This window comes from Triplophysa dalaica, chromosome 1 (assembly GCF_015846415.1).
Source record: "Triplophysa dalaica isolate WHDGS20190420 chromosome 1, ASM1584641v1, whole genome shotgun sequence".
Lineage (NCBI taxonomy): Eukaryota > Metazoa > Chordata > Actinopteri > Cypriniformes > Nemacheilidae > Triplophysa > Triplophysa dalaica.
In genome coordinates, this window is record NC_079542.1 from 5,818,098 (window position 1) to 6,061,890 (window position 243,793).

The following is a 243,793-nucleotide window of genomic DNA, read 5'->3' on the forward strand; positions in this document are numbered from 1 at the left end:
TTTAATATTTAAAAAAAATGTGTTTCATATTTCGGCAGATTTAGGTGTGTGTCGAATAACGTACGAAAATCTTTAACATTTTCAGAGTAGAGCAACTAAATGAAAGCAAACTTAAAAATGTAATATGCATTATGATCTATTCCTTCGTAATATATTATTTTCCTGTTATTTGAAATGATTCGAAAAACTTTATTCTTACCATTTCAGTTACACATGATATGAAATTTTATTTTGCGATCGTGTTCAAATAAGGATTTTTATTCCTTAAAACGAAAAAGCAAACAGATAAGGCAAAACAATAAATGCAGAGCAATTTTTTTGACAACTTTTCTGCATATGTGTATAAAGCGCGTGACGCAGTCTCACCGGTTTTGCCGGGCCTGATCTTCGCGACCCCCGGGACCTTGAACTTAACAGAAGCTTTCTGAAGAAATCAGCTGTTCACTGTGCTGAGATGAAAGCCATATGCCTCAAAGTCATTCACCTCACTCAATGCAATGTGACAAATGGACACTACTGAGGTCCAGTCGTCGCTTTGACCTATTTTCTCTAGAATAATTGCATTCGTGCCCCTTCAAACGACGCGTTTGAAAATAAATAATATAAATACTTTGTAATTATGTCACATATCATAAGTATTATTATCATTTGGGTTAGTTTTAACTATTGACTCATGAGCATTGGAAAGTACATGAACGTTCTTCGAATAAAACAAAGACTATAAATAAATACAAATAAATAACAGTGCAGTCGCTCCACACAATAACTTTTACACAATGTCAGTTGTCCACAGCGGTAGATTTATTGTCACCTTCAGTAGATAACACACAATAATACTATTACCTGCTGTATAAATCGAAACATGTTTTTTTAAAGCTTGTCCTCTCCATGTCCTTGTGTAGATCACATGGTACGTTATTTTTAAAGATATGTTTTGTTTGACGAATGTTAACTGATTTAGCATCATTTAAAACAGCATTTTAATATCATTTGTAATGTTTTTATTACTTTTATAAATATGGTAATTTCGTGTTATTTAATAACAAACAATAATTATCAAATTATCATTATTCATCGAATTCTGACACGAGTTTAATTCAGTATGTTTTCTTCTGCATCACTCGAGGAAGGACATTAAACAAAACCATAAATACTTTTGGCATTGCTCAAGAACAGACTGCCATGAATAGGCTAGATGCTATTTATGCAGTTATAGGTCAGCTTGCACTATGAAAGATATAAAGAGCTACGAGGCCTGCCATTTTATAACCGGTCATTACATGAACATTTTATGCATTTTGGTTGCGTTTAAATATTAAAATCTCGTTAAATATATTTTAGTTTTTGAATAACAAAACAAGCTTAACCATTCTCGTCTTGTTCTCCTTTTTATTACTTGTTTTATTTTTTTATTTACGTCTTGGTTGCGAATTATTATTTTATTTGCCTCTTCATATAATTAAAATGCTAACTAGTGGTTTTCTGTTGCATTCGCCTCTTGGCATTCCTGAACAGCCCGCTGGTGGGTAATTAATCCGGGCAATTAAGCAACGATGAGGGCTAATTTGCCCTCGAATCGCTTTGGAGAGAATATGGCTAATTATTACAGGCTAATTGAAAGCCTTTATGTGGCAGGTTGTTGTGTATTCAAAGCTGCCGGTCCTTACAAGCTGCTCTCAGTGGTAAACACTATTCACATTCAAATGAGACTAACTCTGGCACTGAAACAAGCAGCCCTGCCATTAGTGTTAGTCACTGCTGTATTAACCTGACGTGTGCTGAACTGATTTGGTTAATTCTGTTGATGGCACTGTGCCCAGAAGAGGGAAAAAGAGCTCATGTACTGTACAGATGGAGAAACACACACACACGGACCCACACACACGCACCATGTCACTTTGTTTTGTCCGTCTATTAGCACAGATCATTTAAAAATAAAAAATAAATAATTTCGGTCTACATTTTTTGTGCAATAAATATATATATATTTAATATAAAATGTAAAAGTAATATATTTAATTATTCAATAGAATTTTACAACACAAATTGTGTGTTTTGTATAAGAATAAAGAAGGGAATTCTTCCATAGTATACGACACTTAAAATGTTCTATAGGGCTTCATTTACATTCTAAACAAACAAGCCAGGAAACAGTCAAAAAAAGACAGAGATCCGTCATGAATCCCTATGCATGTAGTAGTTTTCAGCTGCTCGGCGCCATGCACCTGTCTCTGAGATTGGCACCCCCTCTCGCGCGCTCTCCGGTTTGGAGGGGGGCAGATCTGCTGGCCATGATTACCGATGCGTGTCATATTTGTGACCCCCCCACCCCTCTCTTTTCATCACACTGTGCTATATTTGACCTGAATAACATTTCTTTGTGTTGACAGTGAAACTTGGTTCAAAAATGAAAAAATACGGTAGTAAAAATAACACAATAAATAACTATCGTACGTTTTAATTGTTGTATATAAATGTAGAAGTTGCTCAGCATTTGTCTGTGTTTCTTTAAGTTGATCTGATAGGATTCAATTGGAAGCAAAATCCTCATCCTTTATTTTATATCTTACATATGCTTTGTTAAATATATGTTCAATGTGTTTTAAATAAACTGCTTAAATTAATTATATACACATGCTCTGAGTTTACAACTATTGTTTTTCAAGTTGTTTATATATACAGTAATATAGACACAAAGAAAACAATCTGATTCCTAGCATCTTTTATTCGCTAAAATCTATTATCATTATTGCACAGCTGAATATTGTGGATGTTCAGATATTAATGTGAGAGGAAGGTATCAATCGGATTTAAAAACAGACAATTTATCAAACATTGATTTGAGGATTTTTGGACTGCTGCTGAGAGAGAGACTTGAAAATTGAAATTGAGAGAGAGAGAGAGAGAGAGAGAAAGAGAGCGAGTAAGAGAGAAAGAGAGAGAGAGAGAGAGAGAAAGAGAGCGAGTAAGAGAGCGAGAGAGAGAGGCGGGGGTCTGGATGTGGGGGTAATGAAGGGTAATGCTGCAAGACACCTGGGCCTCCCATTGAATAATCCTAAATGATAAAAACTGAGTGAACATTTTCCTAGGGGCTCCAAGGTCAAGTCCATGACCCCTGACCTCTGTCTGGAGAGGGAGGAGGAAACGTCTGTGTAAGAGCCAGGTTCCTGATAAGCTCAGGGTCTAGACTGTTGTGTGTCTGCTCGGCTCGTTGTCCTGCACCCTGTACCTCTCAGTTTGGCTTTAGAGCGTATACTTTATCTATTATTTATCAGACTTATTAAAAGTTATTTCTGAGCCGTCAGGTCTAGCCAGATGACCCGAGAAAGGATTGCCTCTGGAGTGTCCAGCGATACTGATGGAAGGCTGTGGAAAAAATCCAAATGGACTTACTGGACTTGCTAAAACACACAGGTTCAAAACAAACAGAAAATATGCCTTCAATTATTCAGGGCAGCATGTGCTATAGGAAGCATAAGAACTGCTCAATATTTTACAAGAACAATGCCTAAACCAGATGAATGTTTAATTACAGCCAGGTGTTTCTGCTGGATGGGGAGAGGGGAACGTTGAACCGATGGATCTGGCTTTAGGAAATAAAGATGAGGTTTATAGCACCTATTACAGGACCAGGACATTAAACTGAAGCAAACTGTGTATGCAGTTCTCGGTCATGATTATAGAGAAAACTATCTAGCATTTTGCCTGATGTAAAAGTCAATTGAATGTGCTTATAAATATCTTTAAGATTTTCTATTATAGAAACATGAACAAATGGGAAATTATAAACAAACAAACGATAAATAAAATTGTTTTGATTAGAGAAATAAAAATGATCAACGCTGCACGCAAGTTTACAATGATTCAATAATAATCTGGCTATTGATCCAGTTGCTTTCATGTTTTTTTTTTCTTAACTTGCACTCGATCAATCAAATGGAAAATGTTAAATTCTTCCTTAAATGATTTTAGAGTCATCCCCGACAGTGAAATGAGAAGCAAATAGCTGAGCCGTTTCAGACCCACACCTAGCCTCTGTGCTGAATGTTCAGGTCTTATTTGCAAAAGTGTGAAAAACAGTCAATCTCTGTAACCTTTTCTGGCACAAAGTGATGTGTGCGCGCAGACCTCCCAGCTGTGTCCGGAGAAAGTGGGAGTGGGGGGAGTGAGTGGTGTTCGGGTGAGGAGGGAGGGATGAGGGGCCGGGCCCCGAAAGGTCAGAAGGAGGCAGTCGACAGGCGAACCGGCTGGCTGCCGGGGCTTTGAACCTAACAGATGGTGAAGGTTAGGTGACGTCCCCTCGCCTGGCCTTTCGCAGTAATTGAGGATAATTTGAGCACCCAAAGAGAGTCGGCCTGTCCACTGTCAGGCCGGGAGAAGGGAGGTGAGGTTAATATGAAAAAGATTTTGCATTTCCTTTGGCTTTGTGTGGCTGGCCATGCACTCTCAGACCTAATCCTGGCCTCGGGCAGAGGGGGCGAGGAGGAGTTGTCACCCTGGCTCCGAGTGTAATGCCACGCGTATGAATACGTCTACGGCTTGATGCCTCTCTCTGCTCCCCTATTAACCAGAGTTCTGCCAGCTCTCATTACGCACTGGCACCCAGACAGCAGGCAGGTTTGAGGGAATTTGGGAAGGTTTGGGGAGGAGATCTGACAGTACTCCTTTTGTGGAAGGACAAAAGAGTGAAGGCAAATGTCTTGTGTTGCCCGCTGTGAGAGTGCACCTCTCAGCATGGCATAAAGTGCCTGGGACACATTCAAGGCTTAGGCTGAATAATGTGCATAATCGCATCCTAATGAAAGGTGGTGCATTAAGTCACAGGGTGTTATGCAGATAATATTTCCCGTGCTGTTTTGGAATTAACAGATTATCCGCTAATGCCACCTAAAACTCAAACCTTAAAAGTGACGGAAAACAAAACATTTATGTGAAAACAAGAAGTATGCAAAATGTCTCGTAACAAATGGAATTGCGCAGAAAAACCTTTTTGATTCTCTTTGCACATGAACGCTGACAAAGTGTAAAATGCACTTAAAGTATATCAGTGCTCCTTTGAAACTCTCCTCTATAATAAAGATCATGGAGCCAAAATAACACGATGTTCCTCAAGCAGTACTCTGTCAGGGGTAACTGAGGGACCAATTTTTGCCGGAAAGTTTCCTCTTTGGTGTGATGAAGTCATTTACAACTATTGATTTGATAGTCAAACTGTGAGCGTTAACCTTAAGAGCCTGGGAGGCAGTTTGTGGGTAAGTGGAAGAGCCCCAGGGACCCCCTTATCAGTGGAAAGTGATCTTAGTGAGACACAATAGACAGAGATGTATTTTTAAAATGCTGGCATCGCTCAAACCGCTTTCATAACTCAGTCCGTGCCAAAGCGAAACGCCACAAACTCCCAGGACTGCTCTCAGTCTGCGGAAGATTTTCTGCGGCGTCAGTTTCGGAGCAGATGGTTTTTAAGTGATGCTTCTATCGTAGGAATAACATCTGTAGTGTGAACTGTGACTGTGGAGTTAAAATGTTGTTCTGAAATATCTAAATTAGTTTTTGATGGATGCATTAGTCGAAAAGTATAATGAACCAGGTGGTCAAATGTTTGAACTGGCAAGTTCCGTCTATTATTTTTGTCTTAAGCATACTATTTTTGTGACAGAATAAACCAAAATAAAAATCTGTGTTTGTGTGTGTTAATGATACAATTGTTGTACACTCAGTCCCGGATGTTTTCATAAATGGCTGCTGTCCTTCTGAAACCTCATATCTCCATTTAAGATATTTTTATTTTACCTTAAAGGATTGTTATCTGTCAGCCTTTATGTTTGTCACTGGGTTTTGCAAATATCTCACCAATAAAAAGTAGAAAAAGTGCTTGTCATTTTGACAACACAGTATGTAATTACTGAAAAAGTAAACAGTTTTTTTCATTTTCGGAAAACAACAAATTTGGACACACGAGGATTCAGAAGGACAGCGAAGATGTTCAGTCTTTTTATTCTATTTAAGCAGACTGTATGACAGAATATAGCTGACTGGGATGTTTCCAATATGGCGGCCGTGTGAACAGACTTGCGTTACAGTTTGCAATGGCAAATCAGATCTGCCCGGATTTTGAGACCGATTCAGTGTGTTACTCAAGGGCCGAACACTGGTCAGCTGTGCAGGAGTCTGTCTGTGCTGTGTGTGTGTGCAGTTTTGTGATTCACCAGTGGGTCAGTGTGGCTCTCCCCTCAGGCGCTGTCTAGCTGCAGGCTTTCTTAATGGAGCATCTCTACTGTTTCCTCTAGAGCCCGGCCTGCCCTCCTCCTGGGTGTGCTCCAGGAACAAGGCCATTTAAAACGGTTCCAGTGCCATTGACCCTGTCTGTGAACACAGCCAGTGAGAGGGTCTCTCAGCTTTGGGCTTCTCACTTTCTCTTTTAACCTGAAACACACCTCCACACCTGTGTGTGTGTGTGTGTGTGTGTGTGCTGGTGTGTGTGCACATATGTGGAGAACTGCTGGCAGCTTCACAGTTATATTTTTATTCTTTTCTTTTTAAAGTGAGATTTGTTGCTTGGTTCCTAGCTCTGGATCAAAGAGGTTTGCGATCAAAATACTTGCATTTTGCTTTTTTTATATGTTAGATTTAATTTGTATTACAAATTGCAGTGCTGTCAAAAACTTTTCACTTTAATAAAAAAAATCCCCTTTTTATTAGTTTTAATTTAATACAATTGATATACAATTGTTGCATAATTGTAATTTAACATAAATTCAATAAATTGTAATATGTTTAGCTACTAGCCAGACTGGTTACCAAATTTGAATTTAACGTTGGGCCAGGCGCGTGCATCTGATGAAACTGTCTATTAAATCTTACAGATATTTGTTAAACAATTTAAATCAGTTAAAAATATTATGTTGGTTCGATTTTATTCAAACATTTGTTTAACTAAAACAGGAATTTCTTCTGGACCAGCACTGAACCATTCTTGTCTTCATCCAACGAGATCTAAATATTTTTTTGTTCACATTTTCCAAATCTTAATCTTATTTATATCCAGATTTCAATTTTGAATTTCAGATTTGTAATGTGGTCTTAAATTTCTAAAACCCCTGTAGTGATTTAAAACAAATAAAAACGAATAAGATCTTCAGTACAAAATAAATCTGCAAAATTAAATTCTATACTGTTTTATTTATAAAAGTATTTCACACTTATGTTCATAATCGACAGATTTTACAGATTTGTTCATCTATTTGTAGGCTGTGTGGACATCACACAGTAATCTAAGCAAGTGGGGCATTACAGATGCTGCCATGCATGCGTTTTCTATTGGAAGCTGAAGTTGTGTATGGGGAAGCTTGAGGTGCAACGGGCTTTTCTCTGTAATGATCATTATTATTTCGCCTTTTCTCTTCAAATGAAGAAAAAAGGCATTCATCATTCTGTTGACCTGAGAGATCACAGCAGCCAACGCGCCTTTGAAAAGTAAAACCCAACCTCGCTTTTAAATAAGATAAATAGTAAACAAATCCCGGCCAACCCTTTGAAAGGGCTTGCCAAGAGATTTACCCCGCCCTGTGGCAAATAATATTCCTTGAACTGGGTTTAAATTTCAAGTGTCTTGGGCTTAGCAAAACCTGCAACAAAAGAAAATGGGTCTCTGAACAGCAAATATTATCTGCTGCCAGGGCAAGATGTCAAGATTGCATTTTTGTTGTCTCAAATGTAGAAGCAGGGCTGCTGTTTGGCAAATCCCAGAATAACACTCGATTTATTGCTGTTTATATGGTTGGAACCGTATATGGCTGGTTTGCCACTTTGTGTGCAATGCACAGAGACAAATGAATGCCACTAAGATCATGTTTATGATAAACAGGCAACAGTTTACCTTCCAGTTTTTTAAAGCTAAAATAAAACAACATATGTAGAGTTTTGTCGTTTTGGATTGTTGTACAGCCTGTCAGATATCTTATTTGTGTTGATTTTAAGAAAATTCAATTTATGTTTGTTACCTACGTGCACAATAACACAGTGGGAATATTCTTAAGAAAACAAACGCTGTTTGCAAATCGGAAAGCATTCTCGTATTTACATTAGACTAGTTTGTCTCATGAAATTTATTCATCTTGTACCTAATATCAGCGCGTGTTGTTGGTTCACATTAAATTCATCTATTGCTAATTTAATCTTATATAAACCATGCATTCATGTGCACCATCGTAGAAGATAAAAGGAGTAGATGTTGTGCACCGTGAGTTGCGTTTTCTCATGTATTTGAAGCCAATTACGATGATGACTGCAATAACTGTGTTTCATAATAACAGTGCTTGGGCCTCAATAATCATTTTGTCCCTTGATCAGCCTCACAAGAGGGCAAGATGAAAGCATACACAATTATATATCAGCTTCCACAAAGGTTTGTGTCTGACTATTCTGTAACAATACAAAAACGCCTCACCTGACTCGAAATTGTGGGTACAATTTCTGTCTTTTAAATAAAACATCTTATTCAAACTGGTTGAATAAGTCATACACATTTATTTAGGGAAGTCTTTGTAAGTATAATGTAAGGAGATCCCTATACATCCCTTACATGTTGTTGGTCAGAAGTCTTTCATAGCTCAAAAGATTGTTTGTCTTTTTCAAATTTCATCATTTACTCACCCTCTTGTCATTTTAAACCTGCATGACTTTCTTTCTTCCTCAGAACAAAATAGATATTTTGTAGAAAGTTGGTAACCGAACATTCCCTTCTGTTGTAATGACACAAAACCAATGCAGGTGAATGGGTGGTGGTTTAAAACATTCTTCAACATTTATTTTTTGTGTGTTTAGGGGAAGTAAAGTAATACATGTTTGAATTGACAAGAGGGTGAGTAAATGATGACAGAAATTTCATTTATGGTTGAACTATCACTTTAAAATTCTATATGATTTATAAAAAGAGTTGTAATATTCTGGACTGGATTGATGAGATTTAGGTCTTGAAATAATGATAAAAAATAAATGAGAGTAATATTTGAGTTCATATCTTTGACTTCCCATCAGAAAGAGAAGTCACAGATGAGATCTCTTTAATATCGATTATATTACATCCCTTAGCGGGATGAAGAGCTATGTAAATTTTTGCTTAAGTCTCCTGCGTCTCAGATATTTCTATTTAAAAAACACCAAGAAATCTTATGAATGTCTCCATTAGAGTTTTAGAAGAGATCCCTTTAAGGTCACAAACTGAGCTCAGATTTGTCGAGTCTCCTTGAAAGTCAATATTATTATGATCATCACATTTACCCAAATTTATCCAAACCTACAAGCTACTTTAATTTTACGGCTCCATACTCCTCATTTGATTTTGAAAGATACTTTAGGAGAAACATCTGAGACTTGATTCTTGATACTTAAATGAGCTGCAAAATAGAGAAAACAAACATCTGAGGAATAAAAATCTCCTCCTTTCTTGGCACACTGAACATAGTTTGCACCTTTATTAAAATATCTCTAAAACACAGGTGGAAGCTCATAATGTAAAACAATTAATGTATTAACAAGAGCTCTGTTTATTTCCTATAAGTCTTCTGGCTCTCTTTGATCAGATCTCAAATGTGTTTGGAGTACACACAGTTCATTCTGCCAAAAGCATTTCCCCAGCACACTCACGGCAGTGGGCCATCGAGGCCGTACCATAGCCCTCCAATCATCAGTATATTTTGATTTCCCCCCTTTCTTTAATCCCACTGATGAAGTCTGGACAGGCAAAGGCATGCTCTCGCAGACAGCAATTTCAGTACACCATATGCGGCTCGCACGTCCGGCCTCGCGGTGAGACAAGAGCACAGGAGGAGAGGGACCCTGATAGGAGCTCTGAAACATAACATCAGCTTAGGGAGAAAGGGAGGACCATAACACACATGATGTTGGAATTGAAACGGGGTGTTGGGAGTGTGTGGGGGGGTGTTTTCACGGCTTCTAGAGGCTCGAATTATTCGCTCAATGTGTACCACCCGTTACAGCTGTCCATCACACCTCCAGTACCTCAGTATTCCAAATTTACCGCCTCAATAACAAAACCGGACCCCCAGACAAATTATTATACCGGGCAGGCATGCATGTATCTCCAGGTAAACAAATGAGGCAGGTACTCACTCACAAAATGGCGGACGCTCGCTGGTCTGCTGAGCCTGCACCCCGGTCACGTGACACGAGTGTGCAGCGGAGATGTAGTGACGGCGCGCTCCAGCAAAGGCGTCTGTGCTTAAATATCTACTCTTCTAGATTGACAGAGATACTGCCGCCCTTGATGAGAATTTTGTTGCTCAGAGGTCTCTTTTTTCATAGCTCAGGTGATTTAATGGAGTTCTAAATTGTTTCATTGAAGTATCAACATAAAATTGCATTGGAGAAAGGAATAGAAATATACAGCTGTGGGAAAAATTGCACATTTAAAAAAATACCTTTTTCAGTTTTTCTTAATTTACTATACATCGGTGTGTGTTTAGGTTAAATTATCCTTTTGTTTCATTCTGTGAATTACTTACAATATTGCTCCCAAATTTCAAATACAAATATTGTTTCTATTTGCATTTATTTGCAGAAAATGAAAACTGGGGAAAAAGGTCAAAATTACAGAAAAGATGCTCTGTATTTTTTTGACCTCACATATTGCAAAGAAAACAAGTCTATATTCACTTTTAAGCAATACAAAAGTAATATGTGTTCATGTACTTAAGAAAACGTATTAATTAATTATTTTTTTATGCGACAACCTCGATTTTATCACACTTCATGTGTCTTGTCATCCTGTCAGTTTTCACATTGCTGTTGGATGACTTTGTTACTCCTGAGGTTTGATTTGTAAAGGCCAATTGGTCAAATACATTAAGGGAATGAAGGTGTAAAATAAATCTAGATTGAAACAGCTAAAATAATTTGGATTTGGGTACAATTGGTATGAAAGGTTTGAATTAATTTGTAGATTGACTTTTCAGACTTGGCAAATCTGAGATCAGTTTGTGACATTGTTAAGAGCTCCTCTGAAACTCTAATAGAGACATTTGTGCGATTTCATAGTCTTTTTTTCAGAGGAAATATCTGAGAGACAAGAGACCTAAGCAAAAGTTTCCATTTGCTGTCCATTTAAACATATTAATGAGATTTTTTAGATTCTGATTACCATTAATCAAAATTATATTTACAGTAGCCTACTAATGTTTTTCTTCATATAAATTTTCAACATTTTATTGGCCGTCGCTGAATTTAAAAAAGGAATTAAAATAAAACCAAACTAAAATATCTAAAAAATAGACTTTCAAGTGAATTCCGAAAGGCACCTTGTTGGATGAATAGAAAAGCATGACTGGTTTTGGCTGAGGAGAGAATTCAATTTTGCTCGATAGACCAACGCTCAGTTACATGCGAGGAGAGATCCATAATCCCGCGTGTTCTCTATCTGCCTGCTTTTCTAGTTTGCACACTGCTGACCAAGCAGCTTGTTCTTTAAACCATATACCTCCTTCCCATATACATAATAAATCCATTGCGTCCCCCCCAGCCTCAGTTTGGTCGCTGGGTGATATATGAATTTACCTCAGGAGCAATGTTCTTTATTTGTACCCCTCTTCAGCCCGGGAGGAGCAGGGAGAAGGTTACACTTAACCAGTGATTGGGGAGTATATAATTAAGGCTTGGAAGGGCAGCTCAGTCTTTTAGGTGAGAATTGAAGGGGAATGAGAATGACTCTGTCTATTACAAACTCTAAAGTGAAGCCACTGTGCAGGACTTGATCGCACTCCCGGGATTTCATCTGCGCCCTGTGATAAACATCTTCTGTTTGGAGAGATTTTAGCTAAAAGTGAGGACACAGCGGTGTGTTTGAGTCGGAGCTATTGCTTGCTTTTTTTTGTATAGATGTTTGGACTATTGTACATCGGTAACAACTTAAACAAATGAAGCGTTCAGTTAAATGTTTAGGTTACTGCTTAAGACTTCAAAAAAAATGTATGCAATTGAAAACGATGCTAAGTATAGAAAAAAATCACACGTTCTCTCATTTGAGGTTCATTCTGAACCGTCAGCCCATCACTCAAGCAAAGTATTATTTCTAGTGTGAAATGTGGTCGGGCAGTGGAGGGGACTTCTTTAATGGTACGTGGAGCTGGCTTAAATGTCTTTCAGACGACAGGGATGAAGCATGCTGGGAGATTGATGACATTTATGGGCACACACACCTATGCAGTCCTGCCCCCAGCAGGCCCACATCGGACCCACATCACCAGTACATTAGGCAGAGGGAAATGTTAAATGCATGTGGGGAAGGAGATGAGAGAGAGGAAGTGATAAAGAAGGAAAGAAATGAAGAGAATATTCAGGAGAATTCAGAACATGGAGTGCTATTGACTTGATGTTGACATTACGTTCTGGTTGCTTTAGAATGTGACGTTAGGATGTATTTGCCTAAATAAAAGGCATGGATGGACAAGAGCTAAAGTCCTCTTTCTGTGAGAGAGACTCGATTAGAACAAATAAAGTCATTTATTAGCGTGCAAATATAACATAAACAATTACAAACGATGGGGGGACATACAAATTAAATACAGACATTTAGATATGAACACACGTGCCTCTCACATTCAGAAAGCCTGTTTTTTGTGTAAAACTACACAAATTCAACCTGAAGATTGAAAGAAAAAGATGTGTATCTAGTCTCTGAGCATTCAGTACACAAGCTTGTTTTTGATAAGCCTAATGTCATTTATACTGTACTCAAATAATATTTGTAAGAACGCTTAGATATTTGTTTTCTTTGTTTCAGTCAAACTCAAAACAACCTGTCCTCTTTAGTTTTAATAATCCACTCTCATATTTACACATTTTAGCGAGACAAGTTTGATTCCAAGGAAGATTATATTGTTCTCAGAATTATTAAATCTCCATTTTATCTCGCAGGTTGATATTATTACGTTAGTATCGTTTCAAAATGTGCACTTGACTTTGGGAATCCCTCATAGATTCAAAAAGGGACATCTGTTTATTTGTGCGCGAGCCAGAAATCCAGTGAGAGTGCACAGCAGATGTTTCTGTGCATTTGTATGGGTGAGTGGTGTCCCCTGGCCCGGCTAGACTTGACCTCTGACCCCCGGCTTTCAGCCAAGCATTGTCATAGAGAAGGTCAAGGCTACTGCACACATGTTCTGTCCAGACACATTGCATGTCCAGAGCTGAGGCGACGCTTGAAGACCCGGACACACAGATCTGAACGTTTTTCAAATGACTTTGAGTTCATTGTTAGAAATATAAATCTCTGCAATATTTTTTCTGTAGATATCATTTTCACGTTTTGTTCATTTGGTTTAATTAAGTCACCTTAAGAGTTTATGCATAAAAAATTCAGTAAGGACATAACAATGCAATTATAATTAAGCTGATGATATACTGTATACATATATTGATAATTGGATCTCTTTATAATTGTTATATATAATGAATCCCTTTGATATATTCGTTAAAATACATGTTTTAATAATGAAATCGTTTAATATCAGATAAACATACTCTTATCTAAATATTTTGTCCACATTACACAATAAAAGGGTGACATGATTTTTTATAATATATATTACATTTTTACTTGCCTTTTTCTATTCTTAAATACCTTACCATTGATTTCTCAGCTATTTTTGTTATCTTTCAGATATTATTTTGTAGGATTGATTATTTTAGTTTTTCAGACCTTAGTTGATAAACATTAACTTATTATTTTATATCTTTTTTTATGAGTCAAATATTGATCTTAATATTGTTTCAACAATTGTTTATTTTTTAGTTTAACTATGGCTTCTCAAAGTGTTTCCGTAAGCTGCACACAAAAGCAAAATATCCATGATATCACAAAATGAGAGCTCATAAAAGCATATTATGAGTGCTACAGTATGTAGAGACCTGTTTGCCATCTGTTAGTTCACAAACCTGCACTGCATCATATTGTTTACTGTGTTGTCAGAAAATTTGAAAGAAACTAAAATATAATTGAGAATAAATTATTGCTAATAAATAAAACTAACAAAATATTAAAGACTATACTTTTGCAATGTACATAATCACAGACAACTGCTTAAAAAACAACTAGACATTATGACAAACTATATTATTTATTTACCATTATTTTCCCAAAAAATTCACTCAAAAGGATAATGCACATTGCTTCCCCTCCTGTAATTCACCAGTGCATAAATGTTGTCATTTTGTCACATAAAAAGATTGTTAACATCAAAAAAGTGCTCGCGCAATATGCCGTCTTTTGTGTCTGAACGCATCAATCACCCATATGACACACTGTACTCAAAATTGCAGGCTGCGAATAGTCTGTCTATATTTGCAGATGTCAACAATTGTTTACCCAGAATGTTTTTCAGTAAATCAACAAAAATTAGGCAGCCGAAAAAAACATTAAAGAATAAAGCAAGAGCCTTTGCAGAATAACTATACCACTCTCACAAAAAAAAACATCTTGAATCATGACTTTCTGCATTATTATTTTTTTTAAAACACTGGTATTTTGCTGTCCTAACACCTTACCGTTGCTCAAAGGTAATTGGCTACGTCCTATGGATCTGTACCTCTGCATCGGCTTTGAAATTTTGCTACTGATCAAAGTACCACTCTTGTACATTAATAAAGACTTTATAAGTTGCAATTTGCCTGTATGATTGTCCATGTCTGACATGTTTGTGTGATGTATGAGGCAGGGTCGTGGTGGGGGTGTAGAGAGTGTTGTATTTCAACGCTGCTGCCTTTTAAGGGCGCTGGGGCTAGATTTGTATTGATTCGAATTTGATAATGATTCTATTTTCTCTATTAAATTTGTATATATTCAAGGGCTCGGTTACACCCAGCTGAGGGAAAAAAAGCCCAAGATGAAAAACAAATTAGTGTGTGAGGGTGGATTAAGTTGCATGTAATCTTAGAGGAGCACCATTGGTTAGAATTTATAGGAAGTATCCTTTAAGTTACTAAGGACCAGACACAAAGGCTCGGTGTAAGTGTGTGTGCTGTGGCTGTTCTTGTTTGTGTGTGTGGCCGCGTGCATTTCCGTAAGCTTTTCTTTATATCCGTCCTTGTCACAACTACCTGCTCACTCATTTGTGCGACTTCAAGCTTATTTACATGAGTCACTTGTAGTCACTTGTTGTTGTGTGAGAAGGCTAATGGGTCACCTGTTATTAACAGAATCGGCACTTGTAGGCACCTCATTGATGGTGGTCAGTGGGCCTGCCGATACCTGTCTGCCTCCATCATCTGCAGATAGAGGTCATTATCGGGGGACAGGGCTTTCCGTCTGCAGCACGGACCTCTGGGATTGACCAGTGGCACGGTTCGACCCCTGGCCGGACAGGTCAATAGTCCTCATGCCTCTCTCTCTTTCACATGCGCACGGGCTACAACACATGTCCGCTGCTTCTCAGGCCCAGACGTGCCTTAACGCAAATGAGAGGTTATAATAGGAGATGTGACACTTCTCACTAAAAAAGCTCCACACGTTTACGGATAGTAATATTGTGTTCTTATTGTCCATGTTGTGCTCTCTCTCTCTCTCTCTCTCTCTCTCTCTCTCTGTCACCTGCTACTTTCTCACCTGTCTCGTTCTCTTGCTGTCTATAGTAGTAGTAGTGTGTTTTTTAAGTGTATAAAACTGAGATTTTTTTTGATAGAGACCTGTTGGATCGGAGTCTGAAACACGTTCTGTTTTTCAACGTGTCAGTCAAAGGTTTAGAAACACCTGACCTAATATATGTTTCTCTTAATCTTAAAGGCTTAAATCATAAATTACTGTTTGTTTTAAACTGTGCAGCTCTAACCTTTGTGATTTGTGATTGACACAAGGCCGGATAGATATTGTAGAAAGAAAATGAATTGATTGGACTAGACAAACTTAGACATGTTTATTACGCCACAGCCTTTAAACACCTGCAATATTTGTGCAATTTCAATATGCAGGATACTAATAAATGTTATATTTTTTATAAAATGCACTTATTGTAGATTGCAATGAAATAAAACAAGCTCAATATGAGGAGCACGTGTCAGTTTTAATGGATTGATACTTCTTGTTATAAGGCAATTATAAGTGGCATCTCACAAAGTTAAAGACTGTTCAAAAAAATACAAAAAGGGTGGCAGCTAAGAATGTAAAAAAGTCAACGGATTCTCATATTACAGCTTGTGTCATTTAATTGTTTAATAAGTAGTTTTCTAAACTGTACAATAAGTTGTGTCTACATTAAACTAGAATATTTTTACGGAACTATAAAAAATAACATTTTGGATCCTTCGCCACGCCACATCAAAAATAGCCTAATCAATGTACATTAAAATATATTGTCTGCATGATTTTATGAGTTTACCGTAAAACATTTTTGTTGCCTTAAGTTTATAAATACAATCCAATTTGTCACTTCAACTTACTTTTTCAAAATTTTGCAAAAGAGTTGATGTAACTTACAAAATACATTGAAATTGCTTAACTTATTTTGAGTAAAAAAACATTAAAGGTGGAATGACTTGTCAATTTGATCGTACCTAAAAACCTGAGGCAGAATTGTATTTTTACGGCATATAGCGAAAGAAAGATATTTGGAAGAATGCTTATAACCAGACTTTGCTGTATACATTCTTCAAAATTTCTTCTTTTGTGTTCAACAGAACAAAAAAAAGATCAAGTAATTTTTCCTACTATGGTAGTCAATGGGGGTCTGATTATAAGCATTCTTCCAAATATCTTTCTCTGTGTACGTCAGAACAAAGAAATTTATACTGATTTGGAACAACTCGAGGACATTTTTGGGTGAAGTATCCCTTTTAGTGTTTTAGGATACTTATGGGTTCAGTTTAATTCTGACCTGTGAGAACGGTGGCCCACATTTGTGTCATATTCTCCTCTCAACTGCACTCGGATCACACTAATTCATCATGGAGGCTCAAGGTTAGGCTTTAATTCACTGTCATTTGGATGAACTTAAAATGTGTTTGTCCTGCATTCCAATGCGAGATGCGTGTTGTTTGCAGCACTGCGGTTGCAGACAGCAAGCTTAAAAATGAAACTGGAGTGTTGCTGTTGTTCATGGTTGTGCGAGTGTGCTCATGCATGTCATAATGAACTCTTGAACCTGTGACCCAGACATAAAAGCCTGAAGTGTGTGAATTGCTGTGGAAAACAGCAGCTAATGACTTAAATGCTCCAAATTGTACTCAACTCTTATCACATAGATAATAGCGTCTCTCCTGGAGTTGATCACTCTGAATCTGTCATGTATACTTGCGTGGCATGCATATACATTTTTTTGGGCAACGAATTTGTTTGTTTCAATTTTTATTCGATCAATGTCAGTATGAGTGTGCATGTAAGCAAGTTTGCAAGAGAGCAGAGGTCAATGCATCCAAGTTCATTTGCAGAACGTAACCGAGTAAAGCTCTGTCCACCTTTTTCCGTCGGGGACTCTGGAGGTCTCGTACGGTGCGCTCGTCCGAAACCAGAGCCAATGAAGTCCGAAGCACACCGTTCATCTTCCAGATAGAATGATGTACGGATTTAGCTGGAGTCACGTGTCCCTGGAGCCGGGCCCTTCTCCCAATCACATATGCCGATGCATTTATATTCTTTAAGCTGAAGTTTGCTTTTATGGAAATAGAAATCAAGCAGTCAAGATTCATTTGGACTATTGTGTGCATAACAGGCCTGCAACAAATGCAGAAAAATGGCATAAGTGAGTTTGAATTGATGGTTTGCACCGGACCCCACTTCGCTTGGGGGATTTAAGGTCATCCTAAAGCAGGAGGGGCACAAAACAAAAGAGAGACAGAACACAGCTTGTCCTCTCTCTTTCGTATCTCAAATGCAGGAGAGATGGGAATGCAGCTATTTTTTCAACCCCCACCCTTTTTTATTATCCTCAGTGCAGAGGGAAGACTGGATTTCAGTCCCGTAATTTTCTCATCCCTCAGACAGAGCCACCTGTCTCTTCTCAGCATTCCCTTCCTTTGTCTCCTCAATAATATGTATTCTCATGCGGAGTGGAGAGAGAAGGGAAATGACCGCAGAGGAAAATTGAAGGTGCGAAAAGGAAGAAGGGATGGAAAAGGAGAAAGAAAGGAAATGATTGAAAAGAGGAAGTATTAAAAGCAGAGGTGACCTTTTTGCTGTTCTCCATCTTTTGCTTTGCTCTCTGCCCCCTCTCTCTCTCACTCCCTCTCTCGCTCATCCAGCACCAGCTCTCGCATCAGCTGGTGGAGGAGCCATTTTGTGGCCTGTCTCATTATGGGGTGTTTTATTCAGTGGTGTGGTAAAGTGCTGGTCATCGGGGCGGGCGTCAGCTGGAGCGGGGGGAGCGAGGGGCTGCAGGGGGTCAGCATTAGACAGACACACCCCTGGGTTCGGGAGCGGACCTCAAGTTCATCATGGCAGATAATAGAAAGCTCTTCAGTAAGTCATTGGGTTCTCATCCAGTCTGCGTATGTGATATAGTGTTAGGAAGCCTGACTCATTTACTTGTAAAAAAAAACTCTGTAAGAAATATTTTATTGCTCAGAAGTTCCCATTTTGTTGCTGACTGAACTGACTGAAAAAGGCTACCTTGTGTGTTAGATTGCTTTGCCTGATGTGAATAGTGTTATATCGCTCTCTCGTATCTTCCTCTCTGTATAGGTGTCAGTAAATACTTTTTCACTATCTGACCCATAACCCTACTGTCCTAATGAGGTCACATGAGGCACACAAATCACACACACATGCACACAAACACTGTCCTATGCCTTACAGCTTATGTTTAAACTCACAGTCACAGAAGGACTGCCAAGAGCGGAAGACTTTAAAATGCTTTTAATGCTGAGAATGGACACTACTGAGCACTGGCAGAGGATGGTCATGGGAAGATGAATTTTTCCTGAAATGCTGTAAAGCTCGATATAGCCATTGACATGTTTGTGAGATGTCCATCTTCAAGAAATTTGTTGCTATTAGTTTGTTAAATATAAAGTGGACTTTTGGATATTGAGAGACCTAAACCATGCTTAAAATGGCTGATGAAATGAAATGATGAGATGAAATTACATTAATTTTGCAGACACTTTTGTCCATGGGTCTTACTTATTCAAGGTTTGTTTTTATCGGCAACTTAATTTTTCTGGTCTTTTTTACAATTACTTTTATGCACATGTACACGTGTCCTTGCAATATAGCCACTGGTGTAGTTTGTCATATACACTACAGTATAACCGCTGTCCTTCTGAAATCTTGTATCTCCACATTTTGTGATTCATTTTTTTTTTTCATTATTATTATTAGTCATCCTTTATGTTTGTCACTGGGTTTTGCAAATATCTAACGAATACAAAGTACTAAAATGTGCTTCTCAACTTTGACAACACAGTATTTAATTGTTTTAAAAGTACATTGTTTTTTTTATTTCCTGAAACCAGTGAATTTGGACATCCAAGGTTTCGTAAGGACAGCGGCGATATGTTCCACTAAATACCTTGATTACATTGATACATTTTTAATCGTGGCTTTAATACAAATACATTTGAAGTGTCTGTATTTCCTTACTGTAGTAACACACAAAAGATTAGTTTTAATAGACACTAGAACATCTTAATATTCTCTATGAAAGTTGAAGGTATTTCATTACAAAAAAAGAAAAACACCAAGGTGGTATTAATGAAAACTCAATTTTTGCCTGAGCAAATTATCTTTTTTTAAATTAACACTTAATATTTTACCATGTCCATATATATTTTATGTGCTCTTTGCATTTTTGCAAATATAATGTATCCGTCCACATTCGTTTCGCTAGCCGGCCTTGATGAGTACTTCAAATGTGAATTAAAGCAGTCCATTTTTAGGGAGAAAATGAGTAATAATTCAGAAATATTAATAATGTATAATCATAATGCTGTTCAGGAGAATTGAAAGTTCAAAAACAGCAGGAAAGAACAGAGACCAAAAGAGAGGTAGAGATGGAGGTGGAGAGACAGGGGTAGATGCAGAGAGGGTCCTGACAGGAGTTCTGTCATGTTAAGTGTTTTGCAGGCTCTATGTGAGTGCTGTGTTGGACTGGTTGAGGTTTGGAGCAGGTAATTGTGTATGGGGGGGTTAGTCACAGTGTGCTAGACGTGCTCTCCTCAGAGAAGGCTAATTGAGAATGAGCGTTAACAGGTCTCCCCCCACCCCTTCTGCACGGGTACTTGTACTTAACCCATTTAAAAGTCTCTGCCAACAGAGACACCCTTATTAATATTAATTGTCCTTCGTGTTAATTTTACTCAATCCATATCTCCGTAGGCTTGTAAAATTCTGGAGATGACAGGACCAGCGAGGTTTTCGTGAATATCCATTCTCTCTCACCCACTCCATCCCAACTATTCTTTCTTTTTGCACCTTGTTCTTGAAAAAGGCTTTTTCTTTCTTTCGTCTTCTACTTTCTCACTTAAATGGCTCTGTAAGGGAAATTAGTTCTTTTTTTACATAACCATAGCTTTTAAAAGTGATGTACAAAAATTCAGAGGATTATGAATGCATTAGAATGATTTAGTTGTAATAGTACCTGTTCCACTCTAAGGCTTAATGGTTGTGCTGAAATGGCCGCGGCTATTTCCTCCACACCCTCATCTGCCTACAATAGGTTTTTGGACTTTAAGAGAATGAGACATTCTGGAGAAAGGCAAGAATTGAAGCTATTAGGATATTTAAAGCTGCGATTTAACTTTGATATGCCTTGTCATGAGTGCTGTTGTTTGTGGGTCTGAGGATTGTATGGGCTTGTGGTTGTGTCAAAGTTTGACGTCTAAGATTCAGTAAGAGATTTCTGTTCACTAGAGAGAGAGATCCGGGATAAACTCAGATATTTGGTTTGTTTCCCGGTCTGGCACAAGAAGTCATTTTTAGTACGTTGATCCCAACACATACACACATCCCTTATAAAAATTAGACGTGGTTTTAATACAAAAAGGTTGCTATTGTTAAAACACGGTCATCCCAAATTATCTATGGTTTTAATTATGGATGAGCCAATAGGATTTTTTGTATGATAGCGATTTTAACAAGCAACTATCATTCGATACCGATATTAATTAATTGCATAGTACTTTACAATGCTAGCTAGTTTTTCCTGTATTTTGCTTCCCGATATTTATTTTATTAACAACATTAACTCATATTTGACTTAACATTGAACATTTCTTTAATAAACTTTAGCTATTGTAACTATTTTGCACAGAGAAAAACATTAGATTATTGAGACATGCATCTCATTGCCTCCATGCAGTTAATTAATAAACCATCTGTATCTGCCTTTTTCATGCTATTGCCGATATGCCGATGGTGTTTAATTAATATCGGTGCATCCCTAGTTTTAATACAAAAAAGGTTGCTATTGTTAAAACATGTTAACCCCAAATAAACCATGGTTGAGATGCTGTACACTACATTTAAACTTTGGTTATACAGATGATAATTAAACCGCCAGAAAAACGTGTTTACCACACTTTCACCATAGTAAAACCTTAGTTATTATTGTAAGAGTTGAGCAATGCTTTTATTGTAAGAGTTGAGCAATGCTTTTCTTGTTTTTACTGTGCACCTCTGTATCATTTTAAGTCAATAATAAGTTATATGCCGGAAGATTAGCTCTTATAGGTTTGCACTATGCTGTTGGTTATCACAGACCATTTTTGAATAAATAAAAAAAGTATACTGAAATAAACTTACAAAGTCCATGATAGACTTCGACTTTACATGCAATTTTCATTTATTTAAATTTATATATATATATATTTTTTTTTGTAGTCATTTCATACCAACAGTTTTTTGATCTGAAGCTATATTACATAAAAGTCTGGACCAATTGGATAGCATTATTCTCAATTTTAGATATGGGCAGTAACACTCGCATGCGCACACACACGCACACACACACACACACACACAATGAATTGAAGTCATTTTGAAGAAAAATGAGAGGCAGGGTGATTCTGGACAGCTCAGAGAAGCTGCCAGTGATGTCATTAAGAGACACCGACCTGATAAGGCATGTGCACCCGCTGAATAAATAAATAAATTAAATTAATATCTTATATATTCTTTTCACCTCCCTCTAGGCCCGCACACCAAATCATGACCACTGGCTAAATCCCCCGCCCCCCCGCCCCTAAAATCCTCGCAGCCTTGACCCCCTCCCTCAAACATACCCCCCCAAACCAGCCATAATAATTCACCCCCCATTTCCATCTACCCACGTGCAGATGAGAAAAAGCCGAATGCAGCTTGGCAATAAATAATAAATTTGACTAACACGCGTTCAGCCTGAGTCACAATTTAGTGCAACCCCCCAACCCCGACGTCCCATGTGCGGCTCAGGGACCATATCCAAAAATGAAAAGCGTTCCCCCAGCAGAAACATGTGGCGGCTAGATAATAAGCTAAAACAACTAGCATCTGCAAGAGAAAGACAGAAAAAACAGAGACGGACAGGAACACAAAGCGCAGGAGAGTGGAAAGCATATTATAACTCATCCATGTGGATCATCCGAGTAGATTGCGAGCAATCCCTTGTCGAAATTGTCTTCTAAACACTTCTAGAGAAAAGAAACCAGGACGCAACTGTGCGTGCGTGCATGTGTGCGTATTCACACGCCGGTTCCCAGCCCTGCCAGAGGTACGGAGATTACCGAGAACTACGCGTGTGGTTAAATGTGCGCCTGAGCCGGCGTCTGCCTCTCCAGCCAGCCAGCCAGCCAGCAAGAGCGTACTAGTGTTTGTGTGTGTGTGCACGAGAGGGAGAGAGAGAGAGTGAGAGAGAGAGGGTGAGTGGGGGTATTATGCACTCTAGATGTTGGCTCTTGCTTTAAGCAGCAAGCCCAGGTACAGCGCGCCGGCTTTCTAAATAAGCAGCACATTCAGGAACCCCATCAGGACAGTAGGCAGGGCTGCAGCCTGGGTGTGAAATCACACTAATGCTCTCGCTCTAGTCAGGTCGAGCGAGATTACTCACTCTCTCTCACTCACACACTGTCGTTACTCCACTACTGTAGCCCCAGCACCCGCAGCCAGTAGACAAGTGTGGAATGGACGTCAAGGAGGGCAAGAAAGAAAGGAAAGAGGCAAGGAAAGGTCAGTACACTGCTTTCTGCTCTTTGGAGTGATGGTTCTCTCTCTCTCTCTCTCCTTCTGTGTGTGTGTGTAGTAAAGCCGTGCCTGGGACTGCTGTGTGGTGTTGCCTGAAAGTATTGATTGTAGGAGAGTTTGTGGGGAGTGCACGCTTGTTTGATCCTGCCAGGTGCAAGTGTTGGCTTGTTGGGGGGCTGTGGATTCAGAAGCAGGCCACGGCCGCTGTAAGCGGGTTTACAGGTGTGTTCCTATTCCCAGGTTGTATGGAGCGCGTTTTTGCACAAAGTGTCATGTCGGTGTTCGAAAATAGGAATCGGATATTGAGTTCGATGTATTTGGATGTGTGTGTTGAGCGTGTTATGGGGGTGTCAAGGTCTATATTTAGGCAGCGAGGGGGCTGGCTCATCGGTCACTGAGGCCGGGGGGGTGTGGGTTGGGGATGTTGGGGGTGTTGAGAAAAATAGAATAAGTCGTTTTGTCAAAATTTCGCGAGTCATAGTCGTGTGTCTGTGGTGATGGACATCCGTGCCATATAGGAGACGTACACACGCCGTGCGATGTCATGACACGCACTGAGGTCATCGCACTCGTGACCCAAACTTACACACTTTCACCCACTGAAATGAGTACGCCCACCTTCACATGCAGTCCTGTGCAGTGTGTCATAAACATAAACTACGATCCAATGTTTTGTATTTTTTTTTACGGTGTTATGTAAAGTCTATTTGTTAAACTTGCTTTGAGACAGTTAATGTTTTTAAACGTCTTTAAAATTGCACTCAGTCTAAAATAGAAACTAAACATATTTAAAAACTAACTAAAACTAAACTTGAAAAGTACGAAAGAAAACAAGAAAATCATTTAAATTACTTACAATTACTTAAATATTCAGTGTGATTATTAACTTTTTGGACTCAATTATGCTTACTTAATTTTTTTTGCATTAGTATACATGTATATTACACATTTTAAAAGGCCGAAAGTTCAGACTCACTTTAGCGTTGTTGTGTCATGCTGATGTCATAAAGGTGTTTGCTGTAGGGACTCTGTCTCAGACGTTCGTGTCAGAATTCAAATGTCTCCCACACATAATGCTACGGAGAAACAGGAAAAGGCGAGATTACCAAATTGTCGGCAACACTAAAGACATCAACACACGCATTTCAGCCATCTATCATGGCTGTCGCCGCATTTCCGTGGCGACAGTGATTTATTCCAGCTCGGGAGCCCATTTGAGCTGTGATGGAGAAATAAGCAGGACCCGGTTGGGCTGGAGGACTCGACCCCTCACAAGCACCTTCTGAAAACATACGAACGCACACTGCGTTGAAGTACACCCTCATATGGATAAACGCTAAAATAACGGTCCCAAATTGTCATTAATTAAATTCTGTGAAAATATGGAAACAGCATCAATCAGAATGATTATTTATTATTATTCGTTTGAGATGTTACTTACTGTAATATTTAACAAATGCGAACATCTGCTACATATGCAGAAGGGAAAAGGAAATAATTCTACTTCCAAACCACATGGTGTGCTGTGCTGCATCTGCTCTTCACTAGATACTCTGAGGACACATACACACACACACACACACACACATACACACACATATACATGAACACACTGAAACAATGTCTCAGTTTTATCAGCAAGAGGTTAGCGTTACGTTGAATCTCACAGCGTGTGTATTTATGTGTTGCTTGATGTACTGCTGGCAGGCTTATATCATTTGCATCCATTTGAGTGTGAGCTTTTCTTCATCCCGTCATACTTGACATGTAGATGCTCTAAAAAAATCTTCAGGTTTCTTACATCACAGGCAGATTAATTAACACACAGACACGTACAGACACTCCATATCCGAGCTCCGAAAGCCCTGCACAAATATATCCGTAGGTGCTGTTTTGATTTGTATTATAGATGTGTGTATGTTTGTCTGTTTTTATCCACGTTGTATGGCCCAGCTGTGTGTTTTACATGTGATTGGGTCAGATGTGTATATTTCTGTGCCTCTGTTCATCTCTCATACATCATAGGCCTACGTGTGTTTGTGTCCGCGGTCTTACCGTGTGTGTGCTGATGGAGTGTGTAAACGGCATGATTTAGGTGGACGGGTGTATGATTGGTGGTCCGATTCTCTATGTATGTTTTGGTGGGTGGTGGTATCAGTAGCTGGGATCTCAGCTTGGCCTCCTTGTGTCAGAAGGGGAGGTGGATGAGAGAGAGAGAGAAATAGAGAGATTTTTATAGATACATATAGACATACACATACCACATCTGACATCACACACAATACTACACAATTTATTTCAATAATAGCATAAAAATGCAAAATCGGAAGATGCATACAAACATAATTTTAGGCAATTTTATTTATTACATAAATATTACAAAAATGTGAAATTTATGTACCATTTGAAACGTAAAAGTATTTGAAATATCATTTTAGAAAGTATAAGCTGATGTGTTTTGGCTAATGTTGATGGATTTGGATGAAAAAAGATTATTGTTTTATTTCACGACAATGAAGTTAAACTTTAGAAGGACTGAACGGTCGTTCAGAAATAATTGTATAAAAATCATAGGACTGTGTCTGTGTGATTTCGTTGGTTGGTAGCGCTGAAGCTGAATGCAGCGCTGGTAAATATGGCGGTTTTGGGCTCGGCTCTGATAACATGACCAAAATTCGGCTCTGCGCCTCAAATCCAGGATTAATGACAGCTTTCAAAGCTTAACACAGACAGCCATTCATATGGACGAGAACTGCGTTCCAGGCCTCTATCCGTCTTATCGTCCGGAGGAGGCCGGAAATGCTCCACGCATCTGCTTTTAACTATAGCTTCGCTGGCTCTGCTGAACCATATCTGTTGTGTGTGTACTGTACATGCGTCAGATCACTTTTGTCAGTAACCGTCTGTACACACTATATTTGGAACGGATGTCAGACAGTGTTGGTCATGGTGATTCATGTGACCATCACGGAAGCATATCTTTTCCTGTAGAGTGAGGATTCTGTGATTTACATGTGTCTCAGTTCTTGCAATTTCAGAAATATTAACAATTCAATTTTTCTGATTTAGTCGTTTTTTATTAGTATTTTATATATAAACACCTTGCTAAATAATTAACCATTTTAGCAATTATGTCAAGTATGAATGTGATTACATGTTCTGAAATCCTCACCAATATTAATTGTAATTATGTAACATTATTGATTTTAATTATGTAACAATCTGTAACATCAGAATTATAATTAATTATAAATGAATGATTTAACTAACTGAAATTTTGTTAAATTGATTAACACAAGACATTTGTAGATTAAAAACTTACTAAAAAACTGATCAACATTTATGAATGTTAATTTAAATAACAGTTTGTTTATTTATTAACAGTTAGTTTTTTAGCTCAATATTGTATATTTTCTAACAACTGACAATGTAAAAATGTGAATATTTTTTTCTATAATTTACTTACATCACACAGATTCCTTTTCATTGATTTGTGTCGGTAATGTTTGTTCCTTTTTTTTAATGGTAACAATACATTGAATTTGATGGCGTATTTACTAGCAGTTTCTCAACTGTGCACGTGAAACATGTTCATTTCGCTTGTCTGCTGCGTGGTACCCTGAGGACATGAGGATGTTCTGGTTGAGGATGTGCAGCACAGTATCGCAGGAGATCTGATCTGGGCTGTTTGCTCTTTAAAGGATATTTTTGCAATATTTCAGTGGACTGATATCAGTACAACTGGACACTAATGAAAAAAGAAAGACTAATATGGCATGTGACACAAATGTATTACGGATTTAAATAATTGTTCATTTATGAAAATTTTTAAATAGTCTTCCTTACATTTATATTTATTCTGAGTTCCAATTCTTTAACTCTTTAGTCTTGTATTTGTTAGATTATGTGGTGGGACACAAGCCAGTGTGCGAGTCCATCGTGCTGCATCCACATGAGCGACCCCATTGGCTACACGACATGATTGGCACCTGCTCGCTACCTATTAGACGTCTCCGTCCATGCTGACAGAGCAACTAGGAGCGTCGATTGGTCGCTCGCTTTTGATGTGTATGCTTACAGGCATCTTCAGAGGCACAAAAATCTAGAATCCACTGCCAATCCAAGCGTCACTCAACCCCTTTGTGACGTCTGCTACAAGTGGACTCCTGAATTTCATTAACACCATATCTTTAATCCTAGAAACCCTGAATCAAAGACTCTGCTTGAGAGGGAAGGAAATGTGTTAGATAGGTGAGGGAAAAATATTGAAAGTACTTTCATGTTCCGCCTAGTGCTGTTTGTTTTGTGTCGGGACGTGATCACAAAAAAAAACGCAGAATGCTCAAGGCAGATAAAAAGCGAAATGTTGCCGTGTTTCTGGAATTAATTTCATTACATGAGCTGGCTTGATTTACACATCTTCTCCTGACATCCCTGTCGCACTATTTATTGTGTATTGTGCTCATTTGCCCTCACCCTGTTTTTTTTTGTCATATTATTCAAATGCAAAAAATCCATCTGAGGGTCTAAGGAGTGATCGTGCCGTTCGAGGCGGATGCACGTGGTCATCTCGCATCTCATTCTGTGTGATTACTGCAATCATGTAGATAATCCCCATCAACTCCTCGTGGCTGGACATCTTTTATACACTTACACGTGGAAGTATGGCTTATTGGCCATTTTGCTTTATTTTCTGTGTCATTGACATCCAAAAGGCTTATTAGTTTACGTTTCCGGTCTTCTCGTGCCCCCCCACTACTTTTCGTTTTTGAGGGAAGAGAGGGAGAAAGAGGGCTGTCTTGCACCTCCGAAAAGCATTTGGATCATTTGTAGGCCCGAATCACACGTTCTAACTGAAACACACATCCAGTTAAAATATGATAATTCAATCCCGCTCTGTTTTTATTAAATCACGCTCTCGGAATGCTGCGCTCTGCCTGATAGCGCTGTTATTGTTTGTGTAAAACACATTTTCTTTCTCTGCCTCTCTCTCTTTTGGGCTGGGGGTAGATGTTAGTGGCCAGTATGGGGAGGCAGTACGTCAGAGGAGACTAAAATGAGATTTCTCAGCGTGTCGCGCATGGGACGTGATGTGCGAGACTAATGGCTGTCGGTTTGGTGCCTTGGTGTTTTTATTCTGCCTGCCTGTCCTGCAATCAGAAAGAAAGAAAGAAAGAAAGAAGGAAAGAAAGAAAGAAAGAAAGAAAGAAAGAAAAAAAGTCTCTTTATTAACCCTCCTCCCCCATCATCTGCCTCATCTTTCTACCTCTGGAATATAATCCACTATCTACTGACCTTCAAATCATGCCGTCCTGCAGTCATTCCAATTCACTGGCCACTATGAGCGTGAAATGTCCTCTAGCCTATTTCCTTTTCTCAGCATGGCCTTACTTCCTCTTGTGCTCTCCCCGCCCCTGCACACACACACACAAGCGTCCTTCCTCCAAAAAACACATAACACACACAATACCAAATACTGAACATGTCACCATTTTAAAGCATGTTTTCTGTTTTATTATATTTATCTACAGGTATCAATCTGATTTCGTCATTCAGCTTTATTTTGACTGCTTCGAAAACAATAATTAATTTCTGAATAATAAAATGTATATGTGTAGTCTTGATGTTTTAAACGTTATTAAGGCTTACCTTTAGCTAAAAAAAACTAAACTACAACAATATATTTTTGTGCATTCATCGAGTATTTAAAGATGCTACGTTCAGACTCAATATTGCTGAAGTGTCTGTGTATCATGTGTTTTTTTTGGGGGGGGGGGTCTGTGTGTACACATGTACAGAATCCATCATCAGTACGGTATTACCTTGCATGGCAAAGGTATTTGTCCACATATTGAGGACCAACACAGAATGTCATTTATACATTTGATGTTAAATAAACACTTACTGTATTTCACATGACCTCACTATTAGAAATCTGCTGTCTGTTTGATGCGATCATGTGCTCTTGAATCTGGAGAGTATCTTCACGCTGTGGGTCAAGAGGGGATCTTAAGAACTGGCATGAGTGAGAGAGAGAGAGTGAGAGAGAGAGGTTGCCAAGTAATGTGTGATTGTGTCCTATGGTGTGACAGCATGAATGTAGAAAGAAACATTACATTGATAATAGCGTCAAAAAACGGATCTGTGTAACATAGTAACCTCATTCACGTTTGTAAAAGCGATCCAGTCGCGCACTTTAACCGGTCGGAAACACAAACTCGTCTCGTGTACGCAGGCGCGCAAAGGTGACGACACGCGACTGAACTACGCTATGAAGACGAAGTGAGTGTCTAAATAATATCAATCGTCTTATTTTGACTCGATCATTAATAGTAGATGGACATCAGAATGTGTTTGTGCAAAGTTTGAGGGAGGTTAGACTTGATAATACTGCACATCCCCAGTCAGGTCTCAGACATTAGAGGAAAATGTTTCAGAGAAACCTTTGTCAAGTCTTTAAAATTGAATTGTTGTAAGTTTAGGACATTACATAAGTTGGCAATAACTATGGCTGAGATAACTCTGTGCTTTTATAGGCATGTACAGTTAGAAAAAATAACCAACTTTGTTTGGAATTGGCTGTTAAACCATAAAAAAATATATATCTTTTTTAATAAAATATGTTATTTATATTAGTCGGAGCCATAAAACGAATGCTTTCTTGAAATATAGTAATTGTAAATTGTTGAAAAGATATAATTATTCGTTGTTATTATTGTGTGACAAATGCAGATGTGCAAGAAGAAAATCTCTCTGCTTTTATTATTTCCATACAGTGCATGCAAACATGTTAAAAAAAGTATATTATAACTGTGTTGAAGATTCTTAAATATTTTTTAATACATTTATGTTGATTAAGCAAGGGAAGTTTGTATAGTGCATTGTGTTGCATACTTCTTGCACAAAGCAGGTTTATAAGGAAAAAGTAATCGGGGGCCTCATTCCTACATTCACAATGTTGGACTGTTTTTTTCCAGCATCTTTACACCCTGACTCAACCATTCTTTATTTTCTATTATTCCTCGGTAATTTGCTAGAGCTAGTGTTACAGAATTTAACCAATTCAGTTTTAGGTAGTTGTAAAGAAAATTGCTGTATCTTCTTTTTTTCTAAAATGTACATATTAAAAATGGTATCCATCATTTTTCACCCACTTTAATATGTTTTTTGTTATCTTTCCATTTGGCAACAAAATATTTGCATCTTAGTCTTGCCATATAATCCATGTAAACGCATTTTGCATACTTTCACCCAATTCTAAAGCCTGCGATTGGCTTGCTTGCTTGATGTGTATCTGGATTCAATGAAAGGCATTGACTCGTGGATGGCCGTGAGTAATCATTGTTTATGATGGAGCTGAGCAGTCTGTGTGAACTGACAGAGTCAGCATCAATTAAGCCATGAGATGTGAGCATCCGTAATGTGCAGGTTTTGTTCTTCATCTCCATGCCACTCAGAGCCATGATCCCATGTCTGGTGCGCATGTGAAGCACACTGGAGAGCTCATGATGAGCAATGCTGATCAGTCTAAGGGGAAGGAACCTTGAACGTGTAGCTTTCCAAGCATCCTAAAGTAGTATTCAAGCCTCCAATTTGAAAATGTAGTTACCTACACTCCATGCTACAGAGTAGATAGATTCAATGAAGCTGCTGTAAGGGTGCAGTATTTTTTTTCCAAATGTCAGATGATATAATTAATTTTTATACTTAGCGGGATTTATCTTGCTCAAAACCAAAGATGTCAACAGCAATCATTTGAACAGTTACATTAACAGAAACTAATAGAAAACGCTAGTTTATATCTTTCTATGAGTGACAAACAGCAGAATTGAACCCAATATTTCACTACCGAAAAGGTTTGTAGCACAGGGATCAGACATTCGACATGTTTTTAACAATAAATGATTCTACTAAACTGTTTTAGAAGCTACTTCTGTAAATCCATAACATTCTGCTATGATTTTTATGAACAAAAGCAGCACAGACATGAAGTGTTTATCTGATTGAAACTAAGAAGAGGATGTCTTGCCTTGTTTATTCGCGTGTACAAACAACGTCTGAAGACGCACTAATGGTCTTTTGTAAGTCTCAGACTGTCCCTGGCTATTCATTCAGCTTGGATCTGCCGTCCGCTGAATATGAGCCGGGCTCATACACATTATTGCAAAGGGGTTCTGCCACTCATTAATCACAAGACCTACAAGGGCGGGGCTTAATGACCTTGTAGGAACATATCAGGTAGAGATGACTAATGCTGGCGAATTGAATTGTATCTGGAAGGGGCTGTATGGTTGCACAAGGCTTCCTTCGCTGCCTGTAGAAAGTGGGTTGTTCTGCATCATTTTAATTCTCTGTCACCTGTATGCAGAATAAAATCAGATTTGTTTAGTTTAAATATGAATCAGCTTTTACATAGAGCATTATCATTTATACACAGCGAGGTAGGAGCAGGGCATCTCATTTTATCTATATAAAGAAAATGTATCTCTCTTGAGGAAAATAACAAAAAATGAATTAATCAATTGTTTTTCTAGACAGCAATGAGTTTAAATGGAGAACAAATAGATCACTTTGGTCATAGAAAACTGCTTATAAATGTCACACATTTGTGCTCGGATTTGCCAACATAAAATGTCAAATGTGCAATCAAAACTCAGAATGAAATATAAACTTCATTTAAAGGTCCAGTGTATGAAATTTAGCGACATCTAGCTGGGAGGTTGTGAATTGCAACCAACGGTTCACACCACCCCTCCCTTTTGAAGCACTGTTGTGCTGACACAGAACTAAGATGCTGTCACGTTTCCCCTTATTCGCCGAAGGAGATAACATATTCACAAAATACGCTCTGTAAAGCAGTTTGTTCGTTTAGAGCTATAGAAGAAACAACAAGGCGAATTCCATGCTAGAGGACTCGCGGTGTATGTAGATAGAAATAGCTCATTCTAAGGTAATAAAAACATAACACGCTTCATAATGTAAGGGGTTTATACAGCTTTGAAGACTAAGTTATGTATATTATATTGCATTTCTGTCAATAGATCCTCGAAGAAATTACACACTGGACCCTTAAGACTGATTTATCTGCTTTATGATATCCGCATCCAGAGCTCTATAGATCGTCAATGTGTCAAGGATGTTAACAAATATTTCTCACAATCGAAAATCTGAGAACGAATTCATTCTTATTAAGCAAACCATAATTCACCACTCTATTAAAACCCTTAGCAATAGAGCGCTCTTCTTAGCTGTCCTTCAGCTAAACAAACCATCTAGCACTTTCATTAAAACAAGCTATTCCGAGCATTTGAAATATTTAAAGTATTAAATTAGAGAATATTTGCATGAATGACTCATGCAAGTTTTCTTTGGCACATTCAGATTCGTGTCAATTAATATATTTTCCTGCGAAACATTCCTCCAGCATTGAGCTCAATGAAAGAGATTTTCTCGTCATTCTATTTTCTCATAAACCTTATAATTAGGAAAAGTGATTATAATCCGAATTCCACCGATGTGTAAACTTTCTATAAAATTGTGTCGGCGGTGCTGTCGCTTCCTGGAGCAATCTTGGCATTAAAACGTGGTCTTTTTTCTCGGTGACATTAAAATGGAAGGATTTTGTTTATCCGTGCCTTTGTTTATTTAACATTTCGCGCGGCGGGGGGAGTTTCCAGATAGCTTGTTTTCAAGACAGTCCCCGCAGACAGCGAGCAAACACTCCACAGTTTCATCAAATAGAACAATGCTCAACTTCCCCCCTCAGCGCTGTGCAGCCAAATACGCCAAAACAGTGCGCCGCTACTCAGGGTGATTGTCAAATTTTTTTTTAAGTCTGTGGAAATATGCATGTGAAATTTGTTTTTACTTTTCCTTCTTTTTATGGATCAGAAACAGGTGTGTGCCCCTTCAAGGCGTCACACCTTTGGCATGCATACAGTTTATTGAGACACGACTCACCCGCCCATCCATCTTGAAGTATGTGTTTGGTACAAATTGATCTTATTATTCATCTTTATGCATTTGCCAGATGCTTTTATCAAAATAATTCTTGTGCATTCCCTTGGAACCCATGTATTGGTGTTGTTGCCACCATGATCTACTTGTTGATCTACAGGAAGGTATATAAATATTTTTAAAGTAAACAAACAGGAGCATTCATTGGACAAGCAAAGCTCAGTGTTGTAGTAAACGAAGAAAATTGAGTGTACAGATTGAGGGTACAAATGATCTTCCCAGTTCCCCTCTTTCTTCGTGTCTCCATTAGTTTAAAGAACAAATTTTCAGGCAAATGATGAAAAACATTATTAGGGACCAGAGTCTGTTTGTTCCGCAAGGTCGAGTGGATCGCCAGGTTTGGATGTCAACATAAAGATGCCCACTTGCCTCCGGCATGAGGAGTACAGACTGCAGTTGTGGGCCTTATTAAATTGCACTCGCTCGTGGATGCATTGCATCTTTGTTTCCATAACTCTGTATAACCTTCTGTCTATATCTATTTTTCTCGTCTTTTCCACAAATGTATGCGTCATTTAATATTTTCTTTTGTTTGGTAACCATGACAATGAGGTCTGTGGATACGATGCTTAATTTAATCTTTTTCAAGCTTTTGTGATCACCTCCAATGTCCGAACACCACACATCTTCTGCTTATGACTTCTCCTTTGTCTCTAAGCACCTTCTTTTTTGTGTTTCCTTGCAATATTTGACAGCACAGTTAACAATGTAATTCTTAATGGCAATGGCTTTGTACAAATAAATAGCTGCTTTGATGTCTAATGCCTACATTTACAGCTGCCTTTTAAGCACACTTATTCTGATTCTCGTAAGTGACTTTTATTTAAAATAATGTGATGGTATAATTTTCTAGGAAGTATATAAATGCACGACACACACTTTTATTGGATTAAACAGGCTTGTTTTTATTGCGTTTAATTTTTTTTTCTTAGTTATTAGTAAGCAGCATAATCAAGATTTAGGTGTACAAAAATAATTGGTCTTAAGAAAACTGTATAATTTAAGCAGTTGATCAAACATGTTTTACAGGGCTTTTAAAAAACTGTACGGTCGACTAGTTGTTTGGTATACTAGTTAACCATTGTGTGACCCATCCCTTATCAAGATTCCTATGTTTACATCTATGATGCCTTAAAATACTACTTCTGTAGGCAGTTAACTAGGTTTTCAAACAGAGCAAATATTTTCTAACCTTTGTCATTTTATTTCTTTCCTTTGTTGCTTTTATTGTTATTCATCAGTGCAATTATATATTTTATGTCTCTTTCTGTCCACGTTGCACTTGCTGCTTTTGTTTCTCGCTTTCTCAGTGTCCTGCTGCGTGTGGAATTAAAGGATTCGACTCTTTAATGCAGTAATAGATGCTCGCTGCCATTTCATTTTCTCTCCCCCTCTCTCTTCTGCTGCTTATCCGATTTTTCCCCGACTGGCCACATTTACATACTCAAATCAGACTCGGGAGCGATTGTTAAATTGATTTCAAACGACTCCGATGATTCAAGTAGTGAAACAAAAAGGCATTCATGCAGCCACCAAGGCTTTGATGCACAGACTGATGATCGACTGACGCTGGATCTTCTCCCTGAGCTCTCATTAATACCCTCAAAATTGAGACCCTCGAAGATCCAGTCATAAATGAAATGTCTAGTGGTTCACACTGCACAGATATGCAATGAACAGAGGACATGTTACAAAACATTAACATTAGATTTAGATTTGATTCTTGGTATATATATTCTTATATATAATATATACATTTTCAAGCGATTTCCGTTCCTTTTTTTAACTTAAAAAGTATACAAAATATAAAAATGTTGTACCTTTTGGGGTACCTTATTGGGTACGTTATTGTACTTTAAGCACCTATTGTGAACCTTAAACGTTACAGTTGAATGTTAGTCATCCCTAACATTTAACAGGGAAACAGTGGGTCACAATAGGTCCTTAAAGTACAATAACGTACCCAATAAGGTAAAACATTTATGTAAAGACGCATAAAGAAACTTTTTAGGTTACCACCCAAGCGACAGAACAGGAACAGATTTTTACTGTTTATGATAGTGTATATAGAATTACAATACAACAAAAGAATTTGTCACTTTTTCAGATTTAGTTTTTTAAAGTTCATATTGGTCAAAAAGTATTTTTTCACTGCAGGTTTTAACTTCAGCACCACTGTGATTTCACAGTGTGATAAATTGTTGTTTCGCCTGACCTTTTTATAGTTCTTGCAAAATTGTTGGTAATTGTGGTTATAGTTATTTTTATATAGCATCAATCTTTAGTGTATATTTAGCTCAAGTAAATTTTTAGCTCATGACATTCATTATGATAAATCGGTTTATTGCAGATAAACAAAAACTGTAGAATTTTTTTAACATATTTTACAATCGTCCCTGTCAGAAAATTCGAGAAATTTCTGTAGCACAGGGTAGGTAGGATGAAGCGAAAATGGCCGACTACGTCTGGAACTTAGTTCTTAGGCCAGTAGTCATAAAAGACAACTTCTGAAGTTTAGGACAAATAAGTTTTAATATGTTAAACTCTTGTTTTGAACTCGTATTTGAAGCATGTTATTCAGCATGTTCAACTTCATAAAGAAACAGATTTTTTTTACGAGAAGAACAAATTTTACTTAAACATTATTTGAGGCAGTTTGTTTATATCTATTGTGTTTTTAAATAGAGCAATACATACTGTACTTAGCATAAAGGCTAGAGAGATATTGTAAATTATGTAATTGTTTTGGCCTTCAAATTATTTCCACCCCATTATAACCGAGATCACACTGTGAAAATTCTGTATGCTCAGCAGATTTTCTATGGCCAAGATAAAAGTGGACGGGCTTTAACAGCTGATAAGATTCATTGGTATAGGTTAATACTAAGCATGTTTTATCCGTATCTGTGGATACAGTTTTTTTGCCAAGGCCTTCCTAAGTTTAAATGTCTTTTGTAAAACAATTAAAATCGTACTCTGTGCATACTTGGAATAAATGCCATGTCCACTGCATTCTCATTTTTATTCAAATTGAGCAGTCCAATTTCCTCTTTTTACCATAAAACAAGCCAAAATCTTTAGTACGCAGGCTGAAACCAGCAAAGATGCATTTGAAGTCATGCAAAACACTGCATGTGCACGCTACTTGGCAGGTGTAGTTTAACACACAACCAATGCGTGTCAAGTCTGATTTTGTTAGTGTGACGTCTGTTAGCTTTAGCAAAGGACACCAGCTTGAAAATGTCATGTTGGAAAAGAAAAGTGTGAAAATAAATAAATAGGCGAGCCCACTCCACATCAGATTTGACATATGCACTATAAAATAACCATTAGCAGTTAGCTACAATCTGAAGTGACAGTCTATCAATAATGTCCGTCTGAAAATGGGACAGGTTTGTTGCAGCCTCTAAATCATTGGAGAGTCCATGTAGCCGGGACGCAGGCAGGTATAGAAAATGCATTAAGACGAGATGTTGATAGGGGCCGTGTAAGCCCGGGGACACTTAAAGCTCCAGGGGATGTGACTTGAGCATTGCCTCATTCTTACGCAAACACACACACGGAAGAGCAATAGCTCAGCATTTCGACTCCTCACCTTTTACCTTTCAACCCTGTAAATCAGAAACTAAAGAAAGGCCTGATGGGAACATTTGTTGAAAATGCTGTGGTGATGCCGAGGTCTTTTTTATTAATATGAGAATGATAGCATATTGATATCCTTCTGCTGAATTACTTCTTCGCCTGCCAAGCGTTGCACAAGCGAAAGTTAATCAAAAATGAATATGCATTTTGTATTGAGTCGCTAAATTTCAATAGTCCAAAAATTTAATTTCCTCTCCATCTATGAAAGTAGCAATATATTTGCCGTGCCAGAAAGCCCTTAATTGTTCTTAATCTTTTATCTGCATAGATGTCACTTAAGATATCCTTTATTAAAACGTAATAATTATAGCTCTAATAAAGTTTGAATAGGAGCTTCTGTACTATTTTCGCAGCAGCGCATGCCAAGCTCTTCTCTCGTGACCTCTGGTTATTTAACAGACGGCGGTAACTAATTCAGACATTCAGGCAGTGCACTCTGAATACGCACACTTCACACACGCGTTTGCACAATACACACAAACACCAACTTGGCCCCGCTGCCTCCTCCCCTTCGCCACATTAGCATAAAATTAGCCAAGACTCTGCATATGAATGGGCTCCATTCATGAATGCACTGAATATGGGCTGAGTCAGGGTGGACCTGCGTGCCACGTGCCTATTCTCCCCCGCTGGTATTAAAGTGGCAGCGCCTGATTGTCTGCTCGCCAGCGGACCCCGGCCATCTGTGTACGTACCGCTCTACTTGGCATAACAGGCTGGCGTTATGGCAACAAGTGTCTCTTTCCGCATTGCCACACTCACCAGCCCCGCAAACTTGGCAGCCAGCCTGCTCGTTTGGCCGCCCCCGTATGCAGATAAAGAGCTTATTATGCCCTGGCAGTGGGTGGGGGAGAAGGAGGCGGGGCTGCTGATTTACATATCACCGCCGAGATGACACCCTCCAGATGCAAAACAGCCAAGTAGCAATTAAGGCTGCGTAGTGCTTTTGTTTAGTGTGGTGGAGTGGGCAAGCCAGGCGGGCATTTCTGCCGCCTCCAGAGAGGATATGTATGAGAATTTCAGCTCGGCACGTGGCTCTGAACACCCCTCCCCTTTCGGCACACGCTCGGCTTGAACATGCGCACCCTCGTCGCTAGGTGGTCTGATGATGTAGGCCTGACACTATGATGAGCACACATTGCATGTAATATCCTCTGCTTACATGCACCACACGCAACAGACTTAAACATTGATCACAATTGTTTTTACATGAACGAGTGTATTCATTCATAGCTATACGAGGACACCTGTTCATAAACTGTAGTCTTTTTTAATCGCTCATTTTAACCAAACTAGGCTAAATTTATTCTTGATTTTTTTATTTAAGTCTGAGTCGTCAGAAAGTTAAACAAAGCAGAGATGTGGGGCAGTGGGTAGCTCCTGTCTTCTGGCATAGTCAGCAGTGCCACGTTTGGCTTGTGCCAATTTAGTCTGACTGTTTAAAATCCGCACAGCCTCTAAAAAAAGTAATTTAAAAGCCCAATAAATAAAAGAAGAAATATGTTGTTTGTGTTGTTGCTCAAATGGTAGCTCAAGGTCAGGGGTTCAAATGGGAAACACTAACATGCATAAAATGTACACCTTGAATACATGTGAGATACATTAGATGAAAGCATCTGCCAATTGAATCAATGTAGAAATGGAAATGTGAAATGTTTGGAAGACAGCACTTGATGTCCGAGTTGTGATCCTGGTGAGTCCATTAAGATCAGACGGAGTCCGCCTTTCTGGCCATCACCCATACACGTAGGATAAGGAAAGAATGTACGGAAACGCACTTTAAATTCAATCCTAGTTTACATTCATGCGATTGAAATGACCATGTGCTACACTTTGAGAGATGTATATGTACACTAGAAGTTAAAAGGTGCATGCGTCTGTTTTCTCGTCTGTGTGGGTGTACATGTGTGTTATGAGCCTTCCATTGCTGCGGTATAGAAAAACACTTACTGGTAATGCAAATAACAGGCCAGTATAAATCAGTAGCCAGGAGCAGGCAAGCGAATATTGTGTAACAGTTATTGCAAAATGAAGTGGCATTGGAATCAATACCTCACTATATCTCATTCGGCGGTGGTGGGCCACTGGAGGCAGGGGTCCTCACTTGCTGCCTCCATGGGGCACCATAAATCTGTCGGTGTGTCTTGGTGTGTATGTGTGTGAGTCTGTGGCCTGTTATTAAAAAGAGTCAGTAATTAGCAGATTTCCCCAGAGCTGCTGTAACACAGTGAACAAAAAACAGCCTCACATAAAGGTACCATGTTGTGAAATATAAGTGTCAATAAGTGCACATTTGTGGCTAAGAAATGCAAAAGGACATCAAACTAGTTTCCTGAACTCTTGCCTGTCCGCAATTTGTCCCGTGACAAACGTGTTGCATTGGAGTTTACACCGGGGGGAAATAAACGTACACCTCAGTTTCTTATAATCATCTGTGCATAGGTACATTAAAGGGATAGATCACCCAAAAATGAAAATTCATCATTTACTCTTGTCATTTCAAACCTGTATGGATTTCTTTCTTTTGCAGAACACGAAAGGTATTTTAAAGAATGTTGATAACCGAGCAATGAGGGAACCCATTGACTACAGAATTGAATTGTTTGTTCTTTTGTGTTCTGCGGATAAAAGAAAGTCAGGTTTGAAATGATAAGAGTTTGAGTAAATCAAGTCGGAATTAAAATTTGGGGGTAAACTATCACTTTTAAATAAAAGTATCTTACATGTCAAATATACAATTTCTGCCAATGCAGGCATGCATGTAAAACACAAGACGTTGTAATACCACGAGAGAGATTAGGTGGTATGGTGGAGTATTTGCGTGTGCGTGCTTATCTAACTCCGTATTTGCATTCAGGTGCCACTGCTTCAGACTGTACACACAATACTGTTGTTTGTTAAATTATGTTTTTTTATTGTCACAGAAGTGGCACAGAAACGTGGCTTGGTCTTTTTCCGAGTTTGTCCATTACAAGGTTTATTCACAAGCTGATTTTGTATAGTATTAAGTATGGCCTTGGGGCCAGAAATGATTGGGAACAGTCAGGAAGTATAGGAAAAAAGAATGCTGATCAGTCAACTTGGCGATTACAGACCTTGGTTTTTTCTTTGTGTCGACTGATTGAAGTGGATGAGGAAAATTGAATTTCAGATTTGATTGAAGGCTGTTTGATTATGATTATTTCTTTTTGTGTCTTTCTCAGGTCTGTGAGGAAACGAGGAAACGAGGATTTCGGCAGTTGCGGACTGTTTGTGGACTGTTTGTAAGTATGAAAACACGAAATTTCACACCCATAACCCACATCGTGGGAAAAGTCTCTTTTTCACGATTACTTCCGCGCGTATAGCCTGGGGAGGGAATGATCGCCGTGGCAAAGACATTTGTGCAGGTTTAGATCTGACAGTATATCTAAAGTATCACAGTACAATATTGATCTCTCAAGCTGAAGTCATTTGCCCTGTGCTATTCCTGGCCTCTGTCACTCACTGAGAACGATGGGTAAAAGATGTGTGCCACCGTGTGACAAAATGTCACATCTTTGCAAGTAAAGGGGAAGTTGAAACCAGAAATCGAATGCATTCGAGTAGCAGAATTAATAAACTACAGCACCGTGCTGTTTACTTTTTATTCAACAAGAAGTAATATATACTGAATCTACAGCCATGGAAAAATATCTATAGACAATTCCAAAAACTGTTTTCAGTTTTTCCAAAATGTACTTTTTATATGTATGTGTAAAAGAAACATGATCAGTTTTGTTCTTAATTCATTTGCATTTATTTGCAGAAAATTTAAACATGACATACTGGTTAAAATGAAAAAAAAAGATTCAATGTTTATATAAAATACAATACTAATGTTTTACATATATTTTAGGCACAACGTATTTGATGGAAAAAGCCACAACTTTTATGCTTCTCAGTATTCTTTCAGACAATCCTGAGGTTCGTTTTTATTGGAAATCAACAGAGAAGAAAAGTAAATGGTCACAATACATGTAGTAAAGGCTCTTAAATTTTTCCATGGCTTTATATATAGCGTGTGTGCATGTATATAATCAATATTATTAATTAAATAAATTATAAATATAAAGGAATTATATAATCATAAATTTGCAATTACTTACTGTAGCAGAGGGACCTCATTTCAATTAATATTTTTATACAATACTTAGAATGTTTACGAAAATTTTGGGGAGTTTTTAAACATTCGTTTACAGGAAGAGTTTAAATTTACTTTTTAGTTTCTTTCAAGGTGAGAAGGTGCCAAAACAATCTGTTTTAATGATGCCTGAAAAACATCTCTCTGGTTTTACACTTCCCACCAAGGCATACGGTCCTAAAAGGAGTGCTGCTTTTTTAATACTTTATATCAGAGCCCCACTGTTTTAAATGCAAGCGAGTAATTACCATATAAATATCTGCCTGTCTTTTATGAGAAATTTAAAGACACTTTTAGTGTAAAAAACAGATGTTGAGGCAATCTCGCATAATTGGATATCAACATTATGTGGTTTTGCTAATCAACACCAATGAAGTGGCATATTTTTTCATTTTATCTATTAATCCACTCAAGTGCAGTTTTATAGCTCTGAAGTGGTAGACTTGTAAACCAACAGGCCCGCTCTCTCAAAGGGGCGCCAGATGGAACGTGAAAGTGTTTTGGCAACGTGTTTTTGAGCATACCACACACACACACACACACAAGTTAACAGTCTAAAATTATGTAAACCGATGTGGATTCTTCGCTGGCCATTTAGATGTCCATCTGCTCTTTTTGATCTGGCCGTGTCTCACCCCAGCCTAGCCTTGAACTTGGAGACCCTGGCTGGAGGTCAAAGGTCATAGGTCACCCTGTGTGTCTGAGGACGATCTTGCCGTGTGGATTATGAAGCAGTGGGTTGTTTGCACTTCTGTTCTAAAGGATGGAGGTTGGGGCAGTTGCTCAGCACTGCTCAGGGTTCCAGCCTCTGGCGATTGGGTTTGCTTCGTGTGTAAGCCGTGTGTTGTTGGTTCAGAGTTCATGACCTTTGACCCGCATCAGTGGAGGATGCATGATAAAGCATGCAGTCCTAATGCCCTTCTCAATGAATGAACAATAGACACTACTATTGATCCCCTGATGGTCGCTGTCTCACTGTTCGAAGAACACAGTCAGCTTGCTGTTGACAATGAGATAACATCTAATAGTGAGGTTATGGATAGTTTGACTGCTTGATAAGTTGACAGATAAAGCCGGCAAGGAAGGCTCCATTTGCTATATACAGTCAAACCACAAATTATTCAGACACCAGACATAACTTTTGATATGTTTTTAGTGGGTGCAGGACACTGTAGTTCATATAATTGAGGAAAGCAAAATGAAGTAAACTGACATATACCAAAAATTCTTCTTACAGCTGACTACCAGTAAAATTAAATAAAATGTGGGACCACTTTGACCTGGCCATGTTTTGCTAAAGTGTTTTACTTTAATTGCTTAATTAATAACAAGGTCGCATTATAAAGTGGTATTATCTAATTATACTCAAATTGAACAGCTGACAGCTATTTAACTTTATCCATTACATACTTTTCTATCCAAGTTGTCTGGCATTTTCAAAAAAAAAATCTGACACAGTATAACTCGGAGTTCTGGTCATATTTTATTACCATTTTCTAAACAACAGCGAATAAACTATCATAATTTGAAACATTTTTAAGGTGTAGAAAAACATTTTGGAAAGGGAGAAATCCAACCACTGGTTAAATAAACCCAGAAATGGTTTATGTATCTATATATATATCTATATATATATATGAAGAGTTTGGTTCCAAAATGAGATAACGGTTTTAAAAAAAAGTCATGTTTTTTATTATGTAATCATGTTTTTATTGTGTAATTCAGCTGTATTTCTTGAGTTATTATGGCTTAAATCAAAACAAACCAATCTCATTTTGGAACCAAACTCATACAGTATATATATATAGTATATCAAGTATATGGTTTACAGTATATGGTTTTAATATTATCATACTAAAAAAAGTAGCTATGTTAATAAATATGTTTTGTGTGACTGTGGCTTTGTCCAGAGAGAGAAATTGATCAAATGCAGACATAAAAACATATAATATGTAATATTATTTTCCATTATGCATCTGGAATAGGCCATTTCACCTACTAATTATTAAAAACAATCAATTATTTCTATAAATACGTCCTTACATAAATAAGAAAATAGCATGTTTTGACCTGAATCCTTAAAGATGGATAACTAGCTCTGTTTACTAAGATGATCGCCCCATGTGCCACTTTTAGGTTACGTTACAATTACAATAAAAAAATGTGTAAATCACTGAAATAATAGTGTATTATACATTGCAGGATTGACTCACGAACACAAATAGTGATAAACAGGTTTCACGATGAGGTGGTATTAGATTTCCTCCATCCTTAATCCACCCCATCCGAACCACGTCCAGCTCTTAAATCCATCTCTCCTCCCCAATTGGCCCTGCAGTAGAAACATCTGGACTTGGAAGTACAGAAAGCAGCTTCGCAATGCATCAGCACAGCAGGCTCTGTTCACTTCTTTCTCTCCCCTTCACTTTCTCTAGTTCCACCTCCCTCGTGCTTAAAATCTGCTGGAGTGGTCAGAGGTAGAACAACATGTGGAGCGGTCGTTTTCTATGTTCTTTATTCTCCTCTCTCTTTCCAGTGGAGATCCAGGCCAGTGATAATCCTTCTCTCTCCTCATTAAAGTGAGCTGAATAAACACAAGGCCTCTTTCAGTTGTTCCTGCAAATTTCCTCACCAGCCATCAGGAGACCTTCGAGCGGGTCGGCTCTTCAAAGGCCTGCGGGGCTTGAGGTGGCTCGGGGAGTGCTGGGTCAGGAACATTAGCTGCCACTGAGGGAGTCCGGCCTGGCCCGGTACTCGCTTAGCCTGCAGTCAAAAAGAGAGAGAGAGAGACTGTGCTCACGAGAGTGCAACCAAAGCTGTGGAACTGTTATATGAATAGTTTGTTTCATTTGGCCCTTCTTTTTGTATCTGAATTTGTATGTGATGGGAAACTACTAATAAAATAGTTCTGGCTGATCATTTTAATGGTTGACCACCGATATTTAAAGGGATAGTTCACCTTAAAATAACGTAACCAAACAGGTTTGGTTACTGAAAATCTTCCAAATATCTTTCTCTGTTTTTATCAGAACAAAGAAATGTATTAAGGTTTGGAACAAGCTGAGGGTGAGTAAATGATGATTTAATTTTCATTTTTGGGTGGATTGTCCCTTCATAGATTTAAAAGATTAAACTAAAATCAGTAAAATTTTAGAAAAAAGGTTCTAGTTTAAGGCATAACTACTTTATATTACTTAGAAGATGGAAACTATTCATGCTGAGATCTACTCAAACTGAAAAAAGAAATCTGTTTGAAGAAAAAAAAAAGTGTGCACTTTAGGGACAAATTTGTCCGTAGAATTGAGCCAAAACTTAAAACGATTTCCCTTTAGGAACATTTGGGATTTCTTTTTTTAGGATTTTAAAAAAAGTAAATTATGTTTTCTTTGAAAACATTGTGTAGCCCTGAGATAAACAAAATCAAGTGAGACACAAATTGTATATTTTACAACTGTGTTTAAACTCTCTCTTGACTTACATAGCCTAGTCACACAAACCATAGCACATTAACATTACACAACACATTTACCATCATACAAAACACCTTAAACACATTATATTAAACTATATTTCACAAAATAATAGAATTTTAAATACAACCTTATTAAAAGGAAAAAGCAACGAAGACATTCAATGTCTGCATTTGTTCGTCATGCTTATAGTGCCAAGAACACACTTCCACAAGGGTACTTATAGCACTAAGGGAAGTTTGTACGAAGTGATATCAATGTGTTTAGTAAGTAAACGTTCAAATTGTTGATCGAACTGCTATGTGCATCCTGACGCAAAACGCCAGTGTTCCCTATGGCTCCGGATTTTAATGGAAGTATAATGCATATACCTCATTCTGTTATTGTAAGTGATCAACGTGAGATCCACATGCATGTCTGATCGAAAACGTATATTGATTGGCTAATTTTAACAAATTGGTTTTTGTACACCAGAGGGTTCAGGCATTATTATTAGCCTTTGAGAAATACAAGAAATCTGTTTGAATGTTATTTTGGTCTTCAATTAAAATAAGTTATTTCGATTGTCACCTCGCTTGCCATAGTTTAATAACGTCATCCGGTACTGATAGATATATGATGTTGTCTCTGTTCGAGAAAGGAATACTTGAGAGTTTTAATAACACACTCACTGAGTACAACAGCAGCAAACACTAATAAGGTTTTTCAGTGGGCACTGACTCTAAATGACTAGTAATACACCAGACACGGGCCAATCTTCTCCACGGTTAAGTTAGAGCCTGTTGTCGGCCTTGTTTTAATTTACAGGCTGTGTAGTGACATTCATTTTCACCTCTCTTTACTTCCTGCCCATCAGCTAAGAGAGCCAGCGGTTCACTTGCAGCGTTTGTGGAAAGAGGCAATTAAACAGGCCGAATAACTTTGGCGAGGAGAGAAACGAAGCTGCTCCTCGGCTTTAATTGCTTACTCAATAACTCCAGAGGATGAATAAATTGATCAAATTGTGTCCCAAAAGGTAGCGAAGCAAAATTGCCCAGAAAATGCACAAAAATAAAACGTATCTTATTATCTACTACAGTTTAGAGTTTGTATATAGTGCTATTCTTTGTGTTACATCCGAATTATTGGGCTGGTGACTCTATTGTTTTATTCTGCATGACGAAACAAAGGCTTTGCTAATAATTGAGCGAAAAGTGAGATGGATCAGATCTCCCAGAGGAAAATGCTCAGAGGTTGCTCGCTCAGAAGATTTCATGAATTTATGAAGTTCATTTAGGCATCAACCTGTATACATTACTTTGCTCTGTTTGACACAAAGAAAGATGTTTGGAAGAATGTAAGCAACTGACAGTTCTAGAACGTCATTGACTACCATAGTAGAAAAATTATTAAATGGTTGTCAAAGGTGCCCCAGAACTGTTTGCTTTCCTAAATTCTTCAGAATATATATTTTTTGTGTTCAACAGAACCAAATACAAAAATCATTTTTCGACTAAAATGTCTCAGAACTGTCGCTAACATTCTTCCATATATCCCAGAACAAAGAAATGCGTACAGGTTGGGAACAATGTGAGGGTAAGTAAATGATGACGGAATTAAAAAAATGGGGATCCGTTTAATCTCAGATTGCTTTGGAAAAAAGGAAACAAATAAGATGAAAGTACAATGAAATAAATGCAAATTGTAAAGACAAAATGATTTGTATTTTGGTCAATTTCATGAGAAATGTTTAAGTTCACATTCAATAATATTGATGTGACAAATCTGAGCTCAGTTTTGGGTTAAGATCTCTTCCGTCAAGAACTCTTAATTTGTGAGATTTCTGGTTCTTTTTCCCAGGAGAAATATCCAAGACGCAGAGAGCTATTTGCTTTTTATTTAATCCATTGAAATAATTGAGATATGACAGAGATCTCATCTGTGATTTTTTTATAATGGGGAACATCTGGATATCTTGGCTCTCACAACATCATCTGATACCGCATTATTGTCTTTAAGCAAAAGAGACAAAAAACAACATTTTAAATAAAAATAGCGTTCAGTTCCGTTTATGTGACTGCAGTAAGTATACCGGTTTTATAAATTACTCTTCGTGTTTGAATGGATATGCGTCTGTGTTTTGCGGTGATTATGTGTGTGTACATGAGAAGGCCTCGTGGCCATCAGACTCCCATCAGACCATTATTATTGGTTGAGCAGAGAGTCAGTGGCAGAGTCTACCTGCCTAGAATACTAATGAGCACAGCAGGCCTCCGAACGGACAACAAGCACACATTCAACATGTTCATGTAGTGATCACACACTCACATTTACTGCATCTTCTGGAACAGACAAGATGGCGGCGGCCCCGCAGTTGTAGACGTGTTCGGTGGACTTCATCAGGGGCGCAGCTACATCATAGCTTACACATACTGAACTAAAGCCATTCTCTGCAGTGTACACACACGAGAGCAAATATGGCCTTCTCTGTCCCCTTTTGGTCTTTTGTTCGCATACACACGTGAGGAGACATAGAGGACCGGTCATTACAGCATGCAGAGCAAACATGCAGTTCTGCTGCATTGGGAAAATACCGTGTCTGTGTGTCTGAGAGTCCATTTTCTCCCAGTCCCCAGAATAGATACTTTAAATTCTGACTAGCAAATCTGGCAAAACGTAGCTAAACTACAAACTGAACAAGCTAGCTATAATAAAGGAGGACAATGTGTAAGGAGTCTTTTAGAATTTTTATATATAAACAATTTACAATCAGGTTTCATTAGTTGTTAAGTTAACAAAGTTACGTTTGTTAAAGTGATAGTTTACCCAAATAAAATACCTCATGTCATTCAAAACCTGTTTACTTCTTTATATAAGACACTATATTTATTGTTTGTTTGTCAACATTCTTTTGTGTTCTGCAGAAGATATAGAAAGTCAGAATGACATGATGGTAAATTCATTTTCATTTTTGGGTGAACTATCCCTTTAATGTTACTATATGTGATTGTTTATGATAGTGCGTATGTGTAAATACTGTTAACAATTACAATGTCTGACTTATTTATTTTGTCAATATATGTTGGTAAATGTTAACATTTATTTATTAATTTAATAATTTTTTAAGATAACTAGTTCTAGTTGACTAATGTTAATGGAACCTTGTTGCGAAGTGTTTTATTGGTCATTACAGTGACGCCATCTAATTAGAGAATATAAATAAAATAAAAAGAATAAATAAAATAAGACACACAACACACAAGGTGTTAAAAAACCCCAGAAGATCCCTGTTACCCAAGCTAATTAATGAACACAGACATATTGATTAGCACAGCGACATGGATGAGTTGTTATGAGAGGCTGGACAGAAGCTGAAAATGTCAAAGCCAAAAGGTTTCCAGGGCTGAAGATAGAGCTAGTGGAGAAAGAGAAGTGGACGGTTGGGTTGAGTTCAAGGCCACGGAGAGGGACGCTGACCCCATGCGTGGAGGAGGAGCGGGTGGCGTCTGAGAAGAATGGTGAATGGCGTGATGGGCTCAACGTGTCCAACATTCGGTCGGCTCTAAAGGACCCAAGGGAGAGCAGGGTCAGGAGTTCCCCCAACCCCCCGCACATTACAGCACCATTTCAAGCCGCCTAGCACCTATTTCCTTCAATAAAAACTAATAACCTTCTCTGTCAGGAATCACAGCAACCCTTAAGTGTTAGACTGAAGGGGCCCGTGCAGGATGGGCTGTAATTGCAGAACAGGCGTCCACCCCCCGAACCCGTAGACACACACACAAAAATCCACGTTTTACAGTCTGTACCACTTGTATATGTGCTCTTTTTCATCCAGCCTATTGGTCCTCGTAGCTTTGCTGCTGATTGCATGCGCTGCTCGGACTCTACTCAGCAATCAGCCAAAGGCCGCGGCGCTGCCGCTCAAGGACGTTTTTAATTGGAAGGATGCTGTGAAATGGTGAATGGCATGAAAAGAAAAGCAGGCCGGTATTCAATGCGGTTACGCTCTTTATTTTAAATGCACACTATTGGCTCATCTTTTAAAAGATGTGCTTTGTTTTTAAATACATAACACATCCATGCTGTTTTAAATACCAGAAGCTCTTTTCCCACCGAGTCCCCATCATGCTCCACTCTATATCTCCATCCATTCCTCCTTTTTTCCTCATTTTCACTGGCAGATGAATGAGATAAATGGCCCCTCTACGTTGCCAACACTTGGGGCCCGGATCAATCGGAGGCCCAGCAGTAATTAACTCTTTGCTAAACTTACACCATTGATTTCCATTTAATGCTGAGCACCATGCTGTAAATGAAGACCGATACATGGGCGCAGGGGTGGAGGACACTCTGGGGTGGTGAGTTGCGAAGACTTGGGGATCTGATAAATTGGGCCCCCTTTAATTGGGAGTGTAGCAGGCTTTGCAGAGCCTACTGGAGAAAAAGGCTCAGCTGGGGCCTAATTGGGGTGGGTTGTACGCACCGGAGGGGACCCTGTCATTGTCTTTAGTTTGTTCCTGTATTACTCCATAGGGACCAGGCTGCCAGCCAGCGCTGCCCCTGCTGTGATTTCTGATAGTTATGGTGGATCATGTGACCAGACAGCGCGGCGTAATCAACGGCCTGTTGTCCGTCGGCTTTCCTGCCACCTTATCCCTTCCGATCTGAATATCCGTCGAGCCGGGAGGGTTATTAAATACTTGAGGGCGTTAATGAATAGGTTGCTGCTTCTGGCTTTGCTAAGTTTTGGTATTACGGCGGTCTGTCAAAGGCTGCCTTTGTTTGCACTTTCTAATTGAATCAAACACGATCCCCCGTCCGAGCCCTCCGTTTGTACGCCCACTGCACTGAGCCAGTGCAGATGAAGCCGTTCTAAAAGTTGTTTTACTTGGGAAGCGTCAAATTGCGGACAGTTGATGGAGAGCAGGAGGCTCGCTGAGCATTTCTACAGCAGCAGATAGATTATAGGTTTTTTCTCATCCGATTTCATTTATTTCGGACTTTGATACATTCTTTAAATGCATTAATGGTTTGGGCTTGGATCGGTTTACCATCTTGTCGCCATATATCAGGGAAACAGATGGAATTCTGTATCGGATTGTATAGTTAGTGTGATCGGCTCTGTAACGTAATGGTTTGTCCATGGCTTGATGGCTTTTGTCTGAAACAGTTTCTCCATTGTTCGGTAGGGCCGGTGGGATGCTCAATGTCTCACTTAAACTGCTGTCACTTGTCAGCCAATGAACTTGACTCTAAACTTAGGGAAATCCAATTGGAGTCTAATACACCATAATGGCTTGATCAATACTAATTATGGAGCCCCCACATCGAACAAAAGATATCACTCCGGGCTCACATACACTGGGACGATGTGTGTGTGTGCGTGTGTGTTTGCTTGTGTCCGTGTAAAAGATTTACGTGTACTTTGAGCACTCAGCACCAGGTGCGATTCTCCAGTTCTATGCTTAATACATGCACACTTTATTCTGTTCAGGATTGCTCTGCCTGATGCAACACCCACACAAATACAAACTTGAATGCACACATTATATTTATTATCAACCGATTGCATGAGATACGTATTATTTGAAAAAAAAACAAGATTTTTTCCAACTCAACTAATTCTAGTGTGATCTTGTCTTAGATAAATCCAGCTCTTGTCCTGAGCCAGTGTCAGGTTGAGTGAGGGCAGGTCTGGGACACGTGTTGCATGGTAAATTAACATTTTCCGCTCCCTGTTGTAGCGCACAAAAATATGTTTGTGCATTTATATTTGTGCGCACGCATCCTGTAATTGCATTAAGAGGATGACGCACTTTCTTACTCTGTTTAAACTCATTGTAATTGTCAGTGAATGGTGGGCTAGAGTGGGAGTGTGAGGACAGGGCAAGGAAACATCAGTGGGACACCGTTCATAAAGCAAGACTAAATGAGACAGACCCTGTCTAGAATGTCATGTGCGCTGACACAAACTGCCTGTGTTTGTTTGACGCCAGAGTGGCATCCCTTCATTGTCATATGGCTTTTATAAGGAAAAGATAGACACGGTCAGAGAGTTGAGACGGGAGTAAAAAACTTTCATTTTAAGACAGACAGAGTGACACCTGGATAAATTAACCCAGTTCAGCAAAAGTGCACAAGTTCTTTGGGTGCTCAGCCAGTCTGTTGTGATTCTTACCGTAGTGTGAAATTGCAGGAGCTTTTTGCACAGCAACATATCAAGAAGAATGACTAACACACATGTTTGCATGAACGGCACAGAGAGACGCAGCTCTACACTACATGAGATTTTATGTTTTCTTGGCCCATCCTATGATTTGTTCTGAATCGTCGGATTTATTAAGCTATTCCTTATCATAGCAAGAAAACATAATGCATTTTTAAGATTAGGTCCAAAAATAAAAGTTTTTGATTCGGATTTTGAAAACACCATATTGGTTTTGGGGCGTTTTAATGTGAGATATATGTTGACAAAAACACAATGACAGTGGAGGTCAATGTAGCAATTGGCTTTATAAGTATAACATAACAGACTTCCATTTCAAGTGCATAATGATGTTTTACAAACTATGATTGGATATTTTCTTTTTGGTAATGAACGTCACGCTACGGATTCTGTGAAGCTTCCGTTGCACTTCACCGTATATTCTTTTACGCTAACACCGCCTAACCTTATTGTCAATTTAAAGGAATAGTTCACCTTAACAAGAAAATTCTGTCATCATTTACTCTCCCTCTTGTCATTTTGAACCTGTATGACTTTCTTTCTTCTGCAAAACACAAAATCTGATATTTTGAAGAATGTTGGTCCCCAGTGACTTCTATTGTATGGAGACGAACCAATACAATTTGATGGGGACCAACGGTTTTTCCAAATATTTTCTGCGGAAGAAAAAAAGCCACGAAGGTTAGAAATGACAAGAAGGGGTGTAAATAATGACAGAATTTTCATTTGTGGTTGAACAATTCCTTTAAGACCCTTCTAAGTCCACCAATACCAACCCTTGTGCACTTTTGATTTCTTACGTGTTACGACTTAAAAATCATAATGTTTCAGCAGTCCATAAAACACTTTGTATTTCATAGATAATAATTCATGCTACAGGTGTAGCGGAAGCACACGGGCAATAAGTAGCTAAATAAACCGTTACATTAGTTTACGATCTCTTTCTCTAGATTAAGAGGAGACATGTATCATGAATTGACATGTGTTCGCTGTAAATCCACTGACGTCATGCATTAGCGTAATGGCATAGTTTCGACACACTGTGTCAGGATGTGTGAATACAATGCAGCATGCTCCCCCTAACTATCCCCAATTCTCTTTTTCTAATATTTTTTTTGCCATTCTTCACTCATATTTCTCACCCGCTACACTATCTCGGACAGTCTCTCTTTCTCTCTCTCCTTCTCTCTCTCCTTCTCTCATCATTTTAATACTGGACCTCAGAGCAGTTGCCATGTCGACCAGCCAGCATATTACTATGGCAACGGGTCTGTGAGGCGAGCCTGCTGATTAGGGAGAGATGTCTAGTGTAGCCCGGCCAACAGTGAGGTGCACAGAGAGAGAGAGAGAGAGAGAGAGAAGGAAAAAGTGGGGAGGGGGTTGTCTTGTGTGTGTGTCTAGGCATGGCGTATGTGTGTTAGTGAGCGTTTTCTTGAAGTGTGTAAGACCTTCTATAATTAGAACTGGGTAGACATTTTTACCATCCCAGATAAGATTCTTATAAAGCCACTGCCACAAATGTGCTCCTCGCCATTTTATTTCACACAGCAGGACGCAGTCTGTGGTGTTGACCTGGGATACTCAAGTTAACTGTCTGTCTTTCTGTCTGTATTTTCATCTCGTTGTCTGCCTAATACTTTCTTCACACTCAGCACTGTACATGTTTCCTTGTCTTGTTAATTCCTATTTTGACTTGGACAAGTAAGTGACCTCTTAAAGATCACCATAAAATATCAGAAAGGTCACCCTAAAATTTAAAATCTGTCATCATTTATTCTCCCTCATTCTTTTGGGAAACAAAGGAGAAATTTTGAGAAGAAAAACTTGGGGGTTTTACGTCCAAATAGTGGAACTCAACAGGGGGCAAAGTTGTTTGGCTACCAACATTCTTCAAAATATCTTCTTTTGTGTTCTGCCAAAGAAAGAAAGTCGTGCAGGTTTGGAATGGCGTGAGTGTGAGGAAATGATGACATCATTTTCATTTTTGTGTGAACTGTCCCTTTATCAACCACTTAGTAGTGCCCTAGCAACTCCATAGCAACATACTTAACAACTTGGCAACCTCATATCAAACGATGATGTGTAGCGCATTGGTGAGTTTTGCGAAGGCAAGTGCTGCCTCATTTTCTTTCTGGAAAACTCCCATTTGTGCAGATTTTCTCCCTGGAGATATAGCTTGCACAGCTGGAGAATTGCAAAAAGCATCACTCCATCAAAATTAACTGCTAAAATCATATTGTTTAAGGCTTTAAATGAGTTCTCTGGTTTCTGTGCGCATAATCCGTAGATCTGGTTGGTCAGGTCTTTGCAGGAAAGGGGAGGCGGGTCATAAAGAGAGCTTCGCCCACACCGAGCGTCTTAATGAACAGCAAACAGGGGGCTGTACAAAGTTGTCTCACCTCTCACGCACTTACCAGCCCCCCACCAGACCTTCCTGATCTATCAGAAAAAAACTAATTACAAGATCTAATTAGAGAGAGCGAGAGCGAGTGACCCTTGCAGCTAGTTTAGGACGGTAATTACGCCTTATTTATTATTCATCTCACAGCCAAATAAGCCTGACATTTCAATAACAATAAAAGATGGGACACATTAAACAAAAACCTTATGCAGAAATATGTCCAGAGTAATTGCCCGCTTACAGATGAGAACCCGGCCGTTGTTATTTACATTTACATTATTGTGCCGTTTGTATCGAAGAAGGGGTGACGACATCCTGATGCCCGTGCGGAAAACGAACTTGGGGAATGAGCTCGCAAATGCGGCTGACCCTCATCGCAAGTCGACCATTATTTTTTACTGCTGGTGCATATATTAGGGAGCCTGTTTTAATGGCCGTCCTGCTCTCTGTTTTGTGTCAGGTCTTTAAAAAGGGCGGCTCATCCGCCTGGCCTCCACCCGCCGCCTCTTAAACCGCTTCGAAGCACATTAGGCCCCCATTTCGTTATGTGTCCGTGCGTGGCCTGTTGCCAATGGAATCACAAAATGTCTTATAATAATGTACGGAAAACGGAAGCCGTTGAAGATGATGTAGGATATTTATCAGGATTTTATGGCCGTTTATTACAGTAGACTACACACCCTCGCCCTTTGTACCTTATAATGGCGGTTCATTGTTTTATCTCCCATCTCTCTCTCTCTCAAACTTCTTCTCTGTCATATACTGCATCTCTCATTTCTGCAGTCCATACCCCCACCACAGGCACACAACAACCGCTGCAACAGCTCATTAGGGCCGTATGCGTCTGCTGGTCTCATTGGCTGCTCTGGAGGTGGAGGAAAAGCACATAATTATGAAGTGGAGATGGCAGTACACTCATCAGGAATTATGGATGAGTCTCCGGGCACCGGCCCCGGTGTCGACTCAACACGGGCACTGCGCGGGGAGGATGGGTGATACAGCAGTAGGAGATGGAGAATAGGGGGGTTTACAGGTAGAAAGGTCACCCAGAGCAAATGTGTCCCTCATCAGTCAGCAATCGCACCCATAGCTCACATCCACAATCTACGCACGCACACACACTCTTATTCAGAGCCCTGGACTACATAGACTGCAGACATCGCTAGTCACAGCTGACACTTGTGTCCTCCAACTTTTGTTCATCACCATCTTGGCTCACTCTACAACAGGCATGGAAAGACTCTTCTGATAGAATCGCTGCTATTTAAACGTAGGATAATCCTAGAGTGCATTGCGACAGTAAATAAAAAAATCTTAGATGGTTGATTCAATTTTAATTACACATGTTTAAATTCGATTCAATGCTGATATAAAAAGATTCAGTTCAAATATTTACACTTTTTTCAAATGTGTTATTCTTTTTGTATCGACACACGGTTTGGGAAATAGTGTTAGTATAGCATAGTGAGGTGACGTCCATTCACATATATTATTTAGGATAAAATACATCTTTGCATATGTGTTTTGCGTAGTTAAGTTGAAAAGGAATTCAACAAAATATTAACGACTGATAACATATGCATGCTTTATTTCTTGTGAGCCTTTTTTGATTTCCAAAAATAATTGGAAATATTTCGATTAAACGTATATTCCCTGATACAATTGTAGTTTGGCAAATAATTTAGTCGGATAAAAACATCAACCAAGTTGTGTTTCTCCGTTTTGTACTAAAATGATTTCATCTAGACTAAGGAGGCAATAAAAGCAGGTATTACAAATATGCCCTCTGGACATCTATTTTGGCCTATTATGGCCTACTATATTCATTGTTTGTGGCTTTGGTGCGTATGACAATATTGTTGGTAGTATTGTAGAAATATTTAAAAATTTATTTAATAACTAACTTGTGAGTTTGTTAAACAGATGTTTTTTGGTTTGCTTAATGATAAGTAATGCTGTTTTGTGTGTTAAAATATATATGGATCATTTACAGTATGTTGTTCAGCTGTTCAACCAACATTGAACACAGGTTTTTAGGTGAGTAAACCAGACTGATCAGAGATTCAGATGAAGAAAAGGAAGAAATTGCCTTGCACATGATGCAGTGCATTTAAAGCGCCCAAGCATCCCAGAATTCTCAGTGTGCCGGTGCTGTAACCAGCACACACTTACAAACTAATCCAATGCAAGCAGAGGTCGACAGCATCTTAACGCACACTAATCTCTTTGATGTTTACCTGCTAATTTGGCTTAATTTGAGCAACAAACAGTTTGCCAGACGGCTAGAAATGATTTGTCAATATTTAACTCTGTGTGCACCGGGCTTGGTGTATAGATACAGTGGTTGTGTATCTTTTCTTGTCAGCATTATTAAGATACATTAAAAAATATTAGTTTGTTTATATGTAAAATATCTTTGCACGCTTGACACATGCACGCTTAGGGGCTGTATCCACCGAGACACTTTTACGCGGCCGAAAACGCCTGCGGTAGGCGCAGCCAGTGCTCGAATTGAAGGGGGGCTGGGGGACCATAAGGCATTAGGGACCCCCCTTAAGAAGTAAAAAATGGACTTTGGGGGGCCCCTTGTATTTGAGTAAAAATTATGATGACAAATGTGATTAAATTCATGCAATGAATGTGGTCAATTTTGTTAATTAATTATTTACAATAATTTATATTAAGTTTGTTTATGGGCTAGTGGTCATGTCTCTTTAAATTTGAAACGCCCCGCCCCACTCCTAAAGACCGCTATGCGCATACAGTGAAAGAAGCCTGTTCTTCTATGTAAGCCTGTTTTAGTATAATAGCATATAGTTACGCATATTGCAATAAAATTTATTGTGTATTTAATTGTATATTGCGAGACTAAGCCCCACCAAAAAAGTCTTGTGAGGGGGACCCCCATAGAACTTCAATTTGAGCACAGGGCGCAGCATTCTGCCCAAAGTTGAGCAATTTTTTTGTCGGAAACACACATGGCACCAGTGCCGAGCACGAAAAAACCGCAAGCTCCTCGCATTTTCAAAAGACGCGGGGTTTCCATTGGAACAATTGAAAAAATTACGCCATACGCCGGTAGAAACGCCTTGCTGGACACAGCCCCTTACACAAAGAAAGTGATTTGCTGTTGACCTTGCGAATGCAATAAGGAGAGTTTAAGCCCAGTGACCCATATAGACTGGAGGATTCAGGGGGCAGGATTGTTCCTCTCTCTGCTACCTCTCGCTTTCTACTCCACTTATCATCTGAAATAAGTGCCATCATCAGAGGCTGCAATTGATGGAAATCCCAGCATGCACCCCACTCCATTATTTAAACCCAGAGTGGACATCAAGATTTTTGCTGTTGTCTTCCAGTCCTCAGCTGTCAGAGGTCTCAGATCTGTGATTCCTGTTGTGTCATTTGACCAGACTCCAGTGTGGAGCAGCACAAAGAAGCTCACAGGTTTGACAACTGAATGGCCCGCGCTGGTCTTGATAGCGATGTCTCTGAGGGATAAGAAATCTAACCGAACCACTTCATAGACACCCCTAGCCGTGGCTTTTAGAAGTCGTAACGATAATCTACATGTAAGACGCTCAACAGCAGATGCACGGGAGAAAGTGAGCGTGAGGCGTTCACCTCAGGGCTGTGGGGGTGTGCTTGAACAATGTCTCCCGAGGGGGGTGATATTTTATAGTTTGTGTCCATCAGTGGCGTGGCCCGGGGCGCTTAGGTTGACAGTAAGTGCTCTCAACACTGCTGACACTGATTCATCTGAGCTATGACATACATGGAAGGAGATTGAGAGGGGGGTCAGAATAGACTTACAAGACAATGAATAAGAAGGGTGGGGGGTTATTGGGAGGCGCAACCTTAGCTTTCATACGCATCGCAAGTTAGTCAAGATCTGTGTGTTTTTTTTGCATGGGCCACCCGGTCCCCGATCTAACGTGTCATTTCAATTTCTCCTCCCTTCTGCCTCCTCTGTTCCCCTTTCCACTCTTCTACATCTATATACAAGAGGAAGAGTGTGAACCCTGGGCCCGCAGGATACGCATGCTAAGCAATCAATGTGTCACCTCTTCCTGACAATCTTTTTTTCCATACAGGGGACCCGCTCATTTTTTCTTGTCAGCAGAAGGTAATTTGCTGTATTGTGTTTCGGCCCAATAGCCGGGTGACGGAGTTGCGTGATGGGTCGGCACCCAAACCCCCTTCGTTCAACCTCAAAACCCCCACCCCTGACCCCCTCCGACGCACACGCGTGCTAGACTTCAGTCTTCCTCGCTCAAGCGGAGGTATAAAGAAGCGAGGCGCCCCACCCAAAGCCGCATCTCCATCTGAGGCTGTTAAATGTGATAAGCGTGGAGTGTGGCGCAGGGGCCTCTGATTAATAAAAGATGGGTCCGCTCCGTTCTCCCAGGGGATGTCCTTTCTCAACCGCCCCACCCCGCACGCGCACAGACACTCCACACAATGCCTCCTGTGCCCTCACAAAAGACAGGAAATGGGTGCGAGAAGCAATCATGGAAAATAACATTTAAAACGATCGGTACATCTAGCACATGTGCATTCGAATGGACGGCAGTGAAAAGCCAGAAAAATGATGACGCGTACGATTTACATATTTAGTGTATATATCAGACCATAAACATATGTGAGACGGGGATTCTGATACCCCGCTGTTTCACAGGGCTGAAAATTACATTTATGTATCGTATTTTGATTCAACGTGTGCACTGATGCAGTTGTGTTTAGAAGTCTACATTGAGGAAAGAGAAGGACATTACATTCGTCTGCATATTTATGGGTGTGTTGTGAGTGCTTTCATGCAGAGAGGCTGCGTGGAATCATGTCACCTTTTCACTCATTGACATGTAATGGCTTTGTTACGAACAGACGCTTTGTCCTTCTTCTGTTCGTGTTTACAAGAAAAAGACGGCGTAACCCTGGTTGCCCAGGGAGACCGGAGACATCTCCTTTTCTTCCTTCCTCCTTGATATTTGAATGTCTAAAACATCATAATGCTTCAACCTCTGTACTTTGGCTTACTGAATAAGAATTTGTTTATTTTGGTAGAAACCCAAGGACACCATGTTTTGCAGTTAAGCATAGCCAAATCCCCGATATTATGCCTAGCTAAACATACATAAACACTCATGAAAATCTGACAAGCCAACACTAAGAGTATGAGCACCAAGTAAAACAAAACCAAGAATAAGAGGGAGTCCGGCCGCTGCTCTATCGTAGCCTGTGCATTTATCTTTTTATAGCCACGCCCCCGCCGCGGGACCAGACAACAGCATGACATTTCTAATTTTCTGCTGGATAATGGCAGTCATAGCAAAATGAAACAGGTCAAAGGTCAGTTTCGGTAGATGTGATTCCTGGGGACGTGGACCCCTTTGCTCTTGATAAAAAAGGAGGCGAAGCGAACGCATTAATTTGATTCCAGAGTATTGCCTCGTGAGGGCGGCATATAAGAAAATAGCTCACGGTTCGAACGGGTTTACTAAATTCAATTTTACGAGCAGTGTTTTGGAATTGTATGAGTTTATTTATTTATTCTGTGAGGCGTGCATGCAGAAACCATGCGGCTGAGCTGAGTGTGTTTCTGTTATTCATGGGTCTGTGTCCCTTTTGACCTCATCAGCCGGCTCCTCCCACCAGCCTCAGCTAAAAAAGATTGATATATCCAGCGCATGAATATGTATGTAATATGCACATTGACTTGAACTTGCTTTTGACCTCCGTCCCGTAAACAATATACATATACACATACGAGCCAGCAGCCTCTGGAAAATGGAGGCACGTGACGGTGCCACTCATCGATCGGTATTTTTGTATTAAAGTACACCCACAATTAATGCAATTTATTTTGTGTTGAACTGTCTGTTTGAGTATGTGCTGTGAATTAAATGTTTTTGTCACCACTAATGGCAATAAACGGCAAAAATATAAACGGCAAAATGTAATGCCAATTATTGCAAAAAACAAATGGCAATTTCTGGCTAAATAACAGGATTTTGTTGCACAGTCTAATGGGAATTATTTGCAAATGTTTTTCGAACCTAATGGTACGATTCTATATAATTTATTCCAGGCAAAAAAAGTGCAGCTGTTCGTGTCAGAATTATTCCTTTGACATTCTCTCTTCTCTCCGATCTGCATGTCAGCCAACACGCACCGCCTATGAGCGTGAGCTAAGGACTCCATTTCCCAGGGAGCAGCACAGGATAGGAGGTGGGGACGCTGTACTCTCTTAAACTGCTGCCCTGGAAGGTCATTGCTCACAGTCATGTCAGAGGGCCAGCGCGGCCCCTTGGGTCCTATGACAAACAGGGCTGCAGTGCTGAGGTGTGTGTCAGGGGTGTTTTTCCACAAAGCATTCTATAAAGTGTAACCGCTCCGAGTTTGCCCTTTCTTCCCCGTACGCATGCACTGCTCAGCCAACAGGCCCCTAAAGAGCTCTTAAGAAGTGCTGAGCCAACACACAAGCTGGCCCTGCTAGCAACGCCAGTTATTCTCTCTCTCTTTCTCTTAAACCTTTTCCTTGCTTCCGTCGTAGCCCGTGCTGAATCATGCCACGGCGCACGTTGGCGAAGCGAGAGGAGGTGCTTGTTTGGGGCCTGAAGCTAATTATGGAGCATTAGAGCAAGGCTAAATAAATGTGTGTTGCTAATTGCGCACCAGTGAAAACAATAACTACAACAGATGCCTAAGGGCACGAGGGGACGAGAGGCTCTGGGAATTGAGGGCCTTGGCACAGGGCCAACAATAGGCACGGGGGCCGACAGCTGCCCCTCCTCCAATCCTGTTATGCGGTGGTGGGAAACACATGTAACCTGGCATCATCACCAAGCCGTCAAGCTGTGTTTGTGCATGTGCGGGTGAATGTGTACATACGTCTGTGTGTGAGAAAATTCCCATGATTCTCAGTACACGAACAAGAACAGCGGAAAGAGCGGCAATCTGTCTTTGCCACCTTCACACATCACTGCATTAATAAACATGAATTAGTAATAGCACAATTAGACCAAGTATGGGCTGAATGGTTGCACTGCGTGCTTGCAAAATGCGGCTCTCAGTGACCGAGTCGATGTTGGAGCATTTGAGTCCTTAATATTTTTTATGTTAAATTTGTAATTTGACAACAGAATCAGAACAAATGAGTAGTTGATAATGGCACATTTTAAAGTGTATCTGAGGTTCACTTTTGTACAAGTCGCATTAAAAACGTGTGTGTGTTGCAAATGTTTACTTTGCGTTCTGGTTTGGATAAACATTTTTGGGTGAACTGTCCCTTTAAGAAATTTTTAGCTTTGTGTCAAGAGAATGGAAGTCAGCAAGGCCAGTGTGGTTTGGTTACCAATGTGTGCTTCCCAGAATAAAGTCTTTAATGATAAATGATTTTAAATGACTCGAGGGAGAGTAAACAATGAAAAAAAATCATTTTGGTGTGAACTATCCCTTTAAGTGCTGTCACTCCAGCATTTAAATCCGGTTGTCACTCCAAAACTTTCCACATGACCAGAGGGAAGAGAGCATATGAAGATTCTTAACGCACACCTTTAAACACGCACAATACTATCCCAAAGCATCTCTCTTTTGCTTTTCACACATCTTTCTTTGTGTTTTTTGTGTCTGTGTTCTAGGTCTGGATCTGCTCTGTGATGGGAGTCTGCGTTTGAACGGTGCACACCGTTGGATCTCCGGTGGCCTGCCGGTACGTACCCCCGCTCTCACACAGATTTCCCAGCAGCACCTGAGTGAATGAGGCTAACATGAGTCTTTACACCCACTTAGACCACACACAGGACAAGAGTGACAGCTTCACATCACAACTTCGCTCTGTTACATGTCAAATCAAAACCAGGGATCCATTCAGACACAGTCTTGGAAGACAAACACAGTGGGTGTCAAACACATGCATGCAGGGATGGGAACTGTTGAGAACTTTTAGTCTGTTTGTTAAAATCTACAAAACGATTTTTGGGACTTTTCATGATTCCCAAATAACCCCTTTTTATAAAAACACCTGCTATGCAGTTACCTATCAATTCCATTGTCGAAATGAACAGAGAACTGTTATATGTTGCATTTAAAGAGAGCTGCTGTAAATTAGGTTCTGGTTATATTATAATTTGTTGGTACTTGTAGGTGTTTTTTAACAGAATTCAATAGATGCATGAATGACTGATGCATGATTTTTTGGTTGGATTGCACATTAAAACGTCTGTATAAACATTTTGCGTATATACAATTGTATTATACTGTATGTAATCTATTATTCTCAACATTGAGCTACAGACCGCTTATGGCAATGCAACTTTCAGCGCATTTCTTATAGTTCTAATTTAATCATTAAAGAAATCCAAATCCAAACCTAAATCGTTAAATCCCTCACGATTCCCATCTCTACTCGCATCCAATTTTCCACTGTGTTTACAGTAGAACAGACTATCTCTCACAGCCAGAAAATGTGTGATGAGTTGCAAACATATGTATCTAAATCATAACAGCTGGTACAGGCGTAACACGCACAGACACGCATACAGGTGTACCGCAGACTGTCTGTCTGGAGCAAGCAGACAGGCCTGTGGCGAACGCTTCCTCAGCAGGACTTACACACATTGCAAAGGAATCTCTCTGTAATCCAGTCATAATGTAGTGCTAACATACCGAAAACACACATGTGCAGAAACACACTGCCGAAGGCTCTTATTGATCATTTTATTCACTCTCTCTCACACACACACGCTCCATCACAGGTATACACAGAGGGCTGTCCTAGCCTGAGGTAACAAATGATTTTCCCTTTTCTTTTTTTTTTCATTGCACCCATTTCCCTTATTCTTGTTTTAATTCCCTTATTTATTAGTTGTTTTTCCTCTACCGATTGTGGCATTAGCGCAGATTGCTAATGATCCCTTGCTTTTTAAAGCTTTTCTGCATCGCGGTCTCAAGGGAGTCGCCTCCTTTGTGTTTCTACTAATTGCTATAATTTATTGACTTGTTCAGGTTTTCTGACCAATTAATTCTTTCCTTTTATTCCGTCCTCCGTTTATAAGGAGAACAAGAATTGTGTTCTAGTTCTCCTTGTAAAATAATAATATTTTACAGTTGATTTATTGTAAGCCCGTTCCGTTTTTATTTTTGCAATTTTGTTACTTTTTTTATTGAAAAATTGAACTCATGTTTTAATGAGCATCTTTTTACTAAAAATATCCATGATTACATAACAAACCGCATGCATTGCAGTTCTAGCTGCCCACATCAGTGCAGGTGACTGGTGACGTTTAATCTGAACAGCACGTCTCACTTCCTTGTTGCACCTGCTAAAGGAATCACACTGATGATAACCTGCAACCTGTGTGTTTAACCACTTATGTATTGCACGAACTAGTCACTCAAACTAGTTTGTTTTAATATCACAGGTGTCTTTTTAGGTGCATGCTTTTGATGCTAGACCACGTGCAGAACAGGCAGCGTGATGTCATGACGGAGGCGTACCCATTGATCGTGTGTGTTGTAAAATGTACATTTCCATTGCACAGTAGTATTCCATAGAAATTCCCTTGGTCGTGGATCTGATGATCAACAGTTCAGCCTCTTGCATTATGGCAATGTATTTCTCTTCATTATGGCCTATAGACCAGGCCTGATCCTCAATCAGCCCCGAGCGCAAACCATAGTGTTGAGAAATACACTTTGGTCTGAATCGATACAGGCCTCCCATGGGCCCTTGTGCCTGATCCCCAACTTGGTCATGTGACTATGAGTGGCAAGACAGGCCTGATCTTCAAACAGCCTTTGCCTCTTTCGACATCCATTGTTCTCCACATTTCATACCAGCACCTCCCCTATTTGTTATCCAAAACTGGAAAATGTTTTCCTAACTGTGCTCAAGCTCAAAAATATCCAGTCAGCAGAAAATGGCAACACCAAAAAGGGAGGAACTTATACACGTCCAATGATTGGAGATTAATATCCCATTTTCCATTTGTAGTAAGTTGGTGTTTAGGCACCGAATTTCCTTTAGTGGTGATTCAGATGACCCGCATTTATCCTTGAGGGAATCAAATATCTTCATACGAATTCCCTTTGAAACCGATCGTTGTAGTATTTAGTAGGCCTCCTCACGAGCGAGAAGTCATCAGGTAAATTCGGTCTGGAATTTTACGGCACGCGACTCCATCTCCGTCCGCTTTTTCCTAGAGAGAATAAATGATAATTAAATTTACAAAGCAATCAGAATTAATCGTTTAGCATCTCCCACAGCGATTACACACCTACACCTCCCCCCGCGCATGCATACGCTCATTTGCTCACCAGGCCGAACCCGCGCATGTTTTCCTTCGTACGTTACCTCTCTCGCCCACTCTCTCTCTCTCCGTAAATTATTTTGTATACTTACGGCGAGACTCATTAGTCACCCCTCCCTTCCGTCGCCTAACGAGAAAGCGATTACGACGTGTTTTAACGCGCTCCCAATGGCCGCTCCTGCTTGCTTCTCCACGTCCACACCACACTGCTTTACCTTCAGCACTGAGATCTCCTCTGCTCTCTCCTCTACCTCTCTGCAGCCTCTCTCTCTCCTTTCCTCTCTCTCTCTTTTTCTTTCCCTGTCCTTTCTACAGCCTCTCTCTCTCCCTCGCTCCTCCCTCTCTCAGAGCTCCAGGCTGCTGGGGGTTTTAGACGGATCACTCTCACAATGCCTGATCAATACGGCTATTGATCGGCTGGCAAAATGTTTATAAAATCATCCTGGGTAGCTGGAGCAACGTGGTGGGGAGGAGGAGCGCCGAGAAGGGGAGGGCCGCGCGGGCGATGCCATTCGGCCAGGGTAGAGGAGGCAGGGCGCCCCTGATTGGCTGCTTCTACACCCATATCGCCATTGCCAGGCTGCTAACGGGGTACGTCGTCCCGGCGTTCTCCGTGGTTTCTGCTGCGTTCAGCTAACTTCCGAGTTCGCCGTTCACCGTCGGCTGGCAGACAAACTGTGACAGCGCCCACCCCCATTGTCCCATCTCCCATGAGTCTGAGACCTTCATTTGCATAAATTAACAGGCGGCAGGCAGTGCCAGGCTCTTAATGAGCCGATGTCATGTACTGCTTTCCCTCCTCCTCTCGTTCAATTCCAGACGTGAGACACACACACACTGTCAGCCCACCTGCTTAGGACGTTCCTCTCTGGTTCTCTGTGGCATGGAATACCCTCTGGACCCTGCTGTATATCCCTAGCTGTCTGGATAGCTCCTGGGACCCCGCTCCGAGTGTCATATCAGCGTTTTTATATCATGTGCCCACTTATATCTCTGCTCCCGGGTGAGCTTGTGGTGGGAGATTTCAGACAAATAGACACACAGAGCGCTACTGTTGTCCTTTTAAACGTGTCCTTACTTTTCCAAAGCGAAATCTAGTTCCAACGACCAGCACACCAACACAGTGTCAATAAAAAAGTTTAGCTAAAGTAGAAATAAACTGCTGCATTATGGTCCACATCTAATTGGTATAAGTTTTTCGAGTTAAGTTTGGAAAGAAGACCAATCGTTTTTAGATGAAAGGAAGGCATGCACCTGAATGGCTTATTCAAACTTTCCAATGTTTGTGTTTTAGAGGAGCGGGAATCTGAACATTTTGATTTAGAGAATTATGTGATGCAAAGTTGCAATTTTTATAAAGGATTCTTTTATACTTTACATCTGGTTTTGATGTACTGTACGGCCTTTAAAGGGATAGTTCACCCAGCAAATAAATAAATTCTTTTATCATTTACTCAACCTCATGTTATTTCAAAACTGTGTGATTTTCTTTTCTTTGCAGAACACAAAATAAGATATTTAAAAAAATGTTGGTAACCAAACAACTTGTGGTTTTGTGTCCATACAATAGAAGTCAATGCCTACCACCGTTTTTTGGTTACTTGCGTTCTGTAAAATATCTTCTTTTGTGTTCCACAGAAGTAGGAATCATATGCAGGTTTTCAACCAAATAAGTGATGACAGGATTTAAAATTTTAGGTGAACTAGCCTACTGTATCCCCTCTTTAACTAAATGGTTGTTGCCAAATCCTGTGTAAAATGATGTCTGTTATGACTGATAAAAACAATAAGTATGTTTTGCATTTTGTGAAAATGATGTCAATCAATGCACAGCCTGTTTTCTGTGGGTATGCACAGGTCTGGCGTTTGAGCATGTACATTGGGTCTCATGACAGTGTGGTAAACACTTTAATCTGCATAATCTGCATTATGATGTAATGCACGTTATGAAAGAGAACATTTCCAATTCGGTCTTAAAGTTCCCACAAATTATGTAAATTGACCTTTCGTGGTATATACGTATGACACTCTGTCTATGTGAATGTTTTCTCCTTCATATGCTTTTTCAGTAAACATAATTATTTAGAATGCATTTAAAATGAGTGGTATCTTATTTTGTATTTCTTACAATCATGTGAGGAGTAATCAGTAAAAAATGTTTTATTGTTTCCTGTCATGCTTATCTGGCATTAGCCTCAAACCAGTGTGTGTTTGATAGCCTTGGGCAAAGTCACTCGGGTCAACCCTTTCAGGGAGCCTGTTTAATTTAACCAGATTTTAAATGAACCATGCAAGCTACTTATCTCACAAATAATTGGAGCAAGATGAGGTTTCAGCGTAGTGGTCTCAGAGTCAGGTCTGCTTTATAATGCTAATCCAATGGATAGTGTATAGCATGGGTAAAGAGTTAGCATGGGCATGTGTGCTTGGTTCACAGGGTGCGTTCTTGCATTCAAAACCAAAGCGCAGCGTTTGTAATACAGGGGAAGCTGTTTTAAAAAGTTAACTTTTTTGCCTGACACAGCAGCTTGCTTTCAGTGCTTGATGTGTCATGATATAGATTAGCATCCATTTAGTACATTTACACAGATCAACAATTAAACACAGATGGTCACCAGAATTCATCATGTGAGCATGACTTAGATAAATCTTTCGTCCTATATCCAATTTTTCGTCTTCCTTCACCTTTGAGACATCTCAGTTTTTATCCCTTCCTTTGATTTAGATTTTTCAGTTCTCTTCATTATTTTCTACCTGCTATCTCTATACTTTTTCATACGCCAGCCCTCCCCTCGCCGTGCATAAGAGGCAGTTTTATTTATTCCATCAGAATGCGGAGGGACTCGAGGTGTGTGCGTCTCACACAGAAATCAATTTCGGCTCAGCCAGTGGAACCAAACAAAGCACCATGCTCATCCTAGCGTCCGCGTGTGCTCGCGAATCCTATCGCGCTCATCTCTCCTCTGCGTCCCTCCCTCCTAGGAAGACATTTTGTTCTCACTCTACCGCCATTATTGTCAATCATCGCGCTCGAGTGATGAGGTGTGAACGCAGCTGGCAAATGAGTAATGACCAAGTGTATATCATTAGCAGAGAAATAAAGGAAACTCAAACAGGGACGCGTGTCTATGTGTAGATATCTCTTTAAAGATTCAGAGATGCAGATTTTTGTCTTTTGTCTTTCTCACTCTCTTTTGATCTTTTTAAATCGCTCCGCCTTTTTGCCTGTTTTTATTCCACACTATTATTGACACATTAATGATATTATTGCCCAGATTTTAGAGCTCAGGACGACTGTTTGGTTTAACTTAAATGTCAATGTTTCTCCCTAAATTATTGTGATGAGGTAAAACAGAAATGACTTATTCTATAAATTTGCCTTATGGGAGAAATGCTTTTTATGAACTCCTTATGGGAGTTCATATTATAAAATTCTGATTCAGAAGAACTTTGACATCGTGACAAATATTTGCACATTGTTGTTTGAAACTCTGAAAGACTATTTTCAGTTTAGATAAGTTTCCGATTATTTCAGAATCATGAAAGAAATATTAATGAAACGGTTAGTGACTCTAAACTTTTGACCGTTTGCATTTATAAGTTAACATGTGCATTAAATCATAATTCTATATGTTTGTGGGTGTACAGTAAATGTGTCCTCATGGTGTTCAGAATAGTAAGTAAAGATGATGATTCTTATTTGTAGACTGTCCTGTATGAATGCCATGGAGGCCACATCTCTCTTCTTCTATTTTTCTTACTTGCTCTCTGCTTAATGTGTGTTCTGGATCTGCCTTCCCAGCTCCACTTTTATTGATTTCAACGAGAAATAGAAGGTGGAAGAAAGAAAGGGCCTTTTCAAGACGAAGTTAAATGGTCAAGTAGCGTGTGGAGGGTGGCTTTCTCCACTTATTGACGAGGTGGAAAAGTGTCACTATTATGGAAGCCCTTTCAGGAGACAGCGAGCTGATTGGATGAGTGCCCTGGGGTCAGGCAGGAGCGCATTCCTTGCGCAACCAAACAAGTGTGTATCAAAGGCCAGAGGATGCAGCTTAACACGTAGAGGTGCCTCTTCGCCGGCCGGCGTGTCTATTAGCTGCGTCTGTGTCTACTGGACAAGACTGTGATGTACTGTGAGGAGCTACAGCTCGTGGTGCTGGTCAGGTCTTGTTCAAGTTTATTTGTCATATACAGATGTCAATAGCGAATTTGTTCGTTGAAATGCTTGATGTGAGGCTCTACAGCAAACAAAGATATACAGATACTCTGTCGTGGAACAATATAATAGATTATACAGAGCAAAGTTTTCAATATAACACATACTGAACGATATGTTTGCCTGTGTGATTTGTTTGCAAGTCAAAGCAAATAGTGCACTAAAATAGACTTTATTTAAAAACACTAAGTATACTTGCATGAGTATACTTAAAGTGCTCCATTTACACATAATACGTTTTAACTTTAAAGCCCAACACTCCAATTTGCTGTTCATTTACTCACCCTCAGACCATCGGTGACTTTGTTTCTTGAGTAGAACCATAAAGAAGATTGTTTGGTAATTCAGCCCTCTCTGCTTCATATAATGGAAGTATATGGGGTCCACCGTTCTAAGAGTTCCTAAAGCACATTATTTCAAAAAGCAGCTCCTGTTGACGTTTCGTGAAGTGACTCGCTCAATATTTTCCTAAATTAGAAAATTTGAAGGAAGAGATGGTTCTTTAAAGAAGCGTTGTGACTCAAACTTGGTTCTTCTGTGGGATTGCTGTGAAGAACCTTTCAAGCACCTTCATTTTTAAGAAGGTAAACTGTGGAAATTGAGCAATCACAGTATGTGAACAGACAGTTTTATGCAGATTATGCACTTATTATAGATGATACGCTATTACCAGGCAGAAACCAATCAAATCATTTTCAGTACATATGAAAAAGCAGCTTTTCAGTTTACAGCTTGCTGTCTGCGGCTGGACTCCAAAATTCAAACTGAAAGGACAATGTTGTATCAGTCTGTCTGTGTGAGAAAAAGGTTAATACGGGCATGAGCAAATCGAAATCATTTACAACTGTAAATAATTTTTTGGAACGTTGAATACAACAGTGATGAGAGGTATAGGGCAGCGTTGAACTGAGCGACGTGAAAACGACGTCTGATCTGTGTCTACGGGGTCAAGCGTAAGTCACTCACGGCGCTCCAGAAGTTTGACGTCAGGGCGTTTCATTAATGCAGCACATCATCTGGTCAGCCGGTCCCCAAAGAACACGTCGAGAGCCTAGCAAAGGTCAGCATGCCACAGAACAGACAGCGAATTGCTTAATCTGAGGTGAAATGGTTTCTTTTCCAAATTGATTCCAGTTTGGTTGAGACAAGGGTTGTCTTGTGCTCTAATTGAGCCACTTGAAGACTCAAGCGGAAAGCGGGAAGACTGAGGAAGGGTTCATAAAGCAGGACACATGAACAAACAAAAAATGCTCCGTTGACATCTGGAGCAAAGCTGTGTGAGGGTACGGGACGCTGGTGTGTGAGGGCACTGGACACTGTTGAGTGTGCTTCTGGGCCATTGGTGTCGAGGACCAGGACACATCAGTGGTCAAAACTTGCAGTCATTCACACACAGGTACAAACACAGAATCATTTGCTCATTTAGATGCTGCACAGTACTGTCATTGTTTTATGCCTGAAGTTATAGTTCACCCAAAAATGTAAATTCTGTTATCGTTTACTCACCCTCTTGTCATTTCAAACCAGTATGAGATTTTCTTCTTCTGCAGAACACATAAGATATTTTAAACAATGTTGGTAACCAAACAACTGCGCTACTTCTATTGTATGGACACAAAACCAATGCAAGTCAGTGGATACCGCCTTTGTTCAGTTACCAACATTTTGGGTGAGTCTATTTGAGACACAATTTAATTAAATTTCGTAAATTCAAACCATGTGACTTCTTCGCTTTTTCTTAATTAGTTGTGTGATTGTTATTACTCATTGGTGTATAATATAATACAATTAATGTTAACGTTCACTATGTTTTGTCCTTTTTGAACAGTATATCTGTTTATTTATTTTTTGAATGTGGCAAACATTTTTGTGACATGCTTGGCTTGATAAGTGTGTTTAATTTTTTCCAGAAAGGCCACTGGGCTTGATATTTAGTTTTCTAATGAGTGTGGCCAACTTTCTTTTCTAAATATGCATATTACCCTGACCCTGTCAAAACTAGTGTAATAAACTTCAACATTTGCACTGATTTCCAAACAAGATCGCATGTGTAACACTCCAAGAAATCTCTGTATGTATTCCTAATGTTAAATATTTCAACCCCCAAACATAGTTAGCCACACGCTTGCCAATTCGCCGGACCTGAGATGGAAATTCAGGTTTTCTCCCACACACGCATTAACACATGCCACTCTGGCTCACTGAGTTGTTCATGCTGAATGCATAATATATTAAATGAAATAATGTTTCTTGTGGGGATGGTTGTGGCGTGGAATGGATATGCATTGAATCTCAATGCGGCCTGAATCCCTGTTTCAATTGGTGTAATGACAGGGGGTAAATGAGTGTATGTGTGAAATGGGGAGGACTTAGCATATCGCCTCGGGCTAGTCTGTGACGTCCAGAGATGTACGCGTAGAACGTACCCCCCGTGCTCCCACCAGACACCAGTAGACCGCCAGACACGGACCCAGCAGTCATTAGCGAATTTAAGATTTATTGGTGCTAATTGATGACTATTCCCTCTCACATCCTGCATCACTGTGAAAAGCTCGATGCCCGCCCTCACCCCTTCTGTCCAAAGACCCCGAAGACTACAGCTTCACTATAATTGGCCCTACTCGACCCCCCGCCATTAAAGATTTAGAGCGAAGGCGTCTTGTAGGGAGAGCGAGATAAGCCTGGAATATAACTCTCGCTTGGTTTTGCAAAAATGGAGATGATGTGTGATTTAGTTAGTTAGAATTAGTTAGGTTGATGAGGGTGGTACCTGGATTTTATATTCAGGGCCGCTCAACATATGAGGGATGGTGATGGAAGGCTGTTGCAGGGGACGAACCATGAGGTATTACCATCGTGTCCTCGAGTAAGGTTGTTTAATATGGTTTAATAATTCAAGCATCGGGGGTCTGCAATGGGTTACATTCAGAACACAGTCGATGATATCCAACAAATGCTTTATTAGAAAGTGTCGCTGCGCCCAAATTTATAGTTTTATTCTTAATAATTCATCTTTGTACTTTGATATTGATCTTTTCGACCTTGATAGTTGTTATATAGGAGTCATAAAATGGTTTGGTATGTCGCAATGAGAGATAATAGAGCGACCCCTGACACCAAAGTAGATTTGAAACTTTTTTGTTTTTAAAGACGTCGAATCATAAACTTTAGGTTTAAGTTGAATAAATACTGTTTATACACGTGCATATGAAAAATTTGTATTACGAAACCTGTTGGCCAAGTCACCACATGGATGTAATTGTTTGTAGCAAGTGCTAGAAAGCGCCTTGACAACCTTAGAAAACAAACTTACGCTCAGAAAAACAGTTTGGTATCTGTTCTCTGTCTGCTAGGAAAAGCTCCATACATTATCATCTGCTGTGTTTGTGCTCCTGGTGCGGCCCACTCATTGGGCCCGTGTGATCTGGAGACAGGGTGAGGAATGTGAGAAGCATCTTAGGAAACATGAGCTGCTATTTTCCCACAAGCATAAAAAAACAGATGCCAGGGCTCTGGAATCCTGGTGACGCAATGAGTGAGAGAGAGAGAGAGTTTAAAGAAAGAAAGAATGAGAGTGAGCAAGACACGCAGACAGGAAGAGAGAGAATGACAGAGCGAGAAGAAAGAGAAAGTGAGAAAGAGAGTGATTGCAAAAACAATGAAAGAAAGAGACGTACAGCAAGAGAAATAATACATGAGTAAGAAAGAGAGTTGGGGGGTTTCAGAAATGGTTTAAGCAAAAAAAAGTAAAGAGTAGGAGAGGCAGCTGTAAGTTCACTGAGTCTCCGCTGGGACGGACTCCTGGCCTCTGCCGTTTCATTTTTTGCTGTAGGAACATCTGTGAAGGAAAGCCATTAATTGTTTGTTGGCTCGGTGATCATTGCAAAAGCAGATGCAGTCTTGATCCTTTTCTCCTTTTTAAGATGTGAGAACATAGACAGGAGAGAGAGTTTGAGCGAGAGAGCATACACTCCCCTAGGCCCTGATTGAGAGACTTACCGTCAGCAAAGTTTCCTCTACATCCCTAATTTCTCATACGTTCGGATGCGCTCTTAAAAAATATCGTCCCCAACACAAAAACAGCGCACATCAATGGCTGTTCCATCGCTGCGCGTTTCCCCCTCTTCTCCTGCTCTAATTATCCATGCCTTCGTAATTGCTGTTATATTCATCATAGCTTTTGGTATTTATAGGGTCTGTTTTGATCATAGTAATAATGTCACTCTGGAATTCCCATGCTTGGGAGGAGAACAAGAAAGAGAGAAAGAGAAGAGGGAGGGCGGGCGGGCAGAGGCTGATGTTTGGATCCAGGCAGAGACTCTCAGACATCAGTTGCGGAAGGGCCCAGGGGCCACGGCTCCGGGCTGCTCTGCTGCTCGGCTTAAGGTGACCTGGGTCCCATGCGGATTGGGCTTGGCTTGGCTACATGTAGAGCTTGTTTCCGACTGAGCTAAATGGATCTGCGCTGAGCAAAGTTAGATCTAGCCTGCTGGGGGCTTTTAGGACAAGAGTTTGGGAATGAAGGTCTGTCTTTATGTCGCTAGGACAGAGAAGTCTGCCTTGTGATTTTGTTCTTGTGCATTTCATTTATAAAAAATATATATATTTAAAATTCACTTTTCTTTCTTTTTTCAATAGTTTTTTATTTGTTTTTTCAGCATTAGCATTTTTTTAAACGTCAGGGCTGTTCAGTTGTGTTCTTGGAGAGCCAAATTCCACAGAGTTTATAGCTCCAGACTTGCTCTTACACACCTGCCTGTAATTTTCGCGTTCTACTGAAGACCTTGATTAGCTTGTTTAGGGTGTTTAAGACTAAGGTTGAAGCTAAACTTTGCAAGACGTGACCTCGAAAGGAATTGTACAGCCTTGGCCCTGAACAAATCTATGTTCAATGACCACTGATTTTCTCGGGTCGCCCATCATATGTACATTGGTCATGCTGTTGTGCCTGCAACTTTTCTTTTAATTTACTAAAGGTACATTTTGAGTTAAATACAATTTATTCTCTATAACCAAAAAACAAATGTGTTGTTAGTTAAGCACATGTCAGTGATGCGTTTCCCTATCGACCTGTTTCTATTTACCTGTTTTATTATCATCAGCAGTAGCATTATTTATTAAATTGTTTATTATTACCTTTTATTATTTATTACGTTAAGCAATTAACCATTACTTTAAATAATTTCGTATTTATAAACTAATACACATACATATATACAAATTTAGGAAATATTTACATGTATCTATTTATATTTACCAATCATTTAAATGATATATACTGTAAATTTTTATTCATTTTTATATTTTATCTTTTTCCTAAATATATGCAGGTATCTGTACATCTTTATAAATACTAAATAAATACATGCAGTTCACATACATATATTATGTAAATACAAACTTTTATTCTGGATGCGATTAACAACGATGAATTGTTTGACAGCCCTAATTTTAATAAAAATAATGTATTATTATTATGATTATTTTGAAAGTTTTCCCATGGACCTCTTTTATAAGTGCATTTCTATACAAACAATTGACACATTTGGTGCACTTTATATCCTTAGCAACTTGTGTGTATTTAAGCTTTACATTTTTATCACTACGTGTGTTCCCTGGGACGCGAACCCACACATGCACCATCAAAATGCACTGAGCTACAGCATTTTTAAGCTTTAATCCACAATAAACCATCATGGAACATTAACTGGTCCAAGGCATCAACTAAATTAATCTATGATGGACTCTCTTGTTTTTTGTGTCTATATTTTTCTTTCTGTCAATTTCTCTTTCCCTCTTTTTCGAGTTCCCTCCCTCTCCGCTGCACAGCTTCCATTTTTTTGAGTATATATTTACCACCCATGTGTGAGGCCGGGCGAGCGGGCCAGGGGAATGGAAAGGAAAACAATTGTGCCCTCTCTCCTGGCCCTTCGAAGCAGGCCAAGATATAAATATCTCAGGGTTGCGCGCCAGTCCCACCGCTCATGGCATGGGAATCTCGTCTCCTTCAGTCCTACTCGGGGCTACTTGACCAGCCTGGGAACCCTTTATCCAGGCCACCGAGGTCCGAAGTAAGGGCTGAGGCTTAAGGTGCAAAATTCACTCTTCACTTCTATCCAGTTTTCCTTTGAGACCGTAATTGTCTGCCTCTCTGTTGTGTCTCTGAGAAGAGTTGCTTACTGTTTCATCCCACTATACCTCTGCTTCCCTGGCGCACCCTGTTCTTTCAAAGCACTTTCACACTGCATTTAGTCTGTTTTTGCCTTATAAAGATTGAATGAATATGTGCTTTTAGAAGTGTTAGAAATCCGGTTCGCGGAACTCAGATGAAGCGTTTGTTTTACCCCACCGAAAATTGATTTTGACTTTCAAAGGCTTGCTCTTCATGGCGCTGTCTTCCATGTCAGCGCGAGACGGGTTTAGCTCGCATTTTTGGAATTTGAGGTAATAGTTTTAAACTGACAGACTAAACATCACTCTTCTTGACTGTTCCACTTCTGAATAGTAAATACTTACACAGACGCACACACTCAAACATGCTTTTAAATATACACACACCCACACATCCAGATTGAATCTGGTAGCCCGTAGTAATGAAGATTTGGGTATTATGTTATGCAAAAAAGCCACAATATAGCTATAGGCAATTTATGTCACTTTGTCAGTCACAAACATTGTTTAATTGCCAATCCCTTTGACACTTTAATTCCAGGGTTGGACCGCATTGTGAGTAAAGAATTCAGTTCAATTCATGAATTTGAATAAACCACACCTGCAGGATGTTCAGCTGGAATGTGAATTGAAATTACAAACATATACATACAGGTGTACAGTGTGTGTGTGTGTCTGTGTATGTGTACATACAAATTTCTAGAGCATTTATTAAAATTACAAGCATTTTGCTAAAATACTTCCTACGCAGCTACACTCTTAAAAATAAAGGTGCTTCAAAAGGTGCCATAGAAGAACATTTTTGTCTACTTGGTTCCATAAAGAACCTTTTACATCAAAAGAACCTTTCCCTGTCACAAAAGGTTCTTTGTGGTGAGAAAAGGTTCTTCAGATTATAAAAAGTTGAGAAAGATATGGTTATTTTTTGGCATCACCGTGAAGAACCTTTTAAGCACCTTTTATTTTTTAGGGTGTTTATAAATATATAATACTAGTTCCATTTCAATTCAAATTTCCTTCATTAGAATTTACTTCTTAAAAATCAAGGTTGTAAAGGGGTTCTTCACATTGCCGTAGAAGGAAATTTAGTTAAATGTTCTTCTTTCTTACATTTTCTTGGTCGAAAGAACACGTTTGTACTACACAGAACTTTTTGTTCTTTGGATCCCTCTTAAAAATAAAGGTGCTTCGTGATGCAGAGGAGAACTTTAAAAAACTTTCTGTTTCAGAATCTTTGTGGCAAATAAAGGTTCTTCAGAATAAAAAAAGGTAAGAATGAGATGGTTCTTGAAAGACCCTTTGACTGAATGATTCTTTGTGGAACCCAAAATGGTCCTTCTATGGAAGAACTTTTTAAGCACTTTTATTTTTGAGAGTGATGTTAAAGGTTTGTATGGAACCCATACAGACAAAAATGTCTGGCATCCTGAAGCATCTTCATTTTTAAATGTAAATTTTTTTGCCTGTTATTTTAAAGATTTCCTGTTACCTTTCATCTTTTTTTAACTTTCAATCAAATTCAGGAATTAAACGTGATTTTCAAAAGCATTCTAAATTGAATTCTGAACGGCACACTGTGTTGATCATAACATGCTAATGAAAACAACGTGATTATGATGATTTCACCATGACTCGATCGCAGATAATTTGTTCTAGAACAACAGCGGTAGCTTTACTCAATACCGGCAGCTGTAGCTTCCCTGTCACTTTTCCTTTTATTTCATGCATGAGTGAAATATGACAGCCGTTGATTTATAAATAATATCCCAGATAATATGAAAAGCAAATCGGAGTTATTCATTTTTGCAGCTCCGTTGGCTACACTTTCTGTTGTGTTTTTGTTACAAATCCACCTCTGTGGAACCATGTGTATTTTTTTCTGGCCTTCCGTTAACTACTGCCCCTCATTTTTCGTCCTGATAGATTTTCTGCCTTTCCCTTTTGGCCCTTCATTTTTCTCTTCTACTCACCCCCCATCTTCCTCTCTACCCCTCCTCTCTCCCTCTTCTACAAGGCACACTTGTTATATCTTCGTACAAGGTCCCGTAATTAAGTTTGACATAAGCGAAGGGATTAAATATGTGGTTTGGGAGGGGGAAAGAGGGCTCTGTTACAATCTCAAGGCCAGCTGTAAAATGGAACCAGATTGCGACACTTGGAGTTGGAAAGTTTGGGAAAGTTGCCGAGACTGGAGCTGTATGTTCATACAGCGCTGTCTAAATCTTTCTGCACTCTAAGAACGGGCCAAAAACTACTGCTCTCCCCGATATATCCAGAACCTGCCTGCTTACATACTATTAAAACACATTTATGCATTTGGGCAATACCTTTATCCAAGGTAACTTACATTACATTTGAGGCATACATTTTATGTGTATGTGTTTCCTGGGAAACACCTGGGAACCTACAACCTTTGCAATTTCCAACATGCGAAGATTAAATAGTTTGCATGGCACTCAGTAGTACTTTAAAAAAAGACCATGGTATTTTTTCATTTATATAAAAATATTGATATAAATAAAACAGAATAGAATCAAATAAAATATTACTTTACATCCCAAGTCATTTTTTTAACCAAGCCAAGCATACATTATTGGTTTAAAACTAGATAGTATACATGCTTTACTGGTTCATTTGTAATTGTCAACCCATCATTTGTAATTTGTCAATTGTCAATTGGTTTATTGTTTCAAAACTAACATTAATCCTCTGCAATGTGTGTCAAAGGTCGACTTATTTTTCGCTTTAAACTGACAGACGTTGCATTTACTCTAAAGAGAAAGTGTAAGATGACATAATGCCCAAAGTAATCCGTCAAGAAATAGAAAATACCAGCCGTGAAGAAACTCCAAACATAACCTTTGACAGTCTTCGAAGACAATTGTCAGCCTAGGTCAAAAGAAATCTTTTTATATCAACATAACACATATATGTATAAATTAATGCAAAACCAGTCAGGAGGATTATTAAAGTAAGATGAGAGATTTCGGTCTTTTGTGCTAAAGACCTCTCGACTCTTAGTCATGAGACTTTGGCCTCCCACGCCAAACCACTACTATAGCTCTCTGAAAGAACCCTGCATTCCAAAACAAAACACAACCTCTCCCAGCCAAAACTCCAACACTCGGCCAGCCAAAACAAACAGACGTCGCACCCTTTTCTCCTGTCCGCTGACTGTACATTCGATACCCGCTCTGTAGCTGTTTTAATTATCACAATTTGAGCCGGGCCTTGAAATGTTGATTTACTCCATGTTTGCCTTGAACTTTGTAATCCAGCTCCACTGTCAGGCGCTTGGATAATTTGCTGTCTTTCCTAATGAGTGCAGTGTTTTGGAAAGCCATTTCATAAGCAAGCACTCAGTCTTTGACACCGAGCGTGGAAATGTGAGCCGTGCCGGTCATGTTATGAAAGAACACAGCATCTTTACAAGATTTCCCTTCCCCGTGAACTCTCTTGAAGGAAACTTTGCATTCTTAAATAGCAAAAAGCGTTCTAATCTTAATGAGTCTGAACAGCAAATCTCTCATCTGCGGCAGAAAGGGATTAGGAAGGCGGTGGGGAAAAAACAGTGCTGTTCCACTTTGATGAATTGTGTTTAGTAAATCCCTGGGTATAAAGTTTCTCCAACGAACAAAGAGCTGGAAAAGCATGGATGTTTTTAGACAACATAACTTATCGGAGAGAAACAGAACATGCATTTAAGGGAAAACACAAAAGAAAGGCAGATTCGTTATTTCGGCGAATGATAAAAGTGGTTAACTTTTTTCATTCAATCCACTTAGTTTGTTCAAAAATCAACTCAAAGTAGCTTTGCACAAATTAAAGGCATTGTGCTTCTCTCGGCCTTATCATCCTCGTGTTTATTTATTTTTACATGATGTGTAGGGTCTTTGTTAACAGAAAATAAATAAATTGATCATTTCCTGCCTCGCAGCGGGGACGCAATAAACAGCTGTCATAGTTTTTGAAAAGTTAATGAAAAGGCATGAAGCTATGCAAATCGTAGGGTTTCGCTTCACTTGGTGTTGGACTTAGTTGCACTGAAAACTTTCCCAAGAATAAGCTTCAGGCTCTGTTGTTAATGAATCTGTTTTTATTTGAAATCATATAAAATATAGATTTTCGTTCGATTTTTGGAATTCATACGATTGAGCCACGTAGTGAAATATTTTCAAATTCTCGTCAGAGTAAATTCTGCTTTGACATAACAAATCCGTTCATGTGAATATTTTTAAGCACTAGTATGTGATGTGACGTGCTGCACGCAGTGTGAGTCTATACATCTGGTCACCAGAAGTATTCACGTGAATGGCATATATCATCCGGGCAGTCTTTAGCTATCACAAGATACCCTCCCTCCCTTTATTCCCTGCTCCTCAACCGTTCGTGAATGTATCCCGCCATTATTGATTTCCCATTAACCCCTTCCGGGCTGGGAGGGTCTGGGGGGTTTGACGCTCAAACACCCATTTCATTGATTAACCATGCATCACTCATTTTAAATTCTCATTTTGAGCAGAAGTCAAGCTCTGTCGGCTTGTTTAGTGTCTCGGGTGTGTGGCATGTTGGTGTCTTTTCTTTCATTCATCACATTTGGAGTTTGTCTCTTCTGTTTATTTGTTTCATTGTAGTTTCTAGTAATTTTTTGTTTAGTTGTAGACAGAAATTCACACAGGGGTCCTTTTTTTTCTATGCATTTAAAGAGTGAAAAAAATGGGATAACTTGGATTTAGACCTGCATATCCTGCTTGACGATCACCTCAAAAACATTTTAGAGAACGTTAATCACTTGGTTTTATTTTTATGCATTTTGCATTTCACATCCGACCGGCGTTCTTCTTTTAATCTTATGGTGTTTGACACTGCATGTTTCTTTGGCACATACTGCTCTTGCATTGGCATTGATTTCTCGGCGTTTTTGCCCGTCTCTATCACCACCCCGCCCGCTGTTTCTGACGAGTGCTCGCTAATGCTCCAGTAGCACTCTGCCTCTAGGTCACACATGTAGACGAGCATGAGAACTAAAGGCACGTAGTGTTCCCATTTGAATTGACAATTCCTTGACAGCTCCTCTGTGATCATCCAATGGGTTTAGTGATTCAATGACAACCATCTTGGAAAAGTGCTACATGGGCTTTCGCACGGGCAAAGATTGAAAGGAGTTCAAATATGTGGCATAAAAATAGTCTTGCATGTAGACTCTTGTTCTATAAGAGGTTTTAAATCAAGGGGTCTGTAGGCCATATACGCTTCCAAGTCATTTTCTTTCATGATGTGTAGAGAAGAGGATGATTGTGCGCATTTCATCTAAACATCACACTATACATTGAGGTTTAGGCCTTAGTGACTGGCGTTTTTTTATTTTTGTATACAAATAGAAATTAGCTAAATGTCTCTTAGTTTGTTTTTTAAAAACAGATTTTATGAAACGCAGTGTAATCTGTAGGATTCGCATCATTTCTAGGTCGCTATGCATATGTGAGCAACTTTGTGACCTTGTACAAAAGATCAGATTTTGCTTTCATTCGATAGCACACAACAAACCTAATCTTGTTCAACTCTCTTGAAAAACGTGGACCATCAGGTCATGCATTTTTAAATGTTTATAAATACCAAATGCAAAAAAAAATGATTTGAACTTTTCCCTCAATTGGTTATTCTTCGATAAAATGTGGAATGAAACAATTCAATTGGTTTGATTTAAGATATAATTATGATTGGGGCATTATATCAAACATTTAGATCTCACCGTGTGACTATGTTCAAGAACGTGTGCGAATAAAGGAGTGTTCTCTCATGCGTTTCGAATCAGACACAGTGCAGTGTGTGTTTTGCATGTGTATTTGTTCCTGTAGTATTTGCGTGAGTGCCACAGAATGTGTGTGTTCATGTTTTTCTGTTTGTCTGGAAAGCGTACGAACAGGAAAATATAAGACGCAGGGACACGGAGGGTTTTATTGTGGCGCAGCACCGGTTCTGCTGTCTGATGTACCGAGAGCCCAGAGGTAGGTGCTTCACAGCTGTTTGTAGACTAGGCGAACGGGAAAGGTCAACGTCGTAACGTAGCACATTTTTGCAGCACGTTTTCATATCTCCCCGAGAAAAGTGCCACTTCGGCTCACTTCAGCAGCACCTGCGCATTCAAATTACTGTTCTTGCCTGAAGAAGAATAGTTGAAGCATAACCTCATTGTGTTCTTTGATAAACTCTGTAAAACGTGCAGTATAAACGTGGGTCTTTGTGGTTTGAGGGCACAACTGGCGTGCAAATTTACCGTGGAAAGTTTCGCCCTCCTCTGCTGAAGTGAGAGAGGGGTAAAGATGGGTTGGACTGTTATCTGTAGATGCAGGGCAGAGCAGGAGAGATTGTCTTTGTGTTTGTTATCGCGCTATGGGGGCTCAGCTCCGAAGGAACAATGGCGCTTTAATCCCGGCTCTGATGCCAGATTAATATTCAAGCCCACCAAAATATTAATTCCACCCAAGAGCGGCGCATGCGAAATAATGTCAAAACATTCAAACAAATAAAGACAACAACACAAAACGAGAACACACAAAAAGGGCTCTCCGGCTTTTCAGGCGCTGGCCGCACACACGCATCCTTGCGTTGAGTTCTGCGTTAATCTTCGTAATAATTTCGCTTTCAAAGAAGACTATTTGAGGTGTGCTGCGTTGATTGTCTTCACTTAGCCAGGGGTTTTTATAACGGGATTTGAATATTTACAATTTGAAATAATGGCGGTTGTAAAAATAAACCCCGCTTTATGCTCTGTAATCCGAAATTGCCTCCCAACTTCAAAGGCGGTCATGAAGTTTGTCGACCATTAATATGATTCGATGTGGAACTGTTGCAGCCACAGGAAGTGTCCTTTATCAAATTTGTCTGTTTCCTCCCGGGGCCGTGTCTCTTGGTATCAGGGCATCTAGCAGCGTTGTGGATGGAAGTGCATCAAACATCCTTCCCTGCCAGTGGCTGTTTCACAGGCCGATGCCGAGCTGGAAGATCTTTCAGACAGTGAGAAGTTGGCAGGGAGGTGATTTTTATGGGTTGCGATGTGTCAGAAAGGTCTTGAAGGTTTTTCTATACTATCTGACATGTCGAAATGGACACAGCCTGAGAGGCGTTGAGAAGGTGTCAGGTGAAGAGCTTTAGTCACCGTCATGGCTTGATGAACAGAATGATGAATTGCCTCTTGCTGCCTTGGCATGGGCACGAGAGCCCGAATGGGCCAATGAAGCAGAGCTGAGTGATAGGTGCTGAGCTCGGGAGGGGAACGGGCCCTGGGAGCGTGGAGGGGACAGCGCAGTCTGAATTGCATGATTTGAGGTGTTAATGAAGTGCTTTTACACCTTTAGTATTGGTGTAATCCTTTGGCAGTTAAAGCTGGGGTTTGGACAACACACTAACACACACAGACACATGTCTGTTGGTCACTAATCCAGCAGCAGGGAGATGGGGTTGGCGTTTTGGCCGACAGTGAGATCTCTGGCACAATGATAAGGTCTAATGTGATCTGTTCTGGTTTGATTAATCTCTCGCACAAGCCACTAAATATGAAAGGTCATCTCATTTTAATCCTTAAATCTCCCAAACACAGGCACATGGACTTCTGTCCCACTAACAATTATAAAGTGCGGACGGTTAAAAAGGATTTGCATTTTTGATGCTGGCAGTATTTCAACATCGTATGTCTTAAATTTATATCCAAGCGTACATACATAAAAAGAACTTTGAACACCAGCTGAGTGCTTTGTGATCTATGCATCAACCCTCTCTGCAATCTGAAATAAATGATCGCACGAGTCTGATGGGGTCACATCTCTCATTTCTCTTTAAAATGATGTTGATATCATCCAGTGACATGTGACTTATCCTTTAAAGGGAATTTCACGAGGGATGCGTCTGAACTTAATTTCTGGAGCTTATTTGAGGGCGCTTATTCTCTCCGTCGCCTTGATTGATTTGTTTCATAACCTTTGTAATTTCAGACACAACAAAGATAAGAACTATACCGTTTTTAAGGGGAGTGAAGACAAATTGAGGTCAATACTTTGTTTTGATGCGGCGCCGGAGATCCTCTCTTTTTCCCAGTCCACTGGGATTGCCGCCTTAAACCGGGGTTACCGTTTCAAAATAAAGCCTTGGTTAATTTGCTATTTTGAAAACGTACTTTCTCGCCTGAAAGCGTGTCTTTTGTCTACAATTGCAGGAATATTTATACAGACACTAAGAGAGTGTTATTGTTTACTTCGAAACCCTCCACGCTGGTACAGTTTTCTGCCAAAATCCAACCAGCATGCATCAATATGAACAAAGATCGCCCTATTCTGTTGCCTTAATTAGAAGAAAATTGTAAACAGACGCCTGCCTTTCTTAACGGATTATCCATACTTTATGACAGAGCGTTTGAAGTCAGGCAGCTTTCTGAATCAGCCTTGCTCAAGTGGGTCTCTTATAGGACATTGTTGTCTTCAATTATTTTCCCGTTATATATGTGTCTGTATGAAGCCAGGGTATCATCTATTATTTAGAGATGCAATCGTTTCTGTTTATCTGTATGCATCACTTTTTTGATTAAACGGAACAAAGCGTAATAAAGCAAGAAGGGTTGAAATGGCTGCTCGTCTCTCCTGCTCCACGGCTTCTGCAGCTTTATTGTCATTTAATGCGAGTGGCGCCGAGCGCGGAGCGTGCTTCAGATCTGAAGAGCAGCTAACACACAGGAAAACGGGTCGTACACAAGTTTGGTTACGCAAATACACACCCCAAACTTTCATGCACAAGCTCTCTTCTGCAAACTATTGAACCTGGGTCTGCATAGAAGCTGACAGATACTTAATCTTGCAAAGTAGTTTAAGTTTGCGAGGGTATAATATAATACTGATTTGTACAGACGATGATTGTGGCAGTAACCGAATTGGTTTCAAGGGGATGCGTGTGGGGTTCGCTCAATTTTCCTTTGCCAATGTTTCATCATATATGTTTTTTGTAATACTTTTTCGTGTATTAAAATTTGACCCTAAATGTTCATAACTTTGGTCCCATCCCAGTTAGCCTTTAAATGTAGAAATATAAAGTTTTTAACTTTTGAGGTTTTTCCTAAAATCATCACATATCAAGTCATGTGTACACATGCTGTTAATTTTCCTTTAGGGACTTTGCTGGTGGCACATTAACATGAATGACTCCCGATCAATATGTGATGTAGGGAGTCGGCCAAGGTCATGGACCCGCTGCACGGTGACCTGGCTGGGATCGGTTGCCTCCGTCTGAAAAATTCAGGGAGATTGACCTGTGCTGACCTAGGCGGTGCAGGGCAGAGAGACTGTGGTCTGGTCGGGGGTCAGTCAGCCGTTTTTATAATGAAGTGCTCAGTATTGCCTTTCTGTCAGTCAGTAATTAAAGGAAGAGATATGAAGCCTTAGATAGGTGTTGAATGGACAAGCGGACCATTGGCTACAGAATGGCAATGAATAGGCAGTGAAGCAGTAAAGTGACATGTAAACTACTCTGATATGGACTGCTAATGACTGTCTGGAAGATGGATTAGATGGGCAACCTCAGACTAATGTGTGCCAACATCCAGAGATCTTTAAACACGCATGACCACGCGTGACATATTAAAACAAGTTCATAAATATAATCAATTAGAAAAAATGGCTGCATACTATATAATATAATACTAAATATTCATATTAAATATATGGATATATATTTATTTTGTAGATATTTTTATGTTATATTTAAGAGGTAGTTCACATGAAAATTTCTCTCCCTCCAGTTTCTACAAACCAGTGTACATTTCTTTATTGTGTTGAAAATAAATTAAGATATTTTAATGAAAGTTTTTGGTCACCATTGACTCCCACAGTAGGACAAAAGATTACCATGGGAGTCAACGGCTACCCAAAACGCCTGTGAACTATACCTATTACTGTTACTCTTATATTTTGAGACCGGATGAGGTCATGCAGCACATAGTTATGTGTATCTCGTGTACACACAGTAGGGCTTTCCCAATGCAGGTGAGGGGAATAAGAAATCCAGTCATCAATACATCCAGATGCCACCACCTGCGACCTTGCACATTCCTCCGTCCACTAACTATTTAGTTGTCAGTGATTTGGTTAAGTGGAATTGACTTTTATCTTCACTGTGCTGTGGGGCTGCCACCGGCGATACACATTCCCCCATCCCTCAACCGCCTGTCCGCTCTCAGACCTTGTGTCACATCCAGCACATCGCTATTGGCAGCTGAGGAGCGGCTGATCAATAGCTCAGGTCAGGGATGGCCCGCGGCCCTGCTGCGCTACAGGCTTGGGTATTGATCCAGATCCATTCTGCCCATTGCCCCGCCCAACGTAAGGCCACAGAGAAGGTGTGAATAGGGACGTATGGCCTGAGAGAGCATTTTTCCGAGTGAGTGACACAGCCATATAAGTGAGACACGTGGTGTTTGACCTGTCAGACAATTTGATCAATTTTATATTTATTATTTATGAATGATACGATTTTTTGTGGGTCATGTTTGTTAACGTATAGACAACTATAAGGAAATCACTTTACTTGGTTTATTGTTTGTTTGTTTAAGCGTATCACAGCAATGGCATGAATTTGGAGACGGGTGTCTGTTGCTCACATAATGGCAGGGAAACCTGTTTGAAACATTTGTGGTTTTTGTCAATTGGAATAGTGACCTCAATCCCACTGCAGAGAAATAAGAAAGACATTTTAATTTATTCATTTACCAGACACTTTTATTCATTGTGACTTACAAATGAAAGAGGATTTAACATTTTGTCTGATGAGCCAAAAAATAGCAATGATAACTGTGAGAACAACTGGATTTCACTGAGGCTTATTTATTTTTGTATATTTTAAAACATAGATGTTTGGGTTTCAACTGAGAAAAAACACTATTGCTCAGAGGTTGTTTGTTAAAGCTCTTAAGAGACGTCAGTAATTAAATTTTAGCAAGATGTACAATTTAAGATATGCCTTGAAAAACATAACAAGAGACAATTGGCAAAATATATTAAGGATTTGTGTATATTTCATGAGAAATGTTTGAGCTCATTCACATTTCACATTTGATTTCAAACTTGGCTCAGGAGGTATATCTGACATGCAGTAGGTTTAAGCACACATATCCATTTTCTCTCCATTTAACCTCATTAATGTGTAAGATAAATATCTGAGGCATTAAAACGCTCTCATTTGTTATTTCTCTCCATCTACACCACTTCCTATCTTCAGGCCTTTGTGCAGAAAGAGACAGACTTGAAGTGTGTATGAAGGCCGCTGTTAAAAAGTTCAGACCTCCATCCATTCATCATCCACCTCCAAACCCCAACAGCGCCTCTTTGGTCCCCTCATGAGCGTGCCTACCTCGACTCCTTGTTTTTGTTGCGGTTTTAAGTGCCTCTCCCTGGAGCTCCTGATCAACAACTTCATAAGAGCTCTTGGGAACAATTAAACAGCATCTTTAACCCTGTTCTATCCACAGAGGTAAAAATAATCATAAAAATGTTGGCAAATAGAAGCGACTCCGGGGGGACCGTTCAGAAATCACAGTCTGTCTCTCCGTCCTTTATTCCCTGAACTGAAGCCCAAGCAGCACAGGCAGGAGCTGTCATAGATGTAGCCTATGACAGTCACATTTACCCAGCTTTCTACCCCAGCCCCATGCGGCGTTCGCCTTTTGCTTTTCCGTCATCCTTGTTTTTCCACTTTCAATGTTGGAACTGACATGTGAATAAATATGTAGCGTCTAAGTGGCTTTGTTGTTGTATATGAGATGTTCAGCAGACTGCACAATTATTCTAGTTATTACAGGAATACGGCTTGTTCTGGTTATGGGGGAAATTAAGTTTCTCCGGAAATTTCATTTTTTTTCTTTTCTTTTCTTTTTCGTTAACGGCCTTTCATGGCAAAAGAGGAAAAGCTACTCAAAGAAATGCACTTATTACTTAACGTAATCTGGAAAATCATAAGGCTTTGTCCTGCAGCGCTAATAAAAAATAATTATATATTAATTTTCTGTTCTTTAAAACAGCTTATTACCCAATTGGAAAAAAAGCTTGATAGAAGCCATATTGTTCTGTGTCCTCTCTTCCTGAAAGAGATTTAACAGCTCTTACTCAGGGGGTAGGGGCACGCAAAGTGAAAAATCTGCACGCACTTACAGAGGATAAATAACAATGGCCTCACCTCCCCTCAACTGTGCCTTACAAAAGGCAAAGTGTGTGTTTGTGTGTGTATCTGTGTGCAGATCTATTAATTTCTCGTTCCATTCTTCCATTGTATGAAAGAAAATGTGACTTTTGTCTGCTTTTGTTGTGATTGCTAATAGCCTGTTTTGTCTTTTGTCTCTAGGTGGCGCTATCAATCTCTAAGGCAGACTGTGGATGCTTCAGACCAAGACTCATCACTTGGCCTCATAGCTTTGACAAACTCTGGAAATACCTGTAATTATCGGACCACACACTTCAAGCCCTTTCCAAGGAACTAACTTTTAGTGCCCACGCACTAGACTTGAAAGCTTTACATTCCTCTTTACATTTACTAACAGACCAAAAAGAAAAAAAACTATAGCTTTAGCATTAGTGATAGATTGCGACCATCTGCTTGCCGCTGCACCAAACCTGCTGTGACCGCGAGGGTTGTGACCTTTCCTGCGCCCACTTCAAACGGACACTTGAAAAGAAGGACACGGTCAGGGAGAGCTACCGAGCGGCAGCAACTGAAACCGAAAACCCCATCAGGTAAGGCTGTGAAGTCACCTCTTTTCCTGCTGGCGAGACCCCCCAAAGTCCTTTGGGGGCGTTTGAAGCCCAATCGGGCCCCCTGCGTCCACGGCCAAATGTGTTCCATGCTGGGACTGCAGGAGAGATCACTGCGGTGAAGGGTCTCGGTTTGAAGACTCTATCACCTTTCGGCGGCTGTAGGATTAGAGGACATGTGTGATGGTTGGATTTGCTCGGTTTAGGTGTAGGAAAATCGTATAGGCAAGTGATGGAGAAAAAAGGGAGGGATTGATCAAAGCGTGTGTGTGTGTGTATGTGCGTGTGTGTGGATTATAGTTCTGAGGATATGTGTGTTTTAACACTAATACCCACACATGTCAACATCATTGGCACATATTCTCACCTAGATATTGGAAGTCAATGTTGTGCTTTAATACTCCTACTCTTTTCTGAGGTGTTAGGAAATCATTTTCATGTTGCGCTTTGGTGATTACTAGTTTGAGAGTAATTACTTGTGCTCACAGGATGAGAGATATTGTATATCGCCAGCAGATTTCTCCCCTTTTGTGAATACTTTGACTTTGTATTTAGTTTACGTTGTTTGGTGGTACCATGCAAAATGGGAATTTGCATATAAAGGGTTGGTTCACCCAAAAATGAAAATGCGATACTCAACCTCATGTCGTATTAAACTTGTATGCCCTGCTTTTTATTGCAGACCACAAAAGAAGATATTTTGAGAAATGTCTCAGTGGTTTTGTGTCCATACAATTGAAGTCATAGGGGGCTTGTGTTGTTTGGTTACCAACATTCTTCAAAATAAATACTTCTGTGTTTACAGAAGAAAGAAAGTCATACAAATTTGGAATGAAATGAGGGTGAGTAAATGGTGATCAAACTTTTATCTTTATTAGAATCATCCCTTTAATACAAGTTGTGAAAAAATTTAATATTTAAACCAAACATATTGAGTATGAGAATCATAAAGTCCAATGTTGTGAGTATAGGGATTTTTTAATGTCTTATGTGACCCTCAAAAATAGCTATCACCGGTGTAAACGAACATGGTCGGGCTGATAAAAAGTTTTTTTTTTTGTGTACAATGACCATTTTTAGGGTGGTTGCCGAAACATTTGTACAGCAGCTCTGTGCTGCCCAGGTAACTAGCATATTCATTTGTAAATGTTAAGCAGTGATGTTGTTTTGCTATCATGATAGACAGACCTGCTCTTTAGCTGTTGAACATGATGTTATTCTCAGCTCTGCGTATCACCCTGAATGAAAGTAAATAGTGTTTATAGAAATTAAGCATTTAAAGACACAACAGACAGGCAGAGAGGAAACTCAGAAGAGAATCAGCCAGGTTGGAGAAGAGAGCGAGGCATTTGTTTGAAAAGTTCAAAGTCATTTTGCCAAATTTAGGTCATTTCACATTAGTACTCAGCAGGGAGCTGTCATTTGTGAGGAAAGAGAAAGCAAATAAATAAATAAAGAACCCACGGAGAACGCAGGCTTCTCAAGCGTTTTTAAGGGTTGCTTGTATTAGGTTTTCTTCTCATGACGAGAAATACAACACTTGAATGCATTTACAGAGAAAAAAAATCTGTCTCTGTTAAACTAATTAGTGACTTTGAAACAGCCTCTCTGAAAAGAGGGTATAAGGTCTGAGGGGTCAGCCGAGCTCGCAACAGGACAAACGTAGAAGAAATCCTAAGCAGTAAATGCCCCTGTCAGGAGACAGAGTCTCCCCCCGCCCACCTCCTTTCCGCCTCCTGTTTTCCCTCCATCCGAGAGCACTACTGGAGCAGTGCCTTTAGCCCAGGGCTCCAGCACCAGACCCTGCTCTGCATGAGGGATGTACTGCACTGCGGACGTGGTCGCTCCCTTTGTGCCGGCCCTCTTTGGCCTCGCGGTAAAAAGAGCCATGCATGATTTCATACATGAAAGACATATGTAATTGAACGCCGGCATCGCCTATACGCCATATTTACAATTCTAAACAGAGGCTGGGAAAAGCAATTCCCTTTATCTCTCCCGGTCGACGTCTCTTTCTGCGCGAGGAACGAATTTCTGCATATCGCAGAGCGCCCGATGCACAAAAATACATGAAATGTAGATTATCACACTTTTCATGTGCTTTCATTATGGACGGGATGAATGTGGCATTTTGACACAGACCGGTGTTGTCTTGTGTCCCGTTTTTTTGCCAGATCTGTTGCACCAAAATTGCAAAACGATTTCTGCTGGCCTTGCGTTGTGACTGATGTTGTGGCTTTGGCGTTGTCGTGTAGTCTCTGAACAGGATCTAAGCTTTGGTTTTTCATGAGACTGTGAATGCGTTTGTGTACATTTGTTGCTTTTATATTATTACATGTTGTCAGCGGTTGTAAATAAGAATTTAATGTTTTGAACTTTCTAATGTGACATTGACGTTTCTGTGTGATGCTATTCGAGTGTCAAGGGACACACACAGTGTTGATGTTTGGTGGCCTGTAGTCGGTGGGCCCTTGTCGGCACCCTCCTGGAGTGTTAATGTAGTGCCAAGTTAAACACCTCTCCTGTTAATTTCCCTAACGATCTCATACTTTGCCAGTGAACAGGCTTTTTAATGGCTTGTTTTATGGCTTTGTGGAGCTCCAAGGCCAGACGGGTCTCCGTCGACCCTTACGGGGGCAGCGTTTATATGTTATTGGCGGTGATGCACAGCTTGCCCCGATAATGACGTCAGATACCCCCACTCTAAATTTTGCAGGAGCCCACCTGCCTCTGAGTCCTGGAGGTCACAGAGGCGGGGGAACGGCAGGGTTAAGCACCGTGCAACTATGTTGCGGCCGCTGTGGTCACTTGCAATTACACCCCAGCTACATCAGCCGCAAGACTAGTCGCAGGATTCAGGCTTCGGAAACGCTTGCTGATTCATGAATTTGATCTTCTTAACCTTAATTTCTCATATTAAAGAATAGTCCACCGAAAAAGGAAAATTCAAAATTCAATCATCCTCATGGCATTCCAGATGTGTATTATTTCCTTTCTTCAGTTAAACACAAATTTATAATTTCATGTTTAAATGCTATTGTTTTATCTTGGGGATTTGGGATCCAAAATGTTGAAGCTCCATAAACACACTTCATCTTTATTAATTATTCATGTTTTCTAAATGATAGATGTGAAATAGTAGGATTGACAGTTCAACTGAAACAAACACAAACAGCAATAAATTGAAATATGAAGGCATATTGGTAATGACTATTCTTAATTTTTCTTTAGTAAGTTGTATTCAATTTTTATGTAAAATTAGTTGTCTGTATTCAACTGAAGAAAGTCATATACAGATTTATACATATGTCTGGAATGGGTAAAACATTTGAATAAATTTCGGGTGAATTTTTTACTTCTTAAAGGGCAGTGTTTATTCTGATATTTTGGTAATTAAATGTCAAGATATTGAACATATATTTAATGATAACCACACTAACCAATACTATTTTTATTAGTTTTGTCATATATATTTTCATTTTGGTTTATTTGTTTGTTAAATTTTTTGCATATTAGATCAATTTCAGTGCATTTAATTAGTTAATTTATTCATATATTTATTCATAAATTCATATTTATTTGTTTTGCTTGTGCACTGTCAACGTGACAGGCTCATATGCTCTCATGTCATTTCTTTGTGATCTAAATTTAAATTATTGTCTTAAATGTACAGCATAGGCCTTTCTGTTCACACTGGAGGAAATATTACAGAATATAAACCTGCATGGATGCATTCATTCCTGGCTGATAGTATTTGTCAACAAAATGTCATCCGTCTAATTTTTTAAGGTAATTGTTCATGGCATTTGGGTCATGAAATCACTGCATCTTTCAGTTGGAAATTCAGCCTCTCCGCTTGACATGAAATGATTTTCTGAGCAAAGCTTTGCACATAATCCAGCCATATATGTCAGATGATGAAGGCATGGAGGGATTGGCATGTTGACCCTTTGCTGATGCACATGTGTCTCTTTCCTATATTATATATTAAATATATAGAAAGAGGTATGATGTATTGTGCATGTGCTTTTAAAGGTTTATAGCATAGGATATTTAATGTTGTGAAAACTCATTTTTTGACAAAATGATTTAGTTCCTTCACAGTTCAAATGGAAGATGTACAGGCCTGAGATGCACAGATTGCATGCTTTACCCCGTGAATATTGCATGTCGATATGGAGATGTCTCAGATCCCGTTCAGATCATTTCGTTGCAGTGCATTTCAAACTGGAAAGTCGTTTTATTTTTTATTCCAGCCCTTGTTGTTCTCTTAACCGAACAAAGATAAAATGGTGGTTGATATAAAGAGGGTTGCAGGGCGATGTGAGGATGGGCTGGTTTAGAGTTGCAGCTCCTCTGGTCGCAGGCTTGCTCCAGGCTGCTTTTCTCTGTGATTGTTGCACGACCGTGAACAGATACATTTGTAATGCTTACCCGCACAGAGACTGCAAACGATCCGTTCCCGGATTTTTAAAGGTGTATCTGAGTGTGCTTTTGGTGTTTTATGAAGCTTATGTGCTTAGTGAGGGAAACACATGACTGTGTGCGTGCGTGAGTGTGTGTGTGTGTGTGTATGTGTGTGTGTGTGTGTGGGGGGGCGTGTGTTTCTCTGTTTCTCAGAGCTCGCGCATCTATGTAATCATTTAAAATATAGGTAAACAAAATCCAGAGGTAGATTTTGAATTAGATTTTTAATTGAGAGATGAAGTCGCTAATGCATACACACGCATAGCCTACACAAACACACAGGGAAGCAGGTGTTTTATGGTACACTCATATAATCCGGTATATTCACATTTTCGGCGTATATAGCCATACTAATTTCCTCTGATTTTTTATAAATAGTTGTAATAAATGACAATTGTATATTTTTCCAGTCATTTAATTCGTTTATACCTCACCATCATGGTTTGTATAGACCTGTTTCGGCTGATGGATCGAATATTAATTAAATCCAACATAATTATATCGTATATATAATTGTATTAGTGTTTGTGCTATTAACACCGATTCACTTTAGAGGTCCCTACTGTTTGTTTATTTGTTTTAATAATTTATTTAGCTATAATTAGCACATCCTCAATATGTTAATTCTGTAATGTGCACTCTTTAATGCAAATCAAAGATACGTTGACCGTTTAAATAAGCACTGTAGGCCTACTATGAATTAACAAATGGGTAATAATTAATTAATTTGATTTTTTTTGCATAATTAATTAATGTAAATAATTCGAAGGAAACTCGAAATTTGAACAATTTTTCAAACTTTCTGATCGTTTAATAATTAAGGATACTATTTAGTAGCCTATTAATATAAGTCTATACAAATAATTACAATTAAGCCGGTAAGTTATATTGTTTTTGTTGCGCTTTAATTAAAATATTCGTCTCAAAATTCACAAATCGAGAACATTTCTAAGATACCTGGTACGTTTTAATTAATTAACAAATAATAATCTGCACAAAAATATTTTTGCTTAAAGGTAGCCTATAAACATCATTCATTTGCGGTAAATATAAAATCAACAACTAAAAAAGTAAATAACCATGTGCAATAACACTAGACTCTAGAAAAGTCTTAATTATTTGAAATAGTGCTCGACAAACGTATGCTTTTGTATGCACATTAACTGAAATATCCGATTATTAATGTGTTTCCAGAAGAAAAACTATAGGCAACGTGTTACCTCTGAAATTTAGCGTTGATAAAGAATGTCCAAATCTTAATTCAGTGTCATGGACACATGTTTCCACATTTTATTTAAGTGATATCAGCAAACAGCATAACAGTAAAACATATAAGTAAAACATAAGCATAGACAGTTACATATAGTGCTACGATTACTTAAAAGTCCATTTTACACAGTAATGCTGTGTAATGCAATGCATCACACATTAATAAAACCATACATATACAACGGGGTATTTTTCCTGCATTACACGTCACCATATAATATTAATGTTTGTATATAATCACACATGTTCGGGAAAAATGAATACTAAAATTAAGATATTTTTGACATGCTTTGCATTTGATTCGCTCATGTACTTGACGTAACCCGGAGTTCATGTATATCATGACACTGTCATTTTCTGTAGCCAATTTAAAAAAGGAGTAGCACAGTCATTAAATAATATGCACGATCAAAATAATTTTGCAATATATGTGCAACTTAAATCATTTATTTCTGTTATGATGACTGTTTATTGTTATTATCATGTTTATTATTAGAGTTATTATTATTTATCATCTCCAATTTATAATATTCTGTTTCGTTACAATTCCATCTTAATTTTATATCTCCTGTTTCCGTTGTCTCCAGTCGTGCGCACTACACACTTGTTTCAGGTTTGACATCGTGCGTAAAGTTGAGGGATCTGACGGTAGACGATGAACCTTTATACCACGGAATCCAATCAGTTACAAGCAAACATGTACCTGTTTTCATCTGTGTGTTTAATTTGGCCCATGCAGTCCGGTGACAGAGGAGAGTTACAGATCTGCGCAGATGGTAGCAAGCGAACATATATCTCGGACAAGGCAGGTTCATGTGGTGTGTCAGCCTCATGGCCAAAGTGAACATAAGAGGGCGCTGCCATTGCACCTGGTAAACCGTCCTGCCCCAGCCACTCGCGGCCTCAGACCGGACAATGCTCCACTGCTGTCAAGTGCCATAGTCCCAGTGTGGGATTTAGACCAGCCATGCGCCACAACTGCACCTTTTCTGCTGTTGCAAGACTGTTGTTGGGCGCATCCCTATCGCACCACAGTTGACTTGTGATTAAGTTCAAGTTGCATTAGTCAATCATGCAGTTAAATGTTAATTCATAAAATATGATTATTCAACTCAATTTAGAGCCCTTACTTGGATATATGTGTCATCCATATTATAGTGGCATAAATCCAAACTACGATATTTCCGTATTCTAATAAAGTTACAAAAACTGTTGCAGACAGCTGCCTTTATCTCGAAATGCTTTCTCCTCTTTTCATTTCCTTGGTTTTGGTCTGTATTCAACAGTGGCACGCGCGGTGCATGAGGTTAAACACACACGCACGCACACAGGGACACACTCTTTTTGAAATAAAGAAAAATGTATTTTATACATTACATGCTTTTCCCGGTATTTGATAGGCAATAGTATTTTCTTGTTTAATATTTTTTATAAAATACATTTTGAATTGTTATTGCAGTTCATTGTTTGTACGGCCGTGTTGAGTTGTGCAGGGGTTTGCACATTAATCAGCATGTTCACCAAGGGTTGGTTATGCATTTGGTTGCCTGTACAAGTCATTGGACATATTTAGTACAGAACACTTGCACTTGATAGAAGCTTGGAGACAAATGTAAATGTAAAATGAAACACATTTATATTAAAACAGCATGGAAGGAAGATTATGGGCATCGTGTGTTCCTTGAATTTAGCTTGGACACACTGTTCACGAAAACGAAGATCAGGTGATATTCGCGCTCATAAATATGGCTATCAAGTGCCAGACAGGACCACACTGCATATTCAAATATGCCCAGATTTGGCATGGCAGGATACAAAGCGACAGACAAGCCCTGATTCTGTCCCTTTTCACGCACCGGCCTCTTATTATCTCACTGGCCCTCTAACTCTTCACTCTATTTTCCATCCATTCATTTTTACAATCCCTCTTTCCCCAGAGAGCAGACAGGCACATCACAAATGCCGAAGATTCTCTCAAGGCGAAATCTGTATGCATATCAAACATATCGGCACATTTAACGTTGCCATCTTCTGGGCACTGAATGTTCGTAAAACTGCAGCGTTAACGTTTTATTTGATAGGTTTTATTTGCTAATTCTGTTTTGCCTGGGAGTTACTCCCTGCGAACGTATAGTCTAACGTAGGTTTTTATTTCAGACGGTACTATACGTGTCAGCAATTTAAAATATGCTTTGAAACTATAACTTAAACCACACACACGGACACCTACCCGTTGACATACACACGGAGACATACACATGCAGAAGCAGCTGTCACAACGAGGATACATTATTCCACGAGGCCATAGTGTTTATTATTGCCATTGTTTTTCTAAAGCTTTAATATGCGTTTGTGGTAATGCTTTAGATCGTGCTTTGCTTAGTGAATTCCGTTTCATATGGCTCATTGGTCTTTTTATTAAACTTAAGGCAAGGATTTCCATGCGGTGTGCTAACCATTGCGTAAATATTCCGTGAGATGAAATAAAAAAAAAACCAATGATTTCATGTTCTATATATTTTACTTTATTAAAGCACAAAATATTTCACTAGAATGCATTGACATTGAAATAGTACATTGCTTGTGATAATATTTATCAGCATTGTGTAAACACTTTAAAAAAATGTAATGCACACATCAGTCATTTATAATTTGAAGCACACGTGCATTTATTCATTAATAGCGATTAGGGAAAAATTGTCTAAAAAAAACAAGTTACAAGCATAACAACAAATACAACCAAAAAGACACATTTTATCATTTTTCAATACACATTATGTAATCGATGAACGTAAACCGGTTAGTCGCATTTGGCAGGATTAGGCCCCTTTAGAGTTATTCAGTAGCGAAAGTGCTCCTTGAAAGATGGTGCAATTGTCATTTCTTCAGTAAGAATCAACAATAGAATTATCATGAGAAAGGACACTGGTCCGGGCTCAAAGGTCCGATTTGGGGATACACACTTTTGATTCGGGAAGAAGGCGTTTTAAGTGACCACCAAGAGTACAGGAGAATTGTTTTGGGGCAACGTGAAAAAAGCAGACCTGCAGAAACCCACCGATCTATACTACAGTTGTTACTATTGATCAAACGTCACCTCTTTGAACGCACGCGCTTGAAAGTTACACTACTTATCGAGAATTATTTAAAAAACACACAGCATGTAAGGCATAGCATGATTGTTACTAAAGGAACGATTTACACATTTTTTTTAATTGTAATTAAATAAACAGCACCTCCATTAATTTTTTTTGATTGCATAAAGATAATAACATCATAACGAGCTTATATGATAGTGTTCATTATATATAGCAACGAAATTACAAGACAACAGTGAGTAACACAGTGTTCATTAAAGGTAAGAACTTCTGGTTTTACATCGCACCCTCTTACTCTCTCTTCTCCTATTGTGTGTGTGTGTGTGTGTGTGTGTGAGAGAGAGAGAGAGAGAGGGGGGGGGGAGGCACAGAAAGAATTTCTTATAATAAGATTTTTCATATACCAATTTTTTTTTTTCAAATCTATATTTTGGAGTTTAAAAGAGTCTAAAGATAATACTAGAAACACAATTTTTCTCTGTTCATATTTCTGCTCTCATAAAAGCGACTACAGCGCAAACTAAAGCCTCCATACAGTGTGTTCGAGTCTACCAGAAAAATCTCACATGAATATTATCAATTTGTCTAGCTAAAAAGAAAAAAGAGATTGCGTTTGGACTATTAAGTTATTTGCAGTTTTCTCCTCTCTTGCATGCACTTATCTCAATATCTGACACAATGGGACAGTAAGCATAAACACATGCAATGTTCAGGTGTTTTAATGCGACGAAAAGGTCAGCTATTATTTATTATAACGATTCAGAATGGATTTACACAAATAACATGCGTCGTGTTGCTAACCTGCTATTTTAAAATCTCGACAAAAGACAGGCAGTTTAAATTGATCACATAAAATCCAAACACTTACTACAACACACACACACGATCCTATATAGTAAGCATGCATGCTGAAAACACTTTATTTAAGTATAAATATTTTTCCAGTCATTTTGCGTAAGTTTAGCCAACATACGTCCAGAGTCTCAGCATTGCAAGCGACAGCAGATTTTATATCTACATGTTTATGATTTGTCAATACGTATAGGCTACTTTACTCTTTCCGTTTACTCCGTGTAGTTAATCCTTATAATTAGCTTTTTATTAATGCTATTTTCGGCATGTTAGTTTTTTTCCGTATAGAAAAGTTTACCGTGCATACACTCTAAAAAAAATCGTTATGCCTTTAAAACATTCATAATGATATAGAGTTCTGTATTAGTACAGTAAAGTCTTTCGTTTATTAAGTTCGACAATCCTAAAATAATCCAAAAATATAAATATAAAAATTCTGCTATACACGATCATTTTAATAGATGAAATCAAATGATTTAGTATGGCGAACTTGCTTGTTTTGCTAGTGCTCTCAACTTTCCTCCGACAACGCTGTTTTCGAGGTTAAAATGTGTGTTGATTTCATTTCATAAAGACACTCGGTTGGATAAACATACTTAAAAGCGCGTATTTCTAAATGCGAAAGCAGCGCCCGAATAACACAAGCCGTGCGGCAGGGGCTGCGCGCTCCTACGCTATTAACTTCCAGTGTCTTCTTTCTCATCAAACTCTTACTTTGCGCTGTACTTAATTCCATATTTTCAATTCCCGATCACTACTTTCCTCTTTTTCCTTCTCCATCCATCTATCCATCCCTCCCTCCCTCCTCTATCTCCCTCCTCCCTCTCTCTCTCCTCGGCTCTCTGCTGAATCTTATTGATCCAGAAGGTGGCTAATTAGCCCTTCCCGTCGTGCCTGTGTAATGAAGCACATGCGCACTGAATTAATCACAGCCATTTTTTGCAGGAAACTAATTAGCAGGAATAAAGATCCAAAGAGTTTTTTTCTTTTCAATCATCAGATCTCACTTTCGCCTCTTCCTCTCTCCCTCCAACACGAGACTCATCGCCTGCTTTGCATCCAAATTATTTTTATATTGCCTTTACAACTAATACTCCGGTTTTTTTTGTACACTCCGCAACAACAATGATCTTTCTTTTACCCTCATCCTAAACGCAAACTGACCAAAGGGGACTGCCTTGATGGGATCTTTAGCCAAAGCGTCTCAATACTGGATTAAAACGCGAGGATCTCAAAGCGGCAGCGAAACATTGTAAGTTGTAACTTTGCTTTCTCTTTCTGCCTCTTTCTTAACGTTGCGTTTTCTCTTTAGTTTCAATAACGCACCGAAGCGATTGCTTTCGGGATTTCGGCGTACACCGACGCCGGTTTTGCCTATTCTCCTAGTATGAAGAGAACAAGCTATTGCAAGTTATTTTCATGCAAGTTGCCTTTATTTCTTGCCTTTTACGAGTGTCGTTACCTGTGTTTACATCTGGCTTCGTCCCCGCTCTTCTCGTGGAAGAATAGAAAAGGGCAAGACAGCGATTCCTTTTCCAAACAGTTGGATTTAAAACGCACTTCTGCATTTTCGCGTATTCACCTTTGTCACAAAAAAGCACGAATAGTGTCAAGAAAGAGGTTTGGTAACGAGGTGTCGACGTAGAAGGGTGGTAGCACGGGGCGCTGGGAGAGTAGCGGGAGCTCGGCGTGATCGCTGCCGGGAGAGAGGCGTCTCAGTCCAGCCCTCGAGTCCGTCCAGGTCCGCCGATCGGAGAGGTTCGCTCGCGTTCCCGTTTTGCACGGAAACGATCGCGTGTCTCGTACTTCTCTTTCCTCCCTGATTTAGCGAACATCTCGGGAGAAGAAAATCCTGATTATCGCTCTGGTCTTTACTTTACTTGTCCTTTCTAGTGTGGATGTCTCTCCGCCCTTTGCTTTGCATTTCAGTCCCTCTACTTTTTTCGCTCCTGTCACTTTCGGCTTCTTTTCTCGCTTTATTTCTCATCCCGAGCGTTGTTAAAGTTGCTCTTTGCTGCTTCTCGGTCGGAGTCACATGCGAATCGATGGGGCATGTGTGTGTGAGAGAGAGTGTGTGTGAGGGTTCGGGGGAGTGTGTCTGGTGTGAAGCCGAAGCTCCGGGTCTCATGAGCGGATCAGAGAGCGCTGAGATCCGCGGCACGACCACGGCGAATGATTTAGATCGAGGAACGGACAGATGTAAAGCACTGTTGCAATTTAACGCGAAGTAGTGGAATTAAATATGAACAGAATACACAACGAAGACTACAAAATGAAAATAAAAGCATTTTTTAACATTAACGTGCCTTCTCTTGTTAGTTTTGAGCAAAAACGCCAATAAAAAGTGTCTTCGGATTGTAAACAATACTAGCGACTCTTCGTCGCATTGCTTAAACTATTAAGAAATCGCCTAGAAAAAATCTACACATTTTGATGAAGCAAAAACTTAATGAACAGCACAGGTGTAGCAAGGATTAAAAATGTCAGACAGGGACCTAAAACTGTCGTGAACGAAGAGGAATAGACACAGAGAGTCCCTCGAAGATATACAGGCAAATGTGAATCCATACAGTGATACAATGTAGCCCACAGTGAGATACAAAGATACAAAAAGAGAGAAGACGCGATGGAAGGACAGACAGACAGAGCTAGAGCTGACTGAGTGTTTGCGAGCTGCTGCATGGATGTGCAGGGTTGGGAAGAAAGAGAGGGGGAGGTTGAGGGACTTGGGGTCAGACGGCAAGAAACAAGGGAGCAGGGGTCACCGAGTGAGTGGAAGAAAGATAAAAAAGAAAGAAAGGGAAAACTCAACATTAGCCATCAAGGGAAGAGTGGGGAATAGTGGGGTGGGTGTGTGGTGTGTTGTGGGGTCACGCAAACAATAATACGATGAGATGGTTGAGGTCAGCGGGATTCCAAAATACACCTTAAGTTTGAAGAGCAAAATGAGAATGTGTTCGATTTTGCATCGGGGCAAAGAAAAGTCATTAGTTGGTGGGATTTCTTTTTTTAGGGAGAGAAAGGAAGGTATGCACGCAAAGGGGGTTAGTGGGGATAGAAAGGGTAAAATAGCCACAGGCCGTATTGAAGGAATCGGAGAACAGGTCAGGAAAACACAAATCCTGAGACCTTTTTATACTTCACGACGTGTCCTAACAAGAGAGACCAGAAGCTGACGCAGTGACGCACGCTTGTTTAGGTTGAGATTCAGTGGTGTCTGAGAAGCTTGGATTTGTGTGTTTTGCTGCGAAATATTTTTTTTATGTGGAACGGTCGTGCAGTTTAGTGAAATTTGTGTTTATTTGCATGTGTGTGAGGGGAAAGTTGGCAGGCAGAGCGAACCATTGTGTGTTTTCCTTAATATATTTCAATCTTTTTGAACGCTTTCGTAGGGGGCAATGGCGGGCAACCCAGCTCTTCCTTTTTTCCGCGTTTCCTTCCATGTTTCTCGAAGGGAGGGAGGTAGGAGAAGGACAGATATGTCAGGGCTTTAATGTATCTCGGCTCCCGAGTAGAGGGGTGGCAATAATTACAAGTGTCACACGAAAAGGATATATAGTATAATTCAGGTGCTGTGCATGGGCTGTCTTTCACTCTCTCTCTTTCTCTCTCCAACACTTGCTCTCCCCTATCCTTTCTCTCTCTGTTCTGGCTTTCCCCATCGCAAAACAAAGACAGCAGGCAAGGTCTTTGCCATCTCACTCGCTCTTCAGAAACTCATGGATAGGCTATTCAGAGCTAATCCTTTGCGGACAATGATTTTGATGGCAGTTAGCTGATTTCTAGGAAGTCATATTGTTGCAATATTTGTTGTCTGGCGGTGCCTTTGTGTTTCACCTGAGCATGAAACAATTAAATATGTGGTGTTTGGTAATTATTATCAGTTTTCAAAATATGTCATGTTGTTCTTATAAGGTCTGAAAAAGCATGGTTTTCTGCGATCGTCTGCTCCGTTATAGAAAATGTCTGGCTTACTTTTGCGGTAATGTTATGTTTCTGAATTTGTCCAGCCTACAGAAAGATGGCATAGGCACTGTAGACTGTTTTTTAACCTGATCTGAAATTTGTGTTTTTTTAGAATTACCAAGCTTTTGTTTCTCTAATATATACAGAATTAATCATTTAAATCCTATTTCTGTCAGACCATCATATTATTGTATTTTATCGTTGTCCTATACCATTGTTTTTATTACTTATCACCTCAGAGAATTGTTTAGGTTTTCCTTAACTAAATAAATATTTCCTATATTTCTATTATATGCACCTTTGACTTGATTAATATAAAAATATTACAATAATTATATTTAATAGGTTTAATTTATTATAATAACCATTCTGTTCTTGTCATTATTGCTGTCTTTAAAAGGGTTATTCTCTAAATTAGATTTTCTGCTGTTGGTTAGGGAATCTGCTGGTTCAGCAAAAGATGTGCTATTTGGCTGCACATTTTACTACAGATAAGCTTAATATGGTGGTTTTATATCACACCTTCTTGCTCTCATAAAAACGGAGTACGTAAAGTGTACTTGTCCTGCTCGTGTGGTGCATGAATAGAGATGCCGATATGATAAACACTTGCTGAGTGGTGTGTGTATAGATGCCACTGTGGAGATATAGGGCAGGTGGAGACTACAGTATGTGTTTCTCTTATCCCCTCCCTCTCTCTATCTCTCTCTCTCCGGGGGCTGGCACCCCCAGGGAAAGCCTTAGTGATGTCCTCAGTGGTAGAGGGCCCTCTTTAGGTCAACATTGTTGACAGGCCATGCAATATATCTATATATTTATATTTAGTCAAATATGCAGAAATAAAATTTAAATGGATCAATAAATAAAAGTTTCTTTATAATAGTATTTTTTTTATGAGCACAAAAAACCTAGTATAAGTATACTCATTTATATATTTTTGTTTTCTATGTTTATACACAAAACGAACTAAATTTGTGTATTTGTGATAATCAATGTAATATTGTAAATGACCAAACATGATCGCATAATTTTAAAACCTTGCAATTAAAACTATTAAAAATAACATTGTGTACAGGTTTTGGATATAAAGAATATAGTGTTTGGGTTTAGTAATTTGTTCATTGTGAAGGTGAAGTGTGTGTGTGTGTGTCTTTAGAGAGAGAGAGAGAGAGAGAGGAGTCGATCTCTGTCACGAGTTTTCCATTAATTCAGCCATGCTGAGGAGGCACAGCACAGAGAAGGCCCAGCCACCTCCATTTGCTGTAGGGCTTGAATTGTGTGTGTAAATTAGGTTAGCAGGAGCACTGGGTCTGATTACACATGATGGTTTTGAATATGCAAGCCTGTGCAGTCAGGACCAGTTCTTCCAGTTGTCCCATAATGAGAGGTAGGACAAAGGCATACGTGTCAGTGCTATCATTAATCCACGGGCTGGGGGCAGGCAGAGCGTGGGTGGAGAGGATGGAGTGTGTGTGTGTGTGTAGGGGTTTGATGATAGTTAGGTACGCTGTACCTGTGTAAACTCAGCCTTTACCGCAAGCCCGGCTCAAGCCACGGTTTCACCTTTCAGGCGGTTATGTGGAGTGTCTGTGCACTTTTCCTTTCTACTTTTTTCCCCGTGTCCTGCTGTTCTTTTATTTGTTCTCAGTTGGCACGAATGACTGTGCTGTTTCACAATATGTTATCTTGTTATCTCTAAATCATTGTGCTGGAGATTTATGATATAGAAGGTGTGTGTACGGCATGATCGTGTTTTGTCATGGGCAGAATTTTGTATGAATATTTTTTACCTTTATTTCCAACGTGATATTTATTTTCGTGCGGTTGTCAGGATTACCAATGTTGTGCGTGGTGTATATAGCCTATAACAGCTGGATTTAAATATCAGATGGGCGAACTACTTCGTGTTTTTATTTGAGCTTAAAGAGGAATAAAAAACGAATTGAAAATAGTACATATAAACTAGGAATCCTCACCTGATCTGATGAATCCTGAGCTGTTTGGGTCAGACCTGAAAGACACGCGTGCGTGTGGAATGGGAACAGACAGGAATTCCTCTTTTATTGCAAGAAGCTGCTTTTGCACATTTTCCGTCTGTCAGGGAATATTTCGAGAGACGCGTAGCCCTCAGCATTTGTCATTCGGCGCTCAAGTCAAATGTCAAAAATACAATGGTTGTATTTCACAATCATGTGAGACAGAGTGAATATTCTGGCTAATTTGTGGAAAAATAGACGAGTCAAACTTAGTGTGTGTGTGTGTGTGTATACCCAGACAAAACTGTTGAGATAGCAAATAAAGAAATGAGTAATGATATTACTGTAAAAAAAATTGGAGTGTTAGCTGTTAGGCTTCATGCAGCGGTAGGCCACGGCACAACATGCGTGTATATGTGTGTGTAGGTATGTGTGATGGTTTTTCTATCACAGCACCAGGGTGTACTCCTGCAGTTAAGATGGATAACAGCAGCGTGACGCAGACGGTCATTGGAGATCGTTTCTCCGTGGCTAGTCGCGACTGGCATCTCTGGAGCTGTTCGGCAGGGACACGGACCTGCTCCCTCCTCCTTTTCGCTGCACCCCGGAGCCCAGCGTCCGGCCCTCCGCGCTGTCGCTTATCATCACAAAGGGGCAGAATGCATAAAACATGGAGGACACACGGATACTGGGAGCCCAGGTCGCCATTCACTCTACCCGTGACTTTGACACGATCCCTGCCTTCTCGCTGTTTTCACGCTGTCATTTTCTTCCACGCGTACATTTTATCCTAAGTGAATTGAGGTGCATGTGTGAGCAGGTGTCGTTTTCAAATGAAAAGTCCTCTGCCGTGCGTGAGGCAGAAAATATTCTAGTATGAGCAAAAACGTTATATAAATAAAAATGATATAGATAAAAATAGAATGAAATGGATAGCCAAGTTCGACTCGTTTTTTATATTAGCGTGGGTTGCATTTTAATTCATTAATTCTCAACTGAACTGTAATTTTGTATTTAAAGTAATGTCAGATGTCACAATTAGCTCAGTTCTTTCTGATATGACAAAACATTTTTAATGGTTTAATGAGGTGAATACAAACATGATTTGTAGATGTTAAACAAGCTGTCTGGGAGAACAGATGTGCGGTGGAGTTGATCCTGAGAGTGTCTGCAGATGTCATTTTTCTGGCACATTTCGTGTTTACCGCGCCATGTTATGCAGCCAGTGTTAGCCTCGCCTAGATTAGCAGAATGAAATGAAAACAAACCTGGATGGAGTATGTTTGTGTGTGTCGGTCAAAGTATGATGCTGTGTCGTGCCCTCAGATGCAGTATATCGGCTATTTTGGAATAATATATTTGCATGCATTTTCCGCATTACATTGCAATCCGATTTTGTATTTAAATGCGAGAATTAATTGTAGTAAAATTTTTCCAGACCCCTTGAAAAATGTATATATTTTTTCTTGCATATTTCTTTTTTGTGCGTGTTTCTTAACACTGGTGCTATATGGAGGTGTTGATAGATTTTTATTAAATGTGCACCGCGTTATTTCTGTGTGATAGATCAGAGAGTTTGCTCGCATCGTTTGCAGCGAAGCGGCGTGCTGCATGGGCTGTCAGAAACGCGGGCTGTTTCTGTGCGTGTGAGTGAGTGATCGACAGCACGCGTGCGTGTGTGTTTAGCGCGTGAGGGCTGCAGGAATGCTGAGTGGGAACCGGGTGAAGCCCGACAGGGCGATGGCACTTCCTTTCTGTGTACGGCACAGCTTATCCTCCTCGGGATTAAAGACAGCAGAAAAGAAAAGAGATGGCAGGAGCCCCCCTCTCCTCCGCTCGCCCTCCTCTCTCCCTTTTTCCGTGTTTGGAAAAGGGGGGGGAAAAATCTCAAACAAAAAGCGTGATTCATTTGCAAATGTGCAGCAGCCCATACGGGTCCCCCATGGTGCACCGGGAGAGGAGGAGCGGGGAGAGAGCGAGGATGAGAGAAAATAAAGGTATAGTAGAGTCGTTCGATTCTGTCTTTGTGGCGTTGAGGCCTAGCGACACCTCAGGCCAGCCGGGCTCTTGAATCTATTAGTTTGGTCTGAAACAGAACAGCTATTTGAAACCGTACGAGTGTGTGTGTAGATGTCTCTTAGCAAATGCTTGTGGTTTCATTATGGTGTGTGTGTTTAGCAGCGAAGAGGTTAAGAGGCAGAGATAGACCCCTTTGTCTCGGTGGCCCTCTTTGTCATTGTTGTGCTGGAATTGAGCTGGCTGCACCTCACTTGACCACAGCAAAGCAATAAAATGGCCCCTAAGTGCTACAGGCCCTCTAACAGTACTTTCTCCTCTGGGCTTTCACCTCAAACACACACATGTGTAGCTTAAAAAAATGGCATGCGTGTTGCGGGTCCCTTGGGCATTTGAGTTGTATTATTTTTGCCTACATTTGTTCCTCTGGTTTTAGAGCTTTTTTGGAATTATTATTTTAATTCTCTTAGTAATTTTAATACCAGCTAGGTTGTACCAAAATGCATTCATATGATATGAGTCTTATTTATATTTTAATTCATCAATTGTTTATATCAGTTAGGACTTTGGAATATATAATTGCATACCGTGCCGATTCTAAATTGTCTTATGAAAGCATTTAATCAAATTTAAAATTATCTTGTTAATTGAATTTGCTAATTTAATGTGTTTCTTTCTTTAAGTATACAGCTTAGATCATTCTGTATTGTCTATTCATGTCATCTGACATGTTTTGTATAAACATAATTAAAGGTGATACTCTGTTTGTGCGTGCGTGTGTTTGTCAAGGCCACTGTCTGGAAGGGTATGTAGACTGATTGCTTCCTCATTTGATGGCAGCCATTTTGGTTCAATATCAGATATTTCTATGGGGATATAAACTAGCTTCTGCTTTACTTCACATAGTTAATAATTGACACAACCACAGTCTCATACATCAGTTATTTGTTTACATTTTTTAATATTCTCAGTGTACTTCATGAAAACGTAACGGTCTTAAATGTCTTTGCATACTTTTATATCACTTAATGGGCTGTTTAAGTATTTTGTTATTATAGTCATTTATGAACAACCTGTATTTAAAAATAAATTACAGTAGTACATTCATATTTTCAATGTGTCTGAAAAAGTTGCGTTGTTTTCATTGTTAATGATTATTATTTACTTGACAGAATTCTTTTCCTCCTAGACGTTATAATTAAATGTTGGGCGGAAAAAAAAAACAGTATTTTCCTGTCGCCTTCCTATCACATAGGTATTTAATGAGACACGAGAAGAGCCACGTGATTGGTGTATTGGCACGGAGAGTCCTGTGAGAGGTCAGCTCATTGGCTGAAGTGTTTAATTGGTATTGTTGGACACCCATGCACCCCTCTTGGGTGTAACTTGTTTTTGCCAGGTGTACTGCGCTCTCTATTAAGTGTTACGTGTAGGACCACAATTAAATCAGGACTGACTGATATGGCACTATCGCTGGTGTCTGGTTGTTTGCACACACGCTTAACACAGCCTCTATGCGGCTCAACCATTGTTTTGTTCCTTTTGTTAGGTGTGCAAGATTTAAAACCGTTCACCTTGAACAAAAATTGTTAGAATGAAATTAAAGTTATTCCGTGCACACACAGAGGATGGCAGGGAAAAGTATTTCCTGCGAAAGGGTAGGCTGTTGTATTTACGCTGTGACCTTAGGTTGTTATATATTCAAGCCGTAATCCCCCTTTTTTAATTTAGGGTCTGTTACCCCATTTGCAGGACGACTGGCCAACGGGGCGAGCAGGCCACTGGGGATCGCTCAGGGCCAGACAGCCACAATAGATTGGTGACCCCAAAGTCTTGACGTCAGACCCGCTGTCTGGCATTTGATGTCATTCTGTCATGTGTCAGCCAGAGTCTGACCTTTGCATCATGCAGTAACTATTATAACCACTGCTAACATTTTTAAATATATATATTTTTAATTTGGATTTTTAATTGAGTTGTGTCAAGCTCTCTAGATTTCAGTCTATTGCTTTCAAGCACACACCTTCAAACCTATTTGTAAAACAAATAATCCTCTTTATGTGCTATTTGTATCGAACCCAAACGTGCTAAAAAAATGCCTGGGCGTTGTTGTTTTTTTACGCCGTGCATGTGTAGTCACCTTATCCGTCAGCTGTTTCACACTTCATTTGACAAGTATGTTATTTTTGTTCATTCTTAAAGCTGGCTAAACATCCGGACTTTGTAAATAAGTGAGAGAACAAGACACAGGAGCGTAGCTGGGGTCAGACGGAGGTGAAAGAAAGGCTGGGTGCTCACATGAAACATTTATAGATCAGTTACTTTACTGTTTTGTACCTTTTCTGTCGTCCTTTGAGACACGTTTGTAACTGTACACATACCCAAGATAAACTCCGCCTTCCTCTAGCTGTAGTTTAAGCTGTTTAGCTAGCTGTCGGGCCAGTGCTAGTCTTGTGGTTTCTGGGAATACACATGGAAAGCTAATTTGTTCAGTGCTGCGTAAATATTAATGTCTCAACCTGGTAATGACTGACATGTTGTCAGGGAGTATTAAGCTCGTGTGACAGGGCGTCAGTATTTGTCTGCCGTCCAAATCACGTATATGGTTGATCGTAAAATATCAGTTTGGTGAGATTGTGATGGCAGATACCACGTGTGAAAAAGATTTCATTAGTGTCTCGATTGCTTCTTTTTGATAAGATTAACTAGAGAGTGAATGGAGTCTTCTGCCTCTGATAATTCTGACCTAAAATCTCTTTAATTTCAACAATGTTGGACTGTGCTATTGTTAAGTTATGCTTACTATAGTAAAAATACAGGGATTTTATTGAGATATCAGCAATCACGCAAAGCTTGTACTTTTCTGAAAAAATGCACACAGGAATTGATAGGAGGATTAAATATTTTATCTCAAGTATCCAATTCCTTGACTTTCGATTACAAATTGGAATTGATTTTCGATTCCCAACCTTAACCATACATCTCAGCACTGTGCAGAATGTCAGGAATATTCATGTTTGTCGTTTTTTTATTTCTAGCAAAGAAAAGGAACCTTTTAATTCCTAAATCATGGCTGTCAACTCCATAAAATTTCTGAGTTACAGAAAAGTACCTCTGAATAAAGTCCAGATTCACATGAACGCTGCTTTAATTCAATAAACCGCTTATCTGCAGGTGTGTGTTGTACAGCATTCTGTGGCCTACCGTGAAGGTACCTCCTGTCACTGACACGCATTGTGTTTACAGTGGATGGGACAGAGGGGTGGAGGGCGCACAGACACTCGTTTCATCACTTCCTTCCTAGCTCCGTTTTTATGAATTGATCTGTCATAACAACTGCCAGAGCTGTAGAGGAAACTGAAAGGGAGGGGGGGGGGCGTTCATGGAAAGGAAAGAATTGTTGCATGTTATAGAGAAAAAGAACAATAGCATCCATCCCAAGGCTAGATTATGTGATCACAGAGCTGTCCAAGGGAAGAGGTTGTGCGTTATTTTTATTTTCAAGCTCCATCTGTGGGGGCAAAGTGCTTGGAGTTCGTACTGCCACGATGTGAGCAGGCCAAAAGAAAAGTCTTCTCACACGTTAAAACTTCCTGTGCACTGTGCATGTTTTTGTCAGGGCTCTTTTCGTAGGGTCGAAACGTGACATAAGCTGGGAAACAGGAAGCCTGCCTGACATCTTTCGCAATCTTCTTCGAAACAGGAACTGAGAGCGGGCCCAGCAGTGGCCCCTTGCTGCTAGCAGATGGATGCCAACCTGTTGAAGGCAACTGGCACGGGGGAGGAGATCTGCAGAGGGGGCTTGTATCAGCCGGGGGCCCCCGGGACCCCTTCTCTCCTGGAGGGACCGGAGGTGTGCTTGTGATGGCGTGCTTAGCACTTGCCAGCGAAAGCATTTATATGCAAATGCTAAACAAGCATTGGTGAGACTAATTACGGCCAATCCTATTGAACGTGTGCCAACCTAGAGAGAGGAAGGGAGTTCCTACAAGCTGGGGTGGTCTTGCCCTGCTTGTTTACTCATTGTCTTTCTTTATTAGCCCCTCATTGACACTCCTCCTCGGTGGGAAGGGGGCGATGTTTGCAGTGTGATCTCCTTTTTACGTTGAGCTGGCTCCAATGGGTTTAAGTAGATGTCAGTTTGAGTTGCACAGTTCAGCTGTTGATTTCCTTTACCCTGCCAGAAAAAAATGATCGTATTTGTAACTTGCTAGCTAGTTTATTAATCTTCCATGGTTGCCAGATTGGGGCCAGATCCACCTGCTGGTAGTCCTTTGCATTTCTATTGATTGATGCTTCGTATTTGCATTAAGCTAAGCTCTTCTCAGCTTTGTTGCATTGCTAACAATGTGCAGGTGCGTTGGTCATATTCCAGCAGTTTTATAACTGCACTGTCATGATAAATGCAGCTCCTATTTAATGCTGGATTTTTCTGCAGGAGCGAGAGAGAGAAGCACGTGCCCTCATACAAAGGATGCTCTAACTAATTACTTGGGGTGCTCAAAATGCATTTAGGTCAGCTGTTTTAATCGCATGCAAATTTATGAGCCGAAGAGAGGGGAAATATTAAAGTTTTGGAGTCGGTGGCTCCCATTAACTGTGGACAGAGGTGGTATATATTAAAGCTTTGGCCTCACCCACCAGCACGGAGAGCCAGACGTTCAACAAAACAATATTTCATCAGAGTTTACAAACCTGGCGGCACATTTTATTTGCTTAATTATTTTTAGGTCCTCTGCATAACATTTAATCAGAATTTATTGCAGAGTACAGCTCGTACCGCCACACGCTGTTTAGCAGAACGGCTGATCTCAGATCAGCCAGGCGTCACGACGGACAAGCTCTCGTTGATTGAAAAGTGTCCCTCTCTGGCAAGAATCGTAGTGGTTCTGGAAGCCATTAGCACTGATAGAATTATGGCAGAAGCAACTCTATGCGAGACGCAGAGGGAGAGAGCACGCGGCGATACCTCCATTTTGAGCAGACATGTTTTGAGGTAGAGGAAATGAATTTGGACAGCGTTTGAGACTAGCCAGATCCAAGAGTTTGGAGTTTTAGGTTTGACCTCTGTGAAGATAAATTAGCTGGATAAGCTTTGCTCTGGTCTGATTTCTTGCTCTTTCTTTTTGGCTCATCGCTCAGCGCTTGGTTCTACTCAAGGTAAAACAAATATGTAGTGTTGGCCTTTAAGTTATCCATATTAGCAGCATGGCATGTGTCCTTCAATGAAGAAGGCAATCCCAGAATGCATTGTGACATGCTCAGTGAAAAATATGTAGAACTTTATGGTTTCATTTGTTTTGAAAATTTTAACTTTTAGTAGTGAGCATTGCGTCCGGGGTGCACCACCCTAGTCGATTTCTAGATTGTTGTGAATGAGTCACCTATTTAGGTCTTATAAGACTGTATTGCAGCAGTGCATTGTAGGAAATGTGGGGTAACGTTTCTTGTCATGTTCTTCACTCTTAATTTCTGACATTGCGTCTTTAATTTGAGTATTGTGTTGCCTTTTCATTGTAACAAGCTTAGGACACACAGATGCATAACCAGACCCATAACTGTTTGTATGCACAGTGCATTTTTAAGGTGGACATTTGGCTGGGTTACAGTGGTTTGATCAAAGGTTGTGTGTGTATGTGTGTGCGCGTGTGTGTGTGTGTGTTTGTCTAGGCCATGAATTCTCACAGAATCCAGCTGGTCAGCACTGTCTGTTTAACAGAAGGAAACACAAGTTCCTCTAGACCTCTAGTCCAGAAAGGGTCTTTGTCTTTAGTGTCAAACAACAGTCACACACGCACTCGGCCCTTAAAGTGTTGCAAAACGTTTGTAAAATATCTTTCTTTGTTGCAAATTTTTCTTTTGCTGTGCTTTTTTGCAATTTTTTGTAACCAACTAGTGGACCCATTTTAAATGAATATGAAATGAGTTCAATTCTGCTCAATTTAACACAGGTGTAGTGTTCATATTTTGTTGACAGCCAAAAAGTTTTTCCCTTAATTATTTACAGTAAATTGATCATTATGTATGACATTTTTTGTAGATAAAGCATTGTATTGTATATCATTTTATATAAATATTTTTGTTATGTTTTGATATATGTGCTTTCTCTTCAAAATAAGAGCTTTTTGGATTGATACAATTTCATTCATACTATTATATACATAACTTTGAGTGAGTTGTCTGCGTTCTTTTTGATCAATTAAAAAAACAATACAGAGCGCACACTTTACAATAGCTGTAAACGGGTAGTTGGCAAATAAATGTGTCCTAATGATGAAGATGAATCACTCTCATGGTATTTTATATAAATAATATAAAATATGTGATAAGCAGACTCCTGAGATAGGCACAGGCTCCCCGTGACCCGAGGTAGTTCGGATAAGCGGTAGAAAATGGAATGGAATGGAATGTGATAAGCAGGTTAGATAGGACAACTATAAGGTATATTTATGAAGTACTCGTATGCAATTTTAATAAATTTCTACAGTATTTTTCTCCGTCACCGTTTTCTCTCTCTTTCTCTTTCCCTCTCTAGTGCCCTCTCTCTGAGTCTGTGGTGTATTCAAACTCTTGTCAGAGTTGAGAAAGGCATTCAGGGCCCTTAATCCCAATTCCCTCTATCAGGAATGCAAATGTGTGTGTGTAATTGTGTGACCTGGCTGGCAGAGCCTGGTAACATCTGCATGAGTAGTCTCTCTCTCTCTCTCTCTCTCTCGCTCTCTCTCTCTCTCTCTCTCTCTCTCTCTCGCTCTCTCTCTCTCTCTCTCTCTCTCTCTCTCTCTCTCTCCCTCTCGCTCACTTTGTATGTGTAAAGATCATTGTTTCTCTTCACGGCACGGTTAACCCTGTGCTGTATGGCCAAGCTCCTAGCCCAGCCCCTTCTGGGGCCATGTCTTCACACTACGTCTGTCCATCTGGACACTAGACATAACACACTGTTTACTTTCCCTCAGCAGTGTGTGTATGTGACTTTGTGTTGGGGGGATGGCCCGGCCGAGACCTTCTGTCAGGGCTGAATTGCTACTCATCTGACTGGTAGCAGCTTGAGACACACTTGGAGGGTGTCCCTCGTGTTTTACCCTGAAATCTACTGCGCTTGAGAGTCTATGTGAAGCTTGTCCGGGCTGTGTGAGCCAATAAAATCGAGTTATTAGATTTTCACCTGCCCCTCTCTGACAGGTATTGGAGGATAGAGAAAGGATTGTTTGGATGGTGTCTGTTTGCAGAATGATGCATTAATGGTAAAGCGCAACTGACAAAGCGAATCTGCGTCAAAGCCAAGATGAGCTGATTGAATTACAGTTTCAGAGACCCAAATTCTGGCCACATTCCTGAATCGAGTCGCAAGCTGCAGCGCTGGCGTGTACAAACACATACACACAGGCTTGCTATATTAGGGCCTGCATTAGGGACACACAATACAGGGTCTTTACGGTCATGGGAAACTTTGAAAATAGCCGGGGATTTCTATCATGAATATAAATGTTTTGTGTGGTAGATATTGCTCTTTGTGAGAGCAATCTTGATATTCATTTTTTTTTTTTATGAATGTCAGGGAAAGTCATGGGAACCTTGAAGATGTTATTGGTCATATCTGTATCTCCAAATATTAGCTGTTGAATAATTTACGTTGGTCTGATTAGGATCACGTAAGATCCGTCTACATATCTATATACCTGCGAGACATGTTTCTGAGATGAACGGCGTGTTTTTAGACACATGTTGAAGTAAGCACACGCTCGCACATGGCCACACACCCCCTGGCATCGAACGGCTGGGTGACAGCAGGAGAGTGGGCGTGCGTTCATGTCCGTGTGTGTCACACACTCGCTTTCCAAACAGCGTTTATGTTGGAACAGCGGTGCGGGCCATTGTTATCAAAGGCGCGATTAATCATTACATTTGTGCAAAGCAGGGGCGCTGTTGCCATGGGGACCCAAATGATCTGCACTGCTTTGCATATCAACAGAAAAGTTTACAATCGTGGCAGAGCAAGGGCGGGGCCCCAACCGAAACCTGCAGTGTCCCCCCTCTCGCATGCTTTCTCATTCACTCCGGGTGGATAGACAAAAAGCTCTTCGACAAAGCCCTCCGCAGCTGATCAAGGTGTTCTCTAATGAGCGAGCCCTTAAAACGGGGAAAAAGAACAGGTTAAACACCTAGAAAGTAACATTTATGGTGCTTTTAAAAAAAAGTTGAATGTGGCCACTGAGAAACATGGTTTTCATGATGCAATCTGAGACTTTTTTAAATAAGCAAATGTAGTTCGGGTACATGACAAAAATCGCATTTAATTTGAGTAGAGCTGGGCAGTCAGGTACAGTTTCACACGAAGTGTCAGTTTTATGTCATTTGACCTTGTCGAGACAAAGTAGTCTGCAGTTCGGTGTTTGAAACAGAGATGGCGATAAAGAGTACTTACAGCTACAATCCATAACTTTTGACTTAGAAAATTCTATTAGTTAAATACCAAAAGTGGCACTTTATAAACTTTACTACGTAAAAAATGTGAGTTAACCATGTTTCTCTTGAAGACCACCTCTGATCAGTCACGTCTGCATCATACAATACTTAAGTAATCTGAGAGAAAGTTGGGGATCTTGGCTTGTTTTTTATACGTTTGAGGGTTAAACAGGGTCTGTTGTTGTTTGCGGTTAGCAGAGAGCTCTGGAATGCTCTCCGTAATGCGTTAAGATCTCAAGCCATGACCTGCCCAAGCTAAAGAGCTTCCACTGACCCTCAACGCACAGGACAGTATAGAATAGTTCTGTTACGTCGTTCGTGCCGAGCGCATTGTTTTCAGTCAAAACATAACGTGACCACATTCAAACGACCCGTCTTATTTCGTTGTCATTGGTCACATTTGCACTGTTTATTTTGTCCTTTCAGGCAAGTTCTTGTAGCTGGTTTTGCTGGAATGGTCTCTTGGCTGCCAAGAGGGGTTTGTATATGTAAATATCATTTGGACAAGCAGCGAGAAACAAATTTGGCTAATTATAACCGCTCTGAGAAACATGACGATTGGAAAATAAGCCCAACTCTTTTTAGAAACTACAAGGACTTCCTCCAAAGACGGATTTGGACCACGACTGTGGGATTGTCGCGCATAGTCTTTTAAAAGGCATTTTGTGGAAGTGTATTTTCAGAGCATGGCCTCGGATAGATCGTTCATTGTTCTTTTTAACGCACACACTCATGACTTGAATATTCTGCAAACCAGATTTTGTCCATTCTTTACATTTCATGGGACTCATGTGACAACTGATTACATGTTTCCAGTGTGTTTAACAGCCGGTTAGACACATTTCACAGCAGTAGGTGTCAATGGATGTTGCGTGTTTGTTCATCTATAAGGTGTGCGTCGCAAACATGCGAGTACTTCAAAGCGATAGGACACTAGAACAGCCTGTGAGTTTTTTTTTAATGCACGCGGTTCTAGAGGAAGTTTTTCTTCTGTAATTACATGCAGTCCTGACACGTGTTTATGGTAGACTTTGCCAGAGCGAGACTCTGCCCTTGACAAAATAGCACTTAAAATTCTTCCCCAAATCATTTATCAGCACTTTATTCTTCTATTTCCGGTCACTCGCTGTCAGAAAAGTTTGGTGAAAGAACGTACGGTGTGTGTGTGTGCATATTTTTATGGGCGGTCTTCCGTTCCCTGTCCTGTGTATGTAGTTAGAAATGTACACACCAGACAGCGCATACAGGGAAGCAGAGGATAAATGTCGTATGTGGCGTCTGTTTAATACAACCCGGCATGTGTTTCCTTTCATTTATTTAATTTGGTCTTGAAATAGACAAAGGAAGGAAGAAAAAGGACAGGGTGGAAAAAGATTCATTGAAACAAGTCCAAGTATGTTTGGAATGGAGTACTATTCCACTTCTGCTATATACTGCAGTGTGTATATTGTGCTTAGTATGCAAATTTCTGTGTCCATTAAATACCCAGATGACCTTCCACATTAGCTGAAATGTTCAATATGCGACTAGAACATGCTGCGTGGGATGCTATCCCACAATGCAACTTGAATTTCCATTTTTAGTGTCTCCTATAAACAGGACTCTATATAAACTAGTCATTTTTTTACTCTTTAGGGAAAGTAACAAACTTTGTTGTTTCCAAAGTTAAAAGAACTTTAATAATGGCCTAGGTGGTGACAGTGTAGTGAGGTTATGTGACTATATAAAATATAGCATACTGTTAAAATGCTGTTAGTTGCATACGGTTTAAATAAATGTACATTTGAATAGTTCATACTGCACAGTTTATGACAGTTCTCTATTCCAAACGCATCGAATATGTCTTGTTGATGTATTAAATGTGAGTCTTTACTCAATGTGGGTGTAGTGTTGTGGTCTCTATCATCTGTGTAGGAGAAGCTCTTGGATGTGTAGTGGACTGCCAGAGCACCGCACAGTGATATTGAGGTCAGCTGTCCAGAGTGATCTCATGTTAAGGAATCGGCGAGTCAGCAGGGTCATAGCAGAAATGCTATGACGACACTTTCTCCACGCCGATAAGGACTTGTCCTCTTTCCGCTCTTCTCCTGGGAAACAAGGAGAGGGCGATATCTGCACCCTGTTCACCATGAGAAGACCGACTGCAGAAATATCAAAGAGCTCAGAGAATTTGTTAGTTCAGGGGTTGCTCTTTTATTGCTCAAGAGTTTGAGTTTTCAGTTGTTTTAAAGGGACAGTTCACCAAGAAATACTGATTTTTTCATCATTAACAAGCCCTCAAATTGTTCCAAATCTGAACAAATGTGTTAGTACTAAAGAAAGATATTCGGAAGAAGGCTTGTATCCAGACAGTTCTTGTTCACCATTCCATAGTAGTAGTCATTACAATGGTAAATAACAATGGTAGTCAAAAGTGCCCCAAAACTGTTTGCTTTCATACATTCTTCAAAATATCTTCTTTTGTGTTCAAGAGAACAAAGGCAATTTATAAAGCTATTTTTCCTGCTATGGTAGTCAATGGTGGCCAAGAACTGTTTGGTTACAAGCATTCTAAAATCTCTTTCTCTGTGTTCATCATGAAGCAATTTATACAGATTTCTAACAACTTGAGGGTGAACAAATGAAGGCAGATTTTTGGCTGAACTGATCCTCTCATTTAGTATCAGGTGTCACTTTTTTATATGCAATAAGGGTATACATTCATAAAATTAATGTGGATACTGTTTTCCACATAATTTTGACTTTTAGAAAAAGAAATCTGTGAAATCTGTCCGGCAAAATCAGAGCCAGATCTCTCCTGAAACTGAAGACACATGAGATGAGCACATATGAGTTGTTTTTTCTCTTTCACATGTCTGTCTTTTACTTCCCTCCTCAGTCACACACAGTCTGTGAAGTTCTTGACAAATAGCTTAAAATAGCCGTCAGGACGTTTCCTGGATGTCACAATGGTGCCAACTGCCTGAACAATCCCTGCCTCTGTTAAAATCGCTGCCCCGAGTCCGAGCCATGTGGGCAACGGCGGCGCGAACAGTTTCCTCTCGTAGAGTTCTGCTTGGAAAGCGCAGGAGTGTAAACAGATAATGGCTCTCTTGCAGGAGAAAACCGGAAGTAGGAGGGATCAGGTCAGAGCGTGCGTGTTTTTCTCAGCTCATGAAAACATGTGACTAGCATTGTGTAATCTTGAAGTCTTAATTTGGCCTTTGCATGCTCGGATTGGTAACAGAAGTGCTGCGCGAATCGCAGCACATCCCCGTCCCGCTGTTAGGAGAGATAGTCCTCGCTTTTTGTGATTCCAAGGGTGTGTTGATGTAAGATGATCAGCTCTGTTGGGGGCAACTTCGCCTCGCCTGCAGTTTAAACTTTCCCATCGTTTCACTTTTCAATGCAAAAAAATCCCACATATTCTACCACACACACACACACACACAGACGTGCAAACATGCGTCTATAATTTATGGCTGCTGGGTCCTTGATCAATTGATAGCGCCGAATCCTTTGGTAAATAGAGTTTCAGACATATTGCCAATAGACTTGGGCTATTGATTGGAGTGTAAATTAAAAACTTAATCAGGTCTCTGAGATAAGATTTATCTCCGCCCCTAGCAAATTACAAGGCGGACTAGGAGTCAAGCAGGGCGGACAGCAGTGCCCTAGGAGAGTGTGCCAGTCCTTAGTATACGTAAAACAACTCTTTTCAACCTCATTGTGGTCTAAACTCGCTTAGAAAACCACTGCATGCTCTCTCTCCCAGATCGTAGTGCGCTTGGGGTATTTGACGTAGTGGAATACATTGTCAGAGTCTTGAGAAATCTGAATTGGGAGTAAAAAGATTGCTTGTATTTCTGTAATGACTCGGATTGTTTTGTAATCCTTTTCTCTTCTTTTTAAACCACCCTTGCCTTTTGATGAAATATGTAAATCGATAAACTATTGCCTTGTTTCCTCAGTCGCCCCAATCTGTCCCATTGGTCATTTTCACAATAGCATTTTCGTGTCCATTTTTGCAGCATATCATTGTATACATATTCAACACGGGCCATATTTTATACGTATTAAGACAATCCCTTTGAATTGCACATTGATTAGATTATGGATTTTTACGGTAATTGCCAAGCAGAGGTTTTTCCTCTCTTTCTCATCTACGTTATTAATATTCCAATGCGAGAATGCATAGGAACGGCACCATCCTATGTGATGCTCCCGTATCTTTGCATAGGAATGAAATGCCAATAGAATAACTACCGATTTTGGAGGGTAATAGGCGTTTACCATTTTCTGTTAAGCTTCGGTGGCATTGTGCTCTTCGGATATCTTCCTTTGTCTGTAATTAAAACCAACGTTTAGTCTGTGATTAGAGGATGTACGAGACTCCTCGGTGGGATTATAAGGTTCTCATTATCTTTCCGTTCTGCTGCTCATTTTCAGAGCAGATAGGAAAAAGGAGGAAATGGAGAAAGATGCTGAATCGCTACATCGGAAGACTTAATCTATAGGTGACGTTGATCCAAAGATCATGTTTGATCTTCTGTTTGCATTTCTACAGTGGTTACTGATGCTTTGGTGCTGGCGGATTTGTATGCATCATGTGCTGGTGTTCCTTAGTAGGTTCATTTGATACATCGGTTGCGACGATGGAAGTAGCCTCACCGGAAGGCCTCGCTAGCTCCTGTCCTCCCAGGTGAAGAGGGCATTGAAGGTGTAAGTAATAGCCTCTCCTGCCAGATAAGCCATGGAAAGACCGGTTTAGTCAGAAAAAGTGTAGGGGGGATTTAGCCTGATAAAACCACTGTTTCTCTCCGTAATACCCAACAGCTAAAATCAATAGGTGGGATAATACTGCCGTTTTCCGTCCAGTCACTTTTATCTTCCGCCATGCTCTGCCAGCATGGACTTCATCAGAATTAACGTGTTTGGAGACAGCCTAACTGGAAGGGACTGATAGCCTTAATCTGTTATTTTTCTGAATTACTGATGTTTCGGTAATTATTTCACTTCTTTTAGAGGTCATGTGTATCAAGCGAGATTTTTTAGGAGCGCCAGCCTGTGCCCTGAGGGTAACGCGTGTAGATTTGAGTTTGGCACTGGTGAACTGGGTGTTTCTCCCTGGGGATAATAAACAAAGGTGTGTGTGTGTAAATCTGTGCTAGGGAAGTTCCTGTCATCACCTCGATTTTTCTGGAAGTGCATGTCTGTGTTACTCCGTCAATGATCATCAGGATGAAAAAACATTCCGCTCGGCCCGTTGCTCTTCGTCATGGTTGTCACATCCAGTTGAAGAAAGGCACATTTGTAAGCTCAGAATTTTTGTTTGACCACAGGAGCCTCTGGGTTATTAAAACATTTTAAATTGCAATTCATTTAAAAAAGAAACTACTGGTGTGGCCTTGCGGTGGGGTGGGCATGCGTGCATGTTAAGCCTTTGTGCTTATGTAGGCAATGCAAGTTCATTTTAGTGTAATTTCCTGAATACATTTTCCGCTTCTCCACAATATTTCCTATGCTTAGTCTTCTGTACCTACCCTAACGGCCAAATATTTCGATTTTATCTTAGGATTGTTGTAAAACAATTTCCTACAGAAAATTTTAAAGACCCGTTAACAGCAAGAACAAAAACTATGTTAGCATCCACACCAACGGACGTTAATATTGTTCATTTCAAGCTTTTTCTAGCCCTTAAAAGGGACAGTTTACCCAAAAATGAAAATTTCGTCTTCTCAAGTTTTTCAAGAAAAAATGAAAATGGTTGTCAAAAGTGAACAGTTTGCTTTCCTACATTCTTCAAAATATCTTCTTTGGTGTTCAACAGAACAAAGTAATTTCTCAAGCAAAAATGTACCTAGTTCTACTATGGTAGTCAATGGTGGCCAAGAACTGTTCTGTTACAAGCATTCTTCCAAATATCTTTCTCTGTGTTCATCAGAACAAAGAAATGTGTACAGATTTGGAACAACTTGAGGGTCAGTAAACAAAGACATCGTTTCCATTTTTGGGTGAACTGTTCCTTTAAATTCTGAAAGTGATGTCAATGATGTTTTTCTGTATCATTTTTTGTTATAATGTAAATGCTGCTATTCACTTACATTTAAAAAGATTTTATTAAAAACGAATGTCTCTATAAATATCTTTCTCGGTCTAAGCAGTCGGGTCCACCTTTCACAGTCATCATAGCATGTAGTTGTAAAATATTGCCCCAGGGGCCGAGAGGTTACCCCGTGACACCTTCACCCAAAGCGCAGTGTATTAAAAAGCAGCGGGTCCCCGGATCTCAGTATATCACAGAATGAGAGTCTGCGATAAGGCCTGCCTGTCTGCACGTGGATCAATGAAGGTTACTGACATCATATCACAAAGTGATAGCTCGTGCTTTACCTCTGGCTATTTATCAGCCTACCATCTCATGAAAGAGTGTATTTGAGTGGCTGTATTCATGGTTGAGGAACAATTTTCCATCAACAATTTTCTTTTCTGTAGCCTTGTTCCGCTCATACCCGAGTGAAATGACTGACAAAGAAAGAGACAAACATCTGCATTATCAGACTCCATTGCTTTGTCAACTTTTCTGTGCGAGACCGAGCGTGTTTGTGTGTGTACGGGCGCTTGTACACTCAGGTAGCGTATGCGTTCCATTTATCAGCTGCCCGGGGCACATTGTAGAGGATTTCCCCCAATGGGTTAGTGTGTAACTGCTCTGTCAATACCTGCTTGTCAAGGCAGTGGAGAGCAGAGGGAAAAGACCCCTCACTCTCTGAACCGAAGCCACTTATTGAGCAGCCAATAGCTATTTACCTCCTGACAGGAAGGGGGAGAGAAGGCCCCAGCTGAGGTAGTCAGACTTTGGCTCTCTCTCTCTTTCTGTCATTTGCTTTCCTGTCTTGTTTAGTGTGGTTTTAACTGAACTTGTGATCTACAGTTACAATCTGGCTGCTGTGTGTATTTGTCTGTATGATCGCTGATCAATAGCTGTGTAGGAAGAGATTAGCAGCACACCGGAGGTCATTGACCCTCCCAATCTACCGAGACTTTCACGCTACTGCTCCTCTAATGTAACGGTTCCTCTGTTATCACCAGGCCCGCGGACCGGATTCGGGCGAAATCGGCGGAATGCGTTTATGTATGGTTACACGTGCCAAGTGGAGCTGTGAGTACCCGTATCTGAAAACGCACTCAAATGACCCACAATGTTGAGTAAATGCACATGCACGGGGGGCTGTGATGGGTAGATGACACTTGAAATGTGTGTGAGATATGTGGACCGAGGGCTTTTTGTTGTGTGTGTCTAAGAAATGCAGATTCTCATAGAATAGAAAATCCCTAAAGGGTTCTCCATTTAATCTTATTCCTTTGTGTTTAAAAAGAAATCTCAACAAGGTCTCCAACTGTGCCTGTATTCTAATATTCATATTAGCTCGGCTGACTGAACCCAAACATTTATCTTTATACAATTTATACCGTCTAACATCGGAGATTTCAGTGAAACGTAACTAAAGACCCCCGAGCTTTAAAAGCACATCGTCTGAGCAGCACAAAAGTGTGTTGGGTGGCGTTCTGGGAGCACGTGGTGTGAGGCCTTGCTTCTGCTTCGTCTTGTTTCCTCTGTTGACAGAACATCTGGATCAGGGTGAGCTCCCAGCAGTACCAAGTTGCTTCATACACACTTAAAGGCTCCTTTAATGGGAGGTACGGAGGTGACCCAGCCCAGGCCGACTTTCATCTAGCAGTCACACCCTGCCTGTAACCCTGCCTCGACCCCCACCCCCGTCCACAAACACCTCCATTCCTACCCCATCGCCCGCGCTCCGGCATGAATGCCTGTTTTGATGGATATTTCATTTAAGCAGATCTACTTTGATTCAACAAACAAAAGGAGCTTTCTGTGTGATCTGCATTTTTTTCCCTCCTCTTTCCGTCCGCTTTTGTTTTCTTTAAACTTCTCACTCCACTGAAAGTCTTCGCCTACTCACTCGCTCTCTCTCCCTCTCTCTCGCTTTCGCATTGTGGGTTGAGCTGAGTGTTGTGTTCCATGCTGGGATGTTGGTGGCCTGTTGGGACACGTTTGGTATACCTGAATCACAGAGCAAATGTTTAACTCATGCAGGTTGACAAAGAACACACGTCTGGCAGAATTGGAGCCTTAGAGGTAATGATCCACAAATTACAGCTGGCATGTTATGCGTTTGTTTATCATAATATGTATAGATAAGTTGATTTATGATAAGAGTGTAGCGCTATAACACCCCCCCCATAATTTAGTCCAGGTAGAATAAGAGAAACGTGTGAGTTGCATTGAAATCTCTGACTTGTGATTGCAGATGTTTGCGTGTTGACAATTTGAGACATCATTTGTAAATCCAGTGGAGATGTGAAATCGCCATAGAGAAAACATCTGGGAACCAGGACACTTGAGCAAAAGTTAACACTTGCTCTCCATTTCGTCTCGTTGCTGTCTAGGAGAAACAGTCGAGCTATTGAAGATCATTTTTCTGTCCTCTGGGAGAAGTAAAAATCTGGACATTAAAGCAAGCACCCATATTTACATATGCATGCACGCATACTTTTCTTAAAACAAGCAAAAACCTGATGTTCTCTTAAACATACCACACACGACTCTCCCTCGCTGACCCCGGACGCCTTCCCGTTGCCAAATTGGAAATGTATTTCTTGTTTATTAAGTTGAAATGAGACGTTAATTCCGCATAAAAAAGCGTAGAGTCATGCAAGAGCAGCATCTGAAGATGTCCCGCTGCTAAAGGACAGCTGTCCAAACACGGAGAGGGGTGGACAAGGACTAGAAAAAACACATTATATAAACATTTGACAACAGTTGCTCTGTAATCTGGTATTACTTCCACGAGGAAAGGAGAGGCCCGTGGCCCTGGGTCGGGCCGAGCCAGGGGACGCCACTATGGTGGGGTTGAAGCCCGGTGCGTTGGAGAGGTCAGCGGCGGATGAGAGGCAGAGGGAGGATTCATGGAAAGCTAATCAGGTTTGATGTGAATGTGAACTCGAGCAGGTTTGTCGTTTCCTCGCTGGGTGTGTTTTGAGGTGACTTCGGGATGGGGTGTGAGAGGTGGGCACCTTGTTTGTGTCTTTATGCTAATTCGGAACTTATGCACTTGTTTCTTGGACACGTGTCGAAAAATGTTGAGCGAATGTATTTGGTATAACAGCTTTTCTGTTTTTTCAGTGTTCCAAACCAGAGTTAGCGGTGCGGAGCGTTTTCGCCTTAAGCAAGCATCAGGTTTTTGTTGGCAAACAGCTGAATGAAATGAATTGCATAAAAAAGCAACATTTCTGATGATCTTGTCTGCTCAAAGTAAAACAGCACTCTTACTTCTGCGGTATATTGTGATGTAATGTAACCACATCTGTCTATTTTTACAGAAACATTCCACGTCTTGTTTCTCCTCATCCCTGGACTATCTGTGTGTGTGTGTGTGTGTGTGTGTATGTATGTGGAAAGTGAGAGCAATATGTTCGTGTGCTTGGGGGGGTTTCCATCATAAAGCAAATTTGGAACAGAGGAAGGTTTGTGTCCTTGGCCCTGGTGGTGGGTGGCATCCCAGCATTCCCATGTACGTTGCAATTATCTGTCGGACTGTGAAGGAAAGAAATGGGTGTCTTGCTCTGAAACACAGCTTTAGACCAATAGGCTTTAGTTCATACGGCATGATGTATAGCACACTTGAGCTGTGGTGCTTGGTTGGAAAGTTCACCGTATGATCAAAAATATTAGGTAATTTACTCACCTTCATGACGTTGTTCCTGTCTGACTTACTACTTTGGCACCATTCATTGTTTACATAAGATTTAGACAAGCCAGTTCTAGGGGTAAACAAGTGACGTCATGAGGTGCCATGGCAGTCAGGTTCAAATCTTGGCTCGTCTTTTCTTCCAAACTGAGAGAAAGTCGTACTGGTTTGGGTCAGGCGAGTGAGTAAATGTTGCCAGGCTTCATTTTTGGGTGAACTATTTCTTAAGGTTATCTCAAATGACATGGATTACGCCAAATAATGATGATTAGGAAATGATGTAATAATAGCAATGGCCTGGAGGAAAGTAGAAGTGCTGAGTTGCACGGGGATAAAAGAGTAAAAAGTGAGTCAGCAGCATGTTTGCTTTTAATCACAGACACGCAAACATACAAGTACTTCTCGTGCCCTGGCTGTCATGTCTTTAATATTGTTTTGAAGCTGTTCAGGTGTGGCCCACTTTGGCAGCAAAACCCAGTACTCTGGGCAATAGGAGACTAGTAGGCGGGACGCCAGTTGAACTCGGCAAGCTTTTAACTTTAACTATTCCCTCTTTTTCCTTTTAGGATTGACCTTTAAACAAGACTTGGAACACAACGGCTGTTACTGACTTCAAATAGAGCTTAAAAAAGAGAGGAAAGAAAGTGTCTATTAAAACATACTTTTAAGGCCTCTATATGCTCCTGCGACACTGTGGGCATGTAAGTGACTAAAGAGAGAGGGCGAGATGCTCAAACAAAGCCACTCTTCTCTTCCAATTGGCTTCAGTCTTTGTGAGGATGTGATATTTCCACAGTTTAAAGAGTAGGGGGTCATGTCTGGAAACACTCTCCAACCCTTGTATCTACCGTGGGTTGGTTGCTCTGAAATGCTGTGTGATTGAAGGTATAAGAGTCTGAAGTCTCCTAAATGGTCTCGCTCAAAACAAATAGATAGTTGCATGCTTTTTCAGTCAGCTCTGATGCATCCAAGGGAAATTTGGTCTTGAAACGGAGCTGTTGGAAAACGTTGAGATGAGTGCAGCCGTGCATAGCAATCTGACCACTCAGCACTGATTCATTAGTGACTCACGTGCTTCATGGCAGTATTCCTGTCTGCTTTTTAAAATAAAGCTCATCATTTCTCAACCTCGTCTCGCTGAAGCCTGCATAATAGATGAGTTTATTAATTCGCTCACCACTCTTTTTACTCAATTATTTCTCTGTTTTAGTCTACTGGGGATTCTCAGCTCAGGGACAGACTTCTTTATCTCCACTAGGTCTCTGTTGACCGTCCATTGAGACATCTTGGTACTGGCAGATTTCAATAGATGGAATTGTAACAATATTGAGGCTAGTTTAGGGCTAGTAAAGGAGAGAATGATCTCATGTGCCCCAAACACATCTGCTGACGCAGTTTCTCAAGAGTTTAATTTAAGGGATTAGTTTAGAAATAAATAAAAATGACTCGCTCTCATACTTCCCAGGTGAATGTGACTTTCTGTTTTCAAGTTAAAGGCCTTTACATTTTCTATAATTTTTATCAAACACAAAAATATTTAGCACGTTGTTTTGCTAAAATAAACGTTCATGCTCATTTGGATTTCTTATGAATTTAGATGCACTTGGTATTTAACATTTTGGCCCATAAATGTATACTGATTATTTTATTAAAAAAATCTCATAATTTATGCAGATGCATAAATGAAGTCAAATACATCTGGCATAGCGTGGTAGTGAAAAAAATATTTTTAATAAAAAATTTGATGGAACTACACCTTTAATCCTTAATATACTTTTCTCACCGTTCCTCATTGAGAGGGAGCTATCAAGGTCTCTTTGTCACTAGAGCGCGATTGTATTGTTTACCTGGTTGATTAGACTGTGTATGTGTACGTGTACGTGTGTATAGTTTGGGATTTGATTATTAGCGTTGAGATGTTTTTGTTTGCCCGGCAGTACAACAGTAATTAGAAGCTATAGGGACTGTTTGTGTGGCTTTTTATTTGCAGGCTGTCGGGGTTAAGCTGTCATTATGAAAATGGCCATCCTTCCCCTGCCGATACCTTTCTTCAGCTTTTGTGTGGAGAGCTGTGCTTTAATTACAGGTCTGCGAGTGATGTCACTGCCGTGGCGTCTCCTGCCATTCACCCGGCACCTCCCCATTCCCCCCATACACGTGCACACACACACCTGCCCAGCTGCCCCTCGTACCTACCCACGTCTCACCCCTGAGCTCCCAGCCACACCACTGCCCGGATCAGAATTACTCCCACCAACCCCGCCCCACGGTTGTTTAGAGACGGCTGGAGATCACATTTGATTATTTGTTCTGCGAAGGCGGTTATTTAACTTTCCTGCTCAAGCAGCAGATAAGGAGTTGTACAGCTGTTTTAACAAGAATAACTTGTGCCAAAAGGGAACAGGAAAAAAGCAGGTTTGCACACGTGTGTAGTATTTATACCGACACATGTTTTCAAAGTGCAGAAAGGTGCTATGACAATTTCTATTTCTCATTGTGGGTAGTGAGGACAGATGCACTTGTTAGTAAAGGAATGTTGGGACGGTTGAGTATTGCAATAAAAATAGAGTATCTTAAGAACAGATCAGTGTGACTTCTTCAAGAATGTTACATATTTTAGACCCAAAAACAGCCTGGAGTCTAGAGTTCTTATCATATCTTTTAGGTGACCCTGTAGGTTAATAAAAAGGATCCATCATGACAGATTCCGCTTTCTTTTTTGTGTGCGTAGAGAGAGAGAGAGAGAGAGAGAGAGAGAGAGGGCAGAGAATGGTTGGTAATGTTATCTTGTTCACAGTTACAAGAATCCAGCTCTGTGAATTCTATGGAGTTTCAAGTTTCTAATATGTATATAAAGTTTCTCTTGCACAATAGAGCTTTTGTGCTGTGCAAAATGACCCCCCTTTCCTGTCTCCCGTCGTAAAAAAAATGCATTCATACGCGAGGAGAGCTGCGAACGGCGACTCAAATTTCTAGTATCTTTATGTTGTGTCGTCACGGAGCTCCTGCGGGCTGAACCGTGCATCTCGTTCACAGGCTTTGGCACACTGCCGGCAATGCCAGCGCTGCTTCCAGACACGGATTAGAGAGAAAATCTGGAAAACAACAGCCTTCTGACCAAAAAAAAGGAAGGACAGGTAACCCAAGTCAAAGTATAAAGACACAAAGACAGACAGAGAGAGAGAGAGAGAGGGAGAGAGAAGGCAGACAATAATTACAGAGCGTTTTTGTTTTCACGGCCACTTTTAGCTGGCTACTTAAGTGCCTGATCCCAAATATATTTCTTGTAATTACAGTAGTGGGCCCCATTAGGGCAGAGGTCTTTAGGGGGATTATGCTCTGTGTGTGTTTGGTTAGAGGAAAGAAATGGCACAGTTGTGTACCGTATTCTTGTCTTTGATTGGCTGAGGAAGGCTTGGGTCCTTGGCAGAGTCATGTCCCTGGTTTCCCTTCATGTGAGAAACACACTGCTTCCTGCTTTTCTAGTCTGTCATTGCTGCAGCAAGCGCTGCTTGAATAATCTATTCTCAGAGCACACAGCTGAAACATGTAACCCAATTCACATCTGCCTCTCTCGTGCTTGCTTTCCCTATGTGCTGATGCGAGGAGATTTATGGTGATTATGACAGCCTGTCTTTGCGATGACTGCCTGGTGTGGCGTGTGTCATGTCGAGTTGACGGAGACTTTGTGGTCGGAGTGTCCATAGAGGCAAGGCGGTTCCCACACAGTAAGAACGCCACCAGCGCCGGGTGTCATCATGCTGAAGGAGAGGCCGAACCCATTTTACCTGGGGAAATTCCAAGCCATGGCACGTAGCCAGGCATTTCAATCATTTTAGCTGTTGTAGATTAGCATGGTGACATGGAAACAAAAGCTTATCCTTAGCGGGACACACAGACTTTTGATTAGAACTGAGAATTTTACTTCAAAAAGGTGAAGGCGATCAAAGGCGTAGTTGCATCTTGTGTTGTATGTGTGGGTAGGTGCATCCAGGACGACTTGAGTGCAAAAGAGGGAGATCTGCGTCTTTAAGCTGTTAGCTTTCCTAATAGATTCTTAAGCACTGGCTTTAGTGCATGTTAAACCAGGATTACCCAATCAATTATGGCCAGTACAAACAAGGATTACTTAAAACACTACATTTTTCATGTACAGAGGGTAAATGCAGGGCAAATAAAGGGAGCAGCACAGTGGGTGATAAGACGAGAAGCTCATCGAGGGTCGCTGGGACCTAGAGTGGAAGAGTTGTAGGGTATGGTTTATTGGCCCTGATGCATCTTGGGGGCAAGGTCAGTGATGTGCCAGGGATAGGACATGACAAATGGGTTTCCATTTTCCTTCTGGGTTTTGTTGTTTTGTTGTTCCACACCATCCACAGGTTGTTTTACTGTGGGTACTTTTAGATCTCCCTGTGAGATTTTATTTGCACAGGTTGGGTTTTTCTTATAAAGAACAAAGTAGGGGAAAGGTAAAGTAGTGTCTTTTATATGGATGTCATTGCTTTGTCTGCCTAATGCATAGGAGGCCATGTGTGAGGTGTTATGCAAGACAGGTTACATTCGTTTTGTTTGCTTTGAAGATAGAACAATATCCCAAATGAATCGCTTATTTCTTCAGCTGACGATTGCGTGTAAGTGACTGTGTTCTGCCCGTGACCTTCCTGAAACTCGATCTGGAGGGTGTAGCATAGGGTGTACGTGCTGATACATCCCCATCTCTTCAAATATACAGAGAGGGCATAACAGCGTGTCTGTTTACTTTTTTGCAATCTCAATTAGCAGCCGGAGTCCCGCTGCACAATGTGAAGCAAGCATAGACACATTCTTGCCAAACTAGCTCTGTGTGTACAAGTGCGATTTTGTGCGAGTGTGTATGTGTTTAATTGAGCTCACCTCTCGGTGAACTGGTACATACTCGGCGCATGTTGTAAGCGCACAATGGTTAGAGCTTGCCCTCACTCTCCCGCCTGTTCTCTATCCATCATTCTCTCGCTTTTCTCTGACTCACATTTCCGTAGCACCTTGGCCGCCTGTTGTGTCGTTCGGTGAGTTTCTTTGATGGAGTGTTTCACGCCGGCCTGCGGTGGCCGATTCCTCCCTTTGAGAAGCTACGCGAGGCCTTTGAAATGAGCTTGTATGTCATCTTAACCTCTGAGCGAGGGGTCAGACCCTGTTGAAGAGAGCGCTCAAGGCGACAGTAAGCAGAAGAATCTCGTAGGATGTCTTTTAGGATGCGCATTCCTCAGCCATCGTGGTCTCCTGCCATCTCGGTTTTGTTGGCGAGTGAATGGTGACTGTAAACCTTTGCCATCCTTCTTTCTGGCAGGGTGACCGTTGTAGGAAATAAGAGTGGCTTAATCAGGGCTTATAAGAATGTGTTAGTGATGGGGGGATGTTGAAAGGGCTCGAGTCCTCTGTGGAGACACAAATAGACAGAAGACATGCCGGGTATTAAGTTACCATGGCTGCCCCAGGCTTGAGCAAACTAGTAGTGGCCTACTTGCATATAAAAAATAGTTCTGTTTTTTGTTAGTCGCAACATTTGTCTTCAATAGTGTTTGTGATTGTATCTGTAGCACACATGTACGTTTTCCAGCATGCGAGTATGTTCCCAAATATATCACATCTGTGTTATCAGCTGTGGGAGCCCTAAGGCAAACCCCCAACATTTCTCAAAGCAAGCAAAGAGATGGGGAAAACTAAGCAAAAAAGTGACTGTTTTACCCCCTTCAGAAATGAATCCTACTTAATTAAGAAGCAATGAAGAATCCACAGATAGCATTCTGTAATTAGCTTAAGCTGGGGCTGCTGTAACCAGATCCACTGCATTAATGACAACATAAGGCTCTGTGAAAAGCCTCATTGTTCTCCGGATAATTGTCCTTTTAGTTAACGGAGGGTAGGGGAAAGGCTCTCCTTGTTAGTGAATCTTGGCTGAGGCTGTCGACAGCCAGGGGCGCAGATAAGAATGGGTATCCAGGGATGGGGCTGGCACTGGCCCTGTGCCCACTGTGACAAGCCCACTTGTGCCCTCTGCCGAAATCCGGCGTGTATAGGAATTAGGCTTCCCCTGGGTGTAACGGGGACACGTGTTAATGACTGGCCCCTGAAGGCTAATGAATGAAGAGAGATCAATAAAATAAGGCAAATGTATGCAAACAGAATGCTGATTATGCTGCCTAATGACGCCTGCTGGAGCAGAGCTGCGAAGGGGAGGGGAAGAACATTTACCCTTCACTCTCGCACGCTACCGTGCCAAAGTTTGGAGTATTAAACGGCTCGTACGTAAGAGGTAAACAAGTGTTGAAGATGTTATTCAATCTATTTCTGTACTTGTAGTTTTTGTTTAGGGCTAGTTTTAAGCTTTAAAAAAGTTCGGGGGGTAAGGGTGCAGCCTTCAAGTCAGGTGGGTTCACCTGTTTGGAGCTCTTATTTGAGCTCCTCTTTGTATCCAACCAGCCAGAGCTGTTAGAAACATGATATCTGCCTTAAGCAGAGAGGGAGAGCAGCCAAGTCTTAACTGCTGTCTCATCCTGGCAACTGTAAGGATGCTGTCTGCCTCCATTCATAGTGAGTTGGAAGGAAAGGGAAGTATGAGAATAGGAAGAAAAGAGGCTCTTCCCTCTATTCCCTCCCTGTTTGTTCCGGGATCAGGTCCTCTGAGGAATGTGTCGAGCTCTGTGTACTTGTTCAAGTCAGCCAGAACTAGAGACACTCTGTTAAGTTCAACAGATAAAGCCTTGATCTGCACTTCCCCCCGTTTTCCAAGTAGGACGTTGCTAGTGTTGAGTTTCAGGTGACTGCACATTTTAGATTTTGAGTTGTTCTCGTTGTATCTCTGTCCAAGCTACTTTTACGTGCGCTCAAAAATGACAGTCAAAAGGCACTGTGTCTTGTTAGCTGCAGGACTGCTTGGGAACAGACAGAGAATTCAATGGTTTTGTGTCAGACTCTCAGCAGATGAGACGCTTGGTAGTGTGCTCAAAGAGATATTGTAAAAGGGGTTGTGTATTGCATTGATAACAGTGACTGGTGACATCATAGCAAGCTGCTGACAATTGCGTTGACGTTTTGGTGTCTCATTATTTTAATGAAAGCAAAGAGGCAGTTTTGGCCAATGCCAAATAACACGTTGTGCAATGCATCAATTGTTTTATTGCGCTGACTTGAAAATACAATTATGCCATTGCTCTCCCCTCAGGCTTGAAATTAAAACCCTAGTCCACTGTTGAAGACCTCCGAGGACTTTCCAATAAGAGGCCAGAGAGCAGGTGGTGACCCCCTGTGGCCTTGGAGTATATTATTGACCTAGGTCCGGCACCCTAGTTGATTGTTTTATTGTGCTGCTATGAACCTCAATGGCTGAAGACCTCTGGTTGACCCCTGACTGGATGGAGCGCTGTGGTGACCCTCACCTTAGTAGAAGAGATATGTGGCTTTGACCTGCACCTTGATAAGGAAAGAGTTGACCTGCAGGACTGCGGGGATAATGGTTCTTCTTCCAGTCACCTTCCTTCTGTCTCTTCCTGTAATTTACTTCTACAAGTAACAGCATAGATTGTACATATTTGATACTCAAGTGGGTACCCAGTGACATGAAAAATAATGGTCAGTAGCGACTTTAGACTTGAAGGTGAACGCAAATATATAGGCTGCTTTCTCTCTTATTACTTCTGTTTGTCATAAGTGGCAGTTTCCACAGGTTTCTGTCAAAGCTCCAACAGTAAAATAGGGTTGTTAAAATATTTGAATACGTTTCTACTTGACAATCTGAGTAAAGCATACCTAAGCCCTCTTACTTGATAATAGGTCCAATATAACTCATTAATGCCTTTTAATCCAAAGCATTTCCGTTATTTCACAGTTAGATTGACTTCCCTTGCTGTGTCCCTCTAATGAGGAATAGATCAGTTTAGATAAGCAGGCGGTGATTGGGCCAACAGGTGTTGCTGTCCTCGCTGCCCCGCCTTTTCCCTTATATTTGGCTTATATTTACATCACAGACATGCTCATTTTAGGTTTGGGTGTTAATCTTAAGATAATATGTAGTTTTAGGTTAAATGATCATCGCCAGAATACCCGACAGTTCCTTAGTTTCAAGGAGCACAGCACTGTTTACCTTAGTATTAATGCTTGAGTTGTGTATTGCAGGCTCGCTTGCTGTTACCTAGTTGGCTAGCCACAAGCTCCCTCTGCTCCCCGCCCTATGAAAGGAGTACACCTGGCACCGTAGAGTTCACTTCAATTAATCCCCCCGAATTACAGTCCCTGAGCCAATTAAGCGCCTCTCGTTTTACACAGGGCCCTCCCCAGCACGAGGCGCGATCCATTGATGACATCAACCGTTCACCACTTTTGAGAGCGGGGCTTGGGCGTAACACCTTTGCACTCTTCTCTGTGTTGTCCATGCAAATCTAGGACACATCTCATCCGTGTTTGGCATGTTGTTAAAGCACTATTTGCGATGCAGATTTAATAGTTAGCCTAATCGTTGTAACTCTTCCCTAAGAACAAGAATTAAAATTGAAACTCGGAAGCTTTTTCGGAGCTGTCAAGTGGTGTGTGTGCTGTTTCCTGCATCAGTAGTCGTAATGTTTTTGTGAAGACTATCTGTTGGATAAGCTCTGGGATATGATGTATCAGACTGAATGTGTCCTTTTATGTTTAAATATGTTTTTATTGTATGTGTGTGCCATGCCGGCTGTTTCTACGTGTTGTGTTGGCATGTATACATAGCTTCTCACTCGCCCGCCTAGAGCCCTGGCACAGGCAACTGACTACAAACTTGCTGCTCCACTGAGCGATTTCATTCACAGTATAGCACCATATCTGGCAGCTTTCCCTCAACTCTTAAACACACACACACACAAAGCAGCAGATGTGTGTCACACATTCTCTAATGGTAAGACTAAGCGAAGGACCGTGGTCTTGAGACCCAAAGTGCAGTTGATCTTTTACTCCCGTTTCCTTTTAGTAGAAAACTGCACATATCCTGACAGCCATCTAATGTTTATCTTGTTTTCTGGCATGTTTCCTTTTTGTCAAAACCGTGACAAAGCACTGAAAGTCTACGCAGATTTAACTCCCTCCAAGCAGGATATAAGCTTTATTGAATAACGTTTCAGTAATTTCAGGATTTTTTTATAGTTTAAAAAATACTTTTTAGTATTTTTGCCCTTAAAGGGATAGTTCACTCAAAAGTGTAAATTCGGTCATAATATACTCTCCCTATTGTTATTTCAAACATGTTTTAGTTTCTTCTGCATAACAGAAATATTTTAAAGAATGTTGGTAACCAAACACCACCAGTACCCATTGACTTGCATTGGTTTTGTGTCTGCACAATAGAGTAATATGGGTACCGCAGTTATTTGTTTACCAGCATTCTTCAGAATATCTTTTGTGTTCCACAGACTAAAGTCATAGTGGTTAGAAGTGCCAAGAGGGTGAGTAAATGATGACACAGTTTTCATTTTTGTGTGAACTATCGCTTTAAGAGATGAGATTGTGTAAGTCACCGCTTGCAGGTTTATCTGCATTACAAAATCATCTATAGTAGCAGCCAAAAGTGATGTCCACAGGACATATTTGCATGTTTTTTTATTTAAACCTAAAGGTTTAGTTAAACCATCAAAATAGGGCAGAAAATGGACAAACTCAATTTAAAGTGATTGACTATTACTTACCAACGGCAGTTTATTGTGGAATATTGCTTTTATTACAATATGCAAAAATGCATAGAAAAACAAAAAAACCCAGCATGCATTGACTAGTTTTATCAGCAATTAATATATTGTTGCTCCCCTCTCCTTGGCCTCCACTCAATAGCTTTGTGCATGTTCCGTCTCACTTTTGTGACAAGCCTCCCTAAATTCTTTCCAAAGCTCAGCTGCAGTTTACACTATGCAAATGCATACAACACTTAATACTTTATTATCTATTTTTCAATGTTTAGTTTTGAATATTCAGAGAAAAAACACATACATACATTCATCCTGGTAGAAACACCGTCCAGCATTTAGACAGCAATACATAGATAAAAAAAGGAAAATCAAATTTGACTGGTGTTCTAGTAGTGTTTTTGTATTTTTCTCATTTATACGGCAAATATTACTTTATTTTATATATAAAAAAGTCATCATTGATATTATATATAAAGAGTTAATTTGCAAAAATTGTTAGCCCTTTAATGGGAATGCACAGTAAAAAAATCAAACTGTAGTTGGGTTTTTGTTGTTGTTGTGATTAAGTAATAATAATTGAAAAATGAAAGCTAACTAAAACAATAAAAACATCACTTTTTTTTTTCAAATTAAGTCTTCATACCTTGAATATGCTGTATAGAAGTCCAATATATTTGAATAAAGGACAAAAAGACAAAGTTGCACATCACGTTTGGCGAGTGATGTGCATGTGTGCGCAGCTGTTAAACCGAAATCTCCACTTGCTAACTTTACCCTATACAATACAGCGTGGACTCACGCACATTGGTTTGGTAAGCCTTTCAACGATTGGTTTGTCATGAAGCTCAGCCCCTTAATTATCCAGTCAGCCTTGCAAGGTGAGAACAAGTCCATCTGGCCTTTCTTTAAACACGCTTCATACTCTCTGCTTTTCTGCTAATCCAGCCCTCCTTCGCCGGCGAGAGGCGAGAGATGATGGACGGGAGTTTATCCCTTCGATTTGCTGCAGTGAATGGGTCCCGTCATTACAGAACGATGTGTTTTCAATGTAAAAGGTTTCCGTGTTACTCCAACATGCCAAAACTAACTTACAGGGTGTGATACTGATTTGTCTGTACTTGACACTTACACGCTGGCACGTTTCTTAGGTCTGCAATTACACATAGCTCTCTTTCTGGCCTGTGCGCCGGCCCTGGAAGGCCTTCGGTTATTGCAGAAGGTGCCTTCGTGTTGGAAGCTTTCGCATGTATCTTTCGAGTCTCTCATTCTGCAGGTAATTACACAGCAATGTAAATTACAGCGAAGCAGCAAAGAGCCCCGGCCCCTGCCGGCACTGCCCCGGCCCCTCCTCCCTGACCCCGCAGCTAACGGCTAAACACAACAAGCCACATCTTAGCGCTGGCCCCTGTCTGTAGCTGCCCTTGAATAAATCATTAGCAGATGATACTTTCTTTTGAGGCTTTCACTTTGGCTTTTCGTCTGTACCTAACCCAACCGTACAGTATGTATAGTTCAAAAGAAACATATCTGTTTATTATTTAGCTGGCAGCTCCCTGGGCAAAGGGGTGGGGAAACTCGCAGGCACGCAAACTGAAGATGTTTTTCTGTCCATGAAGGAATGTGATTCCTTTTCCAGGATTTGACCTATGACCCTGTTCTGACACGAGAGATTCTTTAGGCAGCACATTTGTCTCACTCTCTCTCTCAGGTCTGTGTATTATTACCCCCACATTGATCTGTCACCAACAGTTAAGGCTCTACGCTCCAGTCGTAAATCCTTAAAACATGACCACAGAGTGACTTCTTCAAGAAGGACACCAGAGCCTTCCCTAGTTTTGTCTTTTAGTAGTTCCTTCTTTTACTCGATCGCTTGGTGTTTCTCACTCTCTCACCCACTCTTTCTTTCTCTCTCGGCCCAGCTGGGCACCAGATGTAATCTTCATTTCATGCGGCGCAGCGCAGGGAGGCAGGCCATGTGAGCGCAGCGGTGCCGGGGCGAGTTTTGGGCCTGCCGCTCAGAGGTTCAGCGAGATGTTGCGGTTAGCGTGACGTGAACTTTGACAGTCTGTGTCATGCTTAATGCCTCACTTCCCAAACACAGCTCAGTGAGGCTGATTTATAACTAACAGGTGCTGTAGCGGCGTTCAGCATAGCACCGGGGCTGATGGGATAGGGACAGCTTGTGGCCGCCTCATTAAAAAGAACTAGGAGAGAGTTTGTGGGATGGTTCTTCGTCTGTTGTCCACAGGGCTGTTAAGCACTGGAGAGTAGAAGGAACATGTATTCGCAACAATTGCTGGGCTTTTTTGCACATGCTTTCGCCCCCAGGGTTCGCCGCCCTCCTAAAGTGACGGGCTTTCTGACCTCTGCTGAGCGTTCGGTGGCCTAAATCCTGGCAGACACCACAATGCCAGGATTGTCTGGGAGCGTTGTCATGCCAGCTAACTTTGACCGGCTTATGTTGGTGGCACAGTGTTGGTTTTCCCCCTGCCGCTCTGTTCTTTCAACTTTCTTTTGTTTTAACCCTAACTGTTTCCCTCACGTTCTTTCAAGGCAGTACCATGCAGTTCCATTAAAGTTCTGTTTTAAATCCTGATCAACATCATTTGGCTCTTTGTACATGTTTCCTATACAGCGTCTATAGGTGACTAGGAAATGTCTGTATTTTAGTAGGTGTGGCACCTGCTCTTTTATTTGGCTATTTAAATATTTTATTTCCTTGGGTTTGAGTCATTGTCATGTATGCCTTCCCTGGTGCGCCGTTCCAGTAACCAAATTAGATTTTAGTTTGTCAACTTGACTGCGGTTTAAATCTCCCTCGCAGTGAAATGTTTGTTGTGTGCCCTGACACGTTGAGAGTTGGCGGAAGACCGTTAAATGTTTTCGATGTTCCTCTTCACCGAGAGGCTTCAGGCTTCATTATCTTTCAACACCGGCTTCAGGGCCACCTTGTTACACTCTTAACTACTTGTTTTCTCATGTTTTTTTTGCTCTTCCTCTGTTAAGAGTTACTCATTTTATCACTGCTTAGGAAGAATGCACGGCACTTCGCTCGCTTTCCATTGGCTCTCTTTTGCGTAAACGCTGCGAGGCGTTGTCTGTACGATGCGATAAACCGCGAGTGTCTGTAGTTACGGTTATGATTTATTGGTAGTGTCTACATACCACAAACCGAGAGATAATGAAAGTTGTTGAAGCAAAACATCTGCAGGTGGGTTGAAAGTGTAGTTTAGAAAATAGTTTAAACATTAATGTTTTGGTCTCTGGGTTAAGTGAAGCTTTTAACATTTTGTTTTTGCATGTCGCTTTGGAAGTTTGTGGGATCACAGGTACCAAATAAATCTGTTGTTCAAGCATAGACTTGACTTAAACTTCATCGGTAGGAATCCCTTTAGTTCTCCTGACAAAGCTGTCTGATAATGTTTAACGTTAATGCCTTCTAGCTCTCTTTCCTCTGTTTTCCTTAAATGTCTGGACACCAACATCTCCCCACCTTCGCTTCACCCGTTCTCCAAGGCACACATTATTCCTTGTACTTTATTAACACTCCATAATTCTTTAAAAAGGTGGTGGGGTGAGGGGGTGGGCGTTGTAGTAGAAAGCCATCCTCCCTCGAGGTTTTTTGCTTAAAGCGAGCACGGCTCTTTCCCAGGACAAGAGATTTAACTAAGCATAGAGGAATTTGAGCCAGAACTCATAAAAGAAGTATTTGTGTACTCGAGAAAAAGTTTGTACTTTCTTTCCAAATTTTTGTCATTAATGACATTAGCAAATGCGAAGCGAAGAGTAAACGGAGATGCAGCGTAGAGTCTTCAAAGAAAGCCTTCAATTATTTATCCGGGATATCCCGCTGAAGAATTACAGCAAAGAAATCATTTCCACAGAATGGTTTCACAGGGACGGCCTTTAATCCCTCGTGTTTGTGAGAGTGTGTGCGCCTCTGTGCCGCTATTGGTTTCTAAGCCTTTATTTGAATACATGGGGCCAAGGCAGAGCACAGTAAGAGGTCCCATCTTCTCTCACGTGAATGCTCTCTTGCTCATACTCCTGATCAGCTGTTGCACTCTTTGCTAAAAAAATGAATTCAACAGCTGCCCTCTCATGCCATCCAGAGGGATTGTATTGGTCTCCCCTGGATTAAGAAAACATTGAGAGATGGTCTTTTACCCTCATGTCATTCAAAACCATTTATTCTTTTGTTGAACACAAAGATTTAGAGAAATGTTTCAAATGTCTTGAGTAAAGTGTTCATGCAATGAAAGTCAAAGTTGTTTGCTTACTCGTGTTTTCCAAAAAATCTTCCTTTGTGTTCTGCAGGAGGAATGAGGATGTCATGCGGATGAGTAAATGATGAAAGATTCTGGGTGAACACGAAGCACAGCTCTTCCATTATGATTCTGGTCACTTAAAAGGAAAACGGTCTTTCAGGATACGTGATCCCTTGGATTTGTTTCAGGGGAGCACTAAAAGGGTGCCTGTGCCTTTAAGGATGCATTACCCAAGTTATTTGGCTAATTCCAGGTGCTGTGTCTCTTGTCGCTCTGTTTTACCAGGTGCAGGACTGGGTCATTACTGAGATATTTGTTTTCCAGATTAGTTAAAAAGGCCTTGGATTAGAGCAGGTTATCCAGGCGCTATTCAGACCGCATGATGTTGATCCTTAAGTGAAACGCAGGTGCTCAACACTGTTGAAAAGAATATCGTCGTATTACTCTCCAAATCTTTTGTCCTCCCAGGGATGTGTCAACATCACACAGGGCCTGTGTGCAGCGCCCATGTCATGGGTTCGAATCTTAGAGAACATATACACTGTGTGAGCTATAAGAGACTTTAAAGTTAAATGCAATCGTAAACATAAATGTATATGATATAGCACCTTATACAAAGGTTATCACTACTTTAGAATAACGTTATTTACTTGACATTTGCATGAAGTAAATTTTTACTTGATACTTTATTTGAAAGTGTTTTATGTACAATTGTAAAAGACATGTTTCATCAATTTATTCATAGTTCTACTACAAATACTGTGTAATGGATAAAGTACGGCTACAGTAGTGAGAGATTTAACCTGTGGTTACTGTGGTTTTACTACAAATGCCATAGTTCAACTATGATTACGGTCACAACACCACGTTCAACTTTTAAATATCAGCATTTACATTCCTTAAGGCTAAATTGTACTTCCTGAAAAACGAAATCCAGTTCGACCGGTGGCCGAGTGTTGTGTACTGCAGTAGTCCCTCTCCGAAGCGTTTATACAGAGCTTCAGCGATTATGATAATGAACAGTTTTATCATCGGCCTTACAATCAATAATGCGGCTTTTTAAGGTTTAATATTTCAATGGTATTGATCATCTTAACAACCGTGTTTGCGGTCGACTTGCCTTAACTGCAGTCTCGGAGAAAAACGAGACGAAGCGCTGAGGGGACATGCAGGGTGGGGCGAGATGTTTGGAGAGCAGGAAGTTGAGGAGGAAGTGATTGAGAGAGGAAGGAAGTGGACCGACTATGAGGGTCAACTTCTTGTAGCAGATGAAATGTGTAATATATTTATGATGTATAATAAATCAGGGAGCAGCTGAGAAAGCGAGCGGTGGTCTTAATTTAGATGTTGAAAGAGCTCAGCCTTTTCTCTGTGACCCAGTCAACCGTCCTCTTTTACACAAGACAGATAAGCATGGTGCCATGTAGTTTGCATATTTCAAATCTGACACCGGCGTTTACGTTTGCTCTATCTGTATCTCTCGCAACTCTCTTGAAAGGGTGAGACAGAGCGAGGTGCTTCCTTGAGCTATTAATAGAGACGTTTTGATAATTAATGAAAACGTAAGCCTTTGTAAGGCCTGGCTGACTGTGCGTGCATGTGTCCGTCTGTCATCTAAATGAGAAACATATTTTGTTATTTCTACTCTTACTGCTTTTAGGATGTTGTTTTTCAAAATAATTTATTCTAATCTCGTAGCTAGAATTAAACATATATTTATTCATTTAATCCTAATGGCTGTTAATACATTTTTGTAAGGTTTAGACATTTTTATTTACAATAAAATATATCACACGTTTATCGCCAAAGTGAAGGTAATGCATTTCGGTTTTGTCCGATTTTTTCAAGTTTTGTTACCAACAGGAGTTAAATTTGAAAATATGGTGCCACGCAAGTTTCCGAACCTTGTATTAGAAATGTCATGCCTATTGAATCTTACATAAGGTAGTATGTTTCCACTAACACTCTTATGTGCTGTTTTTCCCTCAAACACATCTTAGGTGTGTTTGTGTGGACAACGCTTCCTGTAATTAATTGTTTGTTCGAACTGTTCTAGTTCACAAATGCAAAATGCGCAGTTATTCGCATGAGGATGCAGAGCATTCTTCACGATGGGTAAATAAACGTATGCTCTCTCTCTTTCCTGTGAAATAAGCTCTTTGTACTCCTCCCTTCTGTGTTGGGGAGCATGCTGTGCGCACTCACGGTGCCTGGGGGTGAATGGAGGGCTTTTTGCAGCACGAACATGATCACCCATCTCTGATTATACATCAATAACTTTATCCCTGAGATAATTTATGCACTTACGAAACACAAAGCTTTATCCTGGCCAACCACTGGGGAAGGTGGAGGGAAATAATGTGCGATTACTTTCCTGTAAGACTGGTTAAGAGTTGAGAAAAAAAGACGATGCGTTGCAGCCGAAACGATATGTTATTTTACAGTAATAGAAACTGCGTCCAGTTTATTTTTACATGTGATGTGAATTTAGTTCTATATTACTTGGATACATTGGGTCACTTTTTTAGTTTCGTGGTTTTTTTTTTACAGATTAGCCATTTTTATACAATTTGCATGACCTAGGAACCTTGTGGTATTACTATTGTGTGGTATAGTGATACCGTGGTGCTAGAAACAGTCAGATTAGAATTTCAAGTGAAGCAAAAAAAGCGTATAATTTCTCTTTCTTTGCATACGGTGTCGAGAGGGAATGAGTGCCTTTTGGGCAAATGGAAGCGCTTACCAAAAAACAACACTGAGTGGAGAATCTCTAACAGTATGCATTTTTAATAGTGAAATGTGTATATGTCGAGTGCGGTTTTAGCTCCGTGGCATCGAGTGGGTTGCCGTGAAGCTCATTTGTACCCCCAGCCCCGTTCTTCTGCCAGCCCCCCGTGCTGCCTGTTAATTGGCAGGAGACTGGGAGCTTCCTGCTGCGCGTTTGCCTCTTTCCCCTCGCTTTACCACCCCGAACAGCTCTTTCTTTGCAAGCTTTCCCCTCCGAACCCAGTAATTAACCCATAGCTAATTAACCACTTCTAATTACACACGAGGAGCCTGTTTCTTTCGCACTCACCGAAAGTGATGAGACGCTTGGCCCGCGCACGGATTCCCCTCGGCTGGTTTCAGCCCGCTCCAGATCTCGTCGGCGAAACAAACTCGGCCTCGCGCCTCATCGCGCGCGTTGTCGGGAAAACATTTTTATGCTCCCTTTGTTTTGCTACATTGATTGCGTTCGCAGATCTCGCCTTGTTACCCGAGAGCGAAAATTATCACCGAGATTCCGTTTCGGCCCCCAGAACAGAGAAGGCTATTGATACCTCGGAATCAATTCGTCTTTGTTCAGGCCAGAGACCAATTAGGAACAGATGAGTTCGCAGATGTTTACCGTTACAAAAAGTCACGGAGGAGTGCCTCGCATTTCCACAACAAATATAATCTATTTAACGGTGCAGGCCCGGTCTGTGGGAGAGATGCATGTTGGGAGCGGGTTTTCGGTTGGCAGTACAGCTGTGTGCAGTGGCAGCAGCGTGCCATAGATAGCTCTGCTATGTCATCTCTTACGTACTCGTAGCCAATCTGCTCCGCACTCTCTCACTTTTCTTCACTCTCTCCGCAGCCACTGCTATTTCTGTTGCACAGACTGATAGCTTGAACTAAAGATCATTGATTTTACGGGAAGCAGTGTTTACAGCCAGAGTGCCATCGACCTGAGGTGACTCTTTGCCTTCTGACACAGCAACTCCACTGAAGTGTCGCTCTGTCAGTCTGTCTACATTAAATGTTAGGGATGAGGAAACGTTTTTACCATCGTTTTTTTTCTGTAGCTCAGTTGATAGAGGTCACGGGTTTGATAATAGTAATGTGTTGATATGTGAATAATTTTGTAAATAACTTTTTATAGGTTATACTTCCTATATAGACATTTATAGAGCGCACAGGGTCTGAACTTGAAGTTGGGATGTGAGGACTTCATTTGGATGAGGCCAATTGCTGTTAGGTGATGTCACAAGTTGTTTGGTTAGGTTTTTATTAGTGTTAATTTCTTTTAGCTGTGCAAGTCTTAATTCATATAGAACAAAGGTTTGGGTATCTTGGATGCTTTGCAAAAAAAAGTTTCAAATAAACTTTTGGTTAAAGGGACAGTTTGCACAAAAAGCAGAACAAAGAAACGTTTTCGGGTTCGGAACAACCTGAGGGTAAATAATGACAGTATTTACATGAACACAGAGGAGGATATTTGGAAGAACGTCAGTATTCCAAAATAAATACCATGGGAGTCAATGTGGTGTTAGATGTGTTTGGTTACTGACATTCTTCCAAATAACTTCCTTTGTGTTTAGCAGAACAAAGTAATTGATACAGGTTAAATGATGACAGAATTTACATTTTTTGGTGTTACTGTCCCTTTAAGTGTCTACATAGCAAATATAGATATAGATTTTCAAACCTTTACCGATTGTAATATTGGAGATTTGGCCACAGTTCTTGTGGGTTTAAAATGACTTCTGTCTCTTCATGTAATTCCAGACTGATTACAAGTTGATGATATTGCCTTTGTTTATGTTCCATATTCTCCTAATCCCCCCCACATAGGAAATCTTTACTGATATTTCCTACAGGCACAGATGCAAAAAAAGTCTCCTTTTTTGGTGTAGAATCTTATCTGTTGAAGACACACTCTTCTAATATAATTTATTTATTTGTGCTTTTTAATTAGACATTTCTCTGAGGCATCCTCAGGCTGTGTTTGTATACTTCAATGAAAACATTTCCTTGTGGAATATCAAAAAGCCCTTTCCGTTTTATCCATAGGAACCTTCCCTTCCTCACATATTCCTGTAAGTTGCCTTGCATTTACGTCATTGATTTTTCAATAAGCGCCCTAACCCTGTAGTGGCCACTCTGCGTGATGGCTAGATCTTATGGTGGAAGGCTGAAAGAAGAAAAACAGAGTCCAGTCCAGACCACTGGGAGGTGATGAAACAGTCGTTTTCAGCAGTAGGTTCTGTATTTGTGGGCTTCTGGGGTCACTGCCGCACCCTGCGGCGGTTCTCAGCTGGGGCCGAGCAGGAGTTAATTCCCCAGGAGAGAGGCGCTAGGCCTCTGGGGGCCTGGCCCTTGGTCAGGTGATTGTGCGTGCTTATAATCAGACGGCTCCTTAATTCCCTCCTTGCTCAGCCGGTAAATCCCTCCAAATGAAAGGGCCCATAAATAAAAACTTATCTCATTTTCTATCCCCTCTAAATGAGATCCAGACCTAGCGTCCGACAGTGTTCATTATGCACTGTGCTTTTTTAAACATTAAAACCTTATCTGTTTTGTTTGGCAGGTTGAAGGGAAAATGTTTTCTATTCTGCCTAATGTTAGCAGAGAAGAAAGTTGTTTTTATGTTGCTATCCAAAGGCCTTTCCAGTCATGCGCCAGATCATTTAATGAAGTTGTTAGTGAGTATACCAGATTTGAGCATTTATTGTGCTGTTGGACTTCTGCAGGTAGCAGTAAACATGATTTAACAATGTTTAGTCAAAAGAAAGCATTAATGTTTCAACATTCGAAAAGCATTGACTTGCACAGGATGTTACGTTCATATTGTGTCTGGTAAAGAAGTGTTACATCTCTGCTGTGGCGTTACAGAAATAGTTAGTTTGAGGGGAGAATAAAGATTCTTTTAAACAGGTGTCGCTTTGAAAGCAGACCTTGAGCGGACAAACTGCATTATATCTGGCCGCCCATCTGCGACTGGCAGACTCCAGACAATCCTATTGCACATCAGTAACCACTGGTGGTTATTGAATTAGACCATCTCCATTTTAAAGGCCAATCCTGTTTTCTGTAAGCAGCAGACGCGCCCAGACGGCTTGGGCCACTGGTTTCTAGCGCGGTCTAATTCTTTAAACAAAGCCATTTCAATTGCTAGAAATGAAATGCGTATCATGGAAGATTTCAGGGAGCATTTGTGATTGGCAGAGCCAAAATCTTTGAGCTGTTTAAGTAGTAGTAGATGGCGTCTATTAGGTCCAATCCCATAATGCAGTTGTGTTGAGTGGGCATTATGAACAGGTTCCTGGAATGGTATGTTTGGAGTTCTTTATCTGGATTTCTCTGTGGCTGTTTATAAACCTCAGAGCACTTTACCATAGCCGTCTTGTTTTGGAAGTCATTAGAAATCATGTAAACTGTATTTATCTTATTTAAATCTTATTGCTATTGAATAAGACAAAATACTCTTCCTCTGGTACTATTTTGTTATTTGTTAATTGTTTGAAAAAGTAAATCAATCATAAATATTAGACAAAATACTTTAGTAATGATTTTATATAATATCCATTTTTCTAATAATAAAGTTCATTTCAAAATTTAGGAAAAAATATACTATACAATTATATACATTAACATATATTTATATATAAATCAATTAATTCATTTTATAAATAGGTAATATTTTTTTTAATTCATAATGTCCATTCATTTATCACATACAGTTTTTAGGTTCCTTTTAAAATGATATATGTATGTATATGTTGGCACTGTGTGCAACCTCATATCGTAGTTTTGATAAGTGGGGAGGGCTTTGTAGGTTGGGAATGGGGGGATGTCAAATTTTCATCAGACATTCATGAAGTGGGAGTCAAATGTTATCAATCTCCCTAGCCAAGCGCTCACATGTTAATACATTTGATGGGGGTGGGGCGGCAGACACAGCGTCTGATCACTGCTAAAATTTGCATCCTTAAGTAAATAAGTAAATAAATCAAGTAGAGGCAGCGAATGTGCTAATCAGGCAGGACACGCTGGTTAGCATGCTGCCGGGAATCTTTTCTCATGTAATATTCAGCAATGGAGGGTGAAAGGGCAGGCCAGAGTTATTGGTTTCAGTCCGGTTACCCCCTTTAATCAATGCTGCCTGCATCCCTTTATTAAAATTATTAGCTCAGCAGTATCTCTTTTTTTCTTCTTCTCATCTGCTCAAAACTGTGGACTGCTCATGGCTCTTCGTTGCTCAGGGCAGCGCTATCTTCGGAAAGTTCGGCCCCCATTTATTATTTCAGAGGCGGAGAAGTGTTTGAAACCAGACTGAGCATGTAGCTTATTGGATTCTAGATCTAAACACAGCTGCATTTGGAGTAGGAACACAGCTGTTGTATTTCAGGAGTTTTTATCTCTTTATGTTGTGTATATATTTATATACATGCTGCAAAAAGCATATACACTTCCATTGAATGCCTCCTCTATTCAAACATTGTGTATCTGTATGTGTGGGATCTATAATGGAGGTCCTCAAACAGCGTGGCTAATATATTTCCGTAACCTTCAGTTCTTTCTGCGGGTGTGAGATGGATCATGCGCTGATGGCGGGTTTCACTGTGTCTAATTAGCGGCACAATGGAGCTTTTTTATCCATTAAGTTATTCTGTTACTCTGTTTCTCAGACCAAATGTTAATTAAAAAAAAAAGATGTATGCAGGATTCAGAACATGGTAGACTCGGGGTGTTGTGTGGAAGGTCTAGATAAAAGATGGTAACTGGCTGATATGACAGGACGAGGCATCTGAGCTGCCTTATTAGTGCTTGTCTGAGGTATTGTGTTTAAGTACCTAATCTAACCTAATGAGCACTCTGTTATTTTCCACCATTAGATCTCACAGTTTTGTTTCTCATCTAATCTACTATACATTAAGCTGCTCTCTTCTTTCTATACATAGCATCACCATTTATCAAGACACTTTGTATGTCTGGTTGAAAGTTCAGCATCGCAGGACTGAAAATTATGTTGAATAGAAACAACGAAAATAGTTTTTTTTCCACATGTTATTGTTCTCTGAGACATTGTACATAGAGCAGTGTTTTAATCACTCTCTCTCTTCTTTTTTCCCCATCAGGCCTGGATGCGATGAACGCCTCATGTAGGCATCAGCATGGAAAGCTGTGAGTCTCCCGTGGTTTCTGGGACAGACGATGGGCTTGGCTCCTCCGCCACCTCCCAGCAGCAGCACCATCCACAACCCTGGAAAGATCACCCAAACGCACAGGTCCCACCTTGCAACCAGCCTCCTTCATTGGAGCCCTTGTCTCTCGCTGCACCCCACTCAGCCCAGCTCCAAAACCCCAAAGCGCCTCGTGAGGCTGAGCGAGAACAGCAGCAACAAACGCAGTCCCAGGCTACCAGCGATAACTCCGCTGCCGGACGGCTGCACCCCAAAATAAAGGGGTTGGAGGAGGACGAGCAGGAGGCAGTGAGCTGTGGAGAAGAGGACGAAGAGTTGGAAGACTTGGACGACATGGAGATTGACAGCTGTTTCCCAAGTCTGCAGCCTTTTCCTGGCGTACCTATGGTGCCAAGCGGAGGGGGCATGCCCATGCTCATGCGGCAACAGCCCTCCCATCGGAGGGGAGCCACAGAGAGTGGGAGTGAAGAAGGAGAGGAGGAGGAAGAAGAGGAAAGTAGTGATGTGGAAAACCTGGCTGGAGAGATCGTCTACCGGCCTGATGGCTCCGCCTACATTGTGGAGAGCCTCAGCCAGCTGATCCAAAGCGACGGGAGCATAGAACCAGGGCTGCTCCCTCCAAACTCTCTCCCCAGTGCGGGAAAGCCGGGGGAACCTGCTGGGACCTCCTCTTCTGTGTACCCTCAGATCATCAATACGTTCCATATAGCTTCGTCTTTCGGAAAATGGTTCGGCTCCTCAGACCAAGGTTTCCCTAATACCTCAACCCTGGCAGGCCTCAGTCCTGTCCTGCACAGTTTCCGCGTCTTTGATGTGCGGCACAAAAGCAACAAGGATTACCTGAACAGTGACGGGTCCGCCAAGAAGTCCTGTGTATCCAAAGATGTTCCCAACAACGTGGATTTCTCCAAATTCGAAGGACTGGCCCTTTATGGCAAAGGCAAGCCCATTCTCATGTGTTTCCTTTGCAAGTTGTCCTTTGGCTACGCACGCTCCTTCGTCACGCACGCAGTCCATGACCATCGCATGACCCTGTGTGAAGATGAACGCCAGCTCTTAGGGCACAAGCAAGCGTCTGCCATAATACAGGGCATTGGCAAGGATAAAGAGCCACTCATTAGCTTCCTAGAACCAAAAAATAAGAACTCTCCAACGCCGCCCACCCTAGTACCCATGAACTCAGGCCAGAGCTTCTACGGCACGTTCAGCGGGGTTCATTTAGAAGGTGGTGGCAATAGTGAGGAAGGTGAAAGCCTCCTCAGGAAAGACTCTGATTTGGGTCTCCAGCAACAAGCCCTTCTCACGTTGGGTGGCCTTGGCAGCCCCAAAACACTCTCCCTTACCTCAACCCCAGGCCCAGCCAAAGACTCCAGCGCTCTGTCCACGCAACAGGGTAGGAGAACAGAGGGGTCTGTAGGAAAACAGGGGACTTATAGAGGGGGGGATAGGGAGGCAGGAACTTGTGAAAGCAAGGCCCTCCTTCCTGGTGAGGAGATGGCCTCGGAGGAAGACGAGGAACTTCTCTTAGAAGAGGAGGATGAAGAGGTTGAGGATGAAGGCACTGCGGTGGCCTGTAGTGGAAGTAGCAGCAGCGGTGGCAGATTTGTGGGGGAATCGGCTGTCTCAAACCAAAGCATCTCCAAATCTCCTTTATTAATGCCTAGTAGCGCTCTCCAGCCTTCTGCTTGTCTCTCCGCAGCCAGCGCTGCACTCAGCAGCAAAGCCTCTGCTTCCATGTCCTCTTCCTTTATTAGGGGGTCAGACGAAGGGATGGCTGCAGACGGTGGAGGGAGAACTTTAGAACACCCTCTGAGCTTTAACTGCCAGGGGACCGTGGTCCCCATGGCGATGGCGGCCGCTGCTGGTAGAGGGGCAGAAGAGGACGGAGCCGCGAGCTCCTCTGCGAGCACGTCCTCCCCTCTTGCCTCCAACGCCGCCGCTGAGGAAAGTGCCAATCGAGATAGTGCCACAGCTCCTGAACCAAATGAATGCCCAGCAGAGGGAGATGAGGACAACGGTTCCCTCCTCCATCACCACCACCACCTTCACCACCACCACCCTCACCCGTCACCGAACTCCCACACGCACCCCCATCACGCCGTTCCTTGTGACATGTCAGGAATGGGTGAATGCGCTCAGAACCACAGCAGTGGAGGCAGCGGGGTTGAGTGTCCGAAGTGTGATACCATCTTGGGGTCCTCGCGCTCGTTGGGTGGCCATATGACGATGATGCACTCACGTAACTCGTGCAAGACGCTAAAGTGTCCCAAATGCAACTGGCACTACAAATACCAGCAGACCCTGGAGGCCCACATGAAGGAAAAGCACCCTGACTCTGGAGGCTCCTGTGGGTACTGCAGCAGCGGGCAGAGTCACCCCCGTCTCGCCCGTGGGGAGAGCTACACGTGTGGCTACAAGCCCTTCCGCTGTGAGGTCTGCAACTATTCCACCACCACCAAAGGCAACCTAAGCATCCATATGCAGTCTGACAAACATCTCAACAACATGCAGACATTACAGAATGGGGGTACTATTCCTTCGGCAAGTGAACAGGTGTTCGGGCATGCGCCCGGTGGGGTTGTGCCCGTTTCCTCTGCTGCCCAGGCCAGCGGTCACCACCCTAGTCACCACCATCACCAAGCCCAGTCCTCCACCCACCACCATCACCCAGCCCAGTCCTCCACCCACATGGCAGGGCCCTGTGGTGCCCCCTCACCAACCAAGCCAAAAAGTAAGCCCACATGGCGGTGTGAGGTATGTGACTATGAGACCAATGTAGCACGTAACCTACGAATCCACATGACGAGTGAGAAACACATGCACAACATGATGCTGCTTCAGCAGAACATGACCCAGATGCAGCACGGCCGGCTTGGTCTTGGGGCCATGCCTTCACCCTCGGAAGCCGAGCTCTACCAGTACTACTTGACGCAGAACATGAGCCTTCCACCTGGCCTCAAGATGGATCCCTCGGGAGCTGATGCCCAGTTCCTGTTTGGTGGTTTTCATCTGGACCCCAACATGGCAGCCCTGGCCCCAGCACTAGGTAGGTTTAATAAAAAACAGTCACAGTTTAAACTGTGTTGTTCTTAATTTGAGGATTAATAACTGTTTCTGTTGTTAAAAAAACAATTAACATATACAAGACATATATATTGTCATATAAGACGTATGTTAATTGTAATTCTTTATTTCCCCCCTTATGTAGGATTTGTGTGTTCACTACAGTCTCTATCCATACACTCAACACACTTAATTTTCTGCTTTAACTGGCAATCTATGTCTCTGCCTGTAGCCTTCAAGCATACCTGCCTTGTTTAACACACAATCATCCTAAACAATTGTTTAAAAGGTGTCTAGACTTAAAGAGGCACAAATAAGACTGAATTGTTTTTGAAGGGCAGGGAGGGCTTGTATGTAGTGAGATAAGCACCACTCAACCCTGTGAGTGAAACATCCACGTGTAAGGTCTGAATTGACTTCATTTGCTGTTGTTACTGAAATGCAGTATTTACTTTTATGTACAGCAAATGGAGCTTTCCAGAAAAAAAACATTTCTGATTCTATATCTTATGTTTATCTAAAATATTCGCTTTCGGTATTGAAAGAAGCACAACAGAATTCAAACGTAATTAAAATCAAACGTAATGTCATGCACCATGAACTAACATAAATAATGCTCACGTTAACAAAGATTCATAAATGCTGAAAAAGTATATTTCTAATTGTTCGTTCAACAAAAATAACCTTATTTTAAAGTAGAAGTTTCAAGAAAACTTATAGTATTGCTCCTACTTTAAACTTTGGACATGTTGTTTGTTTGTACAAAGTCACAATAAACAACAAGCATAGCTGCTACATTAGATACATGAGGATACATTATGTATCTCAAAAGCGCCTAAGAAGTGCTAACCGATCCTGCAGATTTCAGTTTCACAACATGGAGAAAACAACAGAGACAGAGTGAGAGAAACACAGGCACATCTTCCTATTACTCAAGCTTTAGTTTACTTTCCGCATCTACTCTGTCATTCTATCCGGGTCACTTTGGCTGGGAAATTCCCCCTTTTGCTGCCGCTGTGTTTCTTGTGAAAGGTTGGCTGTGGCTGTTCCACATGGCCCTGTCCTCTAAGCCTGTTTTACTAAACATCAGCGTTTTAATGTCATTATTAGCTACACGTCGTTTTTTCCTCCTTTTGTAATTGCGGCTAAATATTTTTACTCCGATCAAAAAAAGGGCCTAGTGAGGGTAATTCGACAGCATAGCGGAGAATTTGGCGTGCCAGCTACAAGCCCACAATTTGCACAGGCTTGTCTCAAATTGTTGCCAGTTCAGAGACATGAACAGGATTTGATTGCCGTGACTAATTCTTTTCTTTTTTCATCTTTCTTCTTCCAGCCATTTGGTTGGTTTTCCAGTGAGGTAATATTCAATAAGCCCATTACAAGGTTTAATTGACAGGGCATAAGGCCTATAAAGAGCAGTATTGTCATTACCACAAAATCTGGAATGTTCCATCAATACACTCAAGTCATCCACAACAGAATCAGATCTATCTTGAAAGAGACTTTGGATTTGTTTGTGATCTGTATAGTGACATCTATTGTTTATTTTATGCACAGAGGGACATCTGGAAACATCTGAATTTTTTTATTGTTTTTTTAGAATTTTACATTAGATTAATATAATTGCTTTACTAAAATTGTCATTTGACTCGTTTTAATCAGAAAAACAGAAAATGTTTATGTCAGTGTACTCTTTTCACCTACAAGCCGCAAGGTTTAAGGTTTTATTTGAAGTCCTCATTTTAGAGTTCCAGATTTTATTTTGGTGTCAAATATGGATTTCAAATGTTTGATTTTCTTTTTAACTTAAATCTTAAAATTTGACATTTGGAACTTTAATAAGACCATTTGAACTCTTCCCAGATATGTCTTCCCAGAATTCTTAAAAGGTTATAAATACTCTAAACTAGGTATGCACAGATGTATCGGCCATCGATATTAAATCGGCGGATATTGGATTAATTTAACACCATCGGCTTGTTAATGATTTAACTGCATGGAGGCACTGAGTTTCATGTCTGAATAGTCCAAAGTTTTTATGTGAGCAAAATAATTAAATGGCAACAACACAGCCACAGACTTTGTTTATTTGATATATTTTCATGTTGGTTTATTGTGTTTTAATCTTAACTCGTGCCTCTCTTTAAATGTTGAATGGATCCAATTCGTGTTCAGTAAAACTAATTTAATGCAGAAAAGTTAGCTAGTTTTGTTAAGTAATACGCAATTGACCAATATCCGAATCGGATGAAAGTTGTTTGTTAAAATCGGTAGCGGCAAGAAAAATCCTATTGGTGCATCCCTACTATATACAGTTTAAAGAATTAGAGGTGTTTGAAGGGAAGTGAGGCAGCTTGAAGTCTAATTTGAAGAGACCAGCAAAAAAAGCAATTTCAGAAGTGAGAAACTTTGAAAGCATGAGATTAAGAGAAAAAGAGAGAATGTGATGGAGAGAAATGGTTTGAACTGAGTGGTGGATTCTGGAATGATTTGAGGGAATTGTCAGAGGTCTCGCCACCCCTGCCGTAAGAGCCAAAGGTAATGGTGAAATAAGCAGGCCACGCGCTGCCCCGATAAATAAAAAGAGCTGCTGGAATGAATTTAGTGGAAAGCCACACGGGTTCAGCGGGTGCGCTCAATCTGGCCAGTGACAGATTGAAGATCAGCGATCTGAGACAAAAACTTCTCGGCAACCTTTGCCTCCAAATCTCAGCCTCAAGCGTCTGTTCTTAAATGCCTTGCCGAATGTCTCCTTTCTGTAGCTCCCACGGCTTTATTTGTTCCTTCACAACACAGAAGCTTTGAGCAGAAATAACCTGAAAATTGTTTGTATCGATTTGTGCCCAGTCAGAGGTGAAAGAACCTCTAAAGGAGAGGTCTAATTTTTATATTATTCTATGAATAGCGGTCTGCGGTAGATTTACAGTAATGCGTGCCGGGGAGCTCTTTAGTTCTCCGGTAATGATTGAATAACTGTGCTTTTTTGCTCAGAAGCTCACAGCCTCTGGAGTTGATTTAATGGCGGGGCTATGAAAAGTACAGAAGTCCAAACAGGACTGTGTAAATCCACACCTCCACTCTCATCTTCTCACTTTTTCACTCCGCTCAAAGAGGCGGATAATCTTGGATTTAATAAAATTATGGAGCTAAAAACACACAAGCACATTATCCACTGTGGCCTGTGTGAGCTGGAGAGCAAATCCATTTCGTCTGCATAGACAAACATGGCTCTCTGTTAAAAGGCTGAACTATGCACCTTTTCCTCGTTTCCCAGAGCATTCCTGTAACTTGAGGCAGCTTAAATGGGCAGAAAAAAGCACAGATGAAATGTCTAACTCTTACCGTTACATGTGTCTATAAATACCTAATTGCCACGGATGAAACTTCTACACATATTCTATCTTTTGCTTATCAATATTTTTTCTATTATGTTATAAATATTATCATTTCTGATCTCACTAAGTTTGGTTTTATTATTCTTATTTAATCTTTAAATATTTTTTCATTTTTACTGCTTTATGTCTTTTATGCTTTGGCAATATGGTATGTATAGATCAAGAACTTTTGAAATTTGTTAAATCTGTCAATCTAAATAGGATCTAAGTGCTGTAATTCAAAGGGATCAAATAAAAATGATTTCATTATCTACCCTCATCTGTGGAACACAAAGATATTTAGAAAAATGTCTCTCTGAGTTTGTGTTCATACAATGGAAGTCAATGGAGTCCCGGTGTTGTTTGGTTACCGACATTCTTCAAAATGTCATCTTTTGTGTTCTGCAGAAGAAAGTTATGCAAATTTGAAATGACATGACTGACTCAATGAAAAAAAATATGTGTGAACTATGCCATTAGACAAAACATTATGCCTGAAAAAACTCCCATGTCTTATTTGCTCTGATCTTTTTACCCTCAGTTGGAGGGGACATGGCCATGGATGTACGCCTGGGTGGAGGTCAGCTGGTCTCAGAGGAGCTGATGACCCTCGGTGAGAGCCTATCCCAGTCCAGCGACCCTTCCCTCAAACTCTTCCAATGCGCTGTGTGCAACCGTTTCACAACCGACAACCTGGACGTGCTGGGTCTGCACATGAGCGCCGAGCGTTCGCTCCCAGAAGAGGAGTGGAGAGCCGGGGTGGGCGACTCGCACCAGTGTAAGCTGTGCCACTACACCACGCAACTCAAGGCCAACTTCCAACTGCACTGCAAGACTGATAAGCACGTGCAGAAGTACCAGCTGGTGGCGCACATCAAGGAGGGCGGCAAGGGCAACGAGTGGCGCCTCAAATGCGTGGCCATCGGCAATCCCGTACATCTCAAATGCAACGCCTGCGACTACTACACAAACAGCCTGGAGAAGCTGAGGATGCACACGGTAAACTCTCGTCACGAGGCCAGTCTCAAGTTGTACAAGGTGAGTCGAGTGTATCTAAATGTGTCCTAACCAAGCTTTTCCAGCAAGTCATTTTATTTTTTGTCTTTGGTGGTGCTTTTTTTTCCAATAGCTGGTCCAAAAATGGAGACCGTGATGGACGTAAAGGAATTATCTGGTATATAAATCATGCAGTTTTCTTGTATCGTTCAGGTTAGGGCACCGCGTTATTATATCCTCACAGAGTCTTCTGTATGACTGAATCGACCAGTGCTTTACGTCTGTACCGCGACTATGAGCGATGGGCTGGTGCAGTATATTAAGGCCTAATGTGCATGCAGCGCAGAAGGGAGAACAGGGGCACTTAGAGGGAGGGAGGAACACCTGGGTCAGCAGGGTGGGGAGAAGGGCAGCTGATGAAATTGCTGGAAGAGAGGATGAAGAAGTGTGAAGAGACAGAGGTTTGGTGCTAATACCGTTCGGAGTGGGAAGGGCAGAATCGCTCTCGACAGCCGTATTGATTTTCGCCGGACTTGGAGCTTCACCTTCCACTCTAATCATTCCATAATAGCCAATGGATGAACACTCTTTGAACAAATGGCCATAAATCTAACAGGCCTGATTCCATTTAGGCACCTATCCTGTGTGTCTGCGAGCCCGGCTCGGGCTGTGTTTAACCTAGACGGGCCCAACTTCACACAAGGACTTCTTCCTTTTAAATATCTGTTTCTCGTGCTCATTCGGTCCCATGTTTAATGAGACCGGTTACTTGAGCGGTCCATTTTTTTTATGTTAGGTAGTAATTAGGGAGCATATTTTAATTTTGTAATACAGTCAATTTCGGTAATATTATATTTAACAAGAAGAAACACAGTTTGAGAGGTTTTTGGCTGCTGGTTAATGTCACTTGGCCAAGGTTTTGTCCGCTGAAAAGTTGAATCGGAGGAAATGGAATTGCATTTCGAAGAAAGGTTACGAAGACAAACTTTTTTATTTGGAATAATGGCCACTGATGAATTGTAAACAATAAGACCAGAATTGGGTATTCATGTTAAAGTAAATAGATGTCCCAGCTTCCTACTCACCATCTATACATAAACACTTTTTTTTACCGCTTAATGTCCTTTTCTGTACAGGAACGTTCAACTTTTCGAAGGATGAAAAACTGTAGATTAATCACAGTAGACATCTTTGCTAAAATAGAGCAACTTAGAATAACATCCAAAGCTCTGTTAGTGCCATGAAGGATTAACTTTTTAAAGGGATAGTTCACCCAAAAATGAACTTTTTGTCATCATTTACTCACCCTTTTGTTATTTAAAACCTGTATGAATTTTTCCCTCAGAACACAACAGAAGATAATTTGAAGAATGTTGGGAACTTAACCGCAGCGGTACCCATTGACTTGCATTGATTTTGTGTCGATACGACATGTCAATGGGTACAGCTGTTGTTCGGTTACAAAAACATTCTTCAAAACAACTTCTTTGAGTTTTGCAGGAGATAGTAAGTTATACAGGTTGAAAAGAGGGTGAGTACTTGATGACAGAATTTTTATTCTCAGGTGAACTGTCCCTTTAAAAGTCCTTTCATTGCAAGAATTCAGTTTGAACTCTTCACACCTAGAGACCGTCTAGGCAGTCATAACTTTACAGATCTTGGTTGGCTGTTTTCTCCAGGAACCAGATTGTAATGTCATTTGGGAGGACAAAAAATCAGCATGAGATGCCATTGCCCGCCACAATCAAGCCGAGACTTGAATCAAGCGTATTTACAAATACCACAATGATTCAAACATGTAACACAAGACTCTTGACGTGCCTGGCTTGACCTGCGGAGGCAGTGCTGTTGGCAGAGCTTTGGGTCCCGGGGAACAGAGCTGAATTTTAGGATCAGTGGCAAGGTGACATCTTAGGTAGACATTAAGAACATTTTATTGTTCCGTATGGAGCTTCTTTACATGGAAATGTAAGTATGCACCACATACTGAGTTTAATAAAGTGAACCATTGGCAGGGGAATGTTTAAGAAGCGTTATATTTCGTCCCTTTTAGGAAAGAGAGCCAGCTGAGAAGAGACTAGTCCGCCTAACAGCGAATGTTCAATACTCTGTGGCAGATTAGAAATGTTCGACACATCCGAGCATGATAATTAAGCTTTAAGCTGCTTAAAATGGTTCCTCGGCTCTAAAAGCCCCACAGATCCGAGAAGACAGGAAGAGAGCGTAGAGTTGACTGACTTGACATCGGTATCGGTCTTGTAAGCATCAGCGGCGACGGCCTACACGCAAACGAAGACATTCACGGCTTGAGTTATAGCTGTATTTCATGACATGCAAATGTGATTACAGGGCGATACGCGCATGCTGGTGCTGAGGTCTAGTTTTTAAGCGTGCAATGCCACAGGCTTCACTTTGCAGGGAATTTATAGCTCCGATAGACAAACTGACTGCCCGACACCAACAAGAGTCATTTGCCAACTTGGCTGTACAAGTGGTTAAACGGAGAAGGAAAAACGTGGCGTTTATCCCTCCCAATTGAAATCTGATGCGAAATGCGAAATGTTGGACCTCCTGCCGGGAGAAAATAAATCAAGTCGGCATAAACAGGCCGTAAGATGTGGTAGATCCTCAGGACACTTTGCCCGAATCAAACTGGTTTGCATTAAACAGGCCCTTTGTGTGCACAGCCCCGTAAATTGGAGCCTGTAATTACTGGAATTAAAAAGGAAGGTTTAAAACTATGGCTAAGCTGGATGGGATAATTTGAGAGTCTGTGGTATGCGGCACATATTAGGGCTTTCTAAAAATACACCTTCCCCCACCACCCCACGGATTGGAATGTTCCGAAGCCACTGGAAAGCTTGAGAGAATCGCCCTGACCGCACGGACCACTGCACAGCGGGGGTGACGCTTCCCGAATCTGCTATCTAGGGTGCAGGGTTGAATCCGTCTCGGGTTTTAGACACACCCGTTACACTTTCTGGTGAACTTTTACCTTCTGTTGCTCTCTTAGATTTCCCGCCCGCTTTGTAGTGTCAGGAATGATGTCATGACGGTCACCCGTAAGAACTTGCAGATGGAGAATACAATAGAACCAGGTTTAGAGTTCAAGTTGGTTGTTTGTGGAGGCTGCGATGTGTCAAATCAAAGAAAGCGCTCACTTTTAAATGTTCTCTATAGTGCACAGGCTATCAGTCCAAGGTTTGCCAACGAAAAAAAAAGTTTTGTCTCTCAAATTTTCACGATTAGGTTAATTTCGATGGATAAAATCAAATCTCAGCCGTTTTTTCTTGTTTAGTACTTGTTTAAGAGTTAAAGGGATACTTCACCCAAAAATTTTAATTCTGTCAACGTTTACTTACCTTCGAGTGGTTCCAAATATTTATAATTATTTGTTCTGATGAACACAGAGAAAGATATTTGGAAGAAAGGTTATAAACCAGACCATTTTGCTCACCATTGACTACCATAGTAGGACAAAATTCTTTATAATTGTTTTGTTCTGTTGAGCACAGAAGAAGAGATTTTGAAGAATGTTTGACAGCAAACCGTTCTGGGGCACTTTTGACTACCCTTGTATTTTTTTCCTACTATGGTAGTCAATGGGGGCAACATCTGTATGTTCATGAGCATTCTTCCAAATATCTTTCTCTGTGTTCATCAGAACAAAGAAATGTAAACATATCTGGAACAACTAGAAGGTGAGTAAATGTTGACAGAATTATCATTTTTGGGTGATGTATCCCTTTAAATTGGTGGTCTATTTGTATTAATCGTGAATCAGTCCCTACTCAAAAAGTAACTTTACATCTCCCGTACGTTCACTTGATATTCACGTCTAGAATTGTTGTTTGTGCTGAGTAAGCACGTCTCAGACGCTTGAACGCACTTTTGCCAGCTCGGAGTCCGAGACTGGGTTCTCGGCTCTAGACAGGATGGAGTGAGCAGAGCTTCCAGGCAGGCCTTTCAAGAGAAGAGGAGGAGTATCGGGCTGGCTACCTTCCTTGTCTCAGGGGCCGGTACGATCTGGGGTAATTGAGATTGATTGGATGTTATTTTTCCTCTTGCAAATGTAGTCCATTAGCTTGGCACATGCATAATCAGTTTAGAGCACAGTTAACTGAATGTAATCATGTTCTACGGTGTCTGCTCGCACAAAATCCACTCCAGATGCCGCATGGCCGTGGAAAGAGAGGAAGAAAGTGCCGTCACTATCACATGGGGAATCTTTACCCAAGAAAGGCCTCACAACACCCCCCCCGCAGAACCACCTCCACCGCCAGCGTGTTGGTCTCGCTCCATTAAACGCACAAACTATACAAACTGTGTGCTGTGCACATTTACACACTCCCCGTAGGCGCGCGTACACGCTCTCATTTGTTCACTGCCCAAACTCTTGCAAACAGAACCCTGGATCGCATCTAGATGTGTCTCAGCTATGCTAACAGCGATTTGACCGTGCTCCAAGTGCGGCCGTGATCCAGCGCAAAGCGTCTGGATTTTGGATGCTCTCAACGTATTTTTCCCTCCAGTGCAATACAACCGGATCAGCCGGGGCGTGAGGAATGAAAATGTCTACACTCTGGAGAAAACGAAGCAAAAACACGCTAAAACAAAACGGACAGTAATGCGAAAATGGGGGATTAGCCGTAGCGGCTACCCTGAAAGCGCGTATCTCGATCGCGCTGACCCCTTCCGTTAATAATTAAGATTTTTGGATCTAGATTTATCTTCATCAGAAGCCACAACATTTTCACGAATAGGCCAGGATTGCCCGGGCTCCAGCAGGATTGCGTTTAGTTTTTTATTATCACATAAAAGTGCAGAGTAATTTCGAGTTAAAGTCACAAGGGAGCGTTTTACCACTATTGGTACAGCCCGTGGTTATATCTTTCATCTGTGGACAGTGAAGCTCAACCTCTATGCCAGAGAGAACGGCACACCCAAACTCTACAAGTCCCTCCAGACTTGTGTTAGAGAGAGGATTGAAGGATGATTGGAGGGAGAGAGAGAGAGAGAGAGAGAGAGAGAAGCGCTCATTTAGATGGAGATACTCTGCTAATTATCATGGCTGGCCTGTGATTGTTCGGTAATAGTGCTCAGTGGGGAAAAAAGGTTTGCTGCTGTTCCAGGAAGAGCTGAGCTTTGATTTACCGGTAGTACCGCGCTAATAAAGCGCCCATTCCATATCCACAGAGCTGTTACTGAGACATCCTGCCTCTCTCTCGGTCAAAGACATAATCCATATCACCTACAGGAGCCGAACAACAGGTTGCATTTGAGACTTGCACTCAGAGAGTTTACAAAAATACAGATGTATATGTGGAACGCAAACGGAGACGTTTAGGCAGAATATTAGTGACCGACAGACTCGGTCACCATTCACTTTCATTGTAAAATAAAACATGAAATGAAAGTGAATGGTGACCGAGGTGGTCGATGTCTAACATTATTCCATCTATGAAAGGGGGAAAAATTGATCTTATTTGTATTCAAAAACATTTGAATTCTCAAGATTTGTATCCCAGAGTTGCCCTCTTGCCCAGCTTATAGGGTGCCGAACAGATGCTCCCCTTTGAGAGGAGGGGCGGATTATTTGCTCCCTGAAGATAAGTAGAGTTTTGCCGGGAGAGCGGTCTGTCAATAGGGGAGGGGCTTGTTGCAAAGAGGGTGGGATTAAAGCCGTGTCTGGAGGTCTGCAGGAATTTCACAACTCATTCAGCCCCCACCTCAGAAAGGCCAGACGCAGACCTATCGTCCAGCTGCTGCTGGCGGTTACGCGCATCTGACCCTCTTTTAAGTTTATTTATGTGTGTGTGTTCAATGGAGGGACCAGCAGCCGTCCAGAAACACATGGTAGGCCAAACTTAGCTTTCATATGCTTTCCTGTATTACTGAAGAACGTTGAGCGAGAGGGAGCGTGCGTCTTTGTCCAGAGGCCGAGGAGCAGATATTATTGTGTTGTAATGGTTGTTTGTTTTGATTTCTCCCCCCTCTCTCTTTTTGGGCAGCATGACAAGAGCAAGTAAGCAATGCTCCTTCCACTGCTGAAGGAAGCTGTTGATCCCATTATCTGCTGCCTGATCAGCACAAACAGGGGATTGGAGACCGGAGAGGGACTGGGGTGTACACAGGGATCAGAGAGTGTGTTACGCCACTGTAGGAAGGAGAGAGCGAGTAGTAGTTTTTGAAGAACGTGTTTTGAGGGCGGGTCAATGACGGATGGGGATGTCCAACGAAATCAAGATATAGTTTTATGAACTATTCCATCACATAACTATTTGATTTACGCTGGTTTCTTTTAATAAAAAACCTTAAACATTTTCAGCAAATGCTTGATGACTTAAAATACCGGGTGAGAAGAATATATACTTTTTCACCCTGACATGTTATTGCATCTTAATTTTTATAGAGCCAGTATATTTTATTGACATTGACGAAGCGTCATATTGGTCAATTATCATTCTCCTTTTTCATGTAACATTGACATTTCTTTCTGCATTACTTAAGCAATCATTTTTTCGTATTAATATTTAAAATATTTTGATTTTACAATTTCTTTTTTAGATGTATTCTTAGGAATTTGCAATCACTATTAAGATTTTCTTTTCAAAAATGTTCAATTCGTTTTGAAGAGACCTTTATCCATTATCATTTCTGGACTCTTGTACAACCATGACATTTTTGTCCCACTTCATGCCCCTCAAATACCAAAATGAACTTCTAAAATTTTAAACTATTTTAATAACGGAAGATGTGTATTCAAGTCATTTTATGTTATATAGGATTAGACATTTTAATGCGTTTTTGGTCAATTAAAATAACCGGACCAAAAAAATCTGCATCATGTCATTGACCCAAGCGTAAGCTACAATATTCGAAACAAACCCAGGACTAAAACCCCAGACTGTATTCCTGACCATATATCTGTCTGACTCATACGGTCTGCCTGTTTCCAGCCTCAGTGTCTCGCTCTTTCCTCTCGCTTGGTTTTCTCTATTCTTTGTCATCTAAAAATGAATAAACAAGGCTAATACGCATCATGCAAAAAACAAACCAGCAAGGGTCAGGGGCTGGTGGGTGGTCCCTCTCCGTTCCTGTGTTCCTAAGGTTAAATAACTTTAATCCGACCAGCCTGGAAAAATAAACATTTCTTCAGTCAAGTCTTATTTTTCCTTTTTCCCTGCTTTGTCTCTCGTTCTTTTCATCGTTGTATCCTCTACCTTACTGTCATTCCTTATAAAGGATAACCACTGGAAGTCACTATAAAGATGGCAAACAAAAATCGCGTTTTACGCATTCACGGTGACTAGTTAAAGTTGCCATAGAATCTATCTAAAGCCCAGTTACGTTGCAGAGCATTAAACACTGTACGCAGGACTGACCTGACTTCTTTTTTATTCACTTATTTGACATTTAGTAGATGCTTTGAAGCGATTTAAAAGTTCACTTACTGCAGGCACATTCCCTCGGGGGTTAAGTGGCTCGCTCAAGGGCACGGTGTTGATAGGTCTCTGCAGCGCTAGCGTTCATGAATTACACCCCCGGGTTTGAACCTCTGACTTTTACGTTCCCCATTCCCAGCCCTTATTTTAAGCAACTTTCTCTTTTTACGCTGTGCCTTAATGTTTTATCAGAGTTGTGCCAGCCTCAGTCTTGTAAAAGATATTAGCGTTGTATCGTTTATATTGCGATCACTGCCAACACACCTCAGTCCCTCTTCCTCCTCTCGTCTGGCACAGAGAAGAAAGTGTTTGTTTGCCCAATCCTTAAAATGACCTTATTTTCGAACCTAATTTGATCTGCTTGTTGTAAAGTTTTCTTGGTCATTTACATGCATTTGTCAGTCAAATGAGAGTCAAATTTCTTAGGTCCCAGAGCAGTAAGCGTCGGGCCTTTTTAATATAAATTGTCCTGACAACAGTAGAAAGTAATGAGTCCGATTTGGCCTGTTAATAAGACAGAGGATTGTGTTGTTTAGAGCTTGTTTTATTGTGTAGTACATTTGTGAACCTGGACGGCAAAAACAGAAAATCTGGAATCAAAATATTGAGAAAATTGTCTTTAAAGTTGTGCATCAGAGGGGCTGTAGCAGGCCGTTGCTAGGAAGAAACAGGTTTGTTTTAATGCTCTCTATTGACCTACCGCTGTAATGACAATGTGGAGAGTAGATGAAGCCTAAATCTGAAGTTCTGAACTTTACATAGATGCCAAACTTGAGTGGATAATTCTAGCGGGAGTAAAGTTTGGAGATGTTTTTCAAGCAATTTTCATTTATGATTTTGCTTCATCCGCTCACCAAAATAATGTTTTGATATATCTATCAATGTATTGTTGGGCATCGCTACAAATTAAGAGTTTGCTTCCAAAATGAGAACCATGTTTTTTATTGTGCATTCCAAGTAATATCAATCAAATTGCATGAAAACATGATTTTTGAAATTGTTTTAAAACAGAGTTTTTTTTTTCCAACTCTTCAAAAATTCTCGTGCTACTTAAGACTGGTTTGTGGCCCAGGGTCACATTTGTTGTGATGTTTCTTATAAAGTTTAAGATATAAAAAAGTTTTGTCACAATTAATTTCCTTTTGAAGATAAATATTTGAGGTCATTTGAGAATGTTGTGAGATGAGAGAACGGTGCGTTCTGTTTCTCAATAGAAAAGTCTGTTCGCTCTCCATCTCAGAGAAACGATTGAGATATTAAAGACATCCTATTTGTCATGTTTCTTTGCTGTGGACGAGAGTGCAGGAGAGAAAGACGGTGGGTGGGAAAGAGAGCAACAGACAGACTCACTGGTTCACCAGCATCAATACATCAGTGACTTAGCAACCAGATTAATGGTTTGTAAGTGGCCCAGGCCACAAGGCTGCTCTCGGTGCTTAGTGGCAGGCGGAGGGCTGGAAAACACACTGTGTTTAGCTTTGGGCTGCTGAAGAGAGTCTTGGGACGAATAAATCCACGCATGAAATGAGGCTTTGGACCTCACCGTTTTTCACTCAGCCCTCATCACAGACGATATCTCTGTCTTCTGAGTCCACAAAGTAACAAAGTTCTATTGAAAGGAGTGATTCTGTCTAATGCTTTTCACTCCACGGAAGAGAATGCAGAGAGTGTTAGTTAATAGTTTAGGTTTTGAATGCAGTTCTCGACAGGGTCAGATCAGGCTGTAGGCTCGATTCTCTTTCTCTACCGGTGTAAAAAGTTGAGATGGGAGGGATGGACATTCATCGAAGCGTCTTATGCATGGGCTAATTGCCGTGCACCAGAGTACAAGGTTCGGTCTGGGAGCTGTAAATTTCTGGGTGTTATGGGGGCAATGTTTTCACCAGATGCTGACTACAGTTTTTCATCCCTCTGTAATTAAGCAGTTCAGCTCAAGGTGTCATATGGTTTTTATTGGAGCGCCTCTGGAAAAAATCATTTCACACCTTGTTTTCTCATCATGTGCTTTTATGCATGTAAAAGGGGGGAACCATGAGAAACTGAGGGGAAATGAAGGATTACGACTCTATAGTAATATATAGAGAGATGAGGGTTCGTCATTAAGTGGCGTTTCAATTACACTTTATCTGCTAGTTTTCTTTCTCTCTCTTTCAATTTAAGTGAGCTTTACTGGCCTGACGGAATTTTAGATTTGTATTGCCAAAGCATTTGCAGCTGGTCTGCATACAAATATTGCAAATGGGTAGCAAATATACCATACATGTAATACTTTAATATATTTTATGCGATTAATCTTTATAATACAAAACAGCATAAGATAGGGCTGTCAGACGATTTATAGCATCCGGAATAAAAGTTTGGGCAACACTTCAGTAGGGGGCAATCCTCACTATTAACTAGTTGTTATCATCATTCCTATTTTTGGCATATTGGCTGTGTATTAGTATGCATATTAGTATGTGTTTATAAATGCACAATAAATATGTTCAGTACACAGATATATATTATGTAAAAACAAACTTTAATTGCGATTAATTATTTGACAGGGCAAGCATACGAGAGATTTGTCTTCATTTTTTTTTTCTGTACACCATATGAAACATTTAAACAGTTATTTGTCAACTCCCCAAATACTTATACTAACAAAGAAAAAAAATATTAGTAGTAAAATAAAGTCTGATGTATGTAGTGCAAAAAAAGTGAATAATATATGGAAATAAAGTACGATTTAAATATTTTTTCTCTTTGGCTCTCTCTTTCTTGCTCTTTTTTTCACTCTCTCTCCCTTATCAGACTGCTCGCTCTCTCGTTGCCTTCTCTCTCTCTCTCTCTCTCTCTCTCTCTCTCTCTCTCTCTCTCTCTCTCTCTCTCTCTCTCTCTCTCTCTCTCTTTCTTTCTCTCCACCACCTGTGTTCTACTTTACCCTTATTAAAGCGAATAGGAAGATGTTAGACGGAACCAAAGTGCATTTTCTCTTTTCTAACTCTTGCTGGCCATACGGGACACCTGAAGTATAAAGCGCACACCCCCACAGATATCAATAACAACTTCCTCTTGAGGAAGCCCCTCCCACTGATGAGGTAAATCCTTAGGTCAACCTCTCCAAGGTGCCTTTTATTTTACAAGCTGCAGCTGTTGAAAGAAAGGGAAACAGTTTTCTTCTGTTGTTAAGCGGTTTCACACATTTGTGTATCACGATGCATTTTTCATACAGCAGCGCTGATTTATGAAGTGGAGATTTTGGCGTTGTGGGTGCAGAGATGGAGCGCAGAGACAGCAGAGGAAGTCTTCAACACAGCCACCACATTCCTCCACCCACTCCCCACAGGATCTCGCTCCCCCTTCATCCTTCCATCCCCACAGCATCGCCACATTCAATCAACACCAGGCCCAAAATAAGGCCCACTGTCTGCCGCAGACTTGGATGGTCCGTTTGAATGTGTTATCTCTGTCACTGCGAAGGAATGTCCACAATTTATAACTAGTTTGGTTGGAATGGTCTTGTTCGGCTAATTTGAACCAGAATGATGTCGTCGCTACTGAATAAAGCAAGTCTCGCCACCAGAGAAGATTACTGGATTTTGGTATGCAAATGATTGTTATTAAATTAAGCAAAGAGAAGAGAGGGAGTGCCATATTAATGAGATATATGAAGCAGGCTTTATTAAATATTTGTTGAGGTTGCACAGGGAGAAATGCATGTGTGTTTTAATTCAGCAGCGGCTGTTCCCAGCGGGTCTCTGTATATACATACACGCAGAGCGTTTGTTCTGTATTTAGTCGGAGATGATGATTTTTTGAACAGCATCTGCTTCAGAGTTGTGCGATCCTTTGCTCTTGGGTGACCCACATCCTTTTTAATAAATTATTCTTGTTACCCACGTCTCTGTATACTTTAATAGGCATCACCCTAAAAACATTATGAATAGGAACCCCTCCTCCCCCTGTTCTTTCCTTTTTCTGTAAATTCTGTCTGACTGAGATGTAGCGTGGCCTCTGTAATTCCAGTCTGCCTATTTCGTTTCGTTTTACGGCTTGAGGGATGTTTGAACTTTTGCAATGATGAGATGTAGAAATTGCTGCGGTTTATCAGGTGAATTAAGGGGTCGGCTGAAGTGTAAAGGACTGAGATGAATTATTTGAAATTTTTGATACCATTTTAGAGGAATGGTTTGAGAATGAAAAGGAATGAAAATGAAAATGAATGAAAATCATTCAGTTTTTGGCCGTTATAGCGGATTTCATTTTTATTTGAAGGACTGAGTTAGGGACAGGCCTTTACATCACCAGGCGAGCAGATGATAATATCCTGGGCTATTGTGTTTAAACTTGCAAAAGGTTGAACTGCATTCTTTCTTTTTAAACAGATGTCTAGTGGGTCCTTTTAGTTTCGTTTCTTTGTCCTGGCAGAGAGGAATTCCCTGTATTCAGCTTAACTTTTAAATGATTTAAGATGATAAAGTCAACTCTAAAAAGTCTGGGCTTTGTATACAAAAATCAAACGGCATCTGCCATCTTTGATCAGAGGCAACAGCCGTCAGAGTGAGGTTACGAAGGCAGAACAGGAAAAGCCATTAACTGCCAATCACGGCATCGATCGACAAGCCGGCCACCACTACCATCACCGCTGCCTCCCTTTACTCACTCGCACAGTTTCGTACATGCCGGCACACACAAAAGGCTCCTGTTTACTTGTTCTGATCAGGCTTAGCAAATGAATTCAGGATTTGTTTGTTTGCTTGCAGTACTTTTTGTAACGTTCATTTATTTGTAACGAACATTCTTTGCTGAAATTGAAAACATTTCTCATAGAAACAGCTTTACATCTAGAGACCCTGCAGACTGCATCCTCTGAAGTGCAGTTTTTTGGGGATCCCGACATCAGATACAATGGGAAAACTAATAGAGAGGTGAAGGACAAAGAAAAAAGATGAAGGGAGGGTCTTTAGGAGAATATTTACCTACTTGCCATCTTAATAGAGATGCTGTATATCAGAGGGTGATCAGGAGCAGAGGTCAGGACTGTGGGGAGCAATTAAAACCCGCGCATCTGCCGGAGCCGTGCCGTCCCATCTTGTGCACCGCAGGCGGAAAGGAATAGGTGTGCAGGGTGCATGCCGTACTTTAAAAAAATAATCTTTACTAGAGAAAAATCTGAGCTGGAGCGGTGGGCATGAAACCTTCCCCACCTGTAGACCTGTGAGCTTTTTAAATCTGCTATATCTCTTAGATATTCAGAGTCCCTCTGCCCTCCCCTGGCTGGAGGGTCTTTACATGACCAGCCCATTAAAGCCGGACAGCGCAGTCATGATAGATGTGGTCCGGGGTCGGCTCTCTCTCACCCCGCCGCTGTGGTGTCCGCGTGAGCCAGGGGAGGAAGAGCAGAGCGTTGGATGGGGGCGGTAAGGACGAATAGAAAACCGCAGATATAAACCAGACCAGCCATTTTCTCCTATCCAGCTCATAAATATTTGCGTGGCTGATTTATAAACAAGCCACGCTAAGACGAGATCAAAGTTAACCGTATCGGTTATAGAAAAGCCTGGCTTCTCGCAACGTGCCTCGCACACCATGCTTATACCTATTTGAGCTCTAGGCCATACATCAACAGTCGTATTGGCAAGGTTTCAGACCGGCCCCGCTCACGCTGAAAGGCTAATGGTGCCCCCGCTGAGGCAGTAAGGGGCTCCGGCCACAGCGGCAGAGACACATGGATTAGTTCAATACTGGGTCGTTGTGCTAATGAAACTGCGTAGCCATGTTGAGCAACCCAGCTTGAGTGGCAGAATACAGGTGTTGTTCAGGTTTCAAAGTATGCTGGCATGTTATGTATGTTTCGTAGTGTAGAAGCCAAGAAAAGGACGGCGGACAGCTGCACGGGCTTCTCAAGCCAGCCAGCCGGGCGACCTACACAAAGGCCAAGGTGGGGGTGGGGGGTTAAGGGTCACAACTAGCGTGGGACCGCTAATACCGGTCCACATGGCAGAGCCACGGCATACAAACATATGCTCGAGCAGACGCGCGCATGCGTGTGCCGCCGCGGCGTCCATTCTCACATTAATAAAAGCTGGCAGATGCGGGCGGCTTGTGGAGGAAGGCTGTTTTTTGACCCCTGTAGGAGGGTGGGCGAACTTAGTAATGGTAGAGAAAGGGAACGTTTTCTGTGGAGATCTTCCCTTTTGTCCTAAAAATAGCTGAATAAACAGGGAATCCATCACTGGGACAGGGTGTGCCCCGGGTGCGAGTGCAGAGAGAGCTGCTGCTAAACAGCCTGTCTGGAGACATCTGCCCGAGCCGAATGTAAGAACGGGGTGATGGACGCTGGATGTCCAAACGCGCGACCCCTTTGTGTGTATATTCAAGTTTTCTCGTCAGTTTTATTAGGATGACTTTGGGCTTGTTTTTACTCCGGCTTTGTGTCGGGGAACAATAGGTTTCACTCATCTGACATGTTTGCTTTAGCCACAGCAACATTTTGACAAATTATCCATATCCTCGAAAAACTGGTTTATAAAACCTGTTTTTTATAACGCCTAAGCTAGAGGATATGCGGTATGTGTTTTTATTTGCGTTCAGTGCCATTAGAAACAGATTCTGTTTGGCCTGGTCAGCGGTTGAGCTCAGGGAGAGTTTGTTATGTGCCTGCCGCATCACAGAGCATCAGCGGGCGGCGCGGCCTTGGTCTGGGAAGGGTTACTGAATTATTACTGATGCTTTGGGGGTAACTGTCCGACCGTGAGTCTGTGGAATATTAATCATTTATTTGATTGTCCGTATGTGCTGATTAATCCATTTGAGGGAGATCTTCAGGATTAACTACCCTATTATTCCCTTGTAAGAACAGATAAGAGATAAGGCTTTAAAATATCATGTACCATTTATCATGTATTTTTAGTCCTCAGCACATGAAGGCGGGCGAAATAAAAACTGAGGTGAGATTAGGCAGAACGGCAACAGAGCGAAAGTGGGGGAGGGATAAAGAGAGAGAACGATTCTTTAGATCCGACCAGGACGGATAACAGATTTAACTGCTGTATTTCACAAGAAGTGCGGTTAGAGGAGTGAGAACGGCTCATGTACTGGGCTTACATAACCACCAGAGAGACAGCCGTGCCGTTTGGAGAGAACAAGCCAGCGCGCGCGGTGAAATTAACAACAGGAAGTAGAAAACAATCGCGCTCTGCACCTGTAGCCACCTGACTAAACGGCAGCGAGAGGTGGGGGTGGCGGCCGTGAACCGCTGAACTTGGAACCTGTCATAGGTGAGTGAGTTGTACTTGCTTGTGGCTGTGCATGATCAAACAATGGCATAGTTCCTGGGCGCACCACCCATGTTCGAATCCGCCCTGTAAATTCTCTATCCGCTGGCTGCTTGATGTGTTATGTCATGTGGTAATGCCTTTGATTTCGACATACCTCCGTTTGTAAATACATGAGCCTTTTAAAGAGCTGTGGTTACTTTTACAAGCACGCCGCTCCCGGCGTTTTGGTGGAGCATCCAGGGGAGGGAGAAAGCGAGAGACACTGAGCCGGCGTAGAAACTGTATACGCTTCTCGTAGAGCTGTTGCCAAGTCTGCCTCCAGCCGCTCATTGCTTATGCAGTGCAAAGTGGAGTGACCCAGAACCTGAGCCGGAGAGAGGCTTCGCCGCACGGGCCCGGTTATGCACTTTCAAGCACTTTCTACCTTTTAACACTTTGCAAACTGAGCCGCTTGTCGCACTCGTGTCTGCAACACGAGACGGAGAGGGCGGCAAGTTAAAGAGATAGTTCATGTTTCCTTCCAATACTTTTTATCTACAATTTTGGAGATCTTCTGGAGATGCATTTAAAGTCAAATGACTTGCACGGTCAAACAACCTCAGTCACCACCATTCCCTTGTATTGTATAGAAATTTTTTATAAATACAAATGGCAGTACTCATTCACTTCTTTTGTATGGACACAAAACCAATGCATGTCAATGGAAACTGCCGCTGTTTTGTTGCCGACATTCTACAAAATATCTTCTTTTGCGTCCTGCAGAAGAAAGAAAGTCATACAGATTTGAAATGGCAGGAGGGCGAGTGAACGATGACAGAATTAGCATTTTCAGGTGAACTATCCCTTTAAAACTCTCTGTGCTCTTTACCAAAATTAAGATGACCTTGTAACCTCCTAATACCAAGCCAGCTCATCACTCTTAAGAACTTCTGCCACTTACTGTAAGTGGAAAACATTTCCTTATTTCCGCAAGTACCCAAACTGCAGTAGGTCAACCCGCTGCAAATCGCATAAAAGGGCACTCTTCCATAACGTTTAATACATTAAAATCACAAGTCGTCCTTTCGGCAGCCTAATGCGATCATATAACTAACCTGCTGTTTACATTAAGAGGGATGCAAAGCTGTGCCGTGCTGACGCAGTAGCGGCGTCCGAAATTAAAATCCTTTAAATGGGACCCGTCGCTGCAACCTTTGCAATGACACGGCTACTGATGGGGTTATTTTGGGACTCGCTCGTAGAGGTGCAGCATTTTTATATCCCAGCGACACTAAAGCAACGGAGCCGCCTCCAATTAGCCCGGCAACTTTTTTGATTTTTGTGATGATGCTCATATCTCAGCTGTAATTATGCCGGGCTTGGAATGATGAGGGCTTAGGTTATCGATCCAGTATTGATCGATCTGATCAATGAGCACTTTGTTTCTTTTTTATGGGAAGCGAAGTTGTATTTCTTTTTTACGGGGTAATGAGCCGGCTGATGTCGGATCCCATAAATTGCTGTGTGTTTTCAGCACCCATGTGGATTCTGCTTTGAGAGAGAAGAGGAGGATAGGGCGATTATGGGATGGACAGGTGAGCCTCTCCCAAAGAGCTCCACTTTTCAGCACCAGTGATCAGGTTCCTCTGGGTATAGGATGAAGGCCAGGGCTTAAATACGGCTCCTTTTAAATTCACGTGTTGCTGAAGGGCAAAACATACTGAATGCTGGGTGGGGGGAGAGCGTTGTTTATTCCTTAAATGGATCACTCACCCAAGACTATAAATCTGTATTTATTTATTCACCCTCGTGTTGGAGCACAATAGAAGATATTTTGAGAAATGTCTGAGGTCTTTCGTGTCCACCCAATGTAAGTCAATAGGGTCCGATGATGTTGGGTTACCATCTGTCTTTAAAACATAATCTTTCTGTCATACAGGTTTGGAATAACATAAGAGTTGAGTAACTGCTAAAAAACCTTTTCAGTGTGATGTTTTTTCGTTTGTGTGCAGTGGAGTAGACGCCACAGAATGTTTAGTTTCTCTCGATATGGAGCTATTGTTTAGATTAATAACACTACTTTAAAAGTTGATTCACAGGTATTATGCGATCTTGTACTTAACAGCTCTGTATTCCTGGCGCAGGATCTGCGCTTTATATATTTAAAGCACTTTATGTGCGTGCACTTGAAGTTAGTGGAAGTCTAATCGAGCTAAAGCAAACAGCTGAATGTATCTTTAGAAAGCGCGAGAGCCACTAGTAAATGGATAGGTGCTCAAAGTTTGTGTTAGCACTACATCGCCCTCAAACACTCAGGATGCTTATGTGCCATGCAAATGATCCCCCCAAAGTAACCACCCCCGCCCCGCCCCCGCTTACCATTTGCATATTAAGAAGGGGAGCGCTCTTCGGGCCTGTTGCGCCATTGTAGGCCCAACACGGCTAATAAAAGCCGGGCTCTTAAGCTGAGCTTAAATATTTACTCTGGCACAGGGCCAGGATCGGGCCCTCTCATTACGCCCGCTTCTGGGTGAAGGTGAAGCCGGGAAGATGAGAAGGGGGGCAGAGACTGGCAACTCAAACATTTCCTCATAAGAGACCGGTTCAAAACGCACCGCGCCGCTGACTCCGGACTGCCCTTTGTGAATTTTCGAGAAGGAGAACAAGGAAGAGGGGTGCAGTCTTACCGCCTTATTGCTTAGCCTGGAGCATCAACCAATTATGTGGTAATGAAATATTCACGCAGACTAACAAGGAACGCTGGAGGTGAAAGCCGGATAATTCAAGCCTGGGGAGGTAATACTGTCGGGCCTTTCTTCTGTTCATATTATTACTTTTTGAGAATGAGGAATTGTTTCTTTGTAGTATTCGCTAACTTGGGCTATTGGAGTGTGTTTGTGCAGTTAGTATTAACTTTTGCCTATGTGCATATGTTGTTCCAATCATCCTTCAGCATTCAATGGCTTCTTTGCAGCAGCTCGTATCTGTTCTGTATGTTAAAGTTGATGTGTTTTTCTTGGACGTGTTTTGTTTGATGTTTGTTTGCAGTTTGATAAATAATTGAATTGGACTTGTATCTTCATATATATAGACTACGCAGTTATCTTACATTGGCTTCTATCTGGCATCGACCCATAACTGCATGATGCTGTTTCCATCCTTATGCATCTGAATTTGTTGTATTGCAGGTATGTCTCGCTCCTGACGGATCACCAAACCAAGTCATGTGTTTTCTGCTAATATAGGACATCATTGAACGCTTTAAGTACCTCTGAATTTCTCTCGATTGATCGTGTCTGTCTCCTGTCTGCATGCCCCGAGACATACGCGGAATTCTTCCACTCTGCGTCCTAATAATTAGTAACGCGGTCTCTTACCGAAATCCATGGGTTGTTTTGGGAAGCGTGGAGGAGGACCCGTGCAGGTCCCAAACCGTCCTCCTAAATTTCCAGATGGCACTGGGCCGCCGCAGATGTCTGGGGACAGTTGGAACAGCTGTGTGTGATGCCCCCGTAGCTCCACACAGCTGTCGCCTCCTGCAGGCGGAGTTATTGTACTACGGGCGGGATGCGGCTTGGCGCTATGGGGCCTGCATTCATAAAAACAACAGGAGGCTAAGCTGTTAATTAGCTCTTCACGGTGGAAAGCGACGTCTAGCGATTAATATAGTTTTGCACATCTTGTTTCCTTTGATCCAACCCTAGATTAAACACGTTTTTCTGCTTGATCTTTGAGTCACGCATCATAAGGAGTGGCTCAGCTCACTGTAAATAGTTTATTATGTGTATATTCTTGCTCGTATTAGTAAATGTCTCATGTGCAGGGCGGGAGCCGTCAGGCCCGTCGAGGCCCTGGCGGGCATCCGCACTACCTTCGGTTCTCACCGTTCGGAGTATCTATCTCCGCGGACGTCAACTCCCTTTCTCTCCCTTGCTCAGCCAGACCGATTCGCCCAATGAATTATGTGGACGCATTGATCAGCTGATTGAGAACTATTGTTCAAGAGAGCGGGGCATTAACGAAGGAAGGATTACCCCGCGCTTGTTTCGCGGCGCCGTATGCAAGAGGGTATTATTTAAGCGCTTGTCACTACACCCTCCCTCTAACCGCTATTGCTTTTTACTCAAAGACACAAAGAAATGTACACAAACGAGCGGACGCATAATCAACACGAGCCAAATGACTGCAGGCATTGATTGCCTTCCTTCTACAATTATGTTCCTATTGTTTACTTTCTAGCTGCTTATTTATTCCAAAGGAATTCAATAATTATTGCTTTATTTAGTGTTAAAGAGCACTGGAGTGGTATAAGCTGCTGGGGAGGATTGTTTGGAGGCCCCCCTCCTCTGGCGTTGAGCTTTTGTTCTTCGGTATAGCACGCGCACCAAAATCCATCCAAACCGATCTGTGCTGATCTAAGATAGAGGGCTGAATATAAGACAGACCAGCTCATTTTTTAAGTATTTTATCAGTGTGAATTGTCAAGAAAACGTACAGGTGAAGCGGTGATGTGAACTGGTAGGGACCTAAAGTATAGGAATGATAAATCATGTCCAAAGTTGCGATCCATAACTTTTTTTATACAGATATGGCGATATGCAGGCTTAAGTTACTTTGTGTACTCTTAACGTGGATTGAAGTCAAATGATGTCAAACTGAACTTGAACTGAATTGCTCACTATTTATAATATTTTTATATAGCTCATTATTAGCTCGAATCAAGGTAAGGTTCAGAGACTTTTTTCACGCACTTGTTTAATAAACTCGTCCATTATATCTCCTGAGCTTTTTGGCATTTTTTTATATTACTGCTATACACTTGCAAGTTTATTTACAGCTAACAGTGCTGTCAGTATTTTGTCTTGCCAATATTCTGTGGAGAAGCATTAAAGAAAGTTTTCCATCGAACTTCGTAGACGGCACTTGACGGTAAATGTCTTTGAATTTAAGCGATGTAAGAGTAACAAAATGCCTTTAGAATAGAATAGAAAAGACAAGGGATTCTAGACACCCATCAGATGGATAGAGAGAGTCAGAGAGGTGCAGGAAGTGGTAGGTATGCAAGGGGAGGGTGCACATTGTTTGGGCATGTCGCTGCTCGCATTGGCTAATTTGAACCAGCCGCTGCACTTGGCATCCAGTGGAGCTTCTGTGGTCGCGGGTCTGTTACTCCTTGCACTACTGTTGCGAAGTGAGAAACAAGATAGAGGAATGAGGTTAAACAGAGGACCAACTCATTTACGGCTGCAGCTTACTTACTATTAGTATGCAGTGTATTTAAAGATAATGTTTACGTTTGAAGACACCCCCTGGTGTCCCCAAAAAGAGATTTTGTTATGGTTTGGTTAAGGTCTGGGGACAGTTTTGTCTCTAAACTGTTGCCAAGTTAACCCATCTAAAGGCACACACACAAAGAGTGAGATATTAGCGAGGGTGCAGCTTCCTGTCTCATATCTGCTTGGGACTTTCTGCCCATTAGGCAAATCCCTTTGTCTCTTCTCAGAGCAGTGATCTCATTGGCTATTATTTAACCAATGACATCATGATTCTAGTTACAAAGGTGTCAACACTTCATCGATGTGACGGATGACCGAATCTAGTTTAGCCCGCTGCCCTTAAGGCACCGTCTTGACCCTACGGTGTTATGATATCAATGGATAGGTAGTCAGTCTGTTTTTTTGGAACGTTTTTGACCTAGAAGGCTGTGCTTCAGTCCAGTTTTTGATACAGACCTATCATTACCATGTCTCTGGGGGAAACAATCGTTGAGTTTCTGTGTGTGTGGAAAGCACCAGGCCTTGCCATTAAGTGCCGAGAATCATTGGGATAATTACAAAGCAATACACATTCAGACACTCTCCGGCTCGCTCGCAGTGGGAATTCGTTAGCTCTGGGAGAAATTGATAGCTATTTAGCCACTGGATAGTCATCTGTTTTAATGCATTAGTTTTGTATTAAGAGCACTGCCAAATTTAATAGCAGAAATAGGGGTTGGAGCAAGATGGGGGATGTGTGTGTGGCCCGGACGTGTACGGGTTTAGCCCGATATGTACTTTATGTACTTGTGCGGTTGGCTTACACGTTGTATGCCGTACATCAGAACTGAAGTTTGTTTATGCAGAAAAGCAAGACTGTTAGCATTATCTCAGATTGTCTCTACAGTTTAATTAGATGTGGTGTTATTTAAGGGATAGTTCACCCATAAATGAAAATTCTGTCCATTCCATTTACTCACCCTCTTGTCATTTCAAACCTGTGTGACTTTTTACTTCACAAAAGATATTTTGAACAATGTCGGTAACCGAACAACGCCGGTAGCCATTAACTTGTTTTGTACACAAAACCAATGCCAAGTCGATGGCTGCCTACATTGTTCGGTTACTAACATTCTTTGAAATATGTTTTGTTGTGTTCTGCAAAAGAACGTCATATATATTTGAAATGACAAGAGGGTGAGTAAATGACAGAATTTCCATTATTGGGTGAACTATCGCATGAACACTTGATTAACCAGCACAATTGTCCTCAAAGCTTCAATCCAGACCCTTTGCCTCTCCATTTTTAACTCCGTTTGAAACAAAAGGAAAGGTCGAATTACAGATTTATTTTTGCACGTGTTGAGGTCAAATTTGTCACAAAGAAAAGCAAATCCAAACCTGAAAGCTCAAATTATAAAGCTTTATTGTAAGCTTTACTGTTGTGAAAATGAGAATACAGTTTATTTTACATATTGTACTTGCTTAAAAACCCTTCTTTTACATTGTTACCCAAAAAGTTTTGAAAACAGCTTTAAAATGACTTGTAGACTAAAAGCGTTTGAGTTCATGTACTTGTGTAGAGAATGCTTTGGGACTTGGAGCAGTTTCCCATAATTCTTCTGTGGGTTTGTTACGTTGGAGGTTTTAACATAGCGTGCTGAGTGCAGTCGGCCTTATATTCAACTCTCTGGTAGTTAAAGTGCTGAGGGTGTGAAAGGTGTGTGTTTTTACAGCCCACTCGAGTGGATGCTTCTGTAGATGCATGCACAGGGGCAGGTAGGTGTTGAAAGCGATAGCTGTGCGTGATGGGGCACAAAGCAGGTAGAGACGTAGCGTCGAGTTGCAGCTGGGGCCACGAGGCCCTTGCTTTTCCTCACCTACACGAGCACAGAAGACTGATTCATCCTTCGCTTACAGAAGAGGTATCAAAACTTCTGTCCGGTAAAGATGGGGCACACTTGCCGCACGCACACTTCCACCTCCCTCTTGCCCACTGAGGTTTCTCTCCCACAGCTCATGTGCGCTCTTGTACGTCTGTCATTAACTTTCAGCCAATTAAATACATTTTGAGTGGTAATGTAAGCCACGCTGACTCCTTCTCTGGCTTCAGGGGCCCGAACGCGGTGTTGGGGGGCCCACGCGGAGGAGAGACTTCTCAACAGCACCCCGGCCGCCCCCCCCCCCTTCTCGGCAAACATGACTTTTTCATTACGCTGCCGAATTCCAGCGCTTCAGTTGGAGGTGATTTATTAGCATGGAGCTTCATCTCAGGATCATAAGAAACAGACACGCCGCACACGGCCATGCTGGCGTGCGTTATTGTGTTTCACGTTCAAACCCGGGGGTGCGTGCGAGTTTGGTGGGAGATGAGGTGTAGATGGCATCTCAAGGGGTCTCGTGTACATGATTTCCGATTGAAGCATGCGAATATGTCTTTTGGTACTTGTGTGAGAGATGCATTTTGTAGACCTTTCTGCTTCATGGGGGGGTTTAATGGAGTCTGCCCACATGCGTCAAACCTTGAGGGCAATATTCTCTATGTATTTGTGTTATATGGAGATTTATAATAGTATCTTTTATGCTAAGTAGGTTGGAAAGTCTTGAACTTTTAACCCGGGATCAGGCACTCAAGCCTACTCTTTTACAAAGTACAACGGCGTTGCGATGTTTTTGTAGCCCTTATGGTAATAGTGTGGTATTTTATATTTTTGGGAATATTTGTGCCGTACTATGGTATATTTCAAAACGCCATTCTGTTAGTGTCTTATAGCTTAACTGAATCATATTACGGGTAATGTTGCGGTAGACCTTTAGTTTGGGTTGAAATTATGGCTTTCATTGACCATAAGTTTTGTGGTGATGAATAGCTTTTATATGGGCCCGTGTAAACCCCTCTCTTTTTAATGGGGTTTATGAATCTCCCCACACGTTTTAAACCCCACGAAAAGATCTTTGAAGTTTAGTTCAGGTGTCGTAATTTCCGGGATGCTTCTTTTCACCAAAGATTGTTGAAGACATGTTTTCCTCGCATTTTTTTCCTTACGAGGCTAAAAGATTCAAACTGTGCCAGATTCAGCGTTTTCTACAAGCCAATCTTTGACACATCATTGTCCCGAGATCTTATCCGCTGCGTATGTGTTAGGGCGCACAAGGTACCGCAGCTCAAACCAAGCCCAAAACGTCCAGCAGCACCTACTCAATGACATCATACCCCCACTTCAAACAGGAAAGGGAGAGGAGGGGAGCGGGAGAGAAAGAAAAGCAGAGCCTTTTACGATCACCTAATAACTCCATTACACGGAGCTGAGGGGCACACACAAAAAGCAAAAGCCCATTCCTGGAAGTTAGTGGCCCTAATGCACATCTTAGGTATGCCAGGGTGACATATGATACCAGCACCACAATTACTTTGAAAAAAGCCCTCATAGCAATGTTAGGATATTACCCGAAAATTAAATATTACCAGAGGAGGAGAACATTTCAGGGAATACAATATTTTTTCTCTCCCCCTCTCACTGTTGTCAACACCTGATGTGGCCTTAATTGGGTTAAAAATCTAATGTTACTCTGGCTTTGTGCATCCGAAGCCGATGGAAACGCATCTCATCTCTGCGCTGCGGGGCAAAGCCAACTCAGCCGCGTCTTAATGAATCAATTTGTTTTCCCCGACCTTTGTCAGGGTTTGGGGGTGGTCTGTGCAGGAGATTAAGAGCTTCTCCACAAGAGAGAAAATGCATGTTTCGCCATGCAAGAAAAGCGGAGCGATGGATACGTGTCGTCTTCATGGTGTGAGGTCAGCAAACTTGAGGAAAACAGACCTGTGAGAGATACGTCTGCTTGATCACATCAGTGGTCTTGTATTGAAATGTTCGCCGTTAATAGTTGCAACTCGCATCGCTTGCATCAGAGTCGCAGCTCCAGCTAATGTTTTCTGTTTTTTGACCTTTGTCATCATTTCAAAGATGGAACACGTATATGCAGTTTCTTAATATAAAACAAGAGAAAAATGTCTACATTGGACATGTACACATACATTGACTGCGCACTCAAAGTATGCAATTCATTGTGCAAGGATTAAGGTTATACATTCTGTATTTGTCCTTTTAATAGACGTGTTCAGCTGCTAACTAGAGAGTAGATGCTTAGATCTAGGGTCATGTTTTATTGGTCTTGTCACATTGAGTACGTGTGCAAGGTGGTTAGGCTTGGGGGTTGCGCAGTACATGTCTTTGCAAACCCCCAAAAGGTTCTGCGTGAGATCTTGTGGGTATATTTATATCCCAAGTCCACCCCGCCCCCTGAACGTCTCTCGATCTTAGCCTTGGTCTCAAAGAAGTAAGGTTTGACTCGGCGGTGATCAATATTTAGCTTCCCATGTGTGAAACAGGCAGATGTTGGAGTTTCCTTTTCAGAGGCGAACGACTCGTTTTGAGCGAAGAGAATCAATGCACGTTTCTCCTAGCGAGCCATTCCTGTCCCCAGTAACGCTAAAGTCCTTCCTCTGCCTTGTTAGCGCACTAAGACGCACGAGGTCCAGAGACCAATGTGGTGTCGATGAAAGATGTTGACTGTGTGTTAAACAACCCAGTCCTGATTGGTAATTGATTTATTCATTTGTAAATGGCGTTCGGCATCCCATTCGTTTAAAAGCCCGTACTTAACGCTCTCTTCTCTCTCACTCTCTCATTACAGCATTTGCAGCAACACGAGAACGCCGTGGAGGGAGAGTCCTGCTACTACCATTGTGTCCTGTGCAACTACTCCACCAAGGCCAAGCTGAACCTCATCCAGCACGTCCGGTCCATGAAGCACCAGCGCAGCGAGAGCTTACGCAAGCTGCAGCGACTGCAGAAGGGTCTGCCCGAGGAAGAGGAGGAGCTGAGCGCCATCTTCACCATCCGCAAGTGTCCGTCTGCCGACACGGGTAAGTTTTGTATAAATACAGTCTCACGTGACCCTACTGTAGGTACATGCTCCCGTGGTGTATGTTTGTTCCCTGCTGTAAATGTCACTTTAGGGTCACAGTTTTGTGTTTGGATCTTGGTTGCTGGATTCATCTGATATGACCAGTGGGTTGATATTTCGAGATGGTTCAAGATGATGCACTAGTTATTGAACAGCTGTAACAAGACTCAACTTGTTAGAAACCACAAACCATGCACTGAAGCACAGTTACCATGTTAAGATGGGTTTCGGCATGGTTGTGGCGTTCCCCTCTGTTAAAAGAGCGCAAAAATTCCGACTCCATTTATAATTCAGACTTCATAATAGATAGACAAAGCATGTTTGTTGTAGCTTTTGAGGCAGATCAGGTTTCTCAAAGGAGAATGCATGTGATGCCAGCGTCTTAACCTGGTTCTCTGGAATAAATGAGAAAAGTTTCAGTCTAGATCTTTAGCTCATACTTACTGAAACAGTCCTTTAATTTATAGTATATTTATTATTTTAATTCATGAACGCCTTTGCTTAGAAATGCTTCTGAAGTATGCACCTCACTACGTTTTGATCCAGGGATTTATTCACAAAAAGTATACACCCCTTTTTAAAAGTTTAGCGTCTTTATTTTTTATATTTGTTCCCGTATTTTAGAATAAAACAAATGGGGAATGACACAAATTAAATGGGAATAATTATGGGGATTATACTGTGACTAAAAATTCTTCTTCTTATTATTATTATTATAACAACAACAAAACAACAATATTATTTTAACTATTATTAAAATCTTTAAATACTAAAATATAACTTTTTTGGAAGTGATATATTATTTTGGCAATTTTTTTTATTTCGTCAAGTCATACCAAACTTTTGAAAAAGGGTGTATATCTTGTTTATATAGTTTTAGTTGAGATGAGATGATGTCCTCGAGGTTATAACTGTTCTTGCCGGTTATTACCACGAGCACCATTAAACAAACATTTAAAGATGCCATTAGGCTCCGAACGGCAAGGGGAGGTTGGGCGCTAAAAACAAAAGGCAGGGGTCGAAGCCTTTGTCAGGCCATATGTTAGTTAGCCATTAAGACAACACGGTTTCAGTCAATTAACACACTGTTTCAGCATAGATTTGGTTTTCTAATCATTTTGACTCTTGCGCCCCGACAAAAGAGTTGCATTGTCTGTCCACCCCTCCCACCCGCGAGCTGGGCGGCTTGGCTGGCTCCGAGCGTCGTGCCGTGGGGGAGAGAGAGAGAAACGGCAGGGGGAGTTGGCCTCTAAAGACGCTTTGTTCCGAGGAGGCAGGGATAATGAAGCCAGCGGCCGGGAAATTGCGCAAAAGGCAGTCACAGATCTGAGGAGAATCATTAGAGAACATATTTAGCCGAGCAATTAAGGACAATTAAGCTTTCTGCTCGCTGCACTCCAAATATGTTAATGACTATAGTACAGTGGACAAGTGAACATGCTAAGGCAATAGGAAGGCCCACTTAGGTTAAAAGGATGGGGGGGTGCGAGAGATTTAGAGTGCGCTTCTGGGTAGGGGGAGGTAAAGAGTTCACAAACAAGTCTGGTTTTCTCTCTCGCTCTGTTTTTTGGTTGATGTTGCATTTATTTATATATTTTCTTGGCTAACCTTTGATGTGCGTTAATGGATTCCCTTGTTTGTGAGGCCGACTGGAGGTTAGGTAATGACTCCTGCTGTAGGGATGTGTGGGCAGAGAGGTGTACGGTCGCAAAACGCACACACATCAGCAATCCTCTGCCATCATTTTTTGTCTTTGTTTTTCGGATTTGGCAATCAAGTACCCCCTTTGTGTCAAATGAGCAATTTACAACTTATGCACGTAAGATAAATGACATGAACCAGAGGCCGGGTGCATTTACTACTTGGACTAGTTATACAAGTTACTCATCCAACTTTTTTTTCTTCAAGACCAGTCATAACTTCCTTAAGTTGATCTACTTAAAATTCGAAAAGTAAGACTGGTCTTAAATAATTCCTAGTCGGTGATACTAGTTGTTAAAACCCATTCACAACTTAGCGGCAAAGTTGATGCAACCGGCTGGTAAAAATGTTTTATGATTGATTGATGTCAGCTGTTTGACTTCCTAGTTTTTTTCTTTGGGCTTTTAAAAACGAAACTCTTGAAAAACAAGCTGTAACGGTTTCTACGTTTCCGTACACAACACAACTTTTTCCAGGATTAGTCAGATGCGATGTTCTTTGTAGTAAGAAACGTCTTTGAGCTTTGGTGGCTGGTGGCTGCGCAGTCATGCTAGCTTTATGATGTATTTAATAACCCGGCTCTTATTCTAGTCTAGATATTATTGAGTTTCTGTATCCTTCAGGAATGAATATGTAGGTGATTAAGACTGAGGTCTAGCCCGACGCTGACTGGGAAATGCTGATAAAAGGACATGGTGAGCGTAAATCGACCAGCAGCTGAAAAGAGAAGCAGTCAGCCTCTTATTATCAGCTATTGTTTCCTACGCAAAGAGAATGAGCTCGGAAGAAGGGTCTCCGCGCCCGGGTCCTTTGATAGCTGATACCTGCTGGCTGACGTCAGGAACGGACCTGCGAGCGCTCTGTAAGAGAGGCTGGCGCTTCAGAGAGGAACCGCTGTACTAATAGCCTTTGACGCTCTGTTTACCAAACGGATCGGCTGCAGTCGAAGCGCTCAGCGGCTGATTGATTGCTTTACAGATGCAGGATCAAACTCGGGCTCCTGTTGGCCGAGACGAAGGGTCCTGGTCTGCAGCTTAGGTTGAAAATCTCTCGGGTCCCTATAGTAATAGTTCACCCAAAAGGAAAATGATTGTTGTTTACCCGCCATGATGCCATTCCAAACGGGTATGATTTTCTTTCATCATTTTTAACACATGAAGTTGTGACCAGGGGATATCAAGCCCCAAAAATGATCTAATTGTTCCAAGTGAGACTAATAAGATGATAGTAAATGATGACATCATTTACATTTCTGATCAGCTGCATTGCGTTTTTGTCAATTCTATTTATATGCGTGTCATATATAACGTAACGCGCATGTAATACAATTTATGTAAAACATTCTTTATTTCCCAGTCAGTTAAATGAAATGAGGTGTGTAATAAAGAATGTCACCCGATCCCCCAGTGCAACTCCCCGCTTCAGCATCTTGATCGAATCACGCTGATAATGAACATACTTCTTCATTAGTAAGAAACGTTGCTAATTCCTCACCGTTGTGCTCTGCGCATACGAGCCCTCCCTCCGACTACCTTTTGCACTCCCTCACCCGATTGAAACCATTGCCTTCTGGTGTAATATTTAATTTCCTCCCCACTAGCTCTTCTAAAGCACTGGGGTCTTTTTTGTGGTCGAGGCACAGTTGCTAAAGTGGTGGAAGGCTCCCCTGCCTGTTAAAACAAAGCTGGCCCTGGATTTCTGGGTCAGCTAAGCAGTATTCCCCTGGCTGCTGCCGTGTTGCTTTGTTGGTGTAAGGTGATGGGCTACTTGCTTAACCAGAGCTGGGCTTTCCCACTCGGCGTTTTCGGGTCCTGGGGTTTTAAACAACGTTGTGTGGAAGTTGGCTGGACTGAATGTAGCAGAAAGCTTGCAGAAAACGTTTTAATGTGACGCTTTCTGGTCGTTTTAGCCTCACTCCACATATTGTAATATAGTACTACTGTAACTGTAGGAATGTTGACAAATCTCTGTGTATTCAATTTTCAATTCATTTTTTTTATTTGACTGAATTTTTCACATTTAAAATGTGAAACTGCAGCATTCAAACTTAAAATAAACAATTTTATCATCTTTTGGTGTGGAAGCTAATGTAGTTGTCTTTATAGTCATCGTTTCTGGGATGAACAAGCTTAAAGGGACAGTCCACTTAAAAATGAAAATTCTGTCATCATTTATTCGCCCTCGAGTTGTTGTAAATGTGTATAAATTTCTTTGTTCTGATGAACACAGAGGAAGATATCAGGACGAATGCTTGTAACCAAACAGTTCTTGGTCGAAATGTTCCCCAGAAGTGCTTGCTTGCCTGCATTTTTAAAAGTATCTTCTTTTGTGTTCAACAGAACAAAGACATTTATAACGCAATCTTATGGTAGTCAATAGACGCCAGGAACTGTTTGGTTACAAGCATCCCTCCAATTATTTTTCTCTGTGTTCATCAGAACAAAGACATTTATACAAATTAGCAACAACTTGTGAGTGAGTAAATAAAGGTAGAATTTCATTTTCGGGTGAATTGTTCCTTTAAGTTTCCTATCACTAAACAATGTCTTTGCAACTGACACATCATTGAAGCATATTCTTGTAGCGAGCAACACTTCCTCCGAAAATGTGAAATCTAGTTTTCTCAATCTGTCTGGGATATAATGAGTTTATAGCACAGCACAGCGAGACTAAGATGTGAGATGGCAGGGCAAACCCAGAAATCTTTTCGGAACAATTGTAGTAGTTTATGAATTAAAAGAGCACACAGTAATGGACATTAACCAACAGCTACAGTACTTTAACAGTTCCCAAATTACGGCTGCAGAGCCGCCCCTGAGGGACCTTTGTCTCCACTCTCTCTGGAACTGTCACATTCCATTTTCTGGTCATTTGTTAACAATATCAATGAGGATCATTTTTAAAAAAGATCCATACTGCTAATTCAGAGAAAGTGTGCCATAGCAGATGCTGCAGATGAAAACAATTGATTGTGGAAATATTGATTTGCTTTGTTTACAGTTCTGATCTATATAGTGTTATGGTATTTTTTGCACTTGGAACCAAATTTAGGCTTGATTAAAATCACCACTGACCTGTGAGTGTGTATATACCAGAAAAGCGCTATTAGACCTATAAGAAATACAATATAGAATATGCAGATGAGATAAAAATCGAACGGTGTCAGGGCGCGAGTGCAGGTGGTGCGTGCCGGGTTTCTGTGCCACATTTTTTCGCCCTTCTGATTCGCCCACAGAGTGTCTATGAGGCAGAGTTTTCCGTCCAATTAGAGCCCTGCACGGATAAATGGCAGGCATTGTTTTAACTCTGGCCCCCGCATCCAAAATGTGCCGCCCAGGCATGCCATTTGCTCAATGTCCCCCGTTTGTCTTTTTAACCCTTTCAGACACCAAAAAACAAGGATCTCTAAGCAAGAAGGCTCCCCCAGAATGCTAAAGTAATAGACAACCAAGACAACACGCATGAAACATGCTTAAACACACACGGAGTCTAGAAGCCGTCACGTGGGTGTGTGTTTCTGAACTTGATGTGTGGGGAGAGACACTACACCAGTAGATGACAGGTTCTGTGAGTGATGTTCACCAGGGCTTATAGCTGGATGACACATTGGGGTCTCTCATTTCAGAAGACTTAATGGACTGAAGTTTTTTGAACGCGGTAGACTGACAGATACAGGGGAGAGAGAGTTAGAAAGGAGGTAAGTGGGATTGAAAGACGATTGGAGCTGAAGGCCTTTGGGTGGCACTGCTCGCAGCAGACGGGAAGATTTATGCTGGTGTCTTTGGAGGAGAGAGAAAGCCTCGCATTGCACCGGCGCTGTGGATTAGCTCCTGATGTGAATCTTTTTTTCAGTCGCAGATGGCAGTGCTGTGTTCGCTGGGCTATGACGTGCTGCGGGAAATCCCGGGAACAGCCGGCTGCTCGGCTCATGCCAACCGCTGCCCTCCCCTTTGAGAGGCAGAGGGTGAGGCTGTTGTCAGACTGATTAACTTTTGTTTAAGAATCTTAACTAGGTTTGATTAATTTGATCACAATCTAGACCAGAATGTGAGGATCTGAAAGGAGATGCTTGTCGCTTTATCCAGCAAACAGATCGAAGTGTTACTAAAGCAAACGCTGAGGGGGAATTCACTGTTTTATGTGTTTTAAAAAAAAAAAAGCTAACGCACAAAAATTGAGTTTATAACTAAGATCACAAAATATCATGTGTGGCTTGTTTTAGGAGGGCGAGCTTTCCTGCAGCTCAGTGGTAAGAGCATTGTGTTAACAACGCAAGGTTGTGGGTTCGATCCCAGAGGATTGCACATACCCAAGTATAAAATGTATAGGATTATGCAAAGTAAGTCTAAATTGAATACATTTGATCAATTTACATAGACACAGAGAGTTTTTACTTTTGTAAGCAGGGCAGGATAAACTGGATTATACTGTAGGTAGTTAGTGATCAAGTTAACAATTTTTGGGCTGAAATTACCTGTGCATAAGTGACTCAAATGTTAAAGTCCCCGTGAACCGGAAGTTGCGATCGTTTTTACTTCCGTATTTTGACGCGTTTCCGAGTGAAATGGAATTTCTAATGAGGAACAATAGTGGGCGTGGCTTTCATTTTTCGCTGCGATTTGATTGGATGTGTAAAAACAGCTGTTGCATTTTGATACGGAACTGGCAGCAGACTGACAGTTGAAGGGGAGGAGTTAACGGATGTCATTAAAGATGGACAGTCATTACAGGAAGGGAGTGCATTTTCAGATTTTAACTAAAGATTATGAATTTTTAAAAGAGAATGACCCACATTGATCAACTATTTACAATAAAAGCTGCAATATTTCACGAAAAAATACACATTGTCATTTTTTATTTCACTTGGACAGTCAATTCTCATCTTGATGTTTGCTGTAATTTCTTACAAAAGCTCCTCAGCTCAGGGTAGTGTGAAGCAGTATTTTTACTTTGTTTTTACCGTTCAGGAATGTCACCCTGTGTTCAGAAAAAGTGGACGTGCGTGTGCATGTGTACATGTCTGTTTTCTATTGACTGGGGCCACATGTCTGCGTGAAGCATATTAAGCACATGCATTCCGCAGGGGCGGCAGCACTGTGAAGGCCATCCAGGGCAAGGCTTGCGTCTGAACCCGGGGCCCCGTACAGCCCTGCAGACAGCAGCCATGCCTGGAATGTCCTCTCCTTTTTACATGCTTGTTAAGATGCAAAGTAAACCTACACAGAAACAGGATATTATAGCCGCTAGCCACAACCCCCCCCCCCCCCCTCTTCCCATCTGAGTAAAGACAGGGCCGCTCATGCACCAAGCATCATTGAGGCTTCTTTCAATAAAATCTGGTATTGTTGGGATGATGCTACAGGGCAAGCGAGTCGACTGGCATGGGCCCCTTTGAAGGCCCGGGGGCATCTGTCGGCTCCTTTCGGACGTCGGCCCCATAATCTGCAGCTGAAGCGTATAGCCAAGCAAAGGAAATTGTTTTTATTCTGGCCAGCGTGCCACGAGTTTCATAAATGCGATGCGTTTCGTTTTGAAAAATATTAAAATGAAACCAGCTCTTTTATTAAAGACACTAAGTGATGGCTTTATGGATTTTCCACTCGGCACATGTCGGGCAGGGCTCGTATGTCTGCGCCAGGCTCACACAAGGAAGTCTTTTCTTTGCAGGTCAGTTTATAGACAGCCGCTGTATAAATTCCTTTCCTGGCTCATCCTGCCACTGCAAACTGACCAAGAAGAAGCAGCTATTCTGGGATTGTCTGCGAGTCGAGTGGGCTGCGTGGCGGTTCCTTTTGCGGTCTTACAGGCCAGGCTCGGATAGCTTTGATTACTGGCTGCCCTAGCAGGAAGGCGAGAGGAGACAGGGTCACATGCAGGGCCGTTCTGGATGATGCTGTGTTTATGTGTGCATCGCGTCAGGACAGTGCGAAGGTTCAAAATGGAGTGCCCGTGCATGTATTCCCGTCCTCCATTTTGCTCGGGAGATGATAAGAGGGTGCGAATTGTACAAGTGCAGCAGAAATTTATTGTCTACAGGCACAAATGCTCACCGACACCCAATTAACACGCATGTGGGTGTTCACTCACTCACAGTGGGATCCTGCATGTGGGTGAGAGAGGCCTTCTCTATCATCAAGCCCACTCCAGACCCCTCTATTTCGGGCCCTTGCGAGGTACGCTGCGAGAGGAGAGGAGAAAGCATTATAATATTAGTTTCGCTCCCCCTCTTTCATTCCCTCTACTCGTCATTACCAGACACTCTCTCTGAAAGCTGATCCAAAAGATAGACAGTCCATCAGGAGGCCGTCATCTCATTTGTACTTACCAAACGTGCTAATGAGTTCTATTCCGGGGGTCTGCAGGCTGTGGTGGGGAGCGCAAGGGTTTCGGGTGGCAGGCTGAAGGCTCGCGATCGTCCCGCGTCAGTTAGGACATGGAGACCGCAGAGGACCGGAACTGTCAGTCATATATTCAAGATGACTGTGGAAAGGATGCGGCTAGAGGATAAAATAGCCTCGGCGATATACAGCCGTGGAAAAGATTAAGAGACCTTTCCAAATTTTGATTTAATCATCATTTCTAGTTCATTGTGGTCATACCAGTCCAGTGTCAGTTGAATTTCAACCTCAGGAGTGACAAAGTCATCCAACAGCAATTTAAAACACCGACAACGTGACAAGACGCATGAAATTGATAAGATCCAAGATTAAAAATACGTTTGAACTTTTTCCAAATACGTGTATAAGTATTATTGCTATATTGCTTAAACTGAATATAAACTTTTTTCCTTAGTATTTTTTCAGACCTCAAACACTGCAGAGCATGTTTCTGTTATTTTGACCCGTTAACATTTTCTGCAAATAAATCAAATTTGAGGAAATATTGTTGCAGTTCACCGATGAAACGACACTATCATTTTACCTAAACACAATAGTAAACTATAATATCAGAAAAACTACATTTTCAAATGGTACAACAAATTCCTATTTTTGTTTATTATACTATATGTATTTATTATAAAGCCAGTATATTATAGGTCTGCTACTTGTCTTTAGTTGTTCAATCTATGTTGAAAAGGCATAATAGTTTACAAAAACGATTGCGATTAATTCAGAAACACAAGAAAGCGTAGACATCTTGTCCAAGTATTCAGAAGCTTTTCAGAAGGATTTACTCTCGGTCTTGTGTATTTAGGGCATTAGAAAATCATGATCTGTGCATTTGTATAGATTTTCTTTTGATTGCATAGTTCACAGATGTCAGGCACACTTGAGAGTCGAGCCGATAAGTCACTAGCCTCGCTCTGACGGCTTCATTTGATGCCACGCTGCCACTTCAGTAACATCAGTGATTTTTTTTTCCCTTTTTTACCCACAGTTAGATTCTGCGGTTCGGTGTGACCACAGGCAGAGAAATTCCCACTGAGGAGAATTTGAGTTTTTCCATCAACAATCAAAGTTTCAGAATTTTGTCTCTTTAATAAGCTAGTTTGTCGCCTCTAGAGAGAACGTGAGAGATCAAAGGCTATCATCTTTGTCCATGCATGAGCTGCCTGTATCTTGTACCGTTTGACAGCCGAGCTAAGTCGAGAAGATTTCTTCTGTAGATGCGCACAACCGACGCATGAAACAAATCCTCGCTGCGAGGGAAGATGCGATTCATTGCAGCCCGCTGTTGCTTTGTTTCTAAAATGCAGCGGCCTCGTGCATATACCACGAGAAATGCTGAAGAGAGCCATCTTGTCCCTTTGCCCTGTCAATTAGAGGCAGCCAGGCAGATGGCACTGATGAGAGAAGCAGGAATAATTCAATATTCCACCCCGCTAACCTTTACCTGTGGAGCCGCGCGGCGGCCATTGATTCAGCCCATGCTTGATTATTCACACGCAGCCCAAAGGAAGTAAGAATGGAGAGATGTTAGGGGAGGGGAGACGCCTGATCAATGTGACATTAGTGTAGTCTGACAGGGGTCTTTGAGGGGAACTGACGCAGCCTTTTTACATTGAAGATGCCATCATGTTTTCTCCTCGGTAAAACTTTACAGGCATGCAACACTGATTCTCACGTTGTAAGTCATTGCAGTCCCTGTGCTATGGGTCGTATTGATCGGCTGCGTTGTAATGTGTTGTCAGCATTGTTTCTTCGCTAATAAAGACCTCTGGTTAGTAATTCTTGCTCGAAAGTGCAGTTTAAGCTGGGTATTTAGTCTATACATCTTTTTTTTTTCGACCCATGACCTTGCTTTGCTAGTAATGCTCTGCCAATTGAACAACAGTTATTGAACGTACATACAAATCTGTCGAAAACTGCCTCCTTACTTACACCTCCAGTGTATGAAATGAAGCGCCATCTAGTGGTGAGGTTGCGAATTGTAACCAACACCTAACTCCACCCCTTCCCTCCCTTTAGAAGCACTAAGGTGGCTGATACAGGACTAAGATGACGTCATGTTACTGTCGAAACAACATGACGAATTCTATGCAAGGCGAGCGGCGCTGTATGTAAATCGAAATAGCTCGATCCAAGAAAAAAAAACACAACGCTTCATTATGTGAAGTCTTTATGCAGTTCTTAAGACTTATTTATTAATATTATATTGCATTTCTGTCAATAGATCCTACAAAAATATTACGCACTGGACCTTTAACTCAATTTGCACTGGTACGCTTGCGTTAATGATTTATGGGGTAATTGTTAGTTTGGAATGTATTTCAATGCAGTATTTCATTAAAGTTACAGAGCAAAAGTTACAGCTTCAAAGTGCATGGAGATCTTTCTCTTTGCTTCACAGACCTTCCGCCGTATGACATCCCGCCAAGGCCTTGTTGGTCCAGAATGGACACTTGACAGAGGGTGAGCTATGTTTGACCAGATGTGAGGGCTTCTCTGCCCAGCAATGGTCTGATACAAGCCGCTATTTGTTTTTGACAAACTGGGACATTCCTGAAGTTTGACTGGGCCAGATTTATGACGTCCCAAGCCTTCACACTATCTCTTTGTCTGCTCGAAGTCCGTCTCGGTGTCTCTTCTGTTTTATTAGCTGCTTGCAGATACTTTCTCATCGCGGCCCGTTTAGACGAGCCCACTGATTGATGATATTTAGTCGTCAGTGAATGTTGTGTATTTATTATAGCACTTCCTGAAGTGTATGGCGGACGATTAAAGTCATAATTATGATACGAAATATAATATAACCTTGGTCTTGGTGATTTTTCACCTCGCTGTCATTTTTTGAAACTGTTTGGCAATGATCATACCTTAATTTGTTCATATTTTAGTGAAAACTATAAAACGATAGCACCACCAAGCCTGAATTCCCCTTTTTCTTAGTTTTACGTGGCGCTGTTATACGCTTACTGCATATGCAATCATTGTCTGCTGATTTTTCAATCCTAGCTGCAGTTTACAAGCTTCTTTGCCCTTTTTATTGCGCTGAGATTCTTGGCATGGTCAGTCGCTGAGGTCTTATAGTTGTCGAGCATCTTTTTAAAATGAGTTTTAAAGACAGAGGAGGGAGTAGAGAAGGCAAATATGTCAGAAGGTTCCAGCTCAAACCACCTTGACCAATCGCGAGCATTAAGATGAATAATCCACAGTTCAGAAAGCAAGCAAAGGTCAATTTTCATGCTAACTGCTCAGTCACCAGACAGAAGTGCTCTCTGCGTATCGAGTCGATTCAGCTGTGCTGTACAGTCAAGAGGGAAGGACACGCAATTCCGGCCCCCACTTCAGAGCTTTGTGCCACTACATTAGACCCTGTGCTGCTATTCAAAGCTTTCCTTTTATTTCTCCACGGCCATCGACTCCATACACCTGTTTTGAAGATGTATTCTGGGTTCTCATTGTGCTGAAGTACTCAATCAGATCATATGACCTTACTTTTTCTACTCTTACAAAGACTTTTTAGCACAAGATATTCTTTTTATTGTCTGTATATTTGGAAAGCTCATGCAAGTGGGCACTGCATTCCAGGAACTCTCTTGAGGGCCTTCACCTCTCGGCTTGCATTTTCACTCTTTCTTTTGCTCACTCGCTCTTTTTTTTTCCATCTCTCTCTGTCTTTTACTCTTTTTTTTCTCTTGCTTTTCTTTTGTATGCTTATCTTTCATTCTCTCGCTCTTTCTTTCACTCTTTCTTTCTTTGTCTCTTTCATTCACACTTTCTTTTCTTTCTTTCACTCTTTTTCTTTCATTATTTTTTCTTTCTTTCTTTTTCTTTCTTTCTTTCGCTCTTTTTCTTTCTTTCATTCTTTGCTCTTCCTTTATCTCTTTCTTTTCTTTCTTCCACTGTTTTTTCTCACTCTTTTTCTTTCATAATTTTTTCTTTTTCTTTCTTTCACTCTTTTTCTTTGTTTCATTCTTTGCTCTTTCTTTTCTTTCTTTCACTGTTTTCTTTCACTCTTTTTCTTTCATTATTTTCTTCTTTCTTTCTTTCGCTCTTTTTCTTTGTTTCATTCTTTGCTCTTCCTTTATCTCTTTCTTTTCTTTCTTCCACTGTTTTTTCTCACTCTTTTTCTTTCATTATTTTTATTTTTATTTTTTTATTTCTTTCCTTCGCTCTTTCTTTCTTTGTCTCACTCTTTGCTCTTTCTTTATCTCTTTTTCTTTCTTTCGCTATTCTTTCACTCTTTCTTTCTTTGTCTCTTTCTTTCACACTTTCTTTTCTTTCTTTCGCTGTTGTCGTTCACTCTTTTTCTTTCATAATTTTTTCTTTTTCTTCCTTTCGCTCTTTTTCTTTGTTTCATTCTTTGCTCTTTCTTTATATCTTTCTTTTCTTTCTTTCACTGTTTTCTTTCACTCTTTTTCTTTCATTATTTTTTCTTTCTTTCTTTCTTTCGCTCTTTCTTTCTTTGTCTCATTCTTTGCTCTTTCTTTATCTCTTTTTCTTTCTTTCCCTGTTTTCATTCACTCTTTTTCTTCCATTATTTTTTATTTCTTTCTTTTGCTCTTTTTATTTCACTTGTTCTCTCTCACTCTTTTTCTTTCGCTCTTCACTCGTTTTCTTTTTCTTTTTTTTCTTTCTCTCTCTCTCTCTTTCTCTCTCTCTTTCCCTTTTTTCTTTCTTTCTCACATCTCAATGTCTCTCCTCTTTCCCCACTATATCTTCATTTACATTTGTCTGCATGTTTTATATGCATATTTTATTTAAAGCAACTTACATTAGTTTAGTATACATCTGATAACTTTGTCCCGCACACTCGGACCTCTGCTCCACCAGTGCCGTAGGAACATGTTTGCCCTCCTTTTTCTGTTGGCCGTACAGTAAGTAGCAGATTGAGCTCAGTGTGGGACTAAAATCAAGAAAAGGGATTTAATTCTTCCGTCTCTGGTATCTGCTTATCTGAATATTCAAACAGGCACTAATAGTGTCTCAGAAGGGTGGTTGAGCAGACGGGGCAGAAATTAGCATGAACTTTCTAGAATCACTCCACTCGGTGTCCTTAATGAGCCAATTCTGTGGAGCGGGCATAGATATGACAGACCAGCTCGTGCTTATTAAAGAAAACATACTGTACACGCACACACACTCGCTACAGTTTTCCAGTCCCTCAATTTCACATCCTGTCCCAAGACATCAGTCATTTAAACTAGCGCAAAACCAGACACATCAACAAACGATGAATAATACAGCAAACTTCTGTTTGTCTCTGAGCACAGCCTAGAGACTAAAATGATTATTACCAGAGCGTACTGTATTAATAGTGCATATAATTTCTCGATCCCTGGTCAAAACGAATTGAGGAGACATTTTTGAAATGTGTCTTTCGTACGTGCTTGCCGTATATCTCACACAGTTGTAAAGGAGGTCGAGACGCAGATAGAGGAGGGGGCCCGGGTTCAGATGGAGGTGCAGCGTAGGTGTCCAAAATGAGCATTCAAGTCACTGTCAATCACAACGTGCGTACTGTTAATCTGCCGGCGGTTTAGTTTCCGAGGTGCCTGCGTCGTTGCCGTATAATATGGCAGGATGGAATTAGCCTTAAACGAAGCGTTTTTTTGTAATGTAAAACGGGCCGACAGAATCTAATTGGGAGGGTAAGAAAGCGCAATGTCTGCTTTGTTTAAGGGTCTTCCGCAGTCACTTTGCAGGCTCTATTGTGGCCAAGCTCACAATAGCATTAATTTGGGCTCCTGGACCGGGTCTGTTCCTTTCTTAACCTCACAGTGCAGTCAGCTTCTGTCCGTTCCACTACATCTCCACGCTTCACCTCCACACTCCAACAGAGCCCAAAAAAGGGGGTGGCACAGAAACAGAAGTCCCCGTGTCAAAACCCTATATAGACAGTGTTTTTCCTTATTCAGTCCCATTAAAAAAGGAGGAGAAAAGCCAAATTCTTTCGTGCTTTGTTCACAATTTCCCACCTCCAGGAGCGTTTTTTTTGCGTTCCCTAGAGAAATCCATTTCTCCGAGCAAGCTGCGAGTCTCTCCCCAAATGTTATCTGATTTAAGACGTTGAGGATTTTAATGAGAAATGATTGAGTTTTGATTGCTCAAAGAGTTAAGTGCTGTTCTCGCCATCAATACCGAGGCGAGTTCCCAGCCGTGAGAGATTTAAAGGCCTGAAACTCCTCTCCTCGCATCAAGGGAACACGAGGGCGAAAGACTCGAAATCGTAATAACTGATGAGCAGATAATTAACAGCACTTCGCTGCTGATTTTATTATGTTTTAAGATAGAAAAAAGTTCAATCCAAACATTTTCAAGAGGATCCCTCTGTCAGAGGAAACGCTCGGAGGCGGAGGACGTCTTGTTTGTCGTAATGGCTGAGATCCAAGTCGTTTCCAGTCCTAACTGTATCTGACGGATCAGCCGAACCGCAGTGCCACATTGTACTTGATCATAAACAGACTCGCCTGTGCGAGTGATTTCTCTCAAGTGCGACAGCCACTCCGCTCTTTAATCTGAAGATAGGAGCCATCTTTAAATTAGCTCTTGAACGTCACTACAAAAGAAGTGCTCTTAAAGCATATGAGATCCTCTCGCAGATGCTGCATGTACATTTTCTTTGACTTGCTTAAGTCGGAGTAAGCAGGAATTGGAAAATGTGACACTTAAGATATGAAACTACTAGAGTAATATGAAAATATTGTTGTAGCAATGAGTGGAGCAAAATCAAATCTCTAAGCATAACCCAGAAACATTTGTGAATGTAATTTGGACATGCACAGTGAATGTGCTTTTATTTAATCAAATGTGATGAAATCCTGATGTGATCTGTCTGCCTGCGTGCCTTCCTGTCTGTCTGTCTGTCTATAGAAACTCATGATACAGATGTTTTGCTTCACTTCTTTCATATTGTTCACGTATCTCCATACATTTATTTTTTATTTAAAATTTCGAACACATTTAAAAGGATGTCCGTGACTGTCAGGCACAGGCCATTTTGTAGAGAAGTACTTCTGGTTATTTTTCTGGTATATTTATCAGTTTAACATGTTCTGTTGGTTGTATGTAGTTTTAATGTTTGTCTAATGTTAAAAAAAGAGTCTTGTTCACGTTTTCCAAAGTGGTCTATTCATAACGTACAGTACACACAGTGCAGACTTGTATACATGTACTATATACATTAATTAAAACGTTTCTATATAAAAGTTCAATACGGCCAAGTTTCTTTTAGGTCATCGAGAAATGAATGACAGACAGACGTCTAAAGAATGACAGGCCCCCGTCTCTCCGCGCCGTCTGGCCCTTGCCCTCTTCTTTTGTGCTAATTGAATAATGACTAACCTTGTCATATTTAATGCACTATTAATGGCCGAGTGCCTTGTGCAGGTGTAATCATGCGTGATAAAAAACGGGCCAAAGTTACTCGGCTACATGCAGTCTTGTGCACATTAAAGTGTCCTTTTTTTGTTGGAAAGGTCATTCATAACTTGGTTGCACCGTTGATGTACAGTGAGAGATATTGATTGATTAATGCATAAGTGCTCGGAATCCATTTGGCTCAGTGAAAGGGAGTTGAGGGAGGATCTCTCTCCGTCTCTCTCCCTCTCTCTCTCGCTTTGTCGCTCACTCTTTATATTTTCACCTTTCCCCCCATTGTTCGAAGGGCATCATTTTTCGCCGGCTGGGTTTAAGGGACAAAAGCTCGGTTTCTGCCAAGTAATGCATTCAAAGGAGCATTGATTCTCATCAGTGTCAGCTGAATTACTCTCAAAGCCTTGACAAGGATTGCTCTTATTTTAACCTCCTGGTTTTTTTTGTGTGGAAGAGAATTTCCAGCCCTGGGTTCCCTTGTATTGCTAACAGAAGGGGCCGTTTCTTGCTATTGGTGTCCACCGTATATGGAAATAAAATAAGGGTTGCATCGAATTTCTGCATTAAATCATACAAAGCAGATCCTATAATTGACTTTTCTATGTGTTTTCATATCTAAGGCCTCGTGACGCAATCGTTCCTGATCTGTTGTTAAAATAAACTGTGTCATGCGGTGCGTGGGGGTGTTAAACCAAGCCACCGCTGTGCGTTTATTGTCTGTCCACAGATTAATTCCGTAAAGACACGGATATGCTCGCCTGCATGTGCAACGTGTGTTGTCCCCCCACCCGGTCTGGCCAGGAGGGCTTTTTAGACAGGGGTCGAAGGGGTCAGTACCTTGCGCAACATGACAAGGCAGGAAAGAGCTTCATCAGCCAGCCCCTCAGCAGGGAGCTCTGAGAACCGAGCTTCTAAAAGGCAGGCCGCCCGCCTGAGACCCCGGTCCTGTGAACCCACTCAGCCGAGCGGCTTTCATCTCCTCTGGGGAGACCTCCATTACATGCCCTCTCCCTATGGACTGATTATCGCGTCTTATAATGCCCGTACACACACACAGTGATATCCTGCTGAAGTTTCCCCATAGTGTCGAGGACAACACGGCTACAAGCAGAGAATATGTATGCAATTATTAGGAATAGAAATAGAGGTTTGGTTCGATAGAGTCGTTGGAAATACATCGTCGTCGTTCTTTCGTTTTCATTAACGTAATGTGGATTTCTTCGTAAAAGATAGCTACATTAAAACGCAACTCAACTGTGGCGTAATCATCCGGCCGTTGAAAGATAATTCTGCGGAATATATGGAGAGTCGCCCTGTGCGGTACCCCCGGCCATTTGCGTGTCCAGTTAAATGCAATGAGAAACAACATATTAACGACGAAGGCCATTCAACAGCGGAGACCGTGGGCAATATCTGAATTAGCCATTTTATGCTCCCGGTAAAATTGCGTTAATGCCACTCGCAGCCGTCGGTCTTTGGGAAGCCTGTCTTGAAGTCTTCTGTGGGGGGACAAAAACAATCTTATAACGGTAAAGTAATTTATGCCGGCCAGTGTTTTCAAATGTTGTAGTAATTATGAGAAATACTCGTAGTTTCTCTCCTGCGAAGGCGCGGAGAACGAAATCTCATTTTCCGAGGGAAAAGCGGGGAAAGCGCACACCCTGAATAATCATTGTGTTTAATGCTCTAGTCATATTCCCAGGTTTTATGATGGTTTTCTAATGATTTTCTAATGATGTTAAATATTAGTAGAGAGTGCAGCTATAATTTGAACGCAGCGGTCGTTTTTGCAACGCTTTATCAGCACGCCCTATTGCAACGGCAATGAATATTGCGGCGGGAAATAAGATTTAGGGTCCATTTCTTTTGGTGTTTTATTTTGCTGTCTTTATGTCTGCCATAAATCCTCATCAGGTTCCATTCACTATTCCTCTCTCTCTCTCTTTCTGCCACCCGCTCTTCCCAGGTAGGAATGCAATTAGATGCCGGGGCCCTTTTCATTCACTTCCACTATCTGTCTGCCTCCACTCCGCAGTCATTCGCAGAAAAAAAAATGCCCCTCTCAAATGAGTTGCTGCACCAGCCCTAGTGGAGCAAGCACCTCAGCGGCCCCCTGGGAAATAACACCATAGAAAACGCGGGATGAGAGGAGGAGGTAGGAGAGGTAAAGGGGGCTGTAGATGGAACAGGGCGAGGAGAAAGGAAAAAAAACGCTCCGAATGGCTATCAAAGCGCAGTCCCCGATGACTGGCAACGCACAACAAAATATGTATCGGAGACAAAGGCTTTGTCGTCTTTCCCCTGCGATGAATTACACAACCCCCCCAACGCGCCGCGTTCTCCACCGCCACCCAGCTTTTTAATTAAATGGCCACTGTTCCATCTCTCCATCCGTAGCTCCCCATTACGGAGGCTAGATAAGGGATCGCTATCTGTAGCATGTTAAGAAAGGCTGTTGGGCAGCCAAGCCTCATGAAATTTGTCACAAGATCTCATTTTCCTCATTGCCAGACGTGATGCTTATAATTGATGTGGAGGCAGTAGTAATTTATTGGCCGTCTGCAATTATCATCCCCTATGAGCTGGGGGTTGTGACTGCAATTTAGATGGTGTGGTGGGGTGGAGCGGGGGGCAGACGAGATACAAGACGCGGGAGGGGGGGTGCGCATCCATGCAGGATCCTTTCTTTAATTTCTGCCTTTCGTGATCACCTGAGAATGCCAAGTGACATCTTGGCGTCCAGAGTACAATTGTGGAACAAAAGTGATAGATTTCTTATTTATTCAATAAGAATCATTGCAAACAAACTCAGATTTTTTTGTGGCGAAAGATCTTGCAACTTAACTTGTGAAGTCTTCTTCTGGTTTCAAGATGTATACTGCGGTTTGGGAAAGTACACTAAACTGTTCTGTTATACCATTCCCGAGGCATTCATCAAAGATGGAAAGTGTAGGAATCCACCAGGTTCTGTGCTATTTTTGTTTATGCTTAATTTTGTTGTTTTCTCATGTAGTGTATGCATTTATTTAATGTATATAAGCATGTACGTTTAAAGACTAGAAATGCATTTAAAAAATTACTAGAAATGGTTGTTATGCTTCAAAAGTTTTTTAACAATTAGCATGTTTTTGTACCGTTGCAAATATTTTGTGCTGCTTTAAAATAAAATATATTGAACACATTTTAAAGCTGTAATTGCAATACCGTTATACCGTGTTTTTGGCTTACGGTAATCACACAGTCAAAATATCATACCGGCCCATGCTCAGTACCGATTCCATGTGTCTTCCTCCCTCATCCTTCTCCGATTGCCTCATCACTCCTGGGAGAGTTTCTAATGTAGTCATTTGAATACTGAAGAGGATCAGGGACTTGCACTCTATCAGTGCAAAATGCAATCAAGCATTTATTATAATATTTTAATCAAATCTTGAATTTATTTTCCTTATTACCTTTTGCTGGCGGATCTAATCAGGCACGGAAAAGAAACAACAGGCAAGGGCAAGTAGATGCCATGAAAGAAAGACATCCTTGAGAATGAGAAAAATCGCAAGATCAATCCACATTTTTTCTGTTTGGATTATGGTCTGCATATGAAGTTCATTCATTTCCCCTTTTCTGCTCGTAACGTTAAACAATCCATACATACAATTCTGCAGTACGAGCCAAGTGGTTGCCGTTTAAAAAAAATTTGCAGTCATTAACACAGAAATATCATTAGTGATTTCAGACTGGAATGAGTGCGCGGGGCATGCATGCTGTCTGGGACAGGGGTTTGTGTATTCATTAGTGATGCCTGCTGTGTGTGTGGGTATGCGGTGTTTATCTTTTGCCGTGTCTTTATTTACACCCTTCGCTCTGAACCACTCACAACATTTCAAACGTTAAGGGCGACTCCATGGAAACGTTAATGCTCGGTTGATGCCTCACATTGATGCTCGGTTTAATGACGTACTTTAGACATTTGTGTGCATGTTTAGCTGCTTCTGCGTCCCCTTACTATTAAGGTTTTCGTCCACGTGTGCTTTTGATGCAACCTTTGATGTGCACCTCAAATGTGGAATATTGCTGAGATCTTGATCAAATTTGGCAATATACCAGCCTTTGGGAGCTGACACGCAACCAACCTCCGATGGTGGCTTTTGACGGGTCCATCCCCACCCCTTCGCGCAGAGCATGCTCAGTGCATCACGGGAACGGGGTGGTTTGTTTTGTGCAACCTGTGCGCCTGTTGTGTTGCGGCCAAATTAGACTTTCAAATCACGTCAAAGCAGTGGGAGACAGAGAATCTCATCTTTTTTTCCCTCGTTTTTTTTCCCTCATCCTTTAATAATCATACCTGTTTACTCTTCAGGGAGCCTTTCTGTATTTTTCTTAAATGTGTTGTCTGAGTGCCGCGTGTCTGTAATGAAGCCAGCAGGCAGCACGCTTAGACCTCAATGAATGGAGAAAAGCGCATGGACTCCAGGATTGGAGGCGGTGGGGAATTATGGGTAAGGATGGGGAGGGGGCGTAGACTGAGAGGGGGAATGTGGCGCCCTTCATGCTATTATCTTTATGGTATAGAAAAGCATGCTTCAGGCAATTAGCATGAAATTGTTAATTGCTCAGCCCACTTACACGTCGCCCAAGGGACGCAGTCTAGGGGAGCTGCCTTAAGAACTCTGATCGTGCCTGACTGCGTGCATATGCTTTCACAGGCAAACTAAACGGAGTAACAATGCGAAGGGAACGCTTTATTATGACCTTGATGTTTCCCATGTAGTAGCAGCTTTAGCCAATGTGCACATCTGAGCTATGACATTGCCAATACAGGTCTGTCAGTAACTCGCTGTGAATATCTCAATAAGATTGTTTGCCAGGCCTTATTGATGGTATGAAAAGAGTTTTTCTGTAATATCCGTTTGTAATTTGAGTTGAAGGAACCACGTTGGGTTTATGCCTCAAGGACAGTGAGCTTTGGGTCCGGACTGTCATGCATTTGCAGAGAAATGTGCCAGTTGTCTCATTTAGGAGTGAATAAGCTGCTTTGGCAAATAAACTAACAAAGTATGTCTCTCTTTAAGGTCTGCAGGCAAGATTGCATTCAGATCTTTTGAGTGCGCAGCCGCTTCAGAAAGAAGCTTCTTAGACTAGCCTAAACTGGTCTGCTGGTCTAAGGTGATTAAAGGTGGCGTTTAAATTCAAGCAGCTGAAATCTGCCACCAGCGAACTAAGTTAAACTTGTTTAAAGTGACAGTTTCCATACACAAAGAAAAACTAATATACATGAATACTAATGAACATAGATATTTGGAGAAATGTCCATACAATGGATTTGTGTCAATACAATGGAAGTCGCTGGACAGTGTAGTTTGGTGGCCCACATTTTTCTAAATATTTTCTTTGGGTTTTTTCTGTGCAACCTGAATTTAACATTTTACATTTTGAACTATTCCTTTAAACTGTTTTTTAACACCGATGTTTGCATGGTGTGCTTCACACAGACTCCAGGGGGCTTTGAGAAGGCAGGTACATCCAAACCTTCGCACCTCCATTACTCTCGAACCCTATGTATACACTTTCAAAACATTTGTTTCTGTTTGAAGCAGGAAAGTGAAAGTTTATGTGAAGTGTAAACGTAACGCATCGATTCAACCAGTTATTGCCTTTGATGTTCAAGAGCTGTGACAGGGTGTGTACCCTTGAAGAGGATCTCTCCCGTCTTTCATCACCGACCATCCAGACATCCAAATTATTTGTCATTACGCAAATGAGGTGCAGCACACCTGGCAACATATTCTCCGTTTTGTCGTGTTGCACTTTCACCTGTTACATTATATAGCCCATCTCTGTTTTTGAGCCTGAACTCCATGCTTCGGTGTTACATGCTTGTGTAATATTTAACATCTGCACTCCCTGTAGGAGTCGTGGTGATAGAGAGAGGATTTTAAGTGCAAATCAATGCGTCTTAAAAAGCAGCATTGATCTCAATTAGAAAAGGAGTGAGAGAGAAGTTTGGAGACAGCGGCTGTAGCGTGCATCACGTGTAAATGCCGAAGGAAGTAGCTGGTTGTAGATCCGAGATCTGACACATGACCTTGTAAAGGTTATAGGTGACCCTACTGAACATTTCTTGAGGTTCTGTGAGGTCTGGAAAAAGTGGTTTGAATGTCGATGTTTTTATTTCTGGTTATCATGCTGTCTGTCTGCGCAAATGTCATGGGGTCTGTATGCAGTAGGGGTGGGAATAAAAAATAAACTCGTACATCACAGGTTTGTCTATAACAAAAAAGATTTTCAATTTTTAATTCAAAACCTGACATTTAGATGCAAATATGAGCCATACAGTGCTCAACACTTTCAAATGCTGTTTTCATTTTAAAGAAATATAAACTCTGCTGGAGACGAACACCGATTGATAGTTGGTTATTATTTCCATTTCATTTCTTTAGACTTGTAAGACTAAACACTTTTGTATGACTTAAGCAGAACCTTTATATGAAATCTGACAGCTACATTAAGTTTTACACTATGCTAGAGCTGAAATACTGAGGTGTAGAGAATTGTTTTGAAACGGAATTATGATGCAACCATATTGTGCAAAACCCAGTATGTTGGTTGTCTGTTTTTTGTCATTTAAACTAAACCAGACAGACTTGTGGAGACACACCAAAGTGTGACGCGTCCAGAACTCTTCGCTTATCTTTGTTTGCTCTTTCTTTCCATATCGCCACCTGCTCGTGTCTCTTGGCCTTCTGCTTTTCCATTCTGCCTGAGCCAGACGAGCTCATCTTAAGCCGAAATGAAAGAATGTCCCTGTTGGATGACATAAGGCTGTTCTCCGGCCTGTCCAGAGGAATAAAGAAGGTGGGGTGGGGGGAGTGAGGGAGGAATGGCAGCTGCTCGGCAGGAATTGATTGCATTAATTGATATGCCAATATGTAAGCTTGTTACATCCAACATTGCTTGGCATGATGGCTAACAAGTCCTGCTGATCAATGGAACCAATAAAGGCTTCATCCATTAATGAGCAATGTGGTAATTAATGTTAGCCCTAAACCAATTAGAGCAGCTAGTGCGTCTGCTGGTATCTTTTTTCCTATCGCTTCCCATTCTATCCGGAGACTCTCAAATCACCCTTGCTAAAAGTACTGCTGTAGTATAATAGTAAAGTGATCGTAAAGCATCATGATGGTGATGCCACTTTAAAGAAAAATCCTTTTGTTAATGGAATAGAATATTCATGCAGAGTTCTTATATACCACTAACTAAATGGTAAAACACCAGACACAGATAGTTGTTTTATTGTTTCCAAAAACAATGCATGTGCATTCCAATAAGTTTTAGTTTCATTGAACCTTTATTAATATATCCACAAGCTTATTTTTCGTGGATTTTTATAAAAAATATAAATCATTTTTGTTGCTTTTTAGGTTCGTTTATTTTAATCGTAGTGCCTCAATTTCTCATAATAATATTTGAACATGAAGGCTGTCCCATTTTTTAAATGAATAAATTATAAAAATATCTTTATTTTATTTAAAAAAATGATATAATTTTTGTTGCTTTTAATGTTTGATTGTTTTAGTTAATAGTTTTAGTGCCTCATTTTCTCATCATAATAATTGAACTTTTTTTACCTTTTTAATTCAATTAACAGAAAAGTTTAAATAGTTTCACTCAACTCTGGGCTTGCAATGATTTGGTAACTACTGAAGCAAACATTTAAGAAAATCCGCTAGTTTTATACTCGCTTCCACATAATTGGCACGAGGAGGTCGTTCTTTCCCAACATCTACACGCATGATCAATGTCAATGATGACATACTGCCGTATCCTGTTATCAGCCGTCTTGTGTAGTTCTGCTTGATAAAGAACACACCTCTCAGACGTGCGTGTCCGGTTACGGAGCTAAATTCCACGGCTGTGACATCACTGCTCACCTGTCCATTGTGGAGTTAGTTGGAAGTTAGTTGGAACGCTCCCCCCACTAGTTTCTTTCTCCGCTGCTGTGTAGACAGAGTGACAATCTGGAGCACTCAATCAAAGGGCCTCTGATTGACGGCCGGTCTGTACAGGAAACACAACACGTTGATAAATCAATACTATTGTTTTCACATTGAAGAGCAGGACCAGTCCTGCCTGGAATCCATCAGCTCACTTATCAGGCTACACCATTTTAACAAAGGACATTTTTCCCCACGCACCTCCTGCCCTTCTTGACTGATGTAGCAAAAGTACATTTCTTCTTCTAATTCAAGAAAAGGTTATTACCACAGGAATAGATATTGTAGATAAGGGTGAGACATTGTAAATCTCAGGGCGAGAAAAAGGGGACAGGAAAGGAGACCGCATTCGGAGAGCACGGCTCACAGAAATGATGGTAATCTTGCTTTATTTGCCATTATGGCTCGGCCTCCCAGGGGCTTGTAATGAATTTGTGCGCTTTAAGTAAATGTGAGTTCTGGCACGGTTATGAGGGGTGTGCGCTTCTCGTCGCGTTTCATAAATTATGGAGGTCATCCTTAATTATGTATTTGTTTTTGTGTGAAATTATGCGAGGGGTGTAAAATGTGTTATGTCTCTTGTTTCCGTGTAGTGTCAGGGGACAGGAAGTTGGGGCCCTGAACTCATTGATTCAGCTCCACGAGCCTGGCAGCGAGACTTGATCACAAAGATACGGAATGAAATTGTACATTCACCTCGCAAATACATCTGAAAGCATACTCTGATAAACTAGGAAATTAGGGCATGTAAAGGCCTCGGAGGACGTTTTTATGGCTCAGAGCTTGCTCTTTCATAGCTCGGAAGACCTAATGGAGATCCTGATAAGGTTTCTTTTCATGTTCCAACTTCTTGGCGCAATAAAATAGAAACAAACGGGACAGATGTTGACATACAGCAAGAATACAGTGCTGTAAAAGTGTGGGTAGTGTAGCTCAGGTAATCTGAGAAAGTTTGAAGTTGATAGTTTAAGGAACTTTGCCATTTTCATAGCGGACAGAAACTGCTGGTGTCTTTTTCTCAGGCAGGAGTCAGTTTTGTGTCTAGGCAAAGCAATTGAGATATTAAAAACATCCCATTCGTGACTTACAAAAAATCTGCATGCCGTTGTAAAAACCAGCACAGACTCGACTAGAGACTAGAACAGAAGTGAGCCCTCCATCCATCTCTTGGACTGAAACCTGTACTCCTAATTGGTGCTTACAGCAGGGCAGACCAAATAAGTAAGTAACTAAGGTGTCTTGGTGGTGGTGGAATGTCAATTCTCGCAAGTTGCTCAAGCCTGTGCTCTGAATGGTTGCGTATTGACCCCGGCAGACCCCCGGAGGATAGCCTAATTGAAAATTAATATTGAATCGATGCCGCGGGCCATTTGCATATTGATTATAAACATCCAGGAAGGCACCAAGTATGCGGAGGATCAATAGGGCTCTTCTGCAGCTGGGTGAGCGCACTACATCACATGGCAGCTGCCTGCTCCGGAGGTTAATGACTGGAGCTTGTAGAGACGCTCTTGTCAGGTGAAATCTAGCCATGGGGCTTCGACTTTCCAGTTTGGTATAGACTAATGGAAAGAGTGGAGAGAGAGAAACAAAGAGACAGGAAAGTTATACTTACACTTGTACTCTAATGGGAATAGGTTCCTAATGTTTTGTAGCAAATAGTCTTAAATTGATAAAAAAAACAATTACAAATACAAATAGTACAACTTTTTTTATTGTATGCTTGCCCTAGTACTGCATGACTGTTGATTTGGGAAGAGATATTGACATTATTTTTTACCCTGCAGTTGAACCTTGAACCTACTGAAAACAAATGATAAGTCCATTTGTAAAACCTGCGTCCGCATGCAAGACACTGTAACCTTGACTTCCTTTGTGTTTTGAGGGAAGAGCACAATATGCGAGAGATCAAGCAGGCCTCTTTTTTTAATTTTGATAGAACATTCTGAGCATTACGAGACCAAGGAAAACAGAATCCAGCATTTTATAGTCCAGATTATGATTCAACACATGCATTCCTCTCCCCAACTCCCTGTAATGTTTTCCACATGTTGGATGGGGACAGACCAGAAGAGCTTGAGAGAGGAGAGGGGTGAGATTTATAAGAGAAAGTTTGGCTGGATTTCCACCTGTATTTCTTTAAACCGCTTTGACACAACACATGGCCGTAGTTGACGGCCATGCTGTCATTCATTGGGCGGTTGGCTTTAATTAGTTCTTGCCAAAGCTCATACTTATAGATTTGAGCGAACACCTTACCATAAGTATTTCCTTTGTATCTAATACCTGTTCTTTTAGGGGCATTTATGATACCTCAAAACAAAAATAGCCCTTTTCATGCAATAAGATTTTCGGTTCACTCTAGGACACTCCCAACCACCTCACACCTCAACAGAGGGCTGGATGTGGTATTAAACTGATCTTTTATAGAAACAGGGATTTGAACGATAGCCATTATAAAGCTGTACTCCATCAGCGCAGCAAACTCCTTCCCTCACGTCACCCCCCCACAGGACGGTCCGGCCTGCTCGGGAAGCCTGGAGCCGAGACCAGAGCCCTGGGAGCCAGGCTGCATCTGATTGCTTCATTACAAGCCCTTTCATTGACTTGGCCGCACTGAACTGATGAACTGCAGCAATGGACAAGAGCACATAATTGGGAGAAATGAATTCTTATCACAGCCTTCTCATGAGGCCGCCGGTGCTGGCTGGAGCCATGCGGGGCTGTTTTTACTGGAGATCAGACAGTAGAAGAAAAGAAAACGAGAGGCTCTTGGATCCTGGTTTGGTGCTGGTTTCATTTGTCAACGATCATAACCGTAAAGATATATTTATGTACCAGCTTTGCTTTTGGGTTAAGATTATCGAGGAAGACAAATTTAAAGGCTTCCAGAGCAAAACCGGTCTTTTTAGTTGCATATCGATTAGAGAAGCAGAAGAAATTTGCCATTTACGTTTACGTTGAAATGCGGTGACAGTTTAAGCTCAGCCTGTGTACTGCAAAACTTAGCGCTTAGGCAACCGTCCCATTTTAATACCCCATCGCTCCTCGAGGTATTAGAAGCGCTGTGGTTTTGTTTCAACTAAAAAAGCGCAAAGAATTCCTCAGCCTCTAATGCGCTCTGTTTATTTTCCTCCCAGCAGCCCCTGGGGTAGAGGCCTGTATTAGTTAGTGGCTTCACCCAGCTCATCCTTTCAGTCCAGTCATCAGGCATGACCGCCCCAATGTTTACCTGTGGGATGAATAATTAATGTGAGCTACCTGCTCTCTCATTTCAATGAGACAGACTCGCGCTAATTAGAGAGAGAAGTCTTCCTTTTCCTCACTTCCACAGCAGGGACGACGTCTACTGCAACAATAAAAACAATAACAGACAATCTGTAAATAAAAGCGCAGAGCCGCAGCCGGGCCCACGGTTCAGGAATTTGGTGAAGGGATTGGTGGAAAACCTTGGAACCAATTTAGGTTCAACAGTGGTCTCTGAGGAACAAAATAATTGTTAATCCCATGCTTGCCCGAGACAGACCAATGACAAATAAGCTCGCTCTCTCTCTTTCTCACTTTGTCTCACACCCGGCGGCTTTGCACAGTCAGCACGAAGATAACACACACACACAGGCTAACCTTTCATTCCGCAAAATGCTGCTGATTTGATCCGGAGACCATTAGCCCTTACTGTTTCCTCTGAAAGTTAGAAAGTAATACTAATTGCATGGCCGTGAATTCCTCTCACACTGCATAAATTAATATGAATATTTAACTTAGCTGGTTGATAAGCCGTCACCCACTTTTCTTTTTTATAAAAGTGCACCATATGTGCGCCAGCTCCTGTATATGGGTAATTTTAGTTCAGTGTGTTTAACTCATTTTCAAATATATATGAAGAGTTCGTTTTCAAAAATGTTCAATAATCATGTTATTTATTGTGCATTCCAGATAATTTCAATCAACTGCTGTTGGGTTGTTTTAAGTAATAATAACTTAATAATAAAAATACAGCTAACTAACAACTGTAATTTTACTGTATATCCATTATATTATTTTTGCACTTATTGAATATATGATATTTATATATATTCAATATATTTATAGACTTTGTTTCCAAAATGAGATGTTACCATGTTTATTCTGTTAGTTAGCCTTATTTTTTTAGTTATTATGGCTTAAATCAGAACAAACCAAATGCAGTTTGATTGAAGTTTTTTGGAATGCACAATAAAATAATAATAATAATAATACTTTTACATGCATAGATTCACTAGATATACCTATATACTAGTCTACATAGATATATATAGATACTGTATGTATGTATATTTATACAAAACAGCTAATTTTACATTACATTTATTAATTTATTACACATTTTCATCCCGAGCCTCTCACGAATCAGTAAGCACTTCACATTTTGTCTATTCAAAAGAAGCTTTTCTTTTAAAGGGAGAGTTTAATGTGTATTTTTACAAGTAAAGGTGCAAAATGACGGCAAACAGAGACATCCAGGGAGAATATACTGTATCTGCTGCGTATGCCCCTGAAAAGGCTGGACAGAGTCGGAGCTCGGTTCAGAATGAAGATCCTGGCGTTTGTAGTTAAAAGCATAAACTGTCTGTGTGAGAAAATTGAAAAGAAATGAAGTGTGCTCACTTGATACGTGCGACCCACACTGATGCAGCTGAAAACAGTCAAACTGACCGTGGAACTGGAGAAGTGGCCTCTCATAAGGACACAGAAGGCATGATGGTGGCAAAAGCAGTGCCAAAGGGCCAAACTCCGGGTATGTCGTTGATGATCTTTCTCAAAGAATGGTTTTGAGTCTTTTTTATTTTCAGTGAAGCAGTCTCCATACAGCAAATTGGTAAACTGATTAGACTGAGATTAGGGGCTACTGATAACAGATTGGATGGATATACTCTTGAGATTAAAGGGATAACTAGATCGACTGATAGGCAAGTGGATGCGTCGTCTGTCGTCCTCGACCTCCCCGGCTCCTGTTGTAATTACGGCTTTAAGGTGCGCGTGTAATTAAATAAATAAATAAATAATGGCCGAATTACTCGATAATGAATTAATACATTACAGGAGGAGAATAAATAAGCCCCAGCTAATTGCATGAGATGAGACTTTTTTCATTAGCTTTTTGAGGGGAAATCTCATTATATGCATCACAAACTATAATCCTCCTTTAGAAATATGTAAATTTGCAATCACGGAAAAAAAAAAATAAGCGACGAAAGGAAGGAGAGATACTTTCGAACAGCATTATGTCATGTTCACATTCCGCTTCCTTGGGCACCTCATTTGTCTCGACGTGACAGAAATTATCATCGCCCACCAGTACATTTGATGAATTTTGACTGCCGTGTGTATCGGAACCAAAACAATTGTCTGGTTAATGATACTGCAGTGATTCTGTTTTTTATTTCATATATCATTGCGCTTGTTACATTTTTTTTAAATCAAGCCTACGATGAGCTGACACGTGCAGGACCCGAGGCTGTCCTAACATTTGCCTGTGCATAGGCTACAAGTGCTGGATTCGCTTAAGCTCTGTAAAAGTTCACTTTGCTGTTTACACTTTCACCACACCATTAAGTAGATAAAAATGTGCTTTGCAGCCCGTTATGAGAATATAGTGTGCCTCCACAGACTTTAATTGAGAAAAAAAAATGAGCTTTTCTATTCATTTAGCTTGAGCTTTGAAATAAACCCTTTTCAATGGGGTTGCCAGATTGTGTACCCATGCTGGAGCATATAGACGTGCAAAAGACACGCAGACAAATATTAATTGTCAGCCGGATAAACATATCTATAGTAATTACATCAGAAAATGGAGACGGGGCCGATCATGTTGTGCATAATTACTGCAGAAAAACAATGCATGTCTATTAAGCGTCATTATGGAGCTTTCACGGATAGCAATCCAATTACCACTAGTTTGTTTCTCACTGCAAATAGGCGCATTCCAGGCGGCACGGCCCTGCAGTTTCGCAAAGAATATACCAGTCTTTGCAGCTGATCTGTGTTGTTTTGGATATGTGGGCATCAGTTGATCTCAAAGGGTAGGACGGCCGTTGGAGGTGGTCGCCATTGAGCCAGGACTTCTGAATTATTCATGGTTGTAGGTCGGTATCCACAGAGACACGGACCCCAATGGTGACGACACTCCTCTCTAGTGGCCATTAAAGAAAAAGTGTGAAGATGCTTTCTTTTAGCGTAGAGCTGGATTGTGTGTGCGGTGGAGGGCAGATAGCGGGGGTTTTGGGTGACCCCCTGCTCAATTACTCCACACTGGGTCAACTCAAACGGCCCTTTGTCACCGCTGATGCGAGATTCTCCAGATCAAAGTGCAGAACTTTTTAATTAAAGAGGAGAAAAGGCTTTATTTGTTACCAAAAAAGATAGATGGAAACAAGCAGGCGATTTCCTATTAAGGAGAAATGTCAAGCGCGGTGGCGAAGCGATAGTCTGCGCGCTTGCCTTTGTTGTCCCTTCTGACAGTGCGGGCTAATTTTTCATGGTTATTTGAACTGGAAAATGAAAGAGAGGTTTGCGATTATTTCCTATAAATGACAACACAATCGCATTACGCTTCAGTACAAACACAGAGAGGATATTGCCTTTTCATATTTCATGTGAACGTAATGGATGGCTTATGCAAAGAGGCCCAGAAAGAAAGACAAATGGAAGAAGCAAGCAGCAAGTGTTTGATTTGTATTAGAAAATGGCCTGAAAGTGGGACGGATGAACCGTATTTCCTTTTTTCAATAACTGGCGGCGGTACTGAGCTTGTTTTAAGTGCCTGTACAACGTAGCGATTGGATTTCTGTAGCGGATTGCTATTAGCTGCCACCGGGGGCGGAACGGCAGCGATTCAGCACGTGTGTGCAGGAGGAAGATTTTCAGTGCGTCCACACCGTGCTGCACTGCATGCTATTTGTAAAAAACTAAAACGCATTTGTTGTCGTTTGGTTAATATTAACATAGTAGGCTGCCGTATTTGATGGTTTTTTTTACGGTCTACATGCACTTGCATTTAGACAAACCCAATGTGCATCTAAAAACCCAACATTAAGGTCTCACCAAGAAATGCATTTTGACTGAAGTGCATCGGGCCGTGCACATGCAGAGTTAGACACCACCACAATTGTGAGAGTTTGTACTTGATTATACCGAAACTACAGAAAGATTGGCATCCAAACTTCCATTTAGCATCCACTTGATACACACGGACAGCATTTTCCCGTCAGTAAGCCGCTTCATCTTAGCTTTTTTGTGTATGCCATGTTTTGGTATTCGTGCATTTGTACACACACAGTTAGCAAAGACCGTGAGCATCACATCTTTCCATCAGACCCGCTGTGAGGCTACGCTGGTATCTCATGGCTCAAACACATCAATACAAACACGCTTTTATAATTCAGAAATAAAATTGATTAAGTCATCTGGCATTCATAAGCCCTAAAAATTCTGTTTTATCGCCCGGTCCGCTGACATAAACAAGCAGGTGCCGGGATGAGCCCGCCCACTGTGGGATGCTGCCCTGTTTGAGTTTGTCTTCCTCAATGTTTTCAGAGGGATCCGCGCTGTACGTATGCCGCCAAAGCAGCCGCACGCCAAGGTGGGCTCTACATACATACGTATACGTTTAGCCCTGGTCCCATTGATTTTCTGAGCTAATACCTCTACAGAGCGATCCACAGGCGGACAGATGCACTACAAAGATATGCAAATTCCACGCTCAATATATCGACACGCGGAGATCTTTCTCAGGCGTCCCACTGTAGCGGGCAGGGCAGTAAAAGGAGACACGCAAACAGATAAGTAGCTGTTAATGGAGAGGCTGAGGCTTATACAAACAAGTGACAAACTCTCCAGCCCGCCGTCCAGTTTGAGTTGTACTTTTACTGTTCGGGAAGCTGGACGTGTCTGTTGTTACAGCCACCTTAAAGGGGAGCAAAATTTGCATGGGATATGAAAAGCAGCTGTGTGGAGGTTAGATGTTGTATCGTGTTCTCACAAAAGAATATGTGACGACATTTGAATTTCTATTAGAGAAAAGTGTTGATTCTCTCTGATTCATTGTTTGGAGATCAGCACTGTACACATTTCCGTCTCAGATTTGACGGGATATCACTGATCAAGTCCACGCACATCACGCTTTTAATGCCGTTACAAATGTTTCTCTGTGTGCAAACACGCTTTGCCTGGTAATTAAAGAGAGTTTGTGGCCAAAGCTGGAGATGAGCCGTGAACCGAACAGCTCTGACAGTTTCAGGTTATGTGTTTTTTATGTTCCTTTTTACCAAATGAAAAATCAATAGGGTTATACATATTCAGAGCGCCATCAGACCCCTGCCCCTAATGGGAGGGAGGTGGAACGGGAGATTGTGTATCCATGCATTGCTTTATTTCTGTTTCGTATCCTACCTGTTTGTTTTCGCTGTACATTGCGAGAAAGAAGGGAGCGAGAAGAGGGCGTGCGAGACATTGAAAGGTCTGAAGCACACAGGAGGCGTTTCTGCAGATTGTAGTGATGTTAGAATGAGAACAGCGGGCCAGAAGTGCGGCAGCGCGGATGTTGAGGGACCCGCTGACGGTTCATCATCCTCTTTGTTCAGGGAAATGTCTCCAGGCGCTGGAGAGCAGCGTCCACGCGGCCATTTCATCCTCACAAAGAGCAGGACGGAGAAAAGCACAGCAATGCACGCCGCCTGGCTATTAATGTGCTTTGTGTTTGAGTGACTGCTGTCAAACGCTGCCTAATGGCTTCTGTGTTTGTTTGTGTGTCTGTGGGGCACACGGAGCAGCCCTTTCTTAGTCACACATGCCCGGTTTAGACAAACAAAATATTACTATGGTACTGGAATGCTGTTTTTACGTGTGCTCATTTAATCCCATGCTATTCTCCGAAGAACATGAATAAATAGTATGGTCCCCTTTGTTTATTATGGTAAAAGTGTAGTAGTATATAAAGAATAATAAAAGTGTAGTGATGGTTTCCCTGCAAATTTATTACCAATTGTGTTACCAGAGTTTTGCTAAAAATGTCATGGTTAAGGTATGTTAACCATAGTGTGAGACCATAGTTAAGTTGCGGTTACAACGGTTTTACTACTGTCGAACCAAGATATTATGGTTACTATTGTTAAAGGGTCATTTTCGTAAAGGGTACCACCTCGGTATTTTTGTATTTTATAATATTTATTTTCTTGTGTTTAAGACGCACTTAGAATTTGCGGCATGTGTTTGATGCATAATTTTGACTTTACTCAAAAACATACAGCTGATGTTTTCAACAGTCAACATTTATTTATTCATGGGTATTCTACAATGTTCCAGATACAGAGCTCTATTTGTACATAGAATTCCCCTTTGCTTATTTTACGCAAGTGTTCATGATTTAATTTGTTAACGCAGCAAACAAATTACATCTCGCAATATAAACCCGTTTTGTTTTTGTCTTTTCATGTTGTGTAAGCCATCTGCGTGCGTGTGTCATGTCTTCTATCAACATGATGACAGACACTCATCAGGAGTTATTGGAAATGTTGGGCTTGCGATGTGATGTCACATCAGGTATCGAAAACAAAATGATGTCAGTTTAGATTTGAGGCTTTGATGGTGCCGTCGTCAATTAGATTTTTCCAGATTAGCTGTTAGCTTCCGATGCGGACGGTGTGAACCGCTGAAAGTGCCGGTGATTTTGAAAGGCTTTAGGGATCAAATTAAGTGTCGCACAGAGGGCGTGCGGGGTCACTTAGGGCGGGTGGGGGTGGTATGGTGAGCCGGGTGTGAGACAGAGAAGTGAGGGTGGGGGGAATGAACCTCTTGTTCTAAGGCAGTGTGAGCTTTCCCTTCTGTTTGTGATCAACTTGCTGTGTAAAGTTTGCTAGCTGTTAGTTGGCCCACCCCTTCCACCTCCCGCTTCTGCGCCTGCCCCCTTCAGCACGCAGGCCCGAAGAGACACAGAGTATTCATTCACATTTAGATTTGAGGGTCATGACAGGGCCAGTGTGGAGCGAACGCCATGGCTTCTGGGAGGCAGGTCAGGAATCTAGCACATAACTCAACCCCACTCCGATACAGAGCCACAGCCCTTGAAGCCAAAGAGGTACTTAGCTTTTGTTTTTTTTTTATGCTGGAGGTGTGTATTTGGTGAAGTGTGTGTGAGAAATATGGACAAACATGGGGTTGCATCGTAGTGCATTGTGGTGTATGTGTGAGAGAGCGAGAGAGAGAGAGAGAGAGAGAGAGAGAGAGAGGGGGGGGGTGTTGCGTTGTGTTTGGGTGTGTGGTCACTATGTAGGTCTCTATGATGTTTGCTCTCAAAGCCAAACTCACTTAGTGTTTGTAGTGACCAAGGGGTTTACCCAGAGTGCATTGCTTTGGCCGGGTGATTTTTTTTATTTGCAGTTTTAAATAATTTTGTAGTTCGGATAAGCGGTAGAAAATGGAATGGAACGGAAAATATTTTTGTTTAAACTTATTTCAGGGTGACTTGACTAATATCTTCTTTTGCTGTAAACAAATAATGGCTGTGACAAAGATATTTTTCGAATTTATTTGTAGATTACAAAACTCTTGATTCTGATTGGTTGACAGATATTAGCTCAATGGTTAAGAAGTGTTCTTTCCATTTATTTCCAAACTTGTAATATTTTTACCCGTTAACTGCTTGAAATGTTTATGTAGTAACAGTTGTAGTAATATGTTATGCAGTATATAATAAGAAAAAGAGTGTTATTTTTTATAATATAAAAAGGATAATGTAGTAATGCTACATTTTCAATCATTTTCATAATTCAACAGTCCATGGTCAATTATATTATACATAATTATATATATTGTAATTGCATTTGGTTTTTATCCATCCACAGCGTTGGTGTCTGTAGATTGTGACTGTTGGTGGGGGACATTTGTTTTAGAGGGGGGTCCGGGGCAGGAGGGGCACTGACTGGGCCAGAGAGGTACTGATATGAGGAGAGGACAAAGCGTGAAAGCCCCCAGCATGGAGCCGATGTTCCATTGTCCCACAGAACCCTTCTGTCACTTTCATTTTACACCGCGTGCTCCGGAGTCAGGACAGCTTTGATATGAGGAAGGGGTGCAGGAACGGATGGCGGGTGGGGGGGCGAGGGGTTCTTTAAAAAAAGGGTAGAGAGAGTCTGTGAGGTGTGAAATAAGATTGCTTTTTTATACAACGGTGCAGCATTAAAGACAAGGAAGCTCTCTGTTGCGGGGTAAAAATAAGAAGGGTGAAGGTAGACGGGGAAATGTGGCCCCACAGATTTATTGATGGTGCGCTCTGACACCTGGTTAAAAATGATAACATAGGTTGCGGTAATCCTAATAAGAGTAATGAAAGAGAGCAGACGTTCGGAGAAAGACTAGTTCATACCCCTCTGGGTGAAGGACGGTTGAGGTGAGGCCGGCCTCAGTCCGCCCGATGCTGAAGATCCCAAGAGATTTTTTCAGGTTCGGCTCCTCAAACGTGACTGCATTCGAGATCTGATTTCTGATGAGGTCTCTGGCCCTTCGGTCTGGTCGGGAGAGGCGCAGTGGTTAGCATGTATTATTTATTTGGCGGTTTGTGCCTGTCAGTATGATTAGTATGTGTGTAATCACCGTTCTTCTGGGAAAACGGGGGAAGGCAACTCGGCCTCATCTGAAGGTAATCTCGCCGTCTTCTGAGTCTCATCGCCGGCACGGACTTCCTGTCTAGCATCTGCTTTTGTCATCACCACATTTTTCTCCGTCCGCATTCCGTATGTGTTTGTCTGTGCCTTTCTAACCTCTGCCTGTGTCTGATGTGCGTGTCATTTCTTTCTTTTTCTTTCCCAGCTTGTATAGGGTGACACCTATAGGTTAACATGAGATGCTGCAGCCTGTGCGTGCTTAAAATGTGCACATCACACAGCTGTAATCCTGACACATTTTAATGCGTCAAGGCTTTGTGTAAAGTCCATTTTCTGTGGGTTTTGTTAATGCTGTGTTGATGATACGTTTCCTTGGAGAACAGGCCGGCGTTGTAATTTGAGGGTCCGCGGTGGGCTTATTTCGCCGGCGTGATTAGATTAAGGCAAAAGTTTAATATCGCTGTACGAGGACGGGTTAATGAGGACGATTAATTAGACGGCCTAACCTTCAGGGTATTGTCCTTTACATTTTTAGGATTTGGGTTAGCAAATCGTCATAGCTGCGAGTGCTTCCTCTTAATCTATTTCCAAGGCCCATCTATGACTTCATTTGGGTGGGTCCTTACTCTAAGGCCACTTCTGACCTTTTATTAATTATGGCTGGCCCGGGTTTAATCATTGTGTACTGCAGTGCCGGGTGAGATGAGGAATAGGCACATTCATTTGCCTCTTAGACACATGGCCATGGGTGGAATTAAATGTCTACCTATCTACATATTACTGGGGGAAGGGTGGTCAGCGGAGGGTCGGGGAAAGAGATGTTGATTAGAAAAGTAAATGAAGAAGTGACGGCATCTATACGGAGAGAGAAGTGTGTTAGAGGGGGATTTAGACACTGGAAGCTCTTCTAGAGGTGTAAAAATCTACCTGGGGATTATTTTGTAATCTGACTGGTACTGGTTTCATATCATATAGTAGTTCTCAGGAGCCCGGTGAAGGTGGATTTTAGACTGCTGAATTCCTTTTTTACCACTTGTATGGCGGCGGGCAAAATTGGGTTGTGTGTATTGGAAATTACACGTTGCCTTGGGAACATAATATACAACGTATCACAAATGTTCCCATTTCTATGTATATACAGCCGGTTATTTTACTTTACATACCTTTATTTAACACAGAACCAGTGTGGGATCTGGGTAACATGTTGTAAATGTGTAATCCATACAGAGATGAAATTGTACGCCGGGGTGCTTCATCTTGCCATGAAAACGGGTGAAAAAAGAGGGTGCTGCTTTAAGACACATTCGCAGTTGTTTTTAGAACCGAACGAGCTCGCAGACACCTTTATGAAATCAACAGCAGATCTGCTCTTCCACCTCCTCCTTCAAAACTGTACTATCGCAGGAAATTATCCAATAATTTGCCCGTTGTTCCCTTCCTTCATCTGAGGTATTATTGCAGTTACAGTGAAAACGTGTAAATTAGCATAGCACGTATAGTTTTATGACCTCGTAGTTCTTATTGTTATACTTGTGTTTTCAGATGTAATTACTTTCTCCCAGAATGCCACAGCGGAAACCACAGCGACTGGCATACAGTCAACCCGGTGGTGTTTTCTCATGGCGCATCAATAATTAAAACAGTGCAACAAAATGCAGAATTACACACAAGACCGTCAAGATGTAAATGGTTTTAACTGCTGTTGATGCGCACGCATACATAAATGGTTTCTTGTAGCACATTAAGTCAAGGGGATGGAAATGTTTAGAGATGTTGATGTATTACCAGCAGGGAGAGAGTTATGGCTGAGGCGTTTATTAAATACGCCGTTCCGTGTTCACGCAGAGACCCAAAAAAGTGCTTTTGAAGAATGATGGATAGAGGTTGTACTTTAATAGTTGTAGAAACCGAACACTGATGAGAATAAAGTTTAATGGATTGTGTGGCAGCTTTTGGAACGGGTCGGATTGGAGTCGCTCGTTGGAACCGGACGTCCCGGGCGCCTTCTGAAGTGCCCAGAACGTTATTGGGCAATAAAAGCTGCTTTCAGTTACAGGTTCGAATATTTCCGTGGCAAGGCGATCTTTAAGTTTGCTTTGAGCGTGGAGATGAATATTTGAACAGGATCTTTCAGTGGCCGTTGTTGTCCCGTCGATATATCAATAACCCACCTGATTGAGTGTAGAGTGCAGCGGGAGGCATTTTCAAAAGAACATTTAAGTACATTTGCCGAGAATTAGCTGACTTGTGTAATAAGTGATAAGGCATATTGACCGCCTCAGACTTTACTGTTACAAAATCAATGTTTGTGTGTGCTGGCCACGGTACTTTTAAACAAGCTCGGCCCCGGAAAGGTGGTGCTCGGGGGGCACGAGGTGGGAATAAAAAGGATTGATGCCCATTTTATTATCTGTTTTCAGCATCTTGTGTGCGTTACTTACACATGGCGTTATTGGAGATCCATTGCAGAGAGTTCACTGCTTTTAAATGGCCTAATATATTGAACAGGGGCTTTTAAGATGGTTACAGGGGATTTCTGCATTTGACTTGGCAAAATAAAATGAATTGTGGTCCGAGTTTTAAATATTTATGATTTTTTTCGTGCCCCGCATTACCTTGTGTTTTAAAAATGAACTTAGCCCGATATTCTTGAGCGGCCCGGCAGCGAACTGCAGCTAGGGACTGTAATTATGAACGCTGAGAGAGAGCAATGCATCGTAGAAAGTCTCCTCTCGCTCGAAGCTCGCTCCTCGCACAATTATTTTTCCTGTCTGCGTACTCTGAGCCGCCGTGGAAAATGCTTGTATGTCTCTACCACATGTGTGCGGTTTGCTGCAGTTTTATGTTCGTATTAAACAGAGGAAGCCATAAAGATATTTGTGTCATGGTCCTGCATAAATGAAGAATTATAACCGTGGAGTCGGAGACCGTTTTTAAAAGAAATCTCTTTAAACATAATGGCAGCACAAATAGAAGACATTATGAAAACATCATCATGAGCTGAAAAAGAAGGGAATTTATAATGGTGTAAAATGAAGATTATTGCTGCATTGTAGAACCACTCATGTATCGCATAATATTTAAGATACATATAATGCCTAATAATGTATGCTTGACGTGTGCATGTAATTGTAATTACAAAACAAAACCGTTACACTCAGTCCAGCGTGGAAGCGTAGTAGGGGAGAGTAGCGCCTGCACTCGCTGTCTCATAACCTTGTAACTGCGTGTCAGAGAATGTAATTGTTGTGCGCTCCTATAGAAAAAACCGCTGCCGTCCCTTTAAGTGCTTCCACCAATTCTGATGGAGTGCTGATTTACATATCCCATCCTCTCCTCCCCCTTCAGGAGAGCTGAGTGAGGATGTGGAGGCTGCCAGTGAGAACGCCACAGATCAAGAGGACCAAACCAAAGGCAGAGACAGTGGGGGGGAGAGGGAGCTCACCAAAGGGACAGGTAAGCCCTATCTTTCTCATTCACTATACAGGGAGATCCAGTGTGCACTTAACATCGGTACTGAGCAACCTTTACAAATCACAGACATTGCATTGTTGCTTACTAAACAATGCATTTTATTTATTCTTTAGTGTAACAAATTGACGTTTCATTTCTCGCCCTTGAGGATTTACTTGAAATTCCAAAGGAGAAGTGATCGCTGATTACAGCGAATCTGGTCAAGTGACAAAAACACAAGTTGGGGCCTGCATACAGAGTAACAGCACCGGCCATGTGTCTAAACACATGTGACCGCGCGCGCACACGCTCCTCTGAAGAATGCTATCAGATAGGAGTATTTTGCAGGCAGGGGTGGGCGGTGGGGGTTGTGGCAGGTGCAGGTGTCTGGTTTCATGGAGAGGTGTGGTTTAAGGGGAGAGGGGGTGCCGGGGAGGAGAGAGAGGCCTGGAGAGGCGTAAGTGGAGAGCAGTGGTGCGTCTTCACGCCGCTGGTGTGTCCTCAAAGCTGTCAGGGCCTGTAGCACGTTCTGCATTAGGTGTGGATGGGGGGGAGCCATTTCCCTGTTTAGGATGCATTCAGCATCAATGATATGCAATACAAATGTAAGGTTTGTATATTTGTCTGGTACTTCTTCAATTGATTGAGCATTTCCATGTATTTGGGACACATTACAAGTTATGAAATGTTTAATTTTAATGCCCTGTGAGTCACTTTGGATAACAGCGTGTGCCAAATGTATAAATATATAGGTGTATGTAATATACTTACACGTATTACAACTTCTAAGGTGTCTCACTGTATTTAGGTCATTTTTACTTAATGTATCACTTTTTCTGTTATTATGTAATTCTTAAAGTCAATTTTAAGGTTATTCACACAGACAGGAAGTGAGGGGATAAGTGGATCACAACTGTCTATGCATATGGTTAGTTGACAAATAAACTGTAAATTTGTCCTTTGACAATGAAACAATAACAATGAAGATAAATTTCTCTTGTGCTATTTTATATTAAAATGTAAATCATTTTATAAAAAATCCCAAAAAAATGTTGTCGCACACACTTGTCATGTTCTACTGAAAGTAAGATGTCAATTTTTGTTTACATGAAGTTGTTTGATGGTCAGGAGGAAGTAGTCCGGAAGGTCACGCACGTGTCAGGAAAGTGCAGTTTAGCAACAGCTGTACTGCACAGACAACAGGAAGTGACTGTATTCCTTGCGATTTGCTTCGACAACAAAAAGAAAGGAAAAGCGAAGACTTTATTTTTGTGCTTAAATTTTGGAAACTAAAGCAAAAAAGTTCAACAGAGGCGAATCTTTAAAACTTCTTTGATTTTCGACTTTCACTTTAAATGAGGCTGAGCCTGAGTTGTTTGTGCACTCGGAGCGAGTGCCACTTGGCTTTGATGGGGAGAAATAATGATATGCATCGTCTGCCTGAAAATGGCTAAAAGTATACTTTAACACATCAAAATAAAGCACTTTAAAAAGCATTAAAATGAGCTGCTTGATTAATAATTCAGCCGTACCTGTGGTGCTGGAGACGACGACGACGGCACGCATTAGGAGCCTCGCGTCTTTTTCTGAAAGGCATGCGATCCGATACAAGAATATTCAATTCCTTTCCTCCCCCTGTCAGTCGCTAATCACCAAATAAGTGTGTTTCCGTGTTTTCACAAAAGAAAGATGTGCTTGCATATGAAAAATTCACAGGCTTCCCAGCAGCTTATTAGAAACGCTTAGTTAAAAATAGCGTGCATTAGGGAGCCAGGTCTCGCGTGCCGTTTGATGTCTGAGGAGAGGAGGCAGGAGTGGGGACGGGGGTGGAAAAGTGAAACCTGGTGGTGTTGTGATCTGAGATACTGCTGCTGTTTTAATGAAAACTCTTTTATGTTCTTTTTCTAATCGTGTTTATAACTCGCTTTCGCGATTGACGGACAGGACGACGCAAGGCGGTGTTAGGGAAGGCTTTCTGAAGCCGGGCCCAAGAGCGAAGGAATGCTTTTAGTAAACAGACGTGCTCTTGTTTTGGCTGGAGATTGTCTGAGAATGTGTGTCGACGGTGAGGTGCCGGGCCTGGCAGCGTTGGAGACGTGGCTAACCTGTTATTTAAAGGCACGCATCCGAGCGTATTTGTGTCACGCTGTCTTTGAGGTCTGTTATTAGGGTCTGTCATTAGCTGTATTGAAGCATTCCCTCTTATCTTAGTCATGCAAACGTCGAAAGCGCGAGTGTTGAAACATGGAACTGCTTTACAGACGGCTCTCAGTGTGAGCATATTAATACCAGCGGGCAAAACGCATCATCCTAGTTAAGCCGTAACCAATCCGATGGGGCTCTATTGAACCTGCGGCGTAAGGCGCAAGACATTTAGAGCGTTTACCAGAGACCTCGTGTAGAATGTCCATCTGTTTGCCGTGTCATTTGGGACGTGTTCGAGTATAAACCACCACGCGGTCTCAAACGCATGAGGTTGGGTAGACACCGAAAAAAAAAATCTGAAAGTAAATACGGATAGGGAGCTGAAAACTGTTAGATTAGGCTGTAATTTGAAATCATTACAATTTATTCAACAGTAAACGTGGTGGTGGTGGCAAAAGCTGCAATTTAAGATACCTTCCCCAATAGGCACGGCTGACGTACCTAATAATAAATCTATGAAATATTTATAGAAGGCGAGACCCTGTCTGTGTGGTGAGCTGGGATAGCATTAGTGATCTGAAGGGGGCTTCTGTGTTTATTAAAGCAAATATATGTGGCAGAACATAGGATAAGTAACGTACTATAGAATCAGGTGGAGCCAAAACCAAAAAGCAGGATTGTTAATACACCTAAGGGCTTGGAGCAGTGACCACAATATGATTTGGAATAAATTTGAAGGGGACTGGGAAGGATGGGAGTTGGGGGCTTCTGCCATGCATAGCAGGTTTATGAATAATTCCTCTCACCCCCCCCCCAACTTTCATATTACCAGGGTAAGAATAAAGCAGGAGAAATAATCTGATGGAGGTCACCCGCGTCCTGACCCGAGTGCAGCAGCCCCACAAATTGCTCCCATCTCTTTGCCTTCTATATTATCCCAAATGCATGGATCTCAGTGATTGGCCGTTGTGCATCTGTGTTTGTGTGCATGAGGGAGAGCAAAATAATTGTCCTCCGACTGCAGAGTGAACACGAGCACCCCCTGGATGCAGAGGATGCGCATTACATGCAGAGCTGTTTGCGTTTTTCACGGCCTTGATGTCCATCAATAGATTTTACAAAGTTGATGCGATAAGGCAGGAGCTTGAGGCATGATGCGCTATAATGGCAGTAAATGCAGCCATAGCTGTCAGGGTTGTCAGTCGACTGCGTGAATATGGCTGAAGAGATGCTACGTATACAGATGAAGACTGTCATCAATTTTATGATGCTATATTTATTGCATCATCCCAGAAGTGTTTTAAAATGAATTTACTGAGTAGTGAAATAATCTGAAAGCCGTGTCACTGTGGTTTTTTCCCCGAGACACAAAATGAAACTTGGCGCAGTTTTAAGAGCAGGACGTGTTTGCATATTCATGTTATGTCCTCTAAAAGCTTGTCGTCCCTTAAATTTAAATTCTTTTTGTCGTGAAGACTAATAGGCTGTAAATCGTCCTTTGTTTGTGTGCCAGCACTCCGAGAGATCTGTGTTTATGAGCTTTGCCCCTTACGTTCTAATTGACATGCGGTCCTGAGAGATTTGCATTTGTGTCGGTGTGTGTGTGTGTCCTTTAAAGGTGACTGCTGTGTTAGCTGCTACTTAGCCATCAGAAGATTAATAACATGTCCACTAATTGATATCTCCTTTTAATTTCTTCATTTTAAATTTGTCTTTGGAGCAGTCGTGCCCGTGGGCCTAAGCGGGCGCTTCCTTGGCAGAACTGGAGGTGGTCTTTTCATTTAATAGTGGGTTGTACACCATGGGAGCCGCGATGTGATAAGCCGCAATATGGAGCGGCGTCGGCGTTAGGCTTTGGTTGTAATTTTCTTTATTTGAAATTAATTGATGCAGAGTAATTACCTGAGAAATATGAGGTGAAATGAAATATGGCCCCTTTGTTGCTCAGGGCACCAACAAGGCCGGCAGATTAAAAAGAGGGAGGGGATGAATGAAAAAAGATAATATTCAGTTATTGTTAGAGGAGGTGAAAGTGAATGACTCGTAGCACTGGGGAGTTGGGCCGCTTCGTCGTATTAATGTCGGATAGCTGAGGGATGGGAAGGTGTCTTTAGGTCTGGGAGCGTCTCTGTTCACCATGGGTTTTTCATGAACACTACTATTGACAACTGTTTTAACATTTGTGTCCGTGATGTTGGACGTTATTGCTTGTTTGTTTGCATCAGCATCGCACGTGTATGTGCCCTGATGGAGAGATCCAGCACTCAGCACCGACAGGCTGGCTGAGAAATGCTGCTCGGCTCCAGTAGGTGAGAGAAGGTGCCAAAGTCCAATTCACTTACGGGACACTCCAGAACAAAGACCTCCCGCTTACGGAAAAGGGCATGAATTAATAATCACCTAATTGACTTAAGACTTTTTCCTCTCCTTCGCCTCTGGCTTTTTTGATGTCAGATGAAAGTTGGGGCGTTGTCGCTGTCTCTGTGGGCTTCGCTGCGAGCGCAGTCGACTGCTGAATGGTAGAATTGAGGTCAGATGTACAGATACTACATAAGGATGGTTTATAGAGTGCGCTGGGGGCAAAAATGGGGCCGTGTGATGTACATCCAAGAGTCTTTGTGACCTATAATGTTGTAAGAAGGAAAGATTTTATTTGGGATGTACTGTAGTATAAAAGTGTTTTTGTGGGATAATCAATGTTGGACATGGCCCCAGTGCTTACAGTCACTACTATTATGTACACATTATGATGGATCCATATATTGACTCAACGGTTATTCATTTAGGATTTGGACAAATAAATATTTTTTGTTTCAGCGCCTATTTGACCTTTTCTGCAGATTTATTTTTACTTGATAATTTATTTTACATCTTTTTTTTTGACACTATGTTAATGGTTCATTATCAGCAAATATTTGGACTTTCCAGGTTATGTATAGACGGTATCATTGGATGCATCTGCCTGGCCCGAAGTTAGGCTGTATTTGGTTATAATATAACTATTTTTTAAATTTGTATTCATTTATTAATACATATATATTAATATATATATTAATACAAATATATATATTTTATTGTATATCAATTGCATTGAATTTAATTAAAAGTACTCCGCAGATATTGATTCTTTGCGTAGGCTACTGGAAGTTACGTTTGGGTCACACAATGTTTATTCTGTTGCTGCTGAAACGGTTTACATCTGCTGAAATTTGGCCTTTTATTTTTGTACATTTTAATTTTGCACTACATGAATACACTCAAACTTGAAGTACAATTTGTATTGTATTACATTATATGCATATTTTAACCGTTTATTGTATCAATTTGTTTTATTGACTCTTGATAGACTGGCTATTGTCCCCCTTTCGGTCTAGAAGCAAACCCTCTCTAGATATCAGCCTTTCAAACCCCAAATCCGTTGACCACTAGTATACAGTACTCAGCACTTTGAACACAGTGGAGTCATAGTCACAGTGGGAGACGCATAGTCGTAGCAAAGTTCATGAGCAGAAGAGGGAGGGCAGAGAGAGACCCCTGCTATCAGGTTCTGGTCATGCTCTCTCATAATGGATCTGACCCGCTCAGATGTTGAGCTATGCCGAACACGGGTGCTGCACATGCCCGCAGTCCTGTCTCTCTGCCTGGTTATTGGTCTCCATTTTGTTCCAGCATGCTCAAGTCTCCTGACAACATAAAACTGGATACGGTAGCTGGACTTTAGTCACGGCAGTTTGGTGGCAGAAGTGGGTGTTTGGGAGCTCTTTTAAAGCAAACAATTGATCAGATTTATGGAGTCCTAACAGGGCGTGACGAGGTGAGGCTGTGCCCGGAGGCAGCCGGTCGCCCTCCCCTCCACGCATGTGCATTAGGCCCCCGGGAGACAGCTGCTCTCACGTTGTTCACTAAAAATGATCAGATAGATAATTCGCATTAAAAATGGACTCTAAATGACTCATGAGTAATACTTTTGAATGAAGTTTTTTTTTTTATGAATTGAACATCCCTAACATAACCTTACCCCTTACGCTAAAATCATATTGCATCATATGACGGAGTGTTCAAAATAAAGTAGATTCAGGTCCACACATTCGACCTTGAGCTTACAAGGCTCTTTTTTAGTAGAGCGCATGGACCGGCAGGAGAATGGAATAGCCATTGGACGGCCCAAGAGAGAAGAGACGGTGTCTATAGAAGAGCTGTGTAGTACACGGGACACTTCCAGGAGCCAGACTAAACGTTAATGGCAACGAATGGGAGGTTCTATTGTTTAACATTTCCTTCGTTTATTGGTGGATGTGTCTAATGGGATTGGCCATGACTGAACCTAATAGGCCTGCACCGGTTGATTTTGTCAGTCTCTGGGAGATACGGTAGGCAGTGTTCTCAAAAGCAGGGCCTTCCCACTGAAGTCAGCGCTTAGCTGCCTTGGTCCGTGATTGAATCTGACACTTTAATGTCCGTCCATGGTCAACCCCGCTTAACCTGACCTCCACACCCCCTCTCCTTCCCTACAATCCCCTACTCTCAATTTGCCCTTTCAGGACTAGCCAAATCATGCCAAATGTAACTCTTTATGGCCTCGTTATGGGCCGGCGAGAGAGAGGGCGTCTTAAGTTTCACTGTGGATTCTTTCCCAGAACAGCGCGCTCGCTTGACTCCTCTCTGGCTTAGCTTGGATTTACATTTTGTATGAGCTGATTACTTTTACTCGGTGCTCTGATGCCTCTGTATCGCCACACATAGTTTGTTTTTCTGCCTTTTTTATAATAAACAGATGCATGCTGGGTAACTAAGCTCTTTGCGTTTTTGTGAGGCCTTGCTGGGTGAAAACAGAACATGGAGTAATGCCACGCATTGTTAATGGCTGGGCAGATTGCGTTAAAAGGATTAGTCGTGTTAAATGTTTTATCCGACTTTCCAGTGACTGCGACTAGCATTATGAACACCTCTCACAATGAATATGTGTATTGTCTTGTATTACATATTCAACAAATGTGCCATTTGTCGTGCATTTATATGCCGTATGTTGAAAACGATAAGTTTTGATGTGCTCCGCTAGACCAGAAACGTATTTTGACAAGTATGCAAAGACTCAAACACTTGGCCAATTCATGGCACGCACACGGCCCTGTTCTACATACTTGAACACGCATTCTTGCTTTTCTGCGGCGATGAACAGAGTTGTCTTCGAGGTCATTCGAGCCATTAAGCCAGATATGTTTTTGCTCAGGGAGTTGGCTGTGAACATGTTGTCGTGTTTGGCTAACGTCAACTTGTTCAGCAAGGTTCTTTGCAAACCTGCAAGACTTTTTGTAAACTGAAAATACCAGGGGATGTCATTTAAAATATTTCAATAAGCAATGTAAAAGGAATTAAATAAGGAACCAGAACAAAGCACTTTCTTCGGTCTGAAGTCACCTGTGGTATATTTGACTCTTCACAGGTTAGGTGAATCCCTTCGCCTCACTTCAAACAGCATGTTCTGAGAGAGCATGCATCCTAAAGCTGCTCACCGTGGCAAACTAATGTTTTGATTAGATGTCTGTGCTGGTGTCTGATGTCCTAAACATCCAACATAGGAAGAGACAACCCGTCAAGGCACAGACGCTGCTTCTGAGTGTCATGGGAGGAGCAGTTGAAAGAGTAGTTGGTTTGGAGTGGGAACAGCTTGCCTGAGCAATCTGCCGGCCTGGCTTATTCTTGTCAGATGCCTTTATATTTCATTTAAAAACAAGCTGCTACTCACCTCTTGATGTAAAGTACTGCAGTGTTTAAACTATTTACAACCTGATTTTGATTCTTTTGTGGAGCACAAAAGAAAACATTTTGAGTGGTTTTGCGTCCATACAATGTTATTCAAAGAGAGCCAATGTTGTTTTGGTTAACAACGTTTTTCAAAATCTCATTCTCCATTTTAAGTCTGCACACTAAAGAAGACTCCTATTAAGAAAATAAAAACGGTTTAGCTTTACAGCTGCCGTTTAGTGCAATATGATCGCTGCTGCAGTTACCATGCCAACAACTGCGCAGAATCTTCAGCCTTAATCATTTTGCAGTGCACCTGTGTTTGCTAAACTGTAGTTATATAGTATTAAACTTGAGTTGTAATTCCTACAAGCTGCATTCGCACTACATTGCCTATATTTGCACTGCAGTGAATTATAATTGCATTATGGGAGACTGCAGCGAACCGCAGCTGTACTGCAATGTGCAACAGTTACAATACAGTGGACTACAAGTAGGCATTACATAAATCTAGTTGTCCTGCTGAATGCTAAAGGGATTTTAAGTGCAATCAGTTTTTTTGTACTACACAAAGTTGCAGTTTAACTGCGCTCTTGTTCAAAAGGGCCGTTGCATCGATTGATGCATGACTGCCAAATCTATTCTCAGTGTTTTTGATAGCCATGCTTTTTCTTTGTGTCTATGGCAGCATCCAGCCAATCGGAGAGGGAACAGACGGATTCTCCGGTCCCCTCCAAGCGGCCCCCCTCAAGGTCGGAGGCATCGGAAAGCCCCCTGTCGTCTAAAAGACCCAGGACAGCTGAGAAAAGCAGTGGAGAGCAGGTATGGAAGGAATCTCCAGTCTATGTAAATCATGCAGAATTCTCTCTGGCTGTTTTTCTGAAGCCGAGGCAAACAGACCTCATCTGATCCCCAGGCATGTAGGTCTCATTAACTGTGCCCATTAATTAACAAAATATCTGCGGATGCTGTTCTCAGGCATTTTTTAATGTCGAGCATTAGAACGTGGCCGGCCTCTTTAAATTATGCATGCGTGCTTTTTTCATTCTCTAAAAATATTATATTTCTCAGTGTTGTTTTTTTTTGCTGCACTTGCAATGCTAATTGTGCAAAAGGTGGAAAATCAATATGATATTTGACAGATGAGAACTCTTTGAAGTATCCGCATCTCAGAGTAGCCCGCTGCTCGCTGCACGGGAGGGAGACGGGTCTTGATCTGCCCTTGATTTTACCACTCTTATCAGGAAGCTAACATTCTCTCTCGTTGTACAGATGTACCAGTGTCCCTACTGCAAGTTCAGCAACTCCGATCTGAACCGGCTAAGAATGCACGTGATGACGCAGCACTCGGTGCAGCCCATGTTCCGCTGCCCGCTGTGCCAGGACATGCTCAACAACAAGGTCCACCTGCAGTTCCATCTCACCCACCTCCACAGCGTGGCACCTGACTGCGTCGACAAGCTGATTGCCACTGTAAGTCTTACGGATACTGCAGAAGATTATTCCTATTTGTCATGTTATTGGAATAGAAAGTACTTCGTTTGGCTCTGTTCAGTGCAGTTGAAATTAATCCATCAGTATTGGTGTGGGTCTGATTTTAGTCACCAGCATGCGAATAGTCATACCTGTAAACATGTGAATGTAATATTTAATATTTTACCCCATATCCCCAAAAATCATACATTTTCTTTATTAATTATTTTCATTTTCATTCCATCTTTTTAGTGGATGAACTAGCTGTCTATATCAGTTGATTTGTCTGTGGGGTGTCTTGTCTTACGGTAGAAGAAACAAAGATCTTGTTTCCGTTTGGAGAGAGTGCTGTCAGTGTTGGGTAGTGATGACATCAGGCATCAACATCGCAGATGACTCACGATTCTGACTCAAGATTCTCACTCACTGCTTTGATGAACTGAGGTCATCTGGGTCGTTTCCTTTAATCTAACTGATGACATTTTACATCCAAATCAAAACGCCTCAAGGAACGTTCATTGTTAAATGGCTCCCAGGCATGTTGTATTCAAAGCGACTTGTGTATTTTAGGACACTTGCTCTGAGTGCTAGGTTCGGTTTTATCCCACTTATCCCACTTGTTCCCGAGGGTTCTCCTCAAATTCTAGAGGAAAAAATCTCAATGCACACAGGGAGAAACGTGAGTGTGTAAAACTCATTTTCATTCTTTGTTCTTAGTTTAGCAAAGAAATTAGAAAACCCCATGTGATTACCAAAGTCATTTGTATTCCAGACGCTCGCTACTGTAATTCTTACATCATATCTTTACAGTATTTCCACCTCTCGTAGCTCTCCCGCCTCCAGTAGTCTTCCCTGTCTGACCCCCCTGAGAATATTCATCTTATTCCTCTCCAGCTCATACTGAGACCGCAGAGGGACATCATTGCTTTTATTTTTGCCAGATTTCAGCTGCAAAATAATTAAGTTTAAGTTTGCCTGTGGAGCCGAATTGCAGGCTGTCCGTTCGCTCTGAAGGCATCTCCACTCAACCAGCCAGAAAGCAAATGGCGAACACATTAGTAGAGGCCAGACGGCAATATTTTTTCTTTTATAGAGGTAATAACGCACCGAGCAGCGTTCAAGTGCGGCGCATGATAGAAACGGAGCTAATACAATGCACATTAAAACCAGCACCTTCTTTTACAAGTAGCGCGAGATAGAGATGGGCACTTCATCCTGTTCCGTGTGTCAGGCAGACTGTCTTGATGAATTCTGAATCAGTTTACATTTATTTCTTGCAAAAATTGAATAAAGATGCACTCTTCCTCGCCCTGCCCTCCCTCCACACTCTCTCACTCTCGGTCTAATGTTCTGTCTGTCTAAGATAGGGGTAATGAAAATAATTGTGCTTCATTAATTCTGAGCCTGGCTAGATGATAGCCATTTGGAACTATGTTTGCCAATTAGACGGTCCAAATTAAAAGTGACCTTGGGATACTCTCGGCACTCTGAGCTCTTTGCCTAATGATGCAGTTGTCTAGAAACAGTCCACTTTATAATGTTAATCACTGGCATGTTTTGTTTCTGGAACTCTCCACACTGCTCACAAGCATTTAACACTTTTAGTTTGGAGAGCGTTGGTTGGTTTGAGGGGTGGGATGTGGCGTAAAAGCTGATATATAGATTTTGTCTAGTGTGATTCCACATGTTTGTGTCTAGGGCTGTCAAGGTCACATTTGTACAAATTTTTGTTGATATAATCTCATTACAATGACTAAAAACATGACCAAGATATCAAAGCCTCCTGGACTGTCAAAGAGTAACCTTTGAGCCATAACCTGTACTGGAGAAGGAACTGAGCTTAAAAAAATCCAAAAAGGTAATGAAGAAAGGATAGTTCGGTAACATCGCGCCATTAAAATGCATGAAGAGGTGGACTGATTGTTCAGTTTGGGAGTTAATTGAAGGAAGGTGAAGCAGACAGTGGCTCATCTCCCAACCTTTTCCAATCTCAATCTCTGATTATTGTTAAATAGAAGCCTTGTTAATGAATCTGTTGTTTTTTAATGAGAACGACATGGAGAGCGTGAGAGGCATGCATGGAGAATTGTGCTCTTTAAAGTTAGACACTGCACATGTCAATCACGTATGATTGACACCAAAGCAATCCTCGATGACCTTTTGCACTTATCGCAACAATATTCGGCGTTCCTTTCATTATTTTCATTTTCTAATTAGTTGGACTGCAAAACATTCTGCTCACCATCTGCCTACATTTGAAGTTAGTTTTTACTAATGGCTTTGTTTCAAGTGATAATTTGCATAATTTGTAGATTATAATACTCCTTAGAAAACACCTTAATGAGCGCTGTATGTTAAAGAGTTCTGGTCATTATCTAGGAATTGGCAGTAGTTTCATTACCCAGAATTCCAAGCAGAATGACGGCATTTTAGTGCACCGTGCTTTCTGTTGGAATGAGATGCACATTTTATGAGGTGGAAGACTTATTTAATTAGGCTCTCTAATAAGCTTTTGCTAAGGTAGACCTCACAGCCCATCACACTAATTGGCTGCATTAACTATCACAGTGCATGACAAAACACCATCAAGTGCAAATTCCACGGATGGCAAACGAAGTGTAAGAATTCAAATCTAAAAATGAATGTATTTGTCAGTCAGTTTAAATAAGATGCTGAAATCTTTTTCAAGTGCTCAACATCTTTCACCTGTGACAACAGTTCCTTTTCCCCCAAACAAAAACATGTGAAACAATGCTCTTGAGGTTTGTAATTTGCTTGTCTGTAGTACTAATTCAAGATGTTTTGCATTCCTTATTGAGTCGTTGTTATTTATGAACTATAATTAACGTGACACAACTTGTTTTTTTTTTCCAGGTGTCAGCATCAGAAGTACTGCCTGCAAGCATGTTCATACCAGTCCCTGGACCAGATAGAGATACTCAAAACACACCTCAGTCTTTGACCAACTCGAGCTCAGATGAGACTAAAAAGCAAGCAGGTCAGATTGTCTTGCAGTGTAGGAAACATTTAATAAATTCACACGTATGTGCCTAATGAGATATTTAAAGTGTGCTTTTTTGTGTTGGCAGATGTGGCAGATATTGAGCCTGAGAAAGGAGTGTGCCTGGCCACAGACATATCTGAATCTCACAAGTCTCCTCTAGAGGAACAGCAGCCTTTAAAAGATGATTCCACTGCGTTCCTCTGTTGGAAAAAGGGCTGCAACAAAGTCTTCAAGTCCTCCAATGCCCTTCAGATGCACTTCAATGAGGTCCACAATAAAAGGCCCCAACTGCCCGTTTCCGATCGCCATGTCTATAAATATCGCTGCAACCAGTGTAGTTTGGCCTTCAAGACAATAGAGAAACTACAGCTGCATTCCCAATACCATGTAATCCGTGCAGCCACAATGTGTTGTCTGTGCCAGCGGAGCTTCAGAACATTGCAGGCACTCAAGAAGCATCTGGAGACCAGTCACCTGGAGTTAAGTGAAGCCGATATTCAGCAGCTTTATGGAGGTTTACTGATGAATGGAGATTTAATGATTATGGGTGATCCATCACTTGGAGAGGACCAGGGTGGTCTACTTGATGATGATAAGGAAGGAGAAGAAAGCGACCCAGAGGAAAAGCAAAGTCCAACTGGCAGTGACTCTGGATCTTTGCAAGAAGATTCTGGATCTGAACCAAAACGAGCCCTGCCATTTAGAAAAGGCCCCAACTTTACTATGGAGAAGTTTTTAGATCCATCCCGTCCTTTTAAGTGCACAGTCTGCAAAGAGTCATTTACCCAAAAGAACATCCTTCTTGTACATTACAACTCTGTGTCGCACTTACACAAAGTCAAAAGGGCCTTACAGGAATCCACCACTGGCCAGCCAGAACCAACCAGCAGCCCTGATAATAAACCCTTCAAGTGCAGCACGTGCAACGTAGCATACAGCCAGAGCTCTACACTGGAGATTCACATGCGCTCTGTTCTTCATCAGACCAAGGCCAGGGCAGCAAAGCTTGAAGCAGCCGGTGGCAGTTCTAGCTCCGTGAGCAGTAGTGGTCCAACTGGAAGCACTTCCAATAGCACTTCAACCTCAAGCCCTGTTCCCACCACTAACTCGACCACCAGCAACAGCAGCAGTTCTCCGGCAGGAGCTCAGGCAGCTCAAAGCATCCTAGGAGGTAACCACCTGAGTCATGCTCACAATGTTGAGAATTTTGGTAACTCTGCTTGTCATTCCTCCCCTTCTGAGAATCATGAAGTTAAAAAGAAAAAATTTGCAGATATCATGTCCTCAAGGGGCCATCAGCAGCAGCTTCAGCAACAACAGCAGCAGCTGGCCCAAGCTCAAGCACAGGCCCAAGCCCAACTACAACAAGAGTTTCAGCAGGCCGCTCTTCTTCAGTCCCACCTCTTTAACCCTCTCCTCCAGCACTTCCCCATGACTACAGATGCTCTTCTCCCACTTCAGCAGCAGCAACTTCTCTTTCCATTTTACATTCCTGGGGCAGAATTTCAATTGAATCCAGAAATTAACCTTAATAGCTCTTCACTGAACTTAAGTGCATCTGCTGCTTCGCTCTTGGAGGAACAGAAAAACTCTGCCCAGCAGGCCCAGCAGAGCTGCTTACAGCAGCAGCTTCTGCATCATCACCTACAGCAACAGCACCAAGCCCATTCCCACTCCCAGGGTTCAAGCCAAATGGCTTTGCTTCAGCAGAGTGCTCTTTCTCACTCCATAGACAAAAAACCAAAGTCTTCTCCTCACAGTGAGAAAGAAAGAGAACATCCAAAGGATAAAGAAATTTGTGATAAAGCAGAGGATCATGCTGCAAAAGACATGTCAGACAAGTCCAAAGACAAGAAAGAGACTCTGCAAGCTGTAGCAAATCTAAACCACGACTCTGGATTTCCTCCTCCAAGGATTGCGTCAGATGCTCGTGGAAATGCCACCAAAGCCCTGTTGGAAAATTTTGGATTTGAGTTAGTAATTCAGTACAATGAGAACAAGCAAAAAGCACAAAGAAAGCCAACCGGATCTTTATCTGGATCCAGTGGGTCAGCTGGTATCACCAGAGTGGTTGACCCCATTGAAGGATTAGAGAAGCTGGAGTGTGAGACCTGCGGGAAGCTCTTCTCCAACATATTGATTCTGAAAAGTCATCAGGAGCATATCCACCAGGCTTTCTTTCCTTTCCGATTTCTAGAGAGATTTGCCAAAGAGTACAGAGAACAATATGACAAGCTGTACCCACTGAGACCTCAAACACCCGAAGCTGCTACTGCTCCACCACAACCTCCTCCACCCCCACCTCCCCCGGCACCTCCTCAAAGGGTACCAACACCAAATATACCTGTTACTACTTCTACCCTCACACCACCAACTTCCTCAACCCCACAACCCCCAGTTCAAATGTCTCAAATTCAAATGTCAATGGATCTCCCTCTCTTCTCTCCACTCATGATGCAGCCCATGTCACTGCAGTCACTACCGTCTCAGATTTCTGGCCAACTGCAAGCAGTGGAGCCCAGTCTTGCCACTGATCTGGCCCAGCTCTACCAACAGCAGCTTACCCCTGCCATGCTGCAGCAACAGAATAAAAGACCCCGCACCCGAATCACGGATGACCAGCTAAGGGTGCTTCGGCAATATTTTGACATCAACAACTCTCCAAATGAGGAACAAATAAAGGAGATGGCAGATAAATCAGGCCTCCCTCAGAAAGTCATCAAGCACTGGTTCCGTAACACACTTTTCAAAGAGCGTCAGCGAAACAAAGACTCTCCTTATAACTTCAACAATCCTCCAATTACCACTCTGGAAGAAACCAAAATTGATTCAAAGCCACCCTCACCAGAGCCCCAAAAACATGAATCATATGGAAATAAGAGGTCTTCAAGAACAAGGTTCACAGACTACCAGTTGAGGGTACTGCAAGATTTCTTTGACGCTAATGCTTATCCTAAAGATGATGAATTTGAACAATTGTCTAATCTTCTGAGCCTACCAACACGAGTCATTGTCGTGTGGTTCCAAAATGCCAGACAGAAAGCTCGCAAAAACTATGAAAACCAAGGAGATGGAGGGAAAGATGGCGATCGCCGTGAGTTGTCCAATGACCGATACATTCGCACTACCAACTTAAACTATCAGTGCAAGAAGTGTAGCCTAGTTTTCCAGCGTATATTTGATCTTATTAAACACCAAAAGAAGCATTGTTACAAAGATGAAGAGGATGACGGACAGTATGATAGCCAAAATGAGGACTCTCTTGATCTCTCACACGAATACTACACACCGTCTGGGTCGTCAGGTCAGACACCAATGCCCTCATCATCAAGCCTGTGCCCTCTTCCTCCCTCCACCTCTACATTCTCTCACATGACATCCAATGAAAATGAGGAGCCTAAACCTGCTAACACATCAAACTCTTTTGATGAGAAATCGAAACACTCTGCAGAAGCATCATTGGGTCAAAAAGAGCAACCATCTTTAAAACAAGAAACCAGTCATCCATCTGAGAACCTGCAGCAGAGGCTGCAAAGAGAGGAGAAAAGTCATACAGTCCCAAAGAATTCCAAACGTTCTTCACCTTCCCTCTCTCAGCAGCAACAGCATAGTGGTGGTCCCTCTGTTTCGCATACCAGTCAGACCTCCCAGAGTTCCCACATGGCCCTTAATGCCCATTTAGCATCTGCCTCCCAGCAGCAGTTGGCCCAACAAATGCTCCAGTACCAGTGTGAACAGTGCAAACTTGCCTTTCCTTCATTTGAGCATTGGCAAGAACACCAGCAGCTTCATTTCCTGAGTGTCCAAAATCAGTTTATTCATCCTCAGTTTTTAGACCGCCCAATGGACATGTCCTTTATGTTATTTGATCCTAGTAATTCTCTGCTGACTAGCCAGCTCCTTGCAGGTGCAATACCACAAATGTCCAGTAACTCTGCCACCTCTCCATCAACTCCTACATCCACAATGAACTCCTTAAAGAGGAAGTTGGAGGAAAAGGCTGGAACTAGTCCTGGAGAAAGTGATAGCATGAACAGTGGAGAGGAGCCACAACGAGACAAGCGACTCCGAACCACTATTACACCCGAGCAACTAGAGATTCTATACCAGAAGTATTTGCTTGACTCTAATCCCACTCGTAAAATGCTTGACCACATTGCTCATGAGGTGGGGCTTAAAAAACGGGTGGTGCAGGTATGGTTCCAAAACACAAGAGCTAGAGAAAGAAAAGGACAATTTCGGGCTGTCGGTCCTGCTCAGGCCCACCGGCGTTGCCCATTTTGTCGAGCCCTGTTCAAGGCTAAAACTGCTCTTGAGGCCCACATTCGTTCACGCCACTGGCATGAAGCTAAACGTGCTGGTTACAGTCTGGCACTTTCCGGTATGTTACCTGAACAAGAGGTAATGCAGTTGAAGATGGATCCTCTAGATATGTCTAGCTACTCTCATCTTCCCCATTCCAGCAATGATCCCCAATGTTCATCGCTTTCACCTGTGAGCAAAAACATGGACTTGTCCCCTAGAGCTCTTCTGAGCCCAACATCTATCAAAGTTGAAGGGGGAGAAGAGTTCGAAAGCCCCACTATTTCCTCAATAAACACAAACTTTGATCAAAATAAACTCGATAATGATGATTGTTCATCGGTGAACACCGCCATCACTGATACTACCACAGGTGATGAGGCAAATGTTGACAATGACAGCGCTGATGCAAAGCACAGCCACAACAGTGGAGACTATTTGTCTAAATCTGGGGGTGCAATCCCCTCTATGGAGAATGATGAGCAGATGTCATCAGGACTTGTGAGTCCTGCAACAAGCTACTACACAAAAGACTATGAAAATGAAAATATCATAGATTATAGTGAAACATCTAGTCTGGCTGACCCATGCTCACCAAGTCCAGGGGCTTCTGGAAGTAGAAGCATCGATAGCGGAGACAGACCTGGTCAAAAGCGCTTCCGTACGCAGATGAGTAATCTTCAGCTGAAGTTGCTCAAGTCTTGCTTTAATGATTACAGGACTCCCACCATGCTAGAGTGCGAGGTACTTGGAAATGACATTGGACTTCCAAAGAGAGTTGTTCAAGTCTGGTTTCAGAATGCTCGTGCTAAGGAAAAGAAGGCTAAGCTCAGCATGGCCAAACACTTTGGTATCAACCAGACATCTTATGAGGGACCCAAGACAGAGTGCACGTTGTGTGGCGTTAAATACAGTGCTCGGCTCTCAGTGCGGGACCACATATTCTCCCAGCAACACATCTCCAAGGTAAAGGATACCATTGGAAGCCAGCTCGATAAAGAGAAAGAGTACTTTGACCCTGCGACGGTTCGTCAGCTAATGGCGCAACAAGAGATGGATCGTATCAAGAAAGCCAATGAGGTCCTGGGACTAGCGCAACAACAAGCCATGCAGCAACAAGGGATGTTTGACACATCTGCTCTGCAAGCCTTGAACCTTCAGTCAGGTTACCCGAATCTACAGGGGATTCCCCCTGTTCTCCTGCCAGGTGTTGGTGGTCCATCCATACCAGGCTTTAACTCCTCAAACTCAGGTATGTCCTCTCATTGCGCCTCTGATAGGATGTTTAAGGCTTCTTAAATCATATTTATATTAATGCTGTCAAACTGATTCAGTGTGATTTAATCGATTCCAAAATAAATATTTGTGTTTATACATGTGTGTGGTGTGTTTATATGTACTGTATATATGCACACACATACATGTTTGTATAACAAATATTTACATAACTATATATACATTTATATTTAAATGTATATTTGTATTAAGCCATTATGTAAATTGTATTACTCATGTAATGCTTAAATATGTACATTTATTTTGGAATCAATTGAAAGCAATTCATGGATTTGACAGCACTAGTTAATATTAAACAAATAAATGCATTTTTTTAATGCATTAAATATTTTTTTAAGCAAGAAAAATACATTTTAATAAATGATAGATAAATAAATATAAAATACTGTAACTTTTTTAATCATGTTTTTTGGTGATTTTTTTTTTTTTTATCAGCTTTAACCCCACCCAAACCTCCGAACCTCCTGAACATGCCTGGTGCCAGTGTACCCTCTCCTAGTCTCCCTACATCTGGTTTACCCAACAAGACCCCTTCATCCTCTTCCTTGGCTTCACCTAGCCCAGCTCAGGCCAGTACGTCTGTTCCCCACTCAAGCCCTACATCTACATCAAACTCTTTGACAACGCAGCCGGGCACCCGCCCCGATTCCCACAAAGACCGCAACTCCGAGAGGGCCAGAGAGAAAGAGAAACCCAAGGAGAAGGCCGAAAAGCCCCCCACCCCATCCTCAGCTGGCGGAACTCCTGCTCCCTCCACTTCTGCTGCCAGTGCCAAGAAAGAAAAACAAGACTCTGCTGTTCCGGCGACATCGATGCCAACGCCCGGTATGGAGTACGTGGTCGATACAGCCCAGCTTCAAGCTCTGCAGGCCGCATTAGCCTCTGACCCAACAGCTCTGCTAACAAGCCAGTTCCTGCCCTACTTCATGCCAGGCTTCTCTCCGTATTACGCCCCTCAGATACCAGGTGGATATCTTCAGCCCATGTATGGCATGGAAAGTCTTTTCCCCTACAACCCATCTTTATCGCAGGCGTTGATGGGATTATCGCCGGGATCTTTGCTTCAGCATTACCAGCAATATCAGCAGAGCTTGCAGGAGGCCCTTCAGCAGCAGCAGCGGCAGCTTCAGCAAATTCAGCAACCTACGGCAAGCCAAACCGCAGCCCCCTCAAAGAATTCGATGGACCGTAAGGACCCTGCCAAAGATCCGGTGAAAACGGAGGAGCAGAAGAGCTCTTCCTCAGCTGAAACCTCTTCTGCTCACAAAAACCCAGCCGCTGAGCAGCAAGAAATGGACGACAAAGGTGCAGACCCCCCTCTTGACCAATTTATTGTCCCCAAAGTTCAATACCGGCTGGCGTGCCGCAAGTGTCAAGCTGTCTTCAGCAAGGAGGAAGCGGCTATCAGCCACCTCAAGTCAATTTGCTTTTTCGGTCAGTCTGTGGCAAACCTGCAAGAGATGTTGCTTCGGGTCCCCAACAGTGGGAACGCGGCGGAGCGCGGCCTCTACGACTGCCTCGCCTGTGAGACCACTCTAGAAGGGGACAAAGCGCTAAGTCAACACCTGGATTCAGCCTTGCACAAACACAGAACAATCAAGAGATCCAGAAATGCCAAAGAGCACGCTACTAGTTTATTACCTCACTCTTCAGCCTGCTTCCCCAGTCCTAACACCGCATCTACCTCGCAGTCTGCCACTCACTCAAACAACACCCCATCCCCTCCGCCAACGACGTCAGCCACCACACCATCCTCATCTTCATGCACCCCCTCCACCTATACGGCCCCCCCCCTCAACACGACGGCTGCAGGCAAACCCTGGTCCCAGGCCCCTTTCTCCAGAGCTTTAGCTGGGAAGCCCCACGTCCCCTCTTCTTCGTTGTCTTCGTTTGCTCCAGTTTCCTCTCCTTCAACGGTTACCTCAAGTTCATTGAGCACCTCAGGGGTCCAGACCTCGATACCAACAGACGTCTTTACCGACGAGTCTGACTCTGATAGCAGTCAGAAGTCAGCGGACAGGCTGGGCAGGCCGGCAGAGGAGCCACAACAGCCTGGCTGTCTCAAAGACAGCAGTAGTTGTAGTAGTAACCTTGCTAGCGTAGGATCGGACTCCATCAGATTGTAACAGCTTTCAGTGACAAACAATATGAAAAAAGGAAAAAAACACAATACAAAAGAGAAAACATGAGAAAAAAAAGAACAAAAACAAAAAAGCAGCAATGTTTAAAATGTTTAAAAGTATACAAACCAATTTCAGAAAAAGATGTGTAAAGACTAACTGCAATTCCAAAGCTTGTAACCAAAAATTTTAATGTTAGTGGATTATTTTCCCATATCAACATGCTGGTTTTAGTTTATTGCAACTCTTAATATATATAGATACACATATATACGTATATGCAGTATATATATATAAATGAATAGAGGAGATCACAGCAGCTGGTGGAACAGCCTCAAACTTATTTTAACGGCCCCACAACCCTCTATATGAAGAACGAGTCGACAAGTTGTTCCTTGTAATAGCACAGTCACATAAAACCAGTATGTACCGTATGGGAGAATAGTCTTACAGTTTTGCTATCTAACCATTCAAATACCAATGGCTTGCTAAAGAAAAGAAAAGTAATGTAATGTCTATTTTATTCTCAGGTCAACAGCTCACAACCTTTTTGTGTTACAAAAAGTCATTATTTTATTCATTTTGTTCTAAACAAATGATAGACGTTTCTGTTTTTATATGATTTCATTGGCAGAAAGTATTCAGAAATGATACGAACTCAAAGTTTTCTGGGCATTCAATGAGTAGCTGAATTGCTGGTTTTAAACCACCTTCATTTTTTACGGGAGAGTTACCGATCCCATTTTACCCAGACACGAAAAGCATTGCAGACTGGTGGGGGAAAAAGATTTTTTTTACGAAAAAAACTTTCTGTATTTATGATAGATATATACATTTTTGGTGTTAAGTAGATTGTTGCATTGGAAATGAATTTAAACAGTATGGTAGATTGAAAAATCTTTGTGTACATTTAGCTTTTGTATCGTCCAACTTTAAGGCGCTTCATTTGATGTTGTCTTGGTCATTCCAATAGACTAGAATAAGGAGCAGGAAACGATCTCTGTTTGTGTCAAATTCTCAGCTTCTTGGTTTTTGTTCTCCCGGCTCAGTATCTCACCTGTGGTTAGACCCAAGAGAATTCTGGGCTGTCTTTTTCTTTTTTTGTGTTACCTTAGTGCACTTACCACTGTCTGACTCTCTCTATCCCTGTCTATGTGTTTCCTTTTTCCGTACTCCCCTGCCTTTGTGGATTTGAGCACTACAAAGCAGATACTTGTTCTCATGTAGTGTGGCTGCAGTCTGCTATAGGCTTTGTTCATTTTAACGTTTTGTTATGTATGATAATGAAAAAGAATAATAATAATAATAATTCTCACGCTTTAAAACGAAAAGAAAATCCAAAGACTTAACACTTTCACCATTGGTGCATAAAAATGAGAAGAGGCTTCTTTATACTTGAGAATTTGTTGCTGTTTTTAAGGAAAGGAAACAAAGTTTTAAAATAAAAGAAGTACGCGTCGGGGTTGCCGTTTTTGCTTCTTCGCGAGCAGACAGGTGGCGCTTTACGTCGAATACTAAGAAAACCAAAAATCTCAAAGGGCCCCTGTCCTTGCGTCGTGGAGTAGCACCGTTACAGAGCCATTGCAGTTTGTAAGATAGAGGTTTTGTTGAAGTTTTCTGTCACACATGAGTCCGTCTTTTGTTTCGTTTTCTTTTTTGTAAAATATGTACAAGGTCTGGTCTTTGAGGACATATGTTTTGCTGCTAATGTAGATTTGAAAGGAAGAATACCTAGATGCATGCTCCTTTTGCTTTTTGGCTAAGCTTTAACGAAAAAAGAAAGAAACCAACAATAAACCCTTTTCCCGCCCTCGCGACATCTTTTTTCCCTTCTTGTTGCAAAAGCGGAACTTTTGAAGACTGTGAATTTGTGTTCCAAAGGACATTTTAGCTTTCGTTTCATTTTCGAACAGACCAATGATTAAAAGCCAATGATCTCTAATGTTTGTAAAAATAACAGTGCATTCCAAATACTACACCTGAGATTTCATTTCTTAAGCAAGGACTGCTTGTTTTTATTCAATTTGAGTAGGTTATCCCGTTTCTAAGGTGACTCTAAGCCGTTGTGTTACTCTGCCATGGTGGATTGCTGAACATCACCTCTCGATTCCCTCACTCCCATTATGATGTTTTGAGAGTAAACTGAATCCCTGCAGTCATTGAAGGACTTTACTCGCTTGAGCTAGATCGCAAAGTCGTAGTGGTTACCAAAAATGTACATAAACTGCATCCTGTTTGATTCACATCACCGTGCATCGTAACGAGTCTCAGAACGAACGTAGGGATTTCGTTTTCTGCAGGGTGTAAAGGCATTTTCACGCATGACATATGCGTGTTGCAGGTCTGTTAGGGGCATCTTCATTCCAAAGCATCGTAAGAGTGGGAAAGAGCAAGATTTGTTTTAGATGTCCCTCGTTTTGAATGGTGATGAGGTAGAATTCTGCCTTCTTGTCCAAAGACGTCTTCACTCCAAGTATTGCAACGGAATCAGTCCCCATCCAGTCATGAATTCAGTTGCTTTTTATTCCCCCTCCCAAACCGAGTCTAGAAGCTTTTGGGGTGCACAAGCGTATTTGGGTTTAGTGACACATTTCCACACATCGTCTCGCAGAACAATTCGATTTGGTGTTCTTCGGTGTGCATGCTTTTGCAATTGGGTTCATTTGAACTGCAAGCCCGCCATTGCTCTCAATCAATGTTATTTTTAATATTGTACCTAATTATTTTTAAGAATTCTAATATTGTATAGTTTATTTTTGAATGCTTTGCATTGTTTTGGTCTCAAATAATATGTTTATGGTTATAACTGTATATTTTATTTTCCTTTGTTTTTGTTTTATATTCCTAAATTAATGCCAGCTTTAAATCTCACCTATTTGTTTCCTGTCATTCTCTGGCCACTTTACGGTGTTACAATGTTTCAATATTTGTTTGTCTCAACACGGTTGTATCTCTCGCTTCCAAAGTGTTCTGGTTTTTTATGGGCTCTCGAGTGGGGCAGATTTCCTCACAGTTGTTTCAGCCAGCATGGACTTTGTATGTGTGTGTATGTGTGCGTGCGTGCGTGTGTTTCATAAGAGCCAGCATCAGTCTGAGTTTTTATACTTGGTATTCGATTTTTTACTTTCGTTCCGCACCAAAACAATATTGAACTGCAAAGCTGTAACGTTGTGAAGATTTTGAAAAATCTCGACACGATGACGGTGTAATGTGGTGATAGAGGAAAGCACTGAGCTGTTGTTATTATTTTTGAGAAAAGAATGTGGCCAAAGCTTCATGCAGTTGAAAAGAAAACACAAGTTCAGTTGGTGCCCCCGATGAGTGTATATTTATTGTGCTTGATCCAAAACGTGGCAGAGATCCATCGACTCTCATTGGGATACTTGATTTTTGCGAAAGGTTTTGCTGTAGAGGTCATCGTTTTGCCCACTGTGAAAATAAACATGTATACAGATATAGATATATTTAAAGAAGACATCAACACTTTTCTTTGAAATGTCAAAGAAGGAAATTAAAGAGAACTGAACTCTGGGAATCTCGAGAGATGTCATTGAGATGTCTAAGAAGGCTGTCGGCACACCAAAACTGGGCATGGGAGCCAAAGGCAGGGTAAACACGGCCCGGATATCAAGTGGTTAACTTTATATGTCGACGGGAGTGGACTCTACGACCAGTGGACATATGTGACGCCGAGAGGATTTTATCTGGGTTTAAGCTCGACTCCTTTCGTCTCTCTCTGGTTCTGCATCTACTTGGACATTTTCTGCACTTCTGAAAGGGACGGACACTCGCTTACGTCGTCTCCCAGTTCACAGTGTTGCTACCCGTTTCATTTCCTCCTGCCCGATTCAGTGACTGACACGCCGCGGTTCCTCCGATCGGAGAGCGGTGCGATCCGCTCGGCACGGAGCTCCATCAAACCATAAAGAATGACTTTACTGATCAAGGGGAGGGGATTCTCTTGGGTGTCATTCCTAAGGAAGCAGACGAACACAAAAAAGCGAATCAACCAAAATGAAAAACCAAACTAACAAGCAACCAAACGAAAAACCATTTGCTCCAGTTTCGAGGATGAACTGCTACTGGAGCTTCCTGTTCCTTTTGTGGCTCCTGGTGCCACAGCATTTTTGAAGCTTTTTGTGTTTCCTTATTTCTTGGTTCTCTTTGGTTTCTCCTCGAATTATTCCTCCTCCGAGCCTCGCAAGCACGGCTCTGTGGCTCCAGGTAGCCCATCCGAGGGTAGAACTTACAGCCTTGCAATGTACAAAAAGAGCAAGTTAAACCAAAAATGTTGTTCTTGATGTCTTTTCTATACTGTAGTCTTGTTAGCTTTTTGTTACTGTAATTATATGATGAAGATTTCCAAACTGTACCAAATTACATGGAGACTAACATACACACACCACATGGAACTTCAGACTTTTAAAGAGAAACTTTTGTCACAAAAACCTTGTTGTCCTAGTTAAGTTGATTGTAGATGGTAATTGAATATACTCCTTTGAAAATATTTCATCAAGTATGTTTCTTGCTCATTGTGATACATTAAAAAGTATGAGCATAAAAGCCCAGTCGTATCAAGATGTTTGTTTATTGTGTCCTCTAATTCTTACAATGTGCGATAAGGTTGCGTTTGTTGATGTTAGTTTACCACATTCATTAACAATGAACAACAACAATTTATTATTCTTAGTTCATGTTAAGTTGATCATCTACTGATGTAATAAAATAAATCAAATTTTGTATCTGTTAACGTTAAGCTAAATTACAGTTAACTAACATAAATACAGGGTGTCTAATCAATATTAATGTAGATTATTGTTTTTTTAATAATCGTATGCTTTTTTTTAATCACACATTGTTGACATTCATACATATTAGCCACCTTTTAAAATAGTTACCAAATTTTACCTAATGTTTAAATTAGCATGTTTTATGTATGGGGTGGATTAATTTTACATGAAGTGTGACCGTTATTTTTTTGTCACAAATTCACGTTACACAAAATGAAAAGTAATCTCCATTAGGCACAAAAAAGATCAGAAGATATGCTATATCGCATATTTTTAATTTGGTTTGAATCCTTAATTTCAATTAATGTAATGCACATAATTTGACAGCACCAGAATCCCAATAGTTCATTCTCTGCTGTGATGTCATTCTGTGCAAGAGCAGTCACATTGAAATTCCTCTTTGGGAGCATCCATGAACAAGATTAATTAAAACATATTAAGCAAGATCTGCAGACACGTGGCTAATTAGAAGTGGCTGTTTTTGACTAATTGAAGTTGATTAAGTCTTATAATCAAATATCATTTCAAGTGAAGTTTGCTGTTTGAAGCTCTGCTTCCAGATTCTGTTTGACTTGTGTAACAGATCAGATGTAATATTCGGGGATATAGAACAAGGTCATGTTCCCACTCTCTTGTGTTTGCAATGTGTGTGTGTGTGTGTGTTGACAATTACAGCATACAGACGTGGCCAAAAGTGAAGTCTAGTCAAGCTGGACCTGATGTCCGTCAGGTTAGATAACAGCATCAGTATATGTTGTTTATTGGAGAATATTTTTTTAAGATATAAATACATTGAAAAATCGCCAACAGGAAATAGCGGTAACACTTTCCTTGAAGCATGTACGTATAATGCATTGTTATTCTTCATAATGTGTGTTGTAATGCATTATATGTAGCTGTAAAGAAGTATAACCAATATAATGATAATGAAGCTTTTAGATGTCAAATTCAAAGAAAATTCCTTTACCTCGGTTGCATTGTACAAAAGTACATAACACTAATTTAAGCAGGCGGTACATGTGTGTATTTACATTTAGTCACGGTCATGCTTTTCAGTGCAAACACATCATTTGAATTCCACATGGTTCACCTTGGACTGGTTATAAAGTATAAAAGGTCTGAGAATCAGAATGTTGGCGGTTTTATCCTGCCAAGGTCTAAGCCTTCACTTCTGTTCCTAAGGGACAATTCACCCAAAATTTTAATTCTGTCATCATTCATGACTTTTTAAACATATATATGATTATTTATGTAAAATACGAAAGATATTGTGAGAAATGTTTTGTGTCCACACAGTGAAAGTGGGGCAAATGCTGTTTGTTACCGACATTCTTCAATGTTTCTTCATTTGTGTTCTGCAGAAAGTCAAACAGGTTCGGAGTGATATCAGGGTCAATAAAGTAAAGACTTTTCATTTTGGGTGAACCATCTCGGAGTTGATTTGGATATAGACTAAATTGTTCTTTACTACTTTTATTAATCTGATCAAAAATAAATTATAGTTGTCTTCAATTATTATTAAGCAGCCAGATTTTTAAGGCATGACACACGTTTTGTTGATTTAATGCAGAATGACAATCTGTGAGAAGCGTTCTAAAAAATAAGACAGGGGATTTGAAGGTGGGCTTATCTCTCTCTCTGTTGAGCTCCAGTTTTGAAGTCTTCTCTGATGAAGGGATACACTATTCATTTCTTTAGATTACAATTGTGCATTATTATTGCGCTGTTAGAAGCTATTTTGCCTTTGCTAGAAGGATTTTGTGCTGGGGCGAGAGAGTGACCTTGTGTACTGCAAATTGTCTGCATTTATGTAGTAATGTTTGAAGAGAATTTCAACAGAGCGCAAATCTAATCATATGGTTCCAAAGGGATTATGGGTTTTAAATTCATTTTTCAGACAGCCGCAAAAGGCACATTTATTCTTAGCCATCACGGCTAAGCACCGCTGTCCACTGTATTGGCTGATTGAAGACGTGCAATTTGTCCAAAGTGTAAGAATTCAATCACATTCAATAATTTGCTGAAGTGTTGAATGACACGGCATACAGCGAGATCAGTGGACCTTGATTTGGACCGTCGCCTGAATCTTGGTTTTTCATCCCATGGCTTAAATTTCCATAGCGGTGCATGGGACCCCATGTTTCCAATATTTCGTTTTAAAGTGCACCGCAAGACCCCGACACTGTGCATCCCTACCCAAGCATATTATTCATGAAAACAGGATGTTGAGGAGGTGCTTCTTCAACACCTTCATCTTCGCACTTCTGGAGTCACAGAGTTTAAGGCCTGGCCTGTCTTGGTCAGGACGTGGCTCCAGATCCGCCAGCCATGTTGAGGCAGTTAACACACATCGAAACATCCCAAATGAATTAAAAAACAGCATAATTGGATCAGTGTGAAAAGCCCAAGTTGCTTCCTTTAAAACTCCGGACCAGATGGCACTTATGCTCGGACGCTGTGTTGTACCAGCCCAGACTTTAGGAGTGTGAAATTAAGTTAGCACCTGCGTGTAACGTTTCCATTAAGCAAAGGTGCTTTCTCTTTAAGGTTTGGTGACCTGTGGGTATAGAGTTCACCTCACTGATTTCGGGGCTCAGATTGAATTAGGATCCTAGTCTTACATTTGGGAGTCAATCCGTCAACAATGTAACCACATATTTTGTATTGAGAAGGACAAAATGGCAAAGTTTAATCTGAATGAAAAGAAGAATTTACAGACAAAGTGTGTGTGATTTGTATCTATAATTAAGGAAATAATTGTCAAAAGGGTGTTTTTTTTTTTTTGGTGAACTGTTTAACTATCTGTAAACGATTAGTATTGGTTTGTAATTAAACAGAATATTAATATTAAGTTATATGACCCTGCAACAGTATTTGTGACTAATGGATAAAACTGCAAACTTTCACAATGGTCAGAAGCTATAGCCTGAGCTAAAAAAAACTACTTTGACGATACATAAAAAATCCTATATCACACAGTGCTTTATGTTATAGTGTTTTGTTATAATTGTGGTGCTGTGTGATGTCTCTGGCCTCGAAAATTCTCTCCAAATCAGTCTATGAGTTTAACATAACCCAGCAAGCTCCACTTCTGTCATTTGTGGAAAATAAAAGGTACAAATGTTCAAAGTTAATCCATCTTGACTATAAGCGGCACAAGTATACAGAAGGAGATTGTGTGATCATAGTCTTGGATAGAAAACATGATCGCTTTTCTGACAGCTTGGCATTGAGAAATGTAATTTTTTGTGATGTTCTTATTTTTTTCAAGCTGTGTGTCATTTTCTTTAAAGGTACATAGCAAAGAAATATCTTCTTTGTCTGTCCAGTCTGATCTCACAGATAAACGTCATTTATAGTGTGTATGAATTTGCACAATGTGAATGACACAAAAGAATGATTATTAGAAAAAGCAAGAATAAAGCCCCAACCTTGATTTTAATGTCACTAAAGCTTCACCACATAACAACTTTGCAAGCAAACTTTTCCTGTCAGAAAACACCACAGTAATCTCACTCGGGTGTCCCCTAACAGTACAGAAAAGATCTCAACAATGTCTCAAACGGTGTTTGGGTTTGCCAACATACCAGAATTGACAAATAAAATGTTTATTAAGATTTTAATGTCAACAATTCTGAATGCCAACAGTTCTCTCATTTGTTTCTAATTATCCTCAGAAATTTTATAAGAAACATCAGAGACGAAGGTTATACTTTAATTAAAATCTAATCAGTTT

At 41.2% G+C, this 243,793-nt stretch overlaps 1 protein-coding gene across 3 annotated transcripts; it reads left to right on the plus strand.

Annotated features, from left to right (window-relative positions):
- The first annotated feature begins 97,110 nt into the window (after nt 1-97,110).
- On the plus strand, nt 97,111-239,829 carry zfhx3b (zinc finger homeobox 3b). Of its 3 annotated transcripts, none has more exons than XM_056770081.1 (10): nt 97,111-97,478; nt 144,234-147,345; nt 151,281-151,777; nt 176,372-176,603; nt 215,078-215,185; nt 223,761-223,894; nt 224,345-224,545; nt 227,420-227,543; nt 227,635-233,103; nt 233,583-239,829. In XM_056770081.1, the coding sequence occupies exons 2-10, from the start codon at nt 144,270-144,272 to the stop codon at nt 235,271-235,273; spliced, it is 11,532 nt and encodes a 3,843-aa protein (XP_056626059.1). In that variant the 5' UTR covers nt 97,111-97,478; nt 144,234-144,269; the 3' UTR covers nt 235,274-239,829. The 3 variants fall into 3 exon arrangements, with proteins under 3 accessions (XP_056626059.1, XP_056626211.1, XP_056626134.1); XM_056770156.1 differs by lacking the exon at nt 97,111-97,478 and adding an exon at nt 121,592-121,633; XM_056770233.1 differs by lacking the exon at nt 215,078-215,185.
- Nucleotides 239,830-243,793: the final 3,964 nt, after the last annotated feature.

Bases quoted from the DNA above. Each gene is read 5' to 3' on its own strand.
- zfhx3b (XM_056770081.1), top strand. From the start codon at position 144,270: ATGGAAAGCTGTGAGTCTCCCGTGGTTTCTGGGACAGACGATGGGCTT. The intron at 215,186-223,760 runs GTAAGCCCTATC...TGTCTATGGCAG, and splicing joins GGAGCTCACCAAAGGGACAG to CATCCAGCCAATCGGAGAGG. The intron at 227,544-227,634 runs GTCAGATTGTCT...TTGTGTTGGCAG, and splicing joins TGAGACTAAAAAGCAAGCAG to ATGTGGCAGATATTGAGCCT.